Source organism: Barbatula barbatula (genome assembly GCF_947034865.1).
Source record: "Barbatula barbatula genome assembly, chromosome: 17".
NCBI lineage: Eukaryota > Metazoa > Chordata > Actinopteri > Cypriniformes > Nemacheilidae > Barbatula > Barbatula barbatula.
The window spans coordinates 8255253-8543610 of NC_136780.1; the positions used below are offsets into that span (position 1 = coordinate 8255253).

Here is a 288358-nt window from a genome sequence, read left to right on the forward strand (position 1 = left end):
TCAAAACCTCAATGACTTTCTTCTGTCAAATACAAAAGAAGATATTTTAAGAAGTCTCAATGGTTCTGTGTCCATATAATATAAGTCAACGGGGGCCAATGTTGTTTCTTCAAAATATCTTATTCTGCAAAAGAAAGAAAGTCATATACTGTATGCTAATATCATGAGGGCGTATAAATAATTAAACATTTTATTTTGGGGTGAACTCACCCTCTTATACCTTTGTGATGTCTCCATTGAGTTTCATTCGGCTCTGCTCTTCAGTGCCCTTACAATACAACGTAATGCAATAAATACTGAGAAGCAATGTGATTTTAGGGTATTTTAAACGGTTTCCCTAACTGATTCCTGGTGTTGAGTGTTTGCTAGACTTAGAAATGCCTTTATTTTGTCCCATCAATATGTCACAGGTAATTGGGTAGGCATTGTTGTGTGATCATGCAGGACCATCAGAGAAGTATCGGTCAGACATTCTTTAGATTCCTGTGGAATGAGATGCAGCGGAATGACGTGTCCTAAGAAGACTTGAAATTGACCACTGGCAGAGCCTGGATAAGGTTATATTAGAATCACAGATTACCAGCAGTTTGATTTACTCTAGATACTTTGTGGGTATTGTTGCTTTTTTACATCCTGAACTTGTTACTTCTGTGTTGAAGGATCAATAGCTTAAGAGCAGCTGCTTCATGGTTCTCTTCTAGATGGCATGAGATAGCACGTTTAAGGTGACTGAGAATGTTTTATTGCATGAGCTGCCTTTTTACTATCACAAATTAACAATTATTTTACTATTTACTTACCCTCCTGCTAATCCATTCCAAACCTGGTAAGTTTCTTCCACAGAACACTAAAGAACTCTGACCCCCATTGACTTCGATTATATGGACATAAAACCTTTGAGACATTTCTTAGAAGTCCCCAAAAGAAAGAATCATATGCAGGTTTTGCACGACACAGAGGTGAATTTTAGAGACAGATTTTTATTTTCTCATCTCCTCCCAAGACAGTAATGATTACTCATCACCCAAGTAGTAAAATATTGCAGATATGACACTACAGTATTTGTCCATGACACTTCCCAACAATTCCATCTTACGATATCATAAAAAGTCTGATGGAAATAACGCTTTATCACTTTTTCCATCTCTTCCTTATAACAAAATTGAAAAATTGGAGTTTACAGTTCCCTGTTCAGTCATTCTTTCTTCGTTGGATGTGAAACTTCCTACATTTTTTAACCATTTGGCACCAATATTTTAAATTCCATCTTTAGGCCTACATATTTAAGTAAGCAGGCCATAATAAGAGACTAACTGAAAACCTTTGAAATAACACACATGACTCACACATAGAGCTACTGTAATGCACACTCAATGAGTGCTTTACTCAAATCCCAACAAGCAAAACACAAACTGTTAACTGAAGTCGCATGCTGGAAATGAAAAAAACAACAGAAAATGGGCAGAGATGAACCCATACAGAAATATTATACTCTGAATATACTCTCCTTCACCCCCCCACCCCGGCACTCCCTCGAGGCCATGTTATTGTTCCTGCCTATCAGTGTCATTTCCATAGCGCGTGCTGAAAGAGAGAAGATAAATTAAGGCAGGTGAGTGTGGATGTGAAACACGGAGAAGGAGCAGGCAACCACACCAACAGCCCACCTGTGCTCAGCTCCGTCTGCACTGGCTCCTGAGAGGAGAACATTACATTATCAAGAGGACTGCTGACAGCCCTGAGCCGATAATGCATTTGAGTCCTTAAGAAGACAAAGTGATGAGTAGATAAAAGTGGAATCATTGGAAGAGGAATACACTGCATTGGAGCTCACGTTATCAGAACAGGTAAGAACATGCGCGTTACTTGCGGCGGTAATTTCAGTTGACAAACAAATGAGCACCGGTTTGCATATGAAACTCAACTGAAAAAGAACTACACGTGTTACTTAACACCTATAGAGAGAATTGAACTGCCTATTGTTTGTGTGATTATGCACAGTTTTAGAATGACTGGAAAATGAAATGAATGGAAAGGCATGTATAACATCTAAAAGTGAGCTTTGAGACTAATTTGAAGGAATGTTGGAAGTTCTATAAGATTTGTGAAAGATTTGGTGCTTAAACTGAAACTAGATGTGCAGTTACTTATAAAACTTTGACAGTAACCTTGCAAAATACCTTTACTCACCCTCTTGTCGTTTCAAATCTTGTATGGACGTAAAACCAATGCAAGTCAATGGGTAGCGCCGTTGTTTGGTTACCAACATTCTTTAAAATATCTTCTTTTGTGTTTCGCAGAAGAAAGAACGTCACACAGGTTTAAAACGACAAGAAAGTGAGTAAGTAATGACAGAACTTCTCATTTCTGGGTGAACCATCCCTTTAACTACATGCAGTTTTGTCATCGGGCATCAACCCAGGCATGAAATTAGGTTAGTAGAGCATCCATGTAAAGCTAATGTCAACAAAGAGTGTCCAGAAACAATGCAACCAGTTTTTATGAATCATTTATAGTTATGTCAAATATCAGGTTCCAGCTATATTGTAGATATAAGAGCACAGTCGAAATTCAAGCCTCAGGGCATCGAGAATGAGAGTCAGGTCAAGAACCTTTCAACCCCTTAGCTATTTTGCTCGGTCATAACAGTGATGGTTGAGTTAATGAATAGCAAACAACTTGTGCACTTATGGTGGTCAAACAGTTCGCTGAGGCGTAGCTAGAGAACAGAGATAGAGGACTCGCTTGCAGGTGCTCTCAGGGCCGTGACTCTGATGAGTCTAGAGGTTTTACACAGTGCTGAGAGACTGGCTGCCTGGGCACCGGCCCGTTCTCTAGGAATGCCAAAGCGAGATCAATATAATGGAGAACAAACAGGAGCATTGTGCATTGCAGGGATGGAGAAAGAAACACACACACACACACACACAGGTCTGCCTGCAGGGCTGTGAGAACAGGCCATCTGCTCCTGGCCAAACCTTTGCCAGGATGTGTGCAAGCACAAAACCACCAGAAAAAAAGCAAACAGCGTACGGTGGATTAAAAGCAAATATTGTTTAACTGAAATGATAAGTTGGTGTATTTACTGGAGTTTGTTGTAAAGTCAATTTGTTAATAAAATGCTTCACGTCTCTGAACGCCAGGATCAGTGGAGCGTTGACTTCTAGAGAGTTTTAGTGCGGTCAAAGGGCTTCTGAAGGACAGTGATGTTGGAAAAAAACTAAGACAACAAAGTAGTCTGTATCTTAGCAATATTGTAAGCACATGTGTTCCACGTGTTCTTGACCTTTACTAGCTTCAACCACATAAAGGTTATATAAGAACTAAAAATAGCTTTACTTTATAGCCTTATGCTATAGAAAAACATTAGTATTATAGGAATGTTGCATTATTAAGGAAATCTGTGCACTGGTGCTTTAAAGACTGCAGATCATCTTGTCCACAGAACAATATAGCCAACTAAAGAAATAAAATTAACGTAAAGAATAAAAATGGTTCTTAATAGATATACCAGACACAGAAACAGAGAACTTTTAAAGGGATAGTTCAAACAAAAATGAAAAAAGATTCTGTCATCATTTACTCCAAATCTGTACACATTTCTTTGTTCTGCTGAACACAAAGATAGATATTGAAACCAGCTTGTAACAGTTCTTGGCCACCATTGACTACCATAGTAGAAAAAAATGATTTAGAAATGTCTTTGTTCTTTTTAGCAAAAAATAAGATATTTTGAAGAATGTTGTAAAGCAAAAAGTTCTGGGGCATTTTGAATACCATTCTCATTTTTCCTACTATGGTAATTAATGGTGGCCAAGAACTGTTTGGTTACAAACATTCGTTCAAGTGTCTTTGTGTTCAGCAGAACATAGAGATTTGGAACAACCCTATGACAGAGTTTTCATTTTTGGGTGAACTACCACTTTAAGAAGGTAGTGGTCTAAAGCAAAGTAACACAAGGTGGCCAGAAACAACAAAGTTTAAAAAAAACTTTTTATGTTTTTTTAGTTTTTAAAACTCTTAGTTACAGGGGACAGAAGACCAAAACACAGAAGACCAAATCTGATTTAAAATTGACTCGATCGAATGACTAATTCGGCCGAGTCGGTTAAAATCAGTTAGGAAGGTCAGAAAGTCAGACAAAAGGCATGAAAATCTTGTTCAGGCTTGTTTTGTGTACTGTTTCTATGTTTGCACAGCCATGTCCATGCAAAGTGTGCTGCCAGTGTCCACATTGAATTCATCTGGCAGTGCATGTTGACTTTATATACAAAGATCTGTATCAAACAATTAGCTATTTGCTCTGCCTATAGCCTACACTGTAACAGGACAAAAAGAAAAAACACGTTTGCCATCTTTTTCATAAAAGTTCATAAAACCAAATATTTCAAACGTTATTATTTCAGTTTCCAGTGAGTCTGCGAGAAGAAATCACCTTCCTGTAAAATGGAGCCCAGCCCTGTGGTGTGGCACACGCAGGTGTACCCCCAAGACTTTGACCTTGAAAGGGTGAGTTCTCAACCCGAGTGCTCCATCTGCTTTAACACCTACGACAACGTCTTCAAAACACCAAAACAGCTGGATTGCACCCACACTTTCTGCCTAGAGTGCATTTCCCGCATCATGGCCACATCCATGGACCCCCAAAACTCGGAAATCTCCTGTCCCTTTTGCCGCCATCACACTATCATTCCCAAAAAAGGGCCCCCGGCACTGACCACGAGCCAGGAGGTGCTGTGCCGTCTGCCCGTCCACCAGCAACACGAGCAGCCGGTATGGCTGGATGGAGAGATGCTGTGCTACCAGCAGGATAAACCCGGCATGCAGGGTTTCTGTATTTGCATCGATATTGGGACCAACGGACAAGGTGGCGTTTCTTCTCCCCAGACTCGACCGAGACTTGGGTTTTTTGAGCGGCTGATGGACTGGAAGCGGCTTTTGCTCTTTATTTTCCTTATGGTATTACTCATGGTCATCATTCTGTGGCCTCTGCAGTGCTTTGTCACGACCGGTTCTATACGTTGCGCTCCGAAGCACTTGCGGCCATCCACTACCACAACAACAGTCTCTACCACAACAATGACCATGACTACAACACCGAATCACACATGAGCATTGCTTTTGCATTAGGATTTGCAGCGATGTTTACATCCATACCTTTGCAAACCTGTTGGGTGATAGAGGCGGTTACGATGCGGTTACATGACTTTGTTACATGACTCATTCACTTTTATTCAAGTGTTCTTTTGCTGCGTACCAAAGTTTGTGAACCAACATTTGAATCCTGAAAGTTGTATTAATCAGGAATTAGTATTTTAAGCACACGTGGGGTTTTTGAAGTCTTGCCGAACATCTGACAACTGCATGACTATTTGCCTACACTGATCAAAACAGCTCTGGTGTGAAAATGCATTAAAAATACATTCAAACTAATTATGAGATCGCACACACCTAAATTTGTAAATGCATTATTTAAACTGTTTATTTACAAACAGATTTTTCTACTTTTGTACATTTGTATATATTTTGACTGTATTCCATGAAATGTAATGTTTTTTTGTCATTTTTCCAATCAAATAAATGCACATGCAAAAAGCACATGGACATTGTTCAGGGAATGTTTTTCATAGTCTTTATTGGAACAATATTCATAAACTCAGGCTGTCTGACAAAAGAAGGGAAAAACAAAGATTCACGTGGCCCTTTAATCTCACTTCCTGCTCTGGGACGGTTAAAGGAACACGCCTCAAAGAATAACTGCCTGAAACCTTAAACCCCAACCCCCAGCGGCGGGTGCTATGAACCTGCTCACACCCACGTAAACCGATCCACACAAGTGTTTTGTCATGGGTTTATGAGGAAAAATGCTATTAAACTTGTTCAGCATTAAACCTTAAGTATGAAAGAGAGGCAAATGATATCTCCTCCATATTTAAGGTGCTTGTGTAAATCATTTAGATAAAGGGGGTAAAGCAAGTTAATGGATTCAGTTAATAGATAACACAAAAATGTATTCGTTATTATCTTCATGACAAAACTGTATCTTGAATAGACCTTGAAAAACTGCTTTGGGGAAGTGTCCAAACCTGTTGGTCAGCTGAAATGAAACAAAACATTGCAAATGTGCACGTTTTATAATTAAATATCTAATATTTTATTGTCATTTAAGACGTAAGTCATTACATTTGCTGTATTTGCAGGGCAAAAGGCATTTTAGGCTGAACCAGTGCAAGAAGGAACACAATCTTAACCACACAAATACAGTCGACACAAAACTATTCAGATCAAACTTACAGAAGTGTAAAACCCATCAACAGAGTATTCAAGTAACAGAATTTAAAACTGTGATAGAGTGAGCAAAGAGGTTCACAACTACCAATGTTACACATTATAATAATAATTAACAAATGTTAAGCATAGATGTGCTAAATCTCTCAAACAATTATACACCAGACAAGAAATCTATAATGCAAAATATAACATTGATAGCAAAAGCACACACAAAAAAAGACATTCTGACAGCCCTCTTAGTGCAGATATGACTTTACTTGCCATTCCAGTACTTCACATGAGCCCATTTTATTCTCCCATAGGTTAATAAATCACGGGTACTGTATATAAACCACAGACTAAAAATCATTCAGTCAGTCAATCAATCAAAAGGATCTTTCCAAAACCCAAAGTATGTGAAGAACTGTTTCTCCAGTACAAGATTCAAATATGCCATACCTTTTCAGTTCATTTCGCTATAAATAAAAAAAGAACACTGTACCTTGATCCCCAGATCCCCCCTTTTCAGCAGATGAGAATACAAAGACTTCTAGCAAGATTACAGAAGAGGAGGAAGATTGCATTGATGTACTGTAGATGCACATACATTTGCACCGTACATTTGCAGAGCAAACATCCTCGTGGTACCCAATTTGCGAAACATTGTACAGAATGTCTCCAGAACATCAGTGCCAAGTGAGGGAGTTTTCTCCACTGAAAATTTTTTTTGCTACCAAACATCTTGCAGAAGAACATGAAGAGAATAGCCTAGAACATTGAATTACCCAGAATTACCCAGTGATGCTATACAGAGTTTGCACTGTTATGCGTTTAGTTCAAGAAAACGTCTTAAGGTTATGAAATACAGTACTTAGATTTGGCAGTATTTCATCTCAGACATAGCAGTTACCGAACCATACCAAAACCATGACCATAAAATGTATAATACAAACCAAACCATGATGAAAATGAACCATCACTAGGTCACACCAGACTATAAGAAAACGTGAAATGAAACAAAAACAACATTCGTTTGAATTTTGCCAGTGTGCTCTTTATTATTCAATTTCTAATCCTTTCTCATAATTTAAGACAAGAGTCATTAAATCAGCTGAAAACAGTGGAACCAGGGTGTGGGGTTGTGGTCGGGTGAAATCTGCAATGATGAAGCAAGTTCGTGAGATTAACTGTGGGTCGGTCAATTGTGTGACCACTAACACCTGTCTCCTATTCCAATAATACGTTGGGAGTACATAGAGAAGTTGGGAGACAGACGAGTGCTCTACACTCTTAAACCGGTTCTTTGTGTTTGATAAATATCGGGGGAAAAAAGCACTCATTGTCCCTGACTCCTTATCCATATAGAGCTGTGGTACAGTGGTAAATGTAGCTGTCAATACTTCCAGCTGTGTATTAATAAACAAATGAAATTGAAACCAGAACGGACATTAAAAAAAACTCACATCAATGGCAAAACACAATCCTTAGATTCTCTAAACGAAGACGTTCTAAAAGCTACCCTGCATATTGCAGTTCATTTAAGTTTCAAGTACTTAACACTTTATCCATTTCACAGAGGCAAATAAAACACATTTAAACGGCAAGAAAACCATTCGAAGCTTTCAGTAATGCCAGTAGCTCAAGACATGACCACACACCTATCCTCCATGGGTTAATACATAAATCACATTAAAACTCATTCAGTCCTATTCACATATTTATTCAACCAGTCATTCAGATCATATAATCTTCCACTACCAGCAGAATGTGTAGCTCAAAACAGATGAAACGTGTGATTACAAACGATTATCATATGCAGTTTTATCACATTCAGTTTACGGCAAATCTAACAAATGCTTCAACTGTTTCTCCAGTTCAAAATGTCCCCTTTTCACTACAATTCAGTACAACTTAAAACACAGATCCAGACGCTGTGATAATCAGACACATCGTGACCTCCTTTATCTAGGCCACCACACATATAGCATCTTCTGATGTCATCCGAAACGTTAACCTCAACTAACAATAGCCACGCCTGGATTACAGCCATCATTTCAATTACTTTTATTCCCTACACAAATCTATTCTTTAATCTTAGCCAAGGACCATCTGGCCTGCTCGTTTTTCTAAAGTCTCCTCTGAAGGCTGACGTCCCCCCTCGCAGATGTTTAGTAATACCCCGTTCTTCATTTACATTTGCCTTCAAAGACCTTCCAGGCAAGACCTGCGATTGACGTCGAGCTCTACAGCTTATCTATGTCATTACACGCCATTGCGATCAGACTGACACACACAGCCTGTTTAAAGAGCTTTAGATTTCTCATCCTATTCAAGTCAAGTGACAGAAATGCATGTACACGTGGATCATATTTTCTGCCTCCCAGACAGACCTGCATACCTGGTGGATTTCATAATCACATTTACAAACATCACGACAGCAGAGAAAACCTTTCGAAAGGAATCATAGTTGAAAACAAAAATGTCTATTAACAAACAAGCTTTGAAAAATACAAAACATATGTCGTATGATGTTTTTAAGAAGGCCTAAAGACTCCTGAAGAGTCAACCTGATTGGTGGATAAGCCTATGATTGACAGTAGCGCTTTTTGAAAAGCTAAAGGTAGTGCTCAGTAAAACAGCGTCGAAGCAAAAGCTTTCACAAACATGTACAGGCTGCTCATTGGCACATGCTGTATAAACCCCGCCTCAGTACCATATCTGTACATTTAAAAACCCCTTCTTCCAAAAGATATCCAATTCATTGACCTGAGCAACCATCACTCCACGTTGCATCACCTCTCATACCTTATTAAAATAAATTGGGGGGAAACTGACATACAGTTCTCCTCTTCTGACATCACCATGCCGCCGACATCACTCAGCAGAGAGCTAATGACCCGCTGCCTGTAAGATACTGAGCGATAAATCAAAGGTCTTTGGTTACAGTAGACGACATCCAGTACACAGAGCGTGGTCTGGAAACAGCCGTACACAACATGGAAAGAGCGCAGCTTCATCCGAGTTCTATTCAATATAAATATTAGATGAGTGTAAATATTTATATTTCATATATTTGATACCTGTACAAACAATCGTGTAGCCTAGTGCAGTGTTAAAGGCTTATTAGTCAAGAAGGAGGGGAAAAGCACCGAGTCCTCTTTGCGCAAACAGTTCGCACATCAGGCACTTGGTTTCCGAGTGTGAGTTTCTCAGACGTAGTCGTGGGTCAGGCTGAGAGGGGATGCGGGAAATGAAGAGAGACACTGCGGAGATCTCAGTGGAATCTCCAGCTGAGCAGCTGGGCAGTGTCGGCTTCAGTTTAGGAGCCGCCGGTCTCCACAGGGCCGTTGTTCAGGGGTGCTCCAAAGTCACCACTGCAGGTACCTGCTGGAAACAAGAAGAAATCTTAAAGTGATGGGTCACCAGAAATACATTTTTGTTATATGTTCGGTACATGAGTTTTTTTTAAGTGGAACAGAACATTTTTTTGGGGAAAAATATCCATGGGGCCTATGTTGTTTGGTTATGTGTTCTTCAAAATATCTTCTTGTATTTTGAAGAAGAAAGAAAGTCATACAGGTTTGGAGTGACATGAGGATGAGTAAATAATGTACGATTTTTCATGTTTAGGAGAACTGTTCCCATTTTGTAGGTGCATAGATAAGGTACATTAGTTCAGGCAGTGTTGTGAAAATCTGCTGTATTTCAGTTGCTATAGTAATGATGTAGGCGTCAGCAAGGTGCCACGTGAGATATTCCTACAAAAGCTGAGAGTGGCAAGCTGTCAGTATGGAGAGAAAAGGCAGAAAACATCTCCATGATGGAAGCATGGAATCTCACCGCCGCACAGAACACATCTATATTTTCCTATACTTAATACCAGTTCACACGCCAAACTATAACTGTAAACAAATGACTAACAAATGATAAGATTTACATTTTAAACACGTGACATTACTTTGTTTTCTTTATTATGTAAATATCTAATTTGTGACCGATGATATAAGGTGCTTGAATGAATACAGTCTCAAATAATAAAGAGTCCTAATTCTAAACCACAAATCGGTTGAAACTGCATATTCTTTAGAGCACTATTTCATCTCCAAGCAATTTATAATAGGCCTCCATTTAAATAGATTACGCAAAGCAGCAAGAGTTTTAACAAAGAAACAATTGCTCTCCATCTGCTCTATAACTCGGTCCGTTTCTGCCTCTCTATTTCTGCAACTCTGGTGCATGACATGAAAACGTGTGATTATGTGTGTTTATGTATGCATGGCTGTGTAAAGCAAAGGTGATTGAAACGTACTCCCAGAGATTCTGAAATGGCAGCCCATATGCCTTATCTCCTGGTGATAGCGCTGGCAGAGCCCTTCGGAGTTTTGATGTTTAAATTCTCATACACACCAGAGTCGTCGTTCATTCTGCAGAAGAGTTGAAAAGAAGATTTCAGTCCTCAGGTAATGAGATAAAATAAGGAGAAACAAGTTACAACTGTGTTTTATGGCTCAGAGGTCCAAATAAATGTAAGAGACAGCACTGTTGTGTTTGTTTTTATTGAAAGAGAAACTGACTCACATCTGCGTCAGAACCCCTTTGACGGAAAATGATTCACTTAGCAGCAAATAAATTCAGAATTGAGGAAGTGTGGGAGCCGGTTCCGTTTAGTCAAGCTAACTGCTGTAATGATTAACAGTTTTCCACTAACAACAGCGTGTGGGCCATGTATTAGAAATGTGTGTGTGTGTGTGTGTGAGCGTGCACATGTGGAAATGAACACTTACACAGATGAAGAGCGAGATGAGCTCATGTTTGGTTTTGCTCTGGCATTTGTCATCTGTGGATACCTGATATTAGAATATTCTCTCTCCTTTGTTTTATTCCGCTTTAAAGGTAAAAAACAAAGAATACAAAAATGACATATTATGTGAGAAAAATACGAAAGACATGCAGCTTTTACGATACAATGCTAATTCATAGTGACCATATGTCAGACTCTACATTCGACAAAAACAAGCATTATAGAAGTAGTTTAACTCTTAAACTACATGAGAGCTTTGTGTGAGGAACGCATTGAAGTTTAGCTCATCATTCACTTTCCCAATACATGAACAAATCCGGTCCGGTCTGTTTTGTGAACCAGATCGACTGGTTCATTGAAAAGAATCCACGCACAAGAATCGCTTGTTTTTTAAGCTTAACAGACCAACTGACACTGTAAAGAAAAAACGTTTTAAATTTTTTTCGCATGAAATATTCACTTTATGAGACGATGACACAATCCCTGCCTCATCCGAATTAAAGTAAAGTGTGCGAGTACCTGTTCTTCCTCCAGTCTCTTCTGAGCAGTATCAATGTACTGCTGCACAGCCATGTAGATGAACTTGTACTGGGCTTCGGTCTGAACCATCCCCGACCTCTGCTGGCGGACTCTCTGAATGGTCTTTGGGATGTCAATGTCGCAGTCCAACCCTTCAGACAGGGAGATGAAGTGACTACAATGGACAAACCATCTGAAGGGGCTTTTCGCATTTCATCATTTAGATCATATCTGAAATAATAATGTTGCATAAAGCAGTTACCTTGCCTGTTTATGATGTCAATAAGAATGTCGATCACGATAATTGTGCCGGTTCTTCCGATCCCTGCACTGCAACGACAGTTACAAATACAGGTTACGATTACAGACAAAACAAAGAGGGAATTTGCTTGGTTTCAAGTCACCATGTTGAGCAACTGACTTCTTCCTTGCTATTAGAAGTCAAGATAATAGTTCTGCTTTAAAATCCAGTGAGCTGATTTAAAGGCCACTGACACAACTGCTTTCTAAAGAATAATTTCATCATAAAACCTCAAGCGACACATTGAAAGACTTTTTTAATGAGCTTGTTGCAGTTCATTTTGGGTCTTATTCAGCACTTATGCTCTAACCCCTATGATGCCAGAAAATACTGCCTACGGTGCACTAGGTTTTGCTACAGAACAAATGAGAGGATCTGATTGGTTGATGTGAATGTTGCAGTACCTGCAGTGAACCACGATGGGTCCACTCTCTGGAATGGCATTCTGGGTTCTGTTGACCTGCTCTAGGAAGCTCAGGACCCCTCCGGGTTCATTAGGAACACCATGATCAGGCCAACTCAAGTACTGATAGTGCCAGATACATCTGGGAGGCTCTCTCTTCAATGACAAATTAGATCATACTACATTGAACATAAAATCAAGGCACTTTAAAAAACTACTTCAAAATTACATTTAAAATATAAAAATTTTGGTCATGTTTGCCCTCCATCACTGTAATTTCCCATCAGGCTCTTACCCTGTCTAGACGGGTGACTTCCAGTTCTCGTCGTATGTAGTCCTGAGCTGTGTGTTCCTCAATGTTCTTCACGCAGATCTTCCCGAACTCTTTCGTTGAATTTAAGTCTGGCCAGTACCGCACACACTTATTCTGTGAACACATTCGTTTTTTAGATGCAAAATGTAGAGATTCAAGTACTGAGCCGAGCAGAGAAAAGACACAACTTTAACATTTAAAAACACACACAAATGATTTTTATAACACTGTTAACCCATATACTCAGTTTGACATTCTAACATTAACATTTGATTCCATTTTATGGAATCAGATTACTAAAAACATTCTGAGCTGACAAGTTTTCACACACACACGCACACAGAATTGTCAATCTGAACACCAGTGGAGAACCGCAGACTGGCAGCAAAACATCTTATATTAAAATCTGTTATTTTTGTGCATCTGAGACACTAAATCATCCTCTGTCCGGTCTCATATATAGATTTATACTGTCCATGCTGTAGGCTTATACGTCATTTAACCTTAACAAGGAAAATGAATTTGTTAACGATAACATGAGATGATTTCAGAATACAATGTCAGTTCAGTATGTGTTGTTTGGTTTCTGTTCATTGCATCTCTGAATGGTGTGATGTGAACTTTGAACAATATCTCCAAACCGACAAATAAAACCTCCAGGGCTGAACCTCACCCGTCCTCTCTCCATCTCCTTGGTCGTCATGACAATAACATGACTGTTTTCCTGGTACACCATTTTCCAGAAGTCTAAGACGGTGTTCTGAAGGGACCCCTGAGTGGCAATAAACACTTTACCTTCATCCATATGATGGCCTTCTTCATGCATGTATTGCTTGAATCACAAAGACAGACAAAGATTAGCATTAGAAAGAATAAACAACATATGACAGAATATTGACTAATTATGACATTACGAGTGATGGAAGGGGCTTACTCGTATGTAATTAGCATTGATGTAATCAGAGCCAGGCACTTCAGGATCCGCCTCCTTGATTAGTACACGCGTGGTGTCAACTGTAACACACAAAATGATGATTCAAGCGAGAAGAAGACCCTATAGGATTGCTTTGACCCCGCTTGGTCCATCGCTCCATAGGAAGACTGAACAGTTACTTACAAGGTAAAATATTCTTGTATCTGTTCTTGTTTTTATTTTCCGGTCTCTGTCCTTCTTTCCTGGGATAAAGGAGCTTACATTCCTGCTGCTGTAAAACCTGAAAAATCAAAGGGACGGGATGGAAAGAAATGGTTGAATGTGACGAGCCATGTAAAGAAGTCATTATAACTTTGCTGTGTAATGAGATGTTGGGTGAGCACCCCCTGCAGGAATATCTCATTTAACTTTTACAAGTCATTTACAAGCAAACAGGAAGTGCAGTATAAGAGGTCACTGAGCAGAGATAAACAGCTCTTCTTTCAAACAGTCCTATTAGAGTATATTACAGAGGAAAGAACAAACGTTTCTATTCTTTTGCTAAATCAGAGCTAAGCGTGAATAAAAACTGAAATACCTCAAATTCTTCCCAGAAGCCTTGCTTGGGTTTTTCTGAGTTGTCGGCCACTTTATTTAATTCTCGCACCCTGTTTTCAATGTTTGCTGCATTTATCCTTGTGGCATTGAATGGCTTTAACATTTGAAAAGAGAAAGGAAATCAGAAAACAGACAATACGCTGAGAAATGATACAGTCTTCAATACAGACATATTAGTCTTTTTATATTTTACATTGATATAGAATATTGTTGGCAAAAATGTGACGTGCACTTTGTGTCCCTGTAAAACTTGAAATATTTGTTTAATTTAAGTGTCTAATTCAAAGAACGTTTAAAAAAACAATTCTATTTCTTCCACAGAAACATGGAAAATGACTCATAGGCTAATTTTTCTGTTTTTGTCTCACCTGTTTAAGGTGCACAACAATTCCGCTCTTCTCCACCATCGGGTTTTTCTTGTAATGTTCTACTAAATCTGCTAGAGTGTCAAATCTTTCCCCCCCTCCAACATCATATTTCCCATCCTGCCAAAAGACACATGAGAAAAAGTTTCCTTTCACAAACTCATCTTTTATTTCCAATCCATACTGTGGAGGTTTGTCGCACGTTTTTACCTGATAGCGAATCATGACATGGGTCACTTTGGTCTTGCGGTCCACATTTTCGTGCTTTTCTTCATTAGTGAGGACGGAAAGCACAAAATCTCCTGGTTTACTTTGACTCTCTCTCACCAGGAAGCTGCCGGACTTGCCCTTTTCTGTAAGGAGCTTATCGGCCTCTCTACCTGAGAGGTGCCCATGATACCACCTAAAGCAGATGACAAGATGAGAACAGATCAAATCATTTTTCAGTAAAAAATTGAATGCAAACATCATGCTTTTTCCTGCAATGTTTTATGAGCAACTCATATATGCATTCCCTTTTGATGCATATATGAAACTTTCACTACCGAAACTATACATTTGTGGTTGGAAAATGAACAGAAGTGTTTGTATAGCACTTGGCTATAAATGGGTACGAGCCGTTATGATATGAGGATATGTGTAGGAGGTGCTCGCTTGTGAGCTGTCTGCTTTCATATAATGGAAAAACCGCATAAACCAACCAATTACAATCTTCAAATGTAAACATAATGCTTTTCACCTGGCAATGGTTTATATTTTTCTACACGTATATAAATATTTTTCCCAGACTTTCTGACTTAGAGGATGTTTCGCAGTACAAACAAACCTAAACATATTCAGGTGTAGGAAGTTACAAAGTAAACTGGAGACGATATACATAAACACTAAACATAAACAGTAAGAGGACAGGATCCATTACACAGTTGCAAACATACTGTTAGTCATAAAACTGAGATAAGCACAACCCAGCTCAGTTAAACATTAAAAGCACCTGGCGCATAATTCTCTAACTTCCAAATAATGAACCCTCTTTCGAGTTTGACCACCAGGGGGCAGGTCTCCTACGTCCTGGCTAAAGCCAGTCGAGCTCGATGTGTTCAGGATGGATGGATTTCTGCCGTACCTCTCAGATGTGGGGTCCTTGCAGTTAAGGGGGTATTTCAGCTCAATGACATCTCCGTTTCTCTCCCGCAGGGAATCATGTTGTTCGGTGTAGTACTGCACCAGCTCAGCCAGTGTGGCAAATTTCTCCCCACCATACAGGTCATAATAGTCCCCTGAGTTCTGGATTTTTATGTGGGTGACCTCATCATTCCTCCTGTCCAGAACAAACAGATGGGACACAATGGGGAAAATGGGCGGGGGGAGAGACAAAGATGGAAAAGACAGATTATGAGCATTACGAACAGGACATATTCAATAAAATATTCTTCATGTTCAATTTTATGTTTAGTATTCATGAAATTGTTTGTATTTTATGAAGGTGTATGAATTGCTATCTAGCTAAGGATCAGTTAATGTGATGCCTAGTAGTGATTCCCAACCAAGGGCTACTTCAACACTTTCCAGGGGATATTTAGAAAAATATATATATTTGCTTGGTTAAAATAAAAAATCAGCTAAATAAGAGCTTTCAAAAAGTCAATACGAATAATCTAATTAACTTTCATTTGAACTCTTCATTTGAAATTTCCAAATGCAATATTTTTAGGTTGATGGTACATAAGCCTGCCGATGGGGTTGTGGGTAGACAGTAAGATAAAAAGGTTGAGAAACAATGATATAGTACACAAAGCAGTTGCATGTACTACAAAAAAGTTGTTTACGTTGTTAATTGTAATCTTTTCTATATATTTTAGCTTTCCTTTTACATTTTAAACCAAATATCATCATACTGTTGTATCATTTACCGTTAAATCTAGTACAAATTTTCACAGCAAACATAATGTGTCTAAAGGTCAGTTTAATAACCATTTACGTAAATATACTGTAAATACATTATATATTGTAAAAAGTATATTACAGATAGACACAAAAGCCTTGGCAGGTGCTGTTTAAAAGTCGCCTTTTAATACATTCTTATCTGATTGCTTAGGCAAACAAATTTCCTCTTAACGTTTCAGCAAGAAGGTTAAAGTACAAAAACATTTAAATAAAAGTGCATTGAATGTTTGGGGCGATAAACCCAAGGGAAAATGATTCTCGGTAGATTTCAGGTTTATTCTTGCCAAAAGTCCAAACACCATACTGCGTCTTTAAATGCCAGCGTATGGAAAAAGTAGAAAAGCACACCTGCGTAGATAACATCAGTTGGGCTCAGACACAAAACCACAACCTCACGCTTTGTGAGCAGATCATAATTACTGCAATTCAGCTAAAACACACACATGCGAAGAACTGCACAAACATACATAAAAACCAAAGCGAAACAAATAAAACTACAGCAATGTAGCTCTTAAGAGACCTCCATTCTTTTCCCCACTGCTGTTCTCTGGCCTTCTCTACGCATCCACAGCTCTATCCATCACTGGCCCGGCTCATGAAATTGCACTCTCCTCTGTGTAATTGCATTATGGACGTAACAGAAGAGCCAGAGCACCACAGCATCCTGGTCTCAGCAGTGAGGGGCTAATAGCTGCTGACTGCTGCATTTGAGCGGCCCTGTGCCACGGGTCTGTACGAGCCTCTAATGCAATCTCACAACAACCAAACACACGCACACACCATTAGCTAGCTATCCAAGTAAGGACATATATGGGTTTTTTTATAAAGCTAACTATAATGGCTAGAGAACAGATCTTGTTAGATTTTGGGAACAAACGTTTCAATCATTACATAGACTTTCCATTAAAGGGATAATTTACCCCAAAATGAACATTATTTCATCATTTACTCATCCTTGTGTCATTCCACAACTTTCTTCTAAATAAAACAACAGAAAATATTTTGAAGAATGTTAGTAAACAGACAACATTTGGGTCCCATTGACTTCCATTGTGTGGACACAAAACAACAGACATTTCTTAAAATATAGCTAAGAATGTATACAAACAAAACATTGGACTATTCTGAAGAGATCCTTTTATGAGTCCTGATCTGAATCCTATCGAACGAACATCTATGGAAAGAGCTGAAACTTGGAGTCTGGAGAAGGCACCCATCAAACCTGAGACAGCTGGGGCAGTTTGCTCAGGAAGAGTGGGCCAAACTACCTGTTAACAGCCTCATTGAGAGCTACCAAAAACGTTTGCTTGCAGTGATGCCTCTAAAGGTTGTGCCTTTATATTAGGTTGGGGTCCCATTATTTTTGTCCATGACATTTTCATTTGTTTTATTATTTACAATTACGTTGAATAAAAAATCAAAAGCAAAGTCTGATTTCTATTAAATATGGAATAAACAATGGTGTATGACAATCACTTTTGTCAGTTTCAAGTTATTTCAGAGAAAATTGTGCATTCTTCGTTTTTTGTGCAGGGGTACCAACAAATTTGAGCACGTCTGGATGCAAAAGAGGAAACACAGCGAGCAGTTTTCTTTGGTACGGCATTACATCTATTTACTAACATCTGTCTACTCTGGTATATTGATCAGTTATCTCAAAAGAGTGATATCACTGTCAAATTCTTTACACAGAAATGTTCATGCAAATGTTCTGAAAGCAATGTGTTGAGAGTCAGTGTAAAGAATGACTGAGCTCTGGCTACTGATTCAAGGACGCCTGCTGACTAATTTTATCTTCGAGCATTGATTTTCCTGTTAAAGCCAGCCTCTGCAGAAACACAGCGAGAAACACAATACGGCTATTGAGTCTCTCTGTACTATACGTCCATGTTTTAAGCTCACCAATGACCATCTGCATGAAGCAACATCAATGTTTCTATGGTGATTTGCACATTTTGAACTGAACAGCTCAGCTTGAGAAACCCATGGCTGAATAATTTTTCAGCAGTGGATGTTTTTTATGGAGAACCGGGAATGACGATTAGAAAAAAGAGAAAGAATCAATTGATCAATTTAATGATTAAAACAGTTTTTAAAATGTAAAACACAGTTTTTTAAATGTATAAATTAATTGATACATTTCAAACTGTTTATTTAATTCATGCTTTGAAATGTAAAAAATAAAAAGTTATTAAATAAATCATTTTAAATGCACAATTTAAATCGCCATTTGCCAAATTCTTCTCTCTCTCTATTTGCCAATTGCTTTTCTTTGTCGTTTTACCAAATGCTTTTCATTTCCCAACATTGGTTGTCCCCACGCGTGTACTGTCCAGTTGCATTTCCATTGACAAATGGATAATAAAAAGCATTTGGTAAAACGACAACAGAACTACATAACGTGGCAGAAGTTCATTTCGGATTGATCGAAGTTCAGCCCGTGAGAGGCATGGTCGCAATTGTTCATCTACAATGGCGAGAGACAGAGCTGGAGATCAGAAATTAAAGTTTTATAGTTAAACTGAGTTCAGTGTGAGCTCTACACACAATAGCCTAGATGCTGGACCTATCCGCTCACAAGAGAGTACAGAATGTTGTAATTTGTTGTTATGGATGGCAAAACGAAAAGGCGTTGCTATGAATCAGGGGTGTAGAAGAAACGAGTATGAAACACGGGTTGGGTTATGTTTTTATGTCATTTGTAATTTTTTTATTTGACTTCGAGTCTGTAATAAAAGTCATGATGATGATGTTAAAATTTGTTAATTACATAAGTTAGATGAATTAAAATTCTTCTTAATTATTCTTAAATTAATGTTTATTTCAACAATAAAAAATACGAGGAACTGCTTTAAAACCATTTTGTTCATTGTTAGTTCATGCTAGCAAATGCATTTACTAGTGTTAACCAAGATTTATGTTTTACTGACAAAATAACAGAAACAGGTTCAAAACAACATGTCGGTGAAAAAAATGTGTCGTGTGACTATGAAAACAGGTCCAGGAGGTCACTTCCTGTAGCCTGCTCCTGATAACCATAACACACAGACAGGAAACATCTCCTGACACATTTCACCTGGCCCTGACACATATGTTACACTGCATTGGCATGCTCCCGGCTTAGGTTTGCAACCTAACTGTTAACAATAGAACAGATGCCGAGCTACAGTCTCCACCCAGGAAAAGTGGTGAGAGACAGATAAGAGAAACATAATGTAATGGAGTCCCTGTGTGTCCATTTAGCTAGATAACCCCTCCCCTTATCTAATAATGTATTTTAAGAGAACTTTTCCTCCAAACTTTGTAATCTACTTTCACGTCTGGATACATTAGCCCAGACAGACATTATTTTTCTCACAGCAGATTGCATATTTTGTGGTGATGCAACGGATAATTGTATACCTTGATGTTTACAATTTGTACCAAAATCACTAAAAAAATGATTTGAAATCATTTTTATTGTTATTTATTAAATATAAACAAAATCAACTTCTACCAGAGAATTCAGAACCCAGATGCAAATTGAATATTGATTTAAATTGTGTTAGCAATCCTACTTAAGAAATTCTATAAACCATCCTTCCATTTAACAAATAATACAAAAAAATAACTTAAATTTTTGAAAGGAAGGAAACAAGTATCAAATACACCTAATCTAAATGGAAGAGGAACTAATTCCTACAAGAGATAACTGTCGTTTGTGTCTTATCGATGGTTCCAGATGAACTTTTCCCGTAAATGTCAAAGTCCTTAAATGTTTTAATTAACATTTTAAATGACTTGTTTTTATCATCTCTTCACCCTGACCCCAATCTCTTCTGTGTAAGCCTATAAATAATGTATAACATTTTCAAATTGCTTATATATCTACTATACATTGCTTTGTACTCATTAAATCACGGTTGTTATGGTAATTGTTTTTGAAAATGTTTATATGTGATCCAGGCCCACAAAACCAGTCATAAGTAGCATGGGTATATTTGTAGCAATAGCCAACAATATATTGTACGTGTCAAACCTTTTTATTTTTAATTTATGGCAAAAATCATTAGGATATTAAGTAAAGATCATGAACCATGAATATATTTAGCAAATGTATCAAAACTTTATAAAAGAGAGCGTTGAACGAACCTGTTTCTACTTAGCATATGAGCGAAGCAGAGTGAGAGCTACCCCTTTGCTCAATATGCTCAGAGTGACTTGCTCAACCACCTTGGTGTCACAGAACCACTAAGACAGCAAAAGGCAAGATCTTCCAATTGTTTTTTGACAACCAGACAGGAGAACAACAGGTATGTAGTAAGTATATAAATGACTGATAAGAGGTATACTGATAAATACTGTCGTTATGTTGTAGGATATCGTGGACAGCGTGCTGGTGAATTGGGCGGGGTGCAGGTGAGGCTGGTAATGTGAGGTAAGCTTGAGGAACATGGGAGACCAGGAGAACTTGGAAGACTTCGCAGGAGAACTTGGAAGACTTCACTGGAGAACTTGGAAGACTTCGCGGGAGAACAGTTACAGTAAGTATAGCAGGTATGTAAATCCTGAAGTCCGTATTCATGTGACACCAGACAATGACTGAATGTGAACGTGAGTCTTTTGAAGTGTGGTAGATGAGGTATGTAACATGTAAAGCTCAATATTGATACCCTAACAGCAAACGTAGAAGAGTCTGGGGTGCACAGAGTTGCGAGAGCCAATTAAAGAGCAGCTTCAGGTCATTTACATTTATTCATTTGGCAGACGCTTTTTTCCAAAGCGACTTACAAGTAGTTTTATACAGTGGCACATTACCTGTGTGTCACATTACACAGGTCACCTGCCTGCCAAAAGTTTGTGTACCTACATAAACACTCATTTGTCCGGCGCCCCGCACATAGAAAATATATGTATTGTAACAGAAATTAACCAAATACAGTTTTAAATAATACTTTTAATGAATGCGAACACAACTACCAGGCGAATATGGTGTTAATAAATCAGTTTATTTCAAAATTATTTATAATATATGTTGAATTTATGTTTAACAGTATTCTTCTCTGGATAATTTGGTGGGGCGGCGTATTAGATACAGTGAGAGTCCCACCACCAAAACCACAAACAGCCGGTCTAGGGCTTCACATCTTAAAGCTACAGTGTAACGTACTGCGCATCTCTCTCTCCCTCGCTCACTTTATCTCTGTATCTCTCTCTTCAATCACTCATCAGACAAGCAGCTGCAAAGGCTCACAGACTTGCCCACAAGCTGACACTGTAATCCTTAAGCACAAGCCCAGGGGCATCTTAAATGATCCGAGGTCCTGGAGAGCAGGGAAAGTGCTGTCCATTAATATGATCTATGTTTAGATATGTAATACTGAGGGCCATCAATCAAACTAATGCTGTAATTTTGTACCAAAACAATGCATGTTTTTAAAATAAATAACTTATGACTGCATTTATATGATCAGAAAAAAGCTAATATTATATTATAATCAGATTTGACTGGAATAAGTACTGTAAATATTGTAAAAGTATTGTAAAAGATGGCAATCTGAAAACATTTGGAGAAAAGCCGTAATGAAGCTCCAGCCCTAACCCCACTGAACAAGCAAATCATACTAAAGCATTTTATTTTACGTCAATATTTTTGTTTACAGTATTAACACGCTGATTTTATTATTTATTTACACAATGTGCATTTACACAAAGTATTAATGAAACAATTTTGTTGAGACAATGGCCAAATATAACATTTTGCACAATTGCCGATTGTGCAGACAGATATTTTTTGAATAATTTCAGTGTGATGATAAAATACAATATAAACAAATCTCTTTTAAATCAAATCTCTTTTAGATCGAAATGTGTTTCAGCATGGAAACAGTCAGTGTGACTACCAAGTTTCCTTCTAAGTAATCAATAACACAGATAAACATTCAACAGGGGAGACGTGATTCATGTTCAACCACACCAGCTCAAACAGGCCACTTCTCTTAAGTGATAAATGACCAACATAACTGTCTCGTGCTTTGAATCAGGGTATTGGATCAGATTAATTCACGAGCAGAACCAAAGCAGCAAATGCGGGGAGAAACCACAACAAGAGGACAATGAGGTAAAGAATCAGACCTGACAGAGAGAGTGAAATCTCCAGGGTTGCTCTTGCTGGGTCTCGCTAGAAAGCTGCCGTGGACGCCTCGCGTCAGGAGGAGGTGTTCTGCCTCGATCCCGGTGATGTTGGGATGAAACCACCTGGAAAGAAAGCAAAACAGAATGCTCAGCAAAAACATCTGCTATTGCATTCTCACCCACACATGCTGTATATGTTGACTACAGGTAAAATTATACTTGATTTCATGCTATTTCATATTAGACTATATGTGCAGCTCACCTTTTAAAACTATAATGACTGCATCTCAATGATATGTGCTTTTTTCTTTTTCAAAAATGTCCTTCCAATTTTTTTATATTTTTGGATAAATAAAACATAAAAAAAATTTAAGTAACCACTGCTACCGTATATGTGACCATGGACCACAAAACCAGTCATAAAGGTACATCATCTGAAAGCTGGATAAATATTCTTCCAATTGACGTATGGCTTGTTAGGATATGACAATATTTTGATACAACAGTTTGAAAATCTGTAATCTGAAGTTGCAAAAAATCTAACTATTGAGAAAATGATTTTTAAGATTGTACATCGGAGGCGCGGTAGAAAGCCGTTACTAAGAAGAAACACGTTTGTTTTAACGCTCCCTATTGGCTCACCACTGTAATGTTGTTGTGAAGAGTATATGAACCCGAAAATGGAAATTCTAATATTATAAATATATAGAGTACCGAACTTGAGTGAGGAAGAGTTGGCAGGATCATTTTGACCCATATAATGTATTGTTGGCTATTTCTCCAAAAAAAACGCATGCTAGTACTTATGACATCTTCTCTTTTTGCATTTGCAACTTCACTTTATATATACACAGATTCAAAAGTGGGCTCTATAATGTATTTTTCAAGCCCCACCCATTTCATTAGCCCCCCCCCTTATCCATCATTCTAGTGATGTCTCTAAGCAAGATTATCCTTTTGTATTTTTGCATTTTAATTTCAGAGGAAATGCCAGTTCTAATAATTTACGATTCACTGTGTTTTAAAAGTCATTCCCTAATCCTCTGAGGTTGATGGGGTAAAAGGTGATGAGAGGTCAAGTGTAATCTGGGATAGTATCTGCGTCCAGCTGTCTGACTGCCTGCAGCCCGTCTGGGTTTACACAGGGTCTCTCACGTGAGAACGGTTTGTGAATGGCTGTTCAGGGGTTAGAAGTCATTTTATCTGGATGCTGGGTCTAAGTGTGGCTGTCTGCTAGTGCACCCCATCCTTTAGTCACAAGTGACCGTATGTTGTGGTTACTTCTATCTAGCAAATTCCTCTTTTGTGGTACTACAAACACAATTTGTCAAACTGTCAAATATAAATGTTTAAATATAACTTTTTAAATGTTAAATTAACATTTAAAAGTACTCTAAATTAGACCATATTGACATGCCATGACAACCCAAAGAATAGGTCATAGTTAAAGAGTTAATGTCTTATGTCATTTTTCATTGTTAACACTTTCTTATCCTTGATTAAAAACTCCAGTTCTTTATAAACTATGCTGTAGTGCACTAGATGTTGTGATGTTACCTGTGACAAGTCAGTAAGCATTAGTAATAAATGCTAATCATTTCTACTTTTTTGTGACTCGTGTTTGTCAAAAAGTCAATATTTTCCCATCCTGTTGAATCATCACTACAGTCCCTAGCTTCACTACGTACCGTCAAGATTGAACACTGAAGCAGAAATATTTCAATGTATGCAAATTAATAACTTATAAAACTTTCTGTCAACACACATGTCCTTATGATAAAGGTTTAGATATACAGTATACACACAAAACTTTTTTTAGACACATACAACATATTATTTTAAGACATCCTGTAAAATTTGCAGTTGTCATAATACATCTTGATAATGTTCTATATGTCATGAAAAGTTGCAAAAATATACGTCACTAAATGTGTACTGCACTGTGTAGATACAGAAAACATAACCTTCATACATTAGCTGATAATGCTTGGAGTATATATCATTTAGAACATTTAAAGCTGAAGACCATTATTTTCTGTTCTAGAACAGTTCAAATGTGAAACAAGTTATTAAAACACTGAATATAATAATTCTATAATAACTGTACATTTGCATTTATTCATATAGTAGACACCAAAAACTACTTACAAATGAGAGAGCATTTAACAGTTTGTCCATGAGCTATAAACAATAATTTTAGATTACCAGGCCATGTTCTGATCTAAAAATAAATTCAAGAATGATGGTATTCTGAGAAATGCCAACGATCGTTCTGCTTCTATTATGTTTGGTAAAATGTATACATAAATGAACTAATTTGGCATGATACAGCAGGTGACACTAAACCCTACTATGCTGCTATGTGTATTCATGATTAGATTTTTTTAGATTAGATTCAACTTTATTGTCATTACACATATACAAGTACAGTGTAACGAAACGTAGTTTAGGTCTAACCAGAAGTGCAGTTAGCAAGTGCAGGATATACAGTTAGAATAAATACAGAATACAATATGAAAAATATAATACAGTGGGCATGGACTATAAAAATATTTTGCAGTAGGTGTGTTCTATGAAAATATGACAGTAACTATGAACAATATATACAGATGACTATATACTATGAGCATTAATGTACAGGTGGATATGAACAGATAATAATTTAGACTAAAATAGTGCAAGTGACTTAGGTATGCATAAATTATTGACATTAGCTATTAAAGTTGCAGTGCAATAGGTGAGTTAATGCAGTTATTAAAGTTACGGTGCAATATACGAATTAATGTAGTTAATAGGTTGCAGTCCAGAAGATGAGTTAATGAAACAATGACATCAGACCCCTTAACCTTCCCTACAGAGTTCCCAAAACTAAACGGCTGTTTAAAAAAACATGACCACACCATTAACCATCTGAGCTCTCTACAATCATAGCGTTTATGCTGAAACTAAATGACCGTCAAAAATTAAAACTTTCCAACTTCACACAAATAATGATCCAAAAATTGCACGTTTGGTTCTCTTGTGATGGAGGACACCTGTCATCACTGGCTGGTCCGTTACTCTAACAGGCCTGCGCAGATGCACACATTTTGACCCGCCAGTCCTGCTCGCAGTAACCAACAGCTCAGGGTCAGATCTAAGCCTCACCGAGCTGCCTCCAGAAGAAGCTTTCCTTCAGCACAACACACACAGCTACAACAATCCATCTTGCTCTGTGCGCGCACACACAGAAATTCACGAAAGCAAAAGAAAGAAATGTGTGATGCAATCGCAATGGTGCAGCTAGGGTGCGAAATGATAACAGAAATTATGTTTTATGTTCCTACCTCACCATTCTCGGAGCCTGTCAGAGCCCCCCGCTTTGCCTCAGTTTAGTAATCCACACTCAGTATAGTTACACAAGGTAAAAGAGAGAGGGGGTAGGGACTTGTAGGATTGTTGCTGGTTGGAAAGCGAGGTGGGGGTGTTTAATCTGGGATTTAGATGCGTGTGAGCTGCCCTGATAGGAAAGCCAGTCCGTACAATCGGCTTCTGAGCAACTCTCCATTCCTCCCGCCCCCAATTGTTTTTCTCTCTTCCTTTCTTGCTCTTTCTTTCTCTCTGATTCGCTGCATTGCCATGCTGCCCGGTACACTCCTACAGCTCTTGTCTTTATCTTTGCTGTCAGTGGGTTTGAATGGAGAGGGGCGGCTTTTGGAAAAAACTGTTCTGTACATAGTGTACATGAGGAGAACAACACTAGAGAGGCATAATCGAAGCAGCGTGGATACGATGCATCATCTTGTGAAAAAAGGCTATATGGAATAATAATAAATAGTAATATTAATAATAAAATCTTAAAGGGATAGTTCACCCAAAAATGAAAATTCTGTCATGAGTTATTCACTCTCTTGTTGTTTCAAACCTGTATACATTTCTATGTTTGGCTAAACAAAAAGAAAGATATTTGGATAGACTGTTTGCAACCGATAAGTTCTTGGACCCTATTGAGTACCGTAGTTACAATAGTACTTACAATAGTAGCCATAAGTGCCCCAGAACTTTTTGTTGTCTTACATTCTTCAAAATATCTTCTTTTGTGTTCAACAAAACAAAGAAAATATATAAAGACATTTTTCTTAATATGGTACTCAATTTGTTCATCATAACAAAAAAATGTGTACAGATTTGGAGGTGAGTAAACGATGACAGAATTTATATTTTTAGGTGAAATTGCGGCAGCACGCCTCGTCTTCCAACAGCCCAAAAGGGCTCATGTGACACCCCTTTTCATCTCTCTCCACTGGCTACCGGTAGAAGCCCGGATCAGATTCAAGTCACGGATGTTTGCATACAGGACTATCACTGGATCTCCCATCAAGAACCCTGCATTCAGCTAACCAGTGGTGTCTTTTTTATTGCCTTCTCATAAGGGCAGTAATTCGATTTCCTGCTCATTCTACTTCGAAACTCCTTCCTGGTGGAACATTCTTCCTAACTCAGTCCCAACTACATCTTTCACAACCTTCAAAAAACTACTTAAAACCCATGTCTTCTGTGAAAAGAAAAATTCAATGTACACTAACCCTCTCTCTGTCTCCCCACAGGTATTGGTCTGGCTTTTGTTGAAACTAGAAACTTTGTATTCGCACCTATTGTATTATTGGTCCTGTATGAAATTTCACTTATTGCTCCCTGCACTCTTTGTAAGTCGCTTTGGATAAAAGCGTCTGCTAAATGACTAATTGTAAATATTGTAGCGATGTTTTCAATAATAATTTTTCTGAAAACTTCAATTGCATATAACTGCATTAAAAGTTACTAAAGCAGCTTTTTCTGTAATGGCATGTGACGTTTATATGGAGGTTTCTTATATGTTGCTATTTTCCATAAATCAAAAATACTTGTCAATTAATTCAGTTTAAATCTAAACAAAAAATAACGTATGACTGGGTTTTAAAAGACACTGTAATCAACATGTATAGGCCATAGATTTACAGCTGAGGCTTTTTTTCTAATTACAGAGGCACTTTGGAATGAGTTCAGAGTCACTATGGGACTCAGAGAAGTAGGGCAGACCATCAGAGTCAGGAAAGCACCCTAATTTTCCCAAAATAGAAGTGGACACAATCATGAGTCTACTAAAATATTAAGAGGTTTTCCACTAAGCTTTACTTAAAGTCAAAGTGTGTAATTTCTGCCCCTTTTCACCATTACTAGAATTTCAAAAGATTGTTTGCAAAAGGTTTCCTGAAAACGAAATTGGTAAAAAAACTGAAACTCACGCTATTGGTAGAGCCAACGTTGCTGTGTTGGACTGGATGGGATCTTTGCTCTCCATTAAGATAGGAGAAAGTATCTAATGACGTCTTTTCCTGATGCGTCTTGATTATTTTGGCCAATGTTGACCCTTATTTAACACGATTACTCATTGACTTTAAAAACAGTTAATAAATTGATAAGTTATTATAAATAAATAACTGATTCGACTAAATAACACAAATGTAAAAAAATTAATTAAAGTATGAATGCATACATTTTCAAAGTAGACAATTCTTGCAAAACAGAATAATTGCTTTCCCTCAATTGCTTTGAAAATCGATTACGATTAATTGCACAGCCTTATATGTCAGTTTATTGCTGCTGAATCATCCGTACTTTCCACAAAAAAAAACTTCCAGTAACTTCCCTTTAAACCTTATACAATTTGATATGAGTACAATAAGTGGAATCTGAGACCATTAGTGTTATATTGGTTGGATTAATGAAAGCAGAGGAAGAAAGCTTCCGTTCCTTCAACTTCCCCAGTAATTAAATAAATGCCCTCCTGGTTTAATAATTAACAGCCATTGTCCAGCATGCAGCCTGATAAAAATAGCAATGACCTGTTAAAAAAACAAGATGATTATGCCTGAACTGCATTTTTACAATGAATTTCTGTGTGCCAGCTTTATAAAACTGTAAATCTGTTTTTTGTCACATCTATATTGGTTTATACTGTTGAGTGACACCAGACTGAAATAATGTCTTGCTTGTGATAACCCCGGGGCACAACCGGTTGTAGAGCGTGGGCCAGAGAGAGGGAGAGAGAGATATCAGGCTGAAAGTGCTGCTGCAGTGTTCTGACAGGAGAACACTGGGAGCCACGTGCCCACAGTGATCTGGCTCTTACATAATGTCTCAAGTTCACCACAGTTGGCTATTTAAAGAGGCAGGCTTGGTGACAAAAAGTGATATACTTAGTACCCCAACTCAGCTTCAAAGACTCGTGTCTATATCGGGAGCAGACGAGTCCCGCTGGCTGGATTTTGGTAGCGTTACTGATATTTTTAGAAAGAGCTGAATATGCTCCCACATGTAAGTCTAGAGACCCGCAGGGTCATTTTAAACACACACACACAGCTTTTTAGCTTGCCAATGCCTTTATTGATCTTTTAAATCATTTTAAACAATGCATGAGATTATCTTTTGATAAACTGTAAATGTGTGGTCTGTTGTAATGCAGAAAACACAAGTCACATATATGTCATACCGGCAGTTTAGATATAGATCTTTTATGTCCTAACTGTGGACATGAATCAGTGTGAGATGATTGATTTCAGTCCCCATTACAAAAGCCCCCAAGCACATAAATGTGAGGTCAATTCAATTCACACACGCATGGCATATTTAAGGTTGTATGCGGCACCAGCCCTCCCTCCCCGTACTCAGGAAGAAATAATATGTTACCGTTTTTGAACTTGCCCTGACACAGGCGGCTCAAGGACACATGAAACAAAATCTAACATCAACGATCATATGCAAATTCTTGACAGCTGATAACAGCCCTTCCAATAGAAACAGATCCCTGAAATGGACTCAAGCACTCACAGGCTTTCAAGAGCTTAAGTTTAGGGGAATCATGACTGTGAATCTCTGTATAATTATTCTGGAAATGAACTACATCCATATCATTGATATTGGGATGACCATAATCCAAATTATTCCTCATGTGATCTAATGATTTACATAATTTCTTGCATTATCAGTTGAGGGTCGTATGAAAGTAGTTGTCGACCGATATGGGTTTTGAAAGGACCGATGCTGATACCGATATTAAAAACACAACTGCAAATACAGTAAATGAGAGAAATACAATTGCTGAATCTAAATGAACAATTATGGTGATTCCGTGGCTAGTTAGCAGCATGTAGCTTAGCATTAAAATGTAACACTTGAAACCTTGAAAAGGTGCACAAATTACATTACATTACATTAATCTCGGTAGAATGAAAGATCTCGGTATGAAAAAAATGTCTAGAACTTTGAATTTTATTATTATTACTTAACATACATTATTTGTCACTTATCCACCGGACACGACCCATTTTACTTCGGTCATTTTTATGGCTGTCAAACGATTAATCGTGACCAATATCATGTGATATAACATTTTACATTTACATTTAAGCATTTGGCAGACGCTTTTATCCAAAGCGACTTAAATAGCATGCTCTTACCACTGAGCTACAGGAAAGCCATATAAAAGCTTGTGTTTACATAATATATGTCTGTGTACTGTGCATATTCATTTTATATTTATAAACACATAAACATACATGTAGACATATTTAGGAACTATTTACATGTATTTATTTATATTTACCTCTATTATATAAATTATGAATACATAATAAATACTAAAAAATTATTAATAAATATAAACATATATAGTACACAGATTTTGATTAGGTGCCAATAATCATATTGGTCGATAAAAGCGACTTTTCACAATATCGCTGATTGTTTAAAAACAGCCAATGATCAGGGTCTGTCAATTAAAAGAGGAAAAGAAAATGCAATGAATTTTTGCACTGTATTTAGAAAATGTTAAGAAACATCACCGGTTTGATGTTCAATATTAATGGTCATTATATGCATTAATAACATTTAGAGTTACGAAAATTACGAATTATTAATTTAATTGAATATCTGGTATTGGCAGTTATCACTCTTAATAATCGTATCGGTGGAGAAATTTTGTATCGTTGCATCTCTATTTTTAACGTTTTAACAGAAATGCAGAATAGTATGAAAGGAAAATGTAACTATGTCAGTGTGAGGTAAACATTGCTTTTAGAACACTGAGATGACAGATTACAAATTGATGACAGCGATACAAAGAAAAACTGTTCGCAGCAATCCTTTACTCGTAACCAGCAGAATTCCTGGAAATTTTCAACAAGCTATCTCATTTCACCAGACTAGAGGCAGCTTTCCTGTCTGTCAATGTTTAGTATCAACCCCCAGTCCCTTACATGAGTCAAACTCGTTGACAAACCAGTATACAACAAGCTCAAGTAGAGTCAACAGATATGTGAATCAATCTCAGAATTACAGAAGTGTGGACATTTTGAGGACTGATGACCCTTTCAGATGCAGCAGAAGTGTTTATGACCCATATATTTACAAGACCCCAAATAAGCATGCAATAAGCCATTTCTTTCGTTTCCCCATTTCCTTTCCACGCTATCACACACTCACACATACACACATGTGCACAAACAGGTAGAAGCACACAGAAGATGATAAATGATTTTAAGATTAAATGGAAATAAAGATTATCTTCCACACCCATCACAAAAAGCAACCATTTTGGCCTTCGTAAAACCTGGACCCATTTTGTTTGAGTCAAATATAATGAACATGAACACAAAGGCCAAAATAAATGTTAAACTCCATTAAGTAAATCAAACTGTCATACTTTAACCCGAGAAGTGTGTTATGTAGTTTTAAGTGTGTATAGATTTCTCCTCATCTCATGCCTTGATTTTCAAAGTCAAAATTTACACAAAATGCAAAAAAGTCCCACATTTGCTCAGAATTTAGAATGAAAGACTTTAATTGTGATATCCAAACCAAGTAGCTTTATACTCTGGAAAATGATATAGTAAAATAATGAATATGACATGGTTGACTAGGTAGTCTATAGGCCTATAAACGCCTGTTACTCTGTCAAGCTTTGTAAACGGAAGCCACAAGCACCACTAGACTCTAAAATCCTGTAACGTTATGTTGGTTTAACGGTAACTTATGTGGCACGATGCTGCGTTGAGTGTTTCTCTCTATATTGTTTACTGAAGGCCACCTGCGCAAACTCTCTCAATAACTGATGTGTGATGCAGCTCTTTGTTCACGAGATTGAATCCACGAAGAGCTCTTTGTTTCTATAATAATGACATCCAGATTAAAATACACATCATATATGTCCACTATGAAACAGATCACAGTTAAGGCTTAAAAGTCTTTCAGCGTTTCAATGAAGCAATATTCGATAAGAAACGGTCGTTAAGACCTTTTTTCTTACAGTATTACTCACGTATTTAGATTAATCTCTGTCATTTGACAATAATGCACCAAATTATTGTTAGCCTTAGGTCACATTGGTTAACTGAACACCAGTGACATGAACACGACCACGGAGAGCAACAGCTCATTGCCATGAAGCCCCCAATAAACCGTCACAGTTTTGAGATTGTTTTATATAGAGAAATTGTTACAGTGACTTTGCGAAACGCTGACTGTTTATTTAAAGCGCGATACATGTATCTACGACTAATATAAACAGAAAAGAAAGAAAAGTGGTCTTTAATACTCTGTTGTGATTATGAGAACGCACATAACAGTCATTTGGTTCGGTACAATGGGCCAAAGTAGATCCTGCGCTCTCGGGCGATAATCGCGCACGATCCATTCATAAAGTAACCGCTCGTACAGTTTAAATGTAGCCTTTAGCTTACCTTCGAGACGTCATGGCCGTCCTGGGGGCTGTCAGAGGTGTGTGAGCGGACAGAAGGGGAAAGTGTACAGTAGAAAAGTAATCCTGCGCCGAGTGACTGCAGCGGACTGGAGCTTCAGACAGACAGCGCCCGACTCTCACTCGCTCACTCCGCCTCTCACTCACACGGAGCACAGCACACTGACAGAGAACGGGCTACAAAACTTTATGCATCCCCTTCAAACAAGTTACATATTATCGGTCTGTGTTCATTTGCCAACCAGAATTATACATACAGACGATAACAATCTAACGGTTGTTAGTTTATATTTTTAAAATACACCAAGTAACAATAAAACCACTTTCAGCAGTTGGAGGAAAATAGCCCATAACTTAAGATATAAGCACATTTTAGCTTACCTGCACATAGGTAAATTTTAATACACTAACAAAAATACAGTTTAAGCGTTCTTGGCAGCAATACGAGCAAATACATTTTCGGTTCTATACCTAAAACTGTTTCCTAAAAATCTGCACAAACCTACTAAACATGGGATATTAAAGAAATGTTTGTGCAATAGATTTTGTGGATGTTAAATGTCCTTTATGGAACAATTGTGCCCAGAACACTGTGGAACTTTTATTTTGAAGAGTGCCGAAACCGATATTATTTCTTTTCCCCACAATTTGACCTTAATCTGATAATCTTGATGCTGTAAAACAATAATACTTTGATACATTTATTTCACCTAATGTGATCTCTGTCTTCAGTGCTTTATCTATGGATTTCTCACTCTGTACAGAAAGTCTGGCCTGCTGTTCTTTGTGCAATGTAACAGCCAGCGCAAACAATGTGTTGTAACTTAATCCTTCAAAGCTATTTGTTGGGCAGTTAACTGTTCTGCACATTTCACCCATCTAAGGAAAAGCACACCCACAATTAAATTAAATAACCCACAATTATTCACAGATTCAGAATAATAAAATTGTGGGGTCAACTAGTCCACCAATATTCATTTGAATCAAATTACAACACACAGTTTTATTAAATTGTTTTCTGAACCGCAGGCAGTGGTCGGTGTCACCCACTTAAAGTAATACTTCACCCAAAAATTACATTTATGTCATCATTTACTCGTCTTCGAGTTGTTACAAAATGCTTATAACCAGAATGTTTATAACCAGACAGATTTTGCCCCCCCATTGACTACCATTGTAGAAAAACTGCCTTTTCAAAACTGCCCCAGAACTGTTTGTTGTCCTACATTCTTCAAAATGACTTAACAGAACAAAGAAAAAAATATTTTTTTTCCAATGGGAGTCTATGGGGGGCAAGATCTGATTGGTTGTAAGAGTTCTTAGAAATATCTTTCTGTATGTATACATGTATACAGATTTGAAACATCTCGAAGGTGAGGAAATGATGACAGTATTTTCATTTTTGGGTGAAGTATCCCTTTAAGGAAGTCCACTGAAGGAAGTCATTCCCCAAAGGAAGAGTCAGTGCTACTGACAAGCCCCCCTCCTCCCTCCAGGATGGCCATTGACCTTACAGCCCGAGGACTCTGTTGTCCAAAGCAAAACCCATGAGGAAGAACAAAGGAAGCCACAGATCCCCTGATGTTGCCAGACAGCTGAAGTCTTGTTATTTGCAGTAAAAGCCTCTTTATTGGACTTCCATGAACATAAAGCAAGAATTCTATGGATTATTTCACACTTACTGCCATGCAGAGAAATCTAATACATTTTTCCATCAGGCACATTTCTTTGGTGGGATCTGTTTTTCTTATAGTTGACAATCTTAGGCTTTCATGTCTGATGATATTTTTGAGGCCCACAGAGAACACACATTGCATAATTCACTCGATTCTATACCTCTCTTTCACCCACTGCAAAATACAAGCTATTTTGGTTTATAAACATCTAAAAGGGTTCGTTCACTTACAAATTATAATACAAATTCTGTCATGGTTTACTAATCCATTCTATCCGGTATGACTTGTCTTGGGTAAAACATGAAAAGTTTTGAATGTCACAAGCTGCTTTAGACGGATACCAGAGACAGATCCCTGTTTACTTTAATGAGGAGGAAACAGCTTCGATATCATACATAATTGCTTTTCCACACAAAAAAGAAAGTCTCACACAATTGGAATGAAAAGAGTGACAGAAGTTATGACGGAATCCCTTTACATTAAAAAGTATCCATGTCTGGTGTTTTTCCAAGAGTTTGTCAGTACTTTAACAAAAGACCATCCTTAAAGACTAGATGTCTGCTGTGGATTGACTGCAATACTATAAGGGAGGCTGTGGTTTGACAGTTTGGGAAATGAAGGGATTTATTCATAGATTTGAAAGGTTACAGACAGGTTTCAAAGTCAGTTCAGTTTGTTTGACGTTTTATTTTATGGTGGTTGGAACACAAGACACAGGTAATAAAGTTAGTAATGGTAATGTCATGCCTCTCATTCTGTGCATTGCCCAATAAGTAGAATTCAATGAAAACAGTAGTTTACAAATGCCAACCTGGGAATCCTCTTAAGACATAAATAAGATCCTGAAAATAGTATTTGTACAGTAAATAGTATTTTGTAGAGTCCAGAACCACTATTATCGAGGCTTTCTGGACATTTTTATAAGCATTATTAATATAATTATTAACATTTATGAATTCATTTACATTATGAGAATGCAATGAGACTAATATATTGGCTAAAGTGAGAGCACAGAACAATATAGACATTAACTTTTGTCACCCATTAACGGTGAATGATTTTAAGGCATTTCTCAGTTTCCAGTCACACACAGCAGATTTTCATGGCATTGAGCCTTGTCCCTTGAGAGCACTCCAGGTGTACAGGAGCAAAGCTACTGGATGATGTCAAAAAATAACTTCCATTATAGAAAAGAGACAAAAATTTAGTCCATCTAAGGTTAGGGCACTAAACGAGTGGATGATCAATAGCTCATGCAGTAACAAAGGGCTCCAGGTCTTAGTCCATAACACTAGGCATCCTATGAATTCTGTTTTAACCCTAGACACATACATTATCAGTGATTCCCATTTACCACCACTCATATATACGACATCAGGATATGCTTTGTGTATAGACACGTCAGACTTGGTTCCAGTGTATAATACTACAACCTCTGTAACTTATGGCAAAATGAATTGCACGTCCCAAGGGAAAAAAGCCCAAAAGAAAGAAAATTACAAAAAGAAATAAACTGTGATGTTATATACCTTGAACAGGCATGTTTTTGAATATGGCAAAGCATCTGGTATCAAACTCTTATTATTTCTTACACTGAGAGTGCAGTAGAAACCATAGCATTGCCTTTGAACAGGTAACAAAACCATTTTGACATGACAATACCATGCATTACTATTTTCAATGATTACTTCTGGGACAAGACCAGCTGTTTTGGAGGTCACAGTCATAGGATGCAAGGGGTCTACAACATACGCCCGTTATAGCAAGTGCTGGCAGCATTGAAAAGCAACATTTTCTTTGATACAAGATAGAAAATAATACAGGGAACACGTGATTTTTGTTCGATGACTGAACATGCCATGAATTTCAATGCTTTTGCGTCCATCTGATGTGTCCTTTGAGTCTCTCATCTCTTCCTGTGTTACAGCGCCTCCTGATGTTGAGTTGATGTAACAGCTGAATTTTTTCCGTCATACACAAGAAGTCCAGATTGACAAATCTGAGCAATGTATTATAAAAATTCAACATTTCTCCTAAATTGAATGAATGTCGAAACAGAAGAAATAAAGGAAATTTACATTGCAATGTAGTCATACTGGCTAGCTACATTTCTGCCTTGAATGGAATGATGGAGATAAAAAAACAAAAGAAAATCAACTCAACACTTAAAAAGATGCATGCAACAAGTGGTCATATAGTATATATATGTAATTGCTCTTTAGATATGCACAACACATGAGACAAACCCTTGCAACGAAAAAAATAGCATCTTCAAAATTCACAGTCTCATGTTTTTTTTTTACTATTTATTACATCTCATACATAGTGACATTTGCATGGAAAATAATGCAGAATTCTGAGGAATGCTAAATATTATGTCAGCTACTATCATCTAGGGAGGCTCTGAATCACTGAGCGTTCACCCCTGTTAGTGGTATCATAAAGGAGGAATATCGTACATAGACTTGCTCAGCTTATTTCACGGATGCCATCGTATCTCGATGAAGCAGAAAGTCATTTTTTAGATCTTTACGCGTAGTAATGGGCCGCAGCAACGGCTCAGAGGAATGTACGATGATTGCCGGATGTCGAGCGAGTAATGGCACCGGAAGGCAATCCAGACAGCACCGACCTCATCTGCCACAGTTCAAGTAATGAGCAAGTCCATGTTGTTTTGTTTGTCGTCGAAACGGCACAGAAATAATACGCATTTTTGCATGTCTTGTGACACCATGTTCACCTGCAACTGAGGATGCGATTAAGTGTGTATGCAAAGATGAAAAGAAAAAAAACCAAAATAATTAAAACAATGTAATTTTCCAAATATAAAATCAAAGAAAAGTATACAAAAAAATAGAAAAATAATTACAGCAGTAGACATGGTGTTGGAAGGAAAGAGGGGAAGCTGCACTATTTTGCAGAACAGTGTAATATTTTGGGACTGTTTAAGGCGTCCTCTACCAGATGTAGTTCCACCCCGTCAACTATCGCATCTTTAACACATCCAACAAAGCCTGTGCTGTAAGCCTTGGGCAACCGGCGAGCAACAGTCAGCTCCTCCAGACCACCTTGAGAGCAGAGAAAGAACAAAAAGATCCCATCAGGTACACATGATTCACTGCACACTACTTTTTTGTCATTTTGACAGCCCATCTCCCCAATTCATTTTCATTATTTATAACAGATGGGCCGGTACATTTATTAACATATTTTCCATTTTGTGTTTCACAGAAGAATAAACACTTTGGGGGCTTTCTGGGATTTTTTTTAAGTGAACATGGATTGGGTTTCAATCCTGGATTTTTTTAGGGTGTGTTCTGAACAGTTCTATATAACCAGTATGTATGCAAATTCAAAATTAGTTTAAAATGTTGGTTAAAGATTTACAGAAATAGAAGATAGATATACAGTAGGAACACAATGCAGACTTTCTACATAGTTTAAAAAAACTAACAAATAGGCTGTGAGTATTGTGTGAGGGAAATTCAGCACTGAAGACTGTTGAAAACTTCATCATTCCCAAAACACACTGGTGTCTAACGCAGAAGAGTCAGACTGTGAAAGGATGGAGACAGGTGAGCGGAACTCGGGAACAGGTGAAAAGATCAAACAGTGCTTTTGGAAACCCGGGCTCCAGGGATGTGGGCTGAAAGCTTTCAGAGCGAGAGCTTCTCACCATCAGGGACCTTACACCGTCAAAAATCCTGCTCTGTTTTTTTCTCTTTGAGCATGGCTAAAATTTTACTCTGTTATAATTTGTTAGCATATCTCTGGATCATGCTCCTCATGTGGTCCCCTATAATCAGATTGTTTGCTTCGGACCAAAAGATTGACAGGGCTTACTTCAAGTGAATTACATTTTGATAAGTAAATAAATGACAGTATTTGACAGAAGGGATTTTTTAGGAGAGAGCCCTTGATGTTGAAGCTGTGTAAGAAAAACAAATCTCGCCACCGGGCATCCACAACACCTATTCCACTGATGCTGGCTGGCCTTGGCTACCCGACACAAACACATTTCTCAAGTAATTCTAGGCCACTAAGATGTTGCATCCTCAAAATTCTCTCTCATGAGCTTGGTTTGTCATTATAAAATCACACTGAGGCTTTGAGATATTAAACCATAAATGTAACCCTACAGCGGAAACTCATCCTGGAATTAACAATAACTTCCTACAAACCTGTAACAAGTCAACAACGTGTTTTAACTTCTCGATTTTTAATAACCAATGAAGTGCATCTGTGAAGTTCTTGTGTAATGCTCAGGTGAAATGAGATTTAGCTCTTAAAAACGCTCGCTGTGGGGCAAGATCCAATTAGAATGTACAAGCTAAATGGAGGCTGTGGATATTCTGTGTGGCGGTGCAGGTACAAATGAGCAAAGATTTAGCAAAAGAGTTTACTCAAGGACTTACCCAACCAGAGTGCGCCGTCTGTGTCCAGCTGTGTGGCGGCCAGGGGTGATGACCCGGTGACAGCTGCCTCATTACCGACCTGCAGAGAGCCATCTCTGAGCGCTCTGTGAAATGAGCAGAAGAAATGCATAGCATTAAAAACAAACAAAGAGTTCATTTGCAAATGCTTAAATCAGGTCAAATAGTATACTTGTTTTTTTTCACAATAAATTACTCTGTTAGTTAGCTGTATTTTTTTAAGTTATCAGAACAACCCCAAATAACAGCAATGAAGATCTGGAGATCTGGAAAGCATCTGCTGTGTAAAAACATCTGCTTAACATCGTAGTAAGAGCAGTTTTACATACATTCTAAATTATAAACATCTTAGAGATATCTTTTAGCTGTCTATATGACATCTCAGAGACGACTTGCAGATGAGCAAACAAAGAAAATGTCATGCAGATGGAAATGCAAACATCAAATAGGTGTCTGCTATATGTGTATCAGGGACCCAACTGCAGTTTGATTGAAATTACTTGGAACGCACAATGACTAAAAAAACAAGATTTTCTTCAAACGCTTCTGTGTAAACCTATGCAAAGATGACTTTTTGCACAAACTTGCACTAAATATAAATTTTTAGATAACAAAACAGAAGAAGTCTATTGAAGTTAGTTTTCCTTAGCAATGGGAACAACAGACTGAAAACTACAACCTTTAGTAAATGTAAATGTCGTCCTCTAGAGGCAAACCTGTGGCAACAACTGTAACAACTTTCTCTAGTCTTTGATTTATCTTCTTGTTGCATTACCTTTGGGTAGGATCCTTGCCACCGTTTGCATACTGTTTTGCACTGTTTTCCTGGCCGGGGGGCTGCTAGAATTTTATAGTCTTATTTAATTAACACTGCATATGGGAATTTATTGTTGACCTGTGTTTTGACTTGCATAACCTTTTATGTTTTACTTATAGTCGAATGTTTTCTTGTACAGCTTCTTTGTAACAATGAAAATTGTATAAAGCGCTATATTAATAAAGCTGATTTGACTTGACTTACCTGCTGGCCTTAATTCGTATCCAATGGTTTGTGTTGACCCGCACAGAGGAGCTTAGCACCACAGGCTTGGAGCCAAGGTCGTAGGTCATCTGGACCCGTCCGTCCACGATGGCGAGAGCGATGTAGTCAGAGCGTTCCACTCCCTTCCCGCTCCACAAAATCAAACCGTGGGTTGCCTCGGTCTTAATGCTCAGCTCAAATTTATTCACCAGCAGGGCCTTCTCACTAGATCAAAGAGGAAAAGCAGTCGCTATCACAAAGTCATCCCTGTTCAGGTGAGCGTGTTAACAACAAGACCATGAGACTTACCTGCTACTTAGACAATATAGTTTAATTGTAAAACATCTAAAACCCTGTGGATGTGCATTATCTACATTGGTGCATTAACCAGTGAGCAACATGGTGCATGATTTAACAGTTCCTAAGGGGTCTTCATAGACCATCAGTAAAACTAGGCCATGAGGGGAAGGGGGTGGTCTTTTGAACATGAATGTGTGCGTTCGTGTGAGAGAGCTGGTGACACACTTTAGGTTATCTACAAGCTAAGACTTCCTATCTTGCCTGCAAGCTCTCGATTTGCTCTTCCTGCACAGGGAGCACTAAGGAAGGACGCTCATATTAGCTGCTGTCTGATGTGCTTTTTAATCTAGTTGCCTGGATGCACCCGTCTCATATAAAGAGTATAGGAAAGGTGAAATCGGGTTGTCCTTGGGGAAGTCAGTCAAAGTCACTCTGACAACCATGGCCTATGGAGACATCACGCTTTGGTTCAGACCATCGGGGGACCTGATCGTCTCCGACACACCTCCCCGAATACAAGCCGAGATACGCCACAGAGGAAAGAAGCTATGTTAACAACAATTATTTTGTTCTCTGTGGTGCATCTGCAGTCGCTAACATCAAGTGGGACATTATTCGAGGGGGGGGGGTTCATTTGTAAGTCAGGATGGCAAATAGATACACAGGGTTAAGTCAGAAACAGTCAGAACAACATGAAAAAAAGACACAAACAAGACAAAGACAAAACACAGACAAGACGACAATAGAGAGACGATGGACACAAAACACAGAAGCGGAGAAAGCAGATGGTGACTGGGCTTGTATCTTCACACCACACCAACACCAATCTCTGCAGGTGTGGCATGTTCAACCAAACCGCGATCTCACCAATTGTGTTTATTTGTCAGTTTGTCTTTAGCCATGTTTCCTCATGTTGTGAGGTTCAGCGAACATATCAATCCCAGGTGTATTTTCAAATAAGAGTTAAACCTGTATAACTGGAAAGAGCCCGAAGTCAAACAGTGCATGTTGTCTTCGTTACCGGAAACCATGCGGTTACCCCGGGGATCATGGCCGGCTCAAGTTAATCAGACCACGAAAACAGGTGGGGTTTTTTGTCTGCCACGCGGCCGTCGACCTGACTGACAACTTCAATTTAGTTTCACAGTGTTTGCGAACTCAATTTAGGATTCTGGAATCGGAAATTTATTATGCAAATTTTCAGATGAGGCCGTGATGGCGTAAGACTGAATAGTTATTTGGTGTAATTGAATTCCTTTCCGATGAGACACACGTAATGTGCTGACTGGACTCTTTCCACAGGCCTTCCCTGCAAAGGGCCCCAGGCCAGAGCTCCACTATGAAAGCAGCTAACTATGATTACACACCACTCTGCTGAGCTCATTATTGCTCGTGTCCCATTAGGATCTCAAGCATCTAGAACATTCTGAAGAAAAGTTGTATTTCTGATTTCATTAACACTAGCAGATCTTTTGGATTAATTGTAGATTATGCATTTCAATTTTGAGCACAGCACGTGTAATAAAGTGCTACCATTTACGCATAATATATTCAAGCTTTGAGTGATTCATACTGTCCACCTATAGGGGTCAGTGGCTCACATAGGAAAACCTACTATGAGATTAGTTTACCCAGATTCTATATTATTTACTCACCCTCATGTTATTATTTTTTTTATTGAGAAACAGTAGTGTTTTGTTCAGAGTGGCCAAGACACACAAAAAGTCACAGTTTTATTTTTGTACAGAAAAAGCACGATAAAAGAGTCATAAAAGCAGTCCATACACTTCATGCATCATATTGTCAAGCCTTCTGGAGTCTTACATAAGCTTCACTTCCCCTCACTGTACCTATATCTCCTATATCTAATTCAATATGCTGCATACTTTAAAGACCCCCCCCCCTGTGATGTAAATCAGGTTTAATGCTAATGTTAGCTGGTGTGACTGAGTGGAGGCGGAGACTAATTTGCATATGCACGTTTTACGTGTACTAAATAAAGCAAGGTCGCATTCAAAAAATTTTAAGACATGAAAATGATTTTCACAGAGGAACATCTGAATGTTTTATTTTGTTGATCAAAGATAAGCCCAAAATTTGCCACAGCAAGGGGACTTTGAATTTGCTATGCTGAGGACATTTGATGCAATTTTCAAGGATTCAAGTCAATTTATTTATATAGCGCTTTTCACAATGTGCATTGTTTCAAAGTAGCTTAACAGGAGAAAATAAGAAAAAACTGAAAAAACTAAAAAGGTAAAACACAGCACAGTTCATGGTGTTTAAAGAACAAGCTAAATTATTCTAGTAAATAATGTCTAATAAATGCAGTCTCCCGGTGGTTTATTTGGCATCTTTTGCATTAAGTGAATGCTTGGCTGAAAAGATATGTCTTTAATCTAGATTTAAATTGGGAGAGTGTGTCTGACCCTTGAATAGTATCGGGAAGGCTATTCCAGAGTTTAAGTGCTACGTATGAGAAAGCTCGAACCCCTTTGGTGGATTTAGTTATTCTAGGTGTTATCAAAAGTCTGGAGTTTTGAGATCTTAGAGAGCGTGATGGGTTGTAGTGTGATAGAAGCTCTGTTAGGTAGGTAGGGGCTAAACCCTTTAAGGGTTTATAAGTGATTATAAATAGTTTAAAGTCAATACGATACTGAATGGGTAGCCAGTGAAGGGTTGATAACATTGGGGTTATGTGATCGTATTTTCAGGTCCTGGTTAGAACAATGGCAGCTGCATTCTGAACTAACTGTAGTTTGTTTATTGATGATGTAGGACAACGACTAAGTGGCGCATTACAGCAGTCAAGTCATGTTATGTTATATATCTTTGCTGCACTCTGCCAATTTGGATAGCTGGAACGAATCATCTGGTCTTGATGAGATATATAGCTGAGTATCATCTGCATAACAGTGGAAGCTAATTCCATGTTTTCTAATTATGTTTCCAAGGGGCAGCATGTTTATGGAGAATAGCAAGGGTCCTAAAACCGATCCCTGAGGTAATCCAAAATTTACTTGCGTTAGATTTGATGATTCCCCATTTAAATGGACAAATTGATGTCTGTCTGATAATTAAGATCTGAACCATTGTAGTGCCAGTCCCTCAATACTGGAACAATCTTGCAAGCGATCTAGAAGTATGGTATGGGAGTGAGATGTTACCTTTATCTGATGCTATAAGCAGGTCTTTTGTAACTTTAACGAGCACAGTTTCAGTACTACGATGCAATCTAAAGCGTGACTGAAAATTTTCATGTATGTCATTATTTTGTAAGAAACAGCATAACTGAGTGGACACTACTTTTATTTTAGACAGGTTAGGGAGATTTGAAATCGGTCTGATTGTTAACATCACACACTGCTGAAGAAAACAAAGATTTCAGTAAATACTGACCAAACTTGCAGTCTGATTCTAACACAAAGCTTTTGTTTACCTGAGATGACTCGCAATATGGTCATATGGACTACTTTTATGTTCACCGTCAATGGTGACAGAATTTGAAGCCTACTTCCAGTGTACTTTTCCATTAAATACACTTCTCTCACATTAGATTTCAACGTGTCAGCACAAGCTGGGTTAAACCAAAATGACCCTGGCCTTTAGCCTGGGTAGGACGGCTGGGTGTGAAAGGACGGCATGCCATTGAAAACAGTTCTAGCAGAGAGGACTCACCTCTGGTCAGATGGGTTCTCCAGTGACTCAGGACTTAGAAGAGCAAGGGAAGAAATGATAGGCATGCAATAAGTGCAAAATGGGGAGGAGAGGAAAAACAGGGATCGCATACACAGACACAAGATGTGCCAAGAAACAGGAGTGCCAGCTGAGTGACCTTCCTAGATTATTTTAGGCGACCAGTAGTTATAGGTTATCAGTCAACCAAGTGATATTAATGTTTTAAACTCATACTGTACAGTCAACAATGAATCCATCAAAATATCATCTAGTGAAATGAGAAAATGAAAAAAAACTAAGGGTACGTTTCAGTGGTTATGTATGAAAGAGCTAAAGCAATATCATGTCTATTGGACCAAAGCCAATGAAATGTTCTCCCAAAACCAAGTGACCTGCCTACTGAGACACCACGCTATGACGCAAAGCTTGTTCCAACAGCTAGAAAAACTAATATTACTGCCACTTAAAGGAACCGTTCATTACCAATTCGGTAATTCATTCACCCGCATGTCATTCAAAACCTGTATGCGGAACACAAAATAATATATTTGGAGAAGTGGCATTGTGTCCATACAATAGAAGTCAATGGGGGGTCAATGTTATTTAGTCAACAACATTTTAAAAAATATTTCTTATGTGTTCTGTATTATAACGAATGTCATACAGGTTTGGAATGTCATGAGGGTAAGAACATTTTGGGGGGAACTATACTTTTAAGATCTCTTGTTCTGACAAGGATCCAACATATCTTTAATATACAAGAAAATGGTACGAAATGGTACGAAAATGAGATAATATGTAAATAATAAATATACCCAATACCGGAAAATGGACTAATACCCAATATTTGTGCACTTTAGAAGCACGCCGTTAGTTTAGCAACACTCCGACATCAAACTAAAGATATGCAGCTCATGTAGAGCGATTCAAATCACTAAAAGTGGTTCCATCATGGTTATAATGCTTTCTTTGAAGGCAGTGATGCAACTCAGTATGTTTTGATACAGCACTTAATACAAAATATTCCATAATACCAAATGAGGTCAAATGGCTTAATATGACAAAAGCGCACTTTAAAACAGGTCACTTAAATGGTAAGCACGGGTAAATTGATCCAAGGTTGGGAATAAAGAGAAATTAAGAGCACAGTAAACACTAACAGAAACATTACTCCACAGAATCAGGGCCACTGTGTCCTCTGAGGAATTCATTAACTTTTAGGGCTCTTTTCAAAACCAGATCATGCTGAATTGATGACACTCGCGAAGGGCCAGTGAGCTTCCTTGCTTGAGATTAATTTTATTCTGCCACTTCATTTGTAAAGGAAGTGACACGCATTAAACCCCAGGAAGAGTCAATGAAGAGGGCCTTCTTCTTAACCGTTATTGATGTCTGCAGTGGGTCAGTTTCTAGGCTGGACGAGGCCCATTTATGGCGGTCGGTTTTTGAGAGACAAATCCCTAATTAATGTGCCACATTCTCTCTCATCTCGGGCACAATTATTAGAAATCACAGTTAGTGATTTGACAGACAAACCGATGTGGCTTAAAAGCCAGACAGAAACTTTTCATGGAGCATAATACATAACATAATTCCATTTAATCAAGCTGCCAGCTTTTACAGGGCTCGGCGCAGCCACTTAGACACTTAATTACATTCAGAAGGAAACAAATCATTTAAAATAAGAATCACTAAAAGGAACACAATAACAGATTGAGCATTCCTCTAATGGAACGGCAAAATGCCATTTAAACCCACCTAAAGTACCAACTAAATATTGATGCATACCGCGCGTTAAAAAATTCAATAAGTAAAAAAAACTACTTGCACTTAAAAGGCGCTTCATTCATATTTTCATAAGTCGTTTGATGAATATATGCAGACATATTTTTAAATTCAGTTCAGGTACTTTCATGCACAATTTCTATCAGCGTATCACAATGCTCATCATCATTCATGCCAAACATGCTATCTTGAAACTTATTTCTGATGCAGCTGATGACAATGATGCAACATTTCCTGGAAATAGACTGTCATGTAGAAAAAAAACTCGATGTACAATTGATAAGAGCCCTGGATGTTTCAAAAGTCTATATGTGATGTAAATGGGAATGCTTTATGTTGGGTTTAATCAATGGTTTGCCTAAAAGGTTAGTTTCTTTTCATTTAATCTATCCCAGAATGCTTCTGGGTTACTTACTCTGGGATCTCATTGGTCAGTTGGCTTGAGAGTGGAGAAAAGACAACAGAGGACACTCGAATGAGACAGACAGACAAGAGAATAGACAACAGAAACTACGTGTCCGGACAGACAGACATAACAGAAATGTACGACTTTTGCTATGATTAGTTATTTAAATCGATTAATTTTAAATATTATGATTTTTTTCGTTCTGAAATTTGTAGACACCCCCTATATAGTAGATTAGTAAATTGATGCAGGACATAAAGAAAGCAAAGTTCATATACATGGAACAGGAATTAAGATCACAGACACATTATCCAATAACCGCGCACTATTTGATAACCAATTATCAAGATGTGCATAAGGATTGCTTTAGCAAAGACGTGTGGTTTTGGGCTCCAAGCGAGTGGTAGGGAAAGGAAAGGTTCATTACAGCACATGAGCAATGTGGTCATGAGACTCCTCGGATGCTGTTCTAATTGGAACCAGCCAGAGTTCACAGAATACCAAAGAGACAGTCCGCCAAACGTAGTAATTGGTGAAGTCAAGCTATTAGATAAAACGTGGAAGCATGACGGGTCTAAAATGGGGCTTGATAAATCTATCTTGTCATCACCCCTCATTTGATTGTTCGGGAGGTCATCGGCGTGTGCTGACATTACCTTTTGGTGACCCCGTTGTGATATTCGATGAATGTATGGCCATCGAAAGCAATGGCCTCTGTGTCCCCGGCGGATTTCTCGTAAATTGCTGGATGGGAGGAGAGAAGATGAATTGAAATTACACAGATCGATGCAAGACCCTGTTTAATTAAAGAGAAGCAGGAAACGTGTGATGTATGGAACACTTCATGCTTGTGTGGCTTAATTAAGAGCATAAAACAGTAAGAGCAGCAAGGTTAATGAGGTGAGCAAAAGTTCCTCAGGGTTCTGGAGTGTGTTTGTCCTGGAAATGTTAACTTAAAAAGTTAAAATGTTGTCTTCGTTAAAGTGATAGTTTACAAAAAACAAAAAAAACTGTAATTTATCTCAACTTTTTGTCAGCTTAACCTGTATTTATTTTTTCTTCTGCAGAACACCAAAGAAGATTTTTTAAATAATGTTGGACACAAAAATCAGGTGGGACCCATTGACTTGCACTGGTTTTGTGTACATACAATAGAAGTCAATGGGTACGATCGTTTTTTGGTTACCGTCATTTTTAGAAACATATTTTTCTGTGTTCTGCAAAAGAAAGAAAGTCATAAAGGTTTAACATGACTTAAAGTTTAACATGACTAAAGGTTTAACATGACAAGGTGAATGATAACAGAATTAAATTTTTTGGGTGAGCTATCCCTTTAACGTAAATTAACATAAATCTCCTCGGAATTATTTTGAATACTTAAAAGCTTCCCAGATTCAAGCCCTTAAGCAAAGGACCATCAGAAATTTTCCTTTTGATTCCACAGAAGAAATCAAGTCATAGGGGTTTTAGGAACACGACTCAGTGCTCAGTTTTGGGTGAACTATTCCTTTACGTTTGGAGGCGTGGATTATGCAGAATCATTAAGTGGAGCACATTATTGGCTAATGGTGCCACTAGCTACTACTAAATATGTTTTAAATGATAATGCTAAAGTAGCAAGCAAATCTTGCCCTAAAGAAGTATGAGAGGGCTCTACATTGGTAATAAAAACAAGCGTTATGATTTGAGACCTCCACTCACCTTCTTGACAGTGCGCCCCGGCAAACCCATGCAGACACACACACTCATAGCTGTCCAACAAGGGATTGCAACGACCTCCATTCTTACAAACATCTTTGGAGCAGGGATGGAAGGGATACATGGACACATCACTGGACTGAAGGGCATTATCACCTTTCAGGACTGGAATACCCATCAGTGTTATCTAAGAAAGCAAACACGACAAATGCAGTGTCACACGTTCTGGTGACCACAGTAAAGCAACATTTGAGCAAAAGCTTGTCTTACAATATCCACTCACCTTTTGAATGGACCCCTTGAAGCCATCTTTAATAGCAGCAGCTCTGGCTACTTTGCGGAAATCAGGAGCTCCGCCCACAAAGAGAGACTCCTTCAGGTTGAGATCTGTGTGCTGGCCCTGGAGGGGATGCAGATGAGCATGAGTGCCAATCTGAACATTATCATAAGCGTTTCACATTCCCCATCCACTCGTCTGGCTACAAAACTCTAAAAAGGTGTCATTCTAGATAGGCAAACCCTAACATAAGGACTATAAAATGTTATGGGCGAACTAGCAGAGCAACTCCAGTAAAGTCACTCAATGTGTGAGAGGATGGGTCAAATCAGGCAATTTATTGATTCAACTTTCAAACCTAATTGTTACCCACATCAGTGTGGGTGTTGTATTACAAAGCGTAATTGATTTAAGCACAACTTCCCTGAATGGAAAATGACACGAAAGACAGAAGAAAAGAGGTGGAAAAAAAGTGAGATAATTGCAGCGTTTGATATGAGGACTATTGATATGGATGGTTTTTAAATGAAACAGTGTAATGGATGTGTGAGTGTGGGACCTTTAAAATACAAATCGTAAGCTCTAATTAAAGTACGGTTCACACGGTAGATGACCATGAAATGAGCATTTCTCCAACCGGCGCTAAAAACGCTTCGTTTGAAAGGGATTTTTCTGCATGAGATTCAACTTAAAAGGAATTAAAAATCTTTATTTTATGTGGGCCAATAATTGCCTTGGGGGAAAGGCGAGTTAATTGCTGGGGAAAAAACGATGGGACGTTTGCAGCGATGCCAGTTTCAGACGTGTGGGTCCAGCTCGTATCTCAGTAATTTAAAAAGAAGAATAGCTAAGTATGGACACGGAAGACTTGAAAAGCTTTGGCTGTGGACCTGGCGGCCAGTCCAAGTATGCGGTTGGGCCAAGACAGCATAGCCAGGAACGTATTCACCCAGCTGCTGCTTGATGTGCTCGGAAACGTGTGCAATGAGAAGTCCTGACAAAAAGCTGCAGTGCACCGACAGCCACAGGCTGGAAAAGACAAATTCACTCTGTCTTTCTTTGCCAGAATGAGCTGAGATTGAGCAGGTGAAGTAAACGGCTGACTGCGAGTGTTATTTGCTAAGTTTGCCTAAGGGCCCTAAAAGCGTGTTTCTCATTGTTTGGAGTGGAATTAAAACGTGAAAGGAAATTGTATCTCTGATTATTTAGTTGCAGGTAAAAAGGCGTGTTCTAAACATCAAAGTTTGTCAAGTGGAAATTTGGTTGTTCCAATTGGAGTCACAACTACAGCAGAATATTTGCATTATAAATTAAAGGTCCAATGTATTAAATTTAACAGCATCTTGCGGTGAGGTGGTGAATTGCAACCAACGGCTCACTCCACCCCTCCCTTTCGAAGCACTATGGAGGCTGACACAAGGCTAAGATGTTGTCACGTTTGCAATTCTTTCTCGAATGAGATAATGTATTTCCGAAACGCGCTCCGTAGGGCTGAAAAAACAACATGGCCAATTTTCTTGCATGTGGCAAGGGGACCCATGGTATATGTAGATAGAAATAGAAAATGTTAAGGTAATAAAAACATAAAGCTTCATTATGTACAGTTTTTGTACACCTCTGAAGACATTATATATTATATTGCATTTCTGTCAAAAGATCCTCCATAAAATTACACACTGGACCTTCAAGTAACAACTTCTGTTGTTCTGTTGCACTTGTCATAAAAATGACGTAAGGTTGCATGCCAAACTAAAATTATATCACCAGAGAAGCTCATCTTGTACTTGCTTTATCTTTTCTCCACGGTCACGTCTTATCTCACAGGGCACCAAGTGAATCACTGATGTTAGCTTAAATAAAAATAGCTTTGTGAGGCCCAGAAACAAACGTGACAAACTAACAACTCTTTCTAGCGCTATACCACGCTCTCATCCTCGCACATCTCTTTCTTTTCCTGCTAACACTCCCACTCTCCCACACCGTCGGTCTTTCCCTCCCGCTCTCTCGGTTTACATCCACAGCGACGCTGTTTAATAGGCCTCCCACGCGAGACTAATGAAGACATTTCATTGTTGTCGGAAGGCTGATGAAACAATAGTGGTCAAATGATAACTATTCACCGCCCCCATACCAGCTGGCCTGAGGTGAAAGCCAAACTCACTCTTTAAACTCTCCATCTCTCTCTTTCCGTTCAACATATGGGTAGTTTAAAGTTTAAAAAAGCACTTCCGGCCCTTCTGTTCTTTGGCTTCTCTAGCACGACCTAACTAATGGAAAATGAAGCTGAAATGGACAGTGGGCTACTCAATGTTTCTTTTGGTGGAAATGAGGATGTTGATTTGAGAAGCGATTTTAGATTTCAGTCATTACCTTGCGTGATTTCTTACATCCAGACAGCGCACATAAAAAGAGCACAGGGGAAGGAAGAAAAAAATGTTACCAGTGAAGAAAACAGAGAATGTCAGTACACGCACACAACAGCATGCAGCAAAACTATAAGCCTGAGGGATAAAATATTCACACACATAACTCAAGCAAGACACTTGGCATGCAGGGCACAAATATATAAATATATGTGTGCGTGTATAGTGCCTTAAATATGAATGAGCCGAGTAAATCAGAGGGGCATAAAAGTCTTTTTGTGTTTTACACCAATGCACACACACTATTTATATTTGCTTTGTGTCATGGCGTCGAGTCGTTGAAACGGCCATTGAGGGAATATAAAAAATATTTCTCATGGGGTTTCTCTTCAGACAGCCCTTTGGAACAAAATCCCTCTGGTTTCTTTGCTTATTTTTTCCTCTCATCCTCTCTCTTTAATAACATTTGCGTGCCTCTACTGTCGCGATGATACGCAATTATCATACGTAGGATGGGCCGACGATGTAAAAAAGAGCACACGTCTCTCTTTATAAAAGACTTAACCACCTACGCGCAGGACTAAATGGAGCTAAAAACAAATTACACAATTTGGAATAACTGAAGGATGAGAGAGTTGAGATTATTACCCAGCCTTCATTTGCATTTGAGGTGTCATTGTGCCGCTGTCATACTTTGGGTTTGACACAAGCTCAGGCAGAGGCTGCTGGGATTGATCTGAGTGGGTGAGAAACTGCACTGTGCGTGTAGCAAAATAGACACCGAGTCATTTCCACATGGCAATTAAAAGCCAACGAAGGGCACAGACAAAAGCACACAACAGACGCCACAGGCACGGTTTCCAAAGCTTCCCACACATGCACCCTAGACCCGACAACAAAGGCAGACGACGTTCTAAAACTTGCCCATTCAAAGCCATGCGTGCACAATATACACTGAACAAAGCATACTTTGTATGCACTTTCTTTCAAAAAGTACCATGGTTTTACCATGTTTTTAAAATATTTTTATTATATGAAAGCTTTCGAATGTCATACTGTATAAATACCATGATATAAGAATATACAGCCCCGGAAACGAATCAAGAGACCATTCCAAATTTTCATTTAATCAGCCGTTCTAGATGTACTGTGGCCCTTCCAGACCAATGTCTGTTGAATTTCAACAAAATCAAACCTCAGGAGTGACAAAGTCATCCAACAGCGATGTGAAAGACTGACAGCATGACGAGACACATGAAAACTGTGACAAATGATCACATCCCTTTTTTTAATAAAAATAAATAAATATTCCTAAATTTATGTGCAAACCTTACAGTTGCATTGCTTAAAAGTGAATGTAAATTAGTTTTCCTTGCAGTATTTGAGATCTGAAAACAATAAAAAGCATCTTTGCATATTTTGAATGCATATTTTGAAATGTTTTCATTTTCTGCAAATAGAAACAATATTTTATTTGAAATTTGGTAGAAATATTGTAAGTAGGTCATAGAATGGAAAACAAACTCTTGAAATGGTCACTTTCTGCAGCTGTATATTCACAAAGTATCATATAAATACCATCCGAATAGCATGAAATTTCTCTTAAGTGAGCATCTTTGGCTCTAGTTCTTTAAAAGACGGATGGAGCTTTTTGAAGTCATGTGAAACCTCTCGTCAACATTTCCCTAAAACATGCTCTACAGAAGCATAAGCTGTCATCATACCGGCGATTCTCCTTTGACCGGGTCTTTGCCATTAATGCTGATCTCTCCCTTACGGCTGGCCCGCTCCAGATTCACCGTATTCCACTCGTTCAGCTTGATTTTCTCTTTACTCCTGTTCTCACGAACACACGCACAGAGGGTGGGAAAAGAATAATGTGTTGATATACATCTTTTAAGCCACTCACTGTATCATAATTGCACAAAGGAAACAGAGAGCTGCGTTTACCTGATGACAGCTGGCCCTTTGCCCAGGTCGTATCTGAACTCTAGGATACCGTCATTCAGAGACAGAGAGATGAAATCTCCTTTACCATCCGTCTTCTGACCGTTGTAGAAGATCATTCCTTTAGAGTCATTGGCCAGCAGGACAACAGTCATGCTGAATTTTTGTCTGCGGACAGAAAAAACAAAATACGTTTATATATAATAAATATAATTACATATGTTTGCATAATAACAACATGTTATGTTCCTGTAGCTCAATTGTGAAGAGCGTTGATTTGGTAATGATCATGGATTTTATTCGAATGGAAAACGTGCATGTACCGATCAAATGTGTAATTCCAAACACATAAATGTAGTCATACCTCAGATCCTGGCCATAGAGATGAAGACCCTTGAGCTCCAAGAACGACTCACCGGTAAAGTAAGGAATGAAAGCTCCACCTTTGTCTGATACTGAAAAACAAAAAAATCCCATAATGCTTTGTAGACGTATCATTATTTGTAAAAAAGGTGAGATTTCCTGCAATAGATACCAGACTTTATACTGTATACTGTGCTGTAGTCTCCAAAACCACACATGGTGTATACACAAAGCCATAAACACACAAAAAGCTCAATAGCTATTGTTTAACTCAGTGGCAGCTTTACTATTGTACAGGGCAACAACACTTGCAGACACAACAAGGAAGGAAGCAGTCATTTGGACTTTGCACCATACAATATAACAAGACAGGCCTGTTAAAATAACAGATGACTGAACACTACTTCATTCTATTACCACCACTGAAGAGCACACAATATGTTGCAGTACGCCAAATGAATTAATTAGGCGATGTGGCGACATTTTGTTATGTTCAAAAACTTTCTACTATCACAGTATAATACTGCAGAGATGGTAAACTCTCAACCATTTGATGGTTGACCTCCCCACAAAGAGTGTAAACATACTGATGAAAAAAGATTTTGGTTTTGCTACTGGTGCAGAAGTGACAACTTTTAAAGCAACAATCTGTAACTTTTTTATTAATAAAAATAACGATCAGTAAATGAGCAAGTACATAAACAATCTCTTAACACCATTTCACAACATAATAAATAATAATCATTTATAAGCTATCAGGTACATTATCGCAGTAAATGTGAGTTGTTTTCTTAACAAACGTAAAGTAAAGTGCAATTTTATATTTCAAACAGAAATGGAGATTACATATTGCATCTTTTAATCCGACAAATTAAACAAATACATTATTAATAAAAATATATTGTATTAATAATATAAATTTTCCCATTTCTAAATGACTTATAATGGACAAACTATTCTGCTGTGCTTACTACAAAATAGGGTGCTCAATAAGGTACGAGAGGCTGAATAAACCACACAGAGTGCCTGCAACCCATTCAGTCGTAATTTCTTCAGGAATAAAGCACAGCTACCGACCAATCAGAATCAAGGACTGGAACGAACCATATTACAATACACCTTAAAGTCAGTTGTATTAAGCCTTGACATCACAGTTGTGAACAGGTAGCATTGTATACATTTCCTTCTGTCCGCACCATGTTCTGTGTTTTATCTCCCGCCCTACTCCCGCAGGGACCGCTTACCTGTTACCACGACTGATTGTGTCATTTCAGATGAGCGTAACAGTGTTGGACAGTCTCTTATCTGGGAGAAAGCCACTCTCTCTGGACACTTTCCCTGAATGACTCGCCATTAATCATGATGTGCAGCTGACTGATAGAATTACTCATCTCATTGATTTAAGCGATATAAAAAAACACGCCGTCTGATGGATGCTCTCAACTCATTGATTCTGGTTCACCTCAATTTATTTTAATCACTTTCTAATGGAGACGTTCTTAGTCGAAAAGGTGACTCTGTAGCCCCTCGAGTTTGACAGTTCTAGGTTGAACAGGTTTGTGTGTGTGTAAGAGAGAATGTGTCTTCCAAAACCTTTCATTTGGTCTCCCCTTTTCTAATGCTGGTAGGCTAAAACATCTGTAGGAATTTTAATGAGGTGAGGGAGGGAAACGCTACAGAGCGAATGTGCTAATGAATGCTTCCAAATGGCAGCAGAGCAGAGTATCTCCTGTCTGGTTAGGGTCCAGCTCCCCAAGGATGCTGCACTTCTGAAATCTGCATAAAGAACCCCAACCCCAACCTACCATACGTTTGATCTTTTAGTTCAGGGTGGAAACCCAGACAGAAGCTCAAAAAGCTAGTCCGCTGCCTACAAATACATCTGCATTATTTTCTTTAGACAGCTGTGAAACTGTAAAATACGGGTCTCTCTTCTCGCTTTGTCCTCCATCTTTGAATTTTTATCAACCCTTAAAAACCAGAAGCAAAAATACGTTTTCACACATTCTGTTTGCATTTTAACACAATGTGCCATCACGTGCCAGGAATTTAATTAAAGCAAAACAAATGTCTTCAAATAAATTGAAAATAGAATTTAAAAAGTGATTTTTATTTATTAACTCTCAAAAAACTAGGAAGCGAAATAATCTAGCACTTAGGACTCAAAAACAGCAGCTCCGTAACTACCTGTTCATATTCGCCCCCTGCCGCTCTCCATGAAAAAACAGCAGCGAATGGCAAATAGAACGCAAGACATTACCGTGATATACTGTATTAATCCCATTTTTTTCATAGTACAAATGGTTGCAGAGTTACGGTAAAATGAATAGCGCAGTGTAGAATGTGTCGTTGTCGACACATCCGGTTTAATAGGGTTAAACATGCTGCAATGCATTCTGGGATTGCCTTCACTGCAGTAGTGGAACTACACAAGTTGATACAGCACAAAGGTGGTAGGTTTGTTTTCCAGAGTAACACATACTGATAAAAAATCGCTTTTATGCGTAAAAATGTGCTCATTCAAAATGGATACAATCGATACCGCCTTAAATTTTAGATTAAACAAGCTACATCCCAGGAGGCAGAATTGTAGAAATTCATGCGTTTTGAGATCTATGATGCTGTAAATTGCTCCCTCCATAGGCGGCTCACTAAAGTTTAAAACGGGGCATTAGTGTAAACAGGAAAATAACTTCACATCCTCTTCTGTATGCCAACAGTCCATTATATTATCTGCTAAAGCTTATTTTACAGTATGGTACCCACAAGAGATATCACATGTGCTTACCAGAATCTCACTTTTTCAATCGACCGTAACCATCTCCTTTTCTTCTCCCCTCAATAATAATTCCACAGTAAATATCCAAGCCCGGATCGATTTCGATAAAAATCAATAATAAAATTGCTTCTGAGCAGCAACAGTTATCTTGGTCCTTAGGAGAGTCAATAAGCTGATTTACTATAGTTTTACTCGGAAGCGCTGTGGTGCTGTACCTTTTTCACAATGCTTTCCTTCTCGGCCCATTGGACATTCACACTTGTAGCCTCCTTCAGGAAGGACCTGGCACCGCGACGATGGGTGACATTTATTTGGGTCGCATGGGTTGTGGGCATCAGCACAGGTTGGACCTGTTAATAGAAATTGACATTGTTGTGAGTTAAACTTGTCTTTTACAGGCCGGGGACCTCTAGAAAAATGAGCACTGACATGATGTTACATAATGTATTGAAGTGAGGGTTGGAATTTGAAGCTATACAGAAAGTACCATGTTTAATGCATTTGCATACGTATAATGACGATAACATCGCAAAGCTATTAAAATAAGTATAAGATGTACGGTCACATTTGAACTTACAAATCGAATATAAATTATTAAGCTGAAGTTGTTTTAGTTTAAATAATAATTAATATCATATTTGTTCCTTTTTCACAAAACGTGACATAAAAGAATTATGGACCCCATAATGGCAAAGACCCCAATGTGTCAAGGACACTCATTGTTAAAGACCCCCAAAACCACAAGTCACATAGCACTCGCATCTATACGTTGAGCATAGTAAGAGATCACGCCACGAGCGGCATCCACTGCATGCCGTAATGAAAGCACCCGCTGTGTTCTGAGATCTTCTAGGTGTCTCGCCCTTGCTTTCAAACTATAAGGCTGTTTTATCACCGAGACAGCGCGGCAACCCTCAAACTTACAATCCTGCACTTTAAACATTAAAGGTTATCCCACACGTTTATCCCTCTGGCCAATTTCTTTGTGTACACTTCTACTTCAAAGGGTCTTCATTTTCCTACACACCTAATACCAATCGTACTGCGACGGTGAAATAAAGTGGAAGATATTGAACTGTATTATTATTAAGGTTGTTCAATAAAGGCTTGCGAGCAGAACAACAGTGCAATTTACTGCGGGCAATATTTCAAGTGTCTGGAGCAACACTGCAAAATGGGGAAAAAATCCACTTGGAAGTGAAGAAAGAGAATATTGCTTCTTTTGCTCCGTGGCTGGTTTCTGCCGTTGTGTCTATAAAAGAGCAAAGATGCTGGTAAAATAAGCTGTCAGAAACGGGTCATATGAAACCGCAAGTATCTGCTATGCTGAAAGAAACGGCTAACAAAAAAGTCTACAGGAGAGGTATTGCAATTCAATATATATCAAAATACAAATATCAAAATTCTATATATTGTGATACCAAAATATCAAAATAAGATCAGTTTGTCAAACAAAGGGACTGGATCTGCAGGACTTGTTCAGATATTTCTTGTTTTATTCCTGTCCTGCACAGATTACTGTCAGCAAACTGTGGGGCATGACTTAGATTTGCATGTAAAATAAATAAAAGAGATGTTATTTGCAATATTGTCGGAAGAGGAGATGCAATATATCAACATATGACTACATTCGCAAAGCCCTATTGAAAATAAATATATTTATTAGTTTTTGGATTGAGAACTGAGACTCCCTGCTTGGCACATTCAGGCCAGGTATAGCTTTGTTTTAATATTTCCCCTGCATTACCACAGCTGGTAATTCAGCTACACACATTCGGGTAACCAATGGTCAAATAACAGCTTCCAGGACTTTAACATCGGCTGTGAAAGCTGTTCTGTGTAATACACTGTTATTGTGTGTGTGTGTGCGCATACCCTCTTAAACACTTCTATGAAACGTAATTTGAAGTCCTGCTTGCATATGTCTCCTCTTTAATCTGCTTGTTTTATTATCCAACTCGGGTCCAACATAAAAAGGCAAAACTAACGCTTCTGTTATTAGTGTTAATAAATATAACCGGTCTGGTGCCATTCGGCCATAGTAGAAACAATAATTTGCGATCTCTAACAAAGATTGACGTTTGCACATTCACTAGCACACCTACGTTACACTTCGATCGATCTTGAACTGATAAAGTAAAGCCGTTGTTATCGTTTATTGCTAAAAGCCAAACTTTATAAATGTGCACTGAGGGGGCATCGACCAATCACAACAGCCTGAGAAGAGGAAGCTCGCTGATGTTGTATGGGTGGGACATCTTTGCACGCACGCACACACACACACACTCTCTAAGCGGGGAACCAATCATGACAGACCTGGTCAGCTTTACCAATCAGAGCATTTCGGAAGGAGGGACTTTATATAGACCAGAAGAAATCCAGTCGTTTAGTTAGAAGAGGGACACCGGTAAACAATAGAATCGAAATATGTGAAACATAAAGCGTTTTTGTTTTTTATCAGACACATGAACATCCATTGTTAAACACCCCAAGAAACATCAAAGCCTCAAAAACAGCGAAAGAACAAGGCCTTTAAGCATTCAATTTTAAATGCAAGGTCTAAGCTGCATGGCCATAAAAACACAGGCATAACCATCATTTTTGCTGTTCTTTCAGGCGCTACTAGTGGTGCAAAAATGACACAGTTTAACTTCAATGTTTAACAATAAAGTCATAAAAATAAAACCATAAAGGATGCACCTACCGGAGAATCCACTAACACATTTGCAGTGGAACACCTCAGCTTCTTTGATCTGACATAAGGCTCCGTTCTTGCAGGGGTTCGGCAAACATGGATTGTTGCCACACTCGCCCACACCGGAGCCATACAGAACAGAGCCAGCGTTCTCCTGAAGGTTATAGACAAAGTTGTTGACGTCCAGCATGCGCACGCAACCCACCAGGCCTGCGGTGACGGACGTCCTCTCCTTTACACTGCAAGAACACACAAATCTGTTTGTCAGTACTTTTAACTAAACTTGCCATGCCATAAACACAAAATCTCTTCCCTAGCCCGTTCCTGGTTATAGGGAGACCAGCTAGACCAGACAAGACCAGCAAACCAGCTTTGAGTGCTTTAGAGTAAGAAGCCTTTTTCACTGGTGATCTAAAAATACAAAGCTCTTCTTCTTGATTGAGATAATAAACAGTTTTCTTGACTGAGCACAGTTAGACAAACATTAAATTGAATCCACGAGAGCTCGAGAGGTGTTTCACAACATCTCTGATTGACGCTAATTTGATTTGGCTATTTTAGCTCAATCATATTAAGTCACATTAGTTTCTCTGGCAGCTTTCTGCCTACATGCACGGAAGATCTCCAGCAGCGAACGGGTCAGGTTATTATTCTCCATATTGTTGATATTGGCTTGAGTGTTGTTGATGTGTGAAGAACCTTACTCTGATATCATATCTTCAGGTACTCCTCCAATAAAAAGGTCCGTGTCCAGGTTGAGTCCGTCTGTACCCGGTGGACTCTGTCCTTCGACACTCGGCTCATTATCCACACTGAGCATGGCATTACGTCTGTTACGGACCACCACTAGTTGATGCCAGCGACCAGCTTTTACAAGGACTTTGCTGACAACTGAAGCTGTCCCAGAACCTGTGTTAAACCTGTATGCAAGAAAGAGTAAAAGGTGTCAAGAGTTATCAACTTTTTTATCAAGAAATTACAGTTTCTTTTAAAAAACGTGTTAGTACCTCAGCTCCACCTTTCCATCAACCATTGCCAGAGACAGGAAGTCCTTTTTACCATTCTGCCCATTGTAGAGCAAAATTCCTGTCATCTCAGATGCTCTGAACTCCATGGCAATACGGACAGTATGGTATGCCCTCATGGTCGGGAACGCCAGGTAAGACTTGCCACCAAAGGATGGTATGAAATATGTTATAACTGAGTATGACAGAGAGAGAGAGAAAACAAAAACAGATTATCGAAGAGTCTGCTCTCTACCACTAGAAAATGAAATTCGTCTGAAGCGTGTTACTGATGAGATTACTATTATCGCACTTTTTTGTTCATGCAGTGTTTGTTTAAAGCCCCAGGGTTAAAACATATAGAGTGTTAAAACAATGAACAACTTCTTTAAGAAATGATATATTCTCTCAGGGCTTTTCCTGGCTGACATTTCCATTCCAGACATAGAATCCGTACGCTCAGACATCTCTCTCTTTCTCTCTTCTTGGCTGTCTCTCACCCTTTCCTCTGGAGAATGGCAGTCTGATGAAGCCTTCTCTCTTCATCACTCTTTAATGGGCCGATTGATCAGAGGAAGTGTTGGGGGACGCTTACAATCCTTTAATTAGTGGCTTCTTTCACCTCACAGTGGTTTGATACCAGCTAAAGTTCATGGATGTAATTAAAGTCAATTATAACCTGACACAGCTGCAAAAGGTGGTTTCATATCCCAATACCACTGACAGAGAGAATGAAGTGAGCTCAAATTTCCTCAGTAACCACAGCAGGGCTCCAATTTGGTGTGGAAAGTTTGTCAAGTCTAATTTGAATCATTTTTGAATTTCGAATTCAGATAATGCCTAAATAATGAAAATTCAATTATTCTCATTTAGAAAGTGTAATATATGTTATAACATTATTGAATATTTCAAGAATGCTTCTGTTGTATAGAATAAAGAATGCCCGGGTCATATTTCACAACAAAATCAAAAGAAAAACAATATTTTGCATGGAGAAAAGGATAGTAAAAAATAGAATGGATGGAAAATACTTTATAACTGTCCAAATGTTTACAGTGCTATAGGAACATAGCATAGTATTTTGTGCAATTATATTTTTCATAATACATAAATAAATGCCCTTAAATTGTCATTATAGTAATGCTCATTCCTGTTGCTGCAATGCAAAAATGTTATAGTATGACTCGCAAAGTGTTAAAACATTGCATTATGGGAATTAACAGTAATTGTACCCTAAAAATGACTGTTTTACAATAATGAGAAATCACTATTGAGAAAAACAGAATTACACAAAAGACTCAAAAGTAAACAGAACAAAGTAATGAACATTTGGTGGACACCTTGCATATTTGTCACAAAAATAGTGTTAACGAAAAATGTGTTGGATTTCAAAGGCTTTATTCTCTTATTCATTTTTTGTTTCTTAAAAATAGGAATAAAAACCTCATTCAGTCAGCTGTCTCTTTAATCTACGCACATATTTATGTTTGAACCGTGTTGTGTAGGTCTCCTCACCTTTCTCACAAACAGCTCCTCCTCTGCCAGCAGGACAGATGCAGGTGAAGTCAGTGCCCTCCTCCTCGCAGGTTCCACCGTGACGGCAGGGCTGAGAGTCACAGGGTCTGGTGGCGTGTACCACTGGCCTGTTCCTCATAGAGATTGTTGAGGAGTGGACATAAGAAGGAGTAGTGGTGGCCGGTGCAGCTGTGGTGGTCCTGCGGGTGAAGAAGTGTCGTCTGGTGGTGGGCCGTAGCGTGATGAGGGGAGAAGTGGGGGGCAGCGTGGTGGCAGCTGGAGTTGTGACAGATGCAACAGTGGTTGTTGTAGTGGTGAAGAATGGAACGACCGAAAGACCTAGTGTAGAGATGGGACACAGATGGGTTGGACCAGTCATTTTTGAAAAAGCATTCCTTTAAAAAAATAACCCCGGAAAATAGGTTGTAGGGATTAAATGGGAAAGAAACGTGAACAAATTTGAAATATTTTTCACAGCCTCATTTTCATTTGCAAAAAAGGGTAGTTAAAGGAGCACTAAAATAAGTCCCCATTGACTTTCCATAGTAGGCATAAAAATGACAATGGTAAATCAATGGGGGCTAATTTTGTTACTACTTCTTTAAAAGACATTTTTGTAATCACTCTCTACTTCCGTAATACCCGTAGTTAATTCCGAATGCGCATGGCTTACTTTTATTTATTTTAGACCATGGCTGTGATTGGTCTCCATCCACTTTCATTGTATGTTAATAAAATTACATGAAATTACATTAAAATGACATCATCAAAAACAAACTCAACAAACAAAAGAAAGAAAACAGACAAAAGGTATTCAGAGTTCTATACCATAGTTGGTGATGCGAATGTTCTCTTCCTCTGGTTTCTTCACTACGATCCCAGTGTCTTTAGACACCTCAAGCTGTTTAAGAAGGGCGCCCTCAATATCTTCCACACTGAATCTTGTGTCTGCAACAAGAAAACACAATATTAAAAAGAGGTGAGAAAAGTGAAAATACCACATACCAGCTCATGATGCAAACCCTGCCCACACCCACCCTCCTCTCGCTTGACATAACATATTGCAAATATATAGAAAAAAGCCAGTTTTTAATAGGCCCCTAGGAGAAGCTGTTCTTGAACCGCCGTGCATTTCAGTGACGCTGGGATGAAACACTCTAATAACACATCCACAGATGGCCCTGTTACTGGCCACCGCAGACTGCGTTTATGACAGCCGCTTGTGCTAGAATTGTGCTCTTGTGTTGCTGAAGAGGACCAATAAAACGAGAACAGCATAGGAGATTTTTATCAGCTGGTGAGATGCCTGGAGGGTCTTAAAAGCACAAGAAGAGATGGAGGCTGAAATAAAGCAGCTTTCCTTAAAATCCCTGGCCAATAAATTACCTCACTAAAAAGGCCGTGCACTCTGACCGCTCCTGTAGCCTACACAAAGTGCCACAGCTGTATCTTGAGGGTTTCTGTTACACAACTAAACCACCTCATTCTGTTAAATTTTCTTTTTTCAAACGTACAGTACAAGGGAGTTTTACGTGCTTTATGTTTCTAGCCGCGGGCGTGTTTCTAACAGAGCGAAGACTGAGGGAATTTTGATGTGAGTCCAACTTTGTGTGCAAGAGCTTGGGAAATAAATTAGAGGCGGTTTGAAGTAAGAAATAAATAAGTAATAAGAGTACATTGCAAAGAAAGAAAGCATGCGTGACTAAGGAGGAAGGATAATTAAGAACTTTTTAAGTCTTTTGAAAACTTTTTGGAGGAGTTACTTTACCTGGATCAAAGTGGGTCTCTACGAGGGCTATTATGGAGTTGCTGGGGGCCAGATTCTTCACCCGGACACTCTGGAAATCTTTCTGCACGTCAGACTTACGGAAAAGCTCGTTCAGCTGGAGAGAGAAAGCGAATGTAAGACAAGATAAACGAAAATAGAAAAAAGAGCCTCAAAGTCCCACAATGCAGGTAATAAGTAAACTGGTAATAAGCTCGATATGTTGATTTAGTTCTTGTTAACACCAAATTCCTCCACAGGATGAGAAACTGTGTCACTGGAGAAAAAAACACAGCTGAACCCCATTGGGTCTCTGTGGACAAATTGACATTTAGCTACAGCGCAAGAAGTAATTACACGTACACGTTTGGAAGGCAGCATAAATGTCATCTTACCGTGAAGCCTGTTTAGAATCCGTTCAGTTTCCATATAGTATTTGGAGGAGCCTTCTGTTGCCAATTTGGTGCAACAAGATGCCCAAAGTAAACCAAAAAGTGAATATTTATAGATTGTTTTACAGAGCTCCAAGGCTTACAGAGGTGCTATTAATTCATCACAATGCACCATATTGTTCAGGACTAGACCAAAACAAATAGTTTCTCATTGGATAACACACAAAATACGAACAACTCCCTAGTTGCTCCAGTGCCTTCCATTGTGCTTCCAATTTAAACTAGCAATAAAAATATTTCGGTATAAAGTAAACTAAAATCTAAATAAATATGGCTGTTTGGAATAAAATACAACCTCAAGTGGTGCCTGAATTCAGATAACTTTATATATGTGACATTCAAGGGCAGAATAATCTGAAATTGACGACAACAAAATAATGAACCAGCCTGCAGTAAAAGGGTTAGAGCAAATAGTGCCATATTCATCTCTGTGAAACATCGAAAAAGATGATAAAAATGAAATGAAATTTAGTTGATCAACAATTTACTGATACTGTACGAATTCTACATTTAGAGTACATTTCATTATCAGCAACCTAGCAGCTGTATTGCTTTAAATGGTCAAAAATGGTCAGAAATTTTGCAGTCTCCAATCAAGAGAAAGATTCATGCATACATTATTGCTTTCACCTCTGGGCTGACACCCCCATTAGCTTATTTTACATTTGGACCATGCTGGGAAGAAAATGAGAGTTGCCGCATACTCCATAAACCTCAGCGGAGATCCCCCCGCAAAAAGAAAACCAGGCTGCCGGCACAGCCGGAAAGACACAGTGACCCAGAAACTTCCTCCCTATCCTCAGATGTTGTTTACAGACAGTCCAGCAGACAGGATTTGAAATGAAGTGAGGGAACAGCCAGGGTGGAGATTCAGGATTGTGTGTATCTCTCGGCTCAGTTGAGACCGAGGGCATTGCGTGAGGCGAATCGGGATTAGAACACGCTAAAGGCCAATGAAACCATTTCAAGTGGCCTCTTTTAAGATCTGGACCTCATTGTGAGATGGCGAGGTATGGGGGATTACCTTTTGGTGTCAGGTGGAGCGCTCATACAGAGAGGCCGATTACATCCTCGCTTAGTGCCCGTCTGGAATCTCGATCACAGAGCTGGCTAACATTAGAGTGATAAGTAGAACTCATTATCGCGCTGCCCCTCATTTCAGACACGCCCGAAATGGGTTAACAAGCTGGGAATAAATTGTCAGATCCTTCAGTATGAACCGCCAGGTACTTTGTAGTGTAAGATGAAGAATAAAAAACTTGACAGGATCTATTTTTAGTATTTGGACAGCTGAGGGCTGGATAACAGGTTTCGGTTGATCAAAATTTTCAAAGAGATGTCTGCATTTCTGGTGTGCTTGTCCAGAGAATGACAGATCATCAGATATTTTCAGCGTTTTATTTTTAGCACTCGTTTTCTTGAAATTGCACTCACAAAGAATCAAGTTAAGAGAACTAGACGAACTACAGATATTTCCATGACTTCTCTGTGACTTCATACATTTATTTATATTCATGACTTTTCCAAGCATGGATGTCAAAAGTTTTCCATGACTTTGAACAGTTGCGTGCGTCAATCACACACATATTTCTTTTCTTTTATATTTTTTCCCTTAAAACTAAAACTGAAACTCAAAACTAAACCTAAAATAAAAACATGAACTCAATCTGAACCTCATAGCATAGACGTGAGACCTGCAAAGATGAATACAAATTCACTGCTATTGGCCATGCAATGACTGCACGATTCCACTGCGACATTACTCACAGCGCTCTCGATGCTCCTGGCCGTCTCGCCAAACAGCTCTGACTTGGGGTCCTCCATCTCGGGTGTGTAGAAGACCTCCTGACCCTCTACCTTGTCCAGATGCAGGAAGCCACTGAAACGCATGGTGGCTGTGTGGGGCAAGGCAGGGAAGCAAACACGGTTATATCAAAGACCTTTGAACAAAACACACACAGGGTCTCACACACTCTCAGATTCACATGCTTGTGGTTGGTGCAGTCTGTAAGTTAGAGGTGGGGTAAAAGAGGTTAGGTGTGGATTTGGCTGCAGTGGAGGTGGAAGTATTGGGAAGAATGTGAGAGTATGGATAAACAGGTGAAAAGGGGGGTATGGGCTGGAGTTTACCAGACCGAGACTCTTCCCAAAAGTTGGCATGGAGGGCTAAGTGAAGAAAGATCGGTTAGACATACACTTAACAGGACAAACACATACATCAAAGATATTACAAGACACTTTTTGATCTGATCTGGTTGGAGGGACTCTAAATGAATTTAAGCACCATTGCGAGCACTATCAACAGCATTTGTGGCATGTTCATTAAAAAAAATCAGTTACAGTAAAGCACTTACGAGGGAAGAAATAAACCGAGCCAGGATGGTTTAAAAGCAAAAAAATAAAGCTTGTGTTTTTTTAAAGCACTTGCATTAATTATTCAGTAAAATATGTTTGTTCTGTGAGCTGTATAGTTTTCTAAACCATTCTTTTGAAGTAAGACTACTTTTCTTGACGGATGAACCTCTGGGTATGAATCTGCTTCATGTAATCATGCGTGTTACAGATTGTTACATCACATCGCTGTGGTTACCGGGTGTACCAGCTCATCGCCATGACAACAGAGTTGAAAGATCGGATATAACTATACACTAACATGCATAATGTATTTCAGTGTGTACTTACTCCATCTTAACTCTTGAGCTTAATACTGAACCCCACCCAGAACATTCCCTTTTATCGCTGACCTTTCTCATTGACAGTAATAAGCGGGAAAAGTGAGGGAGAATCAAAGGCCTGGTTTAACGTGACGGAGAGAAATAAATAATGAACAAAAGAGAAGCGCAACTGTAGGAAGGTGGGTAGCGGGCGTGATGATGCGTTCTGTGCACCGTGTAATCAACCGAACAAATTGCCCAAATCAATCATGCCGGCCGGGCTCCAGCTTGGCTGGGACCGGGATAAGCACTTGTATGATTATCATGAAAGATAGCCGTAATTGTCTTCTAATCCCGAGAACGGGTGAGTGACAGAAGCTGGTTAAAACTGCATGATAAGGGTCTTTTCGCCCAGACGCACATCACGTCCTATCTGATGGGATTTTCAAAACGGAGCAAATGGGAGAGATTTGAATGCGAAGAGAGATGGTGGAAATCGGAAACATCTGAGGACAGGAATTTCCCACGGAGACCAAAGACATGAGGGCAAATCAGGCTTTAGATGTGATTTTCAAATTAAAGTCCTAAATTCTTCGCCACGATGCTGCAATGGTCCATCATGGTCCTTATCTATGGTTACAAACAATCCATATGGTTTCCTTCGGTTCAATGAGGTACATCATTTACATTTTAATTTATGCTGCTTGTGTAAATTCATACTAATATTTCAACTTTTCATCGAGACAACTGCAGGGTTCAACTTCAACTATAAAATTGTGCATGCGCTCTGACTAGATGTTTTTAAATCCATTAAACCCTCTGTCTTACCCCTTTTTGGAAGCTTCAAACACTTCAAGACAACCTGTTTTATGACCGACTTAAACAGGTTTCCATTAAGGAAAGCATCATTCGCTTGATAACATCGGAGGAACAAACCTCTATAACACAGCAGTCAGGCAACAGGGGGTAAACTGCACCTCTGGCTGTTTTCAGACAGATGAGGCAAGTTATCCTTCAGTTAGTGCATGACTAGCGTGGAGAGAGCTAAAGCTGCCAGGGAAGACGGAATGCACTGGACATAAGCGCCCTCGCCCCCGGCCACCATGACACATCGCCAATAAATGAAAGGGAGTTACGAGACCCGGCTGATGGATATGAGACGCGACCACTTGACCAAGTGTTCCCGTACACAAAACATCTGCCTGCCCCTCAATGCTTGTCGTGTATTGATTGGTCTCCATTGTGTGTAATTTCTGTTCTTATAAAACAGATGGGGCCAGTGTGAGGAAAAAGAGTTTATGTGAGTGGGCACATCTGGTGTTATGCCAGTGAGAACACATTTGTTAGAACTGGTTTATCTTTAGCTGCTAGGAGCAAAATTCCTGATTTTATGAATTGGCTTCATTTCATTCATGAGTTGAATCTGAAGTGATTGGCCAAAACTCACAAAATCTTTTCAACTGATCACAATAATGTATTGAACCCATTCAACTTATCGACGTTCATTCATTTTTCAGTTACTTTGGGTAATGACTATGTAAATCTAAATATGTTAAATGGAAATTTGTAATAAAATATTAAATGAAAGCTGCAAACCTCCATATTGCCATCTCTGTTTGATAGATGGAATTACAGGATACTTTCAGTTTTTCCTTGTTAAAGTCAAATTAACTACAAGTGACAATTTCAGTGAAATTTCACTGACAACATAACTTATAAATCATTATTATAGTTGTAAGTAGTTTTAAGTTTGTTTATTTTTAACCAAACCAAGTTGCAGATTTCTGCTTTAAAGTACGCTATCAACAGTTATAAAACATTAAGACGTGGGAAAAGAAACGCTTCCAGTTTCAATTGTTTAACACAAACGTTACAACAGCACATTTAGAACTGAATCCAATTATTTTGTGAAATAATAAAAAATAAAACGGGTTTTGGACCACTGTTGTTTACCTCTTGCAAAATGATCTATATGAATTTCTTTGTATTCTGCATTCTGTTGGCCACCTCGACTGAAATCCAGAAACTGAACTGAAACTAAGTTTTCAGTTTATTCTGAATTCAATTCAATTCGACATGGAACCTGCCAAAAAACCTGGCACACTAAATCAACATCCACACGGCTGCTCTGTGATAATAAGGGCTCAAAGACTGTAGTTTCCCCAATCATTACCGTCCCTGTCCTCCTCACCACCCTCTAAATCTTTCAGGATAAAGAGAATATAGCTGGCGGCTTAGTCATACAGCTGGTCTTACAGTACGGTGAAGAAACAAACGTGTGTTGTTTTTTGCTGTCTAAAATACAACCCGAGAGAGACATGATCATTTTTGCAGGTAACTTACATGGGCAGTTAGTGCCCTCTGAGTTAATGGCGGCTGTTTTCCCATCAGGACAGCAGCCGAAAGCAGTGTTGTCACAGGAAGACCTTTCCTCGGCTGTGGGAAGAGTAGTTGTTGCTACTGTTGTACCTGGAGAGAGAGACGGAGATCATTTTTATATAGTCTCAAATGTCACACCGCTTCACCAAAATCTGTTTAACAGCAGCCAACCTGCCTGTAAATATTTTTTTACCTGTAGGTCAAAACTAGTTAAAATTGATATCTCTGTGATTCTGTACCCGCAAAAAACAATTAACATGTTGCGTCGAACACAAGAGGAAAATTATGGTGTAAATAATTACAGAGGCAGACGGCTGTATGGTTGCCCATTTGATTTGCAGTAAACAATCCGCGAGTATCTGTGAAATGACTTTTATCTCTTACTTGATGCATCCCTACTTTTTAAGACTTGTTTACGCGGACGCTAACAATAGCTTGTTAAAACTCTCTTGGCTACGGATGCAGCCGCACACCTCCGAGTATATATTGAAGATAACAACTATCTCCCGCTTGCCAAACAAGCCATAAAGCCGTCAGATGTTCAAGGGCTCTGTGGGTATGATAGAGGCAGTGCGTGAACGAGATAGTGAGCGGTGGAAAATGACTGGAAAGCTTCGATGGGTAGTTTCGCTGCCGCTCTGTTCAAATTTATGTGCACGTCGACCGCCACGCTTCTTCAGAATAGCAGGCTACTGGTTCATTGGGAGGCAGAAAGTCCCAAGAGACACCTGCTATTGCGATTTCAGACAAGCTTCATGTGTCCTGCATCGAAGAGCGTTCTGTTCCAACAGTGAACAAAATAATAAATCACATGAACAACATATTCAAGACCTGCTGCTTTTTATTTATTTTTGCTTAGGGAGTTAAACTGTGTGTTTGTAGAGTAGCATTAGCTGTGTTTGTCTGCTTAGTGCATCATTGTGGTGAAAGACGCGAAAAACAACAAGGACATGGTAATATATTCTCTGGTCATGAGACTATAATTTCATAAGTTTGGCGATATTTATTATTCGTTAAATAAAATCAAAGTTTTGTTGCTTTTAGCTCATTTGTGTTAGCTTTAAGTCAAAACTGTATGGTGACGTATTGCTATGACAAAATGAACAAACCGTCGCTGTCGGGCAGAAACCACTTGTCTCTAAAACTTTTCAGAAAATGGAAAAATATATATTTTTATTGAATCAAACATTATTGAAGTTAACAATATGTTTTAATGCGTTCAATTGGTAAAGAAAGTAAAACTCGACAAAGTAAAGAAAGCTGTGTCCTTAAAAACATTTCTCAGGGTGTTTGAATATTCACTCTATGTTCTTAATTTCAGTTCAGTCTGTGCAATAGTAGCTCCAGTGAGAAAAAGCAAGAGCTCTTGTATTGTCTCCAAGATAAAAGACATTCAGAGGAGTCTTACTCATAAGGTTAGGCCACATTGAAAACTGAAGCTAGTCATTTTGGTGAATTATTTCAGTGATTCCAAATGAAAATTGCTGCCTTAGTGGTTGATGTCAGGTGTCAAACCCCCTCGGATAATAATGGTCTCTGAGATAATGGGGAATGTTAAATTGATACGCCATTACAATTCAAGCTGAGGTCATTTCACATACAAGGTCAGTCCACATAAAGGAGAATTTCATCTTCTCTTGTCATCAGTTCCTCACAATTATGCCTAAACCCCTTACGATTGATAGAATATGGTGAATGTATTGAATGGTCTGCATTACCAAGTGGCTCATCTCCGCTCGCCTCCATGCCGCTACCCTCCATGTCGTAGTCCCCACTAGGCTCTCCACTGCCTGATTCCTCAAAGGACATACGCCTTGAGCCCAGGGATGAAGACGGGGTGTGGGTGGGTTTGTATGGTGTGGAGGGCTCTTGGGTGTAAGGAGATATGGAGGGCATTTCTTCCTGTGACACCCTCGGAGGTGGCAGTGCCTCCACCACAGAGCTGTCCAGTTCTTCGCGAAAGCTTGGGGCGGTGGTGAAGGTGGTGGTGTGGCCATGGTCCTGGCTGGTGATCTTGACGTAAGCGGAGAGAGGGGTGGTGCGGGGGGTGTTTGGGAGGGGGGTAGGTTTGGCCGGCAGCTCAATGGATTCTGGGAGAAAGCAGGAATGGAATGATGGGTAAGCATAAATGGAAATGTATTTCTGTAAGCCTCCCCAACGCTATTTTTCTGTCTACCCCCCACTTGTTTGTCACCTTTCATTTCTACCTTCATCGTCCCACCTCTTTCCTCTATGGCATTTACAAAAAACGCCCTGCGAGAACACAGCAGGTTGTCTATATCCTGAGCAGTCCTTTATACGCCTCGCAGATTAATATCAAAATCAGACACATGAATATATTGCTAGGAATAAACTCACTATAGCCTCCAAAAAAACTTCATGGTTCAATCACATCATTTAAGCTACATTACACCCGACACCTGAAAAGAGCCTCTTTCACAGCCAAAGAAAAAGATTTTGCCTTAATTTAGCCTCAAACTAATGAACTGTGCTTGGTGGAAAACAGGGTTGCCGCTCTGCGGCTTTGATTCTTTGAGTTTTTCTTTTTTGAAAGCCAGGCTTTCGGAAAAGCTCAAACTAATCATTAAACAGAGCCTTGACCAGGAGTGTTTATATACCACTGAATGTGTTTTCGAATGCAGAATACGGTTCATATACACGTCTACGAGAGAGGAGGGTGTGTGCGCTTGTGCATGCGAGGGAGTGCCTGTAGATATGAATTATATATACATATTCAAATGTTGCTCTCCTGCAGGGATGCTTTAATCACAGACAGCCAGAACCTCTAGTGATGAATGATTGATATAAATAGGGCAGAAAAGCTGGGTTTAGCTGTGGCTTCAAAGTGAGCCCTCACTTCATGCAGGCACCCATCGAAGCTCCAACCACCAGAGCCTTGTCAACACATTCGCAATCCTCTCCACTGAAGCAGCCTCGCCAGACAGCCCCGCTCTAGTGAACATTTATCGATGTGGGTTTGTTTTTGAAAGCCAACATATGTATAAGGCTGTCACAATATCAGATTTACATTGCGTGGATTTTGTGGTCAAAATAATTCACGGTAGGGATATTATCTTAAGAACCAGAGAAATGCTATTTAAATAAATAAATTAATAAAAGAAGAAAAAAGTCAACAACTCTTATACAATACAATAATACAATTCAAAATAAATCTAAGTGTTGGAAGGCAGGGAGAGAGCAAGAGAGTTCGTAACCATTGCGGGTCTCAGTGACAAACTTTGTTGATGAACTAAAATTGATTAATGATGTTTTTAATTTCACGGTTATTGTCAATATCGGTATAATGTGGCACCCCTAACACATATAGCATTTTGGCTTCCTAGAAAAGCTTTTAAAGGTTCAGTGTAGGGAATTGAGGGGTGAAGTTGCGAATTGCACTGTAACTGCATGTAACTATAGAAATATGCTACAACGTGTTATTACAAGTGTTTACACTAACTGGTCATAACATTGTTTATTCTAAGGGTGTGAGCTGCGGTTTCACGTCTGCGTTAGCCTTTAAATGTATTTTGATTGGCTGTCAATCCTTTATCATTATTTAAAAGAGTGAAGCCGACAATTTAGGCCATTTCTCAATTCCGAGAACATAAAGAACGGACTTGTGTTCTTGTGGCGACCGGTCTTGGGAGGCAGCCTCAGAACAACGACCTTGGGATGGACGTGCCGCAGTGACTTCAAGCAGATTCCATATGTATATCGAGTACACATAAGGGTACTGTTGTGCGTTCTCTGTTCTTGTTTTCTTAAGTAGCCTACTATTATTGATGACGTAGAGCAAGAACACAAGGACACAAGACCGCTGAAGAACGCATATTAAGAACCGGCCATAGTTCCTCTGTTGTGATGCAGATCCCACTGTTCTTTTAAGCTTAGATTCTTTTTTCTAATACTAACTTTATTGTTATTGTTCTTAGCGGAAATAAACCTTTAACATGTGAAAGACTTTTTAGCCAAATGTAACCTCGCTACAAAAGGGACAAGGGGACTAACAAGGGCAACTGGTGATAATAAACTTCTGCTAAACTTAAGTGAATCCCCCGCGTACAAGCTAACAGTGCTTGATAAGGAACCTGCTAGCATGCTAGCATAGGCTCTTAATTACATGCTAATCATCTTGCACTCAAACAGCGAGTAACTGACGGGGTGTGAAATGTGATACCTTACAGAAATACTACATCTATCAGGCCGGTTGTCACAGCCTGGGCGAGAGTGAAGAGAGAGAAAGAGAGTAGATACGGTAAGCTTTGTGAAAGAGTGCTGCGATGCTATCAACGTGTGTCACGGCACACATTTTCTTTTTTCAACCGGCTGCACCTGTCATTCAGGAGCCCAGCCTAGCGTTAGCTCCAAGGGAAAGAGAGATCCAGGGCGTAGAGCTCCAGTCGCTCGTCGAGCTCTGAGTTTTGTGACACAAAGACACACGGAAAGAGAGCAACCGGCAGCGGGAGCAGCTGAGTGGAAGCTCGCTTTAATCACGTTTAACGCTCCATTTGCTTTTCAGAGAGGCAGGCTGCACCATTAGGAGATGCAAAAATCATTGTCATTTTCAGCAACCATAGCCGTATAGTTACTTTTTGAAAGGCTGTTATTAAGATGGCTTCCGCAAGAGTGTGAGTATTTTGGCTGGGAAAACGACAGAGGAATAAATGGATGAGAACCAACTAAATAAGGCGTGAACAAAAATAACGAGAGCTGGAGAGTGGTTAAAGATTAAAAGAATGTTCCAAAGTTCAAGATAAGCAACATAAACAGCATCTGTAGCGCTGATGATTAACGCAGAAAATGATTTCAGCTCGTCCTTCGGTTTGTAAAAACAAGCAGATGTGGTTTGATGAGACTCCAGCAGCACATGGTCCGTCTGTTTGTGAAATACAGCGAAATGGCATGTTGCTCATCTTAATCTTAATTGTTGGGATATAAATACAGATTTAAATAGAAGAGCTCTAATTATTGCTATTATCAATCATGCCTGGTTTAACATCCAATGTGTAATTTTATAGAGGATCTATTGACAGAAATACAATCTAATAAACAAAACACTGTCTTCAGATATGTCTACATAATGAAGTGTTATGTTTTTATTCCCTAAGAACAAGATATTTCTTTCACGATATCATGGAATGCAAGCGTATGTTGTTTCTACAGTAGCCGTAAACGGACACACTGTTCTACTGTGCGTGTTTCGTGAAACCGTTATCTCCATCGCCAAAAAAGCATTCGTAGTGCTTCAGAGGGAGGAGTGGAGTGAGCTATTGGAATTTCATACACTGGACCTTTAATGCATTTACAGTAATGCACTTCTAATAGACGTATATGGGGCAAGGAGAATGTACTCACATTTTCATAGTATAAAATACAAAGTCGATCAAGTTGTTTAAAGTGTTCTTTTGTTCAAGGTGGATAAACATCTGACTATTTTTGCTTACGAAAATCACTTTCTGGCATTCTGAGTATTCACGTGTTGTTGACACGATTTATTAGATTTACATTCTAATTAGATGAGTTGAAAACATGAAACTTTGGACAGATGAGGCAAGCATGCTTTGTTCATGCTAAAGGTTACATTAATACTACGTTATATTAGCGTTATGTTTACGCTATACATTCCAGCTAAAATTCCTTTCCCCACATCCATCCATTATTGGTACCTCACTGTATTTGTGATTTATTTTTACAAACTCAAGGACTATTCCAAATAATTTTCCATGGTAATTGACAGCATGTGACAGATGCTCTTGATAAAGCTTAAATTGCTCTGAACCCAAACATTTGTTTCAGAACAAAAACAGGAAAATCTAAGCACAGAGCCACTTGTGCCATATGCTAACGTGTAGTCTGCCAATTTGCTGCAAATATGCAGGTGATGACACCATATGTGCGCACAAGGAACTGCCAGGCTTGGACTCTCCATGTGCCAAAAGTGTCTCAGCCATTCAAGACCTCGAATGCCCCACGTCATGTACCAAGATGCGCCACTGATTGCCTCATCTGGCGCCCGCTACGGCAACACGCAGTGAAACTCGCTCGTTCTGTGTTCCACGGCTCCATTTGCCACAGAGAAGAGTCGATGATGAGAGAGGGTGATGAGCTTAGTGGGAAAACAAAAGAGAAATACGTAGAGACAGGAAGGCTTTCGGCTAATTTACACCCAGTCACACGTGAAATGAGCTTGCGTTCAACCCTTCTACTGTACCTCAGGGCTGCCGATCATTCTGTAGCCTGTGCTTGCTTTACCCCACATGTTGGGGAAGGAATTAATAAATGGTACTGCTGTCGCCAATTCTGCCTCAGGCTGGTGGAGATCCAACCTAAGCCTGCTCTTTACTTCCTCCAAGATCCCTAAATAAACCAAGAACAGGAGCTGGATTCCGGTCATGCCGACAGGTAATGCCAAGAGAATAAAGAAGGACAGGTTCTTTGTCTAAAGATTCTATGGATGAAGATAACGGTCTGTCCATGATCTCAGAACATATGTTTGTGGTGTTATACAATAGTTACTGTAGATCTAGATGGTATTTGCTAACTTCAGGGGACAGTTTGCTATCATTTATTAATGCTAAATGTATAAATGAAACCTAACCCTAACCTCTAAACATTTATTGCAAGAATTATCAAATTATCCATAATGTGTAACAAACATACACGCAAACAGCAAGCAATCTGCCAGATCGTGTGAATGACTTGTGTTTAAAATGATTGCAAATCTCTGCGGGCGTATTTTCCATGGAGGCTTAAATATAGCTACGACAAACATAAAAATAAACAGAAGCTTCTGTGCTGCATTAAAACAAACCAAGCCATTTGTGGAGATAAAACCAAATCACTTATGCGGCTTTAACAGGACTGAACAAGTGGCATAGCAGGCTGATGTTGAAAATGTCTGGCACCTACCACTGGCCCAGCTCCAGGAATAGGCAGCTGGCGATGTCCACCGAATGCCATGCACATCTACGAGCAGCTAGCTCCCGGCAGAATGCCCTGTGACGTGAGCTGGCATACTGCTACTTACATACAGCTGACATGAAAGTCCTAACCTTGGCCTTCTACCAGGTCCCCTGCTCCCACACCAGCACAGATAGACCAAGACAGATAACTTGGGGAATAAAGAGAGAGAGGCCCTATTCTCTACACATGATGCTCTGTTTCCCAACAGCACCGCGACAGCGGGTGTCAGCAGCGGGGATTTTAAGCGCTTCCACCCCAAACTGTGCAGTTAGCTCTCCCTAATCCACACAGGGGTGATGCAAATCAAACAGCTCAAATGTCGCCCAATTCCAGGGGATTCAAAGTCTCCAGTCTGCAGCCAGGCATCACGGCTCTATCTACAGGGGAGCATCTGCAGCTTTCGTTTCCCCTCGAACACCTGCCACCCATATCAGCCCTCCAGTCCTTCCTCCTCAATACAACAAACCTGGACATCATGAGACCCTATTTTTTTAGCAGTGCTGTTTGCCCTTGCAAACCCCTGTACAGAATTCTACAAAGGTTAATTATCTTTATCAGAAAATTATTGAAACATTCGAAACTTTTACTTGAGAAGCAAAACTATGTAGGCCAAAACCAGAACATATTTGACCGTTTTTTCAAATGCCTCACTAAACTAAGTTTGATTTATGCTAAAAGATATATATATATATAATTTGCCAATGAGGTAAAAATATATTTTTTAGTTATGCTTCTTTAGCAAGTTCATGTTAAGGACATTCAGTACAAAATATGACAAAAATACCCCAAAAACAATCTTTTTGTCACTAAAGCTCATGATGGTTTGAAACGTGTGCCCCTGATCTTTTTAATTCAAAGCAAATATCTATTTTCTAAACGTTTTCATAAGAATGGATAAATGCACAAATAACAAAATGCAAAAGAAGATGGAGACTAATCTCACCTTTGCACTGGCCTAAATGCTCCACAGTTATTTCCATGTCTTGTCGACATGCAATGGTTCTTAGCTGGCACTGGTCAGCATAGGTGATCCCATCAGAACCACATACCTGTTCACACACATTACACATTATTAAAAGAGCAAGGTTCATTGTTAGTGCAGTAGCAGACTGCGAAAGAACTGTGAACTATGCAAGCTCACCTTGGTCTTTTTTTTCTCATCACAGTCTGGTGATGGGCATTCACAGTGAGCCTGTCCATTCACCTCAACACATGATGCCCCAAAGTGGCACACCAGTGCATCACAAGACTTGGGTGCCTCAGGTCCTGTGAAATATTTTGACCTTTTTAGTTACCTCTCTAAAACAAAATGGACATCTTTTTCGCTTTGTTCCTCCGTTTTTAATATAAACTTTAGGGTGTCCTTCACAAAAATCCACTTGACAGAAGGGCTTGCATAAGTAGCAGAGCTGTGGACCAGCTTCCCCATCACATAACTACATCCTCTAACATCAGAATACAGGACTGTAGGACTGAGTGGCCTCCCCTTGCATGTGACAGCTTTTATCTGACAGAATGTCTGCATGAGCGCTGCTATTCTGGGATTGTAGAGTTCATTAAGTCCTTCACTTTATAGTACACACCAAACTAAACGCAGTGGGGAACTGTTTTACTGTCAGTCCTGTTGTGCATTTGAAGATTAAACTTTGAAATTCATTGATCTAATTCGATTATAGCAGTCGCACACAGGGTGAACTAACACCTATAGTTTTCCACTCACTGGTTAATAATGTTCAAAATGATTAGATGTCAGAATATGTCAGCCTGTTATCTGATCAACCAGGTTGTTTTGCAGGTCAAAACGACACTCCGTTGGGTCAAAAAGAAACAAACCCAAACCAGTAGTTGGGTTAAATTTACCCAGAAAATGTTTACACTGACCCAACAGCGGGTTAAAACAACCCAGCATTTTAGGCAGAAACAAAATAGCATAGGCTATAACCTAACAGTTGGGTTTGTCCCTTTTTCAACCCAACGTTGGGTTGGAAACCACCAGCTATACCAGCACTACCCCGATAGATTTAGCAGCAAAGGAATTCAATCTGAAACAAAAAGATACATTTTAGCTATTAATATACTCTAGATCAGTGGTTCTCAAACTCTTTCGTTGTAAGGCCTCCTTTGTGTAGGGGGCATCACTTTGCAGCCCCCCAAATAAAAACTTAGAATCTTAAAGTTCAAATTTTAATAAAACCAAAAACATATTCCGTTATTCAATGCTGTAACATCAATTATACTTGAAAACATCGCGACCGGTCAGCTGATTTTCTTTAATCATTATAGTTTTCTCTTCTTTGCTCTATGCTGCGTGTATAACTGGTCAGGTTCAGAGGTGTGTCAGAACATTGCTATATTGCCTTCTTTGCTGGTTTAGGTTTATTGATTTCAGGGGCGGCGTTTGCGTATGGCCCTAGCGTTCAGAAAACATTGTTGAAACAAAGTACGTGTGCATAATGAGACTCATTAAAGATAATTAAACTACTTTACACTGATCTGTACATGTAGCATAGGTGTCGGAAGCATGTGTATTTGAGAATGTATAAACACCGTTAATTCACATAGCGTCATTGACGTATAGTCGGTAAGACCGAAGATATGTAGTTTTGACGTGACATCATCGTAATGTTGGTTCGAAGCTCTTTTTGGCTAAACTCGTTTGTCTGCATTTTCCACATTTAAGATCATATACAGGCATTTATTTTCAATAAAATAAAGAAACTGGAATCAAGTGTGAGGTTGGGAGGTCTTTATTTTCCCAATTAGTTGGCATCCATTTAATAATTTTAAGAAATCGAATAATTTACACTGTTGTTATTGTATTTCATTTATAATGTAAAACGCTATCTGTGAAAAATAAAAAAAAGATATTGTACGGAAAGACATTGTAGCACAGTCGCAGTTTCTTGATTATGTATTTTTGCGCGATTTGCCACTAGCTATGCCAGGATTAGCTTAAAAATGAAAAGAATCAAGGCTTAACAACCCTGCAACAAGGTAAGACATGTTTTATATTTAATATTGTTTGCTGAATCTGATCAATGGTTGGTTTATATTTTAGTCTCATAGTCGATTAACGTAGTCGTTGGTGGTGGTTATGACAACATCTGGCTGTGGGTTATTTTTTACTACTTTAAGTTTTGTGGTAACATATATGTGGTATCATTGGTTTCGTTGTGGTTCGTTTTTGTATGGTCTGAGGAAATTTCGCCATACCCTAGGTTTTGATGAAACGCCACCACTGATTGATGAAAAAACAGAGAAACTCACATGTACACACAATTGTTAGCTGAATTTTATTTTCTAATATTATACATTAATGTAACAGAGTTTTTGCTTTGATGTTTTTGAGTATGCGGTGTGTTTAAAATGGTTCGGTTCAAATGTGGGTGCAAAAATCCATAAAAACTCTAGCAGAGGTTTGTCAGAGCGTTGCCATTGTGCTATTGCCTGTTGGCAATTGAGAAATGTTAAATAAAGCAACATGGTAAAAAGATTAAAATTACTTGATTTTACTTTAAATTCCTTTTACATTCTCCAAGGTATTAACATTAACATTTTTCATAACTTCATGTAGGACGTTTCTGTACATAAATGTAAGCACTGTGGCAGTAGTAATGCAATAATTAGAAAATGTACTCTTGTACTCTTGATACTCAAGTACTTTTAAAAACATGTACTTCAGTACTTTTACTTAAGTACACATCTGACTGTAGTACTTTTACTTGTACTTGAGTAAAATTTAGCAAGGGGTATCTGTACTTTTACTCAAGTAATGAACCTGTGTACTCTGTCCGCCTCTGCCCCCTGGATACATTTTGGGGCTCCCGAGGGGGTCACGGACCCCAGTTTGCGAACCACGGATCTAGAGTATGCTGGTGATGGGTAACAATGATTCGTAAAACAATCATCTAGTCGATAAGTGAACTTATAGGGTCATTCAAAGACAGGGGTTAGGTCATTTTTGTCAGAATGTTTCGAATTAAGAAGATATTCATTAACCAATGTCATTTTTTCAACCCGTACCCAACATAAAAAAGTTGACCTGATAATAATTTAGAAAAACCACAACCTGGCAACATCAAACATGCAATCCTGGAGTGACTGACTGAATTCAGTCCTACAGTAATTAAAATCCCAAAGTTACCTTTGTCGCATCCACTTGCTCCCATCTTGCTGCCGTCGGGGCACACGTTGCACTTCATGCCCTTAACTCCAGGCTTACAGGAGCACAACCCTGACATCTGCTCACAGTCGTCACGAACCGAACCCACTCCATCACAGTTACACGCTGATGGAGAGAGCAAGAGAGACAGCAGGCTGTCAGCCTTATCTGGTTGAAGAGTTTTGATTAGATTCCTTGTCTCTTTCTCTTCAATTTCACCCCAACAACAACATCCACACATCCACTAAATTCATACAGGCAATATAAAGCAGTTCCTATCCGTGGGCCCACGGCTACAGCAACTCTGTGTCAGTGACCGCAGTCTGGTGGAGTTCAGTGCCGGGTCAAGAAGCCCTGGGTTGAGAAAGAATGAGGCTACAGAATGTGCTAATGCTCAGAGGACCCGGGGCACAGGGCAGAAAACTTTCAATCAATGCTTGTTTTTCCTATCCTTGGCTTTGAACCACCACATAAACACAAGCAGCGTCGTGGTATTGGTCTGTGGGCCACGTTGCACACTCACAGAGTTCCCATTTGTCTTGGTGGCTCAGAGGCTTAATTCGAAATGCTTGATTTGACAGAAATCACTTTAAAGGCTGTAAGGTTAGTGGATGTTGAACAAGGCTTTGTCACTTTGGATTTGGGAACATTGTTACATTTAAGACCTTTAACAGAAAACTCCCTCAAACGTACGTGTGCAGCCGCTCATGTTCTCTGTCACGATGCCTCGGAAGTTCCAGAATCCCGGTTCGCATCGGTCACACTTGAGTCCGCCAACACCGGGTTTACAGGAGCACTGGCCAGTGGAAGGGTCACATGTACCTCCGTATGAGCCATAATGATTACACAGACACATGCCTGAAGAATGCAATTTTGACAATTTATATATAATACAAGCACTCAAAGAAATATTCACAAATCTTCGTATTTGCTTAGCTGGCAACATTTTATGAATTAAGCAAAAATAACTCAAATCTAAATCAAACACAGTTGAATACTAACAAAACTCATCAAAGGATCAATCGGAAATAATAGTTAACTACGCACTAGGGCACCCTGCCAGTCCGACACCCTGGGCGGCGGTCTTGTTGTCTTCACAACATCCGTAAACCGATTTGCTGCAGTGCTGAGGGGAACCAAGTTCTGGAGGAGTTGCTGCGATATCTGAAGAGAAGATACAGGCGAGAGGAGAAAACCGGGGCGGGTAAGAGAGAGAGAGAGAGAGAGAGAGAGAGAGAGAGAGAGAGACAGATGGTGAGATTTAGAGCATTATTTTAAGACAAATTAAACCAAACAATCCAAGCTGAAATGCAATTTAGTACAACACAATACGAATTGCTTAAGGAGCAGAGGTGGGAGAGCCTGCATCTGGTTGCCTGATAACAATTCTATTTACAATTCCAGACAGCAATTCAAAATCAAGAAAAAAATGAAGCTATTACCAGCCGCGGAAACAAACAACGAGCCCTTTGCAGAAAGTCTGATGGGTGACATTTGACTTATCCTCCTGGGTCTGTTCTCTCCATTTGTTCTTGTCTCTGATAGCCGAGTTTACACGTGCGCCGTCGTGTCAAACTGAGATTTATGGACTCAGCATTTACAGACGCAAATGCACAGGAACGTAAATTGGGACACAGTGATGCCGGTCCAACGGCTATGTAACCTAATTAAACCTTTGCTATTCCGATGTCCCGGCTCGCATACGGGAAGTTTGTATTTTACTGTATCGTTAAACCGGAGGGCAGATGGCCGGTACCTATTTATCTTAAGCGTGTCAGTCTTTATCTCAGTTTTTCACAGATTTTTCACACTTTTTGCAGCTCTCTCTAGTCCATTTAACTCAATGGGTTTAAGTCGGCAGGTTTAGGAGCGCTGTTTGCAAGTTTTGAGATTGAAACAGAGGGCTAGGCTGTTATAAATCAGAGGGGCCTCCGTTGTAAACGCGCACGTCCCCGGCTATAATGGTGATGTGTCACCGTGCCTCTGATAGCACTTTGTAACTTCAGAGATGGGTTTTGTCCACACCTCATTAAACTTCTCTTTGCACTGAGCCCATTATGACAAAGGTGCTTCTAATTTGATCCTGTCTTCTCTCGTGGCGGATCTTTACTTCCTTTCCTCCACACTCATTTGTTCTGCAACGCAATCCTTCCCGACACAACAAGGTGCTGGTAATGGCGCGGATGAGACTTAGCCAATCAGCTCAAATGAGGTTTATCAAAATATCGTTCATTGTTAGTGATAGTTTCAAGGAGGTCTATCATATTCGGAGAAGCCTGTGTATTAGAAGTACTCTTTGTTTGAATGGTGAGGGATCCCACGGAGGTGTGCCATTGCTATCATATGGTATCCGCTATCTTTGCCAGTAAGTAGAGAGAGAGAACTTCTTCTGTGAATAATTGACAGACAACTAAAAAAAATAAAAAAAGTACACTAACCCTCTTCTCTCAACAGGTGATCTAGATTTTGTGGAAACTAGTAACTTTGTATTAGCACCTATTGTACTATTGCTCTTTGTGTGACATATCGCTTATTGCTCCCTGAACTCTTTGTAAATCGCTTTGGATATAAGCATCTGCTAAATGTAAATGAAAGTAAATAAAAAAAAGACGGTTGTGACATCAAAGACGGTAGGAAAATAAGTCTGTCATTCTTTTAAGAGCCCTCCAAAAAACATTGATGAAATATCTTCCGTACTATAATGAAATATTAATATAAACATGCACTCTCCAAGACAATACACAGTTACTTCCAAATGTAAAATAAGAAAGATGCTTTTTGGAATGTTTCATATTACCAATATTGTGGAAAAATGCCTAGACTGCATGTCACAAAATTAAATAAGTACAAATGCCAGAAAATCTCTGAGCGCCCCATCCAGCTCAGTCAGACGAGAAATAAATCGTCCGCTTTCTGCATTCTGATCTTCGCTACAAGGAGAATCGGTAGAAGGTTGTCTAGAGGTCACAAGACCTAATTTCTAATTAGCAAAAAGCAGAAGGTGCTCTGGAGGCCCGTCAGCTCTCAAAGGCACGAGGTCGGAGAATGGGTGAGGCGAGACTCTGTGCATATCAAATGGAAGGCCCAATGAGATTTCCATTGATCTAAGCTCAGCCAATGGGAAGCCTACACCGAAAGCTCCTCGCAACGGTTGAAAGTTCTCCAGAAAAGATTTATTTTCCACGGCCACTGAAGTAGCATGACTGAGCCTGGCTAGAGGGCCAGAAAGGCTCTGAAGCAGAAAACTCAGAGTTAGATAAAGGACCAGAATGGAGCGTACGTGTGAACGAGAGGGGAGTCGAGCTCTGCTTGAAGCCTGAGGGAATCTCACACAGCTCTGATCACATAGCCACGCTCTTCCTCTCTTAGCAGTAGCCTTTTGGTGTGGTCTACACAAACCCCCAAACCTCAAAGGAAAGCTGCATCCTGCTGCCATGGTTTTACAAAGACCCACCCCGCCGAGTTCATGTGTTAGCGGAGGAAAACGTGAACGTGTCTCACCTGGACAGGGGCCTTGGCTTTGGAGAAAAACGTCCATTTGTATCTCACACCTGGCCTTCTTGAGCTCACATTCGCTATCGTACGTGTTCCCATCTGAGCCACACACCTGCAAATATTTATGCAGAGGTTAACACAGCATGATTTATGGATTTAACAACGCTTAACACAAATGTTAACAAGTGAAGACCCGGGCAGTGTACAGGTGGTGGATATTTAAGTCGCATAGATTTTTCATACCGGACTACGTGGAACAGACTGACAGATGAATTCACACATGCAGCGATCATCCTCCGTGTCGTCATCCCATGACCCGCCGTACCTTCGACACCGTTCCTGCTCACAGGTCTCGGACCCTGAACCTGAGCCTCCCGACCCACAATCTGTTAAAACAAAAATACAAATTACATATTTTTACATCATTGTTTGGCCTCCTGCTTCTGCGCTATTTTGGTCGCTACAAAAAGCTATACAAATACAATAACCTATACAATTTAAAGACTTTGAATTTACAGATAACTACACACTGAAATTGATTTAGAGAACACAAACACTATCTGCACATAACAGTGAATTTTGGAACTTTCAAAAAGCAGAGACAAATAAGACACAGGCCCACTGGGGACAAACTCAAACCCATATTTGCATATCAGTATGCAGCACATTGTCTTCTAATAATATAAAATATTGCCATGTGCTCAAGCGTCTTTTTAAACTCTACTGCCAAGAAATAACGGACAGCGTTCGGCAAAGTATTTAGACATTCAGCACATATGGGGCGGTGAATATTGAGATTTTCTTCACTTTAAGTGTGAAGATTGAACCAAAGGCACTGCTGCAAGCGAAAGATAATGACCAGCTATGGAAATACCCAGCGAATAACAAAATCAATTAAAGGAGACACCACCGTGCCACCAGCTTACTGTCCCATACGCTTCGATTAAAAGTGAAATAACTGACTGTCGTTGTCTAACAATAGAAATCAATGCAGGGAGCTGTTTTACACCCAAGATTCTTGATGTTAGTAAATACACATCATTATATTGGGTCCAATTAGCTTCACTTTAAGTTTTGGGACAGTTTCTCGATTTGCTGCTGTTTGAAAGCCGAAAAAGACTAATCTTGATTCTCTCCAGGATCCAAACTTTAGGGATTATAGTGAGGGAATGGCGAGTTTTTTTCAGCAGATGAGTCGGCTCATTAAACACACTCTTATCTTGCCTATTTAATTAGAATTAAAGTTCATTAGTCAACAAAGCAGACTCACTGGCGATATAAAGTATCCACTCATTGTAACAGAGCATTAGAGTTCCTTATTGTTAATGAAAGCTGTCAAAGAGCTCTAGACAAGAAAGCACTTTAGTTGGGAATAAACAGTACACATATCAACAGGCTGAAGAATTCAAGAACAGAGAAGGACGCGGCATAGCTAACACATGACAGTAAAGTCCTGATCAAAATTTGATATTGCTCTAAATGCAAGAGAATAGCTGTCTATACCACAACTATAACAGTAACCATCATTGTGATCATTATCATTAGAGTGAACACAGCTTAAAGGGACAGTTAACCCAATATTGAAAATTCATAAGCCAAAACCGATACACATTGACTTCTATTGTATGGACACAAAACTGATGACCAGTCAATGGTTACCAACCTTTTTAAAAATATCTTCTTTTGTATTCTGCAGACGAAAGAAAGACAGCCCGTGTTCACACCTGACTGCTAGCGTCTGTTTTACATTATAATCCTTTGGAGTTTTAAAAAATGTCTTGAGCGCTTTTTTAAATGCCAGCATCTTTTCCTACAGGCTGTTGAGGTTGAAAAAACTTTTCTGTAAAAAAAACTGTGTGTCAAGCACCTTTTTTCAAGGTAACCAATGATAGAGACTGTAGTTTCCATTACAACATGTGAGGAACGCTCAAGCTCGAAAAAATGTAATGGCGGCCGAAAGCCTATTGGAGGATAGTTTTGTATAAATGTAAGTTTTATTTTCTGATTGCATTTCTAGCGAGAAATTAGTATTGTAGATTGCAAAGACGCTCTCGGTTTATAATTCAAATAAGCTGTTTTCGTGCACAAATGCTATCTTTGAATATCGCCGGCTGCTATTTGTAACCACAACACTGCAATGTTGATTTAAACTAAAAAAGCGCGAGTGAAAAGTCGAGTGTGAACACAGCCTCATTTAGGTTTAAAACGACTAGTAAGAATTAGAATGTTTGGGTATAGTAAGGTGTACTATCACTTTAATTTTAATGCATTAAAAAAACAATCCTTTAATAATCAACATAAAATAATAAAGTAAACTACTACTCATTATTTACAAAACACCCAAAAACGCTAGTGGATGCTCCCAGTTCACCATCAGGAGCTAAACGCACCTCTTTCGTCACAAACACAGGAGGGAAGGGTAACCCCATGCAATCTCATGGGTCAATCGATTGTGTAAAGGTGGAAATGTCATTTAGCCTAAAACAGCGTCTTAAGCAGATTAAGGAGCTGGTCACCATAAAGGTCTGCTAGGGGTTGGTCAGCCCGATACGTCTTATCAAGGATCCGCACTGACAGCCCTCCTAGGGTCGATACTCTGGGAGGCCATTCAATTCATTAGCCCCAGCCTGAAAACAATGGAAGCACTGGAGCCTGAAGACCTGGCCACATTGATACAGTTTCGCTCCAGACAGCAGCTTTCTGCTTCACAGCATTAGCCATCTTCAGAAGTGATGTGCAGAGATGTGATATTTTGCTTAATGTGAGCCGAGCCGAATTCACGCCTTGGGGCAAAGTCTTGTTAAGATCAGCCAAGAGACTCCGAGGGGAAATAATGTAGCATTTTGACTGATTATTAAAAGGTTTCTTTTTTACCATCATATGCTTATTATTGAGGCGCAACATACGGTGTTAAAGGGACCGTCACCCAAAAATAACAATTCTGTCATTATTTGTTCACCCTCATTTCATTCAAAATTGGTATATGACACTTTGGTCAGTGGAACACAAGAGAAGATATTTTAAGAAACGTCTGTGTCAATGAGAGCCAATGTTGTTTGGCCACCAACGTTCTTCCAAATATCTTTTGTGTTCTGCAGAACAAATAAAGTGAGGGTGAGTAAATAATGAATGAATTGAATAAACTATCCAATTGTCCTCCTCATCACTGATGTAGTAAATAATAGGCCTCCAAACTCTCATAAGCCTGACCACTGAGCAGAACGGGTTATCATTTCCACACACGAGACTCTCTGGGCCACCTAAGCCCAATTTTGCAAGCCAAGCAAGAGATGAAACGCATGAGCGTCCGTGCGCCGGCAGAAATAAACTCAACGGAAAAAGGTGAATAAATAAAACCTGTAGTGCGTTGGATGGGGGTGGTGGTGGGGAGGAGGTGCTAATTAGTTTCGGTCCTTTGATGTCACCGCCACCCATGCAGCACACCAGCCTTTCAATTAGTCAACACCAAGATGCACGCATCAGCTGTCCTCAAAGTCCCTTCCCGTCTCTTTAACTAAATCATGTACTTACGAGGGTCCATTTAGCCATGGGTTGTCCATTAAGATGAAGAGTAAAGGAACTAAAGGAATAAAGAGCTGGGCTGAGTGAAAGCAAAGTGGGTAAACAGAGAACTACAGATGGCCCATCAATGGGTGAGAGGGTTTTCTGAGATAGATGGGAGAAACGAGAGGGAAGAAATGTCAGGAAGAGGACTGTGACCTTCAGAGTTTACCGCTAGTTTGTTGCAGGTGTCTGGGATGCCTCACTGTGAATGCATAACTCCAGTGGAAACACACAGAGACCTTCTAAATGTCACACTTCAGTTCGGCACACACACGAGAGCACATCCTCTACGCCTCCCGTTTTTTCATTTCTCCCCCAGAGAGTCAACATTCACATTCATCACAAGTTGTTGACCTCTGTATCTCAAACTACGGGCGCACACACATCTCTTCAGCCTTTGTGATTGGCTGGCTGTTTTTGGGGCGTTTTTTTTGGTTTATTTGTTATTTGCCTCCCTGCAGATGGGCATTATTGAAAGTGTTGCTTAGAGTAATCGTAACGCTGTTAACATACACCAGGAGTAGAGCATCCTGGTCACCTGCAGAGCTAAGGGGCGTCTTTATGAGAAGATACCTGTGTGTAAAGGATGACTGCACACTCTCTCTCTCCTGTTCAAACCCTCTCAAATCCTCCTCCAGCAGGAGATCAAGTTCACGGACCGATGCATTAAATCTTATTGGGGCGCGTTCCGTTGATATTTTCAATGCATAATCCTATTTAGTAAACGTACACTCAATTAAAAAGGGGCCGTGGCCCCAAGGTGATACTCGGCTCGGCTTCTGTCGCTTTTTCAGTGTCTACAATGAGTCTTGCTTCAGACTAGCAGAGTGTGAAATTAAACAGGTGATAAATTCACTGCTACGGCCAAATGCAGGGAAGACTGTCATTTTTCATAAACTTCGAATAAGAGAGTGAGAGAGCAATGGCATTTTGTTCTTATGACTAATGAATGTGCGTTTTTAAGGCAAGCCTAAATAAATGAATTAATCACCCCCCTTAAGACCCTGTAAAAAATGTTTCATTTGGACACCTTGCTCTGTTCAAGGGAGGGGGATGTCTACAGAGATGGTATTTTAAGGGCTCTCCTGATATAAAGCTGCAATAAGGCTGACTTCTAATGCTCCTTCTTGTACACAAGTTATATGGCAGCATCACATTTGTTCTTTTGTGAGGAAGGCAATCCCATAATTCACTGTGTCGAGCTTAGTGACAACACCACTTCAAAATGGCAGTTCAGTGTAATTGAAATGTTATTTTTAAAACGATTTTACCCAATACTTGTGCACGCTGTATATTTTTATGCTTGGAGTATGATACTGCTAACTCAGCAACATGCACATTTAAAAAAAAAAGTCCCTTTAAGGAAAGTCATCCCACTTTGCGGCCATATTTGTTATGTCTTTGTGCAGCTTTGTGATCTCAGTCATACGACACAAAGTGCTTGCTATGTTCACAATAAAACAAGACAAAATTTAGACCAACTATTCAATCTAACAACTGTAGCATAAATGTAGTTACTTAAACTCAGAAAGAATAAATTCTAGCTACTGTGCTAGTGTGCATGAGGACCGTCTTTAATGATTGATGATTGGCTCTTTTTCTCATATTGAGTTTTTACCCACTCACAGTAATAAAACTGTAGCATTCTATCATAATGTATCTATATAGGCTACCTATATATCATCATTTAAAATCTATAATCTATCTATACATCATTAAATAATCGATATGTAATTATTTAATATCTAAAAATGTTCTATAATTTATAGATCATTATTCAAATATAAAATATATAAAAAAATATATGTAATTATTTTATATCTTTAATCTTTCTATAATCTGTACGGCATTATTTTATATCTATTATCGTTCGGTTGATTTTGATGGTTGGGTTGTTACAATAAAATCTACCATTTGAAAGTTATAACTGAGCTTGTCGAAACAGCTCTCTTTTTATAATAGTTAAACATAATAATTATCGATCATTTTTCTTTTCCTCGAAAATATCTGGAGCCCAGGGCCAATCGCTACAGCTGGGTCATTGCACTGGACTGGAAATAAAACTGACAAAGCACGAGCCATTGGCCTTTGGGCAAAATCTATTGACTGGACCCAGTTCCCTCTGGCCCTTTCCCCACAGAAAAAATGGCACAAAATGTTCTATTTAGACTTTGAGGGGGAAAATGTGAATCATTACTATCCACCAGGCTGTGAAGAATGACACGAGTGAGACATGACATCATCACAATACAGCGACAAAGAAGAAAATACAGAGAGCGCAAGGCGCATACTGATGGCTGTGTTTCATGCTCCACATACTGTATGACAGGTCACTAAGTGCAGTCAATGCAAGGAGGTTAAATTGGCTGCAATAAACAGTTTTGAGCAATCGCATTAACTCGGCTTGCCCTGACCAAAACTACAACTGTGCACAAATGAAGAAATATCAGGGAGGTCTGATCTCCAATTGTCATATTTCAAACTGGGTGTTTAGATAATTAAACCACTTCTAAAAGCGCATGGATGTATTTGTACTGTATCAAAATATACTGTATTGTTTGTAATTAAGGTAATTTGGGTGCATTCAGGTATCTGAATACTTTCTGGTTGTCACATTTGGTGAATCATTTCCATTATTAAAGTGAAGCATTAAGCGCTAGAGCTCACCTTCATCACATATGCCAGGTTTGGCCACTTCTATTTTCCTCTGTTTCTTGCAGGAAGCCAAGCGCAGATCACAGTCGTTGTTGTATGTGGTGCCGTCGCTGCCGCACACAGGTTTAACCGGCTGACCTGTGCACTCCTGACATTCACACTTGTTCTGCACGCACCGCGCTCCCCAGCTACAAACCGTGCTGCCACAAGTTTCTGATCACATACACAAATCACAGGACAGGAACATTGAGATACAAACAGAAAGACACAAGAAACATTTCCTTTCAACACCTCTTGAACACATTCACATAGGTTTGTAAACCACAAGAACTGTAGAGTTCAGTTGTGCATGTGGAACAATGAAAAGGGCATAACATGATTTGGAAGACCGATTGCATGGATATATGCATCGTTTTTTTACTAAATCAAACTGGTGAATGCATGGACATGTATGACGATGATAGCTGGACTGATTTCAGGGTTGCGCAGAATTCAGAAATTAAGACTTGGCTTCTTTTTAATTCATGAGTTGGAATTTCAATTGAGCTGGTGACAGGATGCTGAATTACAACTAAAACTAGAATGACAGGAAGAAGAATTCAATTAAGTTTGACACATTTGCATAACAGACTTTCTTTAGTCCAAACCAACTACAAAACAAGTTATATTCAGTTAAGACAGGTCACACTTTCCTTTTAGTCTGGGAAACATGGCCAAAGTTGTTCATTTCATGCATTAAGTTTCACGTTTATTGGCTCTATTGCAAATAATTAACACATTAGGCTAGTTCTGTAAAATTGTTGCTCTATAAAAATATGATAAACAAATTAAATTTTAATAAAAACGTATTACTAAGTATAAAGAGCACACATCTAACACCATGGATATCATCGGGTTAACCTTACTTCCTTACAAAGAAATGCCATTGGATTTCAGCATCCGGTTTGCTACCGCACGTCAAATTGACTTCAAATTAAGACGTTGAATCCGAATTTAAAAGACAATCTCAATTCAATTCTGATCAGCGCACAACTCACTGCATTCTCCATAGGCCACCACTTTCAGATCCAGCTGATTAGTGCAGGCTTTCACGTTCAGCTTGCATTCGTTGTCGTACGTCAACCCGTCGCTGCCACACACCGGCTGTCGCATCTCCAAACAGCCTTTGGGGCAAACGCAGCGGCCAGTCTGAGTGTCGCAGATCGCGCCAAATGAGCAGTTGGTGCAGGACTCGTCCGCTGAAATGAAAGTGTGATGTCAGTGAAGAGATTTGAGATGCAGATTCTACCATCAGCTTCAGCCCCCTGTACGAATCTCTCCGCAAATTCAATCCTAAAGCATCCTTCTTCAAATCGTCATGTACGAGAGAGACGCTGCTGTGTTCACATGCTTGCACGACACTGGTGTTGGGTATCTTAGTGAGTCATTTATATTCGATCAGTGGCCGAACAGATTAGAAATATGGCTATAATGACGTTGCATTTTAATATTTTTGCACGAAAATAGGACTTATTACTACTTTTATTCTCACCCACCCACCCAGCTGCCCTCCCATCCCATCAGTTCAGCCGTGGTTCTCCTCCTGCCGTATATTAGATATCTCGCTATGATTTTTGAAAGCCCAATTAATCAGTAAAACAAAACGTGCTTCCAACAGGCAGGGAGGAAGCGCGGCCAATGACAATTACACCTGCGGGATTGCATTAGAGCAACTGATATCACATTCAATTAGTGCTGGGGTAATAACAACAGCTGATTTACTGTTAATGGGGAGAGGTCCTAATGCATAAATCTCTCATCTCTCATCTCCCAACCTGTTTATTACGCATTAATAAAGTGACCTCGTCTTCGCTCGGTCAGCCTCGGGGCTTGAGCGCTCGGTCGGCTTATTACACGCGGTTCAGCGTTCTGCCCAGCGGCCGACTAAAAGCGTATTGCCGTGACAGTTCGATGCAGGGCAATAAATCACAGTCTCCTGGGCGCAGGTATCGTCCTTTATCAGATGCGTCTTGATAAAGGTGTTTCTTTATCGGTTGCATCCTGTGTCTGTGAGTTCATGGACGATGGTGCCAAACATATGTTCGTTCATTTAGCATAAGACAATGCTTAAGTATACAGAGGGAAGGAATGACATAAAGTCACCCAACAGCAACGTGAAAGACTGAGAGATTGCTAAGAAAAAAACTGGCTTTTTTATTTTATTTAAATGTATAAATGTTTTAAATAATCCTAAAATACGTGTAAATTAAATACATTAGTATTGTGGGGTTTAAACATGAATATGAACTTGTTTTCTTTGCAGTATTCAAGAGCTTCAAGATTTGGACCAGTTGCAAATAAATGCAATGAAATTTGGGAGAATTCCTGTCACTAGTTTACAGAATGAACAAAAAATGTAATTTTGCTAAAAAATTTACCTTTAAATAGTAAGTTTAGAAAAACAGCAAAAAAAATTTAAATGGTCTCCTTATATTTTTTTTGGGACACTATATGTTTGTCTATTTCTTTTTGTAGTTCTCTCACACCTGAGCGGTTAACTGTTCTCTCTTTGGCCACAAGAGAGGAAGCACGTTCTTAAATGTTGGATGCACAGCAGCGCCTTTTTGTAAATAGCCGTAAAAATCCCCCAGCGATTGGTGCTTGGGCAAGGGCACCTGCTCTAATAGTCTGCTCCATCTCCTGCAAGTTTATATTTACTGCCCTCTCACTTTCTTCCCCGCCTGATGATTTTTCTTCTTCCGCCAGCTCAGTGTCTCGCAGGTGACCTATATCCCCCGACCGTGGCCGCTAACATTTCAATCACCAGTAAAAACTGCCTGTTTGCTGCCGACTCTTTGATTTTCTTGCATTTAAATGTATACGCAACGGCTCTCGGGGGGACAGTTATTACGCGCTTCATTACGACGGCGCGCTTCCCTGCCATTGCACGACAAGGTCAGGCGCCACTGAAAGGCGTGAAAAAAAGCAGAATAATAAACAATGTCAATCATATCTCTATCAGACTGCACCTGAACTATAAAGATAGGGGCATTTATAGGTCTCCCCTCTAAGCAGAGAAAATTAAATGAAACTTGGCCGAGAGCATTGCATGCTCACGTTGCTACAAACAGTGACCCACATGCAAGCGTTCAAGAACAAATCCACACAAACACAGCTGGGGTCTGAGTAAGGCCTGAATGGGTCGGATAATTAACGCAGATAATAACAGAAGTCACTTGCGGCAGAGAGCTTCGCTGTGTACACGGCTCTAAATGAACAACACTTCCTTCTGTGTGATTAGATGTTTGGGCCGGTCTTTATTGCCCTGTTCCATTGACACTTACTTCAGCGAGCAGCCGGCCGCAGCAATGGTGCTGTAAAACTAATGCGGCAAGAGCATGGTTGGTTTTAAAAATTCATCTAGATGTCCACCTTCTGCATAAAAACATACATTTAGAAATGTCTCTGAGGTTTTGTGTCCATATAATGGAAGACTATGGTGGCCAGTGTTGTTTAGTTAGCAACATTCTTCAAAATATATTCTTTTGTGTTAATCCATACAGGTTTGAAATGACAATTTTCATTTTTGGGTGAACTATCCCTTTAAGTTTAATACAGCTTTCATTTCGATTGCTTCTATAGGACCCACCAAGCCTATTTCTTTGGCTTTGTGGGTAGTTAAGCTGATGTTCCAGAAGCCTCTGCGGAGAGCGATATCGGCATCATATGCCATTTACTATCTGGCAACATATACTGTATGATGGGCGGCACTGCAATAAAGAGCAACTCTATCCTGAGGCGCTCTTTTCCGAGATGAATCCTGCCGCTACCAAATGACCCCCAGCATCCATTTCAAAGACTCCATCCACACACGCTCCAAATCTGCCACTGCGAGCGCATCACACTTCTTTAAAACGTCAACACTAAAGCCTCACCCCGCGCTCTCTGAACTTAAGTCGACGACGAAATAGACAGGCAAGTTTAGCTGAGATCCACGAGAAAGTCCACTTAATATTCCTCACCCAGGTGAACAGACAAAAGACAACAAAACATGATTTACAAGCCTTTTGTGAGGAATACACACAAATATGTGAGGGAGAGCGGGTTTCTCCGCAGACTTATCAGGAGTGCGCTTACAAAGGCAGACAAAAAAAAACATGAGTCATGCAAACAATTACCGTGAAGGATGCTGCACTCTTTAATTCTAACTTAAGTGCATCGTTTCAAAAAAAGGTCGCAGAGGAGGAAAATTACAGCCCTCTCTCGAAATATCGCTGGAGTGCTTAAGTGCAGGGGGTGGACGAGATGAAAAGCAACGAGGGAGTGAGTGGCATCAATGTGTGTACCCACCACATGGTCCTTTGTGCTGTATCTGTATTTGTTTCTGTAGGGCGCATCCCATGGCCTTCATTTGGCATGAGCTGCTGTATGTGTGCCCGTCGTTGCCGCAAACGGGGTCTTGGTCCTGCGGACACACGTCCGAGCACTCGCACACGGCATCGCCGTTCTTCACCACGCACGCCGCTCCGAACTCGCAGATCTTCTTCAGGCAGGGGCTCTCCAGGTTGAGATCTGCTCCAAAAAGTTAAGAGACATGAGTTACCATACAGATGAGAGTAAGTAAGGAGAGAAGGGAAGAGAGGACTTGTAGAAAGAGTTGGGGTCGGGAGGATCAAAACAATGTTTAAACACGTACAGGACAGTATACACTGCAGGAGCTAAATACGACAAACTTCATGTCCCAGTAATTCTGGGATTTTAAAGGATCCATCTGTAGAGAACAGAAACAAGACACACGAGTGACTTGATTCTTTCAAAAATGATGATACATTCTCCATACTTTCTTGATTCTGAGGCGGAAATATTTATTTAATTACAAACAAACAAATAGAACACCAAAAATCTCTTGTATTCTGCTCAAACAATAATAATTCAAGAATTTACCCCTACATTTAAATGTGTTGCCATACTTTAAACTACGTGACTTCAATTTCAATTTAAGAGTTAATTCACTTTGAAGTTTCTAACACAACATTTCACTTGGACCCATTCTATTGTTTTTCTCTACCCATAATGCCTGATGATCTGATATAATGTCCTAAGAACCAGTTACTGCACAGATAAGCATCCGCGCGGGGCTCCACGTTTTGTAGCCCCAAACACGCGGCTTCCTTTGACCGTCCAATCAGAACACTAACTACCTACATCTAATTTCATGCATCGCTACCGATCCTCTCTCAACGGCGCACAGACTGCAAAAAAGGGAGACATACACAAAGGAAAACACAAAGCATCATGGCAGAAAAGGGAGTGCTCTAGTTAATAATTCAGTGCGCTGGGTTACAGCGCAGATATGAAATATGAACATGAGAGTAAGTTGCTGGGACTCTCAGTGGTGCCACGGCAGCTCCACTGTAAGTTCATTAACCGCTGCAGTTAGCAGACAGAGGGCTGGGGGAGACGGGGACTGAGAACAAGACTGCTTCTGATGCTCACAGAGAGAGAGAGAGAGAGAGAGAGAGAGAGAGAGAGGGAGGGAAGAAGTAGGTCAGCAGTGTACCAGCATAGCTCACTTTCCTCTGGAGCAGAACTGTTGTCCCCTAGTACGCCTTTATTTTGCCCAATACGACTGTTTCTTTAAGAAGTTGGTAAGAGGTTTCTGGGGGAAATCCCCAAAAAGATACGACACCCTGACAGCACACATACACATACATCTCACAAAACGTCTATTTACATCTGCAAGACGTATTTTTTATTTATTTGAACATCTGCAATGCGTCTCTGAGATGTTTCCTGTCAGATGTCATTTAGACATCTTAAAGATGTTTGAAAGATGTTTATGTTTTACATTAAGAATGTTTGTATGTATGTTTCCTAAGACGTTGATCAGACGTTTTGAAACTGCAGATGTTTCCCAGATCCTTAGTAGACATCTTACAGACATTCCTAATATCAATTTTCAATCTGTATGATTTTGTAAATGACAAATGAAGTTGAACAAAATGTTGCTGCTTCTTTTTATTGCCTTGTAAAAGTAAACAATGAGATTTCAGTGAACAATAAATATTTTCTTCGAAAAGTGCTTGTTCCTCACACAAACTACTTCTAGAATAGGACTTCTGTCAGTTTTGAGGCTTGGAGGGTAAAAATCGAGCATCTCTTTTTGCACTCTGTGAAAATAAAAAAAAATCACATGGGTTTGAATGAAAAACATGGGAGTGAGTAAATGTTGACCAAATTTCCGGTTGCGCTATTCCTTTAAATTAAAAGTAAACAAAGCACCGCACATTTGTATGCTTTGGGTTTAGGGGGCTATGGGGTGGCGAAATGCTAGAAGATTAAATGTGATGTGTTTGCACTCTGCACTAAGATTAAAGACATGTCAACATAAAGGGCAGCACGTCAGGTTCAATCAAGTACTGTGAGAGAGGAAAAATGACAGGGTGACGGTAAATGTTTGCAGGTGCATGTTGGTTTGTGTTGGCTAGTGTGGAGGTGATGCTTGTTTGTTTGTTTGTTTGCTTGCCTTTGTACATGTATACATATAAATTAGACGAATGTGTGTATGGCATCCCTCCTCCTCTGTGTTATTTTAAGTGTGTATGTGTAGGCACCCCCTACCTGTGCTTCCTAGGGTGCTGTCACGGCAGTAATTATTCCTGAATTAGATCCCATCGTAGTCAAATAATATAACAGGCTCGCTGATACATTTAATATCACACACAAACAGGCATCGCGCTGTCTCCGGATAAATAAAAATAGCTTTCTTTTACAATATGATGGTGACAAATAAGCACAAAATAATACAGGAGAACAAATTACTGTTTTGGTTTGAGGTTCTAGAATGGAGAAGAGAGATGCTTTGGTGCATTTTTCTAAAATCTAGTGAGCTGCCTAGGGCGCCTAAAAGTAGGAAATTTCATTTAAAATTCTACCTACAAGATACCTCATTTCAGCCAAACCCTCAGGTGTGGTCACAATGTACAGAATTCAAAACTCCATTTGCTTGCACATGCTAAAACATATTCTTTATTGTAACTTGGTTAAGTGTAACTCTTATGTGCAAATTATCATTAGCAGAAGTGCGTTCAAAATGAGTCACAACCCATGATTGGTAGCACACTAAGAAGAACTTAAGATGTATTGTGTCCATTAAATGATTTAGCAATCGTCTATTTTCAGTATTGACACATGAAACTTGGATCTATCTAGCAAACTCTCATATGGCCCCAGACTCTGGGATTTAGTGAATGGCTTGGGACGGTGTGAGATTGGAACGCAACCCCTATATCTAACCTCTTCCCGGCAACTCCATTAAATCCCACCCAACATCTGAAAGATGCTGCATGGGAGAAGAGGGAGAGCATATCAAACTTATATCAAGCTAAGTACGCATCAAAAGACGCATTTCGTGCTGCCAAGCACGTTTTTCTTCTCCACCACACACATACCCTTTCTAAACCCACACATGTACCCACTCTAACTACAAAATAAAAACACAAGTGGGAAGCAAACAGGTTACCATCACGACTACTGTGTTCCTCGGCTTATCTAAAAGTGTCCTACAGTGGAAATTCTTCTAAAGGAAAGCTTCCGCTGGAACAGGGCTATTGATTTCTCTGCCGAGAAGGAGAGCTTAAAATATGCCCCGAACTGGCACGTAAGCGTGTAAACAGTGGATCTCTGCCTAATTTTGCAGGCTTTGAAAGTGGGCTTTTCCTCCAGATCTCCTCTCCCAACACCTCTCCATCTGCGCGATCTAAGCGCCGAGCTGGAAGACGATGAGTTCGGGCTCATAAGTAAAGCCCTTTTGGCCTTCAGAATGGTGTGATGACCCGTTTCTCATGGCACATCTCCTAAAATCTTACTGCAGCCTCCGATAATGCCTCGTCCCGAACTGTTCTTTGTTTCCTTAAAAAGATGAAATAATTTTTCACCCTTAAAGAACACAGAGGCGGAAAAAAGAAAAAGAAAACCGCCGCTTATACGTACTCAATTTCTTACGCTCTCTTATTTTGTTTTTTATCTCTGGGGTTGAAAAAAATTGAGCAGATTTAATACGATCTCGGAGAAATAACGTTGCATGCAGCTACGATTACATACTTTGTAAAAAAAAAAAACACCTGCCTTTGGTATAGTGAGATAGCTTGCATATTCTCTCAGTTAAAAATGAGTCCTTTTCTCAGAGTGGCAGAGCCTCTTTGAAATAGTGGGCTGCCATCCCTGAGGCCTGTGCTTCAGTGCCAGTCTTCAAGGACTCCAGCTGTACGCTGGATGACAGCCATATGCCTTTTTGAGACTGCCACTGGGATGAGATGCACACACAATTGGCACATTTGAAGTTTTTTCGAGTTTCACGTACATAACGATGAGGAAAGCTAAGTAAAAAGAAATTGAGGTTGAAAAGTGTCAGGGTACTTTAATTAGGAGCCCACATGAAAATGTGAGCGTGCGGGTGTGGTAAAGCAGGCCTGAGAATGAGAAGGTGTGAGGAAATAGCAGGCCTTGGAAGAGCTCAGTAATAGCTGTGATCAGGAACTGTGGGCCGAGGGTGTCGCACTCTTCAGGCCCCTTCTGCCACATTTGGAGGTTCTCTGAGGTGTTATATAATAGCCGTGGAGTAGCCCCGCCCCAGCTCAACAATTACCATGCACACTCAAACTACAATTGTTCGTGTAACGTTTAATTACTGCCACTAAAACGCAGTGTTAAGGGGTCTAAACACAGAACGCATACAAAGGTTCATTTTTCTTTAATGGGGGGCCAACGTGCTTTATCCTGACACCCCGCCCACCCAGTGGACACACCCATTCTTGGAAGAGTTCACACAAAAATACAAATTCTGCTTGTTCACCTGGAAGTCAATCACACATATTTTTTTAGTACACTACAAAGGACCCTACGAAGGACACTACAAAGGACACATAATTTTTTAGTACACTACGAAGGACACATAATTTTTTAGTACACTACGAAGGACACATAATTTTTTAGTACACTACGAAGGACACATAATTTTTTAGTACACTACAAAGGACACTACGAAGGACCCTACGAAGGACACATAATTTTTTAGTACACTACGAAGGACACTACGAAGGACCCTACGAAGGACACATAATTTTTTAGTACACTACGAAGGACACTATGAAGGACCCTACGAAGGACACATAATTTTTTAGTACACTACGAAGGACACTACGAAGGACCCTACGAAGGACACATAATTTTTTAGTACACTACGAAGGACACTACGAAGGACCCTACGAAGGACACATAATTTTTTAGTAAACTACGAAGGACACATAATTTTTTAGTACACTACGAAGGACACATAATTTTTTAGTACACTACAAAGGACACTACGAAGGACCCTACAAAGGACCCTACGAAGGATTTTTTTTATATTAAGCTTAACTGAGAGATTCCAGTTACAATATGCATTATAGGAAAAAGAGTTGAAGAAAAAAGTCACTTTTGTGGCAAGGTTGCCAGTTCTGAAAAACTAATGGCCAATCAAAACAATCCCAAAACTGCCAAAATACCCCAAATGCCTCCAATAACCAAAATCCCCAAATGCCTCCTGCACACAAATCATGCAGTTGATGTGGAAATGTCAAAATGCAGAACTATTACAAGGACCCTACGAAGGACACATAATTTTTTAGTACACTACGAAGGACCCTACGAAGGATCCTACGAAGGACACATCATTTTTTAGTACACTACGAAGGACACATAATTTTTTAGTACACTACGAAGGACCCTACGAAGGACACATAATTTTTTAGTACACTACGAAGGACACTACGAAGGACACTACGAAGGACCCTACGAAGGACCCTACGAAGGACCCTACGAAGGACACATAATTTTTTAGAACACTACGAAGGACCCTACGAAGGACACATAATTTTTTAGTACACTACGAAGGACACATAATTTTTTAGTACACTACGAAGGACACTACGAAGGACCCTACGAAGGACACATAATTTTTTAGTACACTACGAAGGACACTACGAAGGACCCTACGAAGGACACATAATTTTTTAGTACACTACGAAGGACACATCGAAGGACACATAATTTTTTAGTACACTACGAAGGACACATAATTTTTAGTACACTACGAAGGAACCTACGAAGGACACATCATTTTTTAGTACACTACGAAGGACAATAAAAAATAAAAGCTTCTGACCGTTCTCCCGCTGCATTTTTTATTACTAAATAGACTATCGACGATGACGTCACTGCACACGTAGCCGGTTTATTACTATGCACGTAAACAAGTGAAAACAGTGAATTCCATGCATAAATTGAATAAATGGAAGAATTTCATACAGGTTTGAAAGACTGAAATGAAAACATTTTTGTTTTGGGGGGTTGAACTATTATTATATGATTAACCGCAATTTCTTGACAGCACATACTATGGGAGTCTCTGTAAGCCCCTTAGGTGGAATACCATCCATCAAATCTGCACGAAACTTAGGAAGTTTAACACGGCGTGTATGACTGTAAACGCTAAGAATTATTCTGGCGAACTGCTGAACCACATGCATATGGAGATCTGCTCGGCTTTAAGCCTCGTATCAGGATTACGGTGCATGTGCGAATCGTGATATGAGCGTTCACACGAGCGTGAGAAAACAGCGGCTTTTCAATCCATACGCTTCCTCACATCTTGCCAATACGAGAAGAGTTTGTGAGTTCTAGCAAGCTGTGCGTGTCTCACTTCCTGTGTCTCTGCATATCAAACCGCTGAAGCTGTGACATCCCCTCGATTAACTTTTTCCTCACTTTCGTTCCCTACCTTCTGATTCTGCTTGAGGGGGAAACATTTATTAGCGTGTATGAAAAGGTGTGAAGAAAATAGAGAGAAGGGAGTATTAGCATGACACAAGCGTAAATCCCCCCAGAGGCAGTGTTTGGTTTCTGCAGGAGCGCTTATCACTAAACAATGGCTTCAAGGGCGTCTAAACTTTCTTTCCCTCACCCATGGAACTAATTCTGTTGCTTTCTCCGCACCAAGTGAGGACATGGATGAGGTAACTTGAAACCGGACAGGCGGAAAGCAAGAACAGTGGATAACACGATTGAAGGAAAGGAGGAGGAAAATATCCCTACCGAAAATAAACACCTTAAACCAGCCCAAAACAGTCTATTTGATCTACAGCTGGTTTAGTTGGTCTACCTGCTAGCCCCTAAAGGGATAGTTCAACAAAAAACACAAATTCTGTCATCATTTACCCCACCCCCCTTGACATTTAAAACATTATGACATAATGACTTTCATTCCTCTGCAGAACATAAAAGAAGATATTTTGAAGAATGTTGAGACGCTTCTACTGTATGGACACAAAACCAATTCAAGTCATACACATTTTAAATGACAAGAGGATGAATAAATGATGACAGAATTCAAATTTTTGGGTGAACTATCCCTTTAAATCCATCATCTTTTTTCAGCTGGGAAAACAAAAACACAAAGCGAACGGATCGAAAGCAGATGGGAAGCATTGCGCATAGCACTTAAAACAGGAAAGAGAAAGGCAAGCAGAGGAAGATGAGGGGATGGAGGTAAACAAGCAGGAAGGCAGATGTGAATTACAGAAGCGTGCCTTACAAAGAGCCTCCTAACACAAACACTGAGCTTTCCAAACTTACAACATTGACCCAGATTCAACCTCTCCTCTCAAAGCGCAGTGCAAAGGTTCATGGCAATTATAATCCCGCTACCCCGGCTCTTCAATCTACACGTCTAATTGGATTCATTACACACATCTCTCTGGGCCCTCCAAAGTTCAATGGGTGCTTAACTTGTTATTGTTTCTTTTTTCCACAGCGAAAAAAATCCAGGTTTGTGCTGTTATCAGCACAAGATGCTAATCAAATAAATATGCAAATGATAAATATTAATCAGAGCGCCTTGTCACCTGGGGCGCCCGATTCCCAGGCACCTCTTTTCACTGAGCTCTTGCTCAATGACATTGCGAGCAAGTCTGCTCCCATTTTAGTCTTTATGAGCTACTGCCGTGAGAAAAGAATGAGAGAGACAGATAGCGAGAGATGGTGTATTCTTAGGTTCTGCTCAATGCAGGCTACGAAACATCCTCCGGACTATAATGACAGCTGTGTATTTAGGTCAGCTTCATTTGCTGGATCCATCTTGCGTTGCTGCTTAGAGAAACAGACTGCTCTCTTCGCTTATCATTAGGAGTCCATTACGGCCGGCACACCCACTGAGTTATAGAGATCTGAAATTACACTGAGCAAGGCTGAGTGGCGATAATGCACAAAGCTCATCAGTCAAGAATTCAGTCAAAGCAGACGCTGTTTTTAATTTGATGCGAATGAAAATGACGCTGTGAGGGATGTAAAACATTCTGTTAATTCGATGTACAGTTGTGTACCTTGGTGTTGACTATTTGGTCAATAAAACTTGAAAATTAGTCTGTTCACGAATTTCTAGTACACAAGAAAGCACAAACAACCAACTGCACATATATAACCAATTTAAAATGTTAAACAAATATTTTTAAGATTTAATTATATTAAAAGTTTTAAAGTGATAGTTCACCCAAAAATGAAGATCGTTCTAAACCTGTATATATGTATTTGTTCCCAAAGGAAGATATTTGGAAAAATGTCAAGCTGATCTCACTCCCCATTGACTCCCATAGTATTTATTGTCCCTAAATGGCAGTAAATGGGGGATGAGATCTATTTGGTTAATGACATCCTTTGGATTCATCGGAACAAAAACAACTAGGCAGATTTGGAGGGTGAGTAGAAAAAGACAGGACTTTCATTTTTGGGCGAACTATCCCTTTAACAAGCAAGTGCTTCTGTAAGATTGTTTACAAGTGTCTATATTCCCATCTCACATTGTATAACCACAAACATTTTTGTAAGGAATAAATGGAATGTATTTTCATCCCTCGCTGTGTCATTTTCACCCACTTCAAGTTAAATATCTACACAGATTTTCTGTTTAATTTGAAAGATTCCATCCCTGTATCCTTGTAACTCATACAATCTGTGTGTGTTGAAGAAAAAAATCTGGTTCTTTATGAGAAGCCTGGCTGAAAAATGAGAACATCTCTGACGGGATGTTTCTGGAACTGTTGGTGATGGAAATGACATCCTGTAAGATGATGCCACCGCCATACCGTCAGGGAGCATAAAGGGGGCGGAGCTCGAACCCTATACCATTTATTTCCTTCTCAGGCCTGTCTTTCACACATCCACCACTGCTTCTATTGACGTGAGGTGCTTAGATTCATCTGCTGCCTCACAAATAACAACCTTAGAAACCCACACTGATATTAACAGAGCCTGAACTCTATATAACCAGCATGATGTTCTATCAACAGGACCTAATCTTGCCTTGCGTATCTTGGGTCTTTTGTTCTCAATATATCTACATCTACCAGGTTTTTTCTCATTTCCTCATACGCCGCGTCTCACGTTGACCTTTCTCAGCACCAGACATTTCTTTCATTTCGGAACGAATTGCATCTCTGTAAAAGCAGAGCTGACCCAGCGACCCAGCTGTATTTCTCTCGGAGGACAACAGGTAGCCGACCATGTCAGCGGCCGGAACAGAATTCTGACACGCTTGCCGCTTCAAAGTCCTCAAACCTGCATGTGTGCACACACAGAGCGACTCCGCCATTGATTTGCGTGTGCCGAAAGGTCCATTTAAACGTTTCCCACTGCGCTTTGTCACAAATGAATGTCTACTACAGGACTGACACCATAAAAATGTCTGTTGCGTCCTGTCTAAACTGAAATTAATGAGGGAGAGGAAAACTGAGCTGAAGAGAGAAAACAAGTGAGGTGACAGAAGCAAAAACCGAGACAAAGCTAAACTTTCTGCATTAAACATCAAACTGAATCCAGGTGTCCAAAGCGCAACACTTTGTTCATCAAAACTCTATATCTTCTCCAGCATGAAAGGCAGCCGGCCTGGCTCAGGTCCGCCAGTGGGCTTTTGATGTTTAATTAATGTTCTGTTTGCGGAAAATGCAAATAAAAATAAATGTTTAAAAAAAGCATACTGTAACTTGCCACCAGCGAAAGCCTGAGAGGACCAAAACCTTTACTTTGTCAGAAATAATGAAATAAATCAGACGACAGAAGCTCTATGCCTCTTTACATGTTAATTTATGCATCTTTTGCTGAAGACTAGAAAACAATCCTAATGAGTCACGGAGGCTGATAGTGAAGAGAGAAGAAAGAAAGTGAGAAGGAGGGGAAAAGAGAGACGCATCCAGCTTCATATTTACCTCATATGTGCTGCCAGGAAGTAAGACACATAGCATTGGGAATATAAAGCTGAGATATTTCTGTACCATTAATATGTGTTTGAATTCTGATCCCTGCCAAAACAGCCCTGGATTAACTTCCTCTGCCCATAATTAACATGCTGCCCAGAACCTGTTTTTTTTCTGTTGTCTGCATTTTTGGTTTGGAGAGGAAAGTAAAACTCAAAGTTTACTTTCGGTTGTCCTTGAAAATACTTTGGTTATGCAACTTATAATTGAAAATTGTTCACCCAAAAATAAAAATCCTGTCATTTATTCACCCTCATCTTGTTTAACCTGTACATGATTGTTTCTTCTGTGCAACACAAAATAAGATTATTTGAGAAATTTGGTTTCGAACCCATGACCAGGGCCAGACGGAATATGCAGACTTTTTTTGTTAATTATGCGCAGAATCTTTTTCTTAATCTGCGGAATTCTGCGGAATAGTTTTTAAATTGTTTGAAATGTGTTATAAGTAAAAAAATATTTTAAAATAAATATGTTAAAAGATTTGAGAGAATGGGCCTTTAAACTTTACAAAATAAAAGCATTTACACATCAGCTGTCAAAATTGCAATTAAAACTATATAAAAACGTTATGAACATGTTTTATAAACACCATTATTGAATACAGACCTACTTGTTTTTTATAATATACATTTTACATGCAGAATGACATATTTTTTTAATGATGATCATGTAAACTGTGCACAGTTCACAGCTTTAGACTATGACGATCTCAGTCGTGTTTTTAACTACTTTAATGGATCTTTCAGTGATACTGTTTCAGCACATGTGATGAAGAAGAAAGGAATTAATGTGGAAAAAAACATAAGCGCTTTAACAAACTTGTTTGCTCATTGCATTGTTGTGTGTGAGTTTGCTGCGTCTGATTACGCAGCGCTTCTTAAACCCAAGTATAATGTGTAGGCTAAGCTTGCTTTTATCAACAAAAACACGTGAAACCATATCGTGTGGACATTTATATAGACAGGCTGCTTAGTTATTGGTTTTTACTTTTGCTTTGCGTGAGGTAAAATTCGCTTGTTCTAGCCTACTTTAGAAACGATCACGATCTATAAGATTCGCTTAAGCAGACTGTGGATGTCTTTGGAATCGATCACGCCATAAAATCGTCAGATTTGAACCCTAAACACAGAAGTACTTGATGCATACTCAATCAAATACAAGGTACTATTCCGCGGATACCTGCGGATTCCGTCTGGCCCTGCCCATGACCTTGGCATTGGTAACACCATGCTCTAACCACTGAGCTAAATATAATCTTTTGTGTCCTGCATAAGAAAGAAAGTCATACAGGTTTGGAATGACAGGATTGGTGAGTAAATGATGAAAGAATTCTCAGTTTTTGGATAAACTACCCCTTTAGGCAATCTACTACTGTACTAAATGTGTCACGCTACATGTCCAATGAGATTAAAGGACTTCAACTCACATATAAACATATCTATGATTTTTCCTCCTCTCTTCAGTCTTCTTAAGTTATGTATTTCTTACGACACTTTTACTAGCTATAGGGTTCACAGGAATACTAAGATGGCAGCACCTACCAAGGCATGCTGCATGCATGCGTCCATGCCAGCGGGTACTAAGGGAACAACAGGGGTCATAAAGAAGGGCATCAGAAGTAAGAGGAAGCTAATAAAACTTCCACTGAAAGTGACAATAACACCATGAAGTCTAGAGCTGAAGGGAGGGCCACTCCAACACAATCCATCACACAAAATAGAGAGAAAGAAAGGGTTGAGACAGAAAGAAGACCAGCCCATTTGAGGGCCACCTGAAGGAGACCTACAGAATCCCAACAAGAAAGGTCAAAGGTTGAACTCTTTCCCGCTCTCAAGGGGTGGTGTGTCCGACAGCAGCCCTGAGCAGACGTCACACGGACAAAGACAGACAGAGAGACGCACTGGAACAGAAAAAACACGGTTTAAAGACAGCCAAAAAAGCACATAAAAGGGAGGAAGGACCGAGGGGGAAATGACGAGACAGTTGAACATGGAAGGGCTGGCGTGGAGAACTGGAAGCAGTGGAGGGATGAGGATATGAATGAAACATGAAGTTAGTGTTTCATGTGTCATCTGAGTTGAGGGCAGAATGAAAGCGCCATGACGATGAAATAGAATGAGCACCTTCCACAAGAGTTTCCCGGCAGGACAGACATGTCAGACACCAGACATACATTTCCAATTAAACAATAGCTGTATTACCAGTGTTGGGGGAAAAAAATTACAATTAAAAAAGATTACAGATAAAATTCTTACTATTTAAAAATTTGAATATTAAATATTATTTTCAGTAATAAAACATAAAAAATAATATTTATTTGTGCAATAATTAATAACACATTTTTATTTATTTGAACCATTATCTGTCCAAACAAACACATCGATTTACTGAATCATGTTTTCTGAATTCTAATTGTGCAAATGTCACATTAAAAACATGACGTGACTGACAAATGTACTGTAATTTATAGAGAACTGTTCTCCCCAACACTGTCCATCGCACAGAATTCCTGAGACACACTTCAGAAACACGAAACACCTGTACGGGGGAGAAGAACAATCCCACAATTCTCCGCAGTTATACACTCACCACAAGGCCCTAGTTGCTTAACGGGAATGTCCGTCTTCGTCCGGCACTCTTCGAGTTTCCTCTCACAGTCGTTGATGTAGGTCTTGCCGTCCTTACCGCACAGCGGCCTGTACGTGCCGTCACATTGTATGGGGTCGCAGGAACACCGAAACTCTCTGTTTTCATGCAAACACACTGCGTTGAACTTACAAGACGGGCATCCCCCTAAAGAACAGAAACACACGTATACTTGCATCAGCTATGTGACGAAAGAATAGTAACTGTCCTTGCGCTAATCGACACTGACTGGAGACATCTCTCTCTTTCGCTCGATCAGACGAGGGATATCGACTCACTCAGGGGTTTTGAATTAATTACCGTGCCTGATTATTTAATCAATTATCTAATTCCATTCAGATTGATTTGGGGTGTTTTTTCCAACCATAGTTGTGTTAAGCTGTCACAGACGGGCCGTGGCGGCGTGTAATTACAGCAGCCTTTCATCTGTTCGAGAAAATTAAGAGACCCATTATGTCACTGTACAATCTGAGCTTGATTTACGTTTGATTCCATTATCCGACCTGTTTTTTAAAGATGTGACATACATACTGATGTGAGCGGTCTCACAGGACGAAAGAATGGAAGTCAAATGAACTTCAGATTTCATTTTAAAGCTGCATTTTGTAACCTTCGCCTCTTTATCGCCATCTGTGTTTGAAACATAAAACTGAAAGTTTATGTGCTTAAATGATCCCAAATCGATGTTTCACACAAAAATGGACCTGACAGCTCAACTTATAAATCAGTATTATAAACTTGCATTGTGAATCGGGGACAGCTTTTTTATGTATTTGCTAATAACACATTTTTGTCAATTTTTAACAAGTTCTGAGTTGGAGCTTTAATGTCAACATTGAATTAAAATATCTTATAAAGACAATATTGTGAAAAGATGTCCATTAATGAATCATCTACAACAACACCAATAAGGTGTATTAAAGGGATACTTCACCAAAAAATGCTGATTCTATCATCATTTACATACCCACATGGTAACCTAAACAATGGCGTTACCCATTTACTTGAATTGGTTTTGTGTCCATACAATAGAAGTAAATGGGTACCGCCATTGTTCGGTTACCAACATTCTTCAAAATATCTTCTTTTCAAGTCAAACAAGTTTAAATAAGTAATGAAAGAATTTAGATTTTTGGTTGAACTATCCCTTTCGGAAAGCAAACAGGGTTAGGTTTGGTATCGTGTTGACTATAATGTGAATGTGTGTAAAATTACCCACATACAAATGCAACACACGGAAGGCAGTCGTTCAGTGGGAGGACTTAAACGTTTGGATCCAAGTACTGATTTACTGTATCCTGAACAGCAAATCTGGAGATCTCATACTGTAGGATATTCATTTGAGACAGCTGCTATCACGTCTTAAGTTACACCCACACACAAACGCGCAGACACACACACAGTTGCTCTGTGCTGGGACCACAAACACCGCCACAATCGCTCAAGGCACGAACGGCGTTCGCGCATACGCGTATTAAGCCACCGTACGCGCACTATCACAGCCAAACACGCACTCTCCACACTTTGCCACAGGGCTTCGGAGCGAGGCAGGGACGATCTTTTCATCACCCGGGAAGATACAGTCCCGCCACAATACACCTGCCAGAGCCCGACAGGCAAATTGGATTTGTGGAGATAGGTATCGTGCAAGCATGACAGTACTGCTAACCCGACTTAATTTGTCCTGAGCCTCCGCACCACAGCCGTGACAAAATAAATCAAAAGCGGCCGCAGGACTCCTTTATCAGACGCAAGCACGAGCTCCCGGGAGCCGGTGCCATCCCTGTTTGAGTGAAACTCACCTTCCTCTTTGCACCTGCCTGAGGAGACCTTCTTGAGCTTTAGGTCGTTCTGCTTGGCCGTCTTATCCATGTGGCATTCGCTCTTGTAGGTCTGACCGTTGCTAGCGCAGATGGGCGTGCTTTCGGGCGGGCAGGACTCGGCTGGCGCAAAGGTGAACGGTTTGTAGGTTTTGGGGTCTACCCGGCAGGCCACGCTCGCGCTGTTCAGGTTGTCACTGCAAGGGTCTGGGATAAAAGAAAATCAGATGTTAATAATCACAATTAACGTAGTGTGGTTACATTAACTGTATCAAAACATTTTAATTCAAACGTTTAGGTTACATGTTTCCATATAAACAATTAGTATGCAACAAGCTCATACGATTTAAAGGGACAGTTCGCAAAAATTTTAATTCTGTCATCATTCACTCACCCCCATGTTGTTCCAAAGCTATATACTTTTCTTTGTTCTGACGAACACAGAGAAAGGTATTTGAATGAATGCTTGTAACTAAACAGTTCTTGGCCACCGTTAACTACCATAGTAGGAAAGACTGCTTTATAAACGTATTTAAAAGAAGATATTTTGAAGAATGTAGGAAAGGAAACAGTTCTGGGCCACTTTTGACTATCATTGTCATTTTTTTCCTACAATGGTAGTCAATGTTGGCGAAGAACTGTTTGGTTACAAGCGTTCTTCCAAATATCTTCTCAGTGTTCATCTTAACAAATACATTAATACAGATTTGAAACAACTCAAGGGTGAGTAAATGATGAATTTTATGGTGAACCGTTCCTTTAAATATACTGTACACAAAATCAGTGGCGGCGCCAGGGGGGGTCTTGGGGGGTCTCAAGACCCTTCCAAAAAACGCCTTGACCCCCCATTAGACCCCCCACCCCTTCCTGATTAAAAAATATTTTATATATATCCTGGATAAAGATTTAAAAATTGTTCTCTTCAAACTACGCAGAACAATAATAATTAATAATTAATCGACATATAAAAAATATAAACATAAGAATCAAAGCGACGCCTCATGAACGTTGCTGTCGCTGCGCCTTGCGTCATTACGTTCAAGACGGTGTCGCGAGCCCGCAAGAGCTGCTACGCACTTTTCTTGAAGCTAAAAATGGATCGTTTTGTAATACCTAAAAAGGGCGGAGGAGACAGGTGAGCAGATGAAAAGAAATGGCGCTTCATCGAGCGCTACAGCGGGCACGGATGTTGGGAATCCTGACGGCGGAGAGCATTTAACTGGGGATTTCATCCATGGCCCAGCCGAGAAACCAAGACAGGCTCAACTAAAATCATACCCGCGTCGTTCTTTTGGATTGTAAATATGTTTTCTGTCATGAGTGTGGCCAGCGCTGCCGCTCCCACGCGCATCACGTGCGTTGCGTAAGGCACCAAGTGATGAGGGGGCACCAAAAATAGCTTAATGAAAAACATTTTTTTAAATCTAATTTTATTTCATTAGGCTATAGAAAAATTATTAGGCAGGCACATTTCAGCCATGTATATGTAAAAAAAACGGCCGAACATTCCCATATCACCACCACCCGCAGCAGCGCCGGTTGATCGCGCGTGCGCCTGACGCAGTTTGACAGATGGTTGCCTAGGCAACTTATTTGGAAATGGCCCCGAAAAGACATTATAAATCAAGATCAGAGAAAAGAAAGAAGAAGAAACTGCGTGATGATGCCCGTGCATCACATGCAGGTATGTCCATGTTTAATTAACTTAAATTCGGGAAATGTGGATGTGCTGCTACTAATTCTGTTTACTGAAGAAAAGTTTGCACTTTCAAATGTGTAGTGTGTGTTGGCTATTCTACATATGTTTACAAAGTCAGCAAAGCTGTGAAGATTTTACTTTCTCTATTTAGTGTTCCTAGTTTTTATACTGCGATGCTGCTATTGTGTTATTGGTATTGAGTTATATGTTTGGTAATAAAAAGTAAAACTGGAAAATTTCAGGGTGGGGGGGGGTCATCATAATGGAATTATGCTTAGGGCACCAATATGGCTAGCAGCGGCACTGGGTGTGGCAATTAAAGTTCGAGCATATTGTTGGCAAACTACAATTGATTAATTAATTAAAAACAAAGTAGTTGATATGCTGTGTTGTTTTATTTGTTTAGTAGCATTAATATGCAGCTATTAGCCGTGTCCACTGTATTTTCTGTCGGTTTTCATGAGACCCCCCTTTAAATGACCAGGACCCCCCATTGACCCCCCAATCAAAATTGTCTGGAGCCGCCACTGCACAAAATACAAATAAACTAAAACCTTTATTTTTGCCAAATGTCAAGTAAAAATTTTTGATAAAATCCAGTTAAAACTAATGGTTGTTCTTCCATAATGTTAACCGGTTGCCGCTCCAAATCAGCAACTATGTTTCAAAGCCTTGCTCTCATCTTGGATTCTCCCTTAGGAATGGCCTTTACAAAGTTTTAAACTTTGAAGAGTAGGTTGTTCTCCTCTTCTGAAAGTATCTTCAAGCCACCATTGATGGAGCTGTTGTCAAAAGCATGTCATTTATTGAGCAGCAACAGTGAAGTATGAAAAGATAAGGGTGACAGCTGATGGGAGAGGAGTGATATGTGGGTGAGAGCTGATGGGTCTACAGGGCCCTCGGGGGGCTTCGGGGCCCGGCCCTGGCAAGATCCCACATAATTGTAATAGAAATGCCATGATGGCTATAGAAATAAGTGTGACAGTTTCCCCTGCCTCCACACTTTTCAAAAACAAAACGACACAAAGGACTTATCAGCCGGTGTCGCGCTAAGACAATGCCAAGCCTCGAGCAAGTCACACAATCATAGAAGAGAAAGAAGCGCGTGGAGAGAGAGCAAAAGACGAGAGGCGCTGAGAGCGGACGGAGGAAATTAGACAAGAAAGACAAGCGTAAAGACAAAACACATAAACAAAACAAAGACCAAGAGGAAAGGAAGAAACACAAGTGAATAAAGGGAGAAGGGAGTAGGGAACAAAATAAGCGGGAAATGAAGACAAAGCAACAGAGATAGAAAGACATCATAAAAAGCAAACACACACACACACACACACACACACACACACACACACACACACACCAAGCTCAATGATTCTAAGGCTCTGAATTAAAAACAAAAACACAGGCCTGGACATAAAAGCGCTGAGAACCCAGCAGTAATGTAGAGCCTGGCTGACAGAAAGTGTTGATGCCAGGTCAGGGATATACTAACACAATAACAGGACGGCTCTCACAGGAGGAGAATATGGAACCCGACCAAAAGGGTCCAGGACAATGCGGGCAGTGATTTCAACAGCATCTCGCCCTGCAAGCCAGCCATTACCACTGAAGAAACCATTAGCTCCCATTAAGAGGCCGGCTACAGCCAACATTGTGTGTATGGCTGTCTAACAGTGCCATGCAGTGGTGGCTGTAATTAGCCAGACCCACTGAGCCCTGTTCCACCCCAGAGTGTGTATGAGACCCCTCCATTAGTGTAACCTCTGTATCTGTGTGCCTGACAGTCTCTGGCCAAGACCTTAATGCATGTGCTGGAGGAAAACGGGTTTGTGGGGATGAATGCGTACACAGAGCTGGTTAAAGATGTGCCTGAGTGTGCATTGAAATAGCTGTCCTGATGTACAACCATATTTGCATTTGTTTTGTTGTTTTATTATTGGCTGTGCTGTAAAATAGTCAGGAGGCCCCATGTAGAAAACAGCTAAAGGGTCTAGAACAGGGGTCTCCAACGTGGTGCCCGTGGGCACCTGGTAGCCTGCATGAACTCTGTAAGGTGCCCGCTAAGCACAGGGCTCACCAATAATGCTCAAGACAGTTGAAAAATCTGTGACTGTACCGATCAGCCAAGTGCTACATCGTCATGAAAGTTTAATATAAGCAAGTGTTATAAGCTTTAATATATTCAAGTGCAAAAATATCTGAAAGAAAACTAAATTTGTTTCTGTGAGTGTAAAAATAAGGCATCACATGTTTAAAGTTTGATGTAAAAGTTAATGTGATGTATAATAAAAAAACTGTCAGCTCTTGATGAGAGATTTTCCAAAAACGTAAATACATAAATATATTATTACATATAATAATTATACAAAGTAACATATTCTAAAATAGTCTACAGTACAAATATCTTGTTTAAGTATAAATATTCCAAATGTGAACCTGGCCCAAAAGAATTTTGAATACATTTTGATAAAATGGCCTTTTAAGCTGTCCATCTAGGACCTAGATTCTAGGTGCTGTAGCAGAACTTCCGGCTTCCGAATTTTGCTGCATCCCTTCACAAAATGTTGTTTTGATATATTTAAAGTATGAAATTGGCTAAATATCTTTACGGGGCATGATCTTTACTCAATATCCTATTGATTTTAGGTATAAAAGAAAAATCAATCATTTTGATCCATACAATGTACTGTATTTTTGGCTATTGCTATTAAAATATCTGTGCTACTTATGACTGGTTTTGTGGTCCAGGATCACATTTAGTTTCCTTAAGAGCCTATATTTAACTTCTCATTATGCTCTTTATCAAGTTCAATTTATGATTTCTTGGGTCTGCAAGAATTTACATTATTTATAATTCAAAAAACACTTTTCAAATACTGTAGATGTATGCATCACTTTTTTTCACTTTCTGTCTGAAACGTTCTGTCGTAGCTCCTGTCTCTTTAAAATAATGCTTCTGAAACATCCAATCTGCTCTGATTGGTCATCTGGCTTACTCACTTGTGATTGGTCAAACCCAAACAGGATCTGCCTTGTCCCAGCTCTGGCTTTGTTTAAGTGAAAGTCAAACTATCTGCTAAGTGGACATTATTTAAATGTGTCACATAGTGACAAAATGTCACAAAATAAAGGCAGGACTACAAACATGACAAAACTGTGTTTTCTGTTGTAAAGAATACCATGCTGTTTATGGTGTTGCACATCTAAAAAAAAGCAAAACATCCGAATAGATGCTATTTAATTAATAGGAGGTCATAAAAGCCACAGGCAAAATAAATGAATGATATACTGTAAAAAATAGGTGGTTGGTGTTGTGCAGCATGTCAAACATCCTATAAACATTGTCCGCTAACAGTTAACTTTATGTGCATGACTGAATCAAAGAGCAATCGCTATGATGGTGTACTTATGTTTGATCCAATGTCACTGGCTGTACTCGCTGACGCTTTGTGCTCCCAAGAGTTTTAAGTGAGAGACACACACTCCACACGTCCACTGGGACCCGAGAGCATTCATCCTGCCCTGCCTCACAGGGAGACATCATTTATAATGTCGACTTCCCCCTTAGTCTGTTTGCCTCTCTCTGCCGCAAGAAGCACCGCAATGTCAGACACCTCACACCAGACAAAAGCTTTCAGAAAGTTTGGTAGAAGTTGCAAATACTGTGGGGGGAAAAACTGATGAACTGATAAGGTCTGCATTGTTTTAACACTAAACTAGATCATATGCAAATTGTTTACAAAATATGAGATGTATGTAATTTGCTTATTGCTTTAATTATATCAACCAATTGAATATTTAATTTAATTTAAGTACTCTGGCGAAACTGGTTTGCAATTAAGACACAGGTTTTCTATTGAAATTCTGCAAATAAAAAAATAAAAAGTTGAATCAACTAAGCGACTTTAAAAAGTAGAGATGATGGATCATCTCACTGCGTTGCAAATTAACAAAATAAAACTGTCATATCTATTCAAATTGACAAGGCTAAACAAAAGGAAGTGTTTGATTTTCTTTACGTAATGAAGAAACAATGAATCCATGAAAATCGAAAATGTCTTACAATCACCCCTTGGATTCAGCGGAGATCAGTCGGTAAACTCTGAAACGACTGGAAGATTAATAAAGCCCGACTTTACGTAACTCTCGCCAGTGAGAAGGGCGCTTGACAGCATTTTCATCAAAATAAAAACGTGTCTAGTCCTTATCATGGATTCAGCCGAATATAGGAGATCAAAAAAGTTGTCAGAGGGGGCAGGATAATCTGAGAAAAGAACCTGACAGCTCATCAGGCAGCGTGGAAGGGAAATGTCATTAGGCAGTCCAGGGTGGGCAGGGGGCTTTTCATGAACGGCACTCTGTGCCTGTGACTCCAACTCCCCACTAACATGAAACAGTCGGGATTGAATCAAAATCAGAAATCCAGACAGTTAGCACGTGAAGATAGTGGGCCAGGAGCTCTCCTTAGAATAATTGATCTGTTGAATTTCATTCATTCATTCATATCATTCATAATATTCGTTAAAAAAGCATTCAAAATTTAGCATAGCCGAAATTATATATAAAAAAATAAAACAGCTTACCACTCCATCGTCACTTTAAAATAAGTTGCGATGTGCGACAGAAAGAATGGAAAGTGATACTGAAACAATAATGTCTGTATAAAGACTCACCACAGCGGCCCGGGTGATGCACGCGGATGTTCTTCTGGGTGGCACAAGCTTTCATGTTGAGTTCACATTTGCTTTGGTAGTCCAGACCGTCGCTGCCACACACCACTTGCTTGGGGACATTATCGCAACTCAAAGGACACATGCACTTGGCCGACAGGCCGTCAGATGACTGGATGCAGGTGCTGCCGAAGCTGCATGTCACATCGCTGCATGGGTCCTTCTGAGCTGAGAAACAAAAGAAATGAGATGAAAAGAAGGTTAAATGACACCATAAAATGATTCGGAATTCAGCCCTGCAGGGTGATCTTCAAACATGAACCCCATTACTGAGATAAAAGTGGGTTATAGTAAGACATGGTCTTCCTGCACCTCCACGCAGCTCAAACGTGCCCCATGTCAGGACAGATGGCGGGGTAAAGCGACTTAACCCAGGCCGAAGAACCGCTCAGCGCCACAGACTTGAATTTCAGTCACAGCTGGGTGGGTGTACAAACAAGTCACTCTAATTCACCACGGACCATTTCAAGCAAGCTTTGCATTCACGAAACACTCTCAATTGCTATGCTTCAGCATACTTTTTGATAGCTGGAAGGACCTTATCAGCTTTTTTCATGCTGAGAATAAGAAAACCCATTTTTTGACAAAGACTTTGTATAATTCACATTAAACATTTCACCACTCAGGGATAACTTTAATTCTACACAAATGAGGAGGGTTGACGTTTCGATTTCCGAACGTCAGAGCGATTTAACCGAAATAAATACGTTTTTGTATTTGATACCTGATGCTCACATGAGCCATCCGATTATAATTATTGAGATTATACATATTTATGAGGCACTGATAAACACAGACAAGCCGAAGCATGAATTTCAAGCTAGTTTAATTTCCGACGGTCCCCCCCACACCATCCGCTCCGATTCATTTTCACTCTCTTTGTCCCCGTTTTCACCTCGCCGTCACATAAGCCCACGGCCTCCCCGCATCATTTGTGGGTTTAACTTTATGTGAATCTGTTAAGAGAATCCACTCTCTTAATTAAAGGTTTTCTGTATCTCCCCAAGGACCGCGCTTCACTTTTCAGAGTGGTGACGCACACTCCAGAACCCACTCATACGCATGTGATAAACCTGGCAAACGGCATCGCAAGGATGAGATCAGTGTCGCTTTCGTGTGCCGTGCGATCAAAGCGCTCATTCTGCGTTTCTTCCTCGCTAAAAAAAGACTACTGCGCCTCCCTCGTCTTTGCACGACTGAACCTCGCACTTCACCAGCCTGTGCCGCTAACCAACCACTCGAGTTTCCAAAATTTCATTGTGAACGTCTGTGTGGAGGATGTGCTAACTCACAACTCGATACTGCAGACAAAATTCTGCCTTTTTTTAACACCTTTTAGTGATGCTGAAGACAACAGATATTGTTTACAGAACTTTTAACAACACAGTACAGAACACAGCTTTAATCATATCAATATCTGAAAAAAAAAGCTATTTTAATAGCAATTGTACTGGTTTTAAATTTGCATTGGAAAAAATGATGTGTTGACTTCGGCTGTATAGAAAGACCTTTCTCTATTTAGATTTTTGGATAACATATATATACAGATTAAAGCACACCACATTAATTAATTTGTAAGGGTTGTGATGGAAAACAACTGACAGTTACTTTACAGTAATAGTATGTTTTTTGTTTAAAAGTAGATTTGTACAGCAGAGTAAAACAAAAACAAATGCATATCATGAATATTTAAAACATAACTAGGGTATTTCAAATGATTATTTACCTTATTTGCCAAACAAAACAGTAAGGACCATCTGGAGAAGGCTATCAATGAATTGTATATGTAGAAACAGCGGTATTTTATATTGTACATGTTAGAAAGTTGGACAGTTTTTTATAACAAACACGTGATAACTGTTTTGGTAATAAAGAAATGTATGCTTAATAAAGCATTTCTTTTTCATGATGACCAGAGGTGCAATAAAAAAACTCTGATACCATTTTAAACTGATATTCAACTCCTTGACGTAAACAACTATTTTAATAATTAACTTTCATTATCAAAAACATAATATTCAGTGTCTAACATATTGTACGCAGCTGCGGCTGCATAAATCCAAACCTCATATAAAATGAATAGAAAATTCAATTCATATAAAAAACACCTCATATAATATTTAGCTTGACCTTCTGTGGTTGACAGTCAAAATTTTCCGAAGGTTAGGATTCTCCTTTTACTGACCATTTTATAAAAATGACTCTCTTTTATAAGAGTTTCAGGCCATATTTTGCTTCCTATTCATGGAAAGTGCCATATGCAGTAATTCTTACACTACGAAGGCAAACTAGTCTGTTCAGTCTGTGATGGCCCTTGGGATGGACTGACACATTCCGCTAAGTCTCTCCTCTTCCTCACCGTCATAACTAATGACAACACAACTTAGACTCATTACTTTTATTTCATTGGATCGGCTTCATCCCCAACAGCCTGGGATGTTTGATTTCATCCATCCGATCTAAAGCGGGTCTCTAAATCAGGACTGATGTGTCTGTCCGACATCTGCTGCAGAAGAAGCTTGTACGCATTCAAGTCCGATGAGCTATGTCAAGAGTTGTGCTGGGATAAACAGACTTTGCTTCTGTGAACTCGTTTAAAAACACTGTCATAGAAAGTTGATGAGCATCAAGGAGGTGGAGCTTTGAATAGACTGTAAAATGATCTCCTGTATGAGGTGCACACTCAGCTCTCCGCCGTGTTAACGCAGATAAGCCTTCCCCTCACAAGCAGGCAAATTGCCTGCAAGAATGTGACTAGCCTAACAAGCCTAGCAGCTCCGAACCTCTGGGGTCGCCACGGAGATGAGCTGTTCCCTCCTCGTGCTTTAGTATTTATTTTCAGGGTTGAAAATACAGCATCCCAAGGAAGAGCGGGTTAGGTTACGTATGTATGAACTGGAAATGTCTCCCACAGCCAATTAAACCGCTCTTCTCAGCTCTGAGGTTTTAGGACTATGAGAAATAGGAGGCATTGAGAAAGCAGGGAAATAATAGGAGCTCTATCTAGACTTTACACAGACTAATAAGCTGAAGAGAAGCCGCAAACAGGCGAAGAGGAAGTGAGGGGGAAGCGAGGCAGAGAGAGAAGTACTGATCTGCTTCTCTGACAGTGCTGTGATAATGTGTTAGTGCTGGATGTATTAATGCGTAATGTGTGCGGGGAGCTGTCAGCTGCCGCTACGTGATCCTGCCGGGATCGCTCACCGGCACCCGGCCCGCGCTACACCCCGTGCGCCCTTTCTAGCGTAATCAATGTGTATATGGGTGTGTTAAAGAGATAGACATAAATAAATAAACTGTCATCATTGACTCACTCTAATAACCTTTTTTTATAAAAGATTAGGCAGTAGACGTTTTTTGTCCATACAATGACAATGAATGGTGACTACAGCCATCCCTTGTCACCATCGACTTTCATGTAAGACAAACAGCAACTTTTCTTTATGTTTCCCTTAGAGGAAAGAAAAAGTACAAGTTAAGAATAATAAATGTCACAGTAAATAGTATTTCAGGGTGAACTGTTACTTTAAGGTGCACTGATACGAGGAGACTGCCTTCCCATATCCCCGGCCCATAACCGTTCTCCTCAACCTTCATTGTCACAGTTGCGGTAATGTATCAAGATTGAGTCCCCAAAAACAACGATGAACCACCACAGCTGACCTCCAGCATACCCCCCCATCCTCCGCTGTTGTCATCCCTTGCACGGCGAGACGATTATCTCTTTTGATGTAGTTCTTCAAAGGACTTATTTGACTGCAGCTGTCTTCCTTCTTTACATGCCTCACTGCTACCCTCGAATAAAGAAATTCAGACACAAAAACTGATAATACACATCTTTTCTGGTGGAACTCAAAAAGGCTGGGCACTCCGTTTTCATACAATAGCGGACAGAAGATGTCAACGTGTTTGTGTGTGTGTCCTTGTAGCCTTCAAAAGGTGAGACACGCTTGTCTGACCTGAGACCTGTGAAGGCAGAGGGCTACTATCATTGGCTTGGCTAGCAGAACTACATTAGTTCAGTGTTAATACACTGCCAAACATGTCTATTGGAGCAAGGTTTATCCCTTTGTGAGCTTTTCTGAGCTTTAACCCAATGGAATGCCTTAAATCCTAGCAACAGCTTCAGATCAAAGTCTAAGAGAAGATTTAATACGACATGCGTGCGTTCAATATGCGAAAAGAAGAAAGCGTGTGTCCATGTGGCTAGAAAGAGATAGCAACTGAGCTAATTCAAATGTAATCTTTGTTTCTGTTGAGTCTACAATGTGTGCAAAACAGAATGTGTTTTAAGCCTGCAACCTTGGGTTTTAAGTGAAGAAGACAACATAATAATTATTAAATAAAAGGTACACCAAAACTAAAACTGTATTTTTTTAAATTTAAGGATATTTGTTTGTGCCATATACCACGGGTGGTTTCTAGGGTGTCGCTATGTGGTTGCTAAGGTGAGTGGTTATCATGATACTGTGCAGTAACCAGAGTGCTAATATGGTTGCAAAGTTGGCAAAGTCAAAAAGAATAAAAAATTCCAACCCCTATAGCTCAGGTTCCTCCTTCAATGCAAGTCTTTATTTATTAGGGGCTTATTAAAATTCCTAGTTAACCGGCACTAATTTATAGCATGGCTCTCTAATAAATACGGTTCACCACATTCAAAACAGGTGCTTTGGGATTTTCAAGAGGTCAAGGGTTAATGATTAATAAGGGCTGGCAAACCTTGTTTTTAAGGCCGCACAGCTTACATAATGATCTTTTTTCACACTGCTCGCTGTTACTGCCGTACTCAAATGCAATGATGAAAATAGAAATGTTTGTTTTGGCTAAAAGCAATATCAAAATAAATCCTCACACATTCCGAGAACAATCAGCAGGAACATTTGGGGCTAATCATTTTCTTTTCCTTCAAGCGACTCCAACACGTTCAAAACACACACACTCATGAAGTGGTATTCATACATTCTGCAAGTAATATACATAATACACAGTCCATCTGAAGAGACAATAATGATATTTCGAGATTTTTAGCAGCTGAACACAATAAACTCCAAGCAGCAAAACTCCACAAAATAAGACGCTTGTAAAAGCAGCACAGAACACCAAATATCTATGTGCAAAACTTTTATTAGCTTGTTTTACTGCACAAACAACACACTGGAATAGCTGAGGTGAATCTGACTCAGCTACTGTGCGGCTAATGTCTATATCAAGTCTGCTCTGAGGACACCGGGATGTGAAAGAAAATGAGAATAGTATTTTAAAGAAATCTCTCTTGCAGTTGCTGGGCTCTCTTCCACCTGTGTGTTCCATAGAGAGCAATGAAACGCTGAGAAGTAAAGCGCTCCAGAGAGGGTCAGGTGAAGCATCTCTTTGTCATCAGAACCCCGCTGGCTGATGGGAAGAGCTAGTCTCTTCTGCATTAACCTGAGACAGGTAGGGCAGATGCGGAGTAGCAATTCTGTTCTGTGATTATTGGACAATAGTGTTTTGATGTGCATGTTTGTGTGTATCAGTGCAAATGCCATTTTAAGCAAAAACGGACATCATAAGAATAAACTAAGAGACCAATATAAATTATTTTCAGTATTTTCTGAATATACAGTGTATATGGATATGTGTTTAGATTAAAAACAATTATTTTTTTATCTAAACTGATCTTACTGATCTTCAATCAGTTTCATTCTGTGAACTACTGATAATATTTCTTCCAAATTTAAAATAGTTCAAATATTGTTTCTACTGTATTTGCAGAAAGTGAAACTGGAGAAACAAGTCAAAACAGAAAATATGCTCTGTATTTTTTTCCAGACCTAAATTAACGCGAAGAAAAGAAGTTTAAATTCCACTTCATGCAATAAAACAGTTATATTTGTACCAAAGCCGGGCCTGTGGGTGGGGCATTGCCCCTCCAGATCTTTCATGGGCTCCTCCAAAAATATCCAGCTGACAATTAAAATAATAAATTCATATTATTATTTAACAATAGTAGTTATTAAATACTTACTAAATACTAATTTGTATTATCTATTAAATAATAATCAGTCCGTTTAATTACTGAAAAATGTCAAACTGATGAATATAAGGTTATGTATATGTAACCAAAATATGTAATGTCCCCCCGTAGAGCCAGCCTAGTACCGGGCCTGATTTGTACATGCATTTAGGAAATGGTCTCTTCATTTTTTTATATGACACTATTAATAATATTACTATATAACATTTTTTGTATTAAATTACATGTTCTATAACCGTTTTGAAAGACAGCTGCCTGTAAGCAGTGAGACTAGCTCTAGGTTTTGGAACAGAGCTCCAGTCTGGAAACACTAGCGTCTTGTGAGGAAAACAGAAAACGATAAAGAGAAAAGGAGGGGCAAAAGAGGACAAACAGCAGCTTATTATCCAGAGAAAGAAGAGTAGGGCAGTGGTTGTGCTGCTGGTGTGTGACGGCACGTCTGGCTGTGAACTACACAAACGGGAAGCTGAACAAAACAGTCAATAATCATTTTCTGGACCAGCTAGCGCACATTTTTAAATACTAGAGCACATTCGAAGGTTGTTTACCAAGGTACAATATAATCATACACAATCAGCTGTGATTGTCTCCTCAAGATGTCTTTATGATTTACTGAATGTGTTGAATTGTGAAGCAATCTACAGCCTTCACATAACAACGAATACAGCAAACGTACTGCACAGATACAGTAAACACATTGCAACATATATATATATACTGTATATATACATATCATAATTTATTGTAACACCATCAACACTAAATTAAAGTGAAGTAGGGGTTAAAAAGACCAATGTATTACGAAGGTCAAACGCATGAATAGATGAATAAGTTGTCAAAAGCATCTCCCGGCCGGTATTAGTGGCGCGAGTGTGGAAAATGTGCCTGTCCTGCTGTAATCTGCCTTATCTCGCTTCAACACTGCATCCGTCCCTTCAGAAGGCAGCTCAACGGGACACAGAGGGAGAGAACAGAGACACTAAGTAGAAGAGCGAGCGAAAGAGATTTGTATAAGAAGTATTCTCACTCTCCAGGGGATAAATGGCAGAATGAAGGCTCCTGGATTGAATGGAGACTAAAACCCCTGATTTCATATTCACGGCGAGTGTTTTGTGTGTACGTTGTTTTTGCGCTGCCACACAGACGTCAGTTGCGTTTTATATACTGTTAAGTTTAAGCTCACATTTAGGTTTGCATTAAGATATTATACATTTCTATTATAAATGTATGTACGGTTTTATGTTCATTTAAAGCTACTTCTTAGCATTTCCGCTCATGAGCATTCAGTTCTGCATCGGCCTGTTTTCAGCCGTCACTCATACAGACACTGTGAAATGAAAATGATGGCATAACAAAGCTAAGCATTTTTTTGTGTGATTTACTGTTTTCTATATAAAACCATGCTACACAAAGTAAAGAACATTGTGTGAAAATATAACCTTGTTATCTTTAATAATGAGTGAGAAAGACCATGTCAACGACTGAAATCGTAATGAAATGAATGGTTGAAATCCATCTTTGATGCCTGTTCTCTCAAAATTAAATTAAACAGGCTGGTTCACATATATGCTTTAAAAAGCCTGAACAATTGGTAACGTTTGCGATATACATGACCCTAAAAACAAACAGTATATTCCATTAGAAGACACCATTAAAATAATAACAGAATTAGACAGAAGCGTGTTAGCATGGGACGCAGCGCATCTGTTACTGTTTCCTGGCTGGTTTTTCAACTGGGAGAGAAAGTTATGAAAGAAAAGAGCTTTAAGAAAAGACTATGATCGATACCGTGAGATCAGCGACTTTCTGCTTCCAAAATTCATTTCAAGAACCCCATTACTGAAGTCGAGAGTGTCAATTCCCTCATCATGCTCTAATTGTGCGCTGGTGAACATGTCCAGACTGTGCAGTAGAAACAACCTAAGCTAAATTTAGTCTGAGAGCGAGGAACCACAGGGTTCATGCTGCAGATGGAATAAGTAAGCCGAGGGGCCTGCGCTGATGAGTGTGAATTGAGTCTCCTGTCACGCAGTAAGGTGAATGTGTTGTGCCGAGCATCTCCGCGCACAAGCGCGGCCGCCAACACGAGGGTGGAACAGGGAGAGCGAAAAACTCATTTGCACGAGTTAGGGCTGGCTTCTTGCCATTGTTGGTGGCTGTGGATCTCAGTGGCCGTGGAGATGTTACCATGACCCTGTGCCCGAATAACAAGTTATGATGAAGAACGATCAGCCAAACAGAAAGTTAGTTTGCAACTCATGTCTCTAATAAGTGAGGCAAAGTAGGCATTTGCACCAAACAAAACTTTACATAAAAACATAAAGGGTAAAGAATGTTAAATATCTGATGCTAAAACACCAGTTTTTTGGATAGCGTTAAATGCCACTATTACCACATAAATGATGCTTTTGACCTTTAAACCCAAAGCAGACTTCTCAATACTCACTTTTACCTACATTAACCACGATAAATCAACCAATTTTGAAAACATTCATTTCTTGTCATCTAAGATGGATCACATTTATGGCACAAACAGCATATCCCCACGGTACTTTGAGAGTTGCTTTACTATTGACTGAGATGTGTTTTCAGAGAGATCATAAATCAGTCTCTCATGGCTCCATCAACCGCAATGCGCCGGAATGCACGTCGGCTATGATATTAGCCACGCATGTGCCGCCTCGAAATCGGAGAACAGCTTACCAAAATGGCAGAGACGGAAAGAAACCACCGGATCAAGACCTGAAGTTGCAGCGGGTAAAGGATTTGAAAGAAATGAGCCATACTTCCCTAGTGAAGAAACACAGTTTCAGCCGTCAATAACGGGCCAAACATATTGATTCCTCCATTAAGCAGCTTCCCATGATACCCCGAGGTTAAAGTTTTTCCTCCCCCGCTCTTCTGTAGAGCAGAATAATCTCATTTAGACAACAGATACTGACAGTTTCAGCCTCAACGGAGAGTGTAACTAGAAGTCCTGCTTTAAGATGTGAATATTTGATGCACAGATTTGACCTGCTCCATGCTGCGGGCATTCATGACTGTTTTTTTTATCAGCCGGGTCAGGCTGGAGATGAAGGGAGCAAGTAAAGGGACCGCTCCTGGCAATCACAGTAATTCCAGACGTGCTCTGCACACATATGATCAATCCCTCCATTGATCAATCGGCCCGACCCTACGCTCCGCCGCGCCGATGCCAATCCACACGGGTTTCAGCCTGAAATGAGCTTGCCGTGCACTCCATTTCTTTCTCTCACTGACTGACTCACACAAACAGCTGGAGATTCTGTTTACCCACTGGAGCTCAATATTATCAGAGCACCCACGCTCCCCTGCTCATCTTTTAAACAGGGCACCTGTCTGTTGATTTCTTAGCCTCTCCTCTCCTCGTACCCTGTGCCACTGGAGCAGAACCCGCTGAGAGCCGGTGGCTTTTTTAAATTCCCTGTTCGATCTCGAGACTAAGCAGAGTCCCTCTAGGGTAAGTCACTTCACGAGGCAGCCATATTGGAATGACCTCAGGCTGCTGCGTTTATTTCAAGTAATGCAACTACAGCTTCAACAAAAATATTTTTTTCACCATTGTCAAATAATACAAGTATATTTGATAACATATGTATCATGAATCGTGCTTTGCCGTGCAGTAAAAAAATTAATGTATTACACCAAGAGTAAACTAACAGCTCTTTTAGCTCTTATTGGACAGGACTTCCCTACCTGCCTCATAATGAGCGAGCCAGAAATGTGACTTGCTACTTGTGTGACATACATAACTGATTCATTTCTCTCCTATTTCTTACCTAACCTGTCTCTCACCCATCACCCCACACAGTAACCATCTCATGCCCACTTCCCAGGGGAAACGGCATCTGTCCATCTGTTATCCGTACCCACTGATCCCGTTCGAGATATATAACCCCTGATAGCCACCATGTCAATTTCATTAGCACAATAGCGGGGAGGCTACTGGCCAAAATGCCCCGCTGTGCAGCAGAACTTTGACTGCTGCTTTAACACACTGGGATGATGTGGTCTTTGTTCCTGAAAGGAGACTGGCAGGCTCGTTCGTCATCTCTGATCAGTTCCTGGTTGACAGCATGTGCGGTAGCTAATTAGAGCTCTTTGAAAGCTTTGTACGCCGTGTTCTACGACTCGCGTAATTTACAGCTCACGCTGGCCCGGCCCGCAGCCACGGTGCCTGTTTAATAACCGACCGCATCTCGTACATTACTTTACTTATCATTCACGGGAGGAAATTGATTGGAATGTAAAAGATGAACGGTGTAGAGAACACAAAACACACAATCTCACATTTCTGTATCTGACAATCTATGCTCACCAGCATCGTGAATATGGTAATCTGTGATAAAAGAGGGGTAAATGTTGTTTAAAGCATGCATTAAAAAGAGTCCAAAATGAAAACAATATAAAGAATAAAAGTGCTTGTTTGTGCTGTTATTTCAGAAAGAGAAACATAATAAAACCTGATGTTGTAAATACAGCTTACGAAGATGTCTGTTCATAGTAAAAAGCCTGAATCATGTCTTATTTAACCTTCCTGGTATGTTTGGGGTCAAACTGAACTTAAAGCAACTTTGACATCCAGTTATATTTTTAAACATCGAGTCTTGAAAAGAGTCTGCGAGAAAGTGATAGAAGATGATAATAACAAATATATGAAAGCAATAATAATGGAATGTAATGCTATGTTAGCCTGCGAAATATACTGGACTTTGTCAATTAATTTGGTAGCGCAATGCTACACAGTTTTACAGTCATACAGTCGGCGTTTAAAAAGTTAACTACATGTACGCTTTATGGGGTTTCCTTTACTCGCCAAAAAGTAATCTTGATCCATAATAACAGAACAACAGATGCTGCGTCCCAGATGCTGTATAACCACTTCGCGATTTGCCTGTTGCCGATGTTTCTACAACCGTAAATTGCGAATTGCGAAGCACCGGATATTAAGTCACTGATATGCGACAAATACAAGGAAGACAAGGGACAGGCCATTATTTTAAATAGTAAATTCGTTGGATTTTGCACATTCTTGGGAACATTTGGGATAATGCACTGTAAGTACACAACGGCATGAAATATATCACACTCTGCAAGTGATATTGGGATATTTCATGACAAAATCCTTCCGTATTGTGGCATTAAACTACAAATGCTGAAATATAAAGGCAAGGGTTTGGACTAACTAGTAAAAATGATAAGTAACAGACAGCAGAAAATGCAGTCTTCTGACATGAAAATTAAAAGGTATGAAATTTTGCTACATAACTTATTTAGTTTTTTATAAAAACGAAACGTCTTGACAGACACACGGGTGACAAATCCATACAGGTCTTTGCATGTGACTTACCACAGGGGCCTTTGCGCATCACCTTGATGCGTCTCTGTGCAATGCATTGGGCTTTCTCCAGCTCACACTCATTGGAATACGTGGAGGAGTCTGACCCGCACACAGGTGCCACCACAGCTGCACATAAAGTCTTCTTACACACACAGTCTCCTTTAGAGGGGTCAGCCGGGTCTCTTTCACACAACGCTCCGAAGCCACACAGCTTCCCACGGCAACCTAGAGAAACACAGACAGATAAATATGTGAAACATGTGATAGAATGTTTGAGAAGTCATATGAGGTCCGAACAAAAAGATGTTTGTAAAAAAGCACATCAACAATTAGTCAACACCTGACCTTTAGAGCTCCTGTATGAAGAGATGTGCAACATTAGTTATTTCCTCATTCAGAATCAATGGGGGCACTGTTTCAACACATGCTCTGTCATTGTATTACAACGTGGAACCGTGTACAAATATTCACATGACTTTTGTGTAACATTTTGAGCCACGTTAGGGTGAGTGAATATTTTCTTATTGAAGTTTTAACACAAGACCTTTAAAGTTCCAGTCGAAGTAGATGCTTAGCATTAGTTATTTTCGCATTCAGAATCAATAAAAGCAGCGTCTCAAGACAAGCACTCTGCTGGGAAGACCTGCTCTTTGATGAGTGATCTTACAAACACACCTCGTCTCTCTCTCTCTCTCTTTTACTCTGTCTTATCACAGGCAACCAGAACATGTCCAGAATCGGGTGGCATGACCACTCGGCATGCTTCAGGATATGTCTAGCTGTTCCTGATCACTGACTTCACTTTATACAGACACACAAAAAAACGAAATAAAAACACACACTCGCGCACACATCTTTCTGATACTGACAGGTAAGCATCTGTGTTAACTCCTCCGAGACCGTATTTTCTATTCTCCTGCTCTACTGTCTCATGAACGCTATCAAAACACCCGCTCCCACAATCCCCTGGGGCAGAGTCCGCTAAGGCAAGCACCCAAAGCTGACTGGCAGCCATCAGGTTTGCGCAATGGGCTTTGTTAACAGAATACACACATGGAATGTGTGCATGTGGGTGCAAGGTGTACAGGGAGCTGCACTTGAACATGGCTGTCAATCCGACATGCACACATGCCCACTTATTGTCTTTTACAGAGTGCCTGTCACCTCTGTGGCTATTTGAGATTCACCACAGCAGAGTAGAGGGCCGGCTCTTTGTTGATATAAGTAAAATCAAGTCAAAGGCAACAACTTCAGAACAACGTTGTACAGACTTCATGAAAAACCCGAGGATCTCGGTGGATTTGGGATGCAAAGGGCTCCAGCGTGTCCTGGAAGCGCAAACAATATCTTATGAGAAATAATAAACAAATGTTGGGACAATGAAACGGTTCATGTAGCTTAGCTGGTAGAACATTACATTAGCAGCGTATCATGAGCAGTTATGAGTTCCGATCCTAGTTTATGAAAAACATTTTAAATTCACTTTGGAAAAAAGTCCCTTACCCAGAGTAAATATTTGTTTCTATATATTACTGGCAGTATGTTAAATCATCTCATATCTGAAAATATTTTACGAAATCCATTTTTAGTATGTTACTTTATTACAAAGTATTGGAAAATACATTCAGGAAATAGACGCTTTTCATATTTTGAAAATTACAAGTACTTGGTTCCAATATACGAAAGTGTATTATTTATTGTGGATTGTATTTTCTAGAATATTCCCTTTTATTTTGTCTCGCGAGGGATAACGTAAAAGTGATAAAATCATATAAAATAGCCAAAATAAATTGGTTCAATCAATCATGGTGGGCATCCTTAAACGTGCCATTTGAATATCCCATTAACATACATGAAAACAGCCCTTCATATTACATTGCTGATGGCAAGTTCTTCTACAATAAACAGTAACAGGCATTTTTACACAGACAAAAATTGAACCTTCTAAAATGTGTATGCTTTCTTGCTTTACAAAACAGCCACAAACAATGCTTGCACATCCCCTCAATTTCCCACAATCCCTATATCAATGATTGTGGACTGTGTAAAGCGTACAGAAAAGTGAGGCGTTTAAACTGAGTGGCTGTCAATCATTATCAAATATAGATGTAATAATGGAGCACGCTCCCTGAATCTAGAGTCATTCTCAGAATGGCCGGCTACTCTTGAGCTTTATGGAAAACACACTATACTGCAGCACACAACCCTGCTAAATAAAGAATGTGAGCGTGACAGGTGTTGAGTACATGCATATTCATGTCTCAATAATGCATGTGCATGTGAAACATCTACTACTTAAAGCTTTTTGAAGGGAGGGCTGAATCATTTGAATCCTCCCAACCTCATTCCATTACATTCAATTTAATCTTCTCTCTTGAGATTGTAAAAAGAAAGAAGGTGTGATTGTTTATGCATGCTAAATTTCCAACGGCCTAGGTTTCTCAAGTGAGAAAAAACAAACATATTTTCATCAATATGTCTGGTTTATTCATTGCTTGATCATTTTGTATATTGTATGATTTTCACAGCAACACCTGTGCTTACAAGTGCTTTATTCAGTCGTAAATTTCACTCAATTCAAAGTCTCTCCAGTAAACAAGCCATATGCAAGAGTATACGTTGTTGTCGAAATTGTTGTATTACATGCAAACAGCGTTCTTTAAGAACATCTAAGCCAAACTACATTCCAGCAATGCACACTTCCTTTACACTTGTATGACACTTTTGTCATAAATATAGTACAGATGAAGCATGCCGTCATTTCGAATTAGCGATTTGCAGGCTTCAACTAGCCAGATTTAAGCAACGAACAACGAGTTTAGATAGATGCAAGAATGTTCCTTCACGGCTCACTGTATACATTGAACTTATAAAAAAACGTTATGCACGTTGCAACTGGAATACTTTTTTGCATGCATACAATTACAATGTGTCCTAACCAGAGACATCTCGAAAAAAGCAGCAAGTGCTAAAAGTCCCATCGCTTGTGAAATCTCATTAGTCCAAAATCCTGCTGCACACAACTACACATTTCATCTTCTAATTGGCTACAATTGTGTGAGAATGTCGTGCACCAGTTTTGCACTCCGTGTGGACGGACAAACCAGTTGGAACGTTGCTTCAGGCATCACCTGCAATCCTTTCAATATGCTTGAATTTATATTCACTAGGAGACTCTGTTTTCATAACCTGCGTTGACACTTATGGAAGTGTTAGCATGGTGTTTCTGTGACTAGACATCTCTGCAGGGATCTCATTCTATGCATTTTGAGCTTCTCGCTCATTTTCCAGCCACAGCCATGAGCGCTGAAAACATGTTGCCATGACGACAGCCCGAGAATCAATGGGGAAAAGACGTTGACGGTTTTACAATGGACCCCTTCTGCACGTACAGTATAGGTGTGAGTTAAGCGTGAGAATGGCAGCTCGATGATTCAGATGCAGAATGAGCTTTGCACAAGATATTTTAAATGTAAACATAAACAAAACTAACAACATAACTAAGAGGATTTCGCTTCTATAATCATCGCTATTATTTTACTTTACTATTAGTAATAATTAACTTTATTTTAATAATGATAAATTAAACTATGGTAATAAAAATGGTAATAAATCTGCCCCAGAACTATTGTTGTAACAGGCATTACATACAATGCATATTACTAATGTAACGCCACAGTTACGTGTTGCATGGCTTTCATAAGTAGGAGCTTACCAGATCATGGTAACTACCCATTACCTGACCCCTTGGGACCGCTTCATAAATGACTGAGAAAAAATTGCTTGTTTGTGTGAGTAAGGAGACTAGAGTCTCCTGGGAGATGTCCATTTTTTAGAGATGTGATTCAACAAATCACATTTATAGCACGACCGCCAGGGATACGTGCGATACCTCTGCGCTGTACATGAGAAATGAAGAAATACACTTGAGATCATGACCGCAGAGAGCAGGCAAGCACGATTTAAGCTTTAGTCTATGTAAAACTGATAACATCACACAAACAGACTGAGAGAAGGAGAGATGGGTTTCTAGAATAAGCAGACTCCAGTATAACAGGTTGTACGTAAATCTCTGAGGCTTCCTATACAGATCTCCCAGTGTTTACAGTCTGATAAAGTTATCGACTGCTCTACACCGAGCTCACACATGCATACATAAACATACTGTGAAGATCTTGCGGCGCACTACGCCTGCTGCTGAGACTGCAAAGAAAACTACTAAGGATTCAAGTTTTCTGCAATCCAATGATGTAAACTCCCTTCAGTACTCCCAAAAAGTATCATGAAAATGATCATCACAACTCAACAAGGACGAAATATCATTCGACTTGGTAAACAATAAGAGAAAACCATCAAACGACGTTAATGTGTATGTTTTTGTATATAATTACAAAATTAATATGTGCAGTACAACATCTATGTGTACTAAACATAAACTTTTATTCTAGATGCAATACATTTTTTGACAGACCTATTTAATAATACATGTTTGATTTTTAAAGTTTTAACTACAAATTATTTACGTTAAATTGGCTAACATCTGTAGATGATCTGTCTCCAAATATTGTTTCTTTATTGCCCTAACATCGTGTCTACACCGGACGCGACAACCTGCTTGTTCTTAATGGGTTGGTCACGTCACGCCGCATCTTGCATGGACACATTTCTTTATTATAATGGGTTCAAATAAATTTCTAATGTCTTTTGTCGTGTCGCGCCGGTCGCGTCTGGTGTTGATAGGGTGGTGCCTCACGATGCCATAAAAGAACATTATTTTGTCTAACTGGTTCTATAAAGAACATTTAACACCCAAAGAACGTTCTATTTCACAAAAGGTTATTTTTTGTCAAAAAAGCTCAACAAGGTAAGAAATAGATACTTTAAAAACACCTTTGGCTGAATGGTTCTTTGTGGCACCAAAAATGGTTCTCCTATAGCACTGCTGTGAGGAACCCTTTAGGCACCATTATTTTTAAAGAGTGTACCCATATCAGGAAACCAACATTTTTGCATCAATCCAACCTTGCTTCCTGGGTTTTTAACACTTACCATCTTCATTCATAGTCCCTTGATTTCATTACACTGAAGCTAAAATGAACTGAGAAATAAATCACAACAACAAACAAACAAACCAACCAACCAACCACAACTCAACTATAAAAGCTGGTATTATTTTGTTCTTCTAAAGCTATAGAAAGTACAGTGGGCAAGAGTAGGTCAAACCACAGAAACCCTTGATTTTCTCAATATCCACATATAAAAGCCCAATCAATTCTTTTCTTTCCTCTCGCTTGCTGCCGCCTGCTTGAGGCCTTGACCCAGCTTAAACCTCCCGGAACTTATTTACCAGCATCAAGTCTTGGTTAAAACTCTCCCACACATCTCAGGCCAAGGGTAAAGGACATGGATAGGAGCCAACAGAACGAATGTGGTATTGTAAATAAAAGGTAGATACACAAAAACTGCCATTTAGATTTTTTTGTTAAGTTGTGTTAACAGTAGCCACCTGCATGTAGGAGAGCCCAGTGGTCTTTCAAAAGACTCAGAAGTCTCGGAAAGCTAAATCCATGATGGAAAGGGCACGGGGAGCATTTCTGAAAATATAAAAAGCCTTTGGCTTGGTCTGCATCTGCCGAGCTCTCGATATTAAAAATGGAGAGCGGAGGGGAGGCCGTGTTCTGTCACAATTTCATCTCCAGCCAGCACAAAAGAAAACAGCCGAGCTATGAAATGATTACAACTTCCTGAAATATACATGAATAAGTCACTAGGAACTGGCAGCGAAGCTACACAAGATTCCATTATTTAAGCCGTCCGTGAGAGAAAGTGTTGGAGTCTCTCTCTCATATTCTCAATATGGACATGCTTTCATGCACATCCTCCTTTCCTCCCAGAGTTCTCTCTGATCAACCCGCTATTCCAACCTCTTCATTATTGGCTTCCAATTCACTTAATTTTCTTAAAATTAATTTCCCCCAGTCAGCCTTTTTCCAACTTCCCGTTTTCCTTTTCCTCCACCTCTCTCTCACATCAGCCTCTAGGATCTTTTTCCTTCAAGTTCAAAGATGAGAGTGAAGCAATATTGAAAAGGGAAAATGAAGGATTGAGAAAAGAGATTATATCAATGTAAATGTTTCCTGAAGTCTGTTTTATGAAGTGAGATATTGCAGTTTGGGAAAAGGGAGGGGTGGGGGCATAACACTGTTCAATAATAGAGTGCGATGGGGGTCTGTGGCATGTTTTCTGGACCAAACCCAAGCTATAGCCAGATGGCTTCACGCTACACCCACAGGAACACCAAAAGAGCTCTAATATCATCCACAAATGTGCTAAATTACACTACACTGTTTTGCAGAAAACTGTAGCCAAAAAACAAATGTTTTTTTGTCCCCACAGTTTGTAATAATCATGATCAAGTATAATTCCTGGCATGTTATAATTTGCTCCTTGGAAGATGTTTTCCATTTATTTTCTCAGTTTGGTCTGAAATAAGTCATTGTGATCCAATGCTTTCCTATTTTAGTGACTGATTGAGAAACAGCATGCCATTTAAAGCAACAGTTATTTGAACAGAGAAAGATATTTGAAAGAATGTTTGTAACTACATAGTTCTTGGCCACCACTGACCACCATAGTAGGAAAATTGCTTTAAAAATGTCTTGGTTTTGTTGAACACAAAAGAAGATATTTTGAAAAATGTAGAAAAGCAAACAGTTCTGGGGCACTTTCGACTCTTTGTATGTAGTGGCCAAGAACTGTTTGGTTACAAGCATTCTTTCAAATATATTTCTCTGTGTTCATCAGAACAAAGAAATGTATACAGATTTGGAAGAACTCTGGGATGAGTAAATGATGACAGAATTGTTTTTTGGGTGAACTGTCCCTTTAATTGTGGTTGGCATTTTGCTATTTAAGAGACCAAATAAATTTGATCCAGTTAATGCAGAAATCGCATGCTTGAAAATGGTTTGTACGATTCACATACCCGGGGCAAATCTGTGACCACGCCCTAATGTTAAGGTCAGCAGCGGTGGCCTGCAAAGGGGTGGGGTTCAGAGTCAACCACAGGACCAATGCGAGAGTGCCCGTCTGTGCCAGTAGCCCAGCCAGACAAAGAATTGCTCAGCGCACACACAACCCTTCTCCATCTCACGCAACACCCTGATCGATAACCACGCTGCCGATCGATACCTCCACAAATCACTTCATTTTCTCTTTTTCTTTCTTCTGCACTCGCACTTACATCTGGCAGAGAGAAAAGACAGAGAGAGAGAGAGAGAGTTGGCTGCCTGTGTGGTGTGTGACCTGCCCTCTTAACCAAGTTCAAAATAAGTACAAAATAAGACCCATTAAAAGCCACCTAGTATTTCACAATGAAAGACATCGTTAAAGCTACTGTCATTCTTTCTTACTTTTTCTGTTGCTTTCTCGCTTAATAACTCTGAAAGATAAGTGCAGCATACGATAAGGCTTTTTTTTCAGAAAGCAAAGCAAACCACAATGTGTATCAATCAAACTCAAGCCATCTGTCTTCTATGGAGTACTTATATATAGCAGGATTCAATACAAGGAGCTCTCTCGGGTTCACAGAAGTGAATTTACGCGGAAAAATGCAAAATACGCCCGTGTACCGACGGTCAAGAGTTTTGCTCTCTGAAAGCCTGCATGAAATAATTTGGCATCAAAGCCCCCGCTGGCTTTTATGCTCTCTAATTTGTATTATTGCCATGCACGTTTGTTATTATGTTGTTCTGCAGCTTATCTAACCTTAGTAGTTCGTAGCAAAACATTATACAAAAAGCACAAACTGTCACGTACACCAGCCATGTCCCTCTAAAACATTTTTGGCATGTGGTGATTGAATTCCATTCCTCTCAAATTTGCTGAATTCTTCCCCTCTCCAGCAGACTACACGATGGGGCATAAACACGGTGATTTATGGTTGTGAAATAGCTATGTGCTGTTAATTTACGCTCCCATCGATAAAGCTGTCTGTCTGTATGGCTGAGGAGTGCCTTTCAGCGAGCCGAAGTCACGTACACGGAGAAGAGTCTGATGACACCCATATCTCCGTGTTTCTCACAGGGTTCGAAGGGTTACAATGCTCCATCGCCTCCGGCGTGACATCCCTCTGCACGTCCATTCCGTTCATCTCGCTTTTATTAGGACCAGCCGAGTGGGATTTGACAGAGAGGGGCTTTAGCTAATGATATCATTAAAAAACAACAGAGTGTCTGGGATGGGGACGTGTGTACGATCTGAGCAAGCGAGTGAGAAGATCATAGGCAGAACCATCGGATGAAGGCCGGTGCGTCATCAACTTCAGAGCTCGGCTTCATTCGCCAACCTGCCACGGCCTCTGACGCAGACCATCCCAGCAGGACATATTAAAGCCAATTACCATGGTGAAGAAACACCGCCTGTCCACCGTCCACCCATTTCGCTACACCATCCCCTACAACCCTCCTTCAGTAGCTCTTGGCAGCGCGCTTCAGTACTGTCTGCGGTTCAGTGACAGCTGCGAATGGGGGTGCCTCAATTCCCTGACAGGTTTCCATCATGTAGAGAACAGATGGAGATCTACACCCCCATTACACCAGCTACACTATCAATCCTCTGTTCTCTACTTGAGAGAGCGAGTCAGAGAGAGAAAAAGAGGGTCAGAGTGCGGAGAAGGCTAACACCTGTCCGACCGGCAAAAGATCTAACCTTGCTTTAAAAAGTCCTATTGCTGAATTTTGCCTCGGCAGCATATGTGCTTCCACTGCAGCTGAGGGTATGAATTCACTTTTAATTGACAACTTAAATAGGGTGAACACTATATAATGAACAAATGCTCCCATTCAACATCTCCTGTGCTGCAGACTGTGAAAGAGGTTTTTTCACAATTCTCTTGGAACGCAAAAGAAGATATTTTGAGAAATGTCTCTAAATGTTTCCATACAATCAAAGTCAATGGGGGCATTTCTTTCTTTCATTCTTCAAAATATCGTGTTTTGTGTTCTACAAAAGTAAGAAAGTCCTACAGGTTCGCAATGACATGAGGATAGGTAAATGATGAAAGAATCTTCATTTTAAGGGGAACTACCACTTTACCATCCAAAGAAAACATTTATCAGCCTTTTCTGTCCTAGTTTGTCACACCAAATTATATTCAAGGTTGATTAAGAAAATACATTACTGAGGGACAATTCTAACCCTGTTCTTATTACGGCACAAGCCTGTGATTGAAAGAAACATTTCCCAGCATTCCGCTTCCACTGCCAACCACTCCAAATAAATTAAGGGATGGCAGTGAAATGGAGTGGAATAAGAAGGAGACCAGCTGAGGTCCTGCGCACTGAGTAAACATAACAGGCTTTCGAAAAAGTAACCCAACGTAGAGTCTTTCAAAGACGGGTCAGGGGGGAAGATTCACTGAGGTGTTTGCTTGTTGAATGGACAGGTGGAGATTGGAGGTCTCAAGGGTCTCAGTAGAATCAATGTTGGCTCTTCTAACAGGCACTGATGCTCCAAACCACCAGCATAATGTCGGCCCCTAGGCCCCTATCACTCACCCCGAAATCACAGCCGGGTAAGGGTTTTACATCACGATGCTCTGTCCATCGTTCTCATGTTCAAAGAGGCCAAAGGGAACCATAAGTGGAAGGGGATTTACGTTAGTCCTGAAATAGATTCTACCTGTAGAAACACATTTTGCATTGAGGTGACAGGAAAGCCAAAGCTGTCATAGTTTTCATTGTCTATTGGTAAATAGCGCACTTGAGTGCAGTTTGAGTAACAGCCTGCATGGCATACCTTCAGGAAACTGTCTCAGGCATTAGTGGGATGGCATGTGCAGGTAGCACAACAGGTAAGACACCTAGTTTTCTTTCTAATCCTACCTGAGCATTTAAACAACATAAGCTGTACTATCGGCTCGTTTTTGCAAGTTTTTTTTTTGTTTACTCTTGGTCAATCTCTTACAGTGTGCCCTCAATAATGGACGTAAAATAACATTGGCGTGATAACAGAAAAAAAACACGTTTGAATTTTGGTTACAAGCTGCATAATGCATTTTTTTTGTGACTCATTTAGCTGCTGCTGTAATTTTTTGGAGGATCTATGAAAGAAATGCAATATAATATGCATAACTTTGTTTAGAGGTGTATAAAGTCCTTACATAATGAAGCATTACGTTTTTATGACCTTACAATGAGCTATTTCTGTCTACATACTCCGCAGGTCTGCAATTTGCATCAATACATTTCTTACACAGGACCTTTAAGAACCTATGTCTTGACTTTAGACCCAACTGGAAAGCAATTACACACAAAGAACCGTAAAAAAAAAACATTTCCCCGTCTGTGTCGCTCCATTTCTCCTCTTTTCTTCAGGCCTGTACACAAACCCTCTCCGCCTCTCTTTGATTTGCAGCATGTGTAGTGAAGGATGACAGATAGGATTGTGCTCCGAGTCACAAAAATCCTTGCGGATATCTCCTCCTCATGCCCCCACCTACCCGGACGGCACGATGAAGTAATTATGAAAAATTAAATATATCCCTGGTTGATTAGGGTGCCATTTCAAGGGAAGTAACCAGTAGGGATAATTTGGAGAATTACATACAAAAATATCCTCCTCACGCAGTCCCAAAAAATCTGACTCCAGAGCAGATGGAGTGAATAGGCTTTCATGCAGCAAATGTCACATATTTAAGAATTTGAGGTGATCTGCATTAAGTGCACTTGAGCTGAATATATTACCCTTTTTTCATTGATTAATTATACCTGCAGTCAAGTTAAGTGAATGGACATTCAGCAATTGCTTGTGATAGATGCTAATGTTGAAATAGATGAAAGTGGGCTGAATGCAACTTTAATAATAAAATGGCTACAATAAATAAGAAAGCATTTAAAGGTCCAGTGTATGAAATTGAGCGGGATCTAGTGGTGAGGTCACGAATTGCAACACGGTGCACTTCACCCCTCCTTTCAAAGCACTACGGTGGCTGACACAGAACTAAGATGTCGTAATTTTCTGGCTTCTTTGCCAAAGGAAACGTACTTATGAAACACACTCTGTACAGTATTTTGTCTACTGTAGAAACAACATGGAGTATTCCATGCAAGGGAACCCGTGCTGTATGTAGAGAGAAATAGCTCATGCTAAGATATACAGAAACTGTAAATAGTTGAAGTCACAAATGGATTAGTCAATTGTGTAAACAATTCTTAATCGCCGTTTGTAATTTCCTCAGCGTCTGAGCACATTTCTGTTTCACATTACCCACAAAGCCTGAATCCAGAGCAACAGAGATATGTGTTTGATGTAGTTATTTTCTTGCCACCTCCTCTCGGCTATCTCAGACGGAGACACACAAACACACTACATCTCTCTTCCTCCACAGTGAGGTCATTTTCTCCATACGTCTCTCTCTAAAGCAGATCATATTTCTCCCTCAGCTCTCCCTCCCCCGCACTGCTGCCGGTGGAGCGTGTTGACACTTATTAAAGCTGTATGAGGCGAGTTGTGGCTGAACCGGGTTCAAACGCCGAGACAAGGTGAAAGGACACACACCTGTACCGGGCCCCAGATTTACGCACTGAAGCCGCGAGCGAGGCAAGGGGCCACGTGAAGGCCAAACCCAGACATATAAAAGGTCGGCATGAATGTTGCATGACTGGTTTGGCGCTGAGGTTGCCATGCCGACCGTTCTGAGTCTTCACTGGCTCCAGCTGGGCCTCATCTGTGAGATCTTTCTCGATGGATTGGAGACAGGGTGCCTGGATAGGACATGCATATTCATCCGGCTCATATTCGCCGCACTGTTTTGCGTTTAGTGTAAAATGCAGCTCCAAAACTAAAACAATTAGACATACTTTTGCCAACAGCAGGTGGGAGAGAGTAAATTAGCAAGCAGGCACCAGAAGCACAAGTGCACCAGTGTGTGAAGTCAAATGACTTTGGAAATATAATGAAATCATGTCTGCTAGCTACAGCTCACGCTGAGTATGCGAGCATGTGTGTGCACGCGCAAATCTGCATTGTTTTTGATCCGTAGACATCGTCTTTGACTGGTCTTCTGTTTGAACATAACTGCATTTTCTGGCATTAGCTAAAAAGCGCTATACCTACTCATTGCGTTGTTAAGGACAAAGCCACTGGCATTGATCTATACCCACAAATCTCTACCTGAGACCAGATTAGACTACTGCCACTTAATACAATGTGTCTCCTTTGTCAATGCATGGATCTGAAAGTCAATATTTATTACATTTTACTAATCTAAAGCCAAAATCAACTTAATGTAAGAAACAGTAACAACGCTTGAGAGCGGCAGAGGAATACAGAGATCTTGCGACTGAACTAAATACGGCAGAACGTCTCACAGCAGAGGCTTGAGGAAAATGACATCCATTTGTGCAGCAGCCGATGGCTGAATGCTAACAACATGCTAATGTAGCTGACGGTCTTTTGCACAGTGTGGTATGGCTGGTAAGTACTGCAGATTCAGAATATTTTTTGGTGTGTTGGAGGGGTGGTTTGGAGACCACCTGAATACATTTGAGGTTAAATAAAGACTTTGGCAGTGTGTGGCCTCGGTTGAATATAATTTACTGTAAGAACTCAAGGCAAAACATGGCAACACATCTTGAATTTCGATTTAAATTAATTATAAAAATAATCTTATATATCAAATATCTTTTGACATCATTTGACTTTTATCACATGTAAAGATGTAATTTTATGTTTTCATCAGACGTGGCAAAATAGACGTTTCATTGTGTGCACGTGCCTGGCCCGAAATTAACTTCCGATCTGTATTTAGTATTACAATACATTTTATATTTAGTCTATATTTACAGTATATTATACAATATATGAAATAAATATGAAATAAAAATTGCTCAGCAGTTTTTGGAGAGGTCTATCGGAAGTTTGGGCCACATAACGTTTGTTTACGCGGTTGCCGCTGAAAGCTTCTATAGAGGCGTTCTATAGAGTTCTATATTAAAAGCCTTTATATTCAAGGCCTTAAAATCTTGCTTTTTATATTTTATGGATGTAAAAAATAAACAATTACATAAACGCAATAAAGTGGTGTTTGCCTGTGCCAAGTGGCCAACACTATGAGTTGCTAAACGGTAGCTATGTGGTTCCTCATAAAAACCAGAATAAGCCAATTTTTATCAAAATCACATTCCAGAACATACAGTGATGATATACTGCTAGACACATGCTCTCAAAACAAATGAATGGCATAAATTGTAGAACACATGATCTGATTCATCTGTCACTAATTAGAGATGGACAAACAGATGGTGTGTTTTCAGGAAACACAAAAACGCTCTTATAACTGAACGGCGCCGCATTAAGGTGTGCGAGTAGCCACACACACACACACACACATACAATAAATCAGAGGCTGGAGATGGTATGGTCTGACAGATTCCAAAATAAGTTGCAAAAAACTTGCTGTCTGACAAAATGGCTTTAGAAGTCAAACTCTTGCGTTTCGATACCATTAGTGAAATTAGTTCTCCTGTAGTGCTGCCCTGAAGAACAAATTTGTGGCAACTCTGAAAGGTGAAGAGTCTCTCTCTTTCCTCTGTATAAAATTTTCCCTCCCTCTCTCCTTGTGAGCATTACATCACCCTTCAATTATTAATCCCAACACTCACATACAACCAGCCTTATTCAAATCTTCTTTAGTTGAGGCCTCCCTAATAAATATGTTCAACAAATGCACCTCATAAAACAACCAGTGCTCATCTAATAAACACCAACACTAATTCTTACGGACATATATCTGAAATCAGAGCAACTAGCATAGCAAATGAACAAATTCTAGTGAACACAGATATTCCCTGAGCACTGAAAAATGCGTAGAGGCCCTGTGAATCGAAACGCAGCTCAGAGCAAACCAAAAAAAGAGCTAAAAGCGAAAATGAGATACTCCTTTGTCTTTCTTTACAACGACTCAATATCAGCAAGCGAAATGGAGATGCACAGTTGACGGTTATACCCCAGTGGCTGATACAACACTGGCAGGCATTATGGCGCTAATTAAAAAGGTGGGTCATCCTGTTTTGCCGGTAGTCACCTGGGGTGGGGGAGCATATGGCGACTCTAACATGCAATCTCCTTTACTGGGAGGCTTCCATGTCCGACACAAGCATGCCATCGCTCGCCCATCCTCCTCCAACCGCGCTCACACATCACCTCCTCCTAATGATGTCATAGAATGGAGAAGCACTATGAGCACAAGCAGAGAGACAACAAGACGCCCTGTCCTATGTGTTCTTGTATGCATGAGTGCCACACAAGATGCCACAAGCAACGAACACTTGACTCCAATTTCAGCATTGAGCAAAACAGGCAAAACTCAACGTGGCACGGGTGATCCGACAAAGCAAGGGCTGTTAGGCACCTTGTCAAAGACTGTAATTTCTTTGCTAGGCGAGGCCTCAATCACAAGTACTGTATCTGACAGCTTGCCACATGCATTCAGCAGACCAATCTGGTACAAGATTAAGTCTATAAACTAGAATGAGAAGTACACACTACCAGACCATCCTGGCACACAGAAGTCATGGAACCCCATCACCTGAATCTCATATCTCCTAAAGAGCAGAGGTGTTGTGTATGTCCAATATCGCAACAGGCAAGGGCCAAAACGGCAAATTCTACTTCCATCCGCCACTTGCTTTCCGGCTTCCGACCTTTCCTGCAACCGAGGATGGCTGTTTTCTCTAGCGTGATGGATAACCTGGTGCTGACATCTGATTGGAAAATAGATCTCCACTGACCCTTCAAGTTCATTTCAGTGTATGTTCCATAAACAAATAGAAAATGTCTACAAAGAAGAGCTTTACCTAGTAACTGCAACGACAGTAATGGATCACAAGAGCTTGAGTTCACAGCCAGAGAACATAGACAAAACAAACTTCACAAACAAGAGCCATTATACAGAACATTACCCATAACTCATTATGATTATTTGAGCTCTCAGATCTGCACAATTACGCCCCAAAAAGGAGCGTGGATTGTCGAGCGAGCTTCCAAAAAACGACCAGCGATGCTTTTCAGTTTCTATTCACACAAAAACAGATGCACTTTAAAAGATAACAACATGCACCTCTTTAGAGAAATTCATTGAAATTCAATTGAAATATTCAACACCTGTGTGAAATACAACATTCAATGCAGTGGAAAAAACACAATTAGAGGCTGCTGGATTGTTCTGCATAAACTACACGGATAAAAAAGTAAAATATAAACTCATGGCCAATGTGATGTTAAAACATAGTGGAACAGACTTGAAAATTGAAATTCTGTCATCATCATTCACTCATCATTTTTATCAAACTTATAAGACTTTCATTCTTTTAAATTAAGCGCCAGTGGAACACAGCACAATGTATATAATAAAAAGCGAACAGAAATGCTTTCAAGCTCAAAAAATGAACCAAAATGTAAACCATTATCACTGAAAGTCATTGCCAAAGATTGCAAAGACCAATGGTTCCATCATGTCTTATAACAACAAACATAATGCGGCAAGTTTGAATATGCAAAACTATGAACGTATTAAAACATTTTTTATTTAAATATCTATCCATTCTTCAGACAAAGCAATATGATACGCATTATGCACAAAAGTCGCTGTGACTACTTCACTATTGCTTGTTTTTGACACTTTGGGAGCATGACAGCATCTTAGTCAGTTTCACTTTCATTGCATGGCAAAGAGCAATGTGAACATTCTGCCTAACATTTCCAAGAAAAAAGGAAGAAAGAACGACAGGAGGGTGAATGAGGACCGAACTATTCCTTCAAACAGAAAAGAATACCGCAATACAGCTAAATTTAGCTTACGTTTCTGATGCTAGCGTGAACAGGCCACATCTGTTTGGCAGTCAGACATGCAATCAGCCCAAAAAAGCCTCTTTGTAATGTGAACCTCTACTGCAATCCGACTTCCTCCAAAACCATAAAGTTTCTGACCACAGCAACCCTGACAACTCACATTCTGACAAACAAACAGGAGCGCTGACAGCTCAGAAAGCAGCCGGTGGCTGCATAGATATCTGCTGCACATCCAGACGCTCTCTCACCTCAGCTGAGCCCAACCCAAAGAGCATCCTCCTCCTCTTCCTGAAGCTTCAACCACAGATGCCTCAATCTCATCTGTGTCTACGGGAGATATCTTCACATAAGAGGAAAGCATGATAGAAAGAGAATCCTGAGGATGATGAGAGAGACAGACAGGCAGAGAGCATTGCAGTCAAGTAGACAGTTTAAGATAGTAAAAGCCAGGCAGAGCATGAAGAGAAATGTAAATGACATCTGCCTACGATCTCGACTTGGGATGAGATTCAGCATCTGAAACAGACCTCCTGCAGTCATCTCCCCACGCCACAAAGTGTGACTGAAATATTGATACAAATCTAACGAGAAGGTTTCCGTCAGCAGGGGATTGACTGTCTTCAATACGGGCATCTGAAATTGTGGGGTCGATATGCAGTTCCTAGGTGGGCCTCTCTGATGGGCTCATTAATTTTGGGGGCTGCAAATTCTATCCGAGCACTGATCCAATACTCAGGTTGAAATAATTCAGGGAAATCAGACCCCATCATGATGGACTACCTATCCTGAGACTGAGACGATGCCTGAACGTGTTGGGAAACAATACAGAACAGCAGCTGGAAGAGATCACGCCGGCCTCCTGTGATGCAGAGCGACATGCGTAATATGTTACATGTGAAGAAAACGAGGGGTGCGTAACCCCTAAGGTTAGTTATTTTACAAGACCTGTTCTGAGAACGACAATCCCGTTGTGGCCCGAGACAAACGTCTGACTGCTACAGTGCCTGGTAGAATAACACACTAAAGGGCATTGCTGAATATCTGAAGCATATTTCCCCGGTTATGCGTGCACATGCATACCCTTTCATTCTGAATTCCCAATGCGTCTCCAAGAGCAACAAAAGGGGTCTTGCTCACATCGTAACACATCGTTGTTTAGGCACTAGACGGCTTTTTCACCCTGTCAAGTTTTTTCTCGCGCGTAGGGGACACTTTAAGATTCCTTCTCGGATCTCCACCTTTCCAGCTGCCTGGTTCTTCCTCCTGTGACACATACAATCACTTTCATTATGCAAATGATATTGATGCAGCTTCTCCGGAGTCGCAAAAGGCTGCATACAAAGCACTCTTTATTTGTCCTCTTTCAATGAGAGATTCTGAGATGTATCATTAAAGGCAAACGGGATAGTGAAACATGTCCTCTCGACAGAACTTCCCTCTCCCCGTTGTTTTTAAAAGTGCATTTTTGTCCAGTTCCGTTCGACGACTCTTCTCCATCTAAAAATGGACGTGGGTACATTGCCGTAACGCAGGCGTTTGTAGATTAACTGCTGTCCAACATTTTTGTTTTGCTCTTTTTTGGTCTGTGCTTTTATTTATCTCAAACTATACACGTCAATAATGTTGCACATTTTAAATTCAATCCCAAGTAATTATACGTATTTTGTTAGTGGTTTGCGCTGATATGCGACAGGGTGCTGCATTGCGCTGTGAACATTCAGTGCTGTATCGAATAAACGCAACATTATTGTTATTTATGAGTAGCAGAATAGTTTATTATTCACAACAAAGTACTAAGCACACCTTTGCGGTTGAAATTAAAAGCCTTCCAGCACTACATAGTACAGAGCACACAAATGTAATACGTTTTCAATGCTAGTTTGCATGCATGTGAACACACGCAGTCGCTCTCGCCTGCATCCGAGAAACGTCACACATAGCCACATCTATCACGATCACTCAAGGCGAAGGATGGCTCTTGGTTCTCGGCAGGGCACGGCCGTAAAAGAACGAGTGTCAATGGAAATGTTTGCCTCCAGCCTCGCCGGGCTGTCTAAGCACCTTGTCATAATTGTGTGCACTGGTGCGGAGCACACATGTCAAACAAGCCATTAAGGGGTAGTCTGGAAAACAATACAAATTAGATGAGGATGAGTGCAACTCCTATTGGGTATATGAGACCAGAGGCAAAAGACAAACATTAACACACACAACTGGGCAATTTGACCTGCAAAACTGCCCGATGCTATATCGCTTCCGTATTACAGGGAATAGACACAGAAATCGCTAGTGCCCATAGGTCTATTTTTTGTTCAAAACTATATATAGTAATGTATACATCTCTGTTACAATGACTTTAAAGACTTTAAAAATAAATGGAATTAATTAAAAAGTCAACCTGTTGATTTGTAGACTACCTTGGTTAGACAAACATCACAATCCTTCGCCTATGCAAATAGGTGGGAAGAAGAAAGAGGGTGAGTGCAGAAGGATCATGTTTTAAGGGTTTAAATGGGGAGATTTATGGTTTCCTGCAGTCTTTACACATATCCACTCCATCATGTCAGCAGCAGTCCGGCCACAAACATTGAATGTGCTGCTGCAGATCATTTGAATAGAATTACAAAGCAGTTCTGGATTAGAGGTAAACTAGACTGGACAGAGAAACCGAAGCACAAATTTTTCAGGATAGCAGAGCTCCTGCTGCGCGGATTTCTTTTTAATGCGAAAAGGAAAAATGTAGTGCAAAAACTGTGACTAATAAAATAAAGCATTTGGTATTTTAAGTTAGTATTATAGGGCTTAACACGTTTTAAAGAAACATGACTGGTAGTACTGTATGCATCCTCTGACATCACTACAGGCATTATTTCCCATGACAACTTTACTCTCCTACAGTATTTCTATATGTATCACCATTTTTGTCATGATTCTGCCTGCTCTTGTCTTGATTTTCTGGTCTAGGGGCAGAATCATGACAGACCCACGTGTTTTATGTGGAGAGGAACATATTATGGTCAATCAGGACATAATATGCGTTCTCTCCTGTCTCGTCATTTGGCCCTGCCCTTCTCGTTTCTAGTATAGCTCTCCTCCTGTGTCGCATTACCCACACCTGCCCATCGTTATCCCCTTTGTTAGTCTCCCTATATAATACCCTCTTGTCTATTGTCTGGTGCTCGTTGGTTGTACAATATCCCTTGCTTGTACTCCTTACTGTGTCCTTGAAACCTTGTCACGTAACGTAACGTAACGTAACGTAACGTAACGTAACGTAACGTAACGTAACGTAACGTAACGTAACGTATAGTCTAGTCTTAGTGTTTAATATTGAGTTCTTGTTGAGTGTTTAGTAATCCGTTTATCATATTTGTTATTGTGTACTGTTTTGTTACTCCCTCGTGGGTTTTTGTTTTGTTCCTGTTTTATTATTTATTAAAGTCTTGTTAACCCCTTCATCTCCTGTTGCCTGCGCTTGGGTTCGTTCTCTGTGATTCCTGACAGAACCAACGAGCCACTACAGAACCCAGCAGGCATCCATGGATGGTGCAACCTTTCCCCGATGGCCGTGCACCTCCGATCCTGAGTGGTGGAAGGATATGGTCTCCCAGTCCCATGCCGGAGGAGGCCCATTCCCTTCCCAGTGCCAGCGTCCCTTGCTGGACTACGCCCGGGACATTGAGGCCAGGAAGGCATCCCTTCCCGATGTGCTGGTCCGGGCATACTTGGTGGCTGGGATGGACGATCCTCCGCCTTTTCCGGAGCGGGAGGAGATGGTGTATCAACCGTTCCCGCACTTGGTAAAGCAGCTGCAGCTTCGAGAGGAGCTACGTAGAAGCTCCTCTTCCAGTTGCTATCCAGCCTCTCGTTCCGGTCTGGCGTCTGTCCCGGAGCACTGTGTCCTGGGTGTGGTCACCCGGGGAAGGTCCACTCAACCACCTACAGCCTCTCCACAACCGCCCAGTCTCACTGGCAAGCGGGGGAGGCGGGAATCTTGGGGGTCCTCGTCCGAGGCCTCCAATCCCGAGCCGCCCATCCCATTCACTTCGTTCCTGCAGCCGACCACCAGGCGGGTGGCTCGGCAGAAGAAGAGGCAACGGAGGGCGGCTCGGAGTCCGGTGGTCCCGTCAAGTCCGGTGGTCCCGTCAAGTCCGGTGGTCCCGTCAAGTCCGGTGGTCCCGTCAAGTCCGGTGGTCCCGTCAAGTCCGGTGGTCCCGTCAAGTCCGGTGGTCCCAAGTCCGGTGGTCCCAAGTCCGGTGGTCCCAAGTCCGGTGGTCCCAAGTCCGGTGGTCCCAAGTCCGGTGGTCCCAAGTCCCGCGTCAAGTCCTGCACTGCCGGCCTTCCAGCCGGCGTCAAGTCCTGCCCTGCCGGCCTTCCAGCCGGCGTCAAGTCCTGCCCTGCCGGCCTTCCAGCCGGCGTCAAGTCCTGTTCCTCAGCCGGCCCCTCCCAGAACCTCTTGGCCTCCGCGCTCTCGAGCGCCGCCCCCCAGGGTGTACCCTGGTACTCCGCGCTTCCGAGCGCCAGGGACAAAGTCTGTTCCCCCTTGTGCCAATCCCTACGGATTTACCCCCCCGGACTCTTGTGTTCCCCCCATGAACTCTTGTGTTCCCCCACCCCCCTCCCCTGTTTGTTATTTTTATTATGTCACCCCAACCCATTGATTATTCTTGCCTGTCTGCCCTTGTTGTTTTTTACCATGTTTTGTTGGATGTTGTCCGTTTCCCAGTCAGTCTTGTCTCGTTAGTCTGCTCCTTTGGTGAACGCCAGGGGGCGTTCATTAAAGGGGGGGGTCCTGTCATGATTCTGCCTGCTCTTGTCTTGATTTTCTGGTCTAGGGGCAGAATCATGACAGACCCACGTGTTTTATGTGGAGAGGAACATATTATGGTCAATCAGGACATAATATGCGTTCTCTCCTGTCTCGTCATTTGGCCCTGCCCTTCTCGTTTCTAGTATAGCTCTCCTCCTGTGTCGCATTACCCACACCTGCCCATCGTTATCCCCTTTGTTAGTCTCCCTATATAATACCCTCTTGTCTATTGTCTGGTGCTCGTTGGTTGTACAATATCCCTTGCTTGTACTCCTTACTGTGTCCTTGAAACCTTGTCAAGTAACGTAACGTAACGTAACGTATAGTCTAGTCTTAGTGTTTAATATTGAGTTCTTGTTGAGTGTTTAGTAATCCGTTTATCATATTTGTTATTGTGTACTGTTTTGTTACTCCCTCGTGGGTTTTTGTTTTGTTCCTGTTTTATTATTTATTAAAGTCTTGTTAACCCCTTCATCTCCTGTTGCCTGCGCTTGGGTTCGTTCTCTGTGATTCCTGACAATTTTGAACTGAATATGTGATAAAATGTGAATACAGGCCATAAATCAGTGTTTCTCAAACTGGGGGGGCAAGATGGATCCAGGGGTCTGCATAGATCAAAATAATTTTAGGATTTGACAGGAAGTTTTTATTTGGGGGTCGCAAAGCGATGCACTATACACAAAAGGGGCCTTTCAACTTAACATTTTGAGAACCACTGGAATAAATATTGCGCGCTTAGAGGATGCACAACTGTTTGGTTACACTGCATATCAAGACAACATCCAAAGAACAACTATTACCAGCTTGGCAGGATTTGTAGCATAAGTCAGTCTTAAACGATTATACTAATAGAAACACAAGTCAATGTCTGTGTAATAAAACCTGAATTGTATGCAACATAATTGTGTTTTATAATGAGACTAAAGAGCTTTGAAATTTTAACTGGTACGATTAACAATTAAAAAAAAAAAACTTTCAGTATTACCTTCATATTAGGGTCCAATCAAGTCGTTTTTCCTTGTAAGCCTGCCAACAGAGGCCGAGCCCTGGATGTACGAGTCAAACCAACGCATCAATCTTGCAACGCAGCATCGCAAGGCATTTTCTCCCTCACTTGAGCATCTGCAGATGCTCCGTAAATACCACTTAACGTTTCATCATCTTCTGAAATGCATTACAGCCATGCATTATAATTACAACAATTAAATCCAGAACTACATCAGGAAACATTCTCTCTTAACCGGGACTATATTTATCTCAATGCTGATCTACTAAGTGCTCTACCCGAATCATCTGTCACAACTTGGCCAATGTTGTTATTGAAGGGAGCAACCGAGGTGCCAGACGCACAGAAAAAAAGATTACGGCTTCAAAAGGAAGAGCAATCTGGACAATGTCACATTTCTAAAACCACTGATGAATTTCAATCTGACTAGAAGACAAGATTGTAGTCTGAATACTGCTATGATCCATTCGAGGTCCAGGTAAGAGCCATCATAAAAAAAACTCACGGACGCCAATGTCAGTATAGATTGTCTTCCTTGTGTTTCTCTGAAATAAACCAGCTCGCTTACAGATCCGTTGCCACGCTGCTTGTCGACATTCTGACCCTCAATATATACACTTGCCATCTCTCACCTTTAAAAATCAATAGCTTACATTTCTGTGCAACATAGTATTGCGTTATGTCGAGAATATGTTAGACAGATTAATAACAAAACAAGTTATGCTGACACCCCCCGTTTCTTTTCGTGTCGAGCTCGGTTCGGTTTGTTGCTTATGCAAGCAAACACTGATTCTACAGAACAACAAAGACAAGCGAACTCAAGAATATCCAGCGGCTGTGTTTACGTACCGACAGCAAAGAGGGCAACAAAGCTCAGCCGTCATAATGTCAACTTCAGAAACTTAGAGGTGAATCGCATTTTCTCACAAAATCCCCAGATGAATTTATGGCACATACTTGATATCTTGATACGCCCCGTCCTTGCCAGCCCAAAAAAAGAGATGAACATGATTTTTCTGGCTCTTTTGTGTGAAATCCATGACATGAAAAGATTTAATTAAGATAAGAGACTGGTAATAATTTATTCTGCTGACAAGAACACACAGCTATAGCTAAATAAATGACATAAGTCCTTCCTTTTATGTCTAGAAAGCTGTTAGAGCTTCTCAAAGCAGAAACTTGACAGATTATCAACTAAGTGAGGTATTAAGTCCACAGTTTGGTGCCACATAAACATCCCAGTCCGTCATCCAACCACCTACTCATTTCAATCTGATATTATGTTCTGCAGGTACAGCTCGGCCCTCGGGGAGGAAACTTACTGTGACGAATGCCAAACGCAATTCTGTATTCAGAAGTGTATTCATTACCGCACACACACAGATGTGTAAGCGACGGTGAGTTACCCTGTCCGTTTCTTACTGTATCTCATTTCCAACATGACCCAAATTAAACCCAATAGTAAGAATGCTAGGTGACCTACTGCTACAGGCGACATCTTTCCTCAAACATGCTCTCAAACCAGTCAAACATCTGATCCTGGTCTGTTCGAGAAAGCTTTGATGTTTCTTTATGGTTGATGGTTCTTTTATACAAATAAGAAGAGCTTCTAGTGACGATGACAGCCAAACAGGACATACAAATGCATTTCAAAATTGAACTGTGAAGCTGTTTTTACATGAATGCATTTCATAGATTAGTTCTTAAAGTTATAGTTCACCTTAAAATAAACATTTTGTCATTGTTTATTAAACCTCTTGTGGAGGAAAACCTGTATATGTGGACCACAAAAGTAGATTTTGGATTGTGGTTTTGCGTCCATACAATGGAAGTCGATGGTGTCTAGTTGTCTGGTAACCAACGTTCTCATATCTTAAGAATATGTATATTATTTTGTGCTGTGCAGAAGAAAGTCATACAGCTTTGACATAAGAGACATGAAGATACTTTAAAATACCAAGTAAATAATAAAAGATTTTAACTCATGGGGAACTATTCCTTTCCGACATGACAACATGTGACAGCAGAAACCCAGGCCATCCAAGCACAGAAATACTCTCTGGCTTATCGCTTGGCAGCTTTGCACTCGAAACTTCAAAAGCGAGAAGATAAAAAACAAACACGCATTTGTTTTACAAAATGCAAGACGTTTTCACAAGCCAACTTTCTACAACGCTACAGAGATAATTAACGTGACAAAGCTCTGCCAATTCTTTTGCACAAGTGACCCTTATGTAGGCAACTAAAACTAAAACTCAATCTGGCAATGTTGCTCGTGTTGCTTGTTCAGTGACTTGAGCGACTGAAACGCTGATGGACAGCAGCTTAAAGACAATTAATAAAAATATTTCTGCTTGCCCGATTAAGCCAGATGTTCAAATGATAGTTCACCCAAAAAAGAAAATTCTGTCATCATTTACTCACACTCGGTTTAGACCTGTATGACTTACTTTCTTCTGCAGAAAACAAAAGAAGATGTTTTGAAGAATCTTGGTACAACAGCGCTACCCATGACAAGAATGACATCATTTTTCATGGACATTTTTTTAAATATACATATTGTATTTTATATTACATCCATTTAATATGAAATGTTTTATATAAAGACAAATCTACAATGTTACACAGCTATTTTTTATTAAATAATAAAAAGTCTTTCGTTGATTTCTCATCTATGTTAGCCAGCTAGATAAAAATCCCTATTGTTGAGCCCTGAATTACCTTCAGTTATTTGAAAGAGAAACAATTTCATTTTCTATTGTTCATGTACTACAATTGAAAAGCACTGCATGTCTTTAATGCAATTTGGTTTAATTAAATATCAGTAGATAATTTGGTCAGGGAGTGTCATTATGCCCTTGAAACAGGGGACATGTTCACCGGAGTGTTTTTCCACTCGTGCTCATTTTCCTAATGTACATGCTTTCATATAAGTGCATCTCAGCCTTGTAACAAATTAATATGACAATGAAGGATTGAGGATTGAGCCAGGACTAAGTGTAATTGGCCAATGGATCTCCCTTGATGCAAAGCAGCCTCAGAAGACAGTGGCTGAAGGCCGGAGGATGAGAAAGCTGAAAGCTGAGAGTTTTTCTGCGCGTTTGTAGAATCTGCTACATAAAGAAACCTCCATCTGAGAACGCACAGAACAATTGGAAATGTAATTAAGGACTGCCTGTGGCTTTAACCGGTCGGCTCGAGCAGAAACAAACAGGCGAGAAAAAAGAAACTTCCATATATTGAAAAGTGTGTGATCAATAGCCTACTGTTTAGAAGGCATCAAGGGAGGAATGAGTTTAGTAACTTCACTCGGAGCCTCGCAATTCTTTTGAAGCTCTTGTCGTCTGGTCCTGCTTTTCAAAGCGATCTCTGATGTCATTAAGCTTCTATTAAAAATGCAGTCAGAAGAGTATACTGCTTCAATTTCACTCCGAGTCAGACGTATACATTTGAAGTACAATTTTAGGAGTTTCCGATGCGAGGTGTTGGCGAGGAGTAAGGTTAATCAAAACATCAATCAACTGTAATTACCCAGCGCTGCCACATGGACACAGTTTCAGGGAGATAATAACTATTGTCTTGTAGCTGCAGAGGAGCGGAATTCATCTCTGAGCTGTTGTAAATGGAGGGATTTTCAACACAAACCCCTCAAAAGCAGGAAATGCTACCGAGCAGGTGATTGTGCAATTACTGCGCAAATGCAGCTCGGCCCCTGCGGAGCCGTTTGCCGAAATGACGCCGCTGATCTCACAGCATAATTGCTATTTGTTGGTTGCATTTTAGACTATATAACGAATTTTGCTGTGTGGTTCTGTGACGGTGGCCATGATGAAACTATGTTTGCGTGAGCTCACGCAGAAGAGTTAAGTATACAACGTGTGTCATTTTGGTGCATTACTAAGCACTTCTCCCCCACAAAGGCTATTTTGTTCAAGTATTTACAACGTTGTCCGTAATGGAGCTCCATCCAGCTCATAAAGAGAAGCATCTACACTGCCAGCAGCTCAGGAGTAACCTCAAACCCCATTTCACGTCGCAGCATATAAATATTCATTAACAAAGTGGGGAAACCAGATGTTTATTCCAATTAATCTGTGCAGAAATCTGCCATTTGCCAATAAATTGTTCCTGTATAATTAATGACTCTTAGAACATGGTGACAACAACAAAAACAATTCCTCATTTAATACTGAGATTTATATTCATAAACTTGGCAAAAGCAGACGGTTAATCAGCTTCAGGAAAAAATGCCCAGAAGAAAGTTTTACTGCTGAGTTTCTCCTTCATATCTCCGGAGACATACTGAAGCTCTCAGATATGTTTTCATATAAAAAAATCTCAACGGATGAATTTTTAGACAACATTTTCTTGGAATAATTATAAGGGTCATCTTCGAATCTCTAAAGTTTGATTGCATACTCGGAAACATGGCAGGGTTTTTTGCAGACAACAAATGTGAAAGATAACCCAAAGTTGTCTTCATAATCTCAGGCGTCTGGGAGAAACAAACAAGATCTCACTTGTGATTTATTTTTCCTGCGCTCAGTAAACTTTTTGCCACATGCCCGAGAAGCCTGCCACCCTCTTTGCCGAGAAATCCAATCTAGATAAATCAAGTTGTCAAGAGATTTCTACATCAAAGCTGATGCTCACCCCTGCTTCTCTCTGCCCATGTTAACAGGCTACACACAAGCTGGTGGTGGGATACGACGCCCACTTCAAACAGCAGACAGGTCTAAGCTAAGATCATTATCTGGGCAGGTTGAAAACGCTGTGGTCAGGAGAATTCTCATGGGGACTTACCATCGGGAGGCACAGTTTCGGAGAAATGAACCGGTTTATCTGCAAAGAAAAAGAGAGAGAGAGGCACATTAGTTAAAAGAAGACTTCAGGATGTCTCAGGTGGTCATGCAGTCGTTTTGAATGAGTGGGTGGACAGTGACCAGATGACTTCATTTCAGAGATGTTCTAACTCAAACAGAATGGTGAAGACAGATCAGATAGAATGTAAGATTAAAGGAGCATCAGGGTTAAATACAACTTGAGCTCCATCGACACCATCTGTGAGATGATGTGCTGTCAATTACACGCAGAAAATACCGAAGAATACACCTACGTGTGCAGGTATGCACTTACATTGGGAGTCTTTACATGCAGTATACATTACGTTTATGCATTCTGGCAGACGCTTTCATCTAAAGTGCATTCAATCTATACATTTTTATCAGTGTATGTTTCAAAGGGATCAAACCGATAGTCTTTGCGCTGCTTACAGGAGCTACAAATGTAAAAGAAAAATATTTGATCATATACGGTATGTTAAAGAAAGAGTTCTAAATGAAAATTCTGTCATTATTTACATGCCCTCTTGTCATTTCAAACCTGTATGACTTTCTAAAGCAGAACACAAAAGAAGATATTTTGAAAAATGTTGGTGACAGTGGTTTTGTGTCCATACAATAGAAGTCAATGGGGCCCCACAGTTTTTGGTTACCAATAGGGCTGGGTATCGATTCTGCTGTTCCGATTCGATTCCGATTCACAAACGCTCGATTCGATTCAACGATTATAGGTTTGATACAAATCCAATAGATATTTATAGAAAAGATCAGTAAATATCACATTAGAACTGTGAATTAATAATGAAATGAAGAGCCACAAACCTGTATATTAAACTTTTTTTTTGAAACAGAGCAGGTTATTTACAGATACAGTATAACAAACTAAATTTCACAAAAATGGCCGTAAAGAGGGGCTTCAATCATATGAACCGCTGCCTTTTATGTGAAGGTGATGTTTAATTCGACGACACACCCTCATCCACCATGTAAATTAAGCAATGAATGATGATATGCTCCCTGTTGTAACATCCACCCGTTGTAAAAAGAAAAGTGACATCTAGTGGATAGTAGTAGCAATAACATTGACGTTAAAGTATGTTCAGTGCTTGCGGAAAAATTAAAGACATTTTTTTAATTAATCGATTTTTGCCCAGCGCTAGCTACTAACATTCTTCAAAATATCTTCTTTTGTGATCTGGCGAGTTTAAAATGAAGACATAGTGAGTAAATGATGACAGACCAGTGATAAGAATTGCTTGTCGAAAATTTTAAACTCATGTCATAGTCCCAAAAGGACTATTTTGGATAACGTTGTAATAAATATTTCATGTCAAAGGTTTAAAATAATATATATATACATATATATATATGTATATATATATATATAAAAATATAAAAAATGTCTCCCAAAGGTAGTGGTCTGGCTTTAGTTGAATCTAGTAACTTTGTATTAGCAACTATTGTATTATTTCTCCAATATGACATATCGCTCATTGCTCCCTGAACTCATCTGCTAAATGACTAAATGTAAATGTAATTCTTTCTTGGTGTTTTTCAGATGCCACTGCACCTTCATGTAAACATTGTTTTATACAGTAATACATATAAATAGGGTAAACAATATCATGCCGCTTGTATTAAAATGCATAAAAAAACTATAAAAAGAGAAACTCATTCAAATCTGACATGTCAGGAAAGTTTGAGGCGACCCCACACATTTCAACTTTCCTACGAGCCCAAGTCATTTCGAAAACACTGAACTCATGCTACCTTATTACTCTTGACAGAACTGGCGTTTCAACAACACACGCGTGAAGCCATCTAGCTATAGCGCAGCCACAACACCCTGCTTCCGCGGGTGGGAATAACAGACGCTACAAAACAATCACATCAATTGCCCAGCCAGCCAGTTGCACTCACCAACAACACTAAGAGACGCACACATACACACTCGCAAGGCCGGAGCTAGAAATCCCTTCACCAGCACCCCGACTGCCAGGATGGAGTTTAATTTTAGGATCTCTTCAAATTGCTTGTCAACTACAGAGAGTGAGGAAGATTGGAGAGCAGAGAGAGGGAAAGCGATGGGAGAGAGACAGAAAAACAGAGCGGAAAAGGAAAGGGGAGAGAAAATGAGCAGGGAATAGATGGGGAACGGCTTTCTGTGCTTCTCTCCTTGAATAATGGAGTGTCTGTTGAACTGGTCTGAGAGTCGATCATGACAGTTACAGTGTTTCATCCTCAGGGAAACATCACCATAGCTGAGGGCGGATAACACATACGCACAGATGTGTATCGTAGAAAGACAAAACACATACTGCTGCTCACGCTGTAATGCAGATCACCGGGGTTTCCACAAACACAGCTCGGCTTTCTGAAATGGCCAGTGGCACAAGAGCACACGACGGAGTGATGCACAGTTTAACATGTACTGTAAAAGCTGAGATTTTCAAGATGGGTCAAGCACGTTTGTTTTCTTTTCTTCTAAATTAAAAAAAAATTGTAATTCCCACAAAATATGTTGTCATGACTCATGAATACCAGATCAAGTATTTTAGTTTGATCACTAACATGACCACGCAGCTGTTCTGTTAACACTGTGCTGCTTTCATGTCTTCTCATAATCAAATAAATTTCAAAATCAATATTTCTCAGATGACATCCAGACTGCATCGCAAACAAAAACGTTATATATCATATCAATAAATATCAAAAATACTTGTTATGCTTTTTTGTGTTTTGCATTTGAACGCTGATGTGTATGAATGTGAATGACGGCAGTTGAACGCCATACACCTGAGTGGCTCTACCTTCGTGTGGTCTCTCTTCTGTGTCTCAGCTAAATGAAAACAAAAATGATTAACCTTTGGTCTGTATCCCACTACACACGCTTTCAAAAACTACGATGCACCTCTCCATGTTAATGGTACTTCTTTCATTCCTCCCTGTTTTTCCTCTACTTTGAGATACAGGGATGGAGAGCCCTAACTGAGTTTATATTTAAATCTAATGGAATCTGTCTGGATTAAATCGATTTTGCGACAAGGCCGGCTTATAAATGAACCTCACGTTCGGACTCCTTTATTACGGGATGGAGAAGGCACATTTTCAGAATTTCACGAAAGGCCCTTTTTGGTCTTTTGATTAAGATCTAATGTTCCCTTTAAGGGAGGGCACAGGTAGGATTATGAGAAATGAGGTTGGTAATGGTTTAGAGTGTGCACAGGGCTGAATGCGCTCTCTTATTCTCATACGCTCATTTTATTCTCTTCTTTCCAGGGCATTTTCATGAGACATATCTAAACAGATATAGCTTGTTTTGCACAGGAGGAACTAACATCCATGACTTACTCATTTTGTATGTACTCAGTAAGCAATGTGCTTAACACAGCGAGCCACCAAGACTTGATTCGATGAGGGGATAAACAGTAAAAGTTTTTATATCTAAATCTGTGTTTTTGTCACAACAAGCTAGGGTGAGCAACAGGATATTTTGTTGATGGCTTTGTTTATGCTACATCCAGAGCCATTAAGAGAGAGAGTTGCACCAACGGAAGATCGACATTTTTGAGTGGAGCCTTCAGATAGTTCTAGGAAGTCATGTTTTGTCTTTAAATGCATTATTTCTTAATTTTTTTTATTCGTTTAAAGTTAACCTCATATGTTCTGTTTAGCCGCAGCTCCATGCATTACTAGTAACTTCCGGGAACTATTGAGAGCTTCCATGAACCGCCATTGTTGTGAAAAAACTGTTCCTTTGGAGTCATCAGAGTTGACGCGACTCTCTCTCTCTCTCTCTCTCTCTCTCTCTCTCTGTCTCTCTCGCTCTGGCTACATCATGCTAGAACCCCCGCCCATGTAAAATCTCATTGGTAAAAAACTCCAGCACCATTTAGCCTCGATAATATGAAGTCAATCATCAAATACATAGCAATATTTAAAATAAGTCCTCGGATGATGTGCTTGTTTCAATTTCATTTTCCCTAAATCAAATTTGACAAAATATTAATAGTTTTGCCACTGGAGTCATTTTTTTACTTCAATAATGAATGTATTTGCTTTTATCGAAAATGATAGTTCACCCAAAAAGGGAAATTCTGTTATCATTTACTCACCCTCTTGTCATTTCAAACTTCTATGACTTTCTTTCTTCCGCAGAACCCAAGAGAAGGTTTTTCTAAGAAGGTTGGTAACCGATCAGCACTGGAACTCACTCACTTTTAATGTATGGACACAAAACCAATGCAAGTAAATGGGGTCCAGGTGTGTTTTTACGGAAGAAAGACAGTCATACAGATTTGAAATGTAAATGATTTGAAGAGTAAAATGAAGAGTAAATGATAACAGAATTTTCATTTTTGGGTGAACTATCACTTTATATACCATATAAGATCATTACAAAAACTGTATCATATATTTTTTGGATGAACTTTTACTTTAAACACAGTGTTGAAAAGAATGGATTCAATAGGAATTTACAGGGGAAGAAAACCGTAGATCCAACTGTGGTAAAAAGAAGATAAAAGGATGAAAGTGGTAATGCATCTAAAGAAGGGAAAGAGCGTTACCTGCTGCTCTGTGTCATCAAAGCGCTTTGTGACACGCTCTAGAGCTCAAACATTTCCTCTTCAATCTCCCCTTTTCTACGCATAGTGGCAAATCTATCTGGCAACGCGCAGGCTGGCGGGGCGCCTTAAAACACCAAAGCGTTTGCAGATTCATTCAAGCAGATACTGTAAGCAGTGACGCTAATGCCAAGCTTTCACACCCAAAGGCATTTAATCTGCCCCCTTCATCCCAGTGTGCAGTCTAAATACCACTACTTCAGGGATGACAGAATGCCACCGGCCCGTGTTTTTTTACACACAAGGGCTAAAGCACTTTACACGATGAGAACAGTTTATCTGTGTCATCCTTAATCATTTCACTGTCAGGCAGAGGATCGAATCCTTCGCATTAGGGATTAGTTTTTGATTGCCATCGATCCTTATTGAACCATCCATCCGTCAAAATGTCTCTCTACCTCCAAGACCATCGCTGGAATAAAACTCCAGGCTACTACAGTGGCCCCAAAAAAAAGCATTACAAATATTTTTCTCAGAATGAAAGTTCGGTCCTCATTTACTAACCCCCATGTCATGCCTACAGTATGTGGAGCTCGAAGATATTGTCTCAATATATTAACTATATACTTATTATATACTTTTATGACATCATCTGAAATGTCAAGATTTTTTGTGCTCCACAGAAAATCAATGTAAAGGTTTGGATCAGCTGTAAAAGATGACAAGAAAGGTTTGCACTGTGCCTTTAAGCCACACTTAAAACTGTATGAATGTTATTAAAACATCTAACCTAAAGGCAGTAATAAAAAAATATAAATTACACTTAATATATATGTATTTTATTTAGAAATACAAATTTTTTGAATTTGTATAACATTTTTTTACGACAAATGTTTACAACTTTTGGGTTTTTCAAATATTAGTGGAACTTGTCAAGTTATTATGTTTTATTTTGACAAATGTTTAGCATCATTCGTTTGCAGATGCATATCTAAGATATTCAAACATTTTTAAATGTGTCCAAATACTTATTTGGGGCCACTGTACATAAAATATCCATGCATATGAGATCACTGCTGAACTCTTCTATAGTGTATGACCTAAAAAAAGTCTACAGGGAATATTTAACTAGACATTTGCATATGTAAATAAACACAAACACATAGACATAGACATATACAGTATGTATACATACACTGCATGTCATGTTTCATTAACTGTGACCTACAGTTATTGAGGAAGAGCAGGACAGCGAAGCCGAGCGTTGAAGTGGCCAGCAGTATTAGACAGATGTTGCAAGGTATCATGAAGTACCGCACGACCAGCGATACTTTGTGCTGGTACATGCGATCCCGCTCTGGGGGCGGCATGGGGTACTGACAACTGGTCATACTCCACTCCGCGTTTTCCCTGAAGTACGCCAAGTCGGCAGTTGTTCCGAACAGACTTTGAGAAGAAGGGAGGTGAAGACCAAAGAAATCCAGAAACGCTTTTGAAATGTTAGCTTAAACTCCAGTGGGACTTCTCGGCAGATTTATAGCAGTTCCTTTCAGAAAAATGTAGGCAAATGCTTTCACCGGTCTCCAAGCAACTCATTTTGTTCCCAAATTACATCCACCACGGGAGGGTGCGTCTCCCGTCCCTATGTCCACAACCTTTCCGCAAACCCTCCATTACTTTCCAAACACAGGGGTGGATGGTCGTGAAAGGTTACCGTGTGAGTTCGCTTGAGTGTGTCTGAAAAAAGCTCTGCTGGACTCTGGCCTGGATTGGCAACACACACAAATGAAAAACAATTCCGCTGCACTTTGTACTTTAAATCCACACAAAATGCAGAACTTTGTGAATTAGTAATGAACTGGCTCTTGAATCGTCTTAAATGGTACTTCTAATTATTACGGCACACTGACTCCCCTCCGTGCCTTTAGTTGCGCTGCCACCTGTCTGTGCGCGCCATCCACAAGATGATGCCAGGCTGGTCTCCGGGTGGCATGTGTCAGGTTCGACTGAAGGTGTGGCTGGGCATCATGCTAGCAGTCTGCCCAGGGAAACGCTTTGTTACAGGCGGCAATTAGAGTCATTAACCTTTCATCTCCAAACACACAAATTGTACCACACACACAGCCACGGCAGAACTGCAACACTACGGCTCGTCTTCAGTCGTAAAGTTGAGATTTGAAACTTTTCTAACCCCTGAACCCTAGCTGGACCTCCTGAATGAATGAATAATTAGCCCACCAAGAGTCTGCAGCTGTCTTGGGTCGGTTCGACCATATGCCCAAGAGAGCAACCCCCTCCACGTGCTCCCTCAAAACACAACTCCTTTCTGGTAACAAGCCACAATTTTTTTATCAGTGGAAGGCGTTACGGACGACTCACGCTGTGGAAAGCTATAGGTGTCGAGTGAGTAGTCCCGTCCCTTAGAACATATGTCGGGAAGGCGCATTCCTCTGTTCGGGCATTCGGAAAAGAGATACGGAGAACAGCTGAGATTGCGAGTGAACGCATAAAACAAACTGGTTTAGACAACCTAGTATTTCCTCTGCCTTTTTCCTAGCCAACTGAAAAAACAGCCCAGTGCACTTAGTTAAATTGCTTGTCTCTCTGAAAAAGTACCGGTTTCATTTTGATTTATTTGCAGTCAGAAGCTATCCAGAGCTCTCTCCCTCTCCGTTGCACTTTGTCAAGCATCCATTCCGTTCCTCCGCTCTTCTCCTGGTGTCTCTCCCCGTGTCCTGGACTCAGAATGGCTCCAGCTGATCCTCAGAGGAAGTGTTCAGTGCCAGCCAAAACATACACACTGATCGAAGCTATTCATGTCAGAAATCCCCCGGGCAGCAGGTACTCTGTCAGCGCGAGCTTGTGTTCAGCCAGCGCTTCTCAGCCAGTGATAGAGAGAAAAAGAGAGAGAGAGCAGTGACCAGGGAGCGGCACTCGGAAATGAGTGGAGAGTGAGAAAGAAGAGCAGAAAAAGAGAACGTAAACTGGCTAATGACACTTGGTCCACTTCTCTGTTACGCTAAATAATAGACAGCGAGCGTTTCCTACATCCTCACGGCACGGACGCTCGTGTCTCCCTCTCTCTGCCTCGAATGAAGGGGAAGATAGTGAGAGGGGGTGTGGATGAGGGGCTGTCTCTAACAAAGGGTTGGGAGGGGTTGGAGGGGGAGGCGGTGAGGGAGGAAGGGGGAAAATAAAAGCTTTTGGGAATACTTGGGAGTGCTTGAAAGGGGGGAAGCCTGAATGACAGCGGAGACACAAAAGGGCAATTGGACCAAAAACATGTCAAGCCTTCTGAGGACAGTGTAACCAACAATCTACTACAATTGTGTTAATTCGTAACCTAAGATTTTGAAACAAAATAAAAGACGGAAAAATAGTGCTTAGTTATTTCATTATTTGGGGTTTTGTTAAATTTTTGTGAGTGATTAAGGAAAACAGTCAATTTACAATGCAAATGTAGAACGGGGAAAAAAGCATGCAATGAAAATCAACAGGCAGGCAAAACGTCTCCAAATTTATAATATATTTAGTGATTCATCTTCTCGTGACGCCGTGCCATGTTTTTATTCATCTGTCACACCGTGAAAAATAAAAGCAAGGATGAGCGAATATGAATATTCACGAGAACAAACTGGCAAGAGATCAGTGGCAAATGTGTTTTTAATCCATAGCATTATTTTAGTAGGTTTCCTATCTACAAATGTTTATTTTATGTTCTAAATCACATAATGAGGTCAACAGCACAGAGAGCTAATGCTTCTTTTTCTACGACCCCCCCCCCCCCATACTGACTGTCGAATACACAATAGATCTTTACAAATAAGCCAGTACATACTATCAATTATGTATATGCTCTGTTTTTTAACCCACATCTCTCTGAATATCCAGTCACACGCACACAGTTTCACAAGGTGACGCTCTGTTACGCATCTAGGGCCGTTTATCTTTACGGACACTGCCTTTTCATTGACTTTATGGGCCCTGAGGAGTCATGCATATAATGTACCAACCAGAGTGCAGAGGGGTCAACCAGGCCTCCAGCACGGGGCTCTGGGTTCACTCACCAGCTGTGGTGCTGGGCCCCCGAATAATGCCCAGGCACCACCAGGGCCATTAATCTCCCTACAGGCTGACATGCAAACCAAGAAATACATTTAGCAAAGACAAGCGGTCATCAAGTGACATTCAAACTATGAAGAAATAGAAACTGAAGGGGGCGCCACATCTGGAGGCTTCAACACAACCTCTGTCACGCCTCAAATAAGAGCTAATTTGACTTCAAAGCACTATGTAATGCATCTTTAATGCGCATTTTATATCAGAAGGTTAACATCTTTCTCAGTGTGCTCTCCCAGCTGGCAACTTCCATTAAGAAATAACCACAAACTCTCTGCACTTCCCGCTCTCGCATGGCGAAGAACCGCGAGGCTTTTTATCTGTTGCTGCTTGTTTCTCTTGCCGTGTTCTTGGCATGTTGCACGTGTGGTGTTTTCAGGGTTGATGTGACGGTGTGGGATGGAGCTGTGTGGTATACGGTTTCATTATACAGAAACTGAAAAAAACTATGGTAAACTCTTACACCGGGTCTACACCGGACGTGTGTCCGTTTGTTTTATTGTCTTTTGTCGCACCGCACCGCGGGTTAAGATGTTTCCTTTTTCCCACATGTAATATCCCTAAAATGTTCCCTTTTAATGTTTTCATTTCATTTTTTGTAATTTTATTCAGATTATCATCAAATAAATGTGACCGTTTTAATTATGAGCAGATTCTCCTAACTTCTCAATGCATTAGTCCACACTGCAAGAGAGAAAGAAGATGAAGATCCGTGACTGAGAATAAACAAAAGAGCTGGGAGTTCCTATCTTCACTGTGTCATACAGTCTGCAAGAATAGAAAACAACACCACACCACCCTGCGGAGAAGCAATGAGAAAGCTGGGATTTTTCTTTCACACTGTGCGCCTGAGTGTCGATGTAAGACGAGACATTACACATGGGAAATGACATCAGCGTAATTTAACGTGAGAACACATCTGCAGGCTGGCCTGCTTTCTACTGATGCTCCCCGCCTGTCTATACTGTGCATCCAGGTGTGAGCTATCAGAAGAATTAAGAAGTTTGCGCAAAATCTACAGGCGTTCTTTACATATCCGGAACACCAAACACCATATGGCGCGATTCCGGTTCTAATTTTAACTCCGTACTTATCAATCCAATAGTTTTGTGTGGACAGCTCCAGTTTGAAGACTGTTGTTTCATATGGCTGTTGTCATTTCAAACAGCCCCTTGGGTTCAGATATTCAAAACAAATCATTGTCAATTTGGCAGATTCAGACGGTCTGTTCTGCACTCTGATCCAAATCCAAACCAGTCTGGTGATGAAAGGGTATGAACGGGGTGAATCAAATGTGGATGATTCTTTTTCTTTATTTTGCAATAATAAATTACAATATTTAAAGGGATAGTTCACGCAAAGAAAAAATTCTGTCATCATTTACTCACCTTCGAGTTGTTCCAAATCTGTATACATTTTGTTTGTTCAGACCTTTTATTTGATGTAATAAATAAGGCATGATCTCTTTCCTGTGTCAACATGAGAAGACGCGTTGTCGCAGCCGACACTGTCGTGTTTGGACGGAGATATTTGTTGCAAATCTATATTACAACGCTAGTGGCCACTGTAAATCAAAAACTGCGTCATTAAAATAAAAAAGGAAATTTATACAGGTTTGGAACAACTTAAGATTAATTCATGACCAAATTTTTACTTTTTGGGTGAACTATTCATATATAATTGACGTTCTCAAACCTTGTATCTCTATGCTTGGTGGTTCTTTAATCAAATCATTATTGTTACAAGTCACCCTTTATGACTGTCAGTGGGTTATTCAAATATCTAACCAATAAAGAGTATTTTTATTGTAAACTTTTTTATTCATTTAAAAACTTTTTATTATAATAAAATAATGTATAATTTTTATTATAATTTTGTTGTGGGATAAAAATATTTCTAATATTTTATAATAATAATAATAATAATGCTATAAATTTAATATTATTTTAACTTAGTAACTGAAGCAGTAGTACAGTTTTGTTCTATTTGTTAACCAAATAGCCACTTAATTTTTCCCTTATCAGGTTACAGTATCCTTCACCTATTTGAATAATTCAAAAGATTTTTCAATCTATTAGCACAGTGCAAAAGCCTGTTCCACTTAGGCTTGCTCACTTGTAAAGGTCACTAGAGAGGTCTCTCTATATCTCTCTATCTAGTGTGCGTGTGTGTCCTTGCCGCAATCCACTAAAGACCACAGCAGATAAAACACAATTACCCTAATCCTTCTTTCCTACCTCAGTCCTCAGCCTAATACCTATTAGTTGATGTGTGCTCAGCACACGGCCGTCTACCGTACATCACATATTGATTCTGGTGGAAGATAGCCACTGCCACTCAGGTTAAGTGCTTTAGGACTGATGAAAACCAGCGTCAAATAAATCCCACTTTCTCTCGTATATCTAAGAACAAGTGAATAAATAACACCAGAGGATAATTTCATTGCTCAGGGGCTGATCTTTTATTCTTCTGGAGTCCTTTGAGTAAGAACATTTGTCTGGAATGGTTCTACTTAAACTCCTTCCAATTAGCCCAATTTGTGACTTCTTAATATCAGAAATATATTTTCCTCACAAGACAAACAGCCTAAGATATTAAACAGATCATATTTGTGATCTTTTCATGGAATCCTATATATCTCCAGACAAAACATCGTACACTAAGTAAAATATGCATTTGACAAAGACTTATTTCTTCCACAGCTGGATGTTCAGGTCTGGATGGAGTAAGCTCATTACCCCCCCGCTCATAATGCCTCTCACATTGGGGTGAGCTGTTGCGCGCAGGCGGGTGCGCAGCTGCCCCGGGGGTTGAGAGCTGGAGGTCTGGGAACAGGCCAGCCGCTGCGCACTAATGGAGAAGAACTAACCAGCAACGGCATTCAGATCCCCTCATTCATCAGCATGCTGTTATTCTCTCTCATCATGCTAACTGCAATAATGATTGCTGCATTTAATACTTGCCATGCTTCAGCTACCCACTCTGTTCTTTATTTCCCACAATGCTTTGTTAATGGTCCTTACAGGACGATTGCGCTGGGGCTACGGCGCGGTGAGGATGGTGGGGGATCTTTAAGGGGCTGATGAGGCAAAGTGCCAACACGGAGACAGCGCGGCCGGCAGTGAGTGACTGTTTTGCTGGAGAAGTGCCCGACTTTGGCTGTGTTTGACACTGGGCTTTATGGGAGCTGGCATCCATGACGGACAGGAGCTCTGTGATTGAACTCGCAGGCAATGCAGGTGGGCATCAGCAGCTGTGGAACTAAACTTGAGGACTAGGCTGGCATACATAGAGTGGGTTATAGCCCTCGTTCTCAACTGGACTTGCTTTAAGGGATAATTCACCCAAAAATAAAAATATCTGTAATTTATTCATTCTTATGTGGTTTAAAACCCGTATATGACTCTTTCTTCTGCGAAACACATCAGAAGATATTTAAGACATGTCTTAGTGGTTTTGTGTCCATAAAATGGAAGACAATGGGGCCAAGTTGTTTAGTTACAAACTTTCTTCAAAATATCTTCATTTGTGTTCTGTAGGAAAAAGAAAGTCCTACAAGTTTGGAATGACACAGGGGTGAGTAAATGATGGAAGAAGTGTCACTTTTGAGTGGAATGTGCCTTAAAGGACTCAGAAACATCACTGGGTCCCATTGACTTCAATTGAACGGACAAAAAAACACTAAAACATTTCTCAAAATATCTTCTTTTGTGTTCCACAGAAGAAAGAGTCATTTAAAGGTTGGGCATGAGGGTGAGTTAATTATATTTTTCTATTTTGGTTGAACTATCCCTTTAACATTCAAACAAAGTCACATTTTTTTTCGCATCCCACCGGGCAACACCACTGGCTCTCCACAAGACAGATCTTCTATGGCTGCACAATCTTCTGATCTCCTCCTGTAAACCCGGCACGAGACTACGCCAGCTACGTCAAGAGTTGTTAGCGAGATAAAATTAAATTACGTCCTTCACATCTGAATGCTATTCGCTCACTCAATGTAAGGAAAATGAAATAATCACAAGCACATTTCAGCTTCTGGCTCAATGCAAGCTACTTCGCCACCATCTGTCTAGTGCAAAATTTCATCTTGGAAACTTCTGGTGTGCTTCTGCGGTCCATTTATCTGCGAGTCTACACTTGAGACAATACTTGTTTTCGGTTCATCCTCCACCATCAATAGTGGCGCAGATTCGCCTTACACAATTAACCTCTGCAGAATAGAGGCCAAATGCAGCCTGTTTTCCATCTTCTATAAATTAACCAGAGGTGGAGAGGATGCAGTGATTGGATGACATGGTGCACATCCCCATTTTATAAAAAGAAACACGGGAGCACCAAATAAAAGTCACATAAGTCTACAGCATATCGACGAAAAACAGCTGCTTCATTTCTGAACGAAAGCACGTCTGTATTCTGCAATAAAGGCAAGTGCTTAGGGAGCAAGAGGAGTGGTTTTCCAAACCATCTGGACATTTTAACATTCTTCTGCATAGTTTATGATTGCATATCATCACACATACACATACACGCAGATCTGCATACCGACACATGCAAATAATGTGCAATCTGTTCTCCAACATTTCACAAAGTTTGGGGCTTAACAGAGAAAACACACTCTGCAGTGTTTTATGTTCGCAGAATATTTAGCAGTAGGCTGTTGTGAATATAACATTTCCATGTGGAGCCTAACAAGCTAAATACAAAATTCATAAATACTTTGCTTTAGAAGTATTGAGCATTACCATTAAGGCGTCAAAATAAAACTATACCCTAACCAATTTCCAGTACAGTATATAGCTCCATTTCCCCACATACACCTCTCCAAAATTTGCATGTGCAAACACATCCACACAAAAGAAAGCGTTTTTCCTCTTATCAATTCTGACAGTGACAAGCTATTATACGCAGGGACCGTTTCATTTGCATTTACAGTAATGAACTCTTTCTCCTCAACCTTTCATTTTCTCTTTCTCTCTTACGGTTCATTCTCTGGCGTGCCAGATCGTCTTGGGTAGAGGGCAGAAGGGAATCTTAATTGGCATACAGTACATTCCCATCCAAGGAGAAAAAGGGAGCTTCAATTATTTATATTTCAAATCAAGAGCCCTGCAAACCGCCTTCCACAAAACAGCCTTTTCATGCTCTCTCACATCAATCAGACAGTTTTCAAAGAGTAACTGTCAAATGCGGAAGGAGCTTTAAACAGCTGTGTATCCGCAATCAGGCAAGGCACTATGGGTATTACGAGGAACGCAAGATGGAAAAACCGCACAATTGTTGCCGCTAAAAGTACAGCAGAGCTGAGTTTCCCATTGAGTCATCCACGACACCGGGTCATTGCAAAGCAGGCGCGCACAGGGTCGAACTGACACAGGTGTTCCAGAGAGCAGGAGAAACAGGATTGTTCCATCACCTAGAACAATCTGTCAGCATTCAGAATGGAAAAAGACCCAACAGCTCAAGATGAGAACGATAGACTCCTTTCGCCTTGAGACTGACTATATCTTCTCGGGTCACTTTAAGAATGAATCCAAAGCTAAATACAGATAGTTATGCAAGTGCTGTAAACTTAATGGCTGAATGTTAAATTGACCTAGACTGCGATACTCATCCCGCCAACCATTTCATTTTCCTTCCTGCAAAATGCATCAGGGAATGAGGTCCACCATGCTTGGCATAGCGTTAAAAAAAAGACAAAAGCGTACACCCCCACAACTGCTTTCAGAAGTACAACGCAATGATTGGTGTGCATTTATGTGCTGCAGATGCCTCATCCATTATTCACCTGCAAACCAACAATGAGAGACAACAACAGACGCTGTGGCGTGGAAGAAGACTTTCTTCCAAGAATCCATTCAAGATTCTCGGGAGAGTGGCAGATAGTGAGAGGAAACAGTGACGCGAGAGATTGAATCGAGCAGAATAACAAAGCTGCTCACCCTGCGCGGGCATGACCCCGGACTTATCCAATGCAAACATTTGTTCTGCGCGTAATCAGCAAACGTATGCAATGCAATGCAGGAAAAGTAACTGAAGAGGGTGTGTGGACGAAAATAAAAGACCTGCTGCAGCATCCTGGGTCATTGGGTGCACTGCCTTTATCAGTTCATCTTAAAGAATCAGGCATAAATCTCCTTAATTACAAAATATATGGGAACGTGCTTATGCGTTAAAGTAACAGAGTTGACCAAAACAGGGCTGACATTGTCTAAAATAGTGTTGATTAGTTGAAATCTTTTTGGAAAGAGAATTTAATTCCAATTTTCCTACAAATACACATTTTCGAATACCAGTTACACAAAAACTGTGTAACAGGGTTGACATTTAAGATCGTCACCTATTGACTTACATACATATACGTGCTTGAGGGACACAAAAGGGCACCTGTTTGGTAAAATGACCCAGTTAACCTCATCAGACATCAGGTCTGACGGTCTCAGACACACGTGCGAGGACTGCACAAACCGACTGCTATGCTTTCTATGCCCAAGCCTTTAGTTATGTGAGCTCTGCCCCTATTTCCGAACACCACAATAGCCTTATGCGAACCCTCCCGAATAGATTCACTGTTCATGTCAATGTGATGAAAAACCAGGTAAGTAAATTTTGCCTCTCTGACGAGTGCACATCTTTCACATCTGTCCTCACATAACTGTAGAGGGAGTTAGTCTGAAGGATGTGTGAATGGAGAAAAAGTGAAGCTTCCTTTGACTGAAACCAGCACGTTTTAATGAGCAACACAGGGGCCGCCGGTCAGCCACGGTAGCGCGGAGCCCATCAGTAAGCCACCCTCCAGCAATCTATTCAGCAACACGGCTGTACAGTCTCCCTATTTCATCCCAATTACATCTGCTGCTCTTCTGTGTGATAACTTCATTGCATTTTCTGATTAGAGGGTAAATCGTGCACGCAACCTCGCAGGATTCTGGCTACTCGGCATTCGAGAACCCCCGCCCCCCACCAAACACTTTCCCTTTTCAATTGGTTCTTGTACTGATGATCTATAAACTCCTTGCCTGACGATCATTCCCACATTTGGCTATCTGACCTGAGTACCACCCCACCCCCACTTCCCTAGGGAGAGAGCAAGGGTCATGTGACTCTTCTCGCCAGGCAACAAATTGGCTGCATGTTCCAGTGTTCCGAAGAGCCGTTGCCATGTGACACCCTTCAAAAAGATCCACTGTCATGTACATGGAGCACTGCATGATCTCATTCATTCTGAGGTTGTTTGTGACATACAATCTCGGAGAGGTTGGGAGAAATAAAATTACATGATGATCAGTCAGATGGCTCGCATCAAAAACAGGGGCACAAAGAAAAGAGGGATATTGATCGACCATACAAAGGAGATCATTAGGCTTATTACAGATGGTGAATAAGATGGTGTGTTCGGTAGCCCCTTGTTTTCTATTTGGAGATCTACTCACCCCTTGACCCAATTTATTATGCCAGGGCAATGAAACAAAGCTTTCCAAAAACTCATTCACTGTGGACTGTGACCGCAACAAGCCTTTAAAATAAAAAGTAAGTGTTCTTACGGACCCATTGACTTCACATGAAAATGTAAACCAGAGAGAACAGTTGTGATGTAAAAAGCAAATATTGATAATTTTCTCATCAGTCAATATATTATAATACCTTGCAGTATATCTCACAGCATCTGTAAAATCAATTATATTTTTCTACAGCATTATGGTGCTCTGGTAGTCTATGCGAACATTAGAAAACTATATTATCATCATTTAAACCATTATATAAAGTAAATCCAGGTAAACTCAATTAGTTTTCCATCTCAATAAGTTGACCCAGTTTAGAAATAGAAGACGAGAGAGAAAACTTGGGAGGTCAAAGGAGGGCAATCTGGGTGGTCTTGCATGCTGATCTGTATGTTTGTTACTCCTGTTTTGTTGGTGGAGGTCACACTTGGGTTGGAGACAGAGAGCAACGACGAGTTTGAGGTAGAGGCAAAGAACAAAACAATGACAATCTAAGGGTACGTTTCCACAACAAAGTTGTGAAAAAGTTGTATTTTCATTTTCAAAACACTATTGTCATGAACAGCCATGAACAAGGCCCCTGAGACAATAGGGAGAGGCAGAGATGAGCCGAGTGAGCAACAGTGGGAATAAAATATGGGAAATTCAAATGCTAATGCAAACCTGCCAGAGAACTGAGAAAATATACACAAATCAAAAAAGACTTTGACTTGAATCGCTCAAGGCTTTGACATCGATCATGGTCAGATAATTTTTCTTATAGTTTGATAAACTATGCACTGTTCCTTGTACAGTTCCTTAGAACCAGCCAACATACACATCAACCAAAGCTGATTTTCCCCCACATTTGCCATTTGGAGAGTGCTAAATTTAGGCCCTGGCCAAGAGTGATGTGTTATGGTAAAATGTGCCAGTAAAGTGCAAGTGTTACAAGCTATCAGGCCAGCTGCACTGTCTATACAGCTGGTAGCGTCCATGCGTGGGCCGAGAGCGTGTGTGTGTTTCCATCCCACACGCACAGGAGACGGCCCATCTCCATTGTGCAGCTCGACCACTGACCACAGACTGCTGACAGTGGACGTCAGCCAGAACGCATCTGCGGCCAGGCAGCGACCCAGCCAAAACCAATCCGGCACTGGGTTTGAAGCAACTGCTGGAAAACCAAAGCCAGCACCAACATATTCACAAAAATACCCACACAAAACAAAAGGGTGCACAATAGCCAAACTCTGTTGTGGAACACCTGGCCCATTTTGGAAGAGCAGTTCACCACAGTTAGGTGAAAGTACAAGAGGATGACAGTGATGGAAGACCAGCAATTTACCACAAAGGTTGCATTACAGCCTGAGGACGGGCAACCTGGTGGACCACCGTGATGCGTCTCTGACCCGTCTGTTGTCTGTCTGTCATGGCCACATGCGAGTCCTCCTTGGATCAATGAGCTGACCTTCCTGTCTCTCCACCACCTGCCCACAACAACTCACTCACTGAGAAACTAATCCACTCCAACAATTGCATTCCACAATCAAATCATCCTCAGTTTCTCTTTCTTCTCATATTTCATATATCTTCCATCTTTTCTATATCGTTTCCCCATCTATCGCTCAAAACAGCTCTCTATAATTGGTAGGTCTATTTAGTGACTCCGATAGACAACGAATATAAGAGAAAGAGTGAAAGAAAATGGGCAACGAGATGAAGTGAACTCATCCTACAGGACACGGTGGCACTTTGGCAAAGGTTATTGTCTTATAAAAGGCTGAGAGCCTGGAATAATTCACTTGGAAATCAATTTTCATCGCACCATTCATACATTAGCCGGCAGTGATGGACTGTGTGAGAAAAACAGCGCCTCCCCCCACTTCCTCTCTGTCACTTTCTTTCTCCGTCTTGGCTTTTTTTCCCAGGTATGTCGCACCGACCCCCGTTTTCATTTTCCTCGCTTTCATATCGGCTCCAGCGCTTCGTTCCAGCTCATTTGAAAAGAGTGAATTAACCTGAAGATTAACTGACCTGTGCTAAACACCTCTAAATGACAAAAGAAACGGCCACGCGCTAATCCTTGTTAACACGAGGTACCAGGTGACACTCTTGATTGGGTGTTGAAATCTCATAAGGGTGTTCAAGAGTAGCACTTTCTCAACGTTTTATGTCTAATGTACCGCCACAGACCCGTAAGTAACACCTAACTTACGTACCTCAAATAAAACAATACCTAACTAGAAAGGTGTTAAATTCATATTGTACTGGATAACACCTCTAAAACTCAGAAGTACAGCGTGTGACAGACTCACCACGTAGCTTCATCTGTTCTGGAGGCAATCAAGGAGAAACTCTGAGACAGACATAACAACTTAATTATTTATAAACCAAAACCAGATGGGACGTTCAACAAAGGAAAATTCATTTGCAGTCTTTGTACAATGGAATTTAGTTGCTGCCAAAACTCAACTTGAATGAAAATATCACCTGCAAAGGACATGTGAAATGCATCCAGTGCTATTACAAGCGTCCATATTAGTCACCCACACAAATTGACACAACTTACAATTTGAATGTCTGAAAAGAAATGTGGTAACACCTTACAACAAAGCTGTAAGTGTTCACATTTAAATGCATTAGAATGAACAAGCTAACAATGAGCGATACGGTTCTTCAGCATTTATTAATGTTCATTTTAAAAACATATGAGTAAATGCTGAAACGATCTAAAATGATTGTAGTTGTATTTGACATTGCTGCTTTATCTTAGCTTATTGCATCCGTGCTAACAAATATAATGTTATTTTAAAATATTACCTTAAAAACATACATTTTTTAACAAAAAAATCTAAAATCAAGAGATTCATCGTGATTAATTATTCAAATCTGGCAGCAAAAACTAAAGCTAGGGCGATACACCGAATATGAAGTGGGTCTATTATTTTTGTTATTTTGCTAAAGATATGACTTACAATGTTTATTTAACCCTGCTGGAAATTAAGATAAATGTGCCTAAATAAGCACGGTTTCATACATCTACCAACAATAAAATGACAATCTCTTCTACAAGTACCCCCTGCAACCTCGTACCACCCGGATCAATCCCTGCTTTAGAGTGAAACTGACGAAAACGACCACAGTGCCCTTGATTTTTCCCAGGCCAGTCCGTCTCATCTGCCGCCCACCATGCGCGCTCTGATGAGGATTCCATATGTATTTAGCTATAGCTATAATGAGGCCAGACTGTGTTTATGGGTTAGTCTAAATGTTTAATGCGTTATGCTGATCAAGTTTCTTTCTCATCGAGCCCCCAGAGAGACAGAACAACGCCCAGCCCCCCTTTAAACTCCCCCTTCAGCTGGGCTCCATCTTATCTAAGCCAATTACATCGCCGTATGACAGTGCATTCAAAAGAACCAATTAAGTCCATCAGTCTCTGCTCCTAACACAGTTTCTCAATGGACATCATGTTCAATTCCTTCTTCATACTTTATTCTTTCTCTTTTGAGACCAGCTTGTCATAACCACCGAAATGGGCTCTTTTTCATTATTCCCACTGTAGGAACCAGAACAGTATGTGGTAAGTGCACATGATGGTTTAGCCTGGAGTGCACATAATGAATGGGAGAGTCTGATAACACTATTGCTTCGTTACATCACATTCTATTAAGGAATGGAAATTAAATTAAGCAATTGATAAACACGGTGAAGCCATCACAATCGGCGCCAAGCTTCATGTAGGAATGCTAATAGTTTGTGGCGTTTTTTTTTCATATCAATTAGCCAGACAGCTGTTTTTATCCTCGTTTTTTGCCGCGAGGGACGGTAGCATCGTCTATATGGTGCATACGGCAACAAACCCCAAACCAATTAATGCAATTACTTTCACAATGGATTAAGACTTGTTTGGATGATAATGGAAGAACGCGAACGAATAAATTGAGAAGCACAATGGGCATAATTTACATTCCTGTTAGTCAAAAACAGCCAAAAGTGATTTTCCAAACAACATCTTTTGTTTAATGTGCTTCCCCGCCGTTGTTTTATCCATTATATGAGCGTGCCAGATTAAATGCACATTTGCATAGGCTTTAATCACAGATTTTTTTATCAATTACACGAGGAGCGAGACTATGGGCCCCGGGTTACGGATTCTCAGATTGAAGTTTATTTATTAGCATTATGTTTACAACGTTTGACATGCTAGCTTGCTTCATATTTTTCAACTGATATGCCTACAAAGATGTATCAAAATATTTCCAGAATATATGTTCGTCATTCTTTCTGCTAATTGACACATGCGTAAGATTACCATTAACAACTACGGGGTGAGACAGCAAGACAGGCAAAAATGTGTCTACTAGCAGAATGAATCAGTGTCAGAACCCTGATTGAGATTATGAAGCGCGAGCATGGGGGAATCTGACGGCATCCGGAAACTCTGAAGAGCTTCTCTTCTATTTTTACACTTCCTCACGGAGACGCTGCAGGGCTCTTTCCTTTAAACACTGTGATTGCTAAGTGTGATGATATCTCTTACACATTTACATCGTCGTGAACGAGCCATGGGCAAAATAACAGCAATCTCTGTATTTAGATTAGTCAGGCTTATTAGAATACTAAGAGATGGCAAACACGGCTTCAGAATGGAAGCTGAAGGCTCGGCGCAGGCTTCTGTGCGCTCTGCCTAGCGATCATGCAACCCTTTTACAATGCTGACATTTTTTTTTCTTTTATACATGTTAAAGTTTACCAATTTTTCAGTTACTAAGAATAACAACAGTTATTGTGAAAACAACAAAGGTAGGAAAATTCTGTCGTTATGTCCTTATCTCCTTGTCATTTCAAACCCTTTCTTTCCTATGCAGAACACAAAAGATATTTTAAAGAATTTTGGTAACCAAACCACAACGCTTCCCATTTGCAATCGTTTTGTCTCCATACAGTATGAATTCTTGGGATAACTATCCCTTTAAAATCAGATTAGAAATACAAAAAAATGCTTTAACAACATTGAAAAACACTTTTTCTTTTACAGCGTTTCCACTGCATCATTTTGACAATGTCATCAAGAGATGTGCAATAATGTAGTGAAACATTGAAATGAAAATATATATGTACAGTATATAGACCACAAAGACGCAAATACATTTTTACTATGTAGATGTGCAGGCAACATGTATTTTCTAACCTCTGCTTTTGAAGCCGGGTCGAGGCGAGACATTGAGGTGATGGTTAGTGGTGGTGAACTGGGGGGTGGGATTGTGTGTGGTGGGTAGATCGGGGTCAGGCTGAGCAATTCCCTCACGCCTGTCTGCTGCCTGAAGCCTGTCTCCGTCAGGCAAGCTAATGGAGACCTCAGCCCCATTTGAGCAGACCCCCAGGAGCCCCCCTCCCCAACACAAACATCAGAAGAAATGGCAGTGATGTGTGCATTTAAGCAGGGGAGCAAATGAGAAAAACTATGGACGGGGGCCAAGATTTTCTATTAATGTGCAGCACTGGGGATCATAGATATCTGCTCACCAGATGGGCCCCCACTTAACACCAGGCTGGGTGAGGATGAACCCCTTGTTCTCCTCTGCAATGCCCTGTCCTGCCCCGGTGTTGCCGTCTGAATGTTAAACAGATCATATTTCTCTGCCCTTGCTCGCGTTCTCCCATCTCACCCACTGTGACCTCTAGGTCGCCGCTCATCATCCGCTCAACACAATCAGTCTTATCTTCCAACAGCCGTGTACGGTATTGTTCCATCCATCAAATATAAAGAGACACGAAATCAATGGAGCATTTGCAACAAAGCTGGTTGCAATCGAAGTGTGTTATCTGTGTACATAATAACCCCTGTGAGTAAGAGTCATGTTTGTGTGTGAGTTTGGGGTGGGGATTATGATGTGTGGGGAGGTTCTCCGAGTTGACATCCAAAGGATTTAGGTTTGTGTCATTAAGTACATACAAGCAGCTAGTGTCAGTGCAGCTGCGCCCCCTTGTGGACATACATCCAAATACAGCATTGACTAACAGCCTGCATCCTGACTTTTATACTGTAAGCTGCTGTACGTGGATCAGTTGATGTACATGCATTCATAAACCTCCCACAAAAGAAACTCAAGACATCAGTCTTTAATCCGGTGTGTAAATTTACTTTTAGTTAATGTCTTAGTGCCCCAAGATGTGCTGTCATACTGTCAAATAGTATGCATGCATATGAAGAGTTCATATGCAAAAACAGAACTTCAATATCAGATGCAAAAATCATGCATTCCAAGTAATATCAAACAGCAATTAGTTGTTTTCATTAGTCACAATATACACAGAAATTAAAGTTAACAAACAAAATAAAAAAATATTAAACAGAGTTATCTGTTTAGCACATAAACTCTTCATATGTTGAAGTGTGGGAAAGGTGACAAAAGTCAATCAGGTCTCACTGATGATTTTCAGGCGGGTGTGAATGTGATGTGACGAGTGGCAGCTCACACTCGTGTTGCAACCACAAAGACGCTTAGGATGCTAAAAAAACAACCATTAAACCTATTTAAAAAGAGGAACAGATCTACCAGGTTCAAAACAGGTTCCAAAAAGGTTGTTACAAGAAATCAGTGTTCTACATAAACATTATGTTTTCTTGTTTTTCTAAAAATATAATAGTTTAGTCACAGCAGTCCTTTAATGGGGTAGTTCAGTGCAAAATGAACAATACTGTCATCATTTATTCTCGCTCACGTGGTTCAAAACCTGTACAGAACTCTTTCTAATGTGAACACAAAAGACGATATTTAGAGAAATGGTGCAGTGGTTTTGTATCAATACTATGGAAGTCAAAGGGGATCGATGTTGTTTTTTATGTCTTCTTCTGTTTTCTGCTAAAGAAAGTCATACAGGTTTGGAATGACATAAAGGTGCACAAAAGGAATTCAGATTTTATGTCTGACTGGCTTCAAGACAAGTACATTCAATGACCACCAGATGTCGGTATGCACCCTATATAAATATTGCACAGGTAAGAAATACGGGCACCTCAAGCTAATTCTCATCACACCCATCACATTGTGGAACAGCTTTTCCAGGCCTGCATATCTAATTGAACCAATTTAATAATGTTACAAAACACTCAGTTTTGATGTCATCAAACATAGTACTTAGGTATTTCCTTAGCAAGAACAGACAGGTCACATATGACTTTGTGGTTAACAACTAATCCCTTTTCCGCCAAAATGATCTTCTGATGATCACGAATGAGGAATGTGTGTCTCATCTCAATTTTAAAGCGTTCATATGACATGGCTAAAACGAATATTATCGTTTTCTTTTAGATGTAGCCTAATGCAATGTGTATATTCACAATTGAAGGTTCAAAACGCTGTAATTTTCACATACGTGTATGTTTGTATCTCCTCTTTGCCCCGCCTCTTTGAAACGTGCAGTTTTTTACAAAGCTCATCGCTCTGAAAAGCGAGGTGTGCAATGATTGGCCAGTTAACCAGTGCGTAGTGATTGGTCAAATACTGCAAGCGTGTGACAGAAATGTAACGCCTCTTACAGGTTCCAAAGCACTTGTATGGACAGGTACGCTCACCTTATTTGCGTGAACATTTGGGTGGTCTTAGTCAAATCATACCACAAACTGACGTAGATTTGTGGGGGTTTGGTTACGCGAGGTGTTTCAGGCAGGTCTGGGTGAGCATTCGCTTTTAGATACGATGCATTTTTTTTTTTTGCCATTTTAAGCGTCTAATACATGCATGGGCAACTTATACACGTACTCGCGCCATATGACACCTTTAAACATCATGTGAAGGCCTGGAAGCAAAACATATCAGATCACCAAGAGGTCATCTTTAAACATCCTCACTCTCTCTATCTTGAGCTCAAAACAACAGTAATTACCTAGCGTGAACATTCAGCACAGTCAATAAAACAGGCTATTATGGTTTTACTCTTGCTGAAACTAGCCTTGAGGCCTGCAGAAGCAGCAGGCTGTTTGTACTGCACACTACACATAGTCAGACTTGGTTAAACACTGACAGACAGCGAGAGCTGGTAAATGTTCCTCAGCTGCCTCAAAAGTGCATGCTGCATGCCGGTCTGGTGGAAAACAGAAGCCTCTCGTGGATGAGCTATGGCCCTTAGCCAATTAGACAAGCCACGGCAACAACTGCAATCCGATTTCCAGTCAGATGGAGCACAAACACGAGGGAATGAAAGATGCAGAGAAATACATTTGACTTGAACAGGACTGCCATTTCATAACCTGGCCGAATAAGGCAGGTCAATGAGTGAAGGGTACTGAAAAAAAAACCATGGGGAATGAAGAGGCTCATCCTATTGCAATCGTTCATGCAGATCTGCACGTAAATACACACCTCCAGGTGCTTTACCATGACAAGCTATGATCATCACCTGTCCGCTGCAGAGATGGAAAGTCTTGAAATTGTCAACAGAACGTACACCCTCACTTGCACTGACAAATAGCAACTGTGCGCAACTGTGCCAAAGATTTCCTTATTTTTCCGCCAGTCAGTAGCCTACAACTTTTATGACCCTGTAAGACACACACACTATGATATAATCACACAAATTGGGCCCTTCATCCACAATTCAATAGCAAACAGCCAATTAAAATATGCATTGCGCTCGCTACAGGTTCTGCAGAACAGGTATAGGGCCTCTGGGAATCTGCTCAGCTGTGCGAAAGTTGATAAACAAGGAGGGGCTGCTCGACGTTTCCAAGGTCAAGTACTGGGACTGAGGGGTATCAGATATACAAAAGAAGACAAGTAAAACCCTGACAGGCAGAGAAAACAATGATGGAAAAGAAAAGGAAAAGAGATGAGTCACCCAAGAAATGTGTCAGTGGTATGACAGCGTGATGAGATATTCGGAGATGAAGCTGTCTGTTCTCTCATTGGCTGTACTGCATCGCACCTCGTTTGCATTAGGGAACTTGGTTAAACTTTTATGTTTCGCTAACGGTTGCTGTCACTCATGCAACCTCATTGAAAATGAATGACTTCCGGTCACTCCGTCGCTGTAATTCGCTGTCACACAGTAGAGGGCACACAACACTCCGCATCAATAACAGTCACGCTCGCATGTCTCGTGTTATGCGGGTGAAAGAATGGCAACAACTGTGAGTGTGAGAAACCCATGAAGCTTGACATTTAGAAAACACCTTAAGCATAAACAAAATCATCTTTATAAAACGCTACTGACGTCTAGCTCTACTCACCATCTCTTAAAGGGACAGTCACCCAAAAAAATCATTTGGTCATCCTCTGTCATTTCAAAACCTGTATATGACTCTTTCTTCTGTGGAACACAAGAGAGGAGAATTTGAGAAATCGTCTCAGTGGTTGTGTCATACAATGGAAGTCAATAGGGGCCAATGTTGTTTGGTTACCAACGTTGTTCAGAATATGTTCTGTTGTGTTCTGCAGAAGAAATAAAGTCATGTAGGTTTGGAATGACACAAGGCTGAATTAATGAGGAAAGAATTTCATTTTTCATGTATCTATTTAACTGCAAAACCAATTTTGTTAGGGATCTTGATAAAATGCTTCAATACAGCTACAATGTAATATCTCTTAAGCTGCTTTCAAAATTAAAATGGAATTGTATCTGCTTTTCTTACAACACATCTCCACAGAGTGTTAATGGACATGCATGACTATATTTTACCAAACTGCATTGAAAAAGTCTTTAGCCTTATAAAGCTGCACAACAACAACAACCAAATCCACATCCCCTTCAACATCCATCATGTCGATACAATTAGAAAAAAATGACTTGCATTTAGCAGCGTCTTCCGCACGGTGCTGTTTGTTCTGTGCGATCTGGTGCCATACTGAATCAAAGTGAAAACACGCATCAGTCATTGTGACAGACAGCAGTGAGCTACTAATGAATCTAAACGTTCAGCTGCCGGCTGTGCTGAAGCTCCAAGCGTGGCTCTCAGAGGTTGACTTCACGCCGCCAAATATTTGCGATATCACAGGTGCTGAGGTAACAAACTTATTACCATCACTCTCTCTGAGATAAAAAGCGCACTGGAAAATAAATTTAACATTGCACGTGACTGCTTGGCCTACCTGTGTAATGCTTTTAATCTAACAAGGGCCCCCCCTGACCCATTCACAACAGGGCCCAACAAAACATGCAATTTTCCCTTGCATACATTTTTAATGCAGGTTCTTAGAAATGACTGAATAGTGGTTCCGTGATGAACGAGGGATGGAAAAACTTGGGGGATTGATACAAAAAGACCTGTCGGTCAACAGATTTGTGGCTTCGGAAAAATGTTGATTTCTCATTTGGCTGCAACAATAGTCTCAGTGAGGTTTGGTGGGCAACAAATATGTAGTCCCCTTCATCATGCATCACCCAGGGAAAATGAACGAGAGTAACAAGCAAGAAGACTCTTGCAAGAAACAGCGAATGGGACAATAGTCGTTGAATGCCTACTGTGCTTAGGAGAAGTGTTTATTGAATGGTGTTTATATGTGGCCCTGCCATGGCGACAAAAGAACGGGGCAAGGTTTTTTCACACCTCTGAGAAGCTGGATAACAAACAGCCTCTATGAACTCTCAGAGCTGCTGGAGTTCACACTGTAGTTCATTGAAGCATCAGCAGCCCTCATACACCCATGACTGGCTACACTGTGAACTTTTGTACCATTGCCTGCGCTGCAACTTGTAACATACATTTTTACCATGGCTGCAGGAAGTATGCTTTTAGGGATACTAAACAATCTGTGTGTCATTTTTGTGTGTCACCTGTCGCTTTTGTTATCAGGACCCTCTTAAATCACTGTAAAGGGGCTTGTGATATTCGCCTATTTTTTTATATCAAACGAGACACGAAAGATGCTGAAGAAAGATATGAGAAGCATAAGTATCGGGAACCAACTACTGAAATCGTCCGATAAGAACTAAATCTATATTCTCACCACAACTAAAGAAGTGCTGTAAGTAAGACATGAACAATCTTGCTCCTCCATCCTTATGGGATGTCTTGAGCTGCAATGGAATTCGGCAAACAAAACAGCTACTAGCAGACAATAATGAGAATTCAGGCTGTTGTGTTGAACTAACAGTAATTCACCACCCCGGCTGTGGCTGAGGTGTGTTGTGTGTGTGCCAAGGTGCCGGGCGCCATCACCAGGGCCTCTCTCTGCAGGTGGTTGTTTTTGTGTTTGCATATCTGCTGTGGAAGGAAAACAAAAGTCACATCTCTGCAGTTAATGAGCTCTCCAGGCAACAGCTGCTGCCATACTGGGCACCGCTCTGTGAGCCAGCCACCCTCGACTGAACTACTACTAATATACTCTTTGTAACTGATTCCACTGGACAGTGTGCAAAGGCAATTTGGAGGAGAGGAAGAGGGCAGAGCATTCACACATAAATTCAGCTCCCCCCTAACCGTGGTGCCATGGAATTCCCCCAAAGCTCACTCCGCAGACCCACTGCGCTGTGAGAAAATGTGTGCCGTCCGCCGTGTGCAGCTAACCCAAAGCTAGAAAGCTTTCCTGAATCTTCACATTCACTGTGCTTTTACATTTTTGCAACTCCATCAGAAAAACTGAGCCGCGTTATACCTTCACTAAATCCAAATCTTAAAAAAACAACTTCACTATTATACTACAATGCAAGCTTCTAATACTGCAGTATCAAAAATAAATCACCTAAGAAAAGTAGTCCGGGTCTCTAAAAATGCATTTAGTTCAGATTTTTTCTATAGTGTATATATAAATATATATCATGTTATTATATATGATCATTTTCATATATTAAAAATGAATATAATTATATACAAACATAAAACGACCATTACATATTAATAAATATATAAAAATTATAGTACATAATTACAGAATAGAAAATATTTTTTAATTCTTTGAAAACATTCAAAAATGCTTTTCAAAAGCCACAATGATTTATTCAACATGCTGAATAAATCCAAATTTTTTGTCCAGATTGAGTAACTTTATCAGCAAAATTTGGAAATTGTACGTATTTTTGTACATTTCTTTTCAGTTTGGAAAGTTTAGGAACCACTGTTTAAATTCACCATTGAAATCAACAATCATATCACCCATAAGGTTAATGAAAACTAATGGCCCTGAAAAAAGAACCCACCTTCTGTCCCACAATTCTATATTTCACATTTAAACTCTCAATAGCAGCACAAACATCTACTAAGAAATCTACTGAGAAGTAAGGGACCCTATGGAGGAGCTATTGAATCTGATTGAATAACACTGAAGTCCAGTCCCTTTCAACATTCCCTGCTTATTATTCTCCCTTTATCCGTCTCTATTTCCTCTCATCACTGTGACTTTCGGACATGGTACACACTCATTGATTCTCCTTATTCAGTCTCCTGGGAGAGAAAAAATCCCCCTTTCCCGTTTACTAAAGCGGAGACTATTAGTGTGCAGGGTGAACGAGGAAGGGCCCTCCGTCTTTTAAGCGCACTCCGGGGGTTTGCCCGCAGAATGTGTGCGTCGAGACCGCGCTGATCTTTCACACACTCATTACAGCCATTTTCAATTTAAGCCTGGCACAGCTATCAAGACACTTTTTGGAGAAAAAAGAAAAGGGGGGGCATTCTTCACAGGCTTTCAGATTCCTCAAAGAGACTCTCTCTCCCGAATCTTTCAGCAGAAGGCAGAAGCTTTGATTGGAGAGGGGAGGATAACGTTTTGTGTTTCATACGGTTTACAACAATGGCGGGGAGGGTTGATTCCAAAACATTTATGGAATGCAAACAAGTTGAAAACACATCCTTGGCCGTTTGCCTCACCGAAAGAGAAAGAACTGTAGATAAGTTTCAGACAGGATTTATGCATCTAACATCGAAGCGAGACATTTGGGGGTTAGAAAGCTGTGCTTACCTGCAACGATCATTCTATGATCTTCAGAAGGCAAATGTGAGAGAAGACAAGAAAAACATTGGTTAGGATTGGTTAGTGGCAGAGCAATCATTTGTGAGAGAGAGGCATTATGGGATAGATGTGAGGAGAGTAGAATGAGGTGGAGACATAACAAGCGTGTAAGACAAAGTGGTGTTATCAGATGAAGCCTAGCTGTCACGTTTCTCACCTGCATACAACTAACACAGATTATCTGAACTTTATAAACACATTTCATTTAATAATATACAGACATGGAAAAAAAATATTTCAAAATGTTCATTTCACTGGACCATTCCAGTCCAGTGTTTGTCGAATTTCAACAAAATCAAATATCAGGGGTAACTAAGTCATCCAACAGCAGCAATGTGAAAGACTGTGATAAAAACGGAGGATGTTACATAAAGTACTTATTGAACTTCCTAAATACATGTACATTTACATTTATGCATTTGGCAGATGCTTTTATCCAAAGCCACTTACATTGCATTATACTATACATTTGATTCTAAGTATATGTACATATATTACTGTTGTATTGTGAAAATAAGTGAAAATAAGCTTGTTTTCTTAGCCGTATTTGAGGTCTGAAAAATACACCGCATATTTTCTGTTATATATACTGTATATATATATATATATATATATATATATATATATATATATGTAAATATTATATTTCTAAATATAACCAAACTGGGGGAAATTATCTAAATTATTAAAAGATAAACTGCACATTGCAAAAATTATCTATAATAGTAATAATTAATGTAATAAAATTTTGCTTCTTCAAAATTTAAACAGGTTGAATTTCTTTTGTAAAAATCACCCACAAATGCTTTGGTAAAGTGGGTTCCCCTTCAGTCGGTCTCTCGACGTTGTGAGAGACTGACTGGGGTTTGATCTTGAGAACCTACCTTCTCCGAGATAATTAATTAATAAAACGCCAATGGGCTTGGCGAATGGCACGCGCACGCCAGTCTCCGCCCCGTGCATACGGGTATAAAGGAAGATGGCGGCGGTCATTCACTCATCCTTTGTTCTTCGGAACCTGTGTGTTTGCTGATGCTACACGCGATACTCGACTTCGAGAAAAACCTGCTGGATTTATGACGCGGAGCAGCGGACTTCTCCTTTCGGTGGACTTCCCCTGGGCGTTTCGGCAGAAGGCTACAGACCTTAAGAGGTAAGTCCCTCCGGCTACGAGCATGTTTCGTAGCTGTATCCTTGGGTGCGACAGACTCATCCCGGAGTCTGACGGCCATGATTCCTGTGTCACTTGCTTGGGGCTCAAGCATGCTGAGGCAGGTTTTCACTGATGCAATGTCCCGTGTGTGCGGACATAGCAATCAGGGTGTTGCGGTCACGGTTGGCTACGTTCTTTCGAGCGCTGCCACCACCCCGTCTGTTTCCCAGGCGTGTTCAGCTGCCGTTTCGGCGAGGTTGACCGCTTTGGCGAGCGGCGGGGGTGATTTAGGGACGCGATAGATGTCGCTCCGTCAGCTTCACGCTCGCGGACAATCTATACCTCTTCACGCTCACCTGGTTCGTCCCCTACGAGCGGCAGACGGCCGTCTCATAGTGGTAAGACTTCGCACACGGATGATGACGCTATCTCTGTCGCTGCGTCGGACAGCTGCCTGCTGGCATCGGATGCGGAAGAGAGCTCCGGAGGAGACTCGGGCTAAGATGTCGGCCATGCTTTCCCGGGCAGCCGCGTGCATCGGGTTGCAGGGTGTAACAACATCCTCGCCGGAACGCTCGCGGCTAGATGCGCGGTTTCGGGGGCGTGGTCAAAAGCCACGCCCCGCTCCGTTACCATTTTTCCCGGAGGTGCATGACGAGCTCGCCAAGTCCTGGAATGCGCTCCTTTTGGCGCGTTTCAGGCCGGAGGGCTCTGTGGCTGTGACTTCCCTGGTTGGTGGGGCGGCTAGAGTCTATGTTGACGTTCCCCGCGTGGAGCGTGCAGTCGCGGGCCACTTGTGCCCGCAGACAGCTGCCACTGGGGGGGGCTCGACCTAGACTCCCATCCAGAGCACGTAAGCTCTTCGACACTCGTCGAAGACTTGCAGTGCTGCTGGATGAACCGCCTCCGCTCTCCACGCCATGGCGGTCCTCCGGGTTTTTCAGGTAAGTCCTGAAGGATTTGGACGACGGGAAGTTCGACCCAACTCGTATGAGAGCTACGTACTGCCACAGACCTCGCGCTACGAGCGACGAAGGCCACGGCACGTGCACTGGGTCGGTCGATGTCCACAATGGTGGTCCAAGAGAGGCATCTGTGGCTTAGTCTTGCGCAGGTGAGCGGCGCCCAGAACGTCGGTTCTGGATGCGCCCATCTCGCAAGCAGGGCTGCTTGGTGATACCGTGGAGGACGGCAGTTCTCCGCGGTCTGGCAGACTGAGGCGATCGAACAGATCCTGCCACGCGGCAACGTGCCCGCCAACAGGTCGGCATGGTCTCGGGCACAGTCTGGTTCCCAGCAGCCCTGCCCTCCCGCGGCGGCCCTCCGGTTAAGGAACCTCCCAGAGGACGACCCACCAGAGGTGGACCCCGCGGAAGAGGGCATCTGTTCCCCGTCAGCAGCCCGCCAAGAGGCTCTTTAAAGCGGCCCTGACGGGACGAACCAGGGGGAGATTTTACTGGGCCCGAATCCCGGCCTTTCCAATGCCGGATCGGAAAAGGACGCTGCCTGCCGCGTTCCATCGAGTCTGGACCCTTTTCAGGGTCCGGCGCCCACATACTCTCAAAGAGACAAATCTCCCCTGGGTTTTCCTCCACAACACTCTCGTCCAGACGGTGTATGGGATGGATCGGGCCGCCGACCGCAATCTCCTCCGGACATTGCGTTGGGCCGCCTGAAGCAGGTAAACATACAGAGCCGTCAACCTCCCTGGGGGTCCCCCCTGTGCGAGGTGACCGTACTGTCAGCCACCGAACCAGCCTCCCCCGGCACTTTGGCAGATTGTCCCTCTGGTCCCGTTGTCACGGTTCTTGGGCGCTTGGTAGCGCACCAGCCCGTCACACTGGATAGAGAGGACGGTCCGTCTCGGTTACTCGATCCAATTCGCCAGGCGCCCCCCCCAAGTTTCGTGGCATTCTGTACACCTCGGGGCGAGGAGAGAATGCTTCCGTACTTCGGCAGGAGGTCGCCGCCCTTCTGGCGAAGGGTGCGGTCGAACCCGTCCCTATAACCGAGATGTCGTCCGAGTTTTACAGCCAGTACTTCATCGTGCCCAAAAAAGGGCGGGGGGCTGCGGCCCATTTTTGGATCTGCGGCACCTGAACAAGCACCTGCACAAGCTGCCGTTCAGAGTGCTGACGCAGAGGCGCATCCTGGGCTCGGTACGTCACCAGGATTGGTTCGTGGCAATCGACCTGAAGGACGCGTACTTTCACGTCTCTATTCTCCCCCGACACCGGCCGTTCCTACGGTTCGCGTTCGAGGGAAGGGCGAATCAGTACAGGGTCCTGCCATTCGGTCTGGCCCTGTCTCCACGGGTTTTTTCCAAGCTAGTGGAGGCTGCCTTAGCTCCTGGCAGGGAGCAAGGCGTGCGAGTGCTAAACTATCTTGACGACTGGCTTGTCTTGGCACACTCGCGAGATGTGTTGTGCACGCACAGGGACCTTGTGCTTCGGCACCTAGACCGTCTAGGCCTCCGGGTCAACCAGGAGAAGAGCAAGCTCTCCCCCGCGCAGAGCACCTCTTACCTCGGTATGGAACTAGACTCTGTCCGTATGTCAGCACGTCTCACCAACGAGCGTGCACAGTCAGTGCTGCGTTGTCTGAGGTTGATCAGTCAGAATCCCTCGACGCCGCTGAAGAATTTTCAGAGGCTCCTGGGGCACATGCCGTCCTCGACGGGGGTAATCCCTCTCGGGTTGATGCACATGCGGCCGCTTCAGCACTGGCTACAGAGTCGGGTTCCCTGGACGGCGTGGCACGCCGGCACCAGGCGGATTACGGTAACGCCTCAGTGCCTTCGCACTCTCTTACCCTGGTCAGACTTGACCTTTTCTCCGAGCGGGGGTCCCGCTCGGACAGGTTTCGAGGCGTGTCGTGGGAACGACAGACGCCTCCCTGCAAGGGTGGGGTGCGGTGTGCAAGTGGGCACGCAGTATCGGGTCGGTGGACAGGTCCCCGACTGCGTGGGCATATCAACTGCCTAGAGTTGTTGGCAGTCCTTCTGGCACTGAGGAGGCTCCAGCCCCTCGTGCAGGACAAACACGTGCTAGTCCGGTTGGACAGCACGACTGCCGTAGCGTACATCAATCGCAAGGCGGCATACGCTCACCGCAGTTATCACAACTCGCCCGACGCCTCCTCCTTGGGAGTCAGCAGGTGAATCCCTGCGGGCCACGTTTCTTCTGGGCAACCTGTACCAGACAGCCGATGCGCTCTCTCGACAGTGTACTCCCCACGGAGAGTGGCGACTCCATCCCCGTGCAGCCGGCTCATGTGGGAAGCGGTTCGGCAGGCACAGGTGGACCTGTTGCCTCCCCGGACTCCACCCATTACCCGCTATGGTATTCCCAGACCGAGGGTCCCCTCGGCACGGATGCCCTAGCACACAGCTGGCCGCGGGACAAGCGGAAGTACGCCTTCCCCCCCAGTGAGCCTCCTTGCACAGGTCCTGTGCAAGGTCAGAGAAAGGGGCATCAGGTTCTGGTGAGTGGTGCCATACTGGCCCAACCAGACCTGGCTCTCGGATCTGGTAGATCTGACGACAGCCCCCCTGGCCCATTCCCCTGACGAAGGACCTTCCGTTGCAGGGGAAGGGCACGTTGTGGCACCCCAACGCAGGCCTCTGGAACCTCCATGCCTGGCCCCTGGACGGGACGAGGGCTTGCCCGTTAGCGGTCCGGGAGACTGTCTTACAGGCTAGAGCCCCGCCTCTAGGCGGTCATACGCTTATAAGTGGCGCCAATTGTCCTGGTGTTCTCCCCGGGAGGAGAACCCGCGGAGTTGCCTGATCGGATCAGTGCTGACCCGCAGGTAAGTATCCCCGTCAGCACAACCTGGTCACCAGGTTCCTCAGGAGCGCGAGAAGGGTGTGTCCACCCTGGCCGCGCTCCGTACCCTCTTGGGACCCTAATGGGGTCCTACAGGGCCTTGGTACGGCCCTGGTGAGCCCCTAAGTATTGCCTATCTTCCTCAGTCGGATGAAAGATGCACTCTTTGTGGCGCTCACCTCCATCAAGAGGGTGGGGGACCTACAGGCATTCTCTGTGTCCCAAAGGTGCCTGGAACTCGGGATCGGTAATTCTCACGTGGTCCTGAGATCCTATCCCGACAACGAGCCCAAGCTTCCCACTACTCCCTTCCGGGACCAGGTGGTGAACCTGCAGGCGCTCCCCTCCGGAGAGGAAGACCCAACCTTTCTATGTGTTGTGTCCAGTACGCGCGCTGCGCCTCGGTCTGGACCGCACACAGAGCCTCAGAAGCTCTGAGCAGCTCTTTGTCTGTTCTGGGAGACGGCACCCGGGGGGGGCTGTCTCCAAACAGAAGTGGCGCACTGGGTACCAATCCCAGGATCGCCGTGCCCGCTGGCAGTGAGAGCCCACTCCACTCGTGGGCACTGGCACAGGGCGCCTCTCTGGCAGACATTGTAGAACTGCGGGTTGGGCTACGCCCAGTACCTTCACGAGATTTTACAATCTCCACGTGGAACCAGTTGCAGCACATCCCTTAAACGCCGCCAACGTTTAGGGTGGGCTCCTGGTTTGGGCGTACGCCTGCGAAAGCGCCTTCTCCCCTCACCAGGTGAGACTAGTGCGCTATTGTAGCCTACCTACTTTCCCCTCTCGGGCGAAGTATAGGCATTCCATCTATCACTAAGCATTGCACTTGGTAACAGACTGGGCGGAGCCGTCTGTTAGAACCAGGTCCGTTACAGGTAGAGTCATCCCTGCTCAGGCAGACCCCTGTATTAGGACTAGTGCCCCATACGTAGTGACTCCCCTTTGGGTCGTCCCGTGTGTTAAATTCCTCACTCAGGATTTTCACGATTGGTGAATCTGTGACCTCCCCGCCGGTGGTAATCCCACCTGGATTGTCCCCCTATTCGGGCTAACACCGTTCCGCATGTTGTTCTCCCCGCCGGGGAGACCATGTCATGTCTCCACATGTACCTCCCCTCCGGGTAGGATGTGGCCTCCGTAGCACACTCTTCTAAGAGGAGAGCAGTGTTTCCCCAGTGTTCGGCTCCGGACAGCTCCTCGCTACTAGAGGCGTACGCCACTGTCCGTGAGGCCGTCAGTAGAGGCTTCTCGGTATGACCAATACTATATGACTGGAAGATTACGTCTCGCGGTAGCACTCTGGGACTCGCTAGCCCAGTCAGGGTCGCTCCGCTAGAGGTCGTGATATCGGTGCAAGCGCTGTGGCGTTTAAGATTGATCCCCAGTCAGTCTCTCACAACGTCGAGAGACCGACTGAAGGGGAACGTCTCGGTTACGTCTGTAACCTCGGTTCCCTGATGGAGGGAACGAGACGTTGTGACTTCATGCCACAACGCTGCACCGAATCACTGCAGTGAACGGGAGTGCCCTCTCAGGTTCCTCAGTACAAAGGGTGAGTGAATGACCGCCGCCATCTTCCTTTATACCCGTATGCACGGGGCGGAGACTGGCGTGCGCGTGCCATTCGCCAAGCCCATTGCCGTTTTATTAATTAATTATCTCGGAGAAGGTAGGTTCTCAAGATCAAACCCCAGTCAGTCTCTCACAACGTCTCGTTCCCTCCATCAGGGAACCGAGGTTACAGACGTAACCGAGACGTTTTCATCTCGAGGTCCAAGTTAACCTTGGATGTTTATTCGCAGACAAAAAAAACACCTAAAACCTCACGTTTACACGTAGTCCAGTGTTTCCAATATGTGAATGATGCACCTGGCTGACAAACAAGCACACGCAGAAGAACACACATGTTCCATACACTCCGTCGCCATATCAACCTCCGCTCTAATGCAGATTGCAGGTAAGCGATACCAACTGCAAACCAGATCACATCTATAAAGCATGAGGATGAATTTACCTAGGCAAAATAAAGCAGACAGCTTCTGCACCACAGGCTGTTATTGTACCCGCTAAAGTAAAGCCTTTAACAGCAGGCTGTGACTGAGTTTATCTCACCAGTTTAACACACATACTGTATATTCCTGCAGGTCGACTTATAGAGCACTGAAGTATACTTTAAATAAAACAATCTTTAGTCTTATGCGTTCGGTCTAACTAACTCCATACCTCACACACAGTATCTCCTCTGATCTCAGATCACCGGGTCTCTTTATCATTTGTCATCCCAGCTGGAATCAGCTTGTAAGACAAATGTGCCATTATAAGTTTTGTACCTTAATGCGCTCATGTTTGTTAGAACCAAATGAGGGAAGTTTCTCTTTTCTTTCAAGTTTATATGTATATGACTCCGCAGGCTTCCTGACAGTGCTGTTCCAGTCTGAACTTAAATGATGGATGAGTAGAAGAAAGAGACTGCTATTTAGGCTTCTATAATCTGGCATGTATCCAGCACCTCTCATGCACATCACGCTGCGTACGCGCAGTTTGATGGGTTTGTGAGGCGTTCGTGACAGATGCCAGACGCAGTGTGCAGAAATGGTGCAGATCTGTGCAGATCAGACATTTGATTCACACTGACACCACTTTCACTTTCTGGACATGCATCTTTATCTGGAGAGCCTTCACGGTATACTGTATGTCTTCAGATATATACTTAGTATACATACTTAGTATGTTATGTAATTTCACCTCCAGTCCTTTATGAATTTACATTTTAACAAACCCTAAAAAGTAAATAATTGTCTTATTTCTTAAGAAACATACTTTGCGTTAATACTTTAAATAGGTAATGCCCTTCTTTGCTACATTGCTATTCATTGGCATCTCAGCCCTAAGCGAAATTACATATTCAGAGCACTGTGGTTTTGATGGTCTTTGATTTCTAAAAGTCACGAGAATCGCACAAGAGTGGGGACTTGAACTTCACTGCAGCATTAAAGAAGAAAATTGATTTTATTTATTGAATTTGCTCTGTACACATTTTTATCACTGTATGAAGTTCAACTCCTGCTTCCCCTCATCAGGCCCCCGACACTGAGGTCCACCAGGGACACGGGAGCATGGAGAGAGGAGAATGAAGAACAGAATCACAAACATTGTTCTGTATACTGTGCTAGGCTTTAATGGACTAGTTTTGATGCACTTATGTATTTTGTTGCCTATGTTGTTACATTTGCTTCCAATGTTTCCTTATCTGTAAAGCGCTTTGGATAAAAGAGTCTGCTAAATGACTAAATGTAAATGTATACAGTCAACGAAATCCTCACAATACTTCTCAAACTACTTCATGTCCATTTACACTTGTGTTGAGAATCAATTTAGGATTTTCTGCAAACATAAAGACAACACAATAAATAGTAAATAACACCCAATGAGAGAGGACTGAAGTGTTTACACACAATGTTCTTCACAGGAACCCTACTGCCCACTTGGTTGGGGTTTAACCGCCATCTTGAACTTCAGAAAGGATAAGCTGTCATAATAAATGACTATTCCCTGTCATTTATATAAACTGTGGATCAATTACCCTTTCAGCGACACTCTTTACACTTAAATGCTACTTGTGCTATCTATCTAATTCAGACTCTTCTTTGCCTGCAGATTTCCTGACAGTACTTAACTTCTGAGCTAAAGGTCACGGACTCCATTTGCATTTGAGAGCTTCAAGACTATTCTCTATGAAGTGCCCTCTGCATTAGATTTCCTTCGAATTTAAGACTTTTTAGACTTTCATCATTATGTAAATCAGCTCATTTTCTGGCTTCACATCACATAACTGAGTTAAGCAGAGCCATGAAATCATGTGGCTTGGCTATTCTCAATACAGTACAGTAAAGACATTAATACGACTGGGACAGACTTTGTAAAAAATGCATAATCCGGACTGAACAACCTATTAATAAACTGAAACAGGCTATGAGGATAAACTGCTAGGTGCAGAAAGGACTGCTCTGTCTTTTCAGGCAGTACATGGAGTTTAGAGTGATACATATAATTAAGTTATACAGTTTAAGTTAAAAATAAAACAGATACAGACTCTTGATCGATTTGTTGAAGCTGTAACACAAATTCTATTTCCTTGAAACTATCAATTGGCTCAAACTTCACAGGCTGTTACAAGCAGCTAGAGGATATTGGTTGATTTATTCCAGTTAGACGGACAAACTACAACAGAGGTCATGACATGAGCATTACAGCGCATCAGGCACTAAGAAAAAACATCCAGACACTGTGATAGACAGCATGGTTATTGACAAGGGATGAATCGCACAGGTCGTCGGTTTGCCTGACTCATGATGGATAACCACCGCCCACTCTTTATTTTTAGTGAATCAGCACAACCGCTGCCTCTGTGAGAAAGTCAAGAGTTATCACAGCTTTAAAATGTCCCGACTAGCAAACTTTATGGCTCACTTTTACTCCACTGGACTCGCAGTGAGCCCACAAGAGTTTGGGGTGGATTTGGAAAAGGTCAGAGGCCAGAGAGCATTCTGGGAAGACGTGCTCTCCCACATGCTCTTCTCACAAATCTCATTACACACTAGCATGCACTGACTAAACGAAAAACTCAAGAAGTGAGAAGAAAATTACAGGTTAAATCTCTCAATCGTAGCCTGCATTAGCTGACGGTGCATGACTGCCTTTAGGGAATTTACCAGATACAATTATAAACAATAAAAAACATCTTCTTGTTGGAGGAATTGTTCCTAAACGATTCACAAAATATCTTTCTATCCACATGGCATGAAATTATGGAAGCATTAAACCTTATTTTTTCAAATCAAGGTGTCTGCAATGACACTGCATTCTTTAAAGCCCCCCAAGCCCCCGTCCGCCAACAGGATTTTAATACGCTAATCATTTTTCATGCGCTCTGCTAACAAGGGTGAATCCACTTATGAGAAAGCAGCTCCATGCCTCTAACTAAATGGAGTCATTTAATGGCTCTAAAACGCCTGCTATTACAGGAAACAGCTTGTAATCTTCACAATCAAATGGCCCAAAATGTGTCTGCCCGGGTGTCCTAGCAGCCACAGAGGGCAAGACCTCAAATTAGCCTGAATTAGCACGATCCCAGACAATACACAGACAAAAAAAGTTATTATTAGACTAGTTTTATTATCCTAATTATCCTAATCCTAAAACGTATAAGTATGTTAAAGCGGCCCTAACTCAGACAGCTTCTGTATATCTCATGTTAATCTTGAGTACTTTCAGTATAGTATTGTACCCTTCAAATATCAGTAGAGTCTTTAGTTTGATCACATTTATAAAAGACAGATACAGCTGTACGATTATTTCGGAAAACATGCGGCGCCTGTGGGGGGGAGGAGTCAGAACTAAAGCACATGCACAGACGTTGCCAACAAAACACAGACAGTTTCACTTACCACATGCGGTTCATGTCGGGCATAGTTTAGGGATGGGAATGCCACTCCATCTATCAGTTTTAAACAATCTCCAAATCCAGCGTTATATCCACCGTTTATATAACATTCATCACCCAAATGCAGTGAATAGACAAACACAGCTGAACTTCGCAAACATAGTTTTCTTTCTCTCTCCTGCACACAAGTGAAAGTGACGCGTGCGCATGCTCCTATTCCTGCTCTCCATGGTTGATGCGTGGGCGTGTCACGTACTTTCATGGGAAATTGTCCAATAAGGGACTAAGAAAAGTTGTTACCTAACGATTTTTCATGTTCGAAAAAAACTTTCTGAAACCTGTACGAACACTGGGGGAATGTATCGAGCACAGAAATACGTCCAACTTGTTTTTTGACAAGTGGACCCTGTCAAGCATTAGAAGACAACACGTTTAATATTGTAAATAAGTCAGAATGCATGAAACACCGTCACAAGGCCGCTTTAGGAAAGATACTTGTTTACAGCACCTCAGAATCGGTTTAGTGTAAATCAATTCAAACTGTTCATTCTACTGAATCAATTCTCAGTTAATCAGTAATGATTAAACTATTTCTACAATGTAACAACGGCTATTCGATTAAAATTATGTTTCAGGAAACCACCCTTTTAAGGTATTTCACACCCAATACGTAAGCAAACATATTATGATTCGGGTATCTAGCTATCATAAAGTTGCATTCAGACCGCCAGTGACTGTGTCCTAGCTTTGATTGTCCTAGAAACATTTATTATCTAACCCTGTAGTAACAGACGAGAGACAGCACAAGTGAGCTCCGCTGATGTACTCCTCTTGGTAGTCGCTCCCAAAAATCGCTAACATTTGCACAAAGTTCAGCAAATCTCAACTTTGTCGAGTTGCAAGACGTTGCTAGACACGTCCACTTCCTGTCACTTGTGACGCTGGATGTCGAATGATGTCGCCTCGCTTTGTGGCTGGCTGTCATTGGCGGTCTAAACGGGGCTTAAGGTTGTAATTGTTAATATTTGCTGGCATAAGCTAACATTATTTTAAAGTCCCCATGAACCGGAAGTGACCGATCGCTTTTACTTCCGTATTTTGCCGCTTTTCCGAGTGAAATGGAATTTCTAATGAGAAAAATAGTGGTCGTGGCTTTTGTCTATCTCTGCAATTTGATTGGATGTATAAAAACAGCCATTGAATTTTGAAAAGGAACTGGGGAGGAGTTAATGGAAGCGCCGCCTAAGCAGTCTAACACGCCATTTAAGATGGATAGTCATTACAGGAAGGAAGTGCATTTTCAGATTTTAACTAAAGATTATGAGGGCACACAAATTTTAATACGCACGCAATATTTCATGAAAACATGGCATTATCATTAATTATATCACAGGGACTTTAACAACGAACAATACTCATAAAAAAAGAGAATGTTAAAACTGACATTTACTCTTATAAAAGAATACTGTTAGTCACGTTAGTTAAAGCAGTGAACGAACATAACAATTATATTTGTATTAACATTGATAAAAAATTAATAAATGCTGAAAACAATATATTGCTAATTATTAATGTAAACTAATGCATTTACTAATGTTAACAAAACAACCCTAATGTAATATCACCCAGCACTACTTCACATGTGACAGATGTGCTCATGCAGATGTTAAACCTTTCTCCAAAAGTAAATGCTCGCACATAAAAATAAAGATTCACTTTATATTTAACAACCTTCACTAATTGCATTATAAAGGGTAACAGGCCACTTAAACATAATGAATCTTCTTAAAAGATCCAGAGCTAAAGGTGCCCATCAAAGCTGAAGACACATGAATTGAATGTCAACTTCCCCTGACGCCCTCCATAAGCATGAGGATCAGGTCTGCCGTGCTGTTATTCATCAGCTCTGATTACAGCGAAAGGCTCCTCCAGTTTCTGTCTCATTTGCAAATAATGCGTCCCTCAAAAGGTTGCAATCAATCTTTATCATTTTGTCATGTATTATAGTTCAGGGGAAATTAATGAAGTGTGTATTATTTTTTTTCTTCTAGGAAAACAATGTAAAATGCTGTTTAGCTAAATGAGAAAATGAATATGTTGGAAACGAACAGCGCTAGAAATGTCATAACGTAGTAAACCATTAGAGGCACTGCAGTTCTGAGAAATGTTCTGAAATTGTGTTTTCTCTTTATCTTTTAAATAAAGTTGACTATAAATTTAAGATGTGGTGTCTGAGATTTGTTTCCAGAATAAGTCACAATTTCTAGTGTTTGGCCATCAGAGCACATTAATCTATGACCAAGCACTTAAACATTACATTTTCATCTAAAACATGAATATTGGTAAAAAATGGTTTTGAAGCAAGATTTAATACATTCAATTTAGTCCCTTATTTAAGTTTATTTTGCTGAAAACGTCATTTTCATATTTAAAACAATCAACCTTAACCTTCTATCAACATCTGGCAACCCAGGGCACATTTAACCATTAATTTTGTGCTACCACAAAGCACCCAACATGCAGTCTGACAGAGGTCACTTTAGAATCAATCGCTTTAAGTGTTCTCACCAGCGACAGGCAACGAGATTATATACAGACTTCAGTCTCTGGTTGTAAGACAGAAAACCAATAAAGCAGAGAGAACTCAACCCTACTTTTACTCTCTTGGGCTTCTGCACTGTCAGAGATTGTTACTCCTCCCTTAACATATCCCCTCGGTTTTATTTATAAAATCCAGTGCAAGACCCTTACCCCGCTGGCAGATCAGAGGGTCATTAAAAGTAAAGCCGTTTCAGCATCGCATTAACTTAATGAAGTAGCGGCTCGTGGCATGATTCCCAGGATGCACTGCTCTGTTTGCATCTCACCTATGAGGTCAGCGCTGCTGCTCAAACGTTCAAAAGTAAGAGATAATGGTGCTTGAATGCTAAATCTGAAATCTTTTTGAAACAAACTATTTCACTTACTTTTCCTCTCTGTGCCTGACTATCTCTGTTTCTCCGTCCGTTTTCAATCTGCCACTGATTTGAGTGGAAGCTCAGAGGTGTCTGATAGCCGTGGAGGTTTTACAAGGCCATGATAGAATAATCTTTTAAACTGCAAAAGCATTGCAGTGCCATTTTACGTGCCTTGGAGAAAGAGCAGTAGGTGACTCATATGGTCACTGAAATGCTAAATGCAGTATAAAATACTGAGTCATAATGGAGTACCCATAGAGAGTTGTGATGATCATGAGAAATGGTACTGGACTAAAAGTCAGAGTGTTGACCGTACAGGAACTTTCACTCTGCAGTCCCACAGTACCATCAGTCAAGCCCCTGACAACTTCAATACACTCACAGCTGTAAGAGATCATCCACTTCAGCACAATTTTCTAGGTTACAAAGTAGATAATTACACAGAGTCCAACTTAACAATAGTTGATAGATTGTAGTCTCAAAACTCCATCCTGTAATAATTCATCCATTGTATAAAAACATACCACGGTACCGTGAGTAGAGATGTTCTGATACGGAGTACTGATCCGATACCTAGGTGTGTATCAATGTACAGCTGTATATACTACTAGCCCTGTATGAATTGATATAATTATTTTATGGTGTGCTTCAGACTTAAAAACATGAACAAATGAACCGTAAACTAGACTATTGTTCTTATCTGACAAACATTTGACAGTAATATTATTTACTTTTCTTAAGTCGCAGTTTTACTGAACGGTTGGTCAACTCTGAAATACTGTCAAACAGCGGACATACTGCTAGGACATTTTCATTTCTTCTTCGTTGCTCTGAACAGTGGTTGCTTGTGACGACACAGCACAACTTTCTGTGTCGGTATTCTGAGCAGTGAAGAAGTGATTTCCCATTTTCAGCGTTAAGCAAAGTAAGCGGGCATAACTCGGTCCTTTTTGATAAAATGGTACCGGATTGGTGCATGGATACAAGTACTCGCCGATACCAGAATTTTATGTGGTATCGGTAGCATTTCCGATCTAGAATATGTATCGGAACAACCCTAACAGTGAGGGTACCAACTGGTATACTATGATACAAGGCAACCATTCTTATGGATTCACACTCCAAAGAATATCATGTTTACCACATCGGCACCTGTCAAAAAAACTAAGCACAAGGTGGCAAGACAACAAGTATTGTGGCATCACAGTATACTCTGGTGCACATCTCAGTGCTGGGACTCTAGTATCTGTTTCAGATGTTGTTAAAGCGAAGAGCGTTTTTTCTTCTAAATGATCACATAACTAGTGTACGGTTATAAAAAGTGAACAGAACAAGGGGTTTGATTGTTTCCACGGAACAATATTGAGTTTGTGCAAGATCACACAAAAACAATTTTGTCATCATTTACTCACCGACAACGGCAGTACCCCTTGACTTCTATTGTATGGACACAAAACCAATGCAAGTCAACCGGCATTGGCGTTGTCCGGTTACAAACATTCTTCAAAATATATTTTTGTGTGTGTTCTGCACAAGAAAGTCATACTATACAGGTTTGAAATGAAGAGTGAGTAAATGATCATCATTTTGGGTAAACTACCCCTTAAGAGAGTGCACAAACCAACCAATGTTAATCCTGTTCGCTTATTCATTATTTTTATTAATAATTTCACATGCAAGCACATTACCATGTTAACGTTGGTTTCAGTATTTCAACAAAACAGTTTAAAACATCTCATCTGCAATATTTGCGATTAATGTACTCATTTACAAGATTTACAGATTGCCACATTTTATATTAAACACAGTAGTGAAGCGTCAACGCTTAGACAACAAAAAGCTTTTCTGGCCCATGAGACCTTGTCCTCACACGACCATTCAAAAGAATCAATATAAAATGTTTTTTTGCTTATTTGCAAACCAGCTCTTGGGAGTTATCAACTGCGCCCAATGAGACTGGCCTATGCAACAGTTTAATTTGTTTAAAAGGGAATGCAAGCATGCTATATCTCCACAGTAACTCCATAACTCACACCTCCCCGGATGTCACTACTGAGAAATGTTTCATCCTTCTTGTGCAAATGCGTTCCCTTTTATGGTGACAAACTCCTGCAGACACAAAGAAGTAGCACATCTGTATGAGGCAAAAGATAACAAGCACTTAACAGACTCTGAGCGCATGTGTAGCAAGCTAGATTAATTGGCACAATACTAGCAATAAAAGGCCATAAACAACGTGTGCAAGTGTGTTAAGGGCAAAAGTCTCAGAAAGCATCTATAAACAACAAATACTGTATGATGACACCCTAATAATGAACTCTTATAATCTAGAGGTGAGCACAAAACAGATAAACAAGAAATAAAGTTTTGTGCTTTAATGATGTTTTATGCAAAAAAACTATTTTTGTGGATGTCTAATGTAAAGATTGAGGTTATACAATATATACGTCCTTTCTTCAAATGCTAAGGAAGTGTGTATGTTTCTTTCTGAGAAAAACAATGAGATCCATTATTCCCACAAAGAAGCCTGGTCCCTAAGCACAGCTAATACAATTAAAAGTGATGCCCAATCGGTGACTGGGAAACAGAGGGAATAAGAGAATTGTTTGGAGAGAATAAGCAATGGAAAGCCAGAGAGGAAACAGGCGCTCTCCTGCTGTGCATGCATGCTCAACTTGCCCCAGAATTTCAGGCTTGTCTCCAGTTTGCATTCGGCACTCACCCTCTGCAAACAATGGCCACTTATGTTTCCATAGGGACTGAAGCTTATGGGCAAGGGCTTGACTCTCCTCAGAGCAAATTTAACCAAAAAGGCTCATTAAAGTGCTGATAAGTTTCGTACAACAAGGTGGCAGTGTGCAAATCGGTCGAACGTCCAGCAATGCGTCCAGCACATAAGATGATTTAGAGGCAACAAATACGCTGCAAATGATGGAAACCAGAACAGAGCACAACACCAGCCAACCATAAAAAACACACACTTATTTTTCAAGCGTGGCATGAGGTCTACAGCCACCATGAGAAATGCCTCTGTTTATAATTTTTTTTCAAATGTATTGCGATAAGTCTGATTTTGAGTAAATGGAGTAGAAATGTTCATATTTTGGTATTTCCTGTTTATGTATTTCCAGCATGCACTGCCAGTATGCACTCACATTGGCATTGACTATACAAAAGTGTATACAAAATCTAATGATACATGCTAACACGATTCGTGAATGTTCCAAAATTTTCTCTAGAAAAAAGAATATATGACCTATTTTCTAAATGCATTGACAATGTTACAATAAAATTAGATTTTCTGATCAGAGACTTGCATTCTTAAATATTAATTTTACAGCAAAAAATATTTTAATTATATTTAATCCCATATTTTCTATGTTGTCTCAGACTTTTGGACCATATTTCAACACTCAAAAGCTAAATCAATGTAAAAATGCAGCACACCTGAATCGATTGTGAAACAAAAGAGCTACAGTATAGATTGTTATTTATGGACGGAGATGTCTGACACAAGCTATGAATCCTGATTCTGTCTACCTTTATAATGACAAGAATTCACAAAAACCTAGCAGACATCTGGTTTATCCAGTGCTCACTCACATAACAAGCTAACAATGCGCTAGGGCTGGAAACATATAGCTCAAAGCTGTGGATTCTTTCCTTGCTCCGTAGCTCCTCAAAGAGGAATGCAAAACAGGTTAACACAAGATCACATTGGCACGTCTGCACAGGTCCCTTTTCCTCTATACATTCACTCCCACAAAAGGACAAGCACCTTCCTGGCTGACATCTTGTCTCCGTCGCACAGCTTTGAAGTAACTGATGACCAGCTTGTGCTGAAAAGATTTTAAAAAATCACACGAGAGTGACTTAACGTTCTAAAAAGAGAGCACATTTAAGAGCCGGAAGTCATGCATGTGGGGCAGGAATTCAAACAATGCGTTCCGGCTTTTGTAGATGCCACGCAAAATGGCAAAATCGTGTATTCTCCAGATATAATTACCCCTGATGTGGAAGAAATGGGTGGGACAAGGTATCTTTAACAATAGGCGTCATTATGGGTGAATGGACGGAATGGACGAGTCCTGTCACCCAAAACGCTTGTGTTACCTGCAGCAGACAAAAACATCCACCAGCTCCGAGTCTTGAGAAGAAACTAGACTACACCACACAAAGGCACAGATGTGTGCCCTACACTGTACACAAAAGCAATCACGCTGGCACAAAGATGCAGGCAGACCACACCAGTTGGGTCCTTTTATGCGCAAAGCGTTATATGGCCCACAGCATGGCTTCCAAGCGTTTTATACAAAAACGAGTCATTAAATGACCCATTGTAACAGCAAATTCATCAGTTGTGTCAAAAAGCATCTTTTGTTCTCACACAATTTCTGAAACGGAAATAAAAGAAAGAGGTGTGGAGGGGGCACCTTGGCACACCAGTCAGGATCTGTGGGTGGAAACAGGATCACTGGAATTCCTGCTTTAGACGGCATGTTCCTAATCTTATTATCTGAATGACTATGAAATCTGCATTCCTGCAACTGTTCAAACCCTTCCTGGTCCTGGTTTTCTCTCTATGACAGCAGCGAATCAAAAGCCCCTTTCTACTATAAAATCTGTCTTAAGAGAAACTTTGTCGCAGGACACTCAGTCTAGAAGAGCCACTCTTTGTTATCTACAGAAGATGACATCTACGGCTGAGCTCACCATGACCTTTAAAACACAGTCTATCACTACAGGCAAACAGAAACATACGGCACTAAACTGATAAGATAGATTTCCTTTTTAAAGCTACAAAAACATTTCTGCATTTAGATTTTTTTGATGGTGTATTTTTAGTCAGAGACGTTCCGAGACTGACAGCGTTTTGAAACTGTTTTGTCTTTGCTGACAGCAGACCGGCTCCAAGCAAGCCCCTTGAGTTTGACCTGCAGCTGATCTCACGGGAGCAGGTTTCATGAGAATCAATGCTGACCTGGGAGCATGAGAAGAAATACACGTATGTTGCCATGAACCTGAAGCACAATTTTACGAGCAAACTTGGGTTTTTATTTGATTGAAAAAAAGGTACTTTACTAGATGGTGCACTATTTAGAGAAAATGTAACTAAACAAAAGGTATATGATAAAGTAGCTCAAAATAAAAAATCAATCATTGTCTACATTTGAAGCTGTACTCTTATGTTTTATGCTAAATATAAAACTAGAATACTTAAAAAAAATACAGCTCAAGCCATACAATAAATCCAAGCTCAATAGATTTCGTAACTATTTGAAGAGATGGCTAATACGGATATATAATTCATACATTTTAGTACGGTTTATTTTGGGGTTAGCGGAGGGGCTTCGGTATTGCTTTTTATGATGATGATTAATACATTTTTGTACAAACTTCATAGTACGAATTCATACGGATTTAGCCAACTTGTAAAATAGTATGAATTCCTGAAATTGTGTTGTACAGTATATCTGGTACCTAATACGGTAAATCTTCTAAGGCAAGAAGATGTGTGAACTAACTGAACCTATAAAATAGCGTACAGGTTAAAAATTTGGGGTGGACTTATCATTCAGAACATCTCAGACGTGTCCTTTTGCAATGTTATGCAATGTTACAGACTCTGTGACTGTTATTAAATTAAGGTGATTCAGGATGTTCAGTAAAGGTGATTGTGAAGGTCCCGAATACTTGTCATAGCAAAAATGATTGCATAGATGATTTCATGGAGATAGAAATATTAGAGGGCCCTTCGCATACATGCCTTACTTAGGCAGGTCAGTATGAACATAAATCAGTAAATGAATGCTATATAAAACACGTACTATCCTGCTTTATATAGTCTGTGATATAATCTCATTTTTATGGCCAAGACAACATTTACGTAAGCCGACTTGCAAAAAAATGACACATGAGGATAATATATGTTATTAAGGCCGTCGAAAGAACGAAAACATAATTTGGGATCTTGGTAGAAGAATCAGGTGTTTATAATATAAACTAGCCGGTCGTGCTACAGCAGCTAGGTGCATGTACTTTCCCAGCAGCGGCTATTTAAAGTTTCTGGGAATATTAACAGTTAAAACCCTTCTGAACCGCAAATGGGGGACGGGGATGGGGAAGCATAAAAAATCCTATTAACCAATACAAAGGCTGCAGTGTTTGGCACAGACACTACGGCACTCTGTTTTAATGAAGTGGCCTGCTAGCGCTGAGTTAGCACCGGGCCAAGACAAGAAAAACAGCTGAGGAAAAAATAAACAGCATCCTTTACTTTGAAGACGACACAAAGACAAATATTATCAGCCAACTGATATCCCTGTTGTGTGGTGTGTACCAAACAGGCTAGGGGATGACGGAAGAGGAAATTAGCATTCTGTCGGACTGTGGCTTCTGCATAAGGTTTCATTATGCTCAGCCTGTGCAATGCCAGCTGGGATACATGCTCAGCACCGGGCCAGGACAAGCACCCACTCCCATGAGACAGAAAACAATAAAAAACCCATTTAGTCCGGGGAATGAGGTGCTGGTGAGAGCACTAGGAGCTTTACAGGAAGGGACGGAGTTTGAGAGATGAAAGGGCCTCTCCCTCACGTCCGTTTTATGAGACACGTACAGGACTTGTTTTGACTGTCTCCTGGCATTTAATATACATGATAAAGGATGTCCTCAGAAAGGACAGCTTATAAGCACAGGCCCACCTAAAGAAACGAGGACGCACAGCTTCCTAACAATGGCATATTTTTGTGTTAGTGGGCTTCCTTTCATGTCAAACCTTCATGGGTAGTCATGAAAAAATTGTCTTTTCCGACAGTGTTCTCATAAGACTGTGAGTTTCTACTTGTTTTCTCATCGAAACATTGCATTGGAGTCAAATAATGGAAAACATACGGATGCAGTCAGTGCGCATCTGTGTTTTAGTGTTTGGAGTAAACGGCGTCTCATTGCTTACTGGACACATTTTTATGTACCACAGAATCGATTCTTCCACCTTGCATAAACTAAGGTTCAGCTCTGAGGAATTCGTTTAAAGGAATAGTTCACCCAAAAATTAAACAATAATCATAATTTATTTCTCCCTCGTGATGTTCAAAATGCATATTTGACTCTTTAGTTCTATAAAGGAAAATATTTTGAGAAATGTCTCAGTAGTTCTGTGTTCATACTAGGAAAGTCAATGAGGTCAATTGTTGTTTGGTTACCAACGTTCTTCAAAATATCTTTTTTTGTGTTCGGCAGAAATGAAAATCATTCAGGTTTTGAATGACGAAATGGTGAGAAAATGATGAAAGAATTTCGATATTTGGGTGAACTGTCCCTTTAAGCGAAATAGAAGGGCCTGTTGCTTCGCAGTGAGCCTAGTACACGTCGTCCAAAACTCGAAATAAACTCTAAACACTATGTGTGAAACACACACATACTCTTATTGTATTTCTCTGTCATGGCATAAACCAGTTTGTGACCGTGCCTGGTTGAAGAAAGAAATCGACACGATGAAGAAGATATGAAGTGGTGACTATCAGAACTAAAGTAACATCAACATCAAAACTGTTATATAATAAACTAAATATAAAAACTGCATGTGGCACACTGTAGGTACATATACAGTATACATAAAGCACTGCTGTGTGACAACACCTCAGTATTTTTTCTGTTCACTTTCTGTTTCTATGGAGGCTTTTTGCACCAACTTCAAGACGATGATTGATCTCGCAAGAAGGATGGAAATAGGTATGAGGGCTGCAATTAAAGCTGATGGTGAAGGGAGAAAGAACTGGGCATATGTGTGGAGACAAGACAAAAAGAGCTCCGCAGAGACAGATGGCGGGAGGATGATAAAAGTCAGCGAGTGTCTTACCTGAAAGGTGCAGTCCACAAAGCCAGTGATGGAACATGAAAGAAAAGAGAAAAAACATAACCATGTTAGAGAACTGGACAATATCTGGCAATCAACATTTAAGCTCAGGTCCAAATCCCAGTGAGGTCCAAAAGAGCTCTTTATGTGAAGCACACAAATGATCTATTTTGGATATATAATTACTGTATATCTATACAATGCTGCAACCATATTTTCAAACAGCTCACATTGGTAGCATGGCCAACATTATTTTTCACAATGTTGTCAAGGTATGAGGCTCACAACGATTTGGAACAAAGCTGAGCCATACGTTTCTGTCACAGTCAGAGCAACACATACGTAACATGTTAAATTCCCTGTCAGAAATATAAAAAAAACACTTGATACTGGATATTACACGTCTATACCCATTTTTTTAATACATACTAGGCCTGCACTTGTTCTAAAAGTCATCTTGTAAAACTGATATATGCAGCAGAAGAGGTTTCATGCGTAGCCTAATATTCAAAGCCGATTCCCAACAAAACCTCTCAGGACAATTAGGACATCTTAAGCATACAATAATTTATCTTCAGATGCATGTAGGCAGGTTATCCCTGAGGGTGAATGTAATGCAACACAGCTGCAACATCAAACATAAACTGCACAAAAGCACAGCAATACATTCACTCAGTGAGTTTGAACAGTTGACAGTTTACGTCTTCAGTCGAGTATTGAGGTCTGCTGAGCTCCATTCTTCCATGAGCTGCCATCTCTCAGCTCCCTGACAATCACTGAAATATTTACGGCAAGACCAGACACATGAACTGTATAAGATCCCTAGCCCCTGCTCTTCTGTAAGCCAAAAAAAAAGGTAACCAGGACAGTCGCCTTTTACCGTCATGCATATTTAAATGCAGATGGTGCTCCATGCCTGGAATATAAACTGCCTTCATGACACATTAGGATACTTTTTGAAATAAAAAAAAGTAATATGTTTGAATAAGTATATGTATGCGTGTGTATGTATGTACGTATACACAAAATTATTTATAAATATATATATATATATATATATATATAGACCAAAACTATTGACAACTATGTCCAATCAAATACTTGGGCTCATTCTTGATTCAAGGATTTTTTTAATACAGAAAAACTTAGCTCGTGCTTGAATGCATCAAAGCTGACCCTGTGTAAAGCCTAGGCTGACCTGCGGTACAAACCGTATCAACGCTGCTTAAAGGGGAGTTAATAATGGACTCAGGTGCTCTAGGCTCTTAAAGAAACGTGTGAGAATGTGGGGAGGGGACGTCCCGTGGGGGACATATTTAAGGGGAATTATTCATCCCTAACACTCGATCACGCATAAGGTCAGCACTCCATTCAAGGGTTTAAAGATCTTATTTGCGTGCAAGGATGTAAGAGAGAAGGGGGTAGATGCTCATCCTCTATCAGGCTGCTGGTGCCGTGATACAAAGATAACCAACACTGGGGCAAGAGACTAGACAAAATATGACTCGTCCCGCCATCATCTTACAGTGTGATATGCATCTGGTCTGCACGTGCATTCTTTTGTTTGTCACCAAAACACACTAGGGACAGGAGACAAAAAACGACCATTGAAAGTCATTTGTGTCACGTAGACATCAGCATAAAGATCAAATAGGATGGTTAGTGTGCTATTGATCTTCACGAGCATATAGAGAACAAGCGAATTGTAGTTAAAGCTCAAGTGTGTAACTTTTGTGCTACAATGAAAAGAATTATACTTGATGTCACCAAATTAGAAAAATAAAACATAAACAATTCAATTAATACGTAAATAAATGAATCAATAACCAATAAATAAATAATGAGCATCTACTATGGAATAAAATATGTTTGATGTCACCAAACTATAATAAATAAATAACTTTGTTTAATGTCAGTTTTTAGATGTTTTACTGACATACTTGTCTTTTCATTTGAAGTTATTTAATACAATAACTTTTTTGGTGAGCTTTTATCCCCCCCTTGCACCCAAACAAAATAAAAGCGGGAAAGAAAACAGAGGAAAAAAAACATTCATGGGATCTTGGACATCAATCAGAGTTGCAAAATGTTTGCCATTATCTTATAAAAACACTCTTAGCAAAGCACACAAAAAGTTCACTGAATCGACTTTCGGTATAAAAACAGGACGGCCAGTCATGGCCCTCCTGAGCTGGAATGAGGACAAAAATGTGCGGCTATTTTAAGGTGTGCCAATTGAAAAAAAATGGGGACCAGGGCTAAGCCATCAGGGAAATTGCTGTGCAGGTTCTCTGAGTTTGAATGCACTGAAAGTAATCAAGTTGCTCAGCAATCTTCATTACAAGGAGAGCACTCTACTTTATTGAGATTCAGAGGAGGGGATGTGCCAGCACACAAAAAAGGAATTTATTGATTGCACTTAATGCAATAAGTATGCAGGTTCCAATGCAACTTCATCGCCCACACAACCCCATTTTTGTTAGACGCAAGAAGAATGGGCTATATACCCTGGCCAGGGATGGACCTTAGTCTCGATGCCGCATAATGTACCGAACTGTCGCAGTCCTAATGGAAGGTGACTCCAAAGCAGGAAGAAAAAACCTTGTCTGAGCGCATTTATCTGCAGCAGTCTGAGTCAGTGCAACTCAATTCTGTTGAAGCTGAGTCAAGTGTGCACAGTCTCACGATGAAATGTTGTGGTACAATGGCGTCTCGGCAAAACCAAGTGGTATTAAATAACTCGTTCATACTGGCATGTCTGCAATGGACAAGGTGATGGCATGAAATCGGATAACCAGATAATTTATCTCTCAATTCTAACAATCCAAAGGCTGAATGATTCATTTATACGTTTCAATTGATTTCCATAATCCATTCTGCACGTTTACGGCCAGTGCCGTGCTGAAGAAGCACAGACTGGATCAAATGATCCTATTTGTCATGATCTACAATGCTGGAAAAAGAATGATCTATAGAGCTTAAGTTAAATTAATTTACACAAACCCTTCGGGGATATTTAAACATGAAATATGCATCCATTGCCCATTGTGCATTCTGTACCCTTATCTACCCTTTCCAAATAGCAGCTGCTGAACCCCTCTTGAGAACAGAGCAATGAAATAAATAAACGCTTGAGTTCACGTCTGCCCGCTGCTGTGATCCGTCAGCAGGAGACATGCTTTTCTGATCATTCCAGCTGTTCGTCCACACATCTCCTGTTGGCTTGACTGCCTGAGGTTCACACCTCTGCTGCCCGTCTCCACACCCCCTGCCGGAGTCACCTTTCCCCTCGGCCCGTAAACACTGCAGGGTCATCTTGAGGGATGCACACATGGATCTCTTATGAAAAGTACAACCATGCTTGGTTTGTTGGTCATATTTGGTCTCCTAATGTGGTTAGATGCTTTGCTTGTTTTGGAGTATCATAGTAGAGAGGCATCAAAAAGCAAACCATGGTTATCTTTGACAAAGCATTGCAGTATAATGATTACCATATCTAAATACCATGACATTATCAAGGTATTTCAACGAATACAGCGGTATTGCTGTGCCAAAAAAATGATGTGTTGAAATAATTGAAATGTTGAAAAATGAACAACATGTATTCGCAGGATTTAATTGCGTGTTTGAAAAGCATAACCTAAAATTTGCAGTGGCTTGAGAAAGCTCTGGAAAATAGAAACAATATATCAAAGTGTTTTAAAAAAAATGTGTAGCCAAAGGCAATTTCTTTTCTTTTCGCAGTAATGGTTTAGCAGGCTTAAACTGAAGTGAAGCAAATGATTAATGTTGTGCTTCTGAGTCTCTAAACTCAGGAAGCCCTAAATCAAAACAGTATTTTGCTTTTAACAGCTGAACTAATGAAATTATAACAACAGCAACCCCAGAAAGCCTCGTTTCTCTGAAGGAAGAAAAAAGAGTTTTGGCTAGCTTCCTGTCCACTTAAAACCTAATATTTTACCACGGAAAATGCATCTTGGGAAAAATAAACATCTGTGCCCCACAGACAAGCTACCATGTATGAAACTACCCTACATTAACAATTAAGTCAAATATTGTTTGAAGGACTGATTAACAACGGTCAACCAACATCGGACAAGTATATAAGTGATGTAAGTTACATAGAAGTTCATAGTTTAAACCCCTTTGCAGTAATTCGTGTTCTGTTGGTTATATGAAACGTTTGACCAGTGTAATAAAACTAAAACAGGAAGTTCTTCTGAACCAGTATTTAACCAGCGTTGTTTATGTCACCCGAATAAGCCTATATAGATATTTGGATGAAAACTATGGTTATCGTGGTAACACATTACAGTATGTACACTCTTATTTGGAAGGACCGAGGATTGGTATTTAGATTGATCAATGTCTTTAGCTTAAGTAAACCTGCGGTCTCACTAACATCTCCCCTCTGGGGCACATCAGAGGGTGTAACCGACCGTACGTGTTCATTCAGTGAGCAGGGTTATGTTTGCATGGCTGACAAGGGTAATTTATCTGTGTTTTCATAAATTACGAGTGAGTAATTTGAACCTGTCACGGTCTCAATATGCGTCCACATCAGACTCTTTGAGACATAGCCCATGAATGGCTTCATATCTCTCTCTCTCTCTCTCTCTCTCTCTCTCTCTGAGCCTCAGGCCACCCAGAGCCCTGAACATTCCTCTCCTCTGACTCTCATCTCAGACTTTAATATCACCAGAACATCAACATCTTTTAGGAATAAACGTCTGGGAATGTAATGTTTGTTGGTGCTGATAAACAACCTGTATTTATAATTTGGGAAGCGTTTTCACAATTTAATTTCTGTGATGAGTCAAGTATGAGTAATACTTTTGACGTTGATGACCCTTTGAATGCATTTCACTGCATAAACATCTTCATTCTCTTTAAAAACACAGTATGAATAAAAGCCAAGGTTTCTTCTGAACACTTCCGCTATAGTTTCTATCCACTTAAGTCACTTAAATCAACAAATACCCATATCAGCAATATAAATGTTCTGTCAGCACATCTAAGAGTGGGCAGACCTGCAAACATTGATATTTGAAAAGCAGCCTGGGAGACACTTCCTAAACCATTATCCTCATTGAGGATAGGTTATGAGGAAGAAATAGTAGTGGTTCAGCCTAATGTAGCACAGATCGATCAAAAGTTTAGCATGTAGGTGAACTTCTGGCAACTCAAAGCAACAATTACATTTATAAATTATTATACATTTTAGTATTATAAAATGTCGTTTATTTTGACCTATTTATTACATACAGAGTGTTACTTTAAAGTAACATATCAAAACATAAACAACCTCATGGTCCAGTATGTGCCATTCAAATGTGTGCATGTACGTGTGTGTGTTTCGTGCAGTCTGCTGTTCCTTCAGTCGAGATAAAAGCTCTTATTTTCAGGACACATCTAAAAAACACTGGCTCCAGGTCCCAACGATTACCTCACTTCCTCTGGCAAATCTCAAGAACAAAGTCAAAGTAAAGCAGGTGTTGTAGCGATAACATGTCAAATGTTGAAAGACATATTGCTTTAATTATCAAAAACATCAATGGATTTCCTCATGTACAAAATGCACAAACCAACTTTGAAAGTGAATATCCCATATCCCACCCCAACACTTGAAGTGTGACCTTTGACCCTAGTCACGAGAACAGGGGCCTGTAATCTCTCTTTCTGTCTCTAATGAGTCTCATAATGTCACACTGCCTGAGCCAAATAATCTTTTTAATGCAGAGGAAACAAGTGCAAGGTGTAAAGAAGTGGGTGGGAGGGCTCTAAATCTCTCTTGGCTTTTATATGTGACAGACATATGGTTTGAACAGACATAACACATGCCTATATTAAAGTATAACAAAGTAATGTCCTGGTCATATTTCACACCAAAATAAAAGCCGAAATTAAACAGAAAGGATTTGTGCAGGGATAAAATTATCTTTAAGACCACTGAAATGATTGCATAAATACATTACTTCCGTCATAATGGCATAATACTAATGGTGTTTACTGGAATTATTGTAGTAAGCATCTTCAGTTTCTGATATATCCTTGGGAACAGTACACGCTTTGGAAGCTGTAGCCTATTAAAGATTATTTCCATATTCTGCAAAAATCTATTCACAGCACCCAAGATGATTTAATGTCCATGACACATACACCTTCTCACATACACAGACCACACCTATGTTGTCAACACCCTACAGCATAGCCTCCGTTCCCACCCAACCATTCAGACAGCAAGCCGAAGGTCACATGACCAAAAAATGTGAGTCGGTTATGGCACTGCACTCACATTTTAAATTATTCAGCCAACAACCATGACATTGAGCATTACTGTTAAAGACAGACACTTACTCTGCTGTCTATGGCCATGACAAAATATGATTGTAAAAGGAACCATTGTTCACTGAGATTATTCAAGTTGCCCCTTTCACATAATTGTACTGTGATATATTAATATACTTTGATATTTCAGCCCACCTGACACAGAGAACATTCAACACAGAGAGACATCACTCCTGGGGTACACTGAATGTAACCACAACGTTAGGATGTGTTAAGTTGGGCAACAAGAGTTTGAATCTAACTCGCAACAACTCCTAAATCAAAGTGACAAAAAGGCCAAAAACAAGACAATATAAAAAGTTGAAGAAAACACTTGCAGATTACATCTGGCCCTGTCACAATCTTCTCTTGAATCTAGTTGTCTGGGAAAAACTGAGACATGTTTATCACTTCAGTAAACGCACTTACACAATTGAACATCTTTCTGCAGTGACTGTTACCTTTTCACTTGTGTCACTTGAGTTTGCACTGGCTTAACAGAAATGTGAAAGAACTTGTAACCAGCAGTGCTCTACCTGTTGAAACATCTCACAGATGGTTTGGGCAGAAGCAGAAATCTGCCAAAGCGCTCACACATACGGGTCAGGGCCTCGGCCTAATTGATTTCCTGTGGAAACTATACGTGCAGGAATACACCATCAATCAAAACAACCGACTTCGCTTTGAGACCAAACACCCTGGATTTCAGTTTAGCCAGACTAACAGGGTCCATCCGTTCTGGTGGGGCCAAACGTGAGCTATTCAGCAAACAAAAGTCAAAGCTTTCTGAAAGTGTCCTCCTTATTCCATTAGTCTTATAAAAGAAAGATCAATGGAAAGTGGTCTGCTGAAATAAATCTGTTTAATAATACAGCGCTGTAGCAGGTTATTGCCCGACTGAGCGTACAGTTCAGCACTAATTATTCAAGGCAGAAAATGTTCAAGTACATCAGACATCCCATAAATACCAATGACTTTGGCACTTGGTACATTAGAAGTGCCTTTAAACCAAGTCAATCCACTCAGCGACCATCTTAGTAACGCTCCTGGCAGCTATTTTCTTTGTAGGTAATAGGCATACAAGTACAGCTTGTATTTATTGGACAGTAAATGGAGAAAGACTGAAATCTCAAAATTGTTCACACAAAAATGTAAATTCTGTCATCAATTACTCATCCTCTTGTCCTTTCAAACCAGCATGATTTTCTTTCTTCTGCACAACACAAAAGAAGATATTCTGAAGAATGTTGTTAACCATTGTGTCTATACAATAGGAATGGGTATCGCCATTGTTTGGTTACCAACATTTGTTCTGCAGAAGAAAGAAAGAGAGAGAGAGAGAGAGAGAGAGAGAGAGAGAGAGAGAAAGAAAGAAACAAAGAAAGTTTGAAAAGAAAAATGTAAACTAAAAAGCACAGAGAACCAATGAAAAAACAAGGACATTTTCTCTTTCAAGAAAAAAGTAAGGGGAAATACCAGTTGGCATGAGGAGTACAGAGAGGCGAAGTAATGAGAAAGGAGTTCATTGTTCTTCAAAAGAGACGTGCAGAGTCAATCTGACACAGGTATTCAGCAAATAAGGACTTCATTGTACTAGCTGGCACAGAAAAAACCTCAAACACACACAAACACCTGTTACTACCTAACAGCACAGAAGCATTAATTAAAATAAATACATCTACAATATCTATCTGTCACCTCATCCACCATAATGGATTTTCACAGAGTTCATCACTCTGTAGGATCGCGTTCTCTTCAAAAGAAACTTGTGATCTGTCCTTAGTATTAACCCAAAAGAAAGTAGAAGATAGGTTATTTAAGTAATTTTTTGGAGGATCTGCATCTACTGACAGAAATGCATTATAATATACATACCTATGTATGTCTTCCTAGGTCTACAAAGACCTTACATAATAAAGCGTTATGTTTTTATTACCTTAGAATGAGCTAAGGAATATATGAGGAATATACAGGCAGCCGGTTGTTATTGCAGAAATAAGCCCCTGACAGTGTGATCAGGACCCGATGTGAAGGGGCTTGTTTCATGATAACAACCGGCTGCTCGTACATTATACCGCTTATTACATGGCTACTTGCATGCCACATCAGGAAAAATACTGGACATGAAATCTGAATTTGAAATATTTATTAGCTCATTTTTACTGAATGCAGACCTTCTGCGAGGAAAAGCCTCGTACTTTCGGTTTTAAGGTTAGAAATGACGTTCAAATGTCACGAACAGGAAATTTGGTTAAATAATTTGTTAATATAATGTCATATATGTTATTAAAAAAGACATATTTATAATTAATTTGTAAAGAAAAACGATCAATTTTTTTTGCCGAATCCCGGTTACTGTGTGTTATTAGTTCTGAGCGGTTGTTATCGTGGAATAAAAAACCTGAATCCTGCATTCCAAAGAGCCATGTAATAATTCTATCTACAAATACACCGCCGGTTCCCTTACATGGAAGTCACCATGTTGTCTCTACAGTAGCCTTAAACTGACAAACTGCTCAACAGAGCACGTTTCATAAATAGGTTCTCTCCTTCGGCAAAGAAGCTGAAACTTTACGACATCTTAGTCCTGTCAGCCCCCGTAGTGGTTTGAAAGGTAGGGGTGGAGAAATTTGTTGGTTGCAATTCGCAACCTCACTGAAAGATACCGCTAAATTTCATACACTGGCCCTTAAATAGTAATCATATTTTAGTTATTGTCAATATTATTTACCATTCCACAAGGATAACTGTGTAAAACCAGAGAATTGGTTGTGATAACTTTCTGTCTATATGGCTTTCTCGCAATTTCTCCCAGTAATAGTGAATGCATGCACATGTGTGCTTATCAAGACGTATGGGAAGTGCCAGCTTCCTGGACATCTGCTAAGTCCGTAGTAAAAAAGGAAAGTAGGGTCATCATCACTCTCCCTTTCTGTTTTTTTTTTCTTTTATGATAGTCACAGAGACCACAACTATGAAAAGGGGTGTTGGTGTAAGGACTCCCGGCGGAGCTATTCACACATGCTTCCAGCCCCCCCCCCAACATTTGCCCAGTGATTTCATTTCAAGCCCTTTGACGCCCGACTCCTCCCAGGACCGTCCAGAAGAGATACAGTTGCACTCATCTATTGTGTGTCAACGTGGTGTGTGCGCCAACTTTATTCTTCTCCTACCATGAGTGACCGCTGTGTGATCTAATTACTAGGAGGAAGATGAAGTTGTTCCCCTTTTCCAGACCTATTGGCTAAACCTAAAGAGGGAGACCCAAACGTCCATGTTAACCAGCATTAAACATATGTCAGTTAACCAGCAAGGCAGCCAATCAAAAATTCCATAGGGAAGATACAGACAAGATGGCAGAGAACAAATTCAGTACTTCAGAGCACAATTTCCAACTGCCAGACATAACAGGCCAACTGAGAGACAATCCATTTGGTGTTCTGGAGACCTTTTTATTACCCTATATAAATTTCACCACCAAGCACCAATCAAACGTTTAAATTTATACTACTACTGTGATGGCTCACATCATTACCAGTAATTATTAGACATTTTAAGCATTCTGGTTTGGTTCACTTGGGTTGTTGAGGGTTTGAAAGCTGAATATCCAATGTACCTGTCAAAGTTGAAAATTGCAGTCGTTGCTCACCCTATTGTAGAGCAGACAGCTTGGTGAAGCTCTCTGAGTCCACAGTTACCACGGGAGGATAAGTTCATAACCATGGAGATGTTGTTGTCGTTTCTCAGCTGCTTATCCCATCATGTCACAGAACGCAATATAATTTGACAGATGCTTCTATATAAGACTAATGTAGTGTAACAGAAGCTATGGTACAATTACCTGAGAACAGTTATGCATTACGATACTATCTCTCTTGAAGAGTGGGAGAATTTGAATTGGCCCTTTGGATGGGGACGGGAAGGAATTTAAACCTACAGTAGATTTATGTAGTGAAGCTCTGGTCATTTCATGGCTGGACTCCTACTACAACTCACTCTTTGGTAGACCATATGCTTCTCCAAAATGTTGCTGCTTATCATGGAGAATCTCCAGGTGTTAATAAATTCCGAAAAAAATTTTTTTGAAAGTTTTAAAAAATGTATTATATTTGGTTCACTTCATTTGGCTAGCAATTACACACAATCCAAGTTCAGAGAACCCTTAATACTTTTAGGGAACATCTTTCACACAACTTGTTTGTGGCATCATGGAATTACAAAATATGTTTTTGTAGAGTAGGATTTGAGGGCCTGGATTCTGAGGAGGATTGTACTGTACAAACATCTAATACAAAACATTCCAATTAGGCCTAATGCACTACCATCAAAGAAATCAAAATAACAAAAAAGGTTATAGCCAAAACTAGCCAACTAATTCAGTCGTTGAGTCAGATGCCAATAGCACTCCCCTATCTATCTAGTTAACAGTGCCTACTGAACACTCACTAAACAGGGCACTGATTGTGAGATTATTATTGTCTGGGAATGTCCTTACCATTACACAGATTAGAGTCAATTGTGCGGTTGTAAACTCATTTGTGGAAATGAAACCCACACTGTCTATCTCAACAGTCCATCAGTCCACCCCAGTGTAATGACATCAGCCTGCAGGGTCACATCCTCCCCGAGCTTTCAGACGGTGAAGGAGGACACCGCGCAAAGAGCTTAAGAATGTGAAAACAAAGATGGGAAAAAAAGAAGGGGGACAACTCTGTAACATTCCACATCCTGTCTCATCTTATCTGGCCCGGGGCCCAGGCTGTTTGAAGATATGCCCGAGTTCAGATATGAAAAGCCAAGAGACCCAGGAGAAAGACAAAGCTTGCTCTGAAATTGAGCAAAGCCTCATCTTCACATGCCTTTCCCCTCGGCAATTTATTATATTGCAATATCTCCCTCTAGATTAAGCCTCTGAAAAGCAAATCCTTTGCAAGGAATTTGTCAAAGCAGCTGCGTGCCCATTGTCTTTTAACTACACCTTTTGACTAACAACTAAGGACTTCTCATAACATCAGGGTCCGGTCTAGAGTAACAAAGTAAACTTGTTGTAAACAAACCACATCATCAACTCCTTAAACAAATAAGAAACTTCCTCTACAAGGTGGAAGGCCTAGCCAGGGTTTGGTTGGAAATAAAAAACATCTGTCATTTTTGTTCCAGCCGTCTGCATAAGGTACTAATTGAATCCTCTCGAGAAGAAACTAATGGCGTGACAGGTGCACCAGGCATTTCACTAAATGTAAAATTTCCTGCAATACAAACCTTATCAATTCAGACCATATGTGGAAGATGTCTGGTTTCTATTACTTCAGTTATCCACCAGCCTGTTGCACACCGAGTCTGGCCTGGTTGGATCTAATGAGATACAGTGATTGACACCAGATGTAGATTTGGCCGGCTTCCTTTTCCCACCCCTGACCATGAAGGGTGAGCAGAGGTTTCTCGCAGACTGTGGCAGACCTGCTTCACAAACACTCCACGCACGCTCTATGAATTGGTGGCAGGCTGTTGTGGTGAAGAACTGTCAAAAGCAGGATCCTTGCTGACAGAGGTTAACAGTGCCTAGCGGGGTATCTTACGCTGACATTTCCCAGGGTTACCAGGCAACTGGTGAGAGAAGTAGTGACTGCATCATATACCGTGTCTGCGTGAACAAGGGTTGGATGGACTGGATAGGTAATTTAGTCTGCACTTCCTGTAATATGGAGTGGTTTGTAGTGGGAAGAGAGCCCAGAGCCGGAGCTATGGGTAGGCATTTCATTAACAGCACAGCTGTTGCGGGTGTTAAACAGACCCTGGGAGACTGTAATGAGTAATGAATATCAGCGCTTTGTAAACGAGAGGGTAATCAAGGTCAATTGGAGTGGTTTAGATCCAAATGCTTAAGGGTCCACAGTGGTGCCAGACAGGTCTCCATAAACATCACATAGGGTTGGCCTATAACATCTACAGAGAGCTATAGGTATATTTCTATGACATATGTTCTGATAGCTCAACCATTTCTTTGAATTTAATTCAATAAAATTAAATATTTGTCATTTATATGTTACCTCATATAAATATGTTGTGGCAGTACACGGCAATGATAGGCCGTCACCCCAAAATGAAAATTAATCCATTATCATCCTCAAGTCATTCCAAACCTGTATGACTTTTATTTCTTCTGCAGAACACAAAAGACAACATTTTTAAAGAACTGAGGCATTTCTCAAAAACTACTTTATTGAAGTATAAATGTCTAACTGAAAAAACACTGTAGCGATATTTTTTCAGTTAAAAGATCGTTGCATGGTTTATTTTACTGAAGTCACAGGTGACCAGTCAGCTGAACTTTGCAAAGGACCCAGTCAGCAGGAGAACAGGAATCTATGGCGTTCAGGGAAAGCATGCTTACATGACAGACAGAGTGAACAAACCACTCGTCAAAAAAAGGAAAGCCAGTAGAAAAGAAACCGATCCTGAACAGATTGAAATGTATTTACCTGACCACAGACCACATTATTACAGAACGTAGACAAAAAACATCTCCACATCAATAATGATATAACTTTTTTGAGCCATGCGGTCATGTAACTCATTCTTGTGGGGACATAGAAATACAGTGTCTGAGAAAAAAACTTGCTATGTGAAGAAATCTTTTTATCTTTATCTATTAGGGCAAAATGAAGACTTTTTGTATGGCTTGCTTACACATTACAGCTTATAAATTAAATCTATACACATCCTTTATCATGAATCCAAGTAATAAAAACGACAGACACTCTACATTAAACGACACATTTTTAGACAATAGTGGGCTCACACCTGATTATCAGAACTATTTTAGAAGGACAGAAATAGCTCCTGTAATGTGTAATGTTACACCAAATAACACATGAAATGAGCGGTTTTCAACAATCAACAGAAGATATAACTTACACGTCTTATTAATCACACTTTAAGGTTGTGATTTAGAGATGTTTATTGCTCCAAATAAAGTCATGCTGACCAATCCTCCATCCTTCATCCTTCATCCTTCAAATCCCACACTGAATTCGCCAAGGTTGGAGAAAAAGTTGTCAGTTAATGACAAAAGGTTTGGATTATACTGCCATGCAATCGTGGGGAAAATATTTGTATCCTCTGGTTCTTAACATTTTTTCATTTGGCAGACGCTTTTATCTTTACATCATCATCCTTTGGATTTGGAAAAAAAACAACTACATGCTTGATTTTGTAGCACTCAAAACGCTACATGATGTAAACACACTATAAGAAGTGTTTGCGGGCAGGACAGAGTGTTCGTGTTTCGCGGGCAGGCGGCGATTATGCAGATGTGTTCATTTGTTACGTGTAAAGACACTCAAAAGACTCAACTCGTTATTTTGGGAGACAATATCTTTATTTATCATGGTTGGACTTTTTGAATTAACAACTTTACAGATCTTTAACATTGAAGGGAAGCTACGTTACACACCGAAAAATCCACGTGCTCTTTAAAAGTTAAAACGCTGACTCTGGGACAGAATTTATCTACAGTCCTTTTTAGGTCCGAAACTGTCCTGGTGGCCCAACAGACAGAAAAACATGGGTTAAACTGCCAACATATGTATGGCTGGCTACCAGAATAACAACACATCTGGAATAATGGCAAAAACATCTGGAAAATAACAGAATTACTCCTTGGGGTACTGAGTTTTGATACCACCACAGTAACACAAACGCACACCTCAAGTATGTACAACAGAACAGCATACAGCATGTTTCTAGTTTTAGTGTGCTACATCTTGTTTAACAAAGAACCATGTAGTCACTTTTCAGCTGTTTGTAAATGACGTTTTTTTCACACCCTCTCTCTTTCCTGCAAACGTGTGTCTGGAAACTGTGTATGAATCATTGACTGTATGTCTCAATGAAAGAGTTTCTCAACAGCCGCTTCCCCAATCAAAGTTCATCTGCGCTCTAACTCTGGCACGTTCACTGACTCGCTAACCTCTAACTTCAAACCTTCAATCGCATTCTCTTATCAGAGCAGTCTGCTTTTAAATAATGTACTTGGCAAACAAATGTACTTTCATGTGAGGAAAAAACAGGCCTGACTGACTTGCTCTTGTTCACAGAGAATGTTAAGCCAGAAGGAACCTCAAAATACAACAGGAATCAAAAATAGCCTCTCATTAACCAGAGCAAAGACACCGGAGTGTTTATTTTGCTGCGTTAGAAAAGGCAAACGTTGGATCCAATAAAATAAACCTAATACATCAGGTCAGATGCATTACCCACATTGGAACAAAATGGACAATACCATACTATGCCAAAGGCTAGTTCAGCAGCTGAGACTACATCAACTACCACTTGTGGTTTTCAACATCTGTAAAAGTCTTTTCTTTAATGCATATTTGTCTCAAGACTCTTTATAAGCTTTGTCTTTTTCTGTTACGCGTCTTTATCACACACAAAACAGCCCCCTAACGAAACAGTGGGGCAATAGCCTTTGTATGAATCCGATCACTATACACAGGTATGAAAAAGCAAGCTTTGTCCTATAGTCAAAACCATAACTCATAACTGCCAGTGTTTCACAGCCTTCCAGAAAAACCCCCTTTCCTTGTCTACGTCCCCTACTTTTCTTTATATTCTCCTGAAACACCTGTGTCCACACGACACTATTTTGGAAAGCCTTTTGTGATGCAGGTAGCAATTACTGTAGTCCTTACAGACTTCTTTTGGCGCTATTTGTTTGAACTCCGGAATAAAAAGAAGAATAGATCCAGGCCCGTTGGTGGGGGACGGACTTAAATCCACTATAAATGAAAGGTTCATATCCACTCAGCTCCCAGCATTCCACCTTCAGACGAAACCGTGCAAACACAGTTATCTTTGAACTTCTGTGGTACAGGGAGGCTGAATGAAATCTCGGGTTTTTGATAAGGCAATTGAGGATAGCTTTCACATGCTGCAAGATACTGAACACCTGGTCATCGACACCAGTTCCTGAGGAGAATGTCTCACCGAACACAGAGCAAGAGTAAATCATTTGTCCTGATTGGACAAGAATGACAAAAATGTCTGAAAGTTGCAAGTACAAAGAAACAGATTTAATGTTTCAGTTAGCGGTCACTACATGATGTGAGCAACAACAAATGCACAACAGTTCACCCAAAAATGTAAATTCTGTAACTGTCTTTGTTTTTAAGATTTTAAAGAACCTTCACTTACAACAAATTTTAAATTCGGACTGTTCCCACACAATGATCGCAAGTCATATTAACTTTATATGTTTAGAATTTAGCATACAGACATTTTGAGTATAGATATAGAACTGGACAGGTAGACACATTTTTCTGTTTCATTGAACGAATACTAAAGGCGAGCGGTGTCAATTACAAAATCTTCATATTTTAGATTAAACGTTCCCAAAAAATTCCACAGACTTCAGATTCAATGCATGGCAGAGTGATATGAAGGTAGAATAGTAGCAAAACTCGAGAGCACGTAGATGTGAATTTGAGACCTTGTACAATAAATATTTGCACTTGTATGCTACAATTTACACTCACAGCTTCGATGTGAAAACCTGTAAATTAAAAATCTGAAGTTGAACGCTGAGATTTGCACTCGCAAACAATAGTCACAAACCTGTATTCTGAATTTGAAGCTGCAGACAAGTAGTCACAAATGTGTAAAATGACAGACACAAACTTGAAATACATATTTGCATTTCTTCTTACATTCACATTCGCAGTACAACCTCAAATAGGCACTTGCAACTTCTCAAGTCTGTCACTGCAAGTTCAAATTTCGCGCTTCGACTTTTGCTACTCTTATCGCGATATATCAGTTGCAAAACTGATTTGTGCACTTGAAACTCAGTAGCAGCGAAGGGCGGGGGTGGGTGGCTGCAATGGAGTTGTTTTATTGGTCGGCACCTAGCCAATGAAATCGGGCTTCTTTTCTACGCGATGACGTCACGACACCCGCAGCCTCGTATTCGCAACACTTTGCTTGTCATCGCGATGGCGGGATATAACGATCCGAGGGTAAGTGTGGTGAGGAAGGCGGGACGAGAGCCGTGACGCCGGGCCGGTGAGTGATAAGTGCAAGCAGCTGTGCACGCACCGGTCCCGCGTCTTATCACAGAGGAGATTGGGAGCTTAAAAGGACGATCGTCAGGACTGTTGACGAGAGAGGACCGGGCCCGAACATGTGTTTATGTTTATGTGTATGTTTTATGGCCGGCAGTCTACCGTGAGGTGGCTGCCGGTTACTTCCGTGTTTATTGTTTATTAAATTAAAGTTTTATTGTTTGAATGTTCGCCGGTTCCCGCCTCCTTCCTTCCCTTCTATGGAACTTTATTACAGTAAGTTTTTCTTTTTATACAATATTTGTTATTCAAATTATTACATACATCACATATAACATACCGTGTAAATACAGTTGACATTGTGTGAGATGTCTTTATGACAACTTGACATAAACCAATACATCATAACCTGTCAGTGTCTTTGTCATAACAGCTTGACATTACTAAGACAACACAAATCTGTCACAAATATGTCATAAACATGACATAGCAGATTAAGTATCAAACTTAAGAAACCACTTAGCTTTATGGGTTAACATTACATTAAAAACTGTCAGCTGGTTGGTTTTGACATTGGCTGTCGTAAGGCCATTATAACATTTTAATGACAAATTAAATTTGTACCACTGTAGTTGAGGTCAAGAAAAATATTCATGACACAGTTATAATTGCCTCATGACAGCCAATGTCAAAACCAACCACATGACAATTTACAATTTATGTTGTCTTAGTAATGTCAAGTTATGACGTGTACACTGCAGGTTATGATATATTGGTTTATGTCAAGTGGTCATAACAAAGACATCTCACACAATGTCAACTGTATTTACACAGTATGTTATATGTGATGTATGTAATAATTTGAATAACAAATATTGTATAAAAAGAAAAACTTGCCCTCGGATCGTTATATCCCGCCATCACGATGACAACCAAAGTGTCGCGAATGCGAGGCTGCGGGTGTCGTGACGTCATCGCGTAGAAAAGAAGCCCGATTTCATTGGCTAGGTGCCGACCAATAAAACGACTCCATTGCAGCCACCCACCCCCGCCCCTCGCGCCCCTCGCTGCTACTGAGTTTCAAGTGCACAAATCAGTTTTGCAACTGATATATCGCGATAAGAGTAGCAAAAGTCGAAGCGCGAAATTTGAACTTGCAGTGACAGACTTGAGAAGTTGCAAGTGCCTATTTGAGGTTGTACTGCGAATGTGAATGTAAGAAGAAATGCAAATATGTATTTCAAGTTTGTGTCTGTCATTTTACACATTTGTGACTACTTGTCTGCAGCTTCAAATTCAGAATACAGGTTTGTGACTATTGTTTGCGAGTGCAAATCTCAGCGTTCAACCTCAGATTTTTAATTTACAGGTTTTCACATCGAAGCTGTGAGTGTAAATTGTAGCATACAAGTGCAAATATTTATTGTACAATGTCTCAAATTCACATCTACGTGCTCTCGAGATTTGCTACTATTCTACCTTCATAGAGTGACATTAATACCAGGGTGGAGCTTGTGTGTTGAAGGACAAATCACAGGACTTTGAAAGGTGAATCCATAGCTCATGCTTAGGCTAAAGGTACCAGAAACAGAAAAGCAACCCTAATGACAAAAGCTATTGACATTCTCACCTAAAGCAAACAGGCTGCATCCAAACATTTTTTATATGGTTAGGATTGAGGCTGCATCAAAATATTGTTAATATGGTAAGGATTCTCAAAGAAACAGAAATATTTTAGTTGTGCCGCAGTTACATTTTTTCAGGGTTATCTCTGCATGCTATTATGCTTTAAAGGGATAGTTCACCCCAAAATGAAACTTCTGTCATCATTAACTCACTCTCAGGTTGTTCCAAACCTGTATACATTTCTTTGTTTTGCTAAACACAAAAGAAGATATTTGATAGAATATCAGGTACCAAACGGATCTCATCACCCATTTACTGCCATAGTAGGGTAAATAAATACTATGGGACTCAATGGAGGATGAGATCTGTTTGGTTAATGACATTGTTCCAAATATCTTCCCTTTTGTTTAGTAGAACAAATAAATGTATACAGGTTTGGAACAACCTGAGAGTGAGTTAATGATGACAGAAGTTTCATTTTTGGGTGAACTATCCCTGTAATATTAAAACTATTAGACACTTTACCTTTAGGCAATGTGTAATGTTTATTAAGCGCAAATAATGAAACTTTTCATAACGTGTTTCTGAAACATTTGCATGTAATAACTTCAGAATTCATTCTTGCCTCAATGACTCCAAGCTATCCAGATTCTAAAGCTACAAAACAGTCCCAAACCACAACACTCCCACCAGTATAAGTTACATTTTAGATGAGATTCTTTAGCCTTACAAAATGCCAAAATAACTATCATTCTTTTCTATTGATGGAATAAAAACACTGACAAAAACCGACACAAGGCACTGCAGATGTGTTAGCCTGGGATTCTTCATAACCACCTTAAGTTTAATATGCTTTACCTTTGAGATTTTAGTTAGACAGACAATACTACATATAATAACATTGGTTTTGCTTCTGTTCCAATTTATGCTATCAGCTTAATCATGAATTAATGGTGGCCAAAGTATTGCACAAAAAATTTCCACTGTCCCCGTTTCAGATCCAGATACTATTTTCTCTTCTTTGAGTGCGGTTTTCACCTCGAGGTGCTTATATGTATTGGTACATAATATTTGTCAGTTTATTTTGGATCAATGTGTCAAATGTGCCATCCACCTCTATATCAAGGCAAAGCTCTAAAATCTTCTTTTGCACGTACAACATTCACTAAGTTTCCCAGAACTGCATGTCCAGTTTTACAGAACCTGGGCCTTCTGCCTACATGCCTTCACTAATGCGTATCCAGGGGGTGTGAGTCCGGCCTCAATCTATTCACACTGCTGCCCACCTCAAGGATTTTCTCTGGGGTTCTGCCAGAATTCTGCAAGCCCCAGGAGTAGTGTTTCTTTTGTCCCACAGATGTCAGAGTAATCAGATTACTGCAAACTGATAAGGGCACTCATCTTCGAGTCACTGTTACGGTAGCCTTTGTGTAGCCTGTCTGAAAGCAAGCATTTTACCGGGTGGAATGGGACGGTAGGAGACTGAGCGCTTTTGGACTCATCTGTCAAACTCTGACAGCGTATATGGATGCAGACTTTAAATAGTCTCTTTCCATCTGTACATGGAAAGGAAGACGTTTTCCTCCGTGTAGAAATATGCAGCTTAGAGGAAGCAAGCACACAGATCAGACTCTTTGAAGTGTAGATACAGTAAATACACGAGAAATAGTTCTCGACCGTTTCACTCTTCTCATCTGTCCATTCACTTTTCAATGCTGCCAAGTACAACCTGTCCAATTTAAAATAATTAAACTCTAACATAAAGGTTATGTTGAAATAAGCCTTTGAAAAGTCTTAAAGTCAGCCACCTTATGCCTACATTAGTTGCTATGAGACCGGAGGGAAAGAAATTAGCCTTGTCATAGAAGATGACACATAATGGGCTCCATATACAACCTTACAATATATACCCCTGCCGAGGGCGTCCATTACTTGCAGAACATCTAACAAAGGAAGAAAAAGACCACTAGCTTCTATCTAAAGGAACTAGTTTGCCTCTATCTTGAGCAGCCCTCTCCTTCTGTTTCCCCTCTCAGAAGTTAAAGCGGGAGGAGCATGTGTCACTTAATTTAGGAGCTTTTTGTCCCCATCTCCCCTGGGGGCCCTGTGAGAAAATACTGCCGGAGGTGCAACAATTGTCAAAGGAAGGTTTGACTGTTTACACAGTTTAAAGTGACTTCGGTAGAGAAGAAAACATCTCATCTGTACCACACCGGATGTAAGAAGGGATCTTTCCTGCAAGTCTTAAACTGCAGGTGACTAGCATGAATTAAAGACAACCGAACTTTTGTCCAAGTTCTTCCCAGGTCTGATCAGAGGTCATCTGGTTGCAGGGGCGCAGATGGGATTTTTAACTGGGGGGACCAAGCTGTCAGCAAATGATTTCAACTCAGTTATATTTGGCGTAATTTGGGCTTTAACTTGTGCTCAATTAGTTACTTTGCGTAATTTGGACAACTGGTTTGCACTAAAAAGCCATTGGAGGGTTCTTATTTGAAATCATGGATAAACAACAATGAAAACAGGCTTACCTATAAATACTAGCAAGGCATGATCAAACTGTCATTTGTCTAGTATGCCAATAACCCACCAAAACTTCATGCCTTCTGCAAAATATGTTTTATTTAAACATTTATGCAAGGACCCTAATTTAGTCCCCTCACCTAATTTCATAGTCAAGGTCTCCACGTTTTGCTGTGTGCAAAAAGCTATACATATAAATAACAAAACTAATCTGCCATATCTGGAAAAAGTCAACTTACATTGTTTTAGTCATTTTTTTTCAGTCCAGGAAAATCACCAGCTCGATCGCATTTGATCACTATGGTTACCGCAACTACAGGCACAATTGAGGCAGCTAACAGCTCCTCATAGGACCCCGGAGGCGGGGTCAAGAGTCGTAGAAGCAGGCTAGCAGCAGCTCACAGAGAGCACAGAGAACGTAAATGTTGGTGGCCCGACCCGATTCTGAAGCAGTATATCTAAATTATTACGGAGCGGCGGGCCTGGCCGCCACAACTTGGGCTAATGTACATTGCTGTGATGTTTAATCCTCAGTTTTACCAATGTATGTCGCCTATTGTATGGACAGTGAGGAGATGGATCGGGTCACTATGAATCTGAGTGGGTCTAAAGTTTTTAAACACTTTGAATTTTTCTAATAATATTAAAAATAAATTAATCTCAAGGTTCCTGTTTGATGAAATGTTAGAAGTTACTTTTGAAGACAAAAATATAATTGTAATTTCTTTCATTAGCACCTAAAAATTAACTAAAACATATTTATAAAAGATGCCTATGTCCAAACAATGAGGAAAAGCAGCCAATAAGAGCCCATACAACAAATTCCTTACCAGGGTGAAACCTCAAAAAGTTGGCAATAAAATGCCAAAAGTTGAATTAAGTAAATTCCAGGTGACTTCGATGAATATATCAGTTTGAATTGATTTTAGATCATTTTAGTCATAACATAATTCCTATAGTTACAGTATTGTTATTCCTAGTTTTAATGAGTCGGCTATTATTCTTAAATGTGAGGAAAATATCAAAATTGTTTCAAAACCTTTGAACAGTATTGTAGCCATATGTATACAATAGCACATTTTCTGTCTATTTGTATGTCCTATTGAGGAACTGAGAAAAATAGAGAAATACAGATAAAAAACATGATTACAAGCTACATTAAACATAACCGGGAACTCTGTAAAGTCTCCTGAGCTGTGAAAGAGCAAATTCTGAGCAAACATCGTTTTTTTGCTTTCTAAATGATTCCCATTGGAATCTCTCAATCTGAAGCCAAATAAACACAAACAGCGAGCTGAGTTGCTGTCTTCACTAAACACCCCACAACCATGCGGTCCACATCAAAGACCTGCAATCAATGCATGCAAACATTTACAACCACACTCTGTACACACAAACCTCTGAATGGACAACAGGTGGAAAGAATCTGAATTAATGTTATCATTCAACACACAAATAATGATTTGCAAATAAAAAATTTTCTCATTTTTCTTATATTCTCTCTTTCACACTCCAAATCTTAAAAACGCAATGGAATGTTTTGATTAAAGGTCTGCAACAATACTTTGATTCTTCCATAGCCCCTCCACTTAATACTGTCACATACAGTAACCCACCACCTTCTCCTGTGTCGTCGTTATAAAAACACAGGGTAAACAGCTGCAGGTTTGATGACACAAATGACCCACGGTTCACACCCCAAAATAGTAATATGAACGGAGTCCAGCGAGTGCAGGGGGAAGCAATCGAACTAGGGTTCGGACAAGGCTATCGTACTAAATGTGAAACCAACCTCAGCTTATCCCCAACTCTTGTTGCCATTACTGGCCAACACGATCTCCACTCCAAGAGGCCGGGCAAAAGTACAACCTTTATCTCACCAAGAGCCCCAATGGAAGCTGTGGTTAAGTCTTGTGTGCTTGCGTTAAAATTTGTGAGCTAATACTAATAAAGGTCACACTCAGGTAAAAGACACCTTAAAGGTTTGTTGAAAATGTGGGTGGGAGGTCGATTCATAAAGCTGGAATGATTAATCTTGACGTCACTACTGACAGTTCAGATAAAGGAGACGAAACCAAAACACAACATTAAAGACTGACTACGTGTAATTCAGCGAGTGTAAACTTGAGGGTGGGGGGTGAACGCAGTAAGAAAGAATATAGGTGGGCTGCAGACGCCACCCGTTTAGCAAGGTCATTTGTCATTTGAATAACACCCTGGTTGTGAACAGATGGGGTGTGCCATGTCAGCCTGCCTCTGAATGGAGGGATGAACCGATGGAGGGAGAGAACGTTGAGGACCTGATTATGTTCGGTGGAGCCGTTGTGAGACGCGAGCAGATATGAAGTCTGAGCCTCGTTGGACATATGTCTGCTCTGGGCAGGGTTAATCAGTCTTTTTTGTAATGGGACGAGATCCTTTAAAAGAGGGAATGGGGCGGGAGATGATGGGATTGGAGGGCAACATCACTTGAGCCTGCTCTATTGTCTCCATGTAAATACACCCTGATCAAGATTCCAGCAGTACTCTGCCAGCAAATTCAATCTATGCAGACACACTGAGAAGTTCAAGAAGAAAGCGAGGACAGAAAACCTGGTTTCTGGTCAGGAAAAAGCTTAAAGAAGTGAATGTCAAGCTCTTTTAAATCAAGGAACATTTGATAAAGATTCCCCCACGCATTAAATGTGATATCATTCAAAAGTCTCTTAAAAGCATTGGACATCTGTGTCAGTTTAAAGTCGCTATTTACAGAACAGAAGTATAAGAATGTACGCTAAAACACTGCATTATTTATTCCTGAAGTTCTGAAAGCAAGTTTCTGCAGCTTTTTTATGGTTTGGCCGCTAGTTCCTCAAACTCCTCCCCCACAAGGTCAGCCTGTGGTCCCTTAGCCTGGTCATTCATCTCACATTGAATCCTTGCACCAAACACATTCCTTCTGCCACCTCATGAACAAAAAGACATTAAGGGAACGAGGGATAGAAGGAAGCTTGAAAAAAACTAAGCCACTGCAATGTATGACGTGCTACTACTCTTCAGAAGTCTGAAGACCATTCTGAAAGACATAAACAACTCCAGAAGTAATTCCTGTTTCAGTTTTTTAATGCTACCAAGACTATATAACAAAGTACAACCAACAAAACAATAAGAATTTAATGGAAATATCAATATCCTTAAGATTTTTTGAGGTTTAATATATGAAATTTCGTGGCATTTAGCGTTGATTTTGCAAATTGCAAACAGTTGTTGTCACGTTTTTACTTCTTTTGCCGAAGTAAATATGTATTTACGAGCAGAGGAGCAACTGTCCATTTAGGGCTACCGTAGAAACAGCATTGGGGACCCGTAGTGTGTGTAGATAGAAATAGCTTGTTCATTATGTCTTTATACACCTCTGAAGACAGTCAAGTACATTCCATTTCTCAATAGATCCTCCTAAAAATTACACATTGGACATTTAAGAAACAACCCAACAATTCCCGAATCCCGAAACACCAAGACCACCCTAGCAACCGCATGGCAACATCCTAAGTACCCCAGATGACCTCCACAAACTCCTGAAATGTCCAAGCATGGCAGTATCGCATGGGCAAGCACCACTCAAAATTCTTTAGAAAATGTCTTTTGAAAAGAGATCTTTGAAAGTTGATGTGATATGTCCACTGCATGACCCCTGTGAATCTCATCTGCCCCCTCCTTTAAGAAGAAGCACCGCTTTGGGAAATGGAAACATGTTCTCACCTGCCCTAAATCTGACCTACACTGACCTGTACTGCTGCTACAGGTACACACCCTGAGAAAACACTCCAATATCCTAACACACACATATACACACAGAAACACTGATGTAACAGATATCATTGGTTTGGACCAGCCTTTATTCATCCACCTAAAGCCCAGAGGAAAACTGAGTAATTTTGATTTACTAGACCACTTCATAAGATCAAACCAAACACAATGATAAAAATACATTGTGCCTCAAAAAATACACCATGGCACTTTGACGAAATGGCATTTCACATAAAAAAAGCAGATCAATTAAAGTGGAAAAATATTTATTTGACAGGGGAAATACACATCATGTTTATTCAGATGTGTCTAACTTGTAAATGTTATGGGAATGACTCACAGTTATGGCTTTAGCTCACAGCGGGAATGACTGAAACTTTTCAACCTGTGAGTTCCTCTGAGATCATTCCAAAGGTCTCGTCTTTCTGTACCATTACGTTCTGAATCGTGTGTTTTCCTCATAAAAGAATTTCAGCACTTAACCTAAAAATCATTATTTTTGGCTTCTCCCAGAGAAACTTAAAACAAGACACACATAAGAGTGACACACATCTGTACAGAAACTAAATTGAATTCACTTTTACGTCAAAGCAACTTAGAGTAGAACGGTAGCAAGTACGTAACCCTCTGTAGGTCAAACCTGGCAGTGTGCGTCTTTTCCAAAAGTGTTCCCTTAGGCTACAGAAAGTATCCACTTCACTTTCCATGTTCTAGAAGTAGTTAAAAAGATAAGCTTTGAACCTGATTAAATCTGACATGAAGATTTCAGGAAAGACAATCGAAGTCATTGTGCCGTCACCCTCTGGCTTAAAACAATAAATAAACATGCCAGTGTGTGTGTCGAGATACAACACAGAGAGATTGAGGCCTCCGTGCTCGCTCGTAAGAGAGAAAAGAAAGATAAAGAAACAACCCACCTGTTACAAAACCACTTCCTTCCAGCTGGCCAGATGGTGTGTGTAACAGACTAGCAGTACAGAGGGCAGTGGAGAGCACAGCAGTGGTCTCTGGCTGCTCTTACCGTGACTTATCTCAGCATGCATAGCACAAGCCGAAAAACCACAAAAGAAGATCTGGCCGATATCCCTCGCTGCAGTTTTTCTGTTCCCTTACCCTTTATCCCCCTTTTTTGCTCCTCTTCCTTACTCATTCCCACTCTTTACTGTATTCTCAATGCCGTAAAAGCCTTCATCATGAAGGAATGTATCCTTACCAAGAAATGTATTCTTTTTTTGGTATGGTTTATACAATTCAATTTATACAATATTTCTATGTGACAGGAGTTCAAGGGTCTTTAACCTAATTCAGGCCCTTATGCATTTAATAAAACTCAATGTTAGACAATGAGATTCATATGATAGTTGAAGATGCTCGAAAATAAAGTTTATGTCATCATTTGTTCATTCGCATGTGGTTTAAAACCTATTTTTGAGTATTTGGAACACAAAAGAAGATATTTTAAGAAATATCTCAGTGGTTTTGGGTTCAAACAATGGATGTCCAAAGGGACCGATGTTGTTTGGTTACTATCGTCCTTCAAAAGATAGTAGTTTATGTTCTGCATAAGAAAGAAAGTCATACTGATTTAGAATGATATAAGTGTGAGTAAATTATACAACAATTACAATTTTTGGGTGAAAAAGGATTAAAGAGACAATTCTTAAAGCTACAGTTTGTAAAAACCGCCGCTAGAAGGCGCACGATCAAAACAACAACAACAATGCCGTGGCTTGATGATGTTTTGAAGGAGGGTGTAATGATAGGATCTGTTGTCTTCAACTCCACCGCTGATGGCCATCAATCAGACGGGAATGAGAAATCATGTTAGCGGATGAGGTAAAGTAATAAAGTTTTATAAATGTTGCGTATAATTGTGGCCCATAAAAAAGTGACTGCTCAAAACAAGCTAGTAGCTTGCTAGACGCTAGACACTACTTCCGCATTTGTCCACAAGACTGTTGTCATGCGGTGTCTATGTCAATAAAGGCCTTAACAAAGGGTAACGCGGATATGACGCCATTGACAGGCGACAATATGGATATTTTGCTGCAAAATTTTAACAAACTGCACCTTTAAATACTATAAAATACTAATTTATTAAATACTAAATCAGTGAATCATACACAACATGCGTTAAGACATTAAAGAGGATTTGTGTTATTTACATGCTGAATTCAGCTACAAACTTAACACATTTCTACTTTCCATGAGATTGACATTGCACAAAAATCCTCCGCCTATAATTGTTAAGTTGCAAACTACGAACACGAGACTTACAAGCCCAGAAACAATAGGCAAACAATGTAGTTCAAAGGCCAAAACTTCTTTACAAGATGTGCTTTACTTTAGGCATGTATCATTCCAGCAAGCTCAGTTCCATAATAACAGAGCAGTAATGAGGGCCTTTCTTTCCACACGGCCACTGGGTTACAGATACTGACAGCTATGCACAGCACGCCGCCAGTCTCTCCATGAGCTTGTGTGTGTGTGTGTGTGTGTGTGTGTGTGTGTGTGTGTGTGTGTGTGTGAGAGAGAGAGAAACTGAGAGGAAAAGACAAGAGTGAGAGAGAGAGAGAGAGAGAGAGAGAGAGACAAATGAATGAAATACAGTTACAGGAAAAAAACGGCAACTCATATTGTATCCAAAATAACTGCTAATGCCTCAGCAAAGTTTGTTTGTGTGGAGATGGCCTGTGTCAGATATCACTGTTTGCTTGTGAAAGCCTACACTTCCTTGCCATTGTTAGCTAAAACAACAGGATTACCAGGCGACTTCATTTGAGCCAGAGAGATATATTGATTTACGCTGAGCAGAGAGCACCAGACTACTACAATCCAGCACATTCCCTAAAGACTTAAAGGGATAGTTCACCCAAAAATGAAAATTCTGTTTTCATTCACTCACCCTCATGTCATTTCAAACCAGTGTGACTTTCTTTCTTTTGGAGAACACAAAAGAAGATCATTTAAAGAGTGTTGGTAGCCGAACAACATTGGCTCCATTGACTTGCATTGGTTTTGTGTTCTTACAATAGAAGTGAATGTTTACCAACATTCTTCAAAATATCTTCTTTTGTGTTATTCTCTTGAAAAAATGTCATGCAGGTTTGAAATGATAGGAGAATGTTGACAGAATTGTCATTTTTGGGTGAACTATCCCTTTAACCACTGTATACTCAACAGGTATGAAACTAAATGAAAGAAAGTAAATGCCACCCACATTTCCATTTTTAGGAAACTGGGTACACACATCGGAACCTTTGCATTATAAATGAAGGATGTATACACAGAACACCTCACTCACATATTCAGCGTAGGATTTAATAACTACATGTTTGAGAAGAGAATCAGGCCGGGGCTGGTGCACCTCAGCAGGTCTAGGGGTCTGCACCTGGTTGTTATTACGCTGGCAGCTTTACAGCCCAGATTCCAATGTAATTACAGGTATGCTCAGCAGGGCTCTGTAATACAGAGGACTGTGGGAAAGCTAGCTGCACGCTCGCTTCACTTGCCAAGCGCTACCGTTTCTCACGTATTATATATTTAGGTTTAAATGGTCCAGCATATCATTTGTCATTTGGTCGTGGGCAGCCTAATGTCAGCCGGATGATAAAGGAAACCATTACGGGATCTTAAAGAAGTTTAAGATGTTACAACCAGGAGGAAATAATCTAGACATAGACATCCTTGTGGAAATGGCCACCCGATAAAAAACCCCCATTGACATCCTGCTAGAGCTCACATTTAACTGATAGCACACAAACACTTAAAATCTTTGAGAAAGCCACAGTTTTAATTCATTACGCTTGAGCGTTTGTGGGTGGGCTGTGATTTTAAACTTCATAGTCGTAGTGAGGGCAAGGGGCATGTGGAAGGAGTTCAAATAGATCTAAGCAGGACAAGCTGCTCTGTGACCCCTTCAAGTACACTTAGAAGGAAGGAAAACCAGTAATGTAGGTCCAGTTTAATCATTGACCTGAACAGAACAGATCCCATCAGAATAGATTTATCCTATTCAAAGAAGCCACACACTGCATTAGCATGTGTTATTTGGGCTTTTGTGTGCTTTTCTGGTTTACACCTTACAACTATGGACATTCCAACAGGAGCAAACGAAAAACCCACCACCACGGGCCACTTCACTCTGTAAACAAACTGTAAAAGTGGATTATAAAGCCCAGAGTGAACTTTTGACCGCCATTTTGCTATGCAGGTGTTTTTCCGGAGTGCTATCGTTTTTTTCTTAACTCATGCCTTCAAATATTTCCTATAATGATATGAGTTCTTTGGTTTTGGTTTTAATTTTAATTCAATGTCTGTCCACCTTCTAATAAAAAGAAATGAGAGCTTTTCTCAAGCTTTTAAAGTAAATCTTAAGCCATCAAATAGTATTCAACGGCTTCAAGTTGTCTGAAATCCCACAAGCACAAACTTTCTTCTTAGCTTCAGACTCCTGAGATCGTGAAACTGTGTCCAGTGTATGAATGTGACTTAAGATAACATGATCTCTCTGGTTCCTGCTAAATCTCTGCCCTGCAATACTAGGTGTCAGATTAGCCAAATTAACTGAAGCAGCTGTCTGTTCCTTCACATGAAGTCCCGTCTGCCATAGATCTCAAGACAAGGAATCTGTAACGTGTGAAGTCTCTTATATCTATTTTCCCCTTTGTGTCTGGAATGTGGATGTTTTCCAGTCTATTGACCGTCCAACTCATAAGAACACAGTGACCAACTCCTTAGTGGAGGTTCTTCAACATCCCTCTAGTAGTAAAAAGGCAGAGATAGGCGGTGCAAAAATGTAGACCACTAGTGAAAACATTTCAAATTTTTCTCCCTTTTTCCATTTATATCTAACATATTTTTTTGTGTGCACAAAACATACAGTATCTGACCTTGTACAAAGGAGATAACGTGGTGCTAAATGATGCAGAATCTATAGTTATTAAGAAGTTAGTAGCAGTGTAATGTAGTATAATATTGTCTTATAGATAATATAAAAATAATTATAACATATCCACTATATTACACTAAATCAGATTTTACATCAAACGTCAACTGCTTGAATGCTAGGAAAACAATGGCAAGGAATTACAATATGATCAATTCAATGCCAAGTACATTCTGACAGGTTAAGCATTCCTTACATCTGTAAACTCTGTGTAATGAAGTGAACTGGACTACAAGAATTGCATGTGTTGCTAAAACAATGAAGCATGTTGGAGAGATTACACAAGACACAAACTCAAACTTGGTGCCAAGCCAAACTCTGTGGATCTCCACAGGACGCCAAAGTATAATACACGCAGAGACTTAAAAGAATGAGTTTTTGTAGCTTTACGCTTGTTTTCGCATATATTCGGGTGCAAAACGTCATTTGTATTCCAAGCAAGCTTGCAGGTTTTAGTGTTTTAATTAAAAATCTCAAAAATGTAATAACTCAGGAGACTTTAGATTCAGGAGTAATTCTTAGCCTTTTGTCTCCTCTTTGATTCAATCCCCACACTCGAGTTATCTTTCCACCATCAACGTTTTTTTCTTTGTCTCCAACTTTTGGCCCTTAGTCCAGCTCTTCTCTAATCACGTGCTGCAGACAAAGTCCCAGTGCCGCTTCGTGCTGAAAATCAACCTAGCGGAAAATGCCTTCCCATGACTTCCCGTACAAAGATCTGCTTGTGCATAGGCAAATGTAATGAGGTGATGAGGATGTGCGACCCATCAAACACTCGGTGGGGAGCAAAGCGTCATAAGATCTCTTATGCTATGAAGACTTTGTAAGGAAATGTCAAGGTGATAAGTGCTGCCTAAATAAATCGAGAGGAAAATGAGTTTCTGGCATCTACAGACCTTAAACAGCTTCCTGTTTAGGCATGTCACCCGCAAACATCTACGGCCCATGCGTCACAGCTTGTGCTGTTTTTGAGCATTTTGGGTGTCACAACAAGATTTGTTTAAAATGTATTATAATCCAGCTTTAAAAAAACATACAACCATTGCATTATTATGAACAGATTTACGTCACAGCCACAGCCACGGAACTGTTTCCTTTCACCCACACAAAGTTTCCAAATCTCATCAAATACATTTGGAAACCAGCGTAAAATAACAAATTACATTTTAAGAGAGAGCCTTTCTTCAGTGATTCTCATGCTAAGACCATTATCAAGGAGTGGAGGAAGTCATTCACCTGAATAATTCTTGATCTATTAATCATTACCTGGCCGAATGACCTTCGCGCAAACTGAATTCAGAGACAAGCCAGACCTACTCCTTATACAAACAGCCAGAATAAAAGTAAGTGCTCCCATAGGCCTTGACAGAGGAACCCTCACAACATGAGACCTGCTACTCTCATTGCCCAACCTGCCACATTCTATCCAGAGCATTTCACAGGACCTGCACACTCATTATGACCAGAGACCACCAGCACCGGACCCTCTGTCCTTAGGCTAAAACTAAACTTGAACTGGGCCTCTTGAACTAGCCTGCCCTCATGACAGACTGAGAACTGAGGGAGAGCATGCAGGAGAAGAGAAAAAGAAACCCCCCTTTGTTGCTTTTCATTGACGCAAAATAGGGTGGCATTTGTTTGGGATTGGGTCTGCATTCAGTGGAGTGGAGCTGATTCAAAAGGAGCTGAAAAAACGACTGCAGGCGATAAAATCTAGCACCTATGCATTAGTGATGGCCAGTTCAAGAAAAGAATCTTCGGCAGATTCAGTTCGTTTAAATGATTCAGTCGAAGCAAAATGTTGGTAGCAATAAATATTAAAGGGACAGCTCATCCAAGATTAAAATGATGTCTTTATTCAAACACCCTCAAGTTGTTCTGGTGCACTTTTCACTTCCATTGTCATTTTTCCTATTATGGAAGTCAATGGTGGCCAAAAACTGTTTGGTTACAAACATTCTACCAAATATCTATTTCTATGTTCATCCAAGCAAACAAAGAAGATTTGGAACAACTCGAGGGTGAATAAATGATGACAGAATTTACATTTTTTGGTGAACTGTCCCCTTTAACATCATTTTCAATCTTTTTTTAATGTGTTGAGAATAACATTACTGTTATTACACTGAATTCAAGGTATTTTTTCAGTATTTGATAAAGAAGATTGTTTCCATACAGTAAAAGAATATCTTCTTTTGTGTTCTGCCGAAGAACGTTAAACCGGTTTGAAGTGAGTTAAGAGGGCAAAATGATGGGTAAACTACCACTTTAACAGGTGTCAAATCAACACTGGAAGCGTTTCGTCCTTTTCATCCTGTTTGCATATGTCCAGTCATTCTTTCTCAGGTTTAAAAGCATCAACGTTACTTAACACCTGCACCCATGACACATTTTTTCCTTTCTATTTCTGAAAAATATATGACTCTCACTGGCTGCTGAAAGCCCAAATATTCATTAAACAAACATGCAAAGTAGGGACGCACCGACAAGTACATTTTGGCAGATAACGATAACCCGATAATTCTTTAACATCATAAGCCGATAACCAAAATATGGGACGATATACAGTATATAATAGGGCTTTGTAAGTTGCACTTTCACGTACTTTTCAAACGTGTTGCTGTATTATGAGTGAGCGGTGCGTCAATGCATTCCTCCAACGGCGGGAGTTTCATCAAATTTCAATCGCGTGTAATAGTTTTATAGTGGATAAGGCAGAAGCAGTGCTTTATTGACATTTATGCCTTTGGCAGACGCTTTTATCCAAAGCAACTTACATTGCATTGTACTAAACCATTTGTTCCTGACTACGTGCAATCCCCTGGGATCCAGCCCCATCCTAGCGCCATGTTCTAACCACTGAGCCATAGGAAAGCATTTGACTGAAGAAAACATATGTTTTTCCCCTAAAATCATGTACCACGACTAACTAGTAAATGGTACTAGTTAATGGTAGCATTTATTTAATAAACAAATCATAGATTTTCTTTCAGAGCAACCCAGAAAAGTATTCGTAATAGTCACAAGTCTAACAGGTCTCAAGACAGAAAGCATTCATGGATATTTTTCAAACAATATGCTTTTGTTCCTATAGTTTACACATCCATAAATATCTACATACTGTACCTACTGTCCATCAACACTGTTTTGCTAATAGCGGTAAGGGAAGGATCAAGACAGAAAGACAGAACTGTACTGTATTTTAACTGTGAGCACCATGGAGCTGAAGTGCTTCAACCAGAGGAAATTATTCATAATTTTTTAGCTATAATATATCGCAAATTACCCCAGCGTTCGTTCTAAAATATCTAGCTGTCTGTGTCAGCGAAACAAAACTGGGTAGGAGTGAGATGTCAGCGCCTCTAGGCCTCCTTTAAGCTTTGCTCATCAGCGTTCCAGTCCACACTTGTATCAAGAATTTCTGCTCGCGTTCTCACATTATCACATTTCCTCCTACCGAACTTAAGTAAGTGTGCTATTCCTATATACAACTTGGAATCTCTTCATTTCTCAGTGCAGTTCATTTCTAACCTGTCAGGGGTGAAGAGAGAGGAGAGGATATGCTCGGCGGGCCGACAGGTACGATCTTGTTCTCTCCGCCCCACATGCACACTTGCTCTTTTATGCTGTGGGTCTAAAACCTGGATCCAAAACAATGACAAAGCGGGTAAAATAATAAACACTTCGCGGTAGGGTCATGCTTTATTAAATGCCTGATGGATAACATAAAATTCCTGAATCGTTTGAGGCCACACAAAGTAGAGGCCATTAGGCGCCGCTCCAAGTCATACAACCTTCAGGCTGGCACTTTTTCAGATTCAAGGGCTGGTTTATAATATGCCTAACCATGTCAAAACCAAGGTCAGGCCGGCTGTTGCTGGATGTTTCGGAACATATATTCTTCGTGTTTACGGGGCGATTTTGGAATTAGGCTTCTTAAGCTGCTTTTTTAAATAACCGGTTGGCCATTAGGAGCACAGCTGTTTTCTATTTGTAGCGTATGTTTGAGCATCTCGTGTTTAAAAGGCGATCCAACCCCATTACAATATAAAAAGCACTGCATTTGTTAAATGAACCACATGGCCTTTCATTAGGCGAGGCGGCATTTATTTTCCGTGGCCTGACACTTACGCCTCTAAATTGTGCCCTCATCAAACCTCTTAAGACTTCTGCGGCAACAAAGACAGTCTCTCCACAGCAACGGCTTGTGCCAAAACGCTCAGCCCTTAAGAGCACGGAGAAAAATTGACAGGAGAAAAGGTTAACATAAAAACTGCCTGGCGGAAAAAAGACATTCGTTCATTTTTGGCTCTCAAACTACTTGTCATACAAAGAGGATGCAGATAAGAAATACAGAATCTATAGATCTAATGAGTGTTGCATTTCCTCCGTTTGTACGATTGCCAGCATTGTACAGCACTAAAAGAGACTAAGCGCAAGCTTTACAAAAGAGACTGGTGATATTAAAGGAGGATGGCGCCTGTCTCGCATCCTTGAACTTTAAGAGAACAGTCGCTTCTTTTAATGCATCAGGGACAAGTACATGAAATGTCACCGAATTTTGGACAACAGACAGGTCGTTCATTCACATGCCTGATGTCATTAACTGGCGAGCCAAACTTTTCTCTGACAGTCTGGCTTTGGGAAAGTGGAAATATGCCGCTTATGGCATTTCATCTTAAAAAGATATACAGGGGCTCTTGTTAGGGTCGCAAAGCTTGAGGCTATGCAGTTAGATTTGAGCATCTCCACCCTATGAATGATTTCCCTTAAGGTGACAAAGCTTTGGACTTTCACTCATGTAAATCGAAAGCCCTGGAGGTGCTCACCTTAGAGAGCTCTGAGTGCCATTAGTTGATTGCTAATGACCGTTCACATGATATGCTGTACTTTTAAAGCCCCGGGAATCAAGAAATGCACCATAGTTGCCAGCTTACAAAAATGTACAGAAGCAACACGAGGAAAGTATATCAGAAGTCACAACTGCTGTATTAATATAAACGGTTGATGTCACAAAACGTGAATCGCTCCATTAAGCAGAATGAAGATCCAGTTAAACTTTAAGCCAGAGAGGAGAAACAGCACCTGCTTTTGCTATCAGGACCGCACAGACAACCCTCAAATCTCTGCATTATTCCCAGATAGCAGATGAGAGTTATGTACCGTATGAAGAACGTCTCTTACCTTCTACACAGTGTTCTACCTCCTCCAGGTTGCGCAGCGTAATCCTCATCAGGCTGGAGTTGAGCATCAGTTCATACTTGTGGGTGGGCCACATGTACTCAGGGGCCAGGTTGACAAAGAAAATGCGCGTATCTCCGGTGGCTACCTGATTGTCGCAAATATGGGGGTCTCCAAACCCGCCGATCATCACTTTGTTTCCTCCATCCAGCAGAATCTCTCCGTTTACATCGGTCTTGCCTTTTAGGTAGCGCCATACCCTGACCTTTAGACAAGCAGAGACAGAGGACGTAAGACACGATGAGTAAACACAACTCAGGGTCACATTCCAGAGATGACAAAATCTGGGAAAATCACAGCTAAAATTTAAGCCCTTGAATCTTTGAAACTTTCCTGAATCGTGCTGTCGTGTCCCAGATCACCGGTTTTGCTGCAACACACACACAAGCGGACTCCGGACCAGCACGATGTAAGTAAAGCAAAAGAACTATATTTTCACCTGAACTTTCAACCCAAACTTTTATGCTGATCCGGAGGTTTCAACGTTTGGACACCAATCTAAAAAAACATCCCTTCAGGTTAAATGAAACGACAGCAGTGCAACAACTCCAGATTATTGTTCTTTATTTACTGCTGATATTAAACTAAAAATGTTAGACTTATTAAACTTATTTATTGTTTACTTTGGCTTGACAGAATGCGGTTATGAAATGATAACATGATAATTGCTTAATAATTGAAGATAATTGGACCTAGAGCTCTGATAGACCTTGAAAGGACATCGAGTCGCCGATTGAGGTTCAGGTTCCTCGTGTAAGAAAGATCATATTACAGGTGGATCAAAGTAGGACCGTGCGGGTTGACATTTATAATTAAGAAGAACAGCACCGATGTCCAAACAAGAAAAAAACTATTACGCATGACATCCTGACACCTGATTTGCCATTTTTTAACCATTTTATTTACCATTTTGTTTAATTACGTTGTATTGGCGTTTAATATTGAGGTGCCCAAGAGGACCGCATTTTTGGGCATCATACGCGCGTTCCCACGATGAGCTGCATGCAATAAGTGGATATAATAATGCGTTACAATAGGTTACATATGCACAACCTGCCAGGAGCCAAGCCTTCTGATATGGTGGGTTTTGGTTTATATATTTGCCGTTTTACTTTCACTTTGATGCATTTAAACGGAAGGCTAGCCGGTGCGCTAAAGTCTCCTTACCTTACAGGAATAAGTGTTGTGCACGGGATCCATGTTCAATATTTCCTCGACCGTCCCGGTCAAAACTACATTCGCCTCTTCTTCTCTCTTTTCCAGGTCTTTCTCTGAACAACTCCCGTGACAACGCTGACTCAAAAGCGCAAGAACAACAAGAAGTGACCAAATGGGCAAATAAAACGACTTTCTTGCGAAGGAACCCATGTTCGACAAAACGCAAAAAAGAGAAAGTTACGAACTAAAAATAAAATGCCGAGTGAGTTCAATCGCAAATTTGATGTCACTGGTAATCCGCTCGTGCGATGCTCAGCGTCCTCTTTAAACTAAAGCGCGATCTGCGGTCATATCTGCACTGAGTGTCCGCGGCGCGCATCCGCCGGCTGAGAGAAGAATAGAGTGCGGAATGCGCTTCGGCGGCTGCTCACCCCCACTCACACACTCCGTCCTTTCAGAATGACGCTCTTTTCACGGGGCATTTGCATGCAATCTGAATTGCTGATAAGAGAGACCGAGGGGGTGATTCGATTGCAGGAGAGAGGAGCGGGAGGAAAACGCCACCCATTGGAGAGATTGCGCCAATTCGGACATTTGAACCAACTTCCCACTGGTAATGACTTTGCAAATCTTTGCATCTTTAGTAATTGCATAATGCTTGCAGCCTTTATTCTTAAAGTGCTTCCATATTCATAATTGAGTTATATTTGATAATAGAAGCGATCAATTAATTTGCATTTTCTGATGGAAACGTAAGTGCTTGCAAAAAAACGAATTGGGGCAAAATTGTGTTAGAATCAAATTCCACATAGAGGTAAAAAGAAAAATTTGATTAACTCACTGTTTGCTCCACTTTTCTTTAATAAGCAACACAACCCTGAAGTCTGATAAAATATATTACAATTCATTAAGCAATTTTAATGATAATTTTAACATGAATCCTGTTAATTGATGAGAACTTTATCTTAAAGTGTAATATTCAAATACATAGTACAAGAAAGAATGAGTAAACTACAAAGCAGTGTCTGACTGATGTTTTAACATCCAAGGGATGCTTCACCCAAAAAGTCATCATTTACTCACCTGCAGATTGTTCCAAACCTGTATAAATGTATTAGTTCTGCTAAACACAAAGGAAGATATTTGGTAAAATGTCAGTAACCAAACAGATCTCATGCTTCATTGTATTTATTTTCCTAAGTATTTATACTGCATGAACTTAACCTTTAACCAGCTCACCTTGGAAACACTATAAAAGCATTAAGAAACTACAAGCATCTCCACGCAGTAATTATATATAAAGTACATGTCAATCATTATAATTCATTTGTACTTAATATAATTACACTTTAATATGAAGACTGTAAAGTGACCCCAATAAAAAAGGCAGTTAACCTTCTTGACATAGCTTACTTTAAACAGATTGTTAGTCTCTTGTTTTTATTTGCCCAAGTGTATATTTCAAATTTAAAGACGGAGATGATGAGTAATGATGTGACTAATTTAAACATTAAAATCTGACACGTATGACTGATAAAACTGTTGCCAGTTCTGAACTGACTGTGCATAAATTTCCACTCTTCCTAAAGCTGTAATTTAACAACCAGTCCATCTATTCAGGGAAAATGACAGGGTGTGGAATCTGTGGTCTCACTGATATATATTTGTAGAAATATACCCGCTTTAATGGCACCATGTACTAACCCTATATTCATCACACAGGACCAATAGGTACTATAAATAAGAAGATAAGAAATAAAAAATCGAAATTTTGGAAATTGTTTATTTTTTGTCCTATGACCCAGCACACAAATCCTTAGACAATAACACTATTATGACATCAACATACATATCTACACTCTCAATACAATTAAATGTTCGTCTAGATTTTTGAGAAAATACAAGTGTCTGGTGCTTTATACTTAGCCAAATATACAAATCCCACCCACCTGATCTTGTCCCAACAGGCCACCTTCTCTGTCACCCCCTTTGCTCTTCTATGTAACATAACATAAACAGCCCACATAAAGCCCATTACAGACAATCTCATTAGAAAAAATATATTTCACGCTTAGAAATATTACTGCAGTGAAATTACTCATTCTGCTTCAAAACAACCGTGGGAGTTTATTATTTCTGAAAACTTGACGCACTTGAGATTTTGAAAAAAGCAATAGACTAGATTGCCTGCTTCAAAAATACAGACAAGCTCTATGAACAAAACAGTTTCTGTAATGTATGTACAGATATTCAACTTAAAATGTAAAAGAAATTATTTTTACTTAGATTTTATTTGTATATTTTGAAATACGGCCCAAACTGTAAATACAGAAAAAGCTCAAATGTATAAGAAAAACAGTGGGAGTGTAATTGTTTTGAAATACTGTCAAAAACTATAAAATATGTCACCAACTGTCACAAGGTGTTTGTCTGTTTAAAGGAAAAATATAGCCTATATTCTTTTTCTAGCCAATTATCCAGAATCCACTGATGTGCCACAAAAAGTTAAACTGAAAACATGTGACATTAGAATCGCAGCAACAGGCCAGTCAATGTAAAGGCCCCGTGCCATTTCTTCACAGAACAAAAGCCAACATGATTCTCTGTAAAGACAGACTTTTAATCAAACTTAGTGCAGGTGGCTTGGAATGCATCAGAATGACTAAGAATGGTCCGATATCAGAGTTCACAGAGTTAAAGAAACAAGTAAAGTGCTTAGCTACGCTGGAGGCTCCAGACGCAATATACATAATGGGAATCGGAGGAGGCCGCCAGAGTTGGCCCTTTATGACGATAAGTGACCACAGATCATTGAGAAGATGGTCGATTGTTTGCGTCCTTCATTATCTCACGCACAACTAAACAACGCAAGCCAATTTTTAAGTAGTAATGGAGCAAACAGACAATGACAGCAGCTTATGGCAAGATGTTGTTCTGCGTGGTGGTGTCAGTTCTAAACAGGAAGCTGTGCCTCACACCTGCAGTGCTAGACTGTTTACTTGGCAAGAATCTCCTTACTACTGAAAATGTCAGCATTTTTAGCTAATCGATAGAGAAAGTCATGTTCTATGTTTGATTGGTTGAGATTGACCTGAGATCCAGCATTTGTGTTGTCTCTCAGTCTAGTAAATCTGGACAAACACAGCCATCTGGACACATTGTGGTACTGGACCAGACTGACCATGTTGTCTCTTTGTGGCCTGAACAAGAAAAGTCTGAGGCTAGAAAATATACACTGAACACCAGCTGCTTGTTATGCAGAGCTTTAAATGCATAGTGCAGTGATACATCTTGTCATATCATTACATTTCATTTCAAATAATGCAAAGTTATTTTGGGAATGAAAATGCTGCATTTGTAATTTAATTGATTGAGGGATTTCAAAATGTGTGCAAATTAAATACATCTTTGAGAATGACTAGCAAATATAAAGAATGTGGAATTTACGCACAGTATACATTTTTGCCAAAATCCAGTCTTTGTGATTTAAAGGTCCAGTTCTTGAAATCTAGCAGCATCTAGTGGTAAAGTTGTTTATTGCAACCAACTGCTCACTCCCCCCCTCCCTGTTTGAAGCACTACGGTGGCTCTCACAGGACTGCTGTTATCAGATTTCTGCTTCTATGCCGAACGAGATAACGTATACGAACCACGCTCTGTAAAGCAGTTTATACAATTAAGGCTACTGTAGATGGAGAATTCCATGCAAGGGGACCCGCGGTGTATGTAGATAGCCCATTCTAAGAAAATATAAATACACCTCTAAAGACACAGTTATGCCCTCCAAAAAGACACAGCACCTTTAACAGGAACATGTTTTTTGGGCGATGAGGGTTTCTGCTGGAACTGTAAGGATACACAAGACAAATTGTTTCCAGATAACAACCTCTTAAAACTAACAACACACGGTATCACTGATGCAACAAATAATTTTGACAGTTTTGTTAATAAATTAAATAGGTCTTTTAATAACATGACATTTTATTTACAAATGATTCAACCAAATTGCCGGTTTGTGACCTTTCAGGGTCTTGACTGCCAGAAGAAATGTCAATGTGCGGATCATTTGCTGGTCTATATTAACCAAGGATTACATAATGAGCCAAAATGAAAGTTTCACCAAGTGGCTTGTTACCTGATTAAGACCTTCAAGGTGGACAAGAGGACTTTTACACAGGAAATTGAACACATTTACACATTACCTAGTTAATCCTTTCAGAGCAAAATAGATGGATTTACTTTGACCAAGCAACTTAAGTGATATCTGCTTAAAATGTTTAACCATTATTAGCAATTACCCGAAACCTTCTAATGCTTTCTAAATGGCCTGTCTCTATACAGTACATCATACTATATGTGACCCTGGATCCCAAAACCAGTCTTAAGTAGCACGGGAACATTTTTAGTAAAATGTGTGGGTCAAATATAGATTTTTCTTTTATGCCAAAAATCATTAGGATATTAAGTAAAGATCATGTTCCATTAAGATTTTGTAAATTTTCAACCCAAAATATATAAAAACTTTATTTTTGTGAGTGGATGGCCTGCTACAGTGCCTCGGATTAACAACTTCAAAGGAGATTTTCTTAATATTTACATTTTTGCACCTTTTGCCACGGTTAAGGACAGAACCCAAGCGCAGGCAGACATTTTAAACTAAACTTTTTAAACAAAAGACCCACAATGGGGAAAACCTGAACCAAGACAAGAACACGAAATAAAACTTCCCACAAGGGGGACAAAACAAACGAAGTCCTTCGAATAATAAATCATCAAAATCCACAAATTTAGAACAGGAACAAGATAATCCACGAACAGGAATAATCCAACAAGGTGAGTCCAACAGGGATGATAATGACAATGAACCAACCAGAGACAGAGGGGAAACTGGGACTAGATAAAGGGAAACACTAACGAGGACTGATCACACAGGGAGAGTGGTGGCAGGTGACATGAATGAAACACTAAAGGAAAGCTAACAGGAGGATTGCACGAGGCAGGTGTGGGGAATGAAACACTAAGGGAAAGATGGACCAGGGCCGGTTACAAGACTAACACTAATGGGCCGCTAACAGGGAAACAAGGGGGCGGGGCTAAATGACGCGCCACCGGAGAGAGAGAGCATGGAGTGACAAACCAAAACAATGCTCTTTCTCCACACAAAACACATTGGACTGACATGATCCTGCCACAAGACTCGAAAACCAAGACAAGGAGAGGCAGGATCATAACACCTTTACTTCCAGAGCTTTACACTCTTGTATCTCCACCAGATATTGTCCCATCTTAACAACCCATATATCAATAAAAAGCTTAACTATTCGGTTTCAGTTGATGTAAAAATCTCTATTTCGAAAAATTGACCCATAAGACTGGTTTTGTTGTCCAGGGTCACATATATTAAGAGTAGCCAGCATCAAAAACCATGCTGGGAGTTTTCACTGAGTCAATAGCTGCAGTGGATATTCATCCATGTCTCCTGAGAGACATGCAGAAAGCTGAAGGACATGATTTAAAGCTTAGATCAGTTTTATGGAGCAATTTATTAACAGAACGTTCGAGCAGAGGGAACGCATGAGCTCAATTAGGAAACGAGTCCTCTGGGACCGCTTCACTGGCTCTCATGCCACTGTAAATTACAGCTAATCAAAATGTCTCCCTCGCTGAAAAAAATCATGCCTTTTAAGAAACATAGTAGCAGAAACACAGCAGGTTAACAGAACTGAATATAATACAGGGATAAGTAGTTATATTCATGATTGTGCGTCAATCAGAAAACGAATTGACAGCATATAGAATGGCGCATTGTAATTTCAGTAAGATGGCTGGTACTAAAATTAAGATTTAAAAGAAATCAATATAATTTGAATTGAAATCCAACTGAAATGGAGCCAATTCTTTAATTCCTGAAAATCTTACATTGCAGAATACGAAAGTCTTCATCAAAAAGTTGTAGCTGATTTTTTTATACATCTCAAAAGGTAACCTTTGATGACTAATTCACGAACTCAAAAAAGCCATGGGGTCAGGAGGAAAAGAGGAACCTGAAAGCATCACATGGTCCATTCTGCTAATGGCTCTCACTAACTCCTTGGTGTGGAGTCAAATCTGTGGGCGTGGCTCGTTGGTTTTGACTAAATCCTTGGTGTTTCAGGTCTTACGAAACCTTTACCCTAATACCACAGCCTAACCTAACTCTTAGCCATATAAACTAGTCAAACTTGCCAAAAAACTAGGTTGCGTGATGACTTTAGACTAGAAACACCAAGGATTTTGTGAGAGCCTTATACGCTTATAGGCTGTGGCGCTTCATTAGGTAATTTGAGACACTGCAGAGATGCTGCTGGCTGAAAATTATTTATCTGACTTATTGGAGCCGGTCCAGTGCAGGGAAGAGGGGAAGTGGATCCAAATGCAGCGCAAAAAAAAAGTTGATTTATTTAACAGCACACCGATACCTAATCTTGATCTAGACTGGAACCAAGAAGCTAACAAAAGACAATGAGAACACATGGGTATAAATGCAAGTGCAAATGCAGGTGTGAAATAATCAGTGTAACCATGGAAACTAATAAGGAAACCAAGGCAAACAGGAATTAAACACAAGAAGAGCACAGAAAGCACACCTCAGTTACCAACAGTAATAAGAAACATAGAACCAAGATCAAGAAAGTTGCAATGTACTTTTCAGTTTCAAGGAAACAGTGAATCATGTTAGCACGTTGTCTTACCCTATGATATAGAATAAACCTTTCAATGACTCAAGGTTATTATACATCACTAAAACGAATAAAACATTGTTGTTAATTTAAATCTTTTTTTTACTAAATTAGTAATGCTGCCTCAGCCATAACTTGAAATAAGTACGTAGATGCAGTAAAATTATTAACATAATAACATTAATAAAAAGTAGAACTGAAAAAAGAAATGAAACTCTATAAACTATAAAAAATACCTCAATCTTAATCTTAATGAATATTATTAAAACAATAATAACTATAACTCTGCAATGACCCATACACAGAAAATAAAATGAAGATTGTTTGTTTAAAAGCCGGGGACAGATTACATTTTTTCTGGCAACAACAAATTATGAATAAACAAGAAAATATAAATGATCAATATTGTAGCGAGCTACACACTGTTTTGCAGCTCTTCCACGCACACTGCTGGTCTGGGTTCATGAGTAAACGCCACCACTTAACATGGGAAATCTGACTCTCCTATGAGTTCTTTGTCCATCTGTCTCCCTGTCAACCTATACCGCAGCACAACAGCCAGTTATGGCATGTTCGCTCCACGTGTCTTTCCCCACCACTGCAGTGCTCTCAGAAAACACACTCAGACAACAACGCCTGCAGCACTGATGTCTCAGCAGTAAAAAATGCATCCGGGGCCCGTGCCACAGCAGGGCCCGCGCTCGAAAGTGGCTGTTACACATCTTGCCTTTGCCTTTTAATTTCCTTTCCGAGCGACTGTGAGCCGCCAGCTATTCCTTTCGGGCACTAAGACATTCACAGAGAAACTCCTTCGAATAGCCCCCCTTTACTCATCTTTATTCCACTCCCACAACTTCCAATCCATATATCATCTGTGGTGCACATAACCCACAATCCGCCAATCCACACACACACATACAAAAGTTGGAGATATTCCCCCAGTTATAGAAGAGTATAAGAGATTTATTACCGCTTGGTCATATTTGCGGATCAATTACATTTGGAACTAGAGGACATACAAATGTAAATAAATGATTGTATGTTAATAAATGTAGAAATGGATTAAATATTTAGTGTTAGCAAGATTTACTGTTGTATTTCATTATTTATTGGATTTGCAAATTTTATGTAGTTTATTAGACCAATCTTCCAATTTCTGTCCCTTTGGGCTAAACAACACTATCACATTCTTGGTCCGAGTATCTGCCAGTCGATTCTTTTTACAACTAGTACATTTCTGAGAATTGAAGAGTACTGTGGAGAGACTTGCTGTGCAGTTGGGGAAATGGAATTGATGGGAACTTTGCATGTTATCAAGATTTGCTGCAATTTTCTTGAAGATTTCGGAACTGACATTTTAATGTTTAAATATACCATACGTAAAAAATGTGTGTTCATACAGGCAATCTTGTGACAATAAAAACATTCTTTGTGGTGACTAAAATATTCTACTGAAAAGCATGCATACTCACAACCAGAATCCCTACAGTTTTTATTGAGAAAGTGAATGAAAGCAAAAGAGACCGAGAGTAATGGACCACGGTGTCAGTAATGAACATGCTAATGTGACCTTACCCCTAATTAAATAAACCTTCTTAGGAATTTAAACGATTCTGACGGAAAACACTTCCATTTTTCAATGTGAATTAGGCCTCATATACTTCCATTTCACAATGAATTATATTTCACACCAATTCATTTATAGTTTGCAGTGACCCCAATAATGATTGTTCATAAACGCTTCATGGGTCGACAAAACATAAAGTAACAGTTGCTTTCAATCGAAATGAAATAACAAAAAGACATACTGTAGAAACAACATGGTATCTCTCTTTTGTCTTAAGGCCCAATGTTCATGGTTCATGGCTTGATCTTTGCAGTCATACTACGTCAGATGCCACCTGCACAATAATCACAAACCTGCCTGGTGATGACAGTGTGGCAGATTTGCTTTAGGGCTTTTTCACAAGCTGAAGAAGTTATCATTTTAAGAACCAAAGTCAGAGCGTTGAACTCATTCAGGTCAAAGTGCACCACACAATTAGATATATACTGTGCACAATTGTTTTATATTTATATATGTTATCGTTTTTCGTGTATATATTTTACACACAAATACACAGTACATTCTTTTCTAAAATAAACATCTGTCAACCAGGTACTAGACTCTTAAAATGATTTGCTTCCACCTGGTGGTCAAATACATTCAATGCAGTTTCACTTTTTAGGAAAACCCTTTTCCTCACACTATCAGTGGTCAGTTATGTTTGATGAATTATCAGTGCTAATAGTTTGTGATTCTTTTATGCTGATAATGTAAAGAAATGTGTGAGGAAATTCAGACTTAATCAGAAGGGCTGGCTTCTGTATACTGTACAAGAAATAGTTTACCATTTTTAGAATGGAAAAAATATTGAACAGCTCTAAAATTTTACATTACCACAAATCTTCAGGAGTCTGAGGGTTCATTGTCACAATATCTTGGCTTCATAGCTTTTGCGCTTGATGGATTTAATGAATGTCCTCTAATCTTGGCAGCAGACTCAAATTAAATAGAAGCTCTATATCAAACTGATGTCGCTTAACATTAAGGGAGTGAAATGTTCAGGTGAAGGCAGAGGTGACATCTGATGGCAGGGCACCAAAAAACTGACAGTGACTTGAAACAGAAACGAGGGAGAGAAAAATGACAAGGTTTTTGGTTATGTGGTTTTGATTTATCTGCCTGCTCAAACGCTCTGTGCATACTAAAAATCTCACCGAAAGGCCTAGAGCCGGGCTATCATCTGTGTGGTTTAGTAGCGAGAGGTTCAAAGATGATGTGTTGATGTGACTGACACCAGTGCAGGTACATTGTAGAACAAACACAGAAAGAATAGCCTGTTTATCAACAAAGGTTTTATGGTCACAAGGAAACCTGGAGATATCAGTACATTTATATAAGTCAAAAAGGAGTAATAATGAAAAATCACTTACTATTATTACAATGGGATCCACGTTTCCATTGGATGAAGGGACTATAAAAAACACTCTTTTCCTGCGATGTTTGGCTCGTCAAAAATGTTACATTCAAGCTAAATAACATCTAATTTATTTAAGTAATTAAATAAACATCCATAACACCTTTCATAAAATAAGCAAAAAACATTTAGAATGGCTGCCTTCGCTGTTCGGTCAACAACATTCTTCAAAATATCTTCTGTGTTCTGCGGAAGAAAGAAACTCATACAAGAGTTTGAGTAAATTATGACAGAATTTTCATGTTTTTTGTGAACTATGAATTTAACCCCTATTTCATGTTATCACAACCGTCAAAAATGGCTGACGATTGGATAACTCAATATAACATACAGGCATCAATCACTAAATACTTGCCAAAGGAGTCATTTGTTATTTAAAAAAACCTTTAGTTACACTGTTCCTGCTTCAACCCCTTTCTATTTCAATTCATCACAAGAGGGCAGCAGAGATGCAGGTTTGTAAAAAACGTGCAGGCCAGCTGGACCACAGTGGTTAAAATAAACTCTTAAATAAAACTTATGCTGGAAGTGTTTTATATACTTTGCCATCATCCTGACCATGTAATGTTGCGATGAGAACACATGCAACTGAAGTATCCCTGAAAACATAATATATGTCAAACTTGTTCACTTAAATCTGCTTCTGAACTCTTCATGGATTTAACTTCAAATGACTGCACTACAAACTAAATAGATTATGACGCTCATCAAAAAGCAACGTATGCACATTCTATCTACAGCCCTCAGATCTTCCCTAACTTATTATAGTTTCCCTGTCACTGCATTTTGCACAAGGTACTGGGCATGAAAACACGAATCCTCTTTGGAAAAATCATACAGATCAGTACATTTACATTTACACTTACATTTAGTAAATTAGCAGTCGCTTTTATCCTACTTACACATGAAGTAAACAACAGAAGTAATTGGAACAACCTAAGGACAACAAAAAGCACAAGTGCAGTATAACCAGTCTCATATAGTGTATAACAGAATACAAAGCTAAGGATTTATTTTGAAAGAAATTGAAGTCAGTACTAATTGGTCAGGTGTTGACGGAAGAGATGTATTTATAGCCGATTCTTAAAGATGGCTACTTAATCTGCTGATCCCTAACCAACAGTAGATCCCTAACTACACTAAAATGAAGAAAATGGTTCAACAATGGTCACTGTATGCTAGCAAATATGTCCCTTATTACTATAGTTTGTTTGTGAAAACACAATAGGATTAAATGTTAAAAGATAAAGTGGAATTTTTTATGTTACAAAAAAACGTCCTTAACACCTGTCATACAATAAGCAAATTATTAAAAAACAATTTCATGTCATCACATCCGTCAAAAATGTAGGCTGGCTGTTGATTGGCATATTAGAACTCAACATAACACGCAGGCATCAATCACTTAATACGTGCCAGGTAAGAAATAAATAATAAGTAGTATCTTTGAAGATGAACCGTCTGTTTTCAAATCATTTGAGTGTCTCAACATCAAGGTCTGTTAGAATGGACAAAATGTGCCTTATTAGTATAATTTGTTTGTGAAAATACGATGAAAAGTTAAAGGATAAAATGTAAACTACTCCAATGTAAACCAGTGTTATAACGTCAACAGTCAACATTTAAGTGGATTAATAGTTTCTACAATGAATGGTTGTAAAATGTATTGTGTTACTGCTGTTGTCTCATTAAGAAGGTTTTAGGCAGTACATTTCGAAAAGTGTTTTCGACTTGTTTGTGCTTAATGTTAATTTTTCTTTGAGGTTTAAAAGAGTTAGTTGTATTTTTGAGTTTCAGGGTTACAATTGCTAAGAAGGGTGGAACATGTACTTTAAACATGTATTTATGTACTTAAATATCGAGTTTAATTAACTTAAAATGAATGGTACAATCTGAATGGTTTGGATTTACTCCTTAATGGGTTGTCAACTTTACTTAAATTTCTTTTGTCCATACAACTAAATTGTTAATTGTAGAAACTATTTGTGTGGATCCACTTTTTTTGAGTGTTGACTCCCGAACCATAAAATGATTCTGTATCTTTACACAGACTCTATCGTTGCTTCATAAAAAATGAACATTGCATCACTACTTGCTATTTTTGTATGCGCTGATGGACTCTCATAAAGACATTTCACAGATCTGTTTTCCATTTAAGATAATCATCGAAATGAACTCCCAAATGTCATGATTCTGCTGCATCATGTCATGTTTCTCTTGGTTTAGTGGCAGGGTCATGAAAGAGTCTCATGTCTTGTGTGGAGAGTGGCACGTATGGCCTTCCATACACTCTTTCCGGTCTCGTCTCTGTTCCCAACATCTAGTTTCCTCCTTATTGATTCATGCCCTTCACCTGTCCCCTCTTGATTTGGTCCCTTATTTAATGCTCTTGTGTCTTCTGTCTTGTGCTGGTTCATTGTGATTGTTTGGTGAGTTCATGTGTTGTTTTAGTTTAGTTTAGCTAGACTAGACTAGACTAGACTAGACTAGACTATGTTTAAAGTTCATTTCAGGAAGTCTTAGTCCTGTCCTGTCATGTTATTATTTTCCTGTGTTTTGTTATGTTACCCCCTCGTGTGTTTTGCTTTGTATTTTTATTAAAGTCTTGTGTTAACCCCTTACCCGCTGTCTGCACCTGGGACCTCTGTCCTTCTCTCATGACCACGATCATGACACAAAAAATTATAAAAAGCAACCTGCTTAATACCGTGACCAGGAATTGCAACAGAAGTCCTGCCCCCCCTCATCTGGGGTCTATAATAATCCCCTAAATTTTCTTTGCATTAATCTCCAGGTAATGATCATCACACCAGGCCACAAACCCTTCTACAGTTGCTTTATAAACATTAATACTACAATCTCTTGTCAACAGGTGCAATAGTAAGGTGTTGTCCGAAAATGTAACAATGTATTGATTTGAGTGCTGAATAACACAGTCGTTTGTTTAAAGTGTGAACAAAAATGGTGAATTTACACACCTTTGCGATGCTCCTGTACTACTTACTGCAACATCAGACAACAATGAATACAATTTCCCCTGTTGTTTCCTATTTGTTGAAAACGAATAATACCATTTCAATTACAAATGGATTAACCTTTAAAGGAACAAATTTCTCCAACAGTTTATGTGGTTGGATTGAGTCAAATGCTAAACTAAAATCAATAAAAATCAGCCTGGCATAAGCCACAGGACTGTCCAGATGCTTTAAAACAAGATGCATTAATGTGGAAATTGCATCATTAGTGCCACGAATTGTCTTATATGCAAATTGATACTGATCAAGTATTGGCTCCACTTTCTTACATTTTATAATCTTCTCAAATGATTTCATAACTTAACACAGAGGCGTTGCCAGGCTGGTGTGAGCTCCAATTGAAATCAAACTTTGATGTTCCCAATCCGCCAATTGCAAATTTATCTTATCCACAATTCAAATGGTCATATTGCTCAGCCCTGAAAACAGCAATATTCAGGCAAGAATACAATTGTAAACATTGTAATGCGCCTTTCGTACTCCTGCAAATGATTTTGACAGGGCACAAAATGACTGAGAGATGGGAGGCATGGTTTGATTTAATTTGCCAAAGAACGGTTGGAAATGGGCAAGTATGGAGGGAGGGGCAAAGTTTCATAAAAAAGTCAGTTCACAGAGAATAACAAAAAGAGCACATTTCAGCGAATGTATCAATCTGCCAGTAAGTAGCACAAGAATGAGCGAGCGCATAGGTCTGAATGACGTGAGAGGGTGAGGAAGAGAAAGCAGGTTGTGAGAAAGCTCTCCGGTTGGCTCCTCTATAGAAAAAGCCTCCTCTCTCCTGCTGGGCCCAGCTCGGCTCCTGTCCCCCATCACAATGCGGGGCCCGCCGAGGCCCCCTGCCCCCTGACTGCCCTTGCTATGCTGGGAGAACATTCCCAGCCTGGCTCCAGAGCCCCAGCATATGGAGGCCAGACTGAGGGGGCTGCTTTCCACTGTGGCCCCCCAGCAGCAGCTACACTGTCTAGAAGCAGTGTGGAGCCTATTCCCAGAGTGCCGGACATGAGATCTTACTGCAAGGGTCGGTGCTTTACTGCAAGGGCACACTAAAACTGTTGTCCGAGACAGCATGAAGAGTGAAAGAAACATGAAATATATCCATCTCTCATTTTACCAAAGACTGGGGGTCTGGTTCAAAACGTCGAACTGTTGTTATTTACAACCTAGAACCACAATCCAATAGACCCCCTACTTGCTATTAAGCTCAACTCCTGATGTGAATTAAAAAGTCAAGTGGGAAATCTATCATGGCGTGCAACTTCCCTGGGATTGAGACAGTTTGCTTTATATTTTGACATGCAGTTTGCCATTGCATTGTTGGCCTTTAAAGGGTCCTAAAATCAAATTTGTGTGCATTTTTACTCCCCCACATGACGTTAACATGTTTTGAGACCTCCGGGCGTCTTTGGAGTACAAATAAAGATATTTAGGTGACATCCAAGAGATTTCCAGGCCTCCTCATAGACATAATGTTTATAATTGTTATCAAGGTTCATGAAAGTACTTAAGACTTAAGACTTACATTGTTAAATTGGTCTATCAGCTCATAGTGGCTCAGTAAAAAAAATTTAAGCGGCGACAATACTTTATGTGCGAAAAACAAACCAAAATAACGACTTTAATCTATATTTTCTCCTCTGGCTTGTCAGTCTATGGTGAGCGTTCACCCGAGCACCTTGAAGCATGCGCATTCAGTTGGCAAGTCTTCCTCAATATCGAAATCATCAGATATTCTGCCAAGATTAGCTAATATACATTGTGTGTCTGTAAACACAGAGTTGCGGTTCCTGGTTGTCAGTCAGAACTCCGGCGTCTGCCCCCACCAAATGCACATGCGTCAAAGTGCTCTCGTGAACGCTCACCATAGATTGACAAGCCACAGGAGAATATATCATTTAAAGTCGTCATTTACTTATTTTTTGCACAAAGTATTGTTGTCGCTTCAAAAAAGATTTACTGAGCCAATATGAACGAATGGACCAATCTGTCTTTTGTACTTTTCTGGACCTTGATAACAACTATAACCATTACGTCTATGAGGAGGCCTGAAAATCTCTCAGATGTCACCTAAATATCTTAATTTGTGCTCCGAAGACGCCGAGAGGTCTCAAAACATGTTTAACATCATGTGGGTGAGTAAAAAATCACACAAATTACATTTTGGCATGAATTTAACTTTTAAGTCATACTTTTTCTTTCAATCTGGTTGAGATTTTTCATATTTAACATATAGTAATTTATTGGCGAAAAATCACCTGCACTTTACTTCGTACTAGAGTGGGAATCCATAGCTGCAAATGATATGATGATAAACAAATATCTGTATCATGATACTATAATATTGTAATTTCCATATGTAGGCCTATATAGTCACAATCGTAATATATTGCAATTATGTGTAAATTCAAAATCGCAGACTCCTATTGGCTTGTTCCTTTTCACAAGCATTTTCTTTGCTCGTTCTGAAGCTGGATTTACAAAAATCGAATGTGTGTAAACTCCCAAAATACTTTCCCAATCTCACAGAAGTGCATTGTAAAAATTAACTTTAAATATCTTTAAAACTTTAGTTCAAAAGCTGCCTTACATTTGTAAGTTAAATCAAACTGAAGTAACTTAAACCCGATTTTTTTAAGTTAAACGAAATCCAACTAGATTTTTAAAGTCAGTTTAATATCATTTATGTTCAGTTGACTTACAAGGCCAAGTGGATTTACCTTTAACATTTAAGGCAGCTTTTGTACTAAAGTGTTTAACTAAAAATAGATGAAATATTTATGGAAAACCTAAATTTTCCCCTAAACATTTAAATACAGATCTCTGATGTAGGGAAAATCATTAATAAAACTATTCAATTCAAAGTTTGTAAGCATGTAATAGATCCCCCTTTTAACACAAGTTAACTTCAAAACATTATGGCAAAATAAAAAAATCGGGGTGAAATGACAAAGTTGAGGAGCTAATCAGGGGTCTGGTCACAATCCAGGATCACTCAAAATGGCTTCTGTATAATTGCAGGATAGAGCTGCATCTGAACTTGAGCTTTAAGTGCTTCTTTGAAGTAACTCACTGTAACTGCAATGCATTGGTTAATAGCTCCACAAAACGGGCCACACACGCCGTCCAAACACAAGAGGTGCAATCTGTACAACCAAGCACACTTTACTTAGGAGAGCTGTGCTTCTTGGCCTGCCCTCAGCCCTTCAGCTCTGACATTAACTAATGTTGGTTCACTGCAGGAATATGCAGCCATTCTAATGCTAATAGCAGATTTAACCAGCTCCTTATCCACAAAGTCTGAGCCTCTGTTCAACTTGATCTGGGAAAAGAGAGAAGAGAATGTGAAGCACATAAAAGGAAAAGAGAGACAGAGAGACACACAGAGAGAGAGAGAGAGAGAGAGAGAGAGAGAGAGAGAGAGAGAGAGAGAGAGAGAGAGAGAGAGAGAGAGAGAGAGAGAGAGAGAGAGAGAGAGAGAGAGAGAGAGAGAGAGAGAGAGAGAGAGAGAGAGAGAGAGAGAGAGAGAGAGAGAGAGAGAGAGAGTTAACAAAAAGTGGAGTGTGTTAACTCTTATTGTGAAAGCAAAGGCCAAGTTTGTTTCTTTACTTTGAATTTTTCATGGTAGAGGAACTGGTGGTCAGTACAAGCATATATGATCGCAATTATGAGACTACGGTAATATTTGTTTCATGCTTGGGTAGCATGACCCATGTGTGAGTGAGCAAAGCATTGAGAAGCAAGTGGAGTTTTACACTCAATGCAGAGCAGCAGAAAGGCCAGGTGGTCATTAAAACTGCTGTAATCCCCTCCATGAATAGATCAGGGCTTCTCTGACTGTGAGGAGAGCTACGCATGAGCAATACTGCAGAGAGAGAGAGAGGCTAGCGTTTGATGCCGGGCCCCCAAGGCATTTTAGCACAGTGGCTGAACCGTGTTTCTGAGCGGATGTGTTAACAGTTTCAGGCTCAATGGAGGGAGAAATCCCCACAAAGAGAGGTGTACAAATATTGTGGGAAATCCGTCCACTCTTTAATATTTCATGAAGTCCCACAATCTATTCATTGGACCTCATTCCTTTGGATGGGGCCCTCATTCAGGCTCACTCCACTGACTCAATGGGCAGCTCTTAATTGAGTGCCCGCTCATTTTCCAGCTCCCTGGCAGATTGTTCCTGATGAAAAGACCCTGGCTCTTCATCCTCCTCCTCTTCTGCCCAAGAGTGGGAAACAGAACGAGGGCGCGCCTTGCTGGTGGTATGAGTAAGAGGGTGGGCTGAGGCCTGTGGGGTGGTGGATGAGAAATGGCAAGAAGGAATAAAGTGAGGCGAGCAAGAAGTTGGAGAATTGCTTTCCACACACACCAGGCTAGACGACCAAGGAACCCTACAGGTCTCAAAATTCTCTGCAGTGCCCCGAGAGAGCCAATCTGTGCCAGCACAAGACAAACTGCTGTTCAGAATGAGGCAATGGGGCTGAGCGATGATTCGGTCAACACATTAAGGCTCCCTGCTGCCCGTGGCTGACAGAGAAGCCTTTCAGCACCATTGACAGCACCTCCGAGAAATCCCCCATTCGCACCCTGGGAGCTCTGCATAGTCCGGTGTCAGCCCACACCACAGCTTAAAACAGCCGCAAGATAGATGCCGCTGTGCTAATCAGTCGTTTGTGTGCCGTACGGACACCATGCTGGGAATCTCAAGATACTGAAGAGGACTGAGCACCTTTTTGATCTTTTCAAGTGTTTGTTAGATCAACTGTTTATTTACCACACAGCGAGGCCCCTCTCTCATGCTTCACATGAGAATGGAGACAACAGTAAAGTAACTTTCACACTTGTTGCACCTGTTCTCAAGCGAGACAGTTTCATTGATAAAACAACAGACATCAAAGGGGTTCTTGCAGACCTGCCAGGGTCCCACGTTGTGGGTCTTTGGTGAATTGTTGGTGGGCATGTGAATAAGACTCCCTGAAGTAAGTTAGAAGTGAGTTAGAAGTAACAATACTGTGGAATGTAAAGAGTGATATGCTCAAACCATAGTGACATTGATGGCTGCTCCTCACAAGGGCTTACCTCTTCTTATAAACCAAGCTAGATCTGTGGAACACTTCATAATATGAAAGTGGCCCGCCTGTGACCTTGGTCCGGGTCTAATTGTGATCCTGGAAGTGTCCAGCTGCAGACTAGACCTTTAAACAGGGATCAAGATCTAGAGCCATCCGGTTATTTCTATAGGAATGTAAGAAAAGCTGAGCCTGGCATGCTCCGGCGGGGCCCGCTCGCACTGGCCTGATGTGTGTCCAACAGGCTTAGAGCGGCTCATGAGGGATGGAGGATTCCTGCGGAGAGGAGTCCAAGAGAGAGGAAAATCCTCCACAACCACCCCCTTCCGTCCGCCTCTACCTCCGCACCATGCCTGGCTTGCATTGGAACCCAGGGGCCCAGGCATGAAAAATGGATTTCTCAAGGAAGGCCTGAGGGAATTCATGGTTTAAGTTCCTTGCCTCAGCATTAAATACCATCAATTTGTGAACTGGAAACAAAGGAAATAGCATGCATGAGTTTACGAAAGCATGCCTTTTCTTTAGAAAAAGGCAGCATTACTTATTTGGCTTTAGGCAATAAAAATGTCAATTATCAATATAATAAACCTTGTGACAAGGATATTTTACTCAAACAGAAACATCCACTTTTGCTTAGGTTGAGAACTGAAACATTAAAACTATGTTGATTATTTCTTTGATCAAATCTCCAAAACAGACACACCCTGACCCTCATCTTTCGCTTTCATCAGCGCTTGGCTCGATTAATGTCCGTCCTGTGCGCTGTGCATCTTACTGCTGATTGGCTACAAGGTTGTTTTTGTACTCGGCCCGTCTTTGTCTAAACAAGCATAATTCGGAAATCGGACCCCCCTGACTTTAATGTTTGAATAAAGCACATGTTGCTATTAGGTATAAATTAACCAAAAGTGATTCAATCCAGTTGTTCTGACATGTATAAATCTTGTTGCATTTACTTGATATCTGAGTAGAGTGTACCTTGTTAATTGCATGTTAAGGAAACTTGACACAAACATGTGAAACCACTGTCCATGATTGAATCATGTTGAACCAATTATTATTCTAATGCTAATCATTCTCTTTCTGCCTTCCTCCCCTGCCTCGGGATTCCCATCCCTAGGAAGGGAGAGATTACGCCAGGGCCAGATGAACGTCATATGACCATCCTTAACTAGAGATTACGCCAGCTCCATCTGAAAATCCTGTGCCTTCCTCCTGCGAGTCTTGGGACTGATTGACAATCCCAGCTCTAGCTCAGGCAATTCCATCACCACCCAAGAGCAAAGTGACCATCTGACCATCCCAGTTCCAGCTCAGGCAATCTCCATCAGCAACCTAGAGCAAAGACGGACTACTTTTCACATTAATTTTCACAATTAACACAAAATTTACAATACTTAGTATTTAATGCAAATTTTACATCATTTTCATTTTACAAATGAAAGAAGTTTGAAGTTATAGAGGCACTCAGTTACATTAGGCAATTAATTTTTTTCCTGCTTATAACATTCCTCTCTTGTATGAAATCGATAACAAAATAAGACAAAATTAGACAAAATTAAATAGTTTCTACAATGAAATTTCTTTAATCACAACTAATAACCTTTCACTATTTTTCATAAACATTTACTCGGTAACTTTAAATCAACGTCACTGAGTGCAGCTTTGACACATCAGAGGGGACCTGGCCCTCCCGGCTGAGACTGGTTTCTTCCGAGGTTTCTTTTTCTCCATTTATTTATCATAGGAGTTTGGATTCCTCGCCACAGGGCTGTGTTGGCTTGCTCACCGGGAGACTGCATTTATTAGATATTATTTACAAGAATAATCTAGCTTGTTCTGTAAACAGCATGCACTGTTCTGTTTTTACCTTTTCTGTGTTTTCCTGTTCTTCTTATTTTCTCTTGTAACAATGCACATTGTGATATATAAATTAAATTAAATAAAATTGTATTTAATTTTATTCAAAGTTATTTATTTTGTGCACTCTCGAGTCATTGCAAACCCGTTTACAATGACACAAGGGTGAATAAACGATGACAGAATTTTTATTTTGGGGTGAACTATGCCTTTAACAGTTCAGTGCATTAAAGTCTGAGAGCCTGGTATGTCTATAGAATATCAGTGTAAGGCTACAAACACCCTGTCTAAGTGGCAAATGATCTATGTGTCTAATCCAGAATTTCTTGTGAACTTCAAGAATGCACCGTCTGAGAACTTTAAAGAGCCCTAGGAATGTGACTTCAGAACCATTGCCTTGATCTTGAGAGCGATTAAATCCATCCCATGGCTTAATATACCACTGCTAGCCCACCCTGCCCTCCATCACTACCGGGCTACTGACAAGAGAACAGCACTCAGGCAGCCTTTCCAGTTTTTGAGGCAACTTTACATATGCTCTTAGAGTCAAGAGCCCAGTACAGAAATTATGGAAGGCAGATTCAAGCACAGCAACATGATTGCACCTTGCATGTTAACTTAACAAGCAGGTGATTATGTCTAGAAGGTAATCCTGTGGTACCAAGGTCTGGGAGGAAATACCTCCAGTGGCCTAATCCACCCAGGACAGGCCCAAGACACTCACTGTGCTATTTAGCCAGGCCTTTTGTGCTGGACAGGTATTAACCAGCAAGTGCAGGTCTGGCCTGCAATAGTTACAGGCTCGAGAGGAGGCCTTCCTCAAAGACCCTGGAGTGGGAGGGACAGAAAGAGGCCACTCTCTTCAAGGGTTTCTCCTTTTTATATTTGCTAGGCTGGCATGTTCTATTGGCTTGCAGTGGACATGAAAGAGTCTGGGTCTCGGAGTGGCTTTTGTGTCCCTTTTTATCAGACAGCATCTGAATCTGAGTGGCCAGACTGTTTGCTGTTCGGTTTCTCAATAAAGGCTATTCTTTCAAAGCCAGATTTGCTCAAGTTTGGAAACACTGTTTGAAAGTCAAGATGTTCTTGTTCACTTTTTTGTTCAGTAAGCCACCAAATTAAAAACGGATCTGCTGCAAAACCTTTAAATTGAGGGGGACATACTTCTTAGATATCTGACAGAAGGATTTGACCCAGCCAGATTGGTAACCAAGAAACTATACCACCAAGTAGCAGTTTTCTTGTTTGGAATATTTATATCCCCTGAAACTAGGCTGTGATTGACATAAATAAACATAGCAGTGGTTCATCTCATCTTGAGCCACAAAGGGTCCGAGTGTGCCGCTGCCATAGGCTGGAGTGAACTTTGACCCTGCTGGGTCACATAGAGAGTTTGTCTCTCCATAATTGGACAGAAGGGTCCTTTCGCTCTTCATTTAACCTTTCTGACTGCTTCTTTTTTCTCTGGTAACCACAAAGCCTCTGGTCCTGACCCAGTTGTTTCTGGCCTATCTTTCCTCCCCCAGCCCAGGCTTTTGAAAGCTGGAGAAAAGCTGGAGTGTGCTTGCCCTGTCAGGAACAATGGCAGAGTTAGTGACCCCTGACCTCAAAGGCTTTAAAATTTCTTCCTGGATCAGGAGCTGCCTTTCTTCATGGTTGGTTACTGCTCCGCAGCTCAGGAACAGAGTGAGAGTAAACACTTGTTAAGAAGTGATTCTTCTCCTTCAACCTTACACTCCCCCCATCCCCTTTTCTTCTCCTTGGTTCTTTTGTGTCCATGTGTTAAAGTTAAGGCAGGTCCTCTCAACTGGCAGCATCCTGACAGTCCATCACTGTCACGCAAACAATGTCCATCAGTCACAGAACACACAGACTTAGACCATAGACAGTAACTCTATACATTTACGACAAAAAAACTGACCGCTGATGCTTTGCTTATCTACACAGAATCAAAAAAGGTTGCTCTGATTGTAGCATTAGATCAGTATCAATACAAATTTAATTTTAGTACATATTGTTATAGAGAATTTCAAATCTATATATTCCAGTTCAGTTTTGTCCAATGCTAAAATATCTTTATATTTATACTTTATACTACCCTTTATATCACAGAACAAACTACTAAGATTCAATAAATCAGTAATACTAAGTAATTTAGGTTTTGCTCAGATGCATAAGACAAAATCAAAAAGATATCACTAAAAACAATGCAAATCCAAGAGTTGAAAACACTTCTGTGAATGTTTCCATTTTTCTTCTCAAACTGATATTCTACAATAACAAATAAGTAAAAAGTTTATTTCAGAGTCTTGCTTCAATGAGCTGGCACTTTTGCTCCAAACCTGAGCATCAGGTTAATAGGAATGCAGTGCTAATCATTTTGCTTATATTTACTTAATGCCTACTAATAAAAATTCTAAATATTTCTTGATTTCATATCATTACTTCTTTTTGCTATAGAAAATACAGTCTATTTCCAGGTTTATCTTTTTATTCACACATTTTCAATTTTCAGACATATGGACCCTTTTGCACTTCAGTATTGAAAACATGTCCTATGAATGACTTTCCCAAGGACGCACCACTACAACCACCACATGAGGCTTGGTCGTCGAGGTGACCAGAGTGCTTCTGTGTGTCCAGATGCCGAGCATGAGGCTGTACAGCAGAAACAGGCTGTGAGTGGCCTGTGAGGGGTCTGTGAGTGGGTAGAAACATATGGGCTGTAACAGAAGACCCACTGGGGCTGGCAGCTCCAGGGACCGCGGGAGGCTTTGTCTCCAGCCCTGCCCTCCACACCACTTAACAGTGCAGAACAGCATTGTACAGTATTGTCAAGTGCTGCCTGTCTTTAGTCTGTGCACACCCATGAAAAGAGACCCTCTTCTACCTCCTCTCTCACTTTCTTTCGCTCAGTAGGTGTTTTAGTGCTTCTTTTTAACTCATTCTTTTTCCCCAAATGACCTCTCTGCTTCCTTTTGGCCTTTTTGTCCAGTTTGAAATGTTCTCTTGACTGATGACCAGAGAGAAACCAAATGAGCAGATTTATTCCATGTGCTCTTTCTTAGACATGTGTCTGTAGAGTTGTGGTAGCACAATATACCCCAAAATCTTGGTCAACAAGTCTAGTTGTTACACGCATTCCACAGAAACCCATTTTGTTTTCACCAATTATTTCATATTTCAGATATATAAAAACACCCCTTCTCAGGCACTTTCCATAAATAAAGAACAAAAATAAGTCTAAAAATTATAAATTAAAAAATAAAACTTTTTTCCACTGAATAAACCAAACACTGTGCTTTTAAACCAAACATTTATTTGCATCCATGCCATCAATACAACAGTGTTTTCAATATTTTTTCACATTTTCAAAAAGACAAAATGTAACTATTATTTACTTGTCATTTTAGGCCTGTAACAAGGGTGCATGCAAAATGTAAAAAAATTAAATATCAAAATATATTAAGCAAAATAATGACAATGATTATGATTTTAATAACGGGAACATTTCCTCTGATGTAGGAAGGACCAATTTGATCTGCTTTTATGTTATATATAAGCTTATCTAATAACAACAAAAAAGCATGTAACTTGTGACGCTTCAAAGCTAAACACCATGACACACCATTGGTCCAATATTCATGGAAAGTGTCTTTTTACGCCTGAACTATTTTTATTTGCATTATCAACCGACAAAGCTCTACACATCCCGATCTTGTCATTATATTACAAAGAGGTCAGTGTGGAGCGATAACAAATATTATAAGGATTTAGTGCTGAACGTGAGGTGACCCATCCCTTTTATAGCTTCCTGTCTTGTTGGCCCTATAAAGCTGTCCCTGGCCCTATGAGGAATGAAATACATTCCTATTTAATTGACACGTATCCAAAACAGCTGGCTGGCTGCTTTTCACAATATGGCATGTCTACACACTTTTACTTCTTTATAGTTTTGTGTCTGGAGTGTCACAGATGTGACCCTCTCTTCAGTCGTAACCGCACTATTCTTTACACCCTTTTCTTTCCGAATACTTTCCGCCCCATTTCAGCTGTCTGTGACACACCCTTTCGCCACACACACACACGTGGATAAGTGCACGCACTGCCTCAGTGTCTTGACCCCAGGTTCTATAATACAAACGCTAAATGTTGTTCATTTATCCAGACAATGGAGACCACAAAAAATTGACAAAATTCCTTTGCTTTGAGGATCATTAAGGTGTTTAAAGTACAAGTTATGAATAATCTTCCTCCATTCCCTACAAATTTACTTTCTTCTTATTACCTTAGATCAATGCACAATGTTTTGCTTCATCCAAACAACAGCAAAAACACCCAATTCTGAGCTCTGAGTTTCAATAAAAATGACTCCAGTACTAATAAAGTATGAGCTCTGGCGCAAACCCACTGTTCTCACAAACAGTCCAATACAAATATACCTCATCTCTTAAACACTGTAAATGTCTCACAAAGGCAAAGCGGTGTGGAATCCCTCTGAATCTTAACCGTTTATTCATTTCCCCTGTCATGTACACAATGACTTCTGTGGCACTGGAATCTGCTAATGGTTAATCATCTGCCCTGCCACACTGGGGTTTTGTGATTATGCTTGAGAACACTGGGGTGCTAATGGAAGAGAGGCTGGGCAGGCCTGACCCTGTCATTACCTTAATGTGAGCATGGGCTCTCCCGCCTTGCCTCCTGCCACCATCAAATGAGTCTCACACATGCTAATGCCAGCCCTTTGATTGTTGCGCTAAATGAAAATTAATTGATTCTCATTCAAGTCTTTTGTGAGCTCCCTGTTTTCTCCACCGTGTGCGCTTTCTTTTCGGACCTGGCCACTCAACAATACACACTGCAGCCTTGTCCCCCACGCATTCTAACACATGGAAATGTACTTGCCGTTGGAATGCAGACTCCGATGATACAAAAGACTGTGTCCCGAGCAAACACAACGACGTGTCAGTTAGTTATGTATGTGTGAGCATGTTGCCCTTTGGTTTGCAATGCCCTACCTGTAGGTTCTTCAAATTCCCTTTGTGTATGCTAACACGCTGAGAGGCGGTACTGGGTGATGGAAGGTGATCCTCTGTGGGTCGGCCTTCAGTCACAATGCACAGACCGTGGCGTCCTGATGGGACCACTTAATATGGATAACTGTGAAACAAAAACGAATTCCGTTATGTCTATGAATCATTTGCAGTCACACTTTTGACAAATTGTAGTCTAGTATAAAGGATTACGATTACGTTTTTGCACCAACAAAGCAGAGGACTGTGTTAGAACAGTAACAAAACTCTGTTCCATCTCATATGATGTCCCATAGGAAAAGAAAAATTGTTGTGACAAACTGTGCTCAAATTGGTGCCAAATTTCTTCTTATCCTAAGGGATTTTAAGACTAATGTCTGAGATTAAGCCAATACTTCAATGAAATACAACTGAGAACAACTTCGAATATTACATTAAGACTACCACTGGGAAACAAAGATATTTCCAAAATAGGATGGAACAGTATAAAATACTAATAATGGTATAAGTTATCAACCAAATTAACGAAATCTAAGCATTTACTCTCATCAATGTTGGTCCACAGAACATTTGGGCAAGTGCACTAGTCAAAGTGGCCTCTTCACTGAAGTTCTAATGGACTGTGATAAATGAATGTGCTGCAGATACACACAGAAAGGAATCTCCTCAGTCTCTTTGCATTGTCCCTGTTCCTGTTTGTTTGTCGATCGATTGCCTTCCATTTTCCCTGTGATTAACCGACCCTCCCCTGCTCCCTTCTCTTTTCTTTTTTTGGGTAAGGGAACAAAATGGAGGGCTGGTAAAACATTAACCAGGTTGTGGTGGCTGACACTGATGGAATGAGACAAGAGTGTTATGGTCCTGTTGTCTACCCTGAGGAAAGATTGTTTTCAGCACAGGCTCTGTTGTCTAAGGTCAGCTCAAAGGTCAGTGTGGGCGTAAGGCCCAGATTAATGCCCGTTTGGAATGGGCATAGAAAGAAGTCAATGCCAAACCAGTCTTTGATTTATTAAGCTGACCTCAACACAAGAAGTGAACACTTGCAGTGATGTCTGGGAAAGCTGTTTTAACAAAGCAACCCACTAGAACATTATATTTTTTGTATAAAAACTACATGTTTGACTTTTTGAGAAGATGGCCAAGCTTCACTATTCGGAATGATAACCTATGCTAATCTAATGTGTGTATCCACCTGACGTGGTTTGTACTAGGGTATCAGGCCCGATACTAAGCTCATGTACTCATACTCCTACTTTTAAAAATGCTCCGATACCAAAGACCAATACTTTGTGTGACATAACTGAGAGAACAGATTGACATTTGTTGTGAAATTTGCTTTGAAAGTTTGTGACAAGCACATACATTTTTTTCATAATGTGTTTGAGGTGGATTTGTTTGTAATTATGAGGCTATTCTATTTTTATTAGTCTCACTGTGTTGTGAAGAGGTATGCATCGGTACAGCAATCGGTATTGGCTAGTACCAGAAAAGAATATCGGTGCTCGTATTCGTTCTTCAAAAAATGGTATCGGTGCATCCCTAGTTTGCACGCAATGACATAAACGTTTTATGTCAGGAAGTTGCTCGCTGACAAGTAAATGGCAAATGGCGGCCTATTACGAGTAGCGAGGTAGTTGTGTCAACTACAATACGATATCGCTGAAGCACTGAATTTTTCAGCGGTATTTTGAAGTTTAAAACAATGTCTGGAGGGGAACTGAACACCGTAACGATAACGTGCCTACGCTCTTTAGAACTACAATACCCACAATGCTCAGACGTCACATTCTACAACTCTATATACTTTGATACAGTATGCTTCATAATTTTACACACAAAAAAAGCTATAAGGTTTTAGTTGTAAAGAAAAACATTAATTTAATAAAAAAGTTTTATATTAAAATTATAATTACAACAACACTTTGGGGTACATTTAATATATTAATGTACAATTTAATATAGAACATATAATTATAAATTATTCTTGTTTTATTTTACGTTGTGATTTACAATTTTAATAATTGTGGTCTCACCACCTAACGATTTTTGTACAGTTTTCAATTTTTTAAATGGTTACATTTAAATGCTTTATAAATGCTTTAGGACTTAATATATACATATAATTAAATGAATGTGTTTTTCTATCGTAACAATCGATTTTTATCATATTATTTATTTTATGATTGTTGTAATTTCTCTCTCACATCTTATGTCATTTCATTAAGTGAAGTCTTGAGCAACTGTGCAACTAACCCATATACTGGGATTGTTTAAACACTGGATGCTAAGAATCGCTTTTGCTGTATTGCTATAGCGCTACTGGACAACTGCTCTCTATGTATTTGGATGGGCAGCATGAGAGCGAGAGAGGTATGAGCTGTGGTGAATACCAATAAAAGGAATACCATCATTCATGAGTGAGGGTTCCATGCCTCCACAAGCTTGCTCCCAGCTCCCCACACTCACGGCCATTGTGATGCTCTGGCAGAGAGAATCTTCTATAGTGCTCGGAATCAATTCATTGGCCTGACAACACAGTACCAAACCAGGCTGCCGTTTACACAGAGAAACCCCCACGAAACAGCCCCTGCCCCATCTGTCAGGGCCTCCGAGGGACATTGTGCCTGTGTGAATGTGCATGGGAGGGAAAGAGGAGGTTAATCAAGGTTTGGATGAGGAGAAGGAGGAGGTGGAGGGGAGAGAGTGTGTGACTGAATGTGTGGGAGGGGTGCATGACCATTATGTTGATCTCCCTGTTCTCCTGCTATTCAGAGCCATTAGAAGAATACATTCTTTGGCACTCCTTTGGCTTGGGCAATGTTCTGTCACCTATGCTGCCCATTTTTCAGCAGCAAGGGTGGTCACAGGGCAGTGGATTGTGGGAATCGGGTTAATTAGAGAGGACAGAGTGTTCACTGATGAGAGAGGAAAACAGAAAGTACAGGAAAGCGAGAAGGAGGGGGTCAGGTTGCCGTTTAAAGATAATCGAGCAGCATCTCGCCGGCCCCACTGCATGCCCAACCTTCTTCTTGTTTGACCAGCCCTGTTGTGATGTTCCCTACAGATCTCTTCTTACGAGTACCTCTTCCTGCTGCCTCCATCAGTGATCTTTAGTGCACCTTTCATCTAGTCTCGCATTCGTCTTTGCGCACCTGCAATGTCTCAGCCTCTGCTTGTTTTCTGTTTTGTTCCCTGTCATTGATGACGCATAAAAGCACGACAAAGCTTCCCGGCCATTCGTTTTCCTCCTAATTAGAAAACCTGTCCCAAGCGGCAAAGCGCGTCAAGGAACGGCTCTTGTTCATTTCTCATTCCTGAACCTGAACCGACGGTGTCGGACTGAGGTTCATGTTGGCTCTGCCGCACAATAGGATAAGTGGTGACCCCTAACCCCGCGGCTGACCTGTTCTATTGCAGGGGTTAGGGAGCGGTGCAGATGTGTGTAAACTTCCAGCGATTTGGAGAATGCTGCACACTTGTTAAATGGCTGTTTTCCCTCTCCTTATTAAAGGAAAACTCCAAAGAGAAGTGGAAGATGGTTCTAATTGGAAGACATCTTATAATGTGGGGTTCAGCACAGGCACAAAGGCAATACCGGGAAGACAGATAGATTCAACTGTTTAGAGTTGCTGGTGTTAACTAGCGGTTTGAATGAATGGGGAGTTTCAATGAAAGTCTACAGAAGAAAACTTTGCAGAATTAATTAGCAGGGATCATCGCCTTACAAAATGAAGGCTAAAACAACAGTCTTCGAGCTGAGCAACACAGAGGTCTGATTTGTTTCCTTGTTAGTTAAAGAAGTAAAAACTTATAATCAGGAAATAAATACAATTAATGTAACATTGTTTGGATTTTAGACAGAGGCTCTGCTCTATTTCACCAATTTTCTGGCATCAAGTACACTTTTCTGTGATCTAGAAGTTTTAAAGAATGTGTTTCCATTCTTGTCTCATGCACATCAACACACACCAGAAGGTGGCAGTCTAGTCCACATCATCCATAGTGTGCTGCACAGGTTGATGAGCGTTTTCAGAAACTTCCAGAGCATCAGCATTTGTTTATAGTGCTGAGAAAATATGCAAGGCTTAAAAAGAGAATTAATTCCTTTAATAAATAAATTACATTTGTGGATTTTGGCAGGTTCTTGGGAATCGAATCAAGACCTCTGGGCTGCAAACGTGAGGCTCTACAAATTGAGCTGTAGGAACAAACAGGCTGTTTTGTTCTTTTTTCAGAAGATTGGTGCTGATTTTTTACTGTGGTTACAGATGGTTTCAGCATAAGCTACAGCATAAACAAACAGTATCTGGCCTGAGCTTAACTTCCGGTAGACCTCTGCAAAGAATCAATAACAGCAGAGTCCCTGTAGAGTAGATTATCTTATTAAAGTATATAAAAACCAAAATATTAATATAAATGAAATATGGTATATATTGTTATATTAGACCAATAAACAAACACTGACCGGAAGTTAAATTCGCGCCAGGCATGTGCGTTTGATGAAACGTCTATAATAACCTACTATTCCAGATCCGATATGTCACAAAAATTAATTATGTGGCGTTATTGAAGTTTTTTTTACAGAGTAAAATATAATGCATAAAAAACATAAAGAAATGTAAATGAATGGCTCCCAAGTGGATGATTGTTCTGGATTGCATATAATAGGAAACAGATAAAATGTCTAAGAATGATCAATTTACAGTTGACAGATGATTGACAACACACAAGTTGTCCTTATGAATTATTTATTATGTTCCCACAAGATATTTCCCCTTAACTTTCTAGTTTTTGTTTTTTAACCTGGTCAGAATTGATGCAGGCAGTCATGCGGAGAAAGTGACCACGTCTGAAAAAAAGCCTGGGAAAGCTAATAACATACCATTTAAATCAAGTAGATGGGACAGAAGGAGTCTCCCTTTAAACTTTCTCCATGTCCACCTCTTAAAAATGTGGAGGTGTCTATCTGAGCAGCCCTGTCCTGGGGAGTGAGACAGAGATACGCAGAGCTCCATGGCCCGGGAATGAGACTTCTTTTATTTTTCCATTGCACCGGCATCATAAATGTCCTGTTTCCTATTGTGTGAGAACTCATCTTGGACATTGTTCCTGTGGATGTGGACACTGGTAGCCAATAAGTGGAACATGGTCTCCCATGGGGCGGGAGTCTAGCATTCCTGGCATTTCCAGTCGTCTGTGCTGCATCAGGCATGGAGAACTGGTGTACTCATCAATGCTTGTGTTTGGATGTTTCTCCTGGCGTGAAGCACATGTGCGACCTTCAGTGGAATGTCATTGTTTTGCCTGACCTGTTTCATTCACTAGCTTTTTTTATTAACAGTCTTAGTAGTACTCTGCTGAAAGGAAGAGTGGTTTGCCACAAATGAGCTGGTTTAAAGTGAGTTCTAACTATTTTAAACTGGTCAGGCCAACTGAACCAGCTGAACGCTCGCCCGGCAAGCTTGATGACCCACTCCACCAGCTTAATCCACTTTAGACCAGCAAACCGGCCTGCTTTAAACTGTTCAATTTTGGAGAGTATAGTAATGTGTTCACTCATTCAAATGAATTGCAACTTGTTTTTTAACCTAAACACTGGGAGCAACTTGTTTTAAACCTAAACACTGGGAGCAACTTGTTTTTTAAGCTAAACACTGGGAGCAACTTTTTTTTTAACCTAAACACTGGGAGCAACTTTTTTTTAACTTAAACACTGGGAGCAACTTGTTTTTTAAGTTAAACACTGGGAGCAACTTTTTTTTAACTTAAACACTGGGAGCAACTTGTTTTTTAAGCTAAACACTGGGAGCAACTTGTTTTTTAAGTTAAATACTGGGAGCAACTTGTTTTTTAACCTAAACCCTCACCTCACCCCTTAACCTCCAACATTGCTTTCCAAATGTATTTTGTATGGCACTGATTTACCCTTTCTCAGTTTTCCACGAATCCAGTAAATATTGTTGCTAGTATGGTGTAAACATTATGAGAGGAATGTTGGGGCAATGTTTAAATTGACAGCCGCTTGTGATGGCGGGTATATTCTGAAGGTGAAGAATTTGTCCTGTTCAGTGAGAAGTTGGTTCTCACAGCTTGTGTTTGCTGTTTAGCTGGTGTGAATTCTACTCGCACTATTCTGGTGCCCTGCGGGGTCACGATGAGATCAGCCCTTCTTCACGTAACCTCTCATTTCCCACACACACACACCTCATCAGATATAATGTAATCTTATGCTTTCTAGTTTACAGTAGAAAGCATAATTGTAGTGTTACAACATTCCAGAAAACCAGAAAATTCATAATCTCAGAACTCAGAATAATCTTGATTAGTTGATGTTAATTGGATGCTTGTTTAAAATGTTTATATGTCATCCATAACTGCAGGGTCTAGAGATGCAATTTAGCTTTGTAGCTAATTCTGGAGCAGTCATTGACTGTCCATTGTCCCTGCTAAATAAATGAAAAAAATACATTCACGTAACTACTTTTGTTTTCTAGATCTCACTACAAAAGCAGATCCCACTACCAAGGGGCTTCATCACCTCCGGAACGGCCTACTGTCAAAGCTGCCTCACCACCGAAATGAAGGAAAAACACAGAGGCAGATATAGCAGCTGTCCCTTTAAAAACTCCAATCTCTGTGATTTTATTATTATTAGTCACCCTTTATGTCACTGGGTCTTGCAAATATTTAACTAAAATAAATAATTAAAAGTGCATGTAAATTTTGACAACACAGTATTTAAACAAAGTACAGTTTTTTTCCATTTCTTCAAAAACTTTGAATTTGGCTGAGGTTTGCAAAGACAGCGACAATATGAGAGATAATGTGTGCTTGTGTATGTGTTGCATTGTGTCCAAAGGCCGACAAGCACACTAGGGTCCTGACGCGCCGCTCTAGCACTGGAATCTCCCAAATCACTCATACAGCAGGAGGTAAGCAGCACATTATTGCTTTGTACTCTTTCCCAGGAAGGTAGGCAGGTCTCCTACGATTTACTTTAATATACTCAACAACAGGGACCTAAGCCTGCCACATAGTGTAACTCTCTCTTCTTTTTAATTAAATATGCCCATGCTGACAGATCTGTGCCATTTTTATTCAGTGTATTTTGCAATGTGTTTTCTCAACCTAGATGTTTGAACAACTTTTATTACTTAATTCACATTTTATGCATTTGGCAAACAACCGAAAGCGATTTACAGTGCAATTGGTATATATTGACATTGTTAGTGGTATGTTGTACCAGTCTTTGCAGGACTCTGTTAAATATTGTTTACAGCAACTGTTCTGATTCTGGAGAAATATGCTATTTCCAAATACTGTGTCTTTACCAGTTTCAATTCATTAACTGGTCATAATACCGTCACAAAACATCATAGGTCAAACAATAAACACTACCGGTCAAAAGTTTTTGAAAACTTGAATAATATGTTTCTGAGTATCTTAAAAAGTGTTTGATCTAAAGTATGCTTAAATATATGAAATTACTTTTGTAGACAATGTTTTTCATTACAAATTCAAATTAGATTTCATAAAAATGACTTTGACTGAATGCTTTGACTGAATAATGAAAAAGAGCAGCCAATAAGAGCACAGAATAGGTGGGAACAACTTCAGTATAATTGTTTAAAGCATCTCAGGGTGAAACCCCCAAAAGTTGCTTAATAGAATGCCAAGAGAACATATTTAAGCTCCCTGAAGGTGCTTAAATATTACATGTTTTTTTTTGTTTAGTTTTGTCAGCTGCAATGTAATTCTCATGTTGGTCCCTTTGCTGTTACAGTTTTGAGGATCTTGCTATTTAAAAAATATATATATGAATAAATAAGTGCTCTAAAACGTACCAGTAGTGTATAAAAAACATGTTTTGTATATCACAATAAATAAAGCTATTTGTATTGTTTCGATCCAGTTTAATTCATAACATTTATAAATATTATCTACATGAGACATCCTTTCTTTGACTGTGCAGAACGTTACACAGTCTTCTATTAAGTGCATAAAAATGCAGTGTGAGAATCAGTCAGTCTCTGGGCTGTGTCCCAAAGGAAATTATTACCCGGGATGATGTAGGCTTAGTCAGACATTTGACTGAGTGCAATTAGGAGTGGAGCCGATAGGAACCTGAAAACCTGCTGTGCTCGGAACTGCTGTCAAACCACACACTGTTATATTCATTCAGACACTAGACACTCACACCAGCGCCTTACAACAATATCCCTGAGCCCTCAGAGACCAGCACAGTCTCCTGAATGACCACACTCCTTACACAGTAAAACTATCTGTCTGATTATTATTTTTATTATTACATCATAAACAGATTGTAGGTTTGTCAAATGTCGTCTGTTGTGCCCTATAAAATTGGATAGTGCAAAATTGAAAATGAGTTCATGAGAATGGACTGGAATGATTTACAATAGCTAGATTTTCATTTCATAATTGTTCTATCTAAAAGTATTAGCACCCGCTAAAAAAACCCAAAGCTCGACAAAACTCTACCTAATATGCTGATGGGGGAATTCTCATTATTTAAAGATTATTAGGCTTAATCTAGCAAAAGGAGCGTGACGCCTCAATCCCCCTGAAATCTTCTTCAGCCTTTTTGAAACAATGGAGGAATTCATTGAACTAGAGATGACCCATTGAGAGAGAGAGGAAGAGAGAGAGAGAGATCTTTCTTCACAACTACTTTGCTTAGTAATTTTATTGATTCGAACTCTTCTCCAAACTAGTCTGTGATCAATTTAGTTTTAGATTCTGACATTTGCATTTGTGTTGTGTGTATAAGTGTTTATGTAGACTTGGCTATAGATGTCGTACGCAAATACAGCAGGTTTAAGGTCTCTCTCTCATTCTCTGTGTGTGAAAAAGAGTCATGTCACAGAGATTTTTGATGGAGCACTTTGTCACCTACTGAGCAGAGGCAGGTGCCTGAAGGAAAATTCTGCCAAATTCCTTTCAACGTTAGCTTAGCTGAATAAGAGGGCTTTTCTCTCATTATAATTTTGATTAGCATGTCTTTTCCAAATCATTCAAAATGATCATCGAGTGATAAATATTCTGATTCATCTTTTTCAATATTAAACATTTTGATATCAACTCCCAGTTAAAGTTCCATGCCAGTAGCTCAGTGCTGGTCTAGGCTGTGCTTTGAAGGATTATTTGTGGCTAATCAGTGTTAGTTGGTCACCGTGCTCACCTCTCAGTGGGAGAGGTTCACGGCCCAGAGGTGTCGACGGGGAGCCTCACCTGAGGCCGTGCTTAGTCATCAAACAGACCAGTGAGCTTGATGAGCTGTTCTTAATACACCATTGTCTCCTCCCCGCTGTTACTTTCAATTCAAATCTGTCATCATGCAGTTAGTGAGGAGGAGAGAGTGCAAAGCTACTGTTAGCATCTGTTCATTAAAGCACCTCCACGCTTCTGATGAGAGGTTTTCATGTTGAGAGGTTAATCGAGGTAAATATTAGAACTGGATTTAAAGTGCATTTTAATAAAACTTGTCATTGGTAAATTGTCAGCATGTAAACCATCATGAATAATTTGGCCAAGGATGAGACTACTTTAGATTAATTGCAATACTAGTTTTTTTATTGATTTATTTAATTTAGCATTGCTTACTATTAGAAATATTACTTCAAAATAGAAAATGTCCTTACATCAATTGAACTTTTACTAGCTGGTTTATAAAAATGCAAATAATATGTACTGTCATTAAATCAGTCTAACATTATATGATTAGCATGGCTGAAAAAGTTCACAATAAAAATATTATTGCGACGTCTAATTGTCTATTAAAAATAAATACCACAAATGCTATCTGTCAAATTCATTATTTATTTTGTTTATTTTGTGTTTTCTTTTTTGGGGGCAAATAAATCACAGGGAGAGCCAAAATTAATAAATAAATAAAGCTGATAAAAAATTATTAATAAAATATATTATCAATTATAATGAATATTATTTTGTATTCTTTAACTATTCAACTTGTTTCTTGTATTCAACAGTTTTTATTTACTAATATCAGAAGAGAGCAGCCATCTTCAAATATTTTGTTACAGATACAAAATGTTTTATTTTCAGAATCTCTTCATTATTAAATTTACCTTTGGTGTGTTTAAAATTCGTTGCCTTGCATGTCAAGGTTCTATCTGACATTTTTGTCAAAATTGAGTTCACATATTCTTATTCTGTGACTTCTTCACATTATTTTTTGATGTTTTTTCTATTATGTACATTTTGGGTCATTTTAGAAAACAAAAAGATTTGATCTACAATGATAAATGGACAACATTTGAAACTCAATTTATCAAAACTGCTCAGAATAACACAGGAAGGTTAACATTATTTTCTACCATTTCAAAAGCAGCCATCCTAAAATATATTTTAGGATATATTTATATATGTTAATTTTTCTTTATCTAATTCTACCTTGTCTATAGAGATCTTATCCCTTTGTGCAACCAAAGTTGTAAACGATACATTTTAAAGTGAATCTTGAATTAACACTTAAATTATATTTAAAAGCACAGATGCTTTAGTTCAATCTAATTATTTCAACATCATCCAGCATAGATCGCAAGCTGTTAGATTGGCACCAAAATGAAGATTATGAATTCAAACATTAAGTACAAAAGCTGAAACTTCATTGCAAGTTTATCTCAGAGCCTTGAAGAATAGGATGGAAATCTCACCCTAAGTGAGCCACAGCGATAATTTAAGTAATTGGGTGGAGCTACAATATGTAGTTGAGGAGGCGTATCTTTATCCCATGGTGCTGTGTTGTCGTGTTGTCTGTGATGGTCTGCTGGCTTAAATTGGACCTTGTGTCACAATGTTGCTCATAGCCCACAGATCAAGGGTCCAGTCACCGTAGGCTGCCTGCTAGCCTCCAGGTGGGCACACTAATGAGCCAAGGCCCCAGCTCGGCTACAGCTACCCCGGGCAGGAGGGGCCAGAGTCCGAGGGGTGCAGGTTCACTTGCAGGGGGATTGAGCTGGGGGACCATTAAATCATTAAGATTTGGATGCTTACTGTAAAGTATTTACAAATGATCTTGTCACCGATGCAGGAATTGTGTTTGTGTGTGATATGTGAAGGCTGTTGGGTTGAACATGATGTGTCAGCATAAGGGCTTAATTTACCGGTAATTCACATGTGCCATCTTTAAAATTCTCTAGTGTCTCCCCTTTGTCACCCCCACCCTCAGGCTTTACAATCCTGCAGTATTCCCACTGTAAACACTGCAGCAGTGATTTCTGCTATGAGGCCCCTCAAAAGAAGAGAAAGAAACCGCTAATGGGAGTGTTTATGTCTTCTGTCCACCCGAGCCTTTGTTACTCTGATCTTACATGAGTTTATTTTATCTGGTGGCTTCATGGTGTTTTGAGGAACACAACCCATCTCCTTAACGCTGTTTGCCCCAAAATAAGATAAAAGCTGGAGGAAACGTTCTGTGGAACGTCAGTTTTACAGCAGGAAAATCTGTCACTATGCAGACATTGAAGTATTTCTTTAAGAATGGATTTTCAATGGATTGACATGGTGCAAATCTGCAGCTAGTGCTATCTTGTCTGGGATTTTGTTCCAGAGAGCACCAGATGAGAATGGGCCATGGTCGTGGATTTCGTGGTTTGTTTAGCAGGCCTTTCATGGGGGTAAATAGTCCCGGTTTGGCTGAGGCACCGATAACACGTGGTGGGTGTCCCGCAGCGCTGGTCACTCAAAAGGGAATAAACTCACCCCATACAATGTGCTGCCTCCATAAAGGCTTTTTTGTCATGGGCGAGAAGGGTCAACTCATTCCTCCAGCCAGCTAATAAATGCCCACATTCTCTACCGTTTTGATTTTGTTTTGGCAAGTAGGCGCAGACAAAAGTAGAAAGACGTTTAGCTATTCACAGGGAAATAGATAAAAGATTAATTTGCATCGATTTTGCTTCTTGACAAAGAGAGTCGTTTTATGGGCTCCAGAACCAGAATGCAGACCATTTTCTTCAACCAACAGAATGGAACAAAAAGATCAATGGCACTTTTGGCATGGTTATCAATGACGAAAAACCTGGAAACGCTTCCTTTGAACGATATTGTTTTTTGTGAATTCTACACATTGTTCAAGTTTCACTGATTTCGTCAGAGAAATGTGCTTGGTTGAACCCAAGAGAAAACCAACCCAATTTGAATAATTTTGTTTGTTTCGTTCACAATGCAAGATTTCGGTTTAAATCGCAGGATTGATGATAGCATTCAGAATGTTAAAGCAGTGACAAATGCTCTTTTTTCTGGTCAATTTTCAGCTTTTAACTCTTCCAAATGCATTAACCAAAGCATGTGAAAAACGTGTTTTACTTGTTGGTTTGTTTAGTCAGACACAGAATGGACTCAACGCAATCTTACATGGATTAATGGCACATGGTTGGATGACATTTTCAGGCATATAGCAAAACCATGTTCAATTTTATATCATTTGTGTTACTTCACAATAACAATTAAATAGCTTTTTTAATCTTATTTCAGTGTATGTACAATATTTTTATATGACATTCGTTATATACACTCTTAAAAATAAAGATGCTTAAAAGGTTCTTCACAGCAATGCCATAGAAGAACCATTTGGTTCCACAAAGAACCCTTCAGTCAAAGGTTTTTTAAAGAACCATCTCTTTCTTACTTTTTAAAAATCCGAAGCACCTTTTTTTGAAGCAGTGTATAACAATAATATTGCTCAACTTTCACATTTGTGCTTTTTTAAACCGCTATCATCCTATTTTTTTCATATTTGAACATAGAGTACAACTAGGGCAACACATTTAAATCTTTGGCACTTTATCACAAAGATGCTTGAATACTGAAAACAGTGTGAGGCTCACTTTTCATTTCTAACATTTATGTATATCCCAGTCAATACATTTACAATTTACAACTTTTTTTACATTTACAACAGAAGAACCATGCACGTCACCACACACCTGCTTTGACAATAATTACTTTGTGGTTTTTTTCCCATCCTCTTTGATGTATTGTTTTAAGTGCGTCACTCCGAGTCCTCCAGGAATTTTCAGCCGGAACGGGGTGGGGGGTAGACGGGTGGGGGTCTGTACAGCACAGGCACGTTGCTCGCCGTTGGTCTTATCTGTCAGCTCAAATTTGCAGTTTAAAGACATGAATAAAAGAAGTGCACCAGAATGTCACTCCTTAGTGTGGGAGACCCAAATCTCAGCCGATTCCTCATAATGTAATTATATCAGCAGACCAAAAGATCTAGGAGATTCTAGAGTCCCTGTAGTCCCAATTTAAGCGTAGTGCATCCTTATCTGAAGGTATCTCTTAAAGCCTTATGAAAAGGGCTCTTCTGCACTCATTGTCTCTAAAGGCTGTTAGTGCTGGGAGTTAAAGGGATAGTTCACCCAAACACGAAAATTGTGTCAACATTTTCTCACCCTCAGATTGTTCCAAGCCTGTATAAATGTCTTTGATCTGCTGAAGACAAAGGAGGACATTTGGAAAATTGTCGGTATCCAAACAGATCTCATCCCCCATTTACTGTAGGAAAAATAAATCCTATGGGAGTCAATGGGGGATGAGATCTGTTTGGTTACTGACATTCTTCCAAATATCTTCCCTTGTGAGTAAATGATGACAGAATTTTCCTTTTTGGTGAACTATCCCTTTAAATGACGTTGAGCACATCAGAAAGCTCACAGGTGTAAGATCTGTTCTTAATTGGATATCTGCTGTATGCTCGGATGGCCACAGTGGTGGAGGACAGCAAGACTTAGAGATGAGATATAATTATAAGCCTCTCCTTAAGACACTTCTTGAGCTGGTTTAATGCAACTAAAATGACAGTTTGTTAAAGTGAATAATTATGTACTGTTGGGCGTGACGGGTAATACCGGTGTTTATCTCAGATTGTTCTTAAATAGAAAGGTAGGGTATGTCTATAGTCTTTCATGCTCCACTGTAAGTATGGTAAAGTGAAGTGAGCTCATAACAAATGTCTTCAAATGCACTTTAAAACTTTGCTGTAGTTTTTGCAGCAGATTTTCCAGTAACTTATTTGATTACTTCTTAATATACTTTCCGATTAGTCCTTTTTTCAATTAATTTGATCAAAATGAAAACTCATTGACTTTTGAGATTCTAAATGAGCAAGAAGAGATGGGCATTAGCACAGCAATACTGCAAAAAAGTAAATTCTTCCTTAGCATTTATCTCTTGTTTTCTGTAAAAATGTTAAAAGCTTTTTAAATTACGATACATTAGTATAACAAGAAAAGTGACACAAGATATTTAGTCTTGTTTTGTGAAAGAAACATAGTATATTGTGAAAAAACAGAATTGTACATTAAATCTTAAATCACTGGCAAACCAGTAAAAAAAAAAAGTTTTACAGTGGGTCCTAGTATTCAATTATGAGACTTGGTACACTTTATCTTCACGATGGACGTTAGAAAAACAATATCTTTTAAACAAATAATGTCAAAAATCTACAGATCCATTCCGTTGTAAACAAGAAGAAAACTGGGTGATGTTTTGACGTGTTCCAGTGCTAAAAAATGTAGTTTTTAATGAATTAATTTCTCTTTTTAAGTTCTAATGAACCTCACTAAATGCATCTATAATGAACATCTCACTGGTTTTGTGCAAACGCAAATTACAAGCAGCCACGAAAAGTTTGATCCCATGTCATTGTTTTAAAATGAGAGGGCATTGCATTAGCGGCGTCGTCCTTGTAAGCCCTACCAAACATTTATTTAAAAATTGAATTAAGGGTTCCAGCAATTCTCAGAATTCAATTTGCTTTTTTGTGTTTCCACAATCTGTCTAAGTCCACCCGTTTGCACAGACATCAGCAAGAATTATCAAATGTGTCACCGCACAGCCTTAAAGCATTTGGTTCTGGCATTGCAGTGAAGTGACCCATTCCAAGTAACCTAAATCAGTCTGGAACTGGGGTTTATAAAGAGTCTATTGGAAGTCGCTCTCAAAAGATTTTTTTGGGGGAAGCCACGATGAAAAGTGCCCAGAGAGAAGATAAAGGAAAAGTATTTGGAGATATCAGCAGGCTCTCTGAGGGAAAACAAACTATACCAACCAATGTTAGTTGACTTAATCTGATTAGGCTAACCTCATCAACGGCCCTCTTAAAAAAGAGAAGAAAGCCATGAATTGGTCCGAAAAGCTATGGGATGGGGGATGCTCTTACTTGCACTAAGAGAACCAAAGAGTTTTGGTGAATGCAACTCATTGTAGCAGACATGCTGGTCCACAGATGGTAAAAAGACAACAACTCGTCTGAAAGGCGAAGCAAACACAATTGATCCAAGTTTTTTTGCAGGTATTAAACCAACACAAAGAGATTGAAAAGTTTAAAAATACTCCATCACACCATTGGTACTAATATTTTAACTCAATGTAGACACATACTCCTGCAGAAATCCAGAAATTCACGTTGGCTACCATCTCTGTTTTCAAAACTGACCACAAAGATAAATAAAACATTATAGAGCTGACACATTAATGCATTACAACACTTTAATGCCACAATGTTTGGTTAAGAGGAAGTAGCAACGGTGTTTTAAAATATAGCAACATGATTAAGATAAACTCTTTGCTACTATTTTTTCTTATTTGAAATACGACTCAAATTCTTATCAGCAAAAAATAAATGTACAGAAACTAATTCCATATAACAAAACACAAAATAATGCAGCACTCACAATTTTTTTTGAGACTTTGTTTAGAAGATTTCCTGGACTGAATGATGAAGCTGTTTTTAATATTTCATAAATCTTGTAATTATAACAAACTAACCTTTCATGCCACAAACAGACACAGCAGACACCCGTTTGTGGTTTAGGGCTAATGCAGAATATCGCTGCTGTCCTTCTGAAACCTTGTATCTCCACATTTGATATACATTTTTTATCTTAAATCATTATATTAGTCACCTATATTAGTATATTTGTCACTGGGTTTTGCGAATAGCGAACGAATAAAAAGTATTTAAAAGCGCTTGCCAAATTTAACAACACAGTATTTAATCGTTAAAAAAGTTTTGTTTGTAATTTTCTCAAAACAGCAAATTTTAGGTTTTGTAAAGACAGCGACGATATGGTATTTAGGGTATATTATGGTATTTGTTCTCCTCATCCTGCCTTTAATAAAACACAAATCGTCAATATTTTAAAAAGCAGGAAAGTGGTCATTGTAACTTTGATTCTAGGAGGATTTTTTTCAATAGCTCAAAATGTTTAAGACAAATAACACTGTGAGTTTTCACTCTTAATATGAGTTACAATATTGAATTCAATATATTTATATAATAATTAAATTCATTATTTCACGGCTAATATTCAAACATCAGAAATTGCGTTTCCAAAAGTCGTTGCAGAACCTGAGACCGGAATCGAGTGATCAAAGAGCGTGAAAGGAGATTGGCCCAACAACAGCAGCTAATGCACAGATAATTGACTGTGTTTTCTGCATTCTGTGCTCAGATTTAGATAGGGAGTGAGACTCATTACCCAACAACAAATGAACTTTTCCTCAGTGCAAAGAAACCACTGAGCGTGCTCTGATCCCGGACAGTATTAAGAGTTAAGCCTGATTACAATGCCATAAAAGCCTTGGTCTTTTTAAAACAGCCACGACCAATGTCTTATAAGTCATTTTGTTGGTAGTTATCTATATTTTTTATATTTCTCATCAGCATTGCTATTCTTCATCTTTGTGTGAACCATGGTTTGACTAATAAATAAACACTTTTTCACATTTTATGACAAAAATCATAAATTGTGTTTTTTATTGTATCAAGTTGTGCTTTAAAGTGTGTGTGTTTGTCAATTTTATTGTCATTTCCAACAATTTAAGTGTAAATTTAGGAGTGCCTTGTCAATTTGTGATGATCAATTTCTTCTTACCTGTTTCTGAACCACTGCAGGGGAGGTATTATAAAGGTATATAATACATATAGAAAGTGGGACTTAGGCTGCATAATATCTCTCAATCCCAGAGCAAATAGTGCCAATGAGCACAGCTGGCCCCTGAGACCTTAGGATCCTGGGCAAACAGACTTCCAGCATGCTCCAGCTAGTCTCTGAAACACAAGACATCCCTAAACAATGGTCAACAAGTGGCTAAACGTAAGTCTTAATACATTCTCATTTCTTTTCCTTGGTGGATACAAAACAAGAAGAAAATGTAGACTTTTTGCTACTAGAAGACTTTTTACAGAACTGGTTACATCTGAAGAGTGTTGTTTCCTTGTTGTTTTAATGTGGTATATTGATTTAACAAAAAATCATTAGTGACTTTAATCAATAATTATTATTATTATTAAACTTGAAATGAAATGTTACACTGTGATATATTGGAAGTCTAATACAAAACAACGAAAACGTTCTACTTTTCAAAATGTTTATTGTCCTGAATATGCTTGATGTCCAAAATAAATATACTTTTTATTCATCTTTAAACATTATAAACTTAATTTCCTAGTAAATGTAATGGCAGAGTTGAAGGAGACCCAGCTGCGTGCCGCCTAGTGGGCCAATATGGTGTAGCACGTTACAGACAAAATATCCGATAGATGGCGAACGACACTTATAAATGACTTCGACGCCGTCTTGCCGTCTCTCATCTTGTCTTTTTCTTGCTCAAAATATACATACAAATAATGATTGTTAGTTATGAAAGTAAATACTGTTTAATACACGAGGCTACTGCAAAATATAAACCTAGTGCATAATATAGCATATGCAATATTTGATCCGTTTTTAAATGTTTTAACCTAAAACTAATGTAAAACTATTAAGTTGAATTTTCGAAAAATTCTATTTTTCTAACATATTTCAATTACACGCCTACAAAATATAAAGGTGTACTTTGGGAATATTTAGCAACTGTCGCCTAAAATAATAATTTGATGCATGTTTAAAACAAGCTTATTTATTGTTTATTTATTTATTTTTGTCACCGATCAAAAAATATAAATAAAACCTTTTAAGCAGTCCGGTCAAGGAACACAAAGTTGGTAATTTAGCAGCATAAAACAAGCAGCCACGGACCTTGCTCTCAAGCCCGCAGCCAGCGAGTTGAGAAACGGCACGTGCTTAGGGGACGGACCGGTGCAATGAGCGGGCGAGGAGACTGGCTGGCACGCGGACAGATGTAGCAACACCTCCCCCGCGCGCTCTCGGCCTCCTGCACTGCTGGAATGATTGACGCGTAAGATGTTAACCCAGCCAATGAGACGGCACTCGGATTAATTTGCATAACGTGGGCAGCTTTCTATTGGTCCTCTGCGTGCTGCTCTGAACCGCCTCGCGTGCCTCTACAGCTGTTTCTTCTTTGAAGCGCAACGAGATCCTCCGAGTTTTCTGGATCGTATTTGTAAAGTTGTACAGACCTTTATTTTACCATGCAAGATAAATCAAAATAATCGCACGTGTAATAAAAACGGAAAGTTGAGAATATCCGGTACACATAAATAGCAATGATCGACCAAATCAAATAAACATTCGCGATGTTGTCATAATATAATTGAAGGCTAATCATCACTCGCGTGTGACATTTAGTTTTAAATAAGCGTTTTGTTAACTAGCCTATATGTTTTTTGTCAAATAAATTCCGGAGTCGTATTAAAGTGTACAGGAATGTTGCTCACTCTAAATTCATCTGCGTGAAAAACGTTGGTAGCGAGAAGGAAGAGTATTCCCTCAATTCCCTTTTTCACTTCACAGCCAGGCCGACTGCACTCGCCTCTTTGTTGTTTGTCCCTCCAGGGCTGATTGAGCAGCGCGTGACTGACAGCCCGCGGGGGTGTTGTCCAATCAGCAGTCTGCCCGCGCCCAATGGGTGAGTCCGCACGCCTATTGGCTGAAGCGAGTGTGGGAAAGAATGCAGAGAGGGTTTCACACGAACTGGGAGCATGCGATCTATCTATAAATACCGCTGGCGTGTGGCAGTGGGAGAGTCGATTTGCCCTCAGAAGCGCAACGCCGCACACGCTCGTGTACTCATATGACAGCCTGCGACTATAAGTCATATAGCTGATAAGAGGGACTTGCACTCTCTCTTGTGACCGTCCCGAGATCTTGGCTTCGCTCCGCATCTTGGTCACGCTTTAAGTCCTAAGAGCCCGTCTCTGTTTTAAAGACCACACACGGAATATAAACACTTTTTTGGCACTTACCGGACTCGGTTTGGGTTTGATCATGCCAGCCGATAATATGGAGAAACAGACCGCATCCCCTATTGCTGGCGCCCCTGCCAGTGGAGCTCAAACTCCGGATAAACCAAAGAATGCCAGCGAGCACAGAAAGGTAAACTGAGTTTTATGTGATGTGCGTCACTTTATAATAAGTCTCGTTTGTATTTTTTTAAATGTGCCAAATTGAAAACGAAATTGTCATATTGTTATATATTTATGATGCTAATTGCGTTTTGTTTTTGCAGTCTTCAAAGCCAATCATGGAGAAACGGCGGAGAGCGAGAATCAACGAAAGCCTCGGCCAGCTGAAGACCCTCATTCTCGATGCGCTCAAAAAAGATGTAAGTTAAGATCAACGTTCGGGGCAGTTTGTGCATTAAATAATCAACTAGCAGCCATTTCGATTTTAAAGCGAAATTCTTAATGGTTTCTTCTTATCATTCACAGAGCTCCAGACATTCTAAATTGGAGAAAGCTGATATTCTTGAGATGACAGTCAAGCACTTGCGTAATTTGCAGCGTGTTCAGATGACTGGTAAGTTGCATGTCCACGCAATACATTCGGACTCTTTAAACGTTGTTTGGAAAAGTAAATGTCTTTCTTGGAAACGCAAATCTAATTAAATTTCGTATGCATTTCTAGCGGCCCTGTCAGCTGACACAAACGTCCTGAGCAAGTATCGGGCAGGATTCAACGAGTGCATGAACGAGGTGACTCGATTTCTCTCTACCTGCGAGGGGGTGAATACAGAAGTTAGATCGCGGCTTCTCAACCACCTCTCTGGCTGTATGGGACAGATGATGGCCATGAACTACCCGCAACCTGCCCCAGCTCAACAGGGACATTTGGCTCAGCCTCTTCACGTGCAGCTTCCTTCTAGCCTACCCATCAACAGCGCCTCAATGGGATCCAAACTCAGTCCTTCAGAAGCAGTCTCACCTAAAGTCTTTGGAGGATTTCAGCTGGTGCCAGCCACTGACGGACAGTTTGCTTTTCTTATCCCGAACCCGGCTTTCGCTTCTGCGACAACCCCAGTCATTCCCCTTTACGCAAATGCAGGTGTTCCACTTTCTGTCAACGCCAGTCCCATTCAGGCCGGCTCAGCACCCACGGTTCCATCTCCTGTCCAAGGAATGACATCCTTCGCAGGCGTTTCACAAGCCGTCAGTCTCGTCGGTGTCAGTGCTGGAGCAGAAGGCAATGAACCAGTTTGGCGACCCTGGTAGACTTTCTCAACCCATACGAACTTTTGAAACTGTTTTTCATGATGAAGATATACTGAGTTCCGTTTTAAGGGACTATGTTAACCTTCTGTTGGACACGGCACAAATGTTTGTTAGCTGATTCCAAAATTTGGATGTTGTTAATGAATATGCTGTTAACTCACCAGAATAACACTTATTGTTTCTAAAGTACTTTTTAAATGAGAGATTTTTAGTTTTGTACAAAGTGTGTAAAGACTGTATCATGCCAAAGCTTTCTTGTTTCTTTCACGAGTGTTAATGTTTGATGATAAATAAATAAAAAAAAACGAAATTATTTCGTTTACAAGCCTTTTTTAATTAAGTGATGCTCTATGTGTGTATTTATGAAATCCATTTCGTAGCTATACAATTAATGGCCTAATCAAACATATTTACGTATAAATAGTTAAGACACAAAGTATTTTAAAGAAACTTTTTTTACTGTTGTCAAGTATTTAGTATGCTTGGCTTTCACACAAATCTAATTTCAAATTAAATTTACATTTTGCTAAGATCTTCGAGCAATCTCTGTTTTTTGTTGATTTTGAAATAATTTCGAGTTAGCAAATAAAGTGTATACGCAGAAATGTTTATAAGTTTAAACGTCTAAACTTCCCGCAATACCATGGATTGCTCTTAGTTTTTAATTCTGGCGGGAAGAGCATCACCCTAAAGTGTCGCAGGTTGAAATGACAAAAGCAATGAGAGGGTTTTTATTCTTTTCTTTTGCAAAAAGGTAATTAAACATCTGAAAAGGGTCTCATCCTGTATGCAGCGGGATCTTTAAGAAGTCCTAAACCCCCATTCATCGGCCTGGGAAATACGCTTTGGGTTAATGTCACAAACAGATTGCCTCAGTGAAAAGAGAATATGGAAGACTCCTCTTGTCCTTTTGTGTACCATTGCTTTTAGTTGTATAGCCGTACCTGAATAGCGCGTGCGGTGGCTTTGGCGCCTCTTTTTTACTGTCGGGTCGCACAATTTCAAACCTCAATTACACGTAATGCTTCAAACCTCGTAATATTTTAAAGACAGTCTAGTCTTGCGGGCGTCCATCAAACAAGTCTGGTTGTTTATGTTATCCATGTATGTAAACGTATCGTCCCACCTGCGCGTAAGCTTCGGGACTGAGAGACGTGATGCGCGGGCTGTCGGCATGACGTTTGCCGTGTGTCTGCCACTTGCAGTCAGTGGCTCTCTTCTATTTCGTTTGAGGTTACATACCCCAGGGACACTTAACAACTCATTCCTCAGTAAAATGATCAGGTTTTGGAAGTCATTTAGAGCTCATCACATTTAATATTTTTTAATAGATATGTTTATGTAAAGCTTTAATTCTGTTTTGAAACATATGATAAGACATCTTTCCAGTGTCCCACGTAGCCCTATATTTACATTCTTGGTCATCACCCTGAAGTGGAAAAAAAGTTTCTCACAAACCCTCGGGGCAAATCTTAATCGCGGAGAAAAGCTTGTTTTCGCACATGTGCATTGCTGAAATACTAGTTGGCAGTGTGTGGGCTCCGTGGCTTCTCTCACTGCCTGCGTGTCTGAGTTAATAGTTCAGAGATGCCGTTGTGGTGCTGGGGTCGTGAGAACCGAGCGAACTAGACTGCCTGCGGCCGGGCAGAGCGCCAATCCGTAAATCCCCGCTGGCAGGCCGGGTCGTGCATTGGCCGCACAGCCTCTCTGGAGGTGAAGAGGCGCACACGCGTGGCCGCCAAAATGCAAGTTTTAAGCCAGAGTATAATAATTACAAGAGCCACTGGCCAACGAGCCCATTCTCGTGAATTGCGTATAAATAACGAGCCAACACATATACACAAACACACACACAGAGCGAGATAGCACGAACGCGTCTCCAGTGAAATTTGAGAGTTGATGTTAAGCTTTTGACTTAATATTAACCGCAATAATCTTAGGACGCATACATTCCTCTCGAGCTAAAATATTCAGTTCCTAAAATAAACGAAACAACTTCCTTTTGTGTGTTTTTTTAGGGACAATTAGTCCCTATTTTTTAAAGTTCGTTTTATTGAAATCCTCGTGTTTAATAAATGAAGATTAAATGAAAATGATTTTTTTTAGAAAAAAGAGCTTTCATGTTCCCAAAATGCATTTCAAGCAAGCTATTTTCGCAAATGCAACAGGCTTATGATTCATTTGTCATATTTGAGTTTTTTTCAAACCTTCTATAAAAACACTTTATTCATATCTGTAAAAAACTGTGATGTATAGCATCTTGGTGGGGACCATTTGCAATGTTCTTTTTGACCACAAGGAGGAATATGACGTCTTTTGCTTCACAGACCTGTATCAGATAACTTCCTGGTCTAAAATTGGGCTTATGGTGGTGAAAATGTCAACTGATTGTCTGAAATCATAGACAACATATTTTATTCTTCACACATGGGCATATGTGAAGTCTATATGTTTTATGTTTTTTCTTTCTCAGCGATCAGTATCACATTACACATAACCTTGTCTACATTTATATCATGATCAAAGTCACCCGCTCACGAGTACAAGAGAGATATGCTCTGTGTGCTTGGATATGGATTTGTCTGGAGAAAGGTGGTCTAGAAAAAAACAGACGAGGGATGACACACCTTCGTTCTACTTTAGCACCTGTTGCCTAAGGAGCCATGAAAGACACAGTCATCAGCAAATAATGCACAGACTAGCTCATCGTCCAAGTATGTATAGGAATTGTGACATCATGAAGCTTTCCTGTAGCTCAGTGTTTAGAGTATGGCGCAAGCAGCGCCAAGGTCATGGGTTCCATCCCAGGGATTGCACATACTCAGATACGAATGTATAATAGAATGCAATGTAAGTCGCTTTGGATAAAAGTGTCTGCCAAATGCATAAATGTGAATCATGAACACATTCATGGTGGAGTAAAAAAACCTTCTGTTAACTCATTGGCCGTTTACAATGTTGGCATTGTATGTTTACCCTAAACAAAGGTTTACATTTTATGCAAAGTGACAAACAGACTTTGCATATTGCGTTATTGTTTTTTACAATCTCATCCACTTGTGTACAGACTAGAGCCTTTTACTGAATGTATGAATATAAAATGTAGAAAAAATTTTTTGACAATTTTTTTTCCACCATGATCTTGACTTGGTCTGATATTAATAGCAAAACAGACTATCTCCCTAGTAGCAGGAGTTGTGGGGAGGGAGGATCTGGAGATGAGACGCGTAGGGGTGCACTGCCGACCCTTATCAGATATCAGCTCAAGGAGCCGCAAGGTCCGCAGATCCTTGTCACTTGTCTGCAGGACATATTTCTTAGTCCAGGTTTTGCTTTTCAGCACAATCTATGGTTTCAAAAGCCACAATGTCTTGGCAGACTATGAAGCCTTTGCGAATACTACAGATTCCACAGGAGAAAATGAGGACCACCCCCTGACAGTCAAGAGGTCTTTCCAAGTATTTATAATCCCATCTCCTTGGTGGCCTTGAAGAGGGCCAGCTTTAAATTTGGACACACTTTTTATTTATGTTTTTACTCATCCTGAGGAACTTTTATATAGGTGGATCTGACTGGTCAGCTGTTGTGCTTATATTAAGGTTCTTGTATTACAGTCATAAGTTTTGAAAAATGCAGAGATCAAAATGGGAAGAGAGAGTCAACAGTACATTTTCAAGGTTTTTATTCAGTTAAGTTCATACAAATAATACAAATTTATTGAAATTATGGTTAGTTCATCACTATATTTAAAGTTATTTTCCAAATTTTACATGGCCATAATGAGGAGACAAATATACTTGAAGGGGTAGTTCCCCCAAAAATAAACTAGTAACAATTTTGAGAGGTTTGGTAAACAGACTACAGCGGTACCCATCGACAATGGGTAACGCTGTTTTTTGGTTTCCAACATTCTACAAAATATCTGTTTTTGTGTTTTACAGAAGAAAAAGTCATACAGGTTTAAAATGACAAAAGGGTGAGTAAATTATGAATTTTGTGCAAACTATCCCTTTAATAGAACTATAGATACGTCTGAACTGTGGCATTTAGTACATTAAGATAAGAGTCATGCATTAAACAAGATGAAAAACAAAGTGGTTAACTGAAAAGTCAAACAAAGGGCACAATCTGTGGGTTCTCTCGCTTTGAGTGTACTGAAGTCTGTGGGACACAGTTCTGAGGTAGTGAAATCAGTTTTCTCAGCATGCCACTTCCCGTGAATTCTGAGCTCAGTAACACATTTGGCCAAACTCCTCAATGCAATAGGCTTTTTGGAAAGGCATTGAGTAACGTTCATTTGTGTACCCTGTGGAAAACCTAATGCGTTCTATTCGTATGTTCTACCATTTTTTTTTTGCTTTTGCAATGAATAGCACAGTTTTGTTTCGACTAATTTCTTAAACGAATACTTGTGAAAATCATGGACATTCATATACATTTTCACATCCTTTTAATCACACATGATAAAATGTGTTTCAAATTTTTTACCAGGCTGGCATCGTGCATAAGGGTCACTGTGAGGGCACGGGCACGAGTGGGAAATTTGCCCCCTATATGGGTGGTGAATCAGCGGGTGTCTCACCACATGCCCAGACGTGGCCTATATAGACACCTGAGAGTAACTGCTCTGACTCATGTCAGTCCTTTCAACTATCTGTGGGAATGTGTGTGTGTTTGTGTTTGTGTTAAACGCAGAATCTTCACTTCTGATGTGACGTGCACACCCTGAAAACAAAACAAGAGACAGCTTAGAACAATACATCAAATATAAACAATACAAGGAAACGTTTAAAACATTTCTAAAATGTTTTTAAAGACTTGGCTGCTTTGATAACTTAATGGAATCAAGGAAAATACTGTACTGTACTCATATAAAGTGATCTTTTCTTTTAAACATGATGTGTTTTATGAATAAACAACTCAGTATAATATGCTGAGACAACTATAAACATTAGGATTTGTGTAGGATTAGCGTGATCGTGTGCATGGAATATTGGCAGCCTAATCTTTCCATTTATTCAGTCGTGTGGCTCATTGTCCTCGTACAGGATGTCCTGGTATCTAACAGGGCACAGGGTTGCTAGGGTGCATGTGACAAAGAAAAGTCAAAAAGAACCTACAAGGCAAATCCTCTCACCAGATGTTACCAGCTTTTGAAAAGGTGCCTGGGAGTTTTCATGTCCTGCACTTTCCCTCCCCTCGTCTTGTCAAAAGATCAAATTGTTTTTCTTCCTCTCTTTATCATGCAACCTCATGTGGATCTGCCCTTTTTAAAGCACTCGAGTCAGACTGTGACAGGTCTCGATCCGGATGGGGACAGCCATGGTTATGAGTGTTTGTCTCTTTTTTGATCTTCGTCCTCTCTTTTCATCCAGTAGAAAGGTAAAGTTTGCTCGTCGTATTTGTCTTTCACTTCTTATGGTAAATGTAGAGCGGTGTGCCTTCCACTTGGTGATTTTATGGTGTTGATTCTCATGCATGAAACAGTCGAGTCAAGTGTCAATAAGAGAATGGCCTCCCTCCAAACAAAGGCACTTAGTGAATGGAAGGGCGAAATGAGAGCACAGCTGGGCACACACACACACACAATACAGGGTGATACGTTGCACATCATGTTTCCTTGGTGAATTAATCCTTACCAGTAAATGTTTGTCCAGCTCTCAAGTATATAAT

At 40.1% G+C, this 288358-nt stretch overlaps 4 protein-coding genes across 11 annotated transcripts; 2 read left to right on the forward strand and 2 right to left on the reverse strand.

Annotated features, from left to right (window-relative positions):
- Positions 1-1708: 1708 nt before the first annotated feature.
- rnf223 (ring finger protein 223) lies at positions 1709-5610 on the forward strand. Of its 2 annotated transcripts, none has more exons than XM_079479010.1 (2): positions 1709-1847; positions 4414-5610. In XM_079479010.1, exon 2 carries the CDS (start codon positions 4447-4449, stop codon positions 5110-5112), a length of 666 nt encoding a protein of 221 aa, XP_079335136.1. In that variant the 5' UTR covers positions 1709-1847; positions 4414-4446; the 3' UTR covers positions 5113-5610. The 2 variants fall into 2 exon arrangements, with proteins under 2 accessions (XP_079335136.1, XP_079335137.1); XM_079479011.1 differs by having other exon boundaries at positions 1726-1847; positions 4407-5610.
- Positions 5611-7300: 1690 nt separating this feature from the next.
- ptpn11b (protein tyrosine phosphatase non-receptor type 11b) lies at positions 7301-32469 on the reverse strand. Of its 4 annotated transcripts, none has more exons than XM_079479003.1 (16): positions 32320-32469; positions 22562-22684; positions 15627-15821; positions 14714-14906; positions 14507-14623; positions 14119-14232; positions 13725-13821; positions 13542-13621; positions 13281-13439; positions 12590-12721; positions 12296-12450; positions 11853-11920; positions 11591-11742; positions 11055-11155; positions 10580-10694; positions 7301-9657 (listed from the first exon to the last, which is right to left on the reverse strand). In XM_079479003.1, exons 1-15 carry the CDS (start codon positions 32331-32333, stop codon positions 10613-10615), a joined length of 1782 nt encoding a protein of 593 aa, XP_079335129.1. In that variant the 5' UTR covers positions 32334-32469; the 3' UTR covers positions 7301-9657; positions 10580-10612. The 4 variants fall into 4 exon arrangements, with proteins under 4 accessions (XP_079335129.1, XP_079335131.1, XP_079335130.1 ...); XM_079479005.1 differs by lacking the exon at positions 32320-32469 and adding an exon at positions 25888-26003; XM_079479004.1 differs by having other exon boundaries at positions 7306-9654.
- A 2214-nt stretch (positions 32470-34683) lies between these two features.
- agrn (agrin) lies at positions 34684-237973 on the reverse strand. 4 transcript variants are annotated; one of them, XM_079477927.1, is made up of 37 exons: positions 237522-237973; positions 236298-236559; positions 151437-151475; positions 124975-125190; positions 113534-113758; positions 107144-107368; positions 105285-105488; positions 92698-92919; positions 89406-89606; positions 88381-88581; positions 82393-82535; positions 82156-82261; positions 79702-79818; positions 79348-79512; positions 78637-78780; positions 75634-75758; positions 75436-75541; positions 69245-69616; positions 67491-67616; positions 64261-64388; positions 62045-62159; positions 61105-61224; positions 60277-60615; positions 58765-58957; positions 58462-58677; positions 57767-57996; positions 55278-55412; positions 52285-52375; positions 51924-52088; positions 51698-51809; positions 47617-47733; positions 47337-47520; positions 46292-46379; positions 39467-39691; positions 38428-38531; positions 36882-37080; positions 34684-36758 (listed from the first exon to the last, which is right to left on the reverse strand). In XM_079477927.1, exons 1-36 carry the CDS (start codon positions 237720-237722, stop codon positions 36923-36925), a joined length of 6120 nt encoding a protein of 2039 aa, XP_079334053.1. In that variant the 5' UTR covers positions 237723-237973; the 3' UTR covers positions 34684-36758; positions 36882-36922. The 4 variants fall into 4 exon arrangements, 3 of the variants coding, with proteins under 3 accessions (XP_079334053.1, XP_079334052.1, XP_079334054.1); XM_079477926.1 differs by having other exon boundaries at positions 34684-37080; XR_013787839.1 differs by having other exon boundaries at positions 36314-37080; positions 39467-39687.
- Positions 237974-281057: 43084 nt separating this feature from the next.
- her9 (hairy-related 9) lies at positions 281058-283213 on the forward strand. Its single transcript, XM_079479112.1, has 4 exons — positions 281058-281570; positions 281704-281799; positions 281906-281993; positions 282102-283213. Exons 1-4 carry the CDS (start codon positions 281463-281465, stop codon positions 282683-282685), a joined length of 876 nt encoding a protein of 291 aa, XP_079335238.1. The 5' UTR covers positions 281058-281462; the 3' UTR covers positions 282686-283213.
- Positions 283214-288358: the final 5145 nt, after the last annotated feature.

Coding starts and splice junctions, on each gene's coding strand:
- rnf223 (XM_079479010.1), top strand. CDS start 4,447: ATGGAGCCCAGCCCTGTGGTGTGGCACACGCAGGTGTACCCCCAAGAC.
- her9 (XM_079479112.1), top strand. CDS start 281,463: ATGCCAGCCGATAATATGGAGAAACAGACCGCATCCCCTATTGCTGGC. Junction 281,571..281,703: donor ATGCCAGCGAGCACAGAAAG/GTAAACTGAGTT, acceptor TTGTTTTTGCAG/TCTTCAAAGCCAATCATGGA. Junction 281,800..281,905: donor TCGATGCGCTCAAAAAAGAT/GTAAGTTAAGAT, acceptor TATCATTCACAG/AGCTCCAGACATTCTAAATT.
- ptpn11b (XM_079479003.1), bottom strand. Junction 15,822..22,561: donor GATTTCACTCTCTCTGTCAG/GTCTGATTCTTT, acceptor TGTTCTGGACAG/GAGGAATGATGAGGTCACCC. Junction 11,921..12,295: donor CCCATCGTGGTTCACTGCAG/GTACTGCAACAT, acceptor CTGTCGTTGCAG/TGCAGGGATCGGAAGAACCG.
- agrn (XM_079477927.1), bottom strand. CDS start 237,722: ATGGGTTCCTTCGCAAGAAAGTCGTTTTATTTGCCCATTTGGTCACTT. Junction 82,262..82,392: donor AGTCTGTTCCACGTAGTCCG/GTATGAAAAATC, acceptor AAATATTTGCAG/GTGTGTGGCTCAGATGGGAA. Junction 62,160..64,260: donor CCAGGAGCATCGAGAGCGCT/GTGAGTAATGTC, acceptor TTCTCTCTCCAG/CTGAACGAGCTTTTCCGTAA.